Consider the following 216,278-nt stretch of genomic DNA (forward strand, 5'->3'; position numbering starts at 1 on the left):
AAATATGAGGGCAAACTAGCCAATATTATTAAGTAGGATACTTAAAAAAAAATCAGTTATATAACGAGTAAAAGGGAGGTGAAAGTTGATGTTGAACCACTGGAAAACAATGCTGCTGTGGTAGTATTCTGGGGCAAAGAAATGGCAGATGAACTTAATGCGTATTTTTCACTAATCTTCACTGTGGAAGACACTAGCAGTGTTCCAGAGGTCAGTGAGTGACAGGGAACAGGAGTGAGTGCCATTGCTATTACAAAGGAAAAAGTGCTAGGCAAACTCAAAGGTCTTAAGGTGGATGAATCGTTTGGACCAGATGGACTACATCCTGGAGTCCTGAATGAGGTTGCTGAAGAGATAATGGAGGCAATAGCCATGATCTTTCAAGAATCACTTGATTCTGGAATGCTCCTGGAGGACTGGAAGATTGCAAATTTCACTCCACTCTTTAAGAAGGGAGGAAGGCAAAAGAAAGGAAATTATAAGCCAGTTAGTCTGAACTCAGTGGTTTGAAAAGTCCATTATTAAGGATGAAGTTTTGGGGAACTTGGAGACTATTGAGAAAATAGTCGAAGTCAGCATGGTTTTTGTAAAGGGAAGTCTTGCCTAACAAATCTGTTAGAGTTCCTTGAGAAAGTAACAATCAGGGTGGACAAAGGACAGGCAGTGATGTCATTTACTTGGATTTTCAGAAGTTCTTTGACAAGGTGGTACATATGAGGCTGCTTAACAAGTTAAAATCCTATGGTGTTACAGGAAAGATACTGGCATCGATCGATAGAGGAGTGGCTGACAGACAGCAGGCAGCAAGTGGGAATAAAGGGGGCCTTTTCTGGTTGGCTGCCAGTGACTAGTGGTGTTCCTCTGGGGTCAGTATTGGGATCGCTACTTTTCACATTGTTTGTCAGTGATTTGGATAATGGAATTGATGGCTCTGTAGCAAAGTTTGCAGATGATACAAAGATAGGTGGAGGGGTAGGCAGTGCTGTGGAAGCCATGCAATTGTAGCAGGACTTGGACAAATTGGAAGAATGGGCAAAATAATTGGCAGATGGAATACAGTGTTGCGAAATGTGCAATAATTCATTTTGGTAAGAAGAACTATAGTGCGGACTATTTTATAAATGGGGAGAAAATTCAAACATCAGAGGTGCAGAGGGACTTGGAAGTCCTCGTGCAAGACTCCCAGAAGGTTAATTTACAGGTTGAGGCTGTGGTAAAGAAGGCAAATGCAATGTTGGCATTTATTTCAAGGGGAATACAATATAAAAGCAAGGAGATAATGCTGAACCTTTATAAAACACTAGTCAGGCTGCACTTGGAATATTGTAAACAGTTTTGGGCCCCGTATCTCAGAAAGGACGCGTTGTCATTGGAGAGTCCAGAAGAGCTTCACAAAGATGATTCCTTGAATGAAGGGGTTAACAGGGAGCACTTGGCAGGTTTGAGCCTGTACTCAATGGAATTTAGAAGAATGCATCGGAATCTCATTGAAACCTACTGAATGTTGAAAGGACTGGATAAGGTGGATGTGAAGAGGATGTTTCCTCTGATGGGGGCATCCAGAACTAGAGCTCACACCCTCAAAACTGAAGCGTCACCTTTTAGAACAGAAGTAAGGAGGATTTTTTTTTAGCCAGACAGTGATTAATTAATGGAAAGCTCCGCTACAGATTGTGGTGGACACCAAATCCATGGTTATATTTAAGCCGGAAGTTGATAGCATCAAAAGATATGCCAAGAAGGCAGGTGTCTGGGATCAGGCATGATGGAATGGCAGAGCAGACTGGATGGGCTGAATGGCCTAATTCTGCTCCCATGTCTTATGGACGTTGGAGAGAGTTCAAAGAATGTTCACAAAAATTATTCCAGTGTTGAAAGGCTTATCATATGAGGAGTATTTGATGGCTGTGAGCCTGTATTCACTGGAATTCAGAAGAATCACAGGGTATCTCATCGAAACTTATCGAATGGTGAAAGGCCTCAATAGAGTGGATGCGGAGAGGATGTTTCCAACGTGGGGGAGTTTAAGACCAGAGGACACAGACTCAGAATAGAGGGATGTCCATTTAGAATAGAGATGAGGAGGAATTTCTTTAGCCAGAGAATGGTGAATCTCTGGAATTCGTTGCCACAGATGGCTGTGGAGGCCAGGTCATTGGGCATATTTAAGGCAGAGGTTGATAAGTTATTGATTAGTCAGGGCATGAAGGGATACAGAGATTGGAGCTGTGACAAAAATGATCAGGCATGATGAAATGGCGGAGCACACTCAAAGGGCCAATTGGCTTAATTCTGCTCCAATATCTTAATTTCTTATGGAGTTATGATAAGGTGGTCACTTGACCTCACACCCTACCTAGATATGACCTTGCATCTTATCTACCTGCACTGCACTTTCTCTGTAACACTACCTTTTGCATTCTGTTGCTGTTTTACCTTGTGTTACCTCAGTGCATTGCTGTAAGGAATTGATCTGTATGAATGGTATTCAAAACAAGATTTTCACTGTACATGTGATAATAAACCAATTAACCAATTGTTGGCATGATGGCCAAGGACCCCTTGGTACTTCTGATCCTGGGATTTTACTCAAGCATGCCACATGTATTCTCCATTTGTGGTATTGAGATTCCATCCTCCTTGTTCTTCAAAAGAACGCATGAACAGCAGGAGTTACTCAGCAACATCTTGAGCATACTTTGTATTTAATAGCAACAGGATCCAACGTATCCACATTCAACCAACGTATCCACTTTTAAAATGAAAAACAAAAAACTGGAAAAGCGACACCCAAGTACAGTGTTTCTCATTTTGAAGAAAGGTTTATTGAAAGACCTTTCTGACAAATCGAAGTGTTTACTATCATTTCAATCCATGTCAATCTATAGATCTTTTTAGAATGGAAGTGTTACTTGACCATGGTACTACAGGAATGTCAGTGGGAGCTCCGCTGCTTCAAATATTCCCAAGGCACTTTATGCATGAGCAGGGTATTAGCCAAGGTGTCCAAACTGCTCCTTCGAACATTGATAAAGGACATTTTAAATAATTAGCAACCAGCAGTCTACAGGAGGAACTTAGCGGGTCGGGCAGCATGGTGAAGAAGGATCTGACGGTATGGGTTGAAATCCAACATTCACAATTTCTTTCCTCTGCAGACCGGCTGAATTCCTTAAGCAGCCTATTGCCCCAAATTCCAGCATCAGCCATCTCTTGAGTTGCCATTTAATAATGAGCACACCGCTGTCTATGCTGTATACTATTTCACCAACAATAGCTGTAAGGTTTTGGGATGACCCGAACAGGGCTTCAGGAGTACACATCAGCCTCCCTTTCGATGATTGACCGCTTCACCTTCCGCCGCTGACCGACCGCCTGTTCACCGTTGGGCGTCATTAGGACAGCGCCACCCCTCTGGAGGACCGGCTCCCGGAGGCTGCGCAGGGCCTGACTGACGGGCGCTTGGTGCGAGAGCCGAATCCGTGGAGAATGGCGGCCGGTCCCCCGGTCACCATCAGCATTGAGGCGACCTGTGAGAATCAAGTGCAGGAAGTTGCTCTCGATGGCACGGAGGCCTACGTGCAACCGCTCTCCATGTCGGAGAATCTGGCCAAGCTGGCGCAGAAAATCGACTTTAACCGGAGCGACTCGGAGGGGGAAGAGGCCGAGGCCCAGGCCGGGGAAGAGTGGGCGCAGCGGCAGCAGGACAGCGACGATGAGGAGGGTAAGCCGACGGCCCGGTGATGGCGGATTGGGAGAGGATAGTCGAGTCCTCCCGTTGTTCTTATTCTCAGAGTGGGTGCGGTGACCCAGAGGAGGCGGCAGCATTGTCTGTGGACAAACTTAGCCACTGCTTGTCTGCCTTGTAAATAACACAGCGCTGCTCTGTGCCCACAGTGGTCACTTTGTAACCTCGGAGCTACAGAAATGTAAAGTCTGATATTCGGCAGGTCGTGACATTCTAAAGCTACGTAGAAGTTTCCTTCCACGGTGAGTGCTCGACCTACCGAACAGCTCTTTCCAAAGAGCGTCGGTTGTTTCAATCGGCAACATCGGTGGAAAGAGAAGTAAATGTAGTTTGTGGGTCAGCGACTGTGTGGGGGAGGGGTGAAAGAGGAGCGTTTTCAAAGCAGAGCCGGGGAGGAGTAAGTTATATAACCTCAAAAATTAAGGTGGTAAATTGAGTGAGTATTATAGCACTTCATTCTCAATTTTGTTATTGTTTTACCTTGTATTGCCTCAATGCAGGACAGTCCACGTGACAATAATAAACCACGTTGTCGCTAACGAGACATTTTAAAGAAATGGTTTGAGAGAGAAGTAAGTGTGATAATGTGAGAAGATAAGGAAGCAGTTTACCTGAAGTTGGAAATTTCGCCTAGGTTGTGAAGCGCTTGGGCAGAAGATAAGATGCTCTTCCAGTGGGTTTGCACAGATGGGTTGATTGGGATTAAAAGTTAAAGGGGCATACAACAGGAAGTTTGGGATGATGCATAAGTATATGGTCATGCACTTTGGAAGAAGAAATGAAGAGGTTGACTGCTTTTCTAAATGGAGAAAAAAATTCAAAAATCTGAGTCCTTATGCAGGATTCCCTAAAGTAAATTTGCAGATTGAATAGGTGTTGAGGAAAGTTAATCTGATGTTAGTATTCGTTTCAAGAGGACTAGAATATCAAAGCAAGGATGTAATGTTGAGGCTTTATAAACCACTGGAGAGACCTCACTTGGAGTATTGGGAGCAGTTTAGGGCCCCTTATCTTAGAAAGGATGTGCAGAAACTGGAGAGGGTTCAAAGGAGGTTCACGAAAATGATTCCGGGATTGAACAGCTTGTTGTCATATGTAGAGTGTTTGATGGCTCTGGGCCTGTATTCATTGGAATTCAGAGGAATGGCGGGGGTGGGGGGGGGTGAACTAATTGAAATCTTTTGAATGTTGAAAGATTGTGGATGTGGAGGATGTTTCTAATGATGGGAGAGTCTAGAACCAGAGGACACAGCCTCAGGATAGGGGGGGGATATCCTTTTAGGACAGATGTGAGGAAGAGATGGAAAAATGGAAAAGGGAACAAAATTGGGAGGATCAGGAGAGGGGAACACAGGAGATGAAGTTTGCCTGAAGTTCACAAATTAAGCATTCATACCGTACGGTTGGGCACAATATGAGGTGATGTTCTTTTGGTTTGCATTGGGCCTTATTTAGCAGTGGAGGTGTCTGAGGGTGGACCAGATTGAGGTAGAAAAACAGATGGATTTTTTTAAGGTAAGGTACAGAAGCTGGGAAGATTTTTTTCATCTAGAAGGTGGCTGGAATGTACTATATGAGGAGGTGGTGGAGGCAGAGATTCTCATCTTTTAATGGGTGAGCACTTGCAATGAATTTCAGCAAGATCTTGTGTAATGCTTTTGTAGTGGACGAAATTGAAGCCTTTGAGAAGTAAATGAACCAATAATTTGAAATGTTATTGGAAAAATGTCAGCTGTGATCTGACTATATATGTAAACTAGGGAAAATGAAGGAGAGTAAAGTTAGGCTAAATATTTACCCACTGAAGAAAAGTACCAGAAGACTAAATGTCCAGATGTGCTTTCTGTGCTAAAGCATTCTGTTATCTTGGGTATTGCTTTCATCGCAGTAGTAATACATTAGCAGAACATTATTTCTTTGTGTTCTCATTCAATAATTTGAGCATACGAAACTGGTGATTTATTTTCAGTGTAACACCCAATGTGGGAGGTGCTCAGCAGGTCAGGCAGCATCTACAGAGAGGAATAAGCAGTCAATGTTTCAGGCTGAGACCCTTCATCAGGACTGGAAAGGAAGTGCGGGGGGGAACAGAATAAGGTGAAGGGGAGAGGGGAAGGTGTACAAATGGTGATTGGTGTAGTCAGGTGGGTGGAGGGGGGTTCTGGGGAGAGCTGAAGTAAGAAGCTGGGATGTGATTGGTGGAAAAGGTAAAAGGCCAAAGAAGGAGGAATCTGATAGTAGTGGAGAGTGGACCATGGGTGAAAGGAAAGGATTAGGAGATGCACCAGAGGGAGCTGATGGGCAGTTAAGGAGAAGACAAGAGGTAAGAGGGCAGGAGAATGGGGAATGGAAAAAGAGAGAAGGGGGAGAGGGGAACATTTCCTGAAGTTGGATACTCGTATGGAATGAGGTGAGAGTGGCCTCATTGTGACAGTAGACGAGGCCATGGACCGACAGGTTGGAATGGGAATAGCAGATGGAATTAACATGGGTTGCTGCTCAGAATGCCAGTCTGTTGTAGATGGAGCAAAATTAATCAACAAGCGGTCCCCCAGTCTATGCTGGGTCTCTCATTGACATTGGGGAGGCTGCACTGGGAGCAACAGGTGATCCTGAAAGACTCTCAGGTTGTGTTCCGTCACCTGGAAGGACTATTTGTGTTTATGATTTAGTTCGGTTGCAGTGAGTGCTGTGTCAAACTTGATTGGTGAAGTAGTGAAAGGAGCTGTAAATGCAAGATCTTCCTTTTGATCGTGTTTTATCTTACTTATTTTTAGCAATGCTGAAGTTTCAGCCCTCTTTGTGGCCATGGGATACAGTTAGAAATAACTTGAGGAGCACACTGACAGAAATGTGTGTACTTTATGATGTGCTTAATGTCCTCAAGGAGAAAAAGTATATGACCTTGGACCCAGTCTCTCAGGAATCACCGCCTTCCAAACAGGTATTCACACTTTATAATGCCTCAAAATTACATCAGTCTCTCACTCCATAGTGAAATATTATAGTTATGGATCATAAATTAATGAAAATACTGTAGTCTGCTGCCTTTAATGTATAATGCCATGACAAGAAGTTACTGCAGCAAAAATGATTTTAATTGAAGCATATTAGATTTTTGATTTAATGAAAATGTTAAGTTTTTATTTTTTAAGCATTTGTCTTCATTATTAGGAATAGCTATACCTTTTTAATCTCAATTGGCTATCTTTTAGTAGGAATACAGTGGATTCTGATTAATTGGGACTCATTGGGACCAGTACCTTTTGGCCCATTTATTGGGCTACTGTAGCGGTGTGCTACAAGCAGCGCTAAAATTACGACACGGAGTCGGTAACTGCAGTCGAAGGAAAAACTTTATTCGAAAACTTCAGCCTCACTTTTAAGCCTCTGTCAACCGGCCCCCCATGGCGAAGAGGCTCCAAAGCTCTGTGCTCGCAAACCCCCGTAGGCTATCTAATTGTGAGTCGGTTCGCATACGCTAGGAAATGAGCCGCCACATAACCCCCCCCCAGAACCGGCGATACACCCCCCAATGTCCACAGCCTGGGCCAGAACCTGCTTGGGAGGGCGGCCTCTGCGCCGAGGCGCCGGAAACTCGGCCGGTTGCGCCAGGTCCACATGGGCCGGCTTGAGGCGGTCCACCGTGAAAACCTCCTCCTTCCCCCCAACGTCCAGCACGAACGTGGACCCGTTGTTCCGGAGCACCGTAAACGGCCCCTCGTATGGCCGCTGCAGCGGTGGCCGATGCCCGCCCCTTCGTACAAACACAAACTTACAGTTCCGTAGGTCTTTGGGTACGCAGGTTGGGTGCCGCCCATGCTGTGAAGTGGGTATGGGGGCCAGGTTACCGAGCTTCTCGCGAAGTCTGCCCAGGACTGCAGCGGGTTCTTCCTCTTGCCCCTTCGGGGCTGGTAGGAACTCCCCGGGGACGGCCAGGGGCGCGCCGTATACCAACTCGGCCGACGAGGCGTGCAGGTCGTCCTTGGGCGCTGTGCGGATGCCGAGAAGGACCCAGGGAAGCTCGTCCGCCCAGTTGGCTCCTCGCAGGCGGGCCATGAGGGCCGACTTCAGGTGACGGTGGAAACGCTCCACTAGCCCGTTCGACTGTGGGTGGTAGGCAGTGGTGTGGTGCAGCTGAGTCCCCAAAAGGCTGGCCATAGCTGACCACAGGCTGGAGGTGAACTGGGCGCCTCTGTCGGAGGTAATGTGGGCTGGTACACCAAAGCGGGATATCCAGGTGGCGATCAGGGCTCGGGCGCAAGATTCGGAGGTGGTGTCGGTGAGCGGGACCGCCTCTGGCCATCTTGTGAACCGGTCCACGATAGTCAGGAGGTAACGCGCTCCGCGCGACACTGGCAGGGGGCCCACGATATCCACATGAATGTGGTCGAAACGCCGGTGGGCGGGATGGAACTGCTGCGGTGGGGCTTTGGTGTGCCGCTGAACCTTGGCCGTCTGGCAGTGCATGCACGTCCTGGCCCATTCACTGACCTGTTTGCGGAGTCCGTGCCAAACGAACCTGCTGGAAACCATCCGGACAGTTGTCCGGATGGAGGGATGCGCCAAGTTATGAATGGAGTCGAAAACACGTCGCCGCCAGGCTGCGGGGACGACGGGACGGGGCTGGCTGGTGGCGACGTCACAGAGTAGGGTCCTCTCACCTGGGCCCACGGGGAGGTCCTGGAGCTGCAAACCAGAGACTGCAGTCCTGTAACTCGGAATCTCCTCATCTACCTGCTGTGCCTCTGCCAGTGCCTCAAAGTCTACCCCTTGGGAAAGGGCATGAACGGTAGGGCGAGAGAGCGCATCCGCCACGACATTGTCCTTACCCGAGACGTGCCGGACATCCGTTGTGTATTCAGAGATGTAGGACAGGTGGCGTTGCTGGCGGGATGACCAGGGGTCGGATGCTTTCGTAAACGCAAAGGTAAGCGGTTTGTGGTCCGTGAACGCGGTGAAGGGCCGACCTTCTAGGAAGTACCTGAAATGCCGGATTGCCAGGTAGAGCGCCAACAGTTCCCGGTCAAAAGCACTGTACTTGAGCTCGGGTGGCCGCAGGTGTTTGCTGAAAAACGCCAGGGGTTGCCAGCGACCTGCGATGAGCTGCTCCAGCACCCCACCGACTGCCGTGTTTGATGCGTCCACTGTGAGGGCGGTAGGGGTGTCCATTCTGGGATGTACTAGCATTGCGGCGTCAGCCAAAGCTTCCTTCGTTTGAACGAAAGCGGCGGCGGACTCCTCGTCCCAGGTAATGTCCTTGCTCGGACCCGACATCAGGGCGAACAGGGGGCGCATGATCCGGGCAGCTGAAGGGAGGAAGCGGCGGTAGAAATTGACCATACCTACGAATTCCTGAAGGCCTTTGATCGTGGTGGGTCGGGGGAAGTGGCGGACCGCATCCACCTTAGCGGGCAGAGGGGTTGCCCCGTCTTTAGTAATCCTGTGGCCCAGGAAGTCAATGGTATCAAGTCCGAACTGGCATTTGGCAGGGTTGATTGTAAGACCGTACTCACTCAGTCGGGCGCAGAGTTGACGGAGGTGGGACAGATGCTCCTGACGACTGCCGCTGGCTATGAGGATGTCATCCAAATAGATGAACGCGAAGTCCAGGTCCCGTCCCACCGCGTCCATTAACCGCTGGAACGTCTGTGCGGCATTCTTCAGGCCGAACGGCATGCGGAGGAACTCGAAGAGGCCAAACGGGGTGATGAGAGCCGTCTTGGGGACGTCGTCAGGATGCATCGGGATTTGATGGTACCCTCGGACAAGGTCAACCTTGGAGAAGATCCGGGCGCCGTGCAGGTTTGCCGCAAAGTCCTGAATGTGCGGCACAGGGTAGCGGTCCGGTGTGGTAGCCTCGTTCAGCCTGCGGTAGTCGCCGCACGGTCTCCAGCCCCCCGTCGCTTTGGGCACCATGTGCAGGGGGGAAGCCCAGGGGCTGTCGGACCGCCGGATGATCCCCAATTCCTCCATTCTCTGGAACTCCTCCTTCGCCAGTCGGAGCTTGTCCGGGGGAAGCCGCCGAGCACGGGCATGGAGGGGTGGTCCCTGTGTCGGGATGTGGTGCTGTACGCCGTGCCTGGGCATGGCTGCTGTGAACTGCGGTGCCAGAACCGATGGGAACTCCGCCAGGACCCTGGTGAAGTCGTTGTCGGACAGCGTGATGGAGCCGAGGTGAGGGGCTGGCAACTGGGCCGCGCCCAGGGAGAACGTCTGAAAGGTCTCGGCGTGTACCAGTCTCTTCCTGGGCAGGTCAACCAGCAGGCTGTGAGCTCGCAAAAAATCCGCACCCAGAAGCGGTTGGGCTACGGCGGCCAGTGTGAAGTCCCACGTGAACTGGCTTGAGCCGAACTGTAGCTGCACCTTACGGGTGCCATAGGTCCTTACTGTGCTGCCATTCACGGCCCTCAGGGGGGGACCCGGTGCCCTGCTGCGGGTGTCGTAACTTGTCGGAGGTAAAACGCTGATCTCAGCCCCAGTATCGACCAAAAACCGGCGTCCCGACCTTCTATCCCACACATACAGGAGGCTATCCCGATGGCCAGCCGCCGTAGCCATCAGCGGCGGCTGGCCCTGGCGTTTCCCGGGAACTTGCAGGACGGGCGGCAACGGCGGGCTTCTGCGCCCCACCGCTGGTGGTAGAAGCACCAGTGGTCATTGGGCCGGGGGTTAGTGGGCTCTGCGGCCGGGCCTGGACTGGTTTGCTGCCGGGAGCGTGGCTGGGAGATCTGTGCGATGGACGCCCCGCTCACCTTTTTGGCGTTCCACAGCAAGTCCGCCCGGGCTGCCACCTTCCGGGGGGCACTGAAATCCACGTCGGACAGCAGCAGGCGTATGTCCTCGGGCAGCTGCTCCAGGAATGCCTGCTCAAACATGAGGCCTGTGTGTCCCTCGGCCAGAGACAACATCTCATTCATTAAAGCCGATGGAGGTCTGTCGCCCAAGCCATCCAGGTGCAGTAAACGGGCAGCCCGCTCGCGCCGTGAGAGTCCGAAAGTCCTGAGGAGCAGGGCTTTGAATTCCGTGTACTTGCCGTCTGCCGGGGGCGACTGTACGAACTCCGCGACCTGGGCAGCTGTGTCCTGGTCGAGGGAGCTCACCACGTAGTAGTAGCGGGTGTCTTCTGAGGTGATCCGGCGAACGTGGAATTGGGCTTCGGCTTGCTGGAACCATAGGTCCGGGCGCTGTGTCCAGAAACCCGGCAGTTTCAACGAAACCGCATGAGCAGAGGCGGCGTCGGTCATTTCTGGTCCAAAAATCGTTTGGACCGTCGGGGTCACCAATTGTAGCGGTGTGCTACAAGCAGCGCTAAAATTACGACACGGAGTCGGTAACTGCAGTCGAAGGAAAAACTTTATTCGAAAACTTCAGCCTCACTTTTAAGCCTCTGTCAACCGGCCCCCCATGGCGAAGAGGCTCCAAAGCTCTGTGCTCGCAAACCCCCGTAGGCTATCTAATTGTGAGTCGGTTCGCATACGCTAGGAAATGAGCCGCCACACTACCTCAATTAGTGGAAATTTAATGGAAATAGTTTAAAAAGTATGGAAAAAGACAAACTACTGAGTAACAAATTATGCATTGAAAGGAAATAACAGAATAAATTAGAATGCTGCCAACACTGCTGGAGTACAATAAAAACATTTATTGGCTCTTAATAGTTATCAATAGAGGAATTCATCCAGTGTACTTTGCTAGGTTCTTTTGATTGTAAGTTAACAAGATCAGTGCAGACACCGAGTGCAGATAATGGGCTTTTCATAAAATTCTTTTGATGATCGCATCTTCCAAATCTTAATTTTCATCGTAACATTCAAGGTGATTGTCAATGCCTTTAAATTCTCCGCAGTTTCTAACTTGTTGAAGTAGTGAAATCGTTTTATTTTCACTCCCGGCCCACTCTGGCATCTGCAAGCCTGAATGCTTGAAACCACAGTGAGCAAAAACAGTCTGAATTGTCATACTGCTTATTTCTCACCAGCTATCAGTGACAGAAATCAGTGCTTTTTGAACACAAAATCTCCAAACTGATGCTGTTTAAAAACTGTTTGCTCTAAGCACAGTGTAGTGTTTGTAATAGCCACACAAGTGCATGCGACTGATGCTAGTTAGAAACTGTTCGACAACAGACTTCTGTCCCAGTTAAGTTCCATAGTGTCCCAAATAAATGAAGGGAATCCCGGCAACGTTGATTAGTTTTTGTTCTTTAAGAGTTGTCCCAAATAAGCAGCTGCCCAGATTAACCAATGGCCCAATTAACCGGAACCCACTGTATTTCAACATTTGAAATAGTACACATGTTCTGGGGGTTTGACTGGGGTTACTATAATGTGGATCAAAAAAACACAAAACTGCTGAAGGAGCTTAACTGGTCAAACTGTTACTATGGGCAGTAAAGAACTGAATTTTTTTGAGGGGGTGTGGTAGAGGCCCAGCATCAGGACTGCCAAATGTTTTGGGTTTTCTCTTGAAGTGGTTCTAATAAAAGAGCTTTTCTCATGCCTGCATGTTGATCAGCTATTGTTTTATTTTTCTTAAGGGTTTACAACTGTGTGGGAAGAAAAAATCTCTGGCAGGAGCTGCTCAGATTCTCTTGAAAGGAGCAGAAAGATTAAATAAATCGGTTGCAGAAAACCTGGAACATAAGCATCAAAGAGACTTCAACTCAGAGCTCCTCAGACTACGACAGCACTGGAAACTAAGAAAAGTGGGTGACAAGATCCTTGGGGATTTGAGTTATAGAAGTGCAGGTATGCAAGTGTTACAATGCTTAATTGTATGTGTGTCTAAAAATATTCTAAACTCAGTAATTATTCATTCACAATGTTCTGAAGTAGTGAATTCCTAAAGTACTCAGTTTCTGAGTTAAGAAATTACTAATGTTAGTTTTAAAGGCTAACACCAAATCCTCAAGCTGTTCCCCTACATCTAGATGCTGCAGTTTGAAGAAATCATTGTTTGGTTGTAACTTTAAATCCTTTTATGATTGCCTTGTATTCTTTTGAACTTTGGAGCCACTGTCTGTAACAACAGCAGATATGAGAAGGACTGTAGAGAATCCCCCCCCTCCCCCCAGGATGTCAGCAGCACAGCACATTCAAATGCCTAGTAGTGCAGATCACTCACAACCTTCACAACCTCCTGTGGTCCCAGAACACATCCTACACAGTCAAGAAAGCTCAGCAATGCCTCCACTTTCTGAGAAGGCTGAAGAGAGCTGGACGTTACAAATCCATACTCATGTCATTCTACAGATGTGCAGTAGAGAACATCTACTGCAAGCTGCAAGCTTGCAAGCTGAAAAGCTTGCAAGAAATGCAAGCTGCATTTCTGCTTGGTATGGAAAGTGCACTGCAGCAGACGGGTTCTACAATGGGTATTTAAAACTGCCCACCATATCACTGGCACCTGCCTACCTGCCATGTACACAGAAAGTTGCCAGAAAAGGGCCAGTAACAAGATGAAGGATTCCAAACACCCTGCTTGTGGATTGTTTGTCCCTCTCCCATCAGGAAAGAGGTTATGGAGCATCAACACCAGGATCACCAGACTCAAAAAAAAAAAAAAAAAAAAAAAAAATTACTTTCCCCAAGCAGTAAGACTGATCAATGCTTTTGATCACGATTTTAATATTTCCTGTCAGTCACCTTATGTATAACCTAGTGTCACTTTATAGACATACAATTAGTCTATGTGTATAAGCTATCTTATGTATATAGATTTATTGAGATTATTATTATATTATCTTTTGTGCTGCATCGGATCCGGAGTAACATTTATTTAATTCTCCTTACACCTGTGTACAAGAAATGATATTACCAATCTTGAATATCTCATTCTTGCTTGATTCTTTCTGGTATGTAAGCTGCCATCCACTGGGTGTACATTATCTAATCTCCTATGCAAAGACTTCCCTATTTGGGTATAGAGATAAATTGACACCATTATTGCTAGTATTACCAAAGTCTAATATTAATTACATAAAGATCCCTTACTTGCGCACTCCAGTCTCCTTACAATTAACATACCATTAATTAACAAATTAAGATTTGCTTGTGTAATTAAATCTTTGTTTCATGAAGCAGTGTTCCAAGGTCCAGCTATAGATCAACATTTACTTCCCACTATTTAAAATGCATTGTTTTATTACTTGTATTTACCAGAGAAAGTTAGCGCGCATATTTCCATCTGCCGTTTTCTTTGCTATTCATTTATCTGTATCTTTTTCACGCATCATTTTTCCAATTAATGTTTTATTGTCAGCAAACAGTTGCATGTGAAGCTCAATCTTTTCAACTAGTTCATTAATATGGATTGTAAATAGCTGAGAGGTTGTATTGATTCTTGCATATTGCATGCAATCTAAGAAGCAGTTATCTAAGTTTTTAAATATATGAATTAATTTTATTTCAACATTATACTACCTTTCATTCTATCTTTAAGTATTAATTTTCTTTCTCCTGCCTAATGTTATGCCTGGCATCCAGTAGTATTTGTTGGCTAACACTAATTTACCAAAAAAAGTGCTCTTCATCTTCACAAGAGAATATTTCAGTTTCTGATGTAAATAAGAGGGAACTTGCATCATAGAATTTAAGATAAATCACTGTATGCATACAATTTTAGAAATAATGGATATTTCCCTTGAATAGTGAAACACACTTCCATTAAACAATTTTTCCCCCCACAGGATCCCTTTTTCCTCATCATGGGACATTTGAAGTAATAAAGAATACTGATCTGGATTTAGATAAGAAAATTCCAGATGATTATTGTCCTCTTGATATATTGATTCCTAGTGATCTGGAGGGATCAGCACATATTAAGGTAATTATTAACTCATGAATAATGTTTGGTGATCTGTAGTCATTCTGCCTGCACCCTTTTAACACCCCCCCCCCCCACCACAAATTGGGAGGATGCCTTGCCACAAGTTTCATTCTTCTGGCCACTTTTGGAGAGGCTTATTGAGACTCTTCACTGTTAATATTTTCTGATCTTTCAGGGTTTGTTTTATTCCAAATTCTCCCTGCTTTCTCTTGTGTTGCACTAATGTCTCAATACCTGTTTTGGCTCTTTTCTCGCTGAAATCCTTAGGTCTACTTTTTGAAGTTATTCCTTGTATTTTCTTGTACTACAAATACATTTGAAACTACTTGTAATCCTTGCTTTAAATATTGTATTAAGTCTGCAACTAAAATGAATTTAACGAACAATATTATTTAGTATTGTATTTCTTAAACCATTATACTTTTGAATTCCTCAGATAAAATGTGAAATTGACATTAACCGTTGTATTTGTAATAGTGTAGCTATTCAGTTTATGAAAGGATTGCATTTGTGCAAAATGTTTTATAAAGTGAATATTTGCAAATTGAAAAAGCGTTTCCCGTTCTTTTCCCATGCAAAACCTAGTTGCATTCTAGAACTTGAATAGTTCAAGCAGGAAAAGGTGCACTTAAATCAAATAACAAAAGCAACTGAAATAAATAAAGTGCTGTGTTATAGCAATTAAACCTGAAACTTAAGTGATATAAAGCAAGGGGGACTCAAGAAGTGAAATGTGTTAGTTCCAGAGAGGATGTGATAGGTGAACATGGAAAGATATTGCTTATGAAAAAAGTTGGAACTATTGATCATTATCTCCAAATAAGAACTTTCTTATTTATGACAAGAGAAGAGATATGTTTGTTTTTCCTGAAGTTTTGTGAAATTAGAATCTACTTTGTGGCAGGTTCTTGATAAGTAAGGGAGTGTGAGATTACCCCAGTCCAAGTAGACAGGAATGAAGAATCAAATAAATATTATTGAATGGTGGTACAGGTTAAGAGGACTGAGTGGTGTGCTCCTATTCCTTGTATGTAAATGGCAGTGAGGCTCTGCATGTCAAGATAGTCGAAAGTGAAGTGGGAGGCTGAGTTGATACTGATGTTCAGATGATGTTGGTTGTAATGGTAATAGTAAATCTGTAGATGTGGTGCAGTTTGAGATGTTGATGGTCAGGATTTATTTTGTGATTGTTCTTGAGTGGCTGATGAGAAAGGCTTAAAGAAAATGTCAGTAACAACTTTTCAGTAAGGCTTTTGTTCTCACACCAAATCAGCAAATTTGCAGAATCAAAGAAGTTCCAAGTGCTCCTGCCATGTTTTTCACCCTGCAGCCTTATCCTTCAATCTCTTTGAATTGTGGAGGATAGCATGTGTATAAATGTGTCTCGCCAGCAGACCTCATGATCATCATGACTTCAGTATTTCTACTATTTTTTAATGTTTCTTAATTGTACATTTTTTTTTGTGTTCTATCGCTGACTGGCTTATCAGAGTTCTCTTTGGGAACTAGTTGATTTAATCAGCATTTCTGATCTGGCTATTGTTCACAATTGCACTTAATAAAAAACACATCAGGTTCAGGAAAAGTTATTAACCTTCAACCATCCAGCTGTTGAACCAGCGTGGATAACATCACTCACCTCAAAACTGAACTGATTACTGAACACAAGCTCTGATTCTCTCCAGCTCGTGTCCCCCATCCCCCTCTCATGTATTTGGACTATTTGGCGTCTTAGCACATTGGTTGCTTGCCAGTCATTGTGTGTAGTTTTTCATTGATTCGATTGTATTTCACTGTTCTTCAGTAAAGCTGTGATTCACTTTATTGAGTATCTCCAAAAGCCTTTTTGTAATGAACTGTTTTGTTAGTGTTGGTACTCCTGCATTGGGAACTGCTTGTTACTCTTGCGACCATTGCTGCTCAAAGAAGCTATGATGACTCTGGCCGTAATAAACTTCATATACACTTCATGGTTTCTTGAGTTTTGTTATTTCAAGAATTACTGATGTAGCTGTAGCTTTCTTGATATTGCTCCTGTCAGGTGTGAATGCTGGGTTTGTCATTGCTACTTGATTCAGAATTGACATACCTCACTAATCATTACAGGTACCTGATTGCCTTGATAGCACAATGATCCATGGGTTGTAACAACGAAATGGTATTGGAGAACAAGATTTAACCTGGTTGTTGTCAGCCAATTTCTTGATAAGTGCATGTAACCAGATGGTATCATTGATGAACAAGGCTCTTTTGTCCAGGTTATTTGGTCAGGTAGAGAAATAGTGATATCCTCAGATTGCTGGAGAATTGACCATTTTAGCATTTTGAGTGGTAGAGCTAGACAGAATTAACTTACAATTACCCTTGGCAGGAGGAACAGTTTTCATATTTTGAGTGTTACGTATCCCGTAACTGGATAACTTACCAGCAAAGATAGAGAGGTCCGTTGGAGTCTGATGGCACTATTTTTGAACGTTTTTATTCATAAAGGGGGGCACAAAAGTAAGGTTAATACAAACATTCAGAACATATACATTGGCAAAACTCAATCTAAAGCACTGGTATAGCAATAATCATCATTAAGAAATCATCTGGACTGTTGTCTAGGGGATAATATATTGTCCGTTGGAAATATAAAAGTCACTCAGAAGTCTGCAGGATTCAGTCTTTTTGGGGAATCGCTGGGTTTCACGTGTTTTAGAGAGATTGAGGAGAAACGGAAAAACTTGCCCGGGTCTTTGATGAAGCAACTCTGTTGAATCAGGGGAGCGTTGTTTTCCTGTTATTAGTTCGAAGTCCTTCTTGGTATCATCAGCCACCCGCTCCCCAGGCAAAGGAGTTACGGAGCCCACGTGGCTTTTGAATGGCTTCCAGCTATCACGGGAGCGCTGAGCGATGGAGTCCTTCTGGTGCGTCGCTGGGGTACCGCCTCCTGCAGTCCCCTTTTATCTTGACTTGCAGAGTTGTAGATGTCCATCAAAGTAGGGTGATGCAATCCCCACCCCCACATTGCCCGAGGGTGTCCATATCCGTGGTAGCTGTCACGTAGCAGGGTCATGCCCTCAGCACAGGTGTCTCTAAGAGCCATGGCCAAAACCGTTACATTGTCTCTCATTTGCCTGGGTCTGAGACCCGAATTAATAGTGCTCTTGCGATTCTCCAGAAGGAGGGGGCTGCTCCCGCCCCTTCGGTCCCTCAGAGCTGTGGTACATTCATAACATGAGGTAAAGTGTGAGGGCATCCGCTTTCAAAAGAGCTCTGTGCTACTTATGTAAACCTTAAGTGAGTAACCAATTGCTTGATTTATTCCACGTTCTTTTGGATCTTGGTATAATGACATCACTATTGTGGATCATCAAGGAGGCATATGCCAATTATTCAAATTTCTAACCACAGTTTTATATCGTTTTCCATTTCTCCATAATGCTGATTAAGTGCGAGGTGCTACATTTTGGTAGGAATAATCCAAATAGGACATACGTGGTAGATGGTAGGGCATTGAAGAATGCAGCAGAACAGAGTGATCTAGGAATAATGGTGCATAGTTCCCTGAAGGTGGAATCTCATGTGGATAGGGTGGTGAAGAAAGCTTTTGGTATGCTGGCCTTTATAAATCAGAGCATTGAGTATAGGCGCTGGGATGTAATGTTAAAATTGTACAAGGCATTGGTAAGGCCGAATTTGGAGTATTGTGTATGGTTCTGGTCACCGAATTATAGGAAAGATGTCAACAAAGTAGAGGGGGGTGGAGTTTCAAGATGGCGACGTAAGCATCTGCCTTTTAGGCGCTCTTTATTTTTTTAACTATAATCACCCTTTAATTAGACCTTTTCGAACTTAATCATATGAGTTGCTACCTTTGATTGACCCTTTTTTCCTAAAATAATAGTTGATCTAATCTTGTCAAACCTAAAATGGCTACAAGTAAGAAATCGGCTAAGGATCCTTTATCCATCGACGCAATTGTTGGTCTTTTGGACACTAAACTGGATGTTAGATTTGCGGCTATGGAAAGTAAATTGGACAATAAACTGGATGCTAAATTTGCGGCTCTGGAAGGCAGACTAGAAGGTAAATTGGACAGTAAACTGTTAAGTTTGGAAAGGAGGATTACTTCGAAAATATCCGATCTTGAAGGAGTTGTTAAATCGCTTGAAACTAAGTTTCAGTCGCAGGCGTTAGAGGTTCAACAGCATGGAAATAAGATCACGACTCTTGAACAATCAATTTGTGAAAAAGCACGTACAATTGAAGTGTTAGAGAAGAAGATAGAGTCGACTGCTAAAACTTTAGATCAGTACAAGTTTAAAATTACTGATCTTGAAAATCGTTCTCGCAGACAGAATTTGCGCATCATCGGAATTCCCGAAAAAGTTGAGTCCGGTGATTTAACTGAATTTTTCTCTAAATTACTGTGGGAAATTTTCGGTGGTGAAGGTTTGAAAAATGAACCTGTTATTGACCGCGCTCATAGAGTTGCGAGGTTTTCGTCTGTGTCTGATAAACCACGAGCGGTGATTGTTCGCCTTCATTATCCTCGTGAGAAAGAGCTTCTAATTCGATTAGCTCGTAAAAAAGGTATGATCTCCTACAGAAATTATTCATTTCGAATAGTTGAAGACTATTCGTATGAAGTTATGAAAGCCAGGATCGCTTTTAAACCAGTGATGGCAGAGATTCATTCGCTTGGTTTTAAACAAGCTTTAATGTATCCAGCGAAACTTAGAATGGTGCTGCCCGACAACAGTCTACACTTTTTTATCACTCCTGAAGAAGCGAAGAAATTTGTTGAAGAATATCGATCCTCTAGTGCAACTTGAACTATGAGTTACATTGAAGATTTTTTTTTGGAGAGAGGATGTTATTTCATTTTAAGTTTTAACCCTGGAAGTTGGGTTATAACTTCTTATTTTGAACTATGGGTCTGGGTCTTTTTTTTTACTATTATTATTGCTTATAGATGCTGTTTTAATCTTTATAATATCCTTTTTTTATATACGTTTGTATTTTGTAATAATGAATTATTTTTTTCAAAATGTCGTTTCTTCTTCCCATAAGTCTTTACTTTTTATAAGCGTTTATTTGCTTGCCTGTATTTAGAAATGGAACAAAGGTTTTGAATTCTTTTTCTTTAGTTTTTTTTAAATATGTTGTAGTGTCTATTAAATCTTTTTTTTATATAAAAATATTCTATTTTGATAACTTTTTTTACTATATTTTCTCATTAGATTGCTGAATTTATATTCATATTTTGTAATATGGCTTTCTCAAAATGTCGTTTCTTCTTCCCATAAGTCTTGGCTTGTGAAACGTCATCTTTGTATCTGAATATGGAAATTCTTTTTTAAAGGTGTATCACATTTTTAAACTTTAATGTGCATTTTTTTTTATTAATGATCTTTCTGGTTTTACTATTTTAGTTTTTTTTTGATTTGTCTGATATGGGTGTGTATGTGTATGTATATATATGTATATATATATGTAGGTATATATATATATATATATTTTTTTTTTGCAACTCTATATTTTAATTGTGTTATATAGTTTTTTCTTAAAAAATTTTCTTATGGAGCTGCCATCTTGAAATGGGGGTAATATTAGTATTAGTTTATGCGCCTGCCGCTTGGCTTTCTTTCAAAGGGTGGGGGGAGGGGGGAGGGATCTTTTTTCATGCTTTTGCTTTTTATTTTTTTGCTTTTAGTTTATGGGCTGACTTTAAATTGTTAATATTGTTGAGGTGTCAGGATCTCCGGTTGCTCCTGAATCAATTTTCCTTCTTCCTAAATTGTGGGTTATGTGTTTTTTTAACCTTTTATGATACACACAATTAATATTGGTATGATGGATAAATCTATTAACTTTATCTCGTGGAATACTAATGGTTTAAATCATCCGATTAAACGTAAAAAAATATTTAAAGTATTCCATAGATTGAACGCTAATATTATTTTTGCACAGGAGACCCACATTAGGAGGGAGGATAATCAACGTTTTTTTAGGTTCTGGAAAGGTCAACAATTTCACTCAAATTGTACCGCTAAAATTAGGGGTGTGTCTATTTTTATAGACGCCTCAATTTCGTTTACACATTATGAAATTATTTCTGATCCACAGGGTAGATTTTTGTTGATAACTGGTTCACTTTTTAATCGGAAAGTTGTTTTAGTTAATATTTATGCTCCAAACTTTGATTGTCCTGAATTTTTTAAACGGTTATTTACTTCTCTTCCTAATTTGAATGAATATATGTTGATTATGGGTGGAGACTTTAATTGTTGTTTGAATCCTTCGATGGATAGATCTAAACCTATTCGAACTCTTCCGAATAGATCAGCTTTACTTATTAATTCTTTTATGGTTGATTCTGGAATTACTGAAATATGGCGGTTTTTGAACCCTAAAGGTAAAGAATTTTCATTTTTTTCACATGTATATCATAGTTATTCTAGAATTGATTACTTTCTTATTGATCATCGTTTATTAACAGATGTTATTGATTGTAAATATGATTCTATTGCTATTTCGGATCATGCGCCTCTGAAGTTATCTATCAAGATTTCGGATTCTTCTATCAATACTAGATCTTGGAGACTTAATGCTACTTTACTTCAAGATCCAGAATTTATTACCTTCATAAAACAACAAATTGACTTATTTTTTTCAACAAACTATAATGAAGAGATTGATAAAGGAATACTTTGGGACTCTTTCAAGGCTTTTATTCGTGGACAAATTATTTCATATTCCGCTGGTAAAAGAAAACAAAGATATTCAGATATAGCTTTATTGGTGGATAAAATTAAAGAAATTGATAAGATTTATTCCGTTACTCCTACCAAAGAACTTTATAAGAAGAGAGTTGAGCTTCAAATGGAACATAGTTTATTATTATCTTCTTCAATTGAGAATCAATTAATTAAGACTAGGGCTCAATTTTATATTCATAGTGATCGAACTGGTAAATTGTTAGCTAATCAATTAAAAGCTATTTCGACTAAGCGACAAATTATTAAAATTCGTAAACAAGACGGTAATTTAACTACTGATTATAAAGAAATCAATAACACTTTTCAAGATTTTTATAAATCTTTATATCAATCAGAATTTGACGGTGACCGGTTTACGATGGATAATTTTTTTAATAATTTGAATATTCCTAAACTGATAGATGAAGATTGTAGCTTGCTTGATGCTCCTATTTCTATGGATGAAATAAGAGAGGCTATTTCATCAATGAATTCAGGGAAAGCTCCTGGTCCTGATGGTTTTATTGTAGAATTTTTTAAAACTTTTTCTTTATTGCTTTCTCCTTGGCTATGTGAAATCTTTAATGATGCGTTTGTTAAGAAGAGATTACCTCAATCGTTTTATGAAGCTACTATCTCTCTAATTCTTAAAAAAGATAAAGATCCTACCTTATGTGCATCTTATCGCCCTATATCATTATTAAATGTAGACTCTAAGATTCTTACAAAAATTTTAGCCATTAGATTAGAAAAGGTATTACCACAGATTATTTCAGAAGATCAAACTGGTTTTATTAGGAATCGATATTCCTTTTTTAATATTAGAAAATTGATTAACATAATTTATACTTCATCACCTACAACCCCAGAATGTGTTATCTCATTAGATGCTGAAAAAGCCTTTGATAGAGTTGAATGGACATATTTATTTAATGCATTGAGAAACTTTAATTTTAGTCCTAATTTTATATCATGGATTAAATTAATATATTATAAACCTGTTGCTTCTGTTCTTACAAATAATTATAGATCCTCTTTTTTTCAATTATCTCGTGGTACGAGACAAGGTTGTCCTTTAAGTCCTTTATTATTTAATATTGCATTAGAACCTTTAGCTATTGCTATTCGTGAGTCTCCTAATATTTTTGGTATTACCCGTAATGAGAAGTTATACAAATTATCGCTTTATGCTGATGATTTGTTGTTATATATTTCTAATCCTAGTAGGTCTATTCCTGCTATTTTATCCTTGTTGGCTCAATTTGGTAGTTTTTCTGGTTATAAGTTAAACTTAGATAAGAGTGAGTTATTCCCTTTAAACGCGCAAACTTTATTGAGTGATAGGATGCCATTTAAAGTTGTTACTGATAACTTTATCTATTTAGGTATAAAAATCACCAAGAAATATAAAGATTTATTTGGACTGAATTTTTTACCTATGCTTCATCAAATTCAGCAACTTACTACTAGATGGTCTCCCTTATTTTTATCATTAGTTGGTCGGATTAATGCTATTAAAATGATGATTTTACCGAAATTTTTATATTTATTCCAAGCTTTACCAATTTTTATTCCTAAATCTTTTTTTGATAATATTGATTCAAAGATTTCCTCATTTGTTTGGCAAAATAAAAATCCTAGGTTAAGCAAAAGGCAATTACAAAAGTCTAAAAAAGATGGTGGTCTAGCTTTACCTAACTTTAGATTTTATTATTGGGCGAATAATATTCGTAACCTAATGTACTGGAAACTAGATTTGGATTCACCTGTGTGCCCACAGTGGGTAAATTTGGAATGTAGTGAGGTTAAGGGATATTCTATATTTTCCGTTCTTGGTTCTTTTCTCCCTATTGATTTAGCCAAATTCAATAAACAGATATCTAACCCTGTTGTTAAACATACACTACGAATTTGGTTTCAATTTCGCAAATTCTTTAATCTGAAAAACTTTGCTTTGGACAGCCCTATTTTATGTAATTTTTTTTTTAAACCTTCATTGACAGATCAAGCTTTTAGTATATGGAAAAGGAAAGGTATAAAATGTTTTCGTGATCTTTTTTTTGAAGGTACTTTGATGTCCTTTGATCAACTATCCAACAAATTTGAATTACCTAAATCTAATTTTTTTAGATACTTACAAATTAGAAATTTCTTACATAAAATTCTTCCATCTTTTCCTAATTCAACTCCATCGGATTTTTCAGATTTGATTTTTACTTTTAATCCTTGTCAGAAGGGATTAGTAGCTTTTATTTATAACATGATTATGAAGATACAGCCAGAAATATCGGATAGAATTAGACAAGAATGGGAAAAAGAACTTCGATGTAATATATCAACAGATAAATGGGAAAAAATTTTACAAATGGTTAATTCCTCCTCTATTTGTGCTAAACATGCTTTAATACAATTTAAAATTGTACATAGAGCTTATATGTCTAAAGATAAACTTGCCCGATTTTATTCGCATATCAATCCTCAATGTGACAGATGTCACTTAGAAGTGGCTTCATTGACTCACATGTTTTGGACATGTCCCACTTTACATAACTATTGGAAGGACATTTTTGATGTCATTTCCTCAGTATGGAATATCGATTTACAACCCCATTTTATTACTGCAATTTTCGGTATACCAAATGAAGATGGCAATCAACTTTCCCCTTCAATCAGACGAATGATTGCCTTTGTAACATTAATTGCCAGAAGGTCTATATTACAAAACTGGAAAGAAGTAAATCCTCCTACTACATTTCAGTGGTTCTCCCAAACTATTTCTTATTTGAGTTTGGAAAAAATCAGAAGCACTATCTTTGATTCTTCAATTAAATTTGAAGAAACCTGGGGACCATTTATTCGACACTTTCATATGAATTAATTTGGCTTATTTCAGATCCTTTTCTCTACTTATACTTGTTCAGGTATGGAGTTCTGGAGTTCTTTTCTTGACACCTTTATATATTTATAAAGTGTTATTATTGCCCATGTTAGTGTTAGTTTAGTATTTTTTTCATTATATATTTTTTCTCATATATAATTTCAATTTTTTTTTTTCTCTTTTTTCGACGATTATTTTTGTTTTTCATATATATTTACATAGACTTGATTGATTTATGCACCTTTTGTTGATGGATGTTTTAATAGGATATTATTATCCTATTACTAATGTAATCTCAAGTTTATTGAATCTGTAATCTATTCATTATTTTGTGTTGTTTTTTTTTATATATGAAATTTAATAAAAAGATTGAAAAAGAAAGAAGAAAGAACAAAGTAGAGAGAGTACAGAGGAGATTTACTAGAATGTTACCTGGGTTTCAGCACCTAAGTTACAGAGAAAGGTTGAACAAGTTAGGTCTTTATTCTTTGGAGCATAGAAGGTTGAGGGGGGACTTGATAGATGTATTTAAAATTATGAGGGGAATAGATAGAGTTGACGTGGATAGGCTTTTTCCATTGAGAGTAGGGGAGATTCAAACAAGAGGACATGAGTTGAGAGGGGACAAAAGTTTAGGGGTAGCACATAGCGAAATTTTTTTACTCAGTGTGGTAGCTGTGTGGAATGAGCTTCCAGTAGAAGTGGTGGAGCCAGGTTTGGTGTTGTCATTTAAAGTAAAATTGGATAGGTATATGGACAGGAAAGGAATGGAGGGTTATGGGCTGAGTGCAGGTTGGTGGGACTAGGTGAGAGTAAGCGTTCGGCACGGACTAGAAGGGCCAAGATGGCCTGTTTCTGTGCTGTAATTGTTATATGGTTAAAATAATATCTCTTCCAGTTGTAACAATAATACTTACAAGGGTAACAACTTTTAATTCATCCACATAATTAAGAATTGTTTCCATTGTCAAGATTTAACAAGCGGCTGACGTCCAGGGACCTCTCACCTTTTTCACTTGCATTAATGGGATCGAGTTTTATATTAATGTTTATAGCTTGCTGTGACTTTTTAGAGGAGGTGCATTATCTTTTCAAAGTCAAGTTGAAGGATACACAGAACAAGTTAAGGTGAATCCTGTTAACAATGAAAGCACTATTATTGTCTTGTTCTTGATGAATGGTGTAGGAGGAAGTACAAAATACATTATAGATGCAGTTTGGCAAGCATTTCACTATAACAGTGCAAATTAATCTCCAGGAATGGAAGACAGTGAACCTATTCCAACACACATGCTGAAGGATCAATAGTGATGCAGTGAAATTTTATATATAAGGAAATGCGTTTAATAACCTTTCTGTGTTACTTGCCAAGTGGCCTAAAATGATTGTAAATCTATGAATTTTCTTTTAAAGGTTTCTATACAGAAGCAAGCTAATGATATTGGAGATCTTGGCACAGTCAACCTCTTTAGAAGACCTTCACAGAAACCTAGTCAAGGTACTTAGATTTTCAGAATCAAAAATTGGTTTATATTTGGAATTGCCATTTGTTTCTTGATGTAAATCCTGTTGCATGACTAGTATGCTAGTTACAATAGAAAATCTTACCTTTTAATGTACATATTTATTGCCTGTTTGAAAGTGGAATGATTCTAGGAACTTGATTTTTTATATATGAAAACTTCACAACATTGATTTGCCTATCATCTGTCCTAAGCGTATCACCCTTTGCATTAATGATGGTAGATTTATGTTCCACATCACAGATGAAATTATAACACACAGATTTAGGAAGAGGCTTTGGTGTATTACCAAAGGCTGCATATCTCTTTTTGGAGACAATGCCAAGAGTAATTGTATATTAAGTCTCTCTTGATCTACCGCTCAGAGAAAACTAAAATGGCTGATCTTCCAGTAGTGTGACATCCAACACAAACGTGTGAATGTTGGCACAGCTCTTTGAGGATTATATCACAGTTAATGATACCATACAAAGAATAACCTGGTTATAAGTTCTGCTCCATCAGATAAGACAGCTTTTGGCAGAAATGTTAAACTGATTTCATGTGAGTAAAAGATTCCATATTGTGCTTTCCAGAGACCAAGTGATTGTTATACTACAGTTAACACTACCATTAAAGCAGCTACAATTCCTACCTCTCAAAGCAAAGTTGGCTGTAAAGGGCTTTGAGATATTTTGGTTTTGTGAAGGACTTAGGAGAGCAGGTAAAAGAGGCAGGGAAGATTATCAAATAACAAGCAATAAAAAAAGATTTCTGAGGTGTAGAAATATAGATGGCCCTTTATTTACAGTTGAAGTCAGAAGTTTACATACACCTTAGCCAAGTACATTTAAACTCAGTTTTTCCACAATTCCTGACATTTAATCCTAGAAAACATTCCCTGTTTTAGGTCAGTTAGGATCACTACTTTATTTTAAGAATGTGAAATGTCAGAATAATAGTAGAGAGAATGATTAATTTCAGCTTTTATTTCTTTCATCACTTTCCCAGTGGGTCAGAAGTTTGTATACACTTTGTTAGTATTTGGTAGCATTGCCTTTAATTGTTTAACTTGGGTCAAACGTCTTGGGTAGCCTTCCACAAACTTCTCATAGTAAGGTGTTGGAATTTTGTTCCATCCCTCCAGACAGAACTGGTGTAACTGAGTCAGATTTGTAGGCCTCCTTGCTCGCACTCACTTTTTCAGTTCTGTCCACAAATTTTCTATCGGATTGAGGTCAGAAAATGATGTCAAGTCTAGTTCATCCTTGGGAGCAATTTCCAAGTGCCTGAAGGTACCACGTTCAGCTGTACAAACAATAGTACACAAGTATAAATACCATGGGACCACGTAGCTGTCATACCGCTCAGGAAGGAGACGCATTCTGTCTCCTAGAGATGAACGTACTTTGGCGCGAAAAGTGCAAATCGATCCCAGAACAACAGCAAAGGACCTTGTGGAGGTGATGGAGGAAACAGGTAGACAAGTTCCTATATCCACAGTAAACGAATCCTATACCAACATAACCTGAAAGGCTGCTCAACAAGGAAGAAGCCACTGCTCCAAAACTGCCATAAAAAAGCCAGACTACAGTTTGCAAGTGCATATGGAAAAAGATCTTGCTCTTTGGAGAAATGTCCGCTGGTCTGATGAAACAACAATTGAACTGTTTGTTAGAGGTCAGCAAGAGACGCTCATGGAGTGAGCACTGTTTCAGATTTGCTCCATAACCTTTACTTTTTTTAACCTATGATCACCCTTATTTAACTTACTTTTACCTACACCAAAAGATTCTTGCTACTTTTTTGGACTTATCTTTAAGAGTTTATTGTGAATGTTGAAGAAATGAATACAGAAGTGGCTCTGAGATCTAAAGGGTGAGACCCTGGGAAAGATTCTAACGGGAAGAAGAAGAAGACCGATCCTAAGCGCACTGAATTGACTTATGAAATGTTATTGGAGGTTTTAAATGAAAAATTTGAAGAACAACGACGAATTTTCAAACAAGATATAAAGGCTTTTCAGGATTATATGGAGGAGACTGATTCAGTAGTTAACCAGCAGCAAGCTCTAATCGCAACTTTGCAAGAAGATGCTCGGAAGCGAGACTTGATAATCGAAAAACTGGAGCAGAAATTATCTTCAACGATTAAACAGGTGGAAACACTTAAAGCCAAGAGTGTTGACTTTGAAAATCGGTCCAGAAGACAGAACTTACGCATGCTTGGTCTCCCAGAAGGTATTGAACAAGGGGACCCCTCGAAGTGTTTTGCTCAACTTTTAAAGGATGCGTTCCCTTCTGTATTCCCAGACAGTCCTCCGTTACTTGATCGCGCTCACAGAATTATGCGTCGATCACCAAGTACTTCAGTTAAACCACCGGTTGTAATTGTCCGAATTCACTATGTGCATGTTAAAGAGCAACTTATTCATGTGGCTTGGCGTGTAGGGATGGTCAAATTCCAAGAATTTGATTTTCGATTAGTGGAGGATTTTAGTCCAGAAGTAATAAAGTAATTAAACCTCTGATGTCCGAATGTTATGAGAAAAATCTAAAACCTGCGCTCTTATACCTTGCGAAGCTCAGAATCTTGCCTCCCAATGCATCTCGGAGTGTTTTCTACATCTGAAGCGAGAAGCTTTCTGAATGAGAACTTCCCTACTGCTGCGGATTCTCGTCTTCAATAAATGAGTGATTTTGATTGTTGTTAGATGGTTTTTATTTCCAAAACCAGATTTTGTTTCTGGCTATTGGTGTAGGTTTACTCTATATTTTATACTCTAGCTAAAGTTTTTTTTGATGTACTAATCTTTTTATTTTACTTGCTTTAATCACTGTACTTTATTTTTGGTCATTATTATTAATCCTTCAAAGGTGAATTTTTTTACTAAGATGGCGGTTTCTTTAAAATATTTTTGTTTTTTTTTGATTTCTCCATTTTTTTTCTCGTCTTCTTCCTATAATGCATCTCTTATCACAGTTTAAATTTTTTTTGGTTTGGGTTTTAATCCGATTTATAAGTTACTAGTGATTATATTCTTTTTGGGTTTTTTTTTACTAGCAATTATATTAAGAAGTTTGGTTTCAGTATAGTGATTATTATTTCTTTAGAGTTTGGGTGGATCTTTTTTATCCTTTATATCCGGAGTTGCCTTCTGCTGATATAGGGGTAGATTTAGTTTCATTCCTCTTTTTTTCCCAGCCTTTACCTGGCTGAGGTGGCTTTTTTCCCTCTTGGGTGGGGGGTGGGGGGTCTATTTCTAAATCTTATGTTCTTTACACCAGTTTTTTTTTTCATTTGGGCTGATTTTAAACTACTAAAATGTCCGCGTTGTCGTCATTTCCAGGTCCGCCCCTTATTTTTGTTCCTCTTCCGGGTGCATGATTTCATAATTTGGTTAACCCTTTATATACCAAAGGGTTGATTTCAGAAATATGGCTCAGACCATTAATTTTGTCTCTTGGAATACTAAAGGCTTAAACCATCCGATTAAACGGAAAAAGATTTTCAAAGTATTCCAAAGACTGAATGCACATATTATTTTTGCACAAGAAACTCGTGAGGAAAGAGTACAAGTATCGCTTTTTTAGGTTTTGGAGGGGTCAACAGGACCATTTGAATTCGAATGCTAAAGTAAGGGGAGTTTCAATTTTTATTGACTCCTCTATTGCATTTGTCCAACATGATATTTTTTCGGATCCGAATGGTAGATTTTTGTTAATTACTAGCTTACTTTTTAACAAAAAGGTTGCTATGATTAATGTTTATGCTCCAAATGTGGATTATCCCAATTTTTTTTTTAAGTCCTTATTTACTTCTCTACCTAATCTAGATGAATATAAGCTAATAATGGGGTGGTGACTTTAATTGTTGTTTAAATCCTTTGTTGGACAGATCTATATCTACTTAGACTTTACCTAATAAGTTGGCCACTTATATTAACTCTTTTTTGACTGATAATGGAATTTTTGATATTTGGAGATTTCGGCATTCTAAAGGCAAAGAGTTTTCATTTTTCTCACATGTTTATCATTACTACTCGAGAATTAATTATTTTTTTATTGACTCTTGTTTTATTCCATCGGTATTTGGTTGTAATTATGATATTATAGCCATCTCTGACCATGCTCCATTAAAACTTCCTATTAAATTTACGGATACAGCTTCTAATGCTAGACAATGGCGATTTGATTCTACCTTATTGATCCGGATTTTATTAAATTTATGAATGAACAGATGGATTTCTTCTTTTCAATTAATTCCACGGATGATATTTCTTGCGGAACACTTTGGGACACTTTTAAAGCATATATATGTGGACAGATTATCTCCTACTCCGTTGGTCTGAGAAAACACATTAAGAAGGAAACTCTCTTATTGGTTGAAGAAATTAAAGAGATTGAGAAGAAATATTCGACTACTCCTAGTGAGGAGCTTTTCAAACAAAGGGTTGAACTTCAAATGGAACATAGTTTATTACTTACATCTTCGATTGAAAATCAATTAATGAAAACCAGATCTGATTTTTATATACATAGTGATAAATCGGGTAAACTGTTAGCGAGTCAATTGAAGAATGCTTAGGTTAAACGTCAAATTACTAAGATTCGTCAGCAGAATGGGGATCTGACAGTTAACCATGATGAGATAAACAAATCTTTTCAAGATTTTTATACCTCCCTGTATCATTCTGAATTCCCTCATGATTATAATACCATGTATAATTTTCTTGGGAAATTGAAATTTCCAAAATTATCATCAGATGATCTTTCAATATTAGAAACTCCTATTACGGATGCAGAAATTAAAGGGGTTATTTCCTCTATGAATTCTGGGAAAGCACCAGGTCCAGATGGGTATACTGTAGAATTTTTAAAATGTTTTTCCGCTACTCTTTCTCCTTGGTTATGCAGGGTTTTCGAAGAAGCAATTAGATTGGGTAATCTGCCACAATCTTTTTATATAGCTTCCATTTCTTTAATATTGAAGAGAGATAAAGACCCTACTGACTGTGCATCCTATAGACCAATATCTTTATTGAATGTAGATTCCAAGATCTTTTCCAAGTTACTGGCATCCAGGCTGGAGAAGGTATTACCTCAAATTATCTCGGAAGATCAAACTGGTTTTATTAAAAATCGCTACTTTTTCAATGTTAGGAGATTATTGAATATTGTTTATACTCCTTCACATAGCACTTCAGAATGTGTCATTTCATTAGATGTGGAGAAAGCATTTGATAGAGTTGAATGGCCAAATTTATTTACTGTGCTTGAGAAGTTTAATTTTAGTCTGACATTCATTTCCTGGATTAAACTGATATATCATACTCCAGTAGCCTCGGTGCTTACTAACAATCAAAGATCTCCCTTTTTTCATTTATTTCGGGGTACTAGACAAGGCTGTCCTCTTAGTCCATTATCATTTGATATTGCTTTAGAACCTTTGCCAATTGCCATCAGAGAATCACAGAACATTTTTGGCATTAGTCATGGAACGGATATACATAAGTTATCATTATATACAGATGGTTTATTATTTATTTCTGATCCTGAGAAATCCATTCCTGCAGTTATATCATTGTTGGCTCAATTTAGTAATTCTTCCGGGTATAAATTAAATCTTAATAAGAGTGAATTGTTTCCTTTAAATAGACAGGTTCCAATTTATGGGAATTTACCTTTTACATTAGTTACTGACTCTTATTTATTTAGGGATTAAAATCACCAAAAACTATAAGGCCTTATTTAAGGTTAATTTTTTACCCCTAATCGATCTGATTAAATGTTTGTTTACTAAATGGTCGCCAGTATCTTTATCTCTGATAGGTCGGATTAATGCTATTAAGATGGTTATTTTACCCAAGTTTTTATATACCAAGCGGTACCAACTTTTATTCCGAAATCTTTTTTTGCTAATGTTGATTCCTCATGTATATGGCAGAATAAAAATCCTAGATTAGGTAAAAAATATTTACAGAAGGCAAGGAAGGAAGGTGGATTAGCATTGCCTAATTTTAGATTTTATTATTGGGCAGTCAATATCCGATATTTGATATGTTGGTTAAAGGGTTGGGATTTATCTTTTAGCCCTCATTGGGTGAACCTGGAAATTAAATCTGTTCAAGGATTTTCATTGGGTTCTATTTTAGGGTCTTCTCTTCCCTTTGCTCTTTCTAAATTGCAGAAATGAATTGACAATCCAATAGTTAAACATACTTTACGTATATGGTTTCAATTTCGGAAATTTTTTGGGTTGACTCAGTTTGTTTTAAGTATTCCTATTGTATCCAATTGTTTTTTTATCCTTCTATTATAGACCAAGCGTAATTCAGCTCGGAAGACTAAAGGTTTACTACGATTTTCCGATTTATTTTTGGATGATTGTTTTATGTCTTTTGAACAATTATCTAATAAATTTCTTAAATACTGTACTTCCTACCTTTCCAAATCTTGTGTCCTCGGGTATTTTGGAGAATTTGTTTGAACTAAATCCTTTTCAGAAAGGGCTAATATCAAAACTTTACAATATCATTATGAAGATATGTTCAGAGCCCTTTTATAAGATTAAAAATGATTGGGAAAGAGAACTTAACCTTACTATCCCTATTGAGAATTGGGATAAAATTCTTCAATTAGTTAATACATCATCTATATGTACTAAACATTCATTAATACAGTTTAAGGTTGTGCATAGAGCTCATTATGTCCAAGGATAAATTGGCTCATTTTTATTACTGTATAAATCCTACTTGTGACAGATGTCATTCAGAGATAGCGTCTTTAACTCATATGTTCTGGTCTTGCCTGCTTTTGAAAAAATATTGGAAAGACATTTTTGATATTATTTCCACGGTATTGAACATTGATTTACAACTTCATCCTATTACTGCAATTTTTGGTTGACCAATGATGGACTCACTTCATTTATCCTCTTCTGCTTGTCGAATGATTGCATTTCTTACATTAATGGCTAGAAGATCTATTTTGTTGAATTGGAAAGAAATTAATCCTACTGTATTTCATTGGTTTTCTCAAACTATGTTACGTTTAAATTTAGAAAAAATTAGAAGTGTTGTATTTGATACTTCTATTAAATTTGAAAAGATATGGAGACCATTTATTCAATATTTTCATATGATGTAATATGACCCTGTTCCAAGCCTATTTGTTTTTCCAGATTTGATTTTACATATGTTGAGTGGATCGGAGTTGACGACACTGATGATTTTGTATCTTTGTTAGATATTATAAACAGCCCTTTTTCATTTTTTCTTTTTCTTTTTTCTTTTTTTGTTTTTTTTCTTATTATTAGATTGTTAGATTTTTTTGCATAATTTTTTTTTTCTTTTTCTGTTTTCTGTTTTTTTTGATACATATTACGATATACCTAGGTTTGCCTTGTTTATTGGTTACTTGTATCGTCCATGATTTGGGAATACTCATTTATACTGTAACTATTGCTTATGTATTCTCTCATGTTCAGTTGAAATGTGTATGTTTGTAATCCCATTATCTATATATCAATCTTATTATGTTGATATTAATAATAATAATAAAAATATTGAAAAAGAACAATTGAACTGTTTGGCCATAATGACCATTGTTATGTTCGGAGGAAAAAGGGTGAGGTTTGCAAGCTGAAGAACACCATCCCAACTGTGAAGCATGGGGGTGGCTGCATCATGTTGTGGGAGTGCTTTGCTGCTGGAGGGACTGTTGCACTTAACAAAATAGATGGCATCATTAGGAATGAAAATTATGTGGATATATTGAAGCAACATCTCAAGGCAACAGCCAGGAAGTTAAAGCTTGGTTGCAAATGGGTCTTCCAAATAGACAATGACCCCAAGCATACCTCCAAAGTTGAGGCAAAATTGCTTAAGGACAACAAAGTCAAGGTATTAGAGTGGCCATCACAAAGCCCTGACCTCAATCCGATAGAAAATTTGTGGGTAGAACTGAAAAAGTGTGTGCAAGCAAGGAGGTCTACAAACCTGACTCAGTTATACCAGTTCTGTCTGGAGGAATGGAACAAAATTCCAACAACTTCCTGGAGAAGCTTGTGAAAGGCTACCCAAGATGTTTGACTCAAGTTAAACAATTTAAAGGCAATGCTACCAAATACTAACAAAGTGTATGTAAACTTCTAACCCACTGGGAAAGTGATGCAAGAAGTAAAAGCTGAAATAAATCATTCTCTCTACTATAATTCTGACATTTCACATTCTTAAAATAAAGTAGTGATCCTAACTGACCTAAGACAGGGAATGTTTTCTAGGATTAAATGTCAGGAACTGTGAAAAACTGAGTTTAAATGTATTTGGCTAAGGTGTCTGTAAACTTCTGACTTCAACTGTAAGTGGTTACACAGGTGATTACATACCATCGTTTTGTGTTGTCTTAATATGGCAGCAAGCCTTCAAATAGATAAAATTAAGTCTTCTAATGCAAGTAATTGGTGGTGTCGTTTCAATGTTACATCTCCACCTTGCAGCAGATGGTGCAACTATGCAGCTGACTTTCTTTTCATGAATAATAAACCCACCACAGTTGGAGATAATAGTGCACATAAATGTCTTTCAGGTGTACCATTCTAGAGGGAAAAACCATTTTTGATGCTGCTAGCCTGGTGTTGAACACTACAAGCTGACTGTTCTATAATCAGTCATTTCAAAGCAACATTGAGCATTAAAATTTTATTAACCTCTTCTATTGAGGAAAGCAAAGGCAGCAGATGCCTGAGAATGACATGACGTAGCTTTTATCCCTCGTTACTCTGAATTTGAAAACTGTCCTTCATTGTTGCTGGATATAATTCGTGGCACTCCCAACCCAACAGCAACTTTTCACAAAAGTATTTTCACAAAAGGCCACAGTAAGGTTGAAGGAGATAGCTCATTGCCATTTTAAAGAACGAATAGGGTTGAGCAATAAAGATCAGCTGTTGATGATGCCCTCATCTGTAAATGAATTAGGAAAAAAAAGGTAATTTTTCAGGTATGTTTATTTTGGCATTCAAGATTGTTTAATGTAATTTCCAGTACACAAGTGTAAAGAAGAACAAAATAATTGGTACTCTGGCTTTGATAAAAAGAACACAGTAATCATAATAAAAAGACACACACACAATAAATATAAATAAGTTATCTTGTACGTAGATTGTTTCTATTATAAAGTGCCGCTAGGCACAGGAATGTCAATGTAAGGTTACCGACAGGAAATGATAAAATAATAATGTCTATGGAGAGATGGCTTATTGGGTGGAGGTATTGATCAGTCTTCCTGCTTGAAGAAAGTAACAGTTTTCGAGTCTGGTTGTCTTGATGTGGATGCATGCTACTTAGCCTCCTTCCTGATGGGAGTGGGACACAGTTTATGAGCAGGGTGAGTGAGATCCTTCATGATGTCCTTTTTTGGCTCCTTTCTGTACAGAATATGTTCTTGTGTGTAGGCTGGATTTGTGATGTGTTAGGCAGTTTTGACTGCCCGTTGTAGAGCCTTACTGTGTCATAGTGCTGTTCCTATACTATGCAGTGATGTAACTTGTTAGGGTGCTGTCTATTGTGCATCCTTAGAATGACATGAATATGCTGTGGATGTGCATAGTCCAGCTCTCTTCAGCCTCCTCAGAAAGTAGAGGCGGTGGTGACCCCTCTTGATTGCGTAGAGCGTGTTTTTCGACCATGAGAGGTGCGAAATGTGCACTCTCAGGAGTTTGAAACTACTCTGTTTCCATTTCTGTGCTGCTGATGTAAAGAAGGGTCTGAGTTTTCCTGATGTCAATAATTAACTACTTTGTCTTGTTGACAAAGTTATTTTCCTGGCCTCAAACTGTTCGACCTCCTCTCTGTAAACTGTCTCGTCCTTGTTCCTTTTCAAATAAGAAAAGTATACGATAACTTTCACACAAAGTTTGGTTATCTTTCTAATGTGTTGCAGGAGTGAGGTTCTAACAGGTGGTAATAGCACTTTGTAATTTAAGGCTCTGTGCACACTAGACCCGATAATTTTGAAAACACTGGTTTCACGTAAAAACGATAAGGCGTCCACATCAGGCGTTATTGAAAATACCTCCGTTCACATTAAAACGGGTATTTGGGCAAAACTCCTCCTACTGGGCATACACAGGACACATCTACAGAAAACAAACGAAGAGAAAACGGTATAGCATTTCCATTTCCGCTGTGGCATTGAAACCTGTGATGTGGAGGATAGGGTTGACGCACATCACAGCGACCGAAGTTCAGCCTCTTCACCTGCTTCGACGAGTACACACAACTCCAACAGTTTGGACCAAGCAATAGCTGATGGCTGCAGCATGTTTGGTGTCGAATCTCGTCGTGAAAGACTTGATGCATGTTTGTCTAGTTACAGACCAGAAAAACTCAAAAAGAAATTGCCAAACGATGGACAGCTGTTGGCTCTCATGCAGGAGGACATAAAACTAAAAGAACAAATACTGGAGCATATGGAGGCGACCGACAGGGAGTTCACAGACAGTGTGACCCAGCTGATGATGAACATTGAAAAACTGACTAACTCTGTTGCAGAGGGATTTGCAATGATTAATATGATGACATTTCCCCCCCCCCCCCCCCAATACTTTTCACAGCCACTACCATAGCTACACATACGGACACACAGACCCTCGGTTGGCCTACCAACATCTTCCCCACTCCCACAAAAGGGTCACCCTGGAAACATTTCCCACAACTATAGACATGTCATGACAGCATTTTTAATAAGCTCTGGCTTCCCTGTCCGCACTACACCATCCAACCAGTGCTTTCAAATTTACACACTGTGGAGAGTGTTTTAGAAAAGCTGCTTTCAGGGGAGGAAAACACCGTTTCAGTGTGGACAGAGGGTCAAAACGAAGAGAAAAAGCTTTGGTTGTGGATTTATCTGGTCTAGTGTGGACGTAGCCTAAGTTGTTTCCCAATGGTACTTCTCTTGCAAACATTCTAGTTAGGGTAGTTTTCAATAAGAAATTTTTTAAAATAAAGAATGCAGATGATTTTGTAAGTCCTTGATGCTTTGCATAAGTATTAATGTGCTAAAGGGCCTGTTACTGTGTACGATTCTATATAATTAAAATAACTTAAGTTATTAATCACTAATGTGGAGCTTTTTATCACATTAACAACTTTTTTAATAAATATTTTTAATATTGTCAAAATTGTGCTGGAAAACTTGTGCTTCTGATATATTATGAGATTTATGCACCTGAAGAACATTATTCTAATGCCATTGATTTGTGTCTCTCAAAAATATGAATGGTGATGGGAGACGGCGGGGGGGTGGTTAGGATTCCTGCCTATTTTCTGATCTTGGTTGCCTGATGGACAATAGAACATTTGGAAAATTTTATTTTGTGTGATCAAGAGCTTTCTCCTTTTTGTGTTAAAATGGTTTTCATGCAGGGTGAATGCCAAAATTGCAACCAAAAATGACTTCATTTGGAGGAATCTGTTAAGAAAATGAATGAATCTGAAAGTGTTATAATAGATATTGCAAATGAGAAATATTTTAAGTAATGAAAGTATATCATCAAATGTTCTAAGTAGATTTTAAACTACACATAATTTATAGGTAATGCACACTGGCAGACAAAGCTAGAAGAAGCACAAAATGTTCTGTTGTGTAAAGAAATCTTCGCACAGCTGTCCCGAGAAGCAGTTCAGATTAAATCACAGGTACCACACATTGTAGTAAAGAACCAGATCATCTCTCAACCATTTCCAGGTAAGGCACTGAATTTGTTTTAGCATCTATTTTAAGTGCTCTTGCTTTATGCTTGTAACTTTAAGAGGAAAACTTTTATGCAGGGCTATATGTAAGATTTGAAACATGTTTATTTTATGTCTGTTTTGTATTGTTAAATCTGTTTGAAATGTTTCAACGATGATAATTTTTTTCAGTTTAATAATGTTTCACGGTTCAATTTCATGTCATCTGTTAGAACACCAGCAGTTGCAGCAACTGGGGGAACATTGCTGCAAATGCATGAAAAGCAACCTTATCAATGACAATAAACTAAGACTGCAAGACAGCTGAACCCTTGAGGTAGTGGAAACGCACCAGCACAGAATTCAAAAAACTTGAGATATGGAATAGTTTTTCTCTTGTAGAATTTGTGGTGGAAAAACAAAGTATGAAAGAAACAACGTTTTTGTCAGATTTTATTTTTAGTCACTCAATTTTGTGGGGCAATTAGTTTTGAAATATAAAACTTAGCTTTAGTCATTATTTTTAAAAATGTATAAATACAAAGGAAGAAAGTGCAAAAAAAAATCTTTATATTTACAGTCGGTGCATTTGTTTATTAGCTACTGCGCAGGGAATATGCCCTCCTGATCCTTTGAGCCACACTGTCCAGCAGCTCCTGATTTAACCCTATCCTAATCATGGGACAATTTTACCTTGACCAGTAACCTACCAACTGGTATGTCTTTGGACTATAGGAGGAAACCAGAGCATCCAGAGGAAAGCCACGGTCATGGGAGAACATGCAACTTCCTTACAGTCAGCTGCGGGAATTGAACTCTGGTTACTGATACTGCAAAGCATAGTGTAAATTCTAAAGCGATAAAGGCACAAAGAAACATAGTGCCATTGCCAGTCATGTAGCATCCTGAAGTAATCATAGCCTTTGATTGTTTGAGGGGCTTTCCCCTCTTCCCCACCCTACTCAGCCCCTCTTTGTATGGTGATAGAAGGAGCCTATGCAGTAGCTCTTCTGCAGTGTACCTTAGCATTGGCTGCATGAAGGTTTTGTGCATCCCTCAGCATGTACACCTGCAGGCTGGACTGAGGCAACCTGCATCATTCTCTCGAATCTTGGTGCTACGTTTAGGGCAGACCAGAGGGCATCTTTTATCGTTAATGACCTTCAAGCAACACATAATATCTGTCTTGGTGTGTGTCCCTGGGAGTAGCATGTAGATGAGAGTCCTCTGTAACACAACTACTGGGTCTAAACCAGTTACGGACCATTGCATTCTCCTCCGCAGCCCCTTTGCAAATCCACATTCTGCAAAGAGGTGGGTGATTGTTTCTTCTCCACTGTAGATGTTCTGAGGGCAATGTATATTTAGAGTGATGAGTCATTTGTAGAGGAATGCTCTGCCTGGGTGGGCTTCTCTCACTGCCAAGTAAAAGAGGTCTTGGTGCTTGTTGGTCAGATCTAACAGTGAGGTATTCTGCCATATGGTTTGCACTGTTTGTTTAGGAAACAAGCCCATAGAATCCATAGTTCCCTTTTCTATAGTGTCAGAAGTACGTTCTACGCTGACCACTGCCTATGGACTTGTGGTCAGAGATGATTACAGAAGAACACTTCCACAGAGTACTCCTCCACCAAAGTTCAGCTGACTGGGCTGGCTAGGCCTCTCTTCAGCAACACCCGGGATAAGTAGGACCTTTGTAAGTAGTTATAATTGGTGTCCATGTACTTTGTGTTCACACACAAACTAATGTAATCAATCACGAAGGTGGCCAGCAGGATGAAGGAACTGTTAGGTTGACTTTTGCCCCCATTGTCAGTAGACACTTTCATCATTACCCATTGGACTTGCTCCTTCTTGAGCCCTCTGAAAAACTGGAAAATATACTAAGTTATTACCGAGGCAGTGGACCGAGGAACAGTTCATAGCTGTACCAGGTGCTTCTACAAGTCCTGCCATTTACTACATATTTACTCTTGCATTTGACCTTCCAAAGTACATCACCTTACATTTGTCTGGATTAAAATTCCAGCCTGTATTTTCATCTGGTCTATATCCTCCTTTAACAACCTTCCTCACAATCCACAACTTGGCTAATTTTCTTGTCATCTGTAAACTTAATACTCAACCCACATATGTTTTTACTCAGCCATTGATATGTATATCAGAAACAACATTATATACAGAGTGTCTCTGGTCATACACTTCCAATCAGAGTAACATGTCTCCATTACTACTCTGTCTTCTATGGTCAAGCTATTTTTGAAACCAGTCTATCAATTCTCTAAAGATCCTATCTGCCTTATTTTCTGGATCAGTTTACCATGAGGACCCTTGTTGAAAGTTTGTATACAACATCCACAGCCCTCCCTCAACAATCCTGGTCACCTTCTCAAAAAAAAAACTCAGCTAAATGTGTAAGGTATGACCTCCCCTGCAGTAAGTCATGCTGACTGTCTATAATAAATCTATGCTTTTCTGAAATACTCGCTAAAAGTGGAAAGAGAAGAAACAAGACTCTGCCGTATTTCAAGATGAATACTGTACATACACCAGGCATGAATTTAATTATGTATGGGAGCTGGATTACAAATAATAGTCCATTAGTTGGACATTTACAACCCAGGATGGCCTGTATAGAATTCTTCCTGGCTTCTTTTAAGTAACTCCTATTGGATTTTTTTCACCCCCAAAATTATGACTGACACAAATTCTCCTGGTATTAAGTCATGGAGGAATTATCAAAACAAAATATTCAGTTTGCTAAACCTACCTTGGTGGCCCAAAGCAAATACAGAGAAACTATTCTTATTAATGGAATGGTCAAAACTAAGCAGCATTGAATGAAAATAATTGGGAAGAGAAGGTAAAACTTTTTTGTGTGTAAAGAATTGGAATATGGGTAGTGGTGGAGTCCAGTTTATCCATACCATTCAAAAAGGAGCTGGATAAGGATTTGAATAAGAATAATTTAACGGGAAGATTTTAAAATTCTTTCAAGCTTTGGAGTGATAGAAGATGAGAAGCAATTTCTTAGAGATGTATAAGGTTATGGGAGGCATAAGTAGAGTAGATAGCCAGCACTTTTCTTCCAGGCTGACAATAGCCAGTACCAGAGGACATCCATTTAAGGTGGATGGAGGAAAGTTTAGGTGTCAGAGGTAGTTTCTTTTTACACAAGTGGCGAGGTAATGGTAGAGGCTGATACATTAGGGATATTTAAAAGACAAATAGGCTTGTGTGTAAGGAAAATGAAGAGTTATGGGCTGTGTAGGAGCGAAGGGTTAGATTGATCGTAGAGTAGTTTTATATTGTTCAGCGCAATATTGTTTGCCGAAAGGCCTTTTCTTTGTTGTACTGCTCTAGTTCAATATTTTATCTCTTCCCAAAGTTATTTACTGGGAAGTAAATTTTTATATCATCGTACTGTAAGAAATTAATCAGCAGGTGTAAAGTACTAAATGTGGCGGTTTTCTGATCTGTCTTTTTACAAGTATGTACTGTCTCTAAAAAAAGATGTTAATAAAACTGGCTAAGTTCAAGTTGCTTTTTCATTTACCTTGTAAAACTCCAATAATTTGGAAATTCTAATCTTCTGGCATGTGGTTCATTTGTAGTCCAGAATGTGAACTGGCAAAGTCGGTGGAGGGTTCAGAGAGTAAGAAAGCTGTGTGGCCAGAGGCTGTGGTCTAGACGCATGGATTTGGCTATTAATAGTGGTAGCATCTAGCAATCTGAAAAGTATCTTGTAGATGCTGATTTTTTGAAGTTTTATATATGATTTGCATCTTTTGGATAGCATATACAAATTAATTTGTGTAATACTTATTAGGTTTGCAGTTATCCATTTCCTTGTGCCATTCTGTGAATGATAAGAAAGCTCAGAAATCTTCTGTTGAAAAGCAACGGCCTGATGATCACCTGTATGTGCTAGAACACAACCTTCACCAGCTAATGAGAGAGGTATTGAAGGACCTTTAAACAATTTTGTTTGAGCAAATCACTTACTGTAACAATTTTATATTAGATTTTAATGTAGATAAATATCTTAAGGTGCCTTCTGACAAAATATTTGATAAGAAAAGCCAAATTTTAAAAGGAACTTGGAGTTCCCCCTGAGGAGTGAAATAAAGAGAGAAGAAAGAAAGCATTTAGGAGCTCTTAAAGCTCTGTGAAATATTGACAATTTAGGGTTAAGGAGAATCACATGATATTCTGTAAGTATGCCAGGACCAAGAAGATAGCCAAGGAGAGAATTGGGGACTAGCGAAGCAATCTCTATAAGCTGACTTGAGTGAGGCCCTAATGAATAGTTCTTATCTGTGTTCACCAAGAAGGGTGTGGAAGATAGTGAGTTCAGACAAGGATGTATAGAAAATTTGGAGCAGGTTAGAATTAAACAGACAGTGATGTGGCTGTCATTCAATTCATGAAAGTTGTTAAATCCCCAGAGATGGATGAGATCTATCTCGCATTGCTAAGGAGAGGAGATAGCTGGGACCTGAAGGAGATTTTTGCATCTGTTAGTACAGCCGTGGTGCTAAAAGACCAAAGAATAATCAATGCTGCTCCTTTACTTAAGAAGGGAGCATAGATAAACCTGGTACCTTCAGGCCAGGGAGCCATGTCGTTGATAATTGGAGAAGATCCCAAGGATTTAATTTATGTATATTAGGAAAGGCAAGGGCTATTCAGGGTACTCGGCATGGTTCCATCGTTTAGTTTTCTGTAAGGTTATTTAAGAAGTTTATTGAAGGGTATAGTAAATGTCTTCATGGACTTTAGGCATTTGATGTCTTTCATGGTAAACTGGTCTAGAAAATTGAGGCAGAATGGATCCAAGGTGAATTGGCTAATTGGAACCTAAAATAACTTGGTGATAAAAGGCAGTAAAAGGAATCTTTTTTCTGACAAACTTTTGAACAGTGGTGTACTGCAGGGATTGATGCCGACACTTGTTTTTAATGGTGTATACTAACAACGTGGATGTGAATGTAGAAAGGATGATATGTAAGTTTGTAAATGACAAGAAAGTTGGTGGTGTGCATAGCATGAAGGCTCTCTAAGACTAGCTTGAGATAGATAAAATTTAATGCCAGCATATGCAAAGTGTACAGTTTGGAAAGTCATTTTGATAGGATGCTGAGGAACATTGAACTGTGTTCTTGTCATTATTATCTATACTTCCCTGAAACTGGAAACATTTGGTGACAAATGCTGATGGTATGTTTACCTTCATAGGTTGGAAGAAAGAATAAAGTCTGATACTTTAGGTTGCAACTTTCCAAAACACTATTTGGATGACACTTTCAGTATTGTGTAAGGAATACAAAATTACAAGAGCCATATATAGAATAGATGACAAGAATCTTTTTTCCCCATAGTAGGGGGGGGGGGGATTAAGAATATTAGGACGTCTGTTTAAAATGAAAGGAAAGAGTTGTGAAGAGGATTTTGGGGGAACATTGATTCTATTGTGTTTTTTTTGTTTTTACTGTGAATGCCCACAAGAAATTAACTCTCATGGGAGCATATGGTGACATCGTACTTCGGTAAATTTACTTTCAAACTTTTATTTGAAATTTTGTAGTCCATAGATAGAGGATTAAATACTGGGCAGAAAAAAGCAGTGGGCAAAGTTGTAGTGAGGTTTTCAGTTAACTCGTTACATTTTCTGTAGGTAAGAATCCTGTATTTGAATTTTATAGTTTGGTAATTAAATTGACATGGTGAAACATTCTGACGGTAAGCAAGGTTCAGGTGATCTTCTAAAGCTGGTTACTGCCCTTTCTGCCATTTAGACTAAAAATCACAAATCCAAGCTTGCTGGGGCCAGGCATTATCTATACACTGGTCTCGATACTCTTAAAAATAGCAAAAACAAAGTTAATGACTTTTTAAAAAAAATTTAAATTGCTTTTGGCTCTGTGGCAACTTAGTCCACCTTGGTTTTTTAATTTTGTTTTTGCAATGGAAAATTGAATATATTATGAGGAAAGAATTTTGTTTTGGTTGATAAGTAATAGTTTTATAGGTAGGAAATAAATAAAGCTGTAAGTTTGTTTAAATGATGTAAAATGGATACAAGGAATTCTTTAAAAAGAGAAGTCAAGCAAGGGACAAAGGACCCTGGTCCTGCTCCAGGTTGATTATTTCATTGGAATTAACACATTTATTATGTTATGTTTGAATAATTTTCTTGAAAATTAGGTGTAGAGATTTGTTTTATTTATTTTATTTAGAGGAAACCTTTTGAGAAATTGGGAATCGTGGAGGGGATTATTGAATAAAACTGAGAAAAAATTAAGAGTTTTGAGGAGCATACTGTGAAGGCTTGTTATCCTGTTTTATTCTGGGCTCTGTGCTTACTGAAAAGAAAATGATATTTGCTGTGCATTCTCAGTTGTATTATCATGGAAGTATTTATTGCCTGAGAGCAGTATGGGTCAAGCCACCTACAGGCATGGGTATTAAACAGGTTGTATCTGGCATTGGTGAATATTGCATTGGGTAGGATGATTCCTACATAGGACTGAAGGGTCACAATCACCCTGTCATTCAAGGAAAAGAGGGGCGATAGTAAAGTTACACACCCAATGCTGGAGGAATGAGTTCTGATGAAAGGTCTTAGCCCAAAAAGTCGACTGTACTCTTTTCCATAGATGCTACCTGGCCTGCTGAGCTCCTCCAGCATAATGTGTATGTTGCTTGGATTTTCAGCATCTGTAGATTTTCTCTTGTTTGTAAAGTAGGTGTGTTACCTTTTAAAGGTGTGGATATAACGAGGAAGAGATTTGGAATGAAATGTAAATTGGAGCAAGCTGGAGGGAAAAAAATTGCAAGGTGTATTGAAAGCTGAGAGCAATCCACAAAAGGAATTGCAAGATGTGTAGACCAGATGGAGAAGTTTTCTTGAGTTGTGATGGATATTTGCTTCTTGGGCTAGTGGGCCTCTTGCTCATGTTTGTGAAGTTCTCTTTCTAAACATAGCAGCTGCCACTTGTAAGATCACAAACAGTTGTAAGAAAACTTACAACTAATATTTAGCTTGATGTAAACAGGAGTCAGTCTTCGGTTTTTAAATGTAAATAGCAAGCAGTAATTAGCTTGAAGTTTAAAAAAAACAGCTTTACAAACAAGCTCTGTATTGCAGACAGTTTGACTATAGAAAGCAGTTGCTAGTTCACAACACCTAGTTTATTTCTGCTTGGGAGATGTAGTCTATGACAGTAGGTTATTTAATTTGGTTTGTTTCAAAACAGACAATGCTAAATTGGTTAGTTCAAGGAATCTTGCAGGCCAGATGGATAATATCATTTAGCATATCAATAACTGATGTGTTTATAGTTGGGAGTTTTGTGTAATCAGAGAAGTTAGCTTTACAGCATAAATGTAGGTAGCTGGTAACTATGTCATCAAGAGGCTTTCAGACTTTGTGTAAGAAGTGTAGCTGGGGAAATAATCATGTGTGTGAAGTCATCCAAATGGCTAAGAAGCTGTATTTATTGTAGACAGCACTTCAGGATTCTTAGAAATGGTGTAAGGAGCATCAGGAAGCATGAAAGAAACATGGAGCAAACTGAAATCTGTTCCTCTGGGTTCAGTTTCTGTGATGAATGACTTCTTTGTATGTCTTTAGATTATAGAAATTATACCTATGTTTTGGAAATACTTTCTGCTTTGGAAATGTTTAAGACAGAAATCCTATGTGAGTTTTAAATGTGCTTTGAGAGTGTTGTTTGGATTTAAAAGTGTATCACTGAAAGTAAATGAACTGTATTTTAAACTACTTTGTTAGCTGGAAGTATCTTCTCCTTAGTAGGGAGACGGGACTCACTGCTTGATTAGTAGGTATTGGTAGGTAAGCTCGCCGTGGACAATAATAGAAAAGTGAAAGTCTTTGAAGATTGGGTAGCTATGGCATAATCTCTCTCATTGCTACTTGTATCTAATAAGGCTTAGCATCTTCGTTTGAATTTAGAATGTAGCGGTCAGCAAACCCAATACCATCACACAGAATTACTGATGATTTTATTGGATGATAGGGCAGGATTGAGGAACTGTGTAGTCCATTCTCATGTGTTCTTAATAAACCTTAAATTTTATCTTGCAGTTCCATAAACAGACCTTGAGTTCTTCAGTGATGCCCCACCCAGCTACTGCACCTTTTGGGCTGAAGAGAATGAGGTTAGCAGGACCCCTGGCATATGACAAAGGAGAGATCAGTGCCTTACAGCAGAATGAAGGATTACTGGAGAAGATCCTAAAACAGGCTAAGCACATCTTTTTGAGACGTAGGTGAGTATTACAGGGGGTATATTGTGCATGCAGAAAAATATTAAATTTGTTGGAAGTATTCAGAGCAGAATATTTTTGTTGGCTCTTTCAGAATAAATAATTTAGCATTCTTTAAATAAGGTAATGTGAATAAATGTTATTACGTTTAAAAACTATGTAATTCTCCACTTTAAATGCCTGCTGAGGACAGCAAGCACTGTGTATAAAGCATTCTCTTATCTAAAATTATCTAGTATTGTTTAATTTAAAATTATGTTATTAATGTCATTTAATCAGTAAAAACTGGGAAGCTCAGTGTCTAGTTGAGGTAGAAGAACAAAATGATCTTGGAGAAATAAAGATATAGAGATGATAATTTTGGATCAGTATCTGAACACATTAGGTTTACCACTGAGTTCTGGATGTGTATTATAAAAAGGATATTGATGTAATGGGAGAGTGCCGAAAGAATTTACAAGGGTGATACCAGAAAAGAGGATAGGATGAATTGACCAGGTCTTTCCTTCTCATGAAGAAAAGTTGAGAAGTGTATTAGAAGCTTATAAAATTACAGGATTGTGGCGACCCATTTCCTGGCACATCCGAACCAGCTCACAATTAGATAGCCTACGGGGGTTTGCGAGCACAGAGCTTTGGAGCCTCTGCGCCACGGGGGGCAGGTTGAGGGAGGCTTAAAAGTGAGGCTGAGGATTTCGAATAAAGTTTTTTCCTTCGACTGCAGTTACCGACTCCGTGTCGTAATTTTAGCGCTGCATGTAGCACACCGCTACAATTGGTGACCCCGACGGTCCAAACGATTTTTGGACCAGAAATGACCGACGCCGCCTCTGTTCATGCGGTTTCGTTGAAACTGCCGGGTTTCTGGACACAGCGACTGAACCTATGGTTCCAGCAAGCCGAAGCCCAATTCCACGTTCGCCAGATCACCTCAGAAGACACCCGCTACTACTACGTGGTGAGCTCCCTCGACCAGGACACAGCGGCCCAGGTCGTGGAGTTCGTACAGTCGCCCCCGGCAGATGGCAAGTACACGGAATTCAAAGCCCTGCTCCTCAGGACTTTCAGACTCTCAAGGCGCGAGCGGGCTGCCCATTTACTGCACCTGGATGGCTTGGGCGACAGACCTCCTTCGGCTTTAATGAATGAGATGTTGTCTCTGGCCGACAGACACACACCCTGCCTCATGGTTGAGCAGGCATTCCTGGAGCAGCTGCCTGAGGACATACGCCTGCTGCTGTCCGACACGGATTTCAGTGACCCCCGGAAGGTGGCAGCCCGGGTGGACTTGCTGTGGAACGCCAAAAAGGTGAGTGGGGCGTCCATCGCACAGGTCTCCCAGCCACGCTCCCAGCAGCAAACCAGTCCAGGCCTGGCCGCAGAGCCCGCCAACCCCCGGCCCAATGAACACTGGTGCTTCTACCACCAACGGTGGGGCGCAGAAGCCCGCCGTTGTCGCCCGCCCTGCAAGTTCCCGGGAAACGCCAGGGCCAGCCGCCGCTGATGGCTACGGTGGCTGACCATCGGGATAGCCTCCTGTATGTGTGGGACAGAAGGTCGGGACGCCGGTTTTTGGTCGACACTGGTGCCCAGATCAGCGTTTTACCTCCGACGAGTTACGACACCCGCAGCAGGGCACCGGAGCCCCCCTGAGGGCCGTGAACGGCAGCACAGTAAGGACCTATGGCACCCATCAGGTGCAGCTACAGTTCGGCTCCAGCCAGTTCACATGGGACTTTACACTGGCCGCCGTAGCCCAACCGCTTCTGGGTGCGGATTTTTTGCGGGCTCACAGCCTACTGGTCGACCTGCCCAGGAAGAGACTGGTACACGCTGAGACCTTTCAGACATTCTCCCTGGGTACAGCCCAGTTGCCAGCCCCTCACCTCAGCTCCATCACGCTGTCCGACAACGACTTCACCAGGGTCCTGGCGGATTTCCCATCGGTTCTGGCACAGCAGTTCACAGCGGCCATGCCCCGACACGGCGTACAGCACCACATCCCGACCCAGGGACCACCCCTCCACGCCCGTGCTCGGCGGCTTCCCCCGGACAAGCTCCGACTGGCGAAGGAGGAGTTCCAGAGGATGGAGGAATTGGGGATCATCTGGCGGTCCGACAGCCCATGGGCCTCCCCCCTGCACATGGTGCCCAAAGCGACGGGAGGCTGGAGACCATGCGGCGACTACCGCAGGCTGAACGAGGCTACCACACTGGACCGCTACTCTGTGCTGCACATTCAGGACTTTGCAGCAAACCTACACGGCGCACGGATCTTCTCCAAGGTAAACCTCGTCCGAGGGTACCATCAAATCCCGATGCATCCTGACGACGTCCCCAAAACGGCTCTCATCGCCCCGTTTGGCCTTTTCGAGTTCCTCCGCATGCCGTTTGGCCTGAAGAATGCCGCACAGACGTTCCTGCGGTTAATGGACACGGTGGGACGGGACCTGGACTTCGCGTTCATCTATTTGGATGACATCTTCATAGCCAGCAGCAGTCGTCAAGAGCATCTGTCCCACCTCCGTCAACTCTGCGCCCGACTGAGTGAGTACGGTCTAACAATCAACCCCGCCGAATGCCAGTTCGGACTCGATACCATTGACTTCCTGGGCCACAGGATTACTAAAGACGGGGCAACCCCTCTGCCCGCTAAGGTAGATGCGGTCCGCCACTTCCCCTGACCCACCACGATCAAAGGCCTTCAGGAATTCGTAGGTATGGTCAATTTCTACCACTGCTTCCTCCCTTCAGCTGCCTGGATCATGCGCCCTGATGTCGGGTCCAAGCAAGGACATTACCTGGGACGAGGAGTCCGCCGCCGCTTTCGTTCAAACGAAGGAAGCTTTGGCGAACGCCGCAATGCTAGTACATCCCAGAATGGACGCCCCTACCGCCCTCACAGTGGACGCATCTAACACGACAGTCGGTGGGGTGCTGGAGCAACTCATCGCAGGTCGCTGGCAACCCCGGCGTTTTTCAGCAAACACCTGCGGCCACCCGAGCTCAAGTACAGTGCTTTCGACCGGGAACTGTTGGCGCTCTACCTGGCAATCCGGCATTTCAGGTACTTCCTAGAAGGTCGGCCCTTCACCGCATTCACGGACCACAAACCGCTTACCTTTGCGTTTACGAAAGCGTCCGACCCCTGGTCGTCCCGCCAGCAACGCCGCCTGTCCTACATCTCTGAATACACGACGGATGTCCGGCACGTCTCGGGTAAGGACAATGTCTTGGCGGATGCGCTCTCTCGCCCTACTGTTCATGCCCTTTCCCAAGGGGTAGACTTTGAGGGACTGGCAGAGGCACAGCAGGCAGATGAGGAGATTCTGAGTTACAGAACCGCAGTCTCCGGTTTGCAGCTCCAGGACCTCCCTGTAGGCCCGGGTGAGAGGACCCTACTCTGTGACGTCGCCACCGGCCAGCCCCGTCCCGTCGTCCCGACAGCCTGGCGGCGCCGTGTTTTCGACTCCATTCATAACTTGGCGCATCCCTCCATTCGGATGACTGTCCGGATGGTTTCCAGCAGGTTCGTTTGGCACGGACTCTGCAAACAGGTCAGTGAATGGGCCAAAACGTGCATGCACTGCCAGACGGCCAAGGTGCAGTGGCACACCAAAGCCCCACCGCAGCAGTTCCATCCCGCCCACCGGCGTTTCGACCACATTCATGTGGATATCGTGGGCCCCCTGCCAGTGTCGCGCGGAGTGCGGCACCTCCTGACTATCGTGGACCGGTTCACAAGATGGCCAGAGGCGGTCCCGCTCACCGACACCACCTCCGAATCTTGCGCCCGAGCCCTGATCACCACCTGGATATCTCGCTTTGGTGTACCAGCCCACATTACCTCTGACAGAGGCACCCAGTTCACCTCCAGCCTGTGGTCAGCTATGGCCAGCCTTTTGGGGACTCAGCTGCACCACACAACTGCCTACCACCCACAGTTGAACGGGCTAGTGGAGCGTTTCCACCGTCACCTGAAGTCAGCCCTCATGGCCCGCCTGCGAGGAGCCAACTGGGCGGACGAGCTTCCCTGGGTCCTACTTGGCATCCGCACAGCGCCCAAGGACGACCTGCACGCCTCGTCGGCCGAGTTGGTATACGGCGCGCCCCTGGTCGTCCCCGGGGAGTTCCTACCAGCCCCACGAGGGCAAGAGGAAGATCCCGCAGCAGTCCTGGGCAGACTACGCGAGAAGCTCGGTAACCTGGCCCCCATACCCACTTCACAGCACGGGCGGAACCCGACCTGCGTACCCAAAGACCTGCAGAACTGTAAGTTTGTGTTTGTATGAAGGGGCGGGCATCGGCCACCGCTACAGCGGCCATACGAGGGGCCGTTTATGGTGCTCCGGAACAACGGGTCCACGTTCGTGCTGGATTTTTTTAGGGGATAGAAGAGGTTTTCACGGTGGACCGACTCAAACTGGCCCATGTGGACCTGGCGCAACCGGCCGAGTTTCTGGCACCTCGGCGCAGAGGCCAACCTCCCAAGCAGGTTCCGGCCCAGACTGTGGACATTGGGGGGGTGTATCGCCGGTTCTGGGGGTGGGGTTATGTGGCGACCCATTTCCTGGCACATCCGAACCGGCTTACAATTAGATAGCCTACGGGGATTTGCGAGCACAGAGCTTTGGAGCCTCTGCGCCACGGGGGGCAGGTTGAGGGAGGCTTAAAAGTGAGGCTGAGGATTTCGAATAAAGTTTTTTCCTTCGACTGCAGTTACCGACTCCGTGTCGTAATTTTAGCGTTGCATGTAGCACACCGCTACAGAATTACGTTTTTTTTGCAGAGAGATGCAGAGAGAATTTCAGTTGTGGGGAAAAGCATAACTCAAGGTCGTTATTATTAGATGCTGATCAAGATATGCAAGAGGAATCAAAAGAAACTTTACTCAGAGTGGTGTATAAGTGGCATTCTGTACCACAAGCAATGGTTATAGAAACATTTTAAATAAGGGTAGCAAACCCATTAAAGAGAGAAGGGAATGGAGAGCTACCTGGCCTATTTTCAAATAAGTCTTATGTAGATAACATGCAACTCTAAGCATACCAAAGAATTTCGAGGTGTCAAATAAACTTTTCAGACTTCCAGCCAGATACAGATATCAATTATAACTGAAGTTTTGATGAAGATCTGCCACCTTCTGGCAGAATCTGACATTGAAACATTGGTTATAATTGATACCTGTACCCACTGGATGCCCAAGAAGCGTTTATTTGTCATGTACATAGGGAAAGCATTAGGTCCTTCTTTTTTAAATTTCAAGGTGTAATCATATGAAACAAATTACAAGGAATTTTCAATAGTTTAGTTATACTAGCTTTTATCTATTTGCTTTTAACTTTAGAACTGCAAGAACAATTGACAACTTGGCCAGTCGTATTGAAGATCCACAGATACAGGCTCATTGGTCGAACATTAATGATGTATATGAATCCAGTGTTAAAGTGTTGATAACATCCCAAGGCTATGAACAGATTTGCAAGTGAGTAATTATTCAATGATGACTTTGTAGACTTTTTTTTCAAGTAAATGTTGATGCTAACATTTGAATTAGGCTGCTTTATATGAGTATTTGAAGATGTGATTATATTCAAAGTGTTCGAGGTGGGACTTTCCTGATCTTAAGGTTTTTGAGTGGTGTGTGTGTGAGGGAGAAGGAGATATGAATTATTTTATTTCTGTTAACCTGACCAAACATAGCCCTTTATTTATCCACATTTCAATATAGATGATATTTTGTTCTTCCTTGCATTCTCATCATCTGCAATGCTATATGGATTTATATTTATAGGAAAGTTGTAGTTCTGGAATCAGAAATGGCATTCCTGCTTGAATGTGATTTTTTTCTTCTCAGATCAATTCAGCTGCAGTTGAACATTGGTATTGAACAGATTAAGGTGGTGCACAGAGATGGTAGAGTAATTACGATATCTCATCAGGAGCAGGAATTGCAGGATTTTCTTCTCTCCCAGGTAACCATATGAAAGAAATGATATCATGAACTATCAAAACAATTAGCATAAAAATGCATTAAAACAACAAGGTTTTAATGATGCAGCTTTTAATTCACTAAATGGAATAGCATTGCAGCTATAACCTACTGCAGTTCTGAATCTAGACTAAATTTCCTATTTAATCCTGGCAGTGATAACCATACTTATTTTACATTGTACAATAAGGTATATTTATAATACAGTCAGCCCTCCTTATCCACGGGGATTGGTTCCAGGACTCCCCACAGATGCGCAAGTCTGTTATTTAACCTGTCTCAAGTGCATTTGGCTTTAGGACCCAGCAGAGCTCCGGGCCTTCTTTAACCTTCTCTGAATCTGGAGTGTTTCTGTTCCATTGACGGAAAATGATCACGATTGAAAATAAAGTGGAAATAATAAAGTGATCAGAAAGCGATGAAATGCCATCGGTCATTGGAAAAGCGTTAGGCTACAGTTGGTCAATGATCGGAACAATTTTAAAGGATAAAGTGAGAAAAATGGAGCATGTGAAAGGCCCTGCCCCAGTGAAAACTACAATTATTACTAAGCAATGCAGTTGTTTAATTATCAAAATACATATGTTTCTTAAGTGTTTTGTATGCATAGAAAGGTAAAATATATTCTGTATACTAAGACAAATGTTTTACTAACTGACAGGATGTACCTGTTCCGACTTACTTAGTAAGGGAACTTTTTTTTCAATCCTGATCCACGGTAACCTATGCACATCCTCCCATATATTTAAATCATCTCTAGATTACTTATAATACCCAATACAATTTAAATGCTGTGTAAATAGTTGTTATACTGTATTGTTTAGGGAATAATGACAAGAAAAAAAATTTCTGTACATGCTCAAACAAGTGCTGGAGAGAGAACTTCTGGTTTTCCCGATCCACGGTTGGTTGAATCCGCACATACGGAACCAGTGGATAAGGAGGGCCGACTGTATATGGAGCTAGAACGTGCTGCTCACAGACCCAACTAGTCAACTCAGACTTGGTTTCCCAAACCCCTTAGCATTGAATTTGCTTCCTAAGATTGAATCTGTCCAAAATGAATAGGCCTTAGATTTTTAAGGTTTAAAACATCTGACCAACAATCAAGGCTCTAAAGGACTTTGTTTCTGATCGTCTCATTCAAGAACATCTAAGAACTAATAGAAATCACTGAATTATAACTTTAATTAAAAGTTAAAGCAAAGCTCTTGGAAAAAATTTTAAACACAATCTCAATTTAAATTTCCTGATTTCCTCCCAGCCCTCCCCCTCATTTCAAGTGGATAGACTAGATATTCCATCTGCTGTAGGTTTAGTGAATGAGAATTGTGACAAGTTTATGCTCCGCTTTGGGACCAACATCAAAGTACTATTGGAGAATCTGTGGTTAAGTTCACCACTTCTCCATGCACATGAATCATGAGCTTGGTGATATGTGTGTGCAGAAATGCTGGAAAATAAATATAGAATTGCTGCCATTTCCAGCAGCCTGAATGGTATTGTTAGAACATTGGGTACACATCGGTTTTCTTTTGCATCTTATAGAATAAGATGTCTGGTTTGATAACATTTTTGAGGATATAAAAATATATTTTGTCATATACCTGTATGGCTTATCTAACGGTCCTTAACTCCACTACACCTGAAAGATTGCATCCAAATAGGCACATTATGAACAAGGTATAGATAATCTTGTCATTTGATGAACAGCCTGAAGACTTTGATTTTATATTAAAAAAAATAACTTTCTGCCTTTCTGATGTCATAATGTAGAGCCCTGATTTGTATGTAACCAAGTCTTTTTTTGTGTCTCTGATAGATGTCACAACACCAGGTGCATGCAGTTCAGCAGCTGGCCAAAGTAATGGGCTGGCATCTGTTGAGCTTCAGCAATCATGTGGGCCTGGGTCCAGTGGAGAGTATTGGGAATGCTTCTGCAATAACTGTAGCTTCACCCAATGGAGAATATTCAATTTCAGGTATGTATATCTTACAACAATTGAAACATTATCATTTAAGTTCAGCAAACATGGATACATGACACAGCTTAAGTGCATTTGTATATCTATATACACCTCCTTCAGCTTCTTTTCAATACCAAGTGTATTCTATCTTTTATAGAATATTAGCAAGCAGAACAATGACTGGGAGTCTTAAGTCACTTGCAGTGATTCTTTTCAAGTTTTGGTGTTACATGGTTTTCAGTGCAGTGGCATAAACATCATCTGTTGGATAGTGAGCACTATGTTCTGATGTCACTGTACACTTAGGTGGAAAATGTGTAAATTTTTATAAAGATTCTTATCATATGTCATTTCTTGTTACAGTACGAAATGGGCCTGAAAGTGGCTGTAGAGTGGTGGTTCAGTTTCCTAGAAGTCAGTGCAAAGATCTTCCCAAGAGTGATGTGATGCAGGACAGTAAATGGAATCATCTTCGAGGACCATACAAGGAAGTACTGTGGAGTAAGATGGAAGGACGTAACTTTGTTTATAAAATGGAACTCCTGATGGCAGCTCTTGCTCCTTGCCCATAATTGATGATTTTTGTACTTTCCACTTAGCGTTCTGCTGAAGCAATAGGATACAAATTTAAAACTGCCATTGAGTGTACTTTGTTTTACTGAAATTGAAAAGATGTGTTCCACTAATTATGGAAATGAGTGAAAGTTTTAATAGGTACTCACTATTGGCAATTAATGGTTAAGGTGCAATTGTATCTTTTGTTCATCTGTGTATAATTTTCTATGGTTTGTAAATAAAGTAAGTTGATTTGTTTGCAAATGTCTGCATTATTTAACAAAGCCAACAATAGTCATATCATTGAGCTGAAACTGAACTAGCTGTCTCTCATCATAATAGAAGTGCTATATTATGAGAAAGTTACCCAAAAATTTATTTCTTGAGTATATTTCCCCAGGCAATGGAACTGGGATACTAACTCTACAAATAGCCAGTGAAATGTCTATTTGTGTAAAAGGAACCCGACTCCTTTTTCTGCTCACCAAAATCCATTATGAAATTCTTGGATAATGGTGCCACTTTAGCTAATTAGAGATGTTCTGTAATGTATATTTAGTGTCCTATTGCATTTATAAATATATTTTATTTAAAAGCATTGGCATTTATAAATATACTTTATCTTTGCTTTGTTTTTTTGGCCTAAGTCCTGGTGCATAAAGGATATTTATGTCATTAAAACTTCTGATCTTATTCATACCTTGTACTTTTTAAAGTTGTGTTTTTTTTTATTTTGAACTGCTATGCTTAAATTTCAATGTAGGCACCATATGAACTGTGAATGATTTCTGTTTGATAATGACGATGCATCAGACTGACTGGTTTCTATCCATCTCCTTCACTGGCAGTGCAGGGTGAATGTAATGTGCGTTGTAGTTCAAGTGACAGGAAAGAAGGGTATTGGCCCAAAACATTGACAGTTTGTTCATTTGCCTGGATGTTCCCTGACCTGCTGAATTCCTCCAGCATTTTGTTTGGGTTGATATGGAACCCAGTTTCATTGAATAGAGTGCAACTTCCACAGGAAAGACATCCTAAGAATTTGCTTATGTATAGTCATTTGTAGGAGTTGTAAAGGCAAGCAGTGACAGATGGTTAAATTGCCATAACTTCAACATCGCCAGCTGATCCATTTCCCATAAAAAATATAAAATGTTGTTATTTCTGCTTCAGGTATTGATCATGTGGATATCCGGAGGATTTTGCCCAAGGTTGAAATGGTTATCATGAAGGGGGCATAGTTTTAAGGTGCCTGGAAGGAGGTTCAAGGGGAATGTCAGTTTTTCACACAGAGAGTGGTGGGTGTGTGGAATGCACTGCCAGAGAAGGTGGTAGTGGCAAATATGTCAGGGTCTTTTAAGAGAATCTTAGGTACATGGAGCTTAGAAAAGTAGAGGGCTATGCAGTAGGGAAATTCTAGACAGTTTCTAGAGTAGGTTACATGATTGGCACAACATTGTGGGCCAAAGGACCTGTAATGTGCTGTAGATTTCTATGTTTCATCTGTTTAATTACAGTATACTAGCCTTTGCATTACTATATCCCAATAAATCAAGATGAGGAAGGCTGCACCTTAATATTTTTAGATATAAGTAGCACTTAAATCCACTATGAGGAAGTGAGGCTGGTGATGAGAAGCGACTTCGATCCACTCCAATTTTCCTACTGTCATAACAAGTCAACAGCAGATTCCATTTCATTGGCTCTTCACTCAATCCTGAATATCTGGACAGTAATAATGCATACATCAGGATTCTTTTCCTTGATATACAGCTTGATATTCAATATCAGCCCCTCAAAACTAACCAAAAAGCTTCAAGACCTAGGCCTTGATACCTCTTTGTGCAACCGGACCCTCAATTTCCGCACTTGCAGACTCCATTCAGTTGTGATTGGCAACATCTCCTCACGATCTTCATCAGTACAGGTGCACCACAAAACTGTATGCTTAGCCCACTACTCTACCCACTTAATACATAGGTCTGTGAAGCTAAGCACAGCTCCAAAGCCAAGTTTGTTTGCTGGCAACACCACTGCTGACCGAATCAAAGGTGGTGACAAATCAGCATATAGTAGAGAGAGTGAAAATCTGGCTGAGTGGTGCCACAACAATCTCTCCGGAAGACCAAGGAGATGATAATTGACTTCAGGAGGAGGAAACCAAAGGTCCCATGAGCCAGTCTTCATTGAGCGATCAGGGTGGAGAACTTTAAACTTCTCAGTGTTACTATTTCAGAAAACCTGTCCTGGGTCTAGCATGTAAGTGTCATTACGAAGAAAGCGTAGCAGCGCTTCTCTCAGAAGTTTGTGAAGATTCTGCATGTAATCTAGAAATCTGACAAATTTCTATAGATATGTGGTGGAGAGTATATTGACTGGTTGCAACATGGATAGTTATGGAAATACCAATGCCTTTGAATGGAAGAGCCTACAAAAAGTAGTTGATACAACCCAGTCCATCACAGTTAAAGCCCTCCCTGGCATTGCATACATCTACACGGAGGTCTATTGCAGGAAAGCAATATTCATCATCAAGGACCCCCGCCATCCAGGCTATGCTCTCTTCTTGCTACTGCAATCAGGAAGGTGATACAGGAGCCTCAGGACTCTCACCACCAGGTTCAGGAGCAGTTATTATTGCATCACTGAAGTGCTCCCACAATCTATGGACTCACTTTCAAAGACTCTTCATCTCATGTTCTTGATGTTTATTTCTTATTTGATATTACTATTATAATTAATTTTTCAGCTTGTTTTGCACATTGGTCCTGTTGGGTTCAATCTTTCATTGATTCTATTGAGTTTCTTTTATTTACTGTGCTTGCTCACAAGAAAATGAATCTGAGTTTTATATGGTGACACATGTACTTTCATAATTTTCTTTGAACTTCTATGTAAACTGTGATCAACAATTGGAACTCTACCACAAAGGAAGCTAGAATTTTAAGTGACTGTAAGGTACCAATAATTTTCTGGGGACAAAAAGATCAAAGCTTTTATCTAAATTTCTTCTGTGAATTTATGAATACTGTTGCAATTTGCAGTTAGAAAATTTAAAATATTAATTAAAAATTGTAAAAAGATGTTTTAATTAAGCTCTTTGGTACTACAAGGTGATACTAGGAGTTGAAGAAGTCAATGATAGTCTTGAACTGTTGGTCTTAATTTTATTAGCTTCTTGGGTAATATGTGTCAGTTAAACTTTCAGGTACTATGGGCCACCACAGTAGTTGAAAAGGTGAATGAATGGCAAGTTGATGTCTGCTTATTTTAATATGGAACGAAGTAGTGGTATCTTATTTCATTAAAACCAATAATGCAGCTCAGATGCCATACTGCAAATTGCAGTTATGCATTGACAATGAATTCAGAAACAATATTATTGACTTTTATTACTCCACAAGTGATCTGAATCACTGACAAAATTAATGTTAATACTTAGTCCACTTTGTGTAAACTTAAAACTATTTGAAAAAATGAACATAACCTTTTAATTAATAGAGCTGAAATTTAATAGAGATTTTACAGATTGTTCATAATATTGTCATGCACTTCAAAATATATACTATGTTTTTCCTTCAGTAAACAGTTTTGATAATCAGAACCATTTTCCTTAGATGTTTTGTCCACCCAGCCATTCAAAAATGGACATTTTAAAGAATCCTGCAATCCAAGTTTAAACAGTTGTCAACAGAATGTACTCATTCAAATTTTCTTGCTTTGATGTAATGAATTAATCTTTATCTAGTGCAAGTTTTTGCTATTCTACTGGCATATAATGGAATCATTGAGTAGCAAATGCCATGCTTATATTGCACTTTTTTATAAAGTCAATTTAGAAAATTTACACAACAGCTGAAACCATTTACTTCTCGTGGCAGGATGATTGTTGGCTCATCTGTTTTGTTAAAATTAAGGAAATAAGTAACATGGACGATATTCTCAAATATTTCTGTTAGTCTTGATCCAGCATATAAACTGGAATCGATCTACCGACTTTAAAGTGATGTTACTTCCATATCTGTAGAACCTTAGACATGGGGGGGAAAAAGCATAATATTAGAAAAAATTCATACTGTGGTCAACAGAAAAAAGGAAATAAATATTTTCAATTCAGTGTCTCAGTGGAAAATATAAATGCCAGTCTTTTACGCCACTCCAACATTAAGAATTGAGATAGCATCTTAATTAACCTGGTGGGTTTCTGTCTTGCTGTATTGATTTTGGGTGAAGCATGACAATCCTTACTGCTGAATATCTGTCATTGCCTTTTATTTAGAGCTGTCATGTTAAACTGAAATGGCACGTAATCTGAAATGTCATTCAGTCTTACAAGTCTGCCTCAGTATTGATTTACATCACTATGCTTGTAATGTTGATTAAGACAATCTGATATTATAAATTATATCTTAACTGTTTATCCTTTCTTCCCATCCAGTGTAATACAATTTTTTTTTACCACAGAAACAATGTTATTAAGTATGTTTTAACCGGCTGCACAATGGTGTAATTAACAGAGCTGCTGACTCACAATTCCAGTGACCCAAATTCAACCCTGACATTTGGTACTGTCTGTGAGGAGTCCACATATTCTCCATCTGAATGGTTGCTTCTGGTTGCTCTAATTTCTTCCAAAACACATGTGAATTTTGTAGACTACTTGGCCTGTAATGTAGGTGGCTGCTAGAATTTAATAGGAATGAGAAGAATAGGTTATAGGAAAAATCAGTGGGGTGTGGGATTGGTCTGTCGGCATAGCATAAGCTAGCATAGACATGATGAGCCAAATGGCCTCATTCTATAATGCATGAAAACTATGAAAATGGACAATTACTGTCAAGCAAAAAGATGGCGAGACTGTGAAGGAAGTAGATTTTAAATAAGTGTCTTAAAGTATAGAAGTGGATGTTTATTGGAGTTCCATAGGACGTAGACTCTGAAGTTGGGGGTGCCAATCGGTGAGTAAAACAAGGCACGTGCAAAGGGACAGACAAATGCAGAGACTTTGGAAGGTCTTAGAGGCTGCAAAAGTAATGAAAGTTAAACCATGGAGGCATGAAAACTTTAAAAATTGATGCTTTACAGAGAGTTGTTCTAGGATAGTTATAATAAATGAATGAGACTATAAATTAGAATGCAGGCAGAAAGATTTTGCATGTTTAAGTTAGGTGGGAGGCTGCCAAAAGCAGCATTGGACTAGCTGTGCCTCAAAAGTAAAAAGGTATGAATAAGGACCTTGGCAGCAGGTGGAGAATATAGATGAGAAATAAGACAAGGAGATGAAACTGTACTACACATGTTTTTTTTTAAAAATTGCACTAATTACACCACACAAAATACTGATCCCCAAGCTTCTGAGCTCCATCCTTTGTCACAATTAATTCTTCCATCAAACCACAATTTGATTACCATTTGCATTCGGTGTTCTCTTTATTTTGTAGAGTTCCACACTTTGATTGCAGATCCATAGCAAGAACATTAAAATAATAGATAATGTTACAAGTACTGTAACAATGACAGCCACAAAATGCAAGTCCTTATAAATTGGTTCTGTAGAAAGACAAATGTTAAAATGTTATAACATTTATAATTAGATTTCTGACTAGTTTGATTTCTTATTGTCTTGCTCATTTTGTAAATTGTTTCCTCTGAAAACTGACATGAGAAAATTAATATAGCTCTTGTGAGTTATTCAGGAGTGTAACAGAAGGCTATACTCTTCTGTTTGGAGGAGATACTCTAACATTCAACTTCAATGTAGCAAGGGTATGGTTTTCTCAAAGATGAAGTTTAGGCTGTGACTTACATACACAGCAGGTTTTTTATCCCGAAAGGCAGACTTCTTCTCACTGTCCTGCAGGATAGGAAAGGATTTGCCGTCTTAGTGCTGATAATTTCCAAACTCCAGATTTTTGTTGGTAATTACAATGTTGGAATTGGCTACAAACCATATCTAGGTGAACATGATTGGTTTGAAAGTTTTTCCAGGTCAAGTTTGCAAAAGCCAATAAATAGTTAAAACATCATTAGAATTACATCAGGTGTAGTTAAGGTTCAAGACAATATTAGGAAATGGCTGTTAAGGCGGCTGTGGAAAGTAATCTATCAAAATTAACTCTTGTTTTAGACTCAATTGCAAAACACTTCGTAGGTCAAACGGTTCTTAGGATATTAGGTTCAATAGGTACGTTTAATGTCAGAGAAATGTATACAATATACATCCTGAAAGTCTTTTTCTTTGCAAATATCCACAAAAACAGAGGAGTGCCCCAAAGAATGAATGACAGTTAAATGTTAGAACCCCAAAGGCCCCCCCCAGCTCCCCCTCCCACCCACAAGCAACAGCAAGGCAACAACCCCCCTCCCCCACTAGCAAAACAGCATTGGCGTCCTCCACCGAGCACTCAAGTGTGCAGCAAAGCATCAATAAAGACACAGACTTGCAGTACCCCAAAGACTACTTGGTCACTCAGTAATACAACGCACCACAGTTGCTATCTCCCTAATAAGGGAAAAAGAGGTGTCCATTTCCATAAGACATAGAAGCAGAATTAGGCCATCTGGCCCACCGAGTTTTCTCTGCCATTTAATTATGGCTGATCCTTTTTTTTCCCCCTCCTCAACCCAATTTCCCATCCTTCTCCCCGTAACCTTTGATGCCATGTCCAATCAAGAACCTATCAACCTCTGCCTTAAATACACCCAACAACCTGGCCTCCACAGATGCATGTGGCAACAAATTCCACAAATTTGCTGCCCTTTGGCTAAAGAAATTTCTCCACTCTCTATTTTGAAAGGGTGCCCCTCTATCCTGAGGCTGTGCCCTCTTGTCCTAGACTCTCCCACCATGGGAAACATCCTTTCCACATCTACTCTGTCCAGGCCTTTCAACATTTGAAAGGTGTCAATGAGATCCCCACTCATCCTTCTGAATTCCAGCGAGCACAGACCCAAAGACATTAAGCGTTCTTTGTATGATAACCCTTTTCATTCTTGGAATCATCCTTGTGAATCTTCTTTGGACCCTCTCTAATGCCAACACATCTTTTCCAAGCTTAGGGGTCCAAAACTGTTCACAAAACCCAAAGTGAGGCCTCTCCAGTGCCTTATAAAGGCTCAGCATCACATCCCTGCTCTTGTGTTCTAGACAATAGATAATAGGTGCAGGAGTAGGCCATTCGGCCCTTCTAGCCAGCACAGCCATTCACTGTGATCATGGCTGATCATACACAATCAGTACCCCGTTCCTGCCTTCTCCCCATATCCCTCAACCCCGCTATCTACGAGAGCTCTATCTAACTCTCTCTTGAATGCATCCAGAGACTTGGCCTCCACTGCCTTCTGGGGCAGAGCTTTCCACATATCCACCACTCTCTGGGTGAAAAAGTTTTTCTGCATCTCTGTTCTAAATGGCCTACCCCTTATTCTTAAACTGTGGCCTTTAGTTCTGGACTCACCCATCAGCGGGAACATGCTTCCTGCCTCCAGCGAGTCCAATCCCCTAATAATCTTATATGTTTCAATCAGATCGCCTCTCATCCTTTTAAATTCCAGTGTATACAAGCCCAGTCGTTCCAACCTTTCAACATATGACAGTCCCACCATTCCGGGAATTAACCTTGTGAACCTACGCTGCACTCCCTCAATAGCAAGAATGTCCTTCCTCAAATTTGGAGACCAAAACTGCACACAATACTCCAGGTGGGGTCTCACCAGGGCCCTGTACAGCTGCAGAAGGAGTTCTTTACTTCTATTCTCAATTCCTCTTTTTATAAAGGCCAGCGTGCCATTAGCTTTCTTCACTGCCTGCTGTACCTGCATGCTTGCTTTCATTGACTGATGTACAAGAACACCTGGATCTATTTGTGTTTCCCCTTTTCCTAACTTGACTCCATTTAGATAGTAATCTGCTTTCCTGTTCTTGCCACAGAAGTGGATAATCTCCATTTATCCACATTAATCTGCATCTGCCATATATTTGCCCACTCACCCAACCTGTCCAAGTCACCCTGCATTCTCATAACATCCTCCTGACATTTCACACTGCCACCCAGCTTTGTGTCATCAGCAAATTTGTTAATGTTACTTTTAATCCCTTATCTAAATCATTAATGTATATTGTAAACAGCTGCGGTCCCAGCACCGATCCTTGCGGTACCCCACTGGTCACAGCCTGCCATTCTGAGAGGGACCCGTTAATCGCTACTCTTTGTTTCCTGTCAGCCAGCCAATTTTCAATCCACGTCAGTACTCTGCCCCCAATACCATGTGCCCTAATTTTGCCCACTAATCTCCTATGTGGGACATTATCAAAAGCTTTCTGGAAGTCCAGGTACACTACATCCACTGGCTCTCCCTTGTCCATTTTCATAGTCACATTTTCATAGATGTCTTGAAATGAATGCTAACATGTTGGGAAGAAAGGAATTGTCATTGAGCAATGTGTCAGTTTTAGGATAACAGTCATAAAGACAACTTCTGAAATGTAGAAGCACTTGGGAGTCCTTGTGCAGAACAACCTAAAGGGTAACTTTAAAAACTCAGCCTGTTCATGATTAATGTCGAAGTTTACACTTTTCACTCTAATATTTATATAATGAATTAGCAAATACAGCAGTATTGAATGAATGTTTAAAATATTTGCATTTCCTGTATTACATTCTCCCATATTAATTAAGAATGTATCTCCTCCAAACAGAAGAGTATAGTTTTCTGTTACACTCCTGAATAACTCACAAGAGCTATATTAATTTTCTCATGCCAGTTTTCAGAGGAAACAATCTTTGTAACAAAGCCATCTATTCCATCACCTAAATCATTTTTAAAATGAATTTACAAAATCATTTGTTTACAGCATAAAAAGAAGTGGCCTCAACTCCGACCCCTGCGGAACACCACTAGTCACTGGCAGCCAACCAGACAAGGGTCCTTTTATTCCCACTCGCTGCCTCCTACCATTGCTCTGACCGTGTTAGTAACTTTCCTGTAATACCATGGGCTCTTAACTTGGTAAGCAACCTCATGTGTGGCACCTTGTCAAAGGCCTTCTTTAAGTCCAAATATACCACATCCACTGTATCCCTTTTGTCTATCCTACTTGTAACCTCCTCAAAGAATTCCAACAGGTTTATCAGGCAGAATTTTCCCTGAAGGAAACCATGCTGACTTTGTACTATTTTGCTCCATAACCTCATCCTTAAAAATTGACTCTAACATCTTCCCAACCACTGAGGTCAGACTAACTGGTCTATTGTTTCTGCTGCCTTCCTCCTTTCTTAAAAAGTGGAGTGACATTTGCTATTTTCCAGTCCTCTAGCACCATGCCAGAGTCCAATGATTTTTGAAAGATCATTTCTAATGCCACCACAATCTCTTAACACTAGGCTGCAATTCCTCTGGTCCGGGTGACTTATGTACCTTTAGGTCTTTCAGCTTTTTGAGCAACTGCACCCACTTCTCTTCCTTTACACACTACAACGTCAGGCTTACTGCTGGTATCTTCCACAGTATAGACTGATGCAAAATACTCATTTAGTTCATCAGCCATCTCTTTGTCCCCCGTTATTGTTTCTCTTGCCTCATTATCTAGCAGTCCTATATCCACTCTCATTTCTCTTTTATTTTTAACATACTTGAACAAACTTTTACTATCCACTTTGATATTATTTGCTAGCTTGCTTTCATATTTCATCTTTCCCCTTTGAAAGATTTTTTTTTAAGTTGCTGTCTGTAGATTTTTAAAAACTTTCCTATCTTCCCACTAATTTTAGCTTTGTTGTATGTCCTTTCTTTTGGTTTTACAATTGGTTTGACTTCCCTTGTCAGCCATGGTTGTGCTATTTTACCATTTGAGTATTTCTTCATTTTTGGAATACACGTCTTACACCTTCCTCATTTTCCCCAGAAGCATATGCCATTGCTGCTCTGCTGACATCCCTGCCAGCAGCTCCTTCCAAATTACCTTGGTCAACTCCTCTCTCATACCACTGTAATTTCCCTTATGCCACTGAAATACTACTACATCAGACCTTACTTTCTCCCTTACAAATTTCAAGTTGAACACAATCATACTGTGATCACTGGCTCCTAAGTGTTTTTTTTTATCTTAAGTTCCCTAATCACTCAATGACAAACTGCTCTAAAAAGCTATCTTTTAGGCATTCAACAAACTCGCTCTCTTGAGATCTATTACCAAACAGTGATTAAAAAAAAATCACAGGTGGATCTGTAGCTGTGAGTGTTTCGGCTCCAAGATCTAGGGTGTGATGGTGAATCTGTTATCTGAAAGCTAATATGAGCAGAGTACCACTGTCAAAGCTGAGGCTGCATGTTCTACCTTTGGAAAAAATTTTATTCTCTTTTTGCACGTTTTAAAAATATATTTCTTTGGCAAGTTAAAGATATTTTTAATGTATTGCACTGTACCACTGCAGCAGAGCAAAACAGCAAGTTTCACAATATATGTCAGTGATAGTAAACCTGATTTTGAAATCCTAAAATTCAAAAGACTGAAACTTTAAGTGAAAACAGGGAGTGGATTCTTAATTGTTTCTTACCATTTATGTTCAATATAATAATACCATCCTTGCTGCTTCCTTCTTTATCTGTTACAGTCACGACATAACAACCGGCATCATTGAACTGAACATTTGAAAGCCGGATGGATCCATTTCTGTACAGCTCAATCCGGTCTTCATAACCCTTTGAAATGTTTTGATAATTGCCTGGTTTCCAGACAACAATGTTCTTCATTCCCCATGGTAATAGGTGCTTCCACTTAATAGAAAGTGTCCTATTGCATCTATTGTCCACTGAAAGAGTGGCATTCTCATTCATTGTGGCGTTGACAATATAGTGAGGTACTGATATTGTAACTCCATGAACTGAAAAATGACAGAAACAGATGTATTCATTATATTTACAAATAAGCTGCTGAAATTGTCTTCCTTCAAGCATCTTGAACATACTGAGGACATAACACAGCAGGAGACTAGAACAGTTGCAGAATTGCCCTTTGGTGATGCAGCTACAATACAGAAGAGTCTAAACCACAATGGTAGTCAAGCACCAAGCAAGGACTGAAATGTTCCACCTAATATTGGGCTTACCTGTCAAACCTGCTGTTTCAGGCATGGGTTCATATCTGTGTCATGCATCTGAAATTTGGTGCTAAGAATGTGGCTCCTTTGCAACATCAAGCTGTGCCAATTCTTTCTGAAAACCTGGTTTTGAGTACAGCTGGTTCAAGGAGGTTCATAACTCTGTTAGTATCCAAAATCATTCAAGTTTAGAGTCTAAGTGGCACGGGTTGCTAAAATGATTTACCACTTTTTTATGTCTACAGCCCAGAAAAGATCCTGTGACCCAAGGACCCTAACTCTAGGATGGTTGGATGTCGACTAGTGGGGTGACTGATGAGGGCAAGCCTTGCAGTCAGTGTTGGGACCTTGTTATTTATTATGGATGCAAGTTATTTGAATGTGAATATACATGGCATGGTTAGCAAGTTTGCTGATGATACTAAATTCACAGGTCCTTTTGATGGTGAACCTGGTTACTAGGAACTGCAAAGAGATCTTGATCAGGTAGGGAGATGGGCTGAGGACTGCAGCTTAGATGTGTATGAGGTGATGCATTTGGCCAGTGAATGGCAGGGCACTGGTGGGTGTTTTGGAAGAGGAATGTGCACAGTTCATCGAAAGCAACCACACAAAGAGACAGAGAGGTGAAGAAGATGTTTTGCATGCTGCCCATCATCAGTCAGGGCATCAAGTTTAGAAGATGGGACATTCTGTTGTAGTTATACAAGTTATCGATGAGGCTGTACTTGGAGTATTGTGTACAGTTTAGGTCACACTATTAAAGGAATGATGTGGTCATGCTAATGTGGGTGCAGGAGAGATTTATGAAGATGTTGCCAGAACTAGAGGGCCTGAGGTTGTTGGGGAGATTGGTCAAGTTGGATTTTTATTCTCTGGAGCACAGGAAAATGAGGGGTGACCTCTTCGAACTTTATAAAATCTTGAAGGGTATGGAGAAGTTGAACGGCCATAGTCTTTGGCCCAGGATTGAGGAGATCCAAACAAGTGGGCACAGATACAAGATGAAATGGGGAGATTTAAAAGAGACCTGAGAGCTAACTTGTTTACAAAGAGGGAAGTGTAAACCTGGGATGAGGTGCTGGTGGAAGTGTAAACCTGGGATGAGGTGCTGGTGGAAGAGGTTAAGGCAAGTACAATTGCAGCATTTAAGAGGCATTTGGATAGGTACATGGATGCGAAGGGCTTGGAGAGCTATGGTCTGTCTGCAGGAAACTAGGATGAGCAAATGGGACGCTGTGGTTACAGAGATCTGACAGACTGAAGGACCCATTTCTGTGCTGTGGTACTCTCCGACCACTGGTGATGCTGATGGTCACAGCCAGAGATGGATGTTCACACATTATCTTCCACCTGGAAACGTGTGGCATGGTAAAGAAATCATATTCTTAGAAAAAGCTTATGAAGTTAAACTCTATTCCATCGTCTCAAGAGATCAAGCTGTACTTAAGGTACAAAAATGTCTTATTTACAAAGCCAGATATTGGTACAATTCATGTTCTTCATTCCTGATAGACAATGTCAATAGAAACTGTGTTTTAAACAAAGAATGGCCAAATAAACAAAAGGTACATTATTTGTGATTGTGATTTCACAAACTCATGCTTGTGAAAAGATAAATGATTATAGGTTTCTGTAAGATCTTGTCTTAAATGTTGGGAAGAAAAGAATTGTCATTGAGCAATGTGTCAGTTTTAGGATAACAGTCATAAAGACAACTTTAAAAACACACCCTGTTCATGATTAATGTCAAAGTTTGCACTTTTCACTTTAATATTTATATAATGAATCAGCAAATACAGCAGTATTGAATGAATGTTTAATTTAAAATATTTGCATTTCCTGTATTACATTCTTCCATATTAGTTAAGAATGTATTTTTTTCTTGACAATGAAAAACTGGTTTCAGTATGCATGATAGTTCTTTTTTCCCTTATTGATTTCACCTGATGGTACTGGTGGAGTCAGGCAAGTAAAACTGGGGATAGACCACTGAACAGTACAGGCCATTCAGCCCATGACATTGTGCCATTCTTGATGACAATTCATACTGCATGACACCCTCCTCCTGTGTATCTTCCATACCCCTCCATTCCCTTCATAGTCATGTGCCTATCTAAAGCTCCTTAGACTCCACCAATTGGCCTGATTCCACCACTATCCTTTGTAACCTATTCTCTGCTTAAACAAAAGACTTGCCCATCACATTACTTGTAAATTTCCCCCATCTAACCTTAAAAGCATGTCCTCTGGTGTATGACATTTCTACCTGGGGGGAAAGATTCTGACTGTTTACCCTATCTATGCCTCTCATAATAAAATAAAATAACATAAAAAACCTATCAGGTCTCCTCTTGGCTTCTAACACTCTAGGGGCAATAACCAAAGTTTGTCCAAACTTTACTTATAGCTCATACACTCCAGTGCAGCCATCCCATCATCCTGGTAAACCTCTTCTGCACCATCCCCACTGTCTCCACATCCTTTTTATAATGGGGCAACAAGAAATGTATGCAATGCCAGTGCAATCTGACCATATTTTTTATATAGCTGCAAATTGACATCCTGATTCTTATATTCATCAGCCCTTCCAATGAAGGAAAGCATACCATATACTTTCTTAACCATTTTATAATATTGTGTAACCACTTTCAGTGAATTATGGACCTGGACCCCAAGATCCCTCTGTACATCAATGCTTTTAAGGGGTCTATCAATAACTATGCTTTCTCTTTCAATTGGCTTTCAAAAATGCAACAATTCACACTTGGCTGGATTTTACTCCATCTGCCACTTCTCTGCCCATGGCAGTAACCTACCCACTGTATTCTTTGGTACTCAGTTACACTGTCCACAACTCCTCCAGTCTTATTGTCATCTGCAAACTTGCTATTCTATCTATTTACATTTTCATCTGAATCATTAATATATATCACAAACAACTGAGGTCCCAGCGCCCACACTTGTGGAATACCACTGATCAAGGGCCTCCAGAAAAGATAACAGACTTTCAACCTTGCTCTGTTTTCTATGGATAAACTAGTTCCGTATCCAATCTTGTAATTCGGACTGGATTCCATGCATCTTTATCTTCTGAATCAACCTGCATGAGGGGCTTCTTTAATTCCGGGAAGTCAGTTATCCTCATCAAGCTCTTTTGTCATCTTCTCAAAAAACTTGATCAAGATGGTAAGGCATGACATGTCCTACACAAAGGCATGCTGATGGTCTCCAAGCAGACCGTGTCTTTCCAAATGCACATAAGTACCATCCCTCAGTATCCTTTCCAATAGCTTCACCACCACTAGGCTCCCTGGCCTACAATAACCTGGATTGTCCCGACTTCCTTTCCCGAACAAAAGCCCAATGTTTGATATTCTCCAGAACTTTGGGACCTCATCTGTTGCTGACAAGGACACAGAAATATTTACCAAAGTCCCAGCAATCTCTTCACTTCTGTCTTTCAGACATTCCAGGATCTAGGCCATTAAGCCCTGGGAACTTGATGTCTGAGCACATTAACATGTGTACTGTCCCTTACCTTTTCTCCAAGTCATCCTCCACAGTAAAAATTGATGCAAAGTTTTCATTTAATACCTTATCAAATACTCTGACTCCAAACACAAATTCACTCCTTTATCTTTGAGTGAACCTACCCTCATCTCAGTTATCCTCTTTTTCTTATCCCAAATATAAAATGCATTTGGATTCGCTTTACCTTTCCTGTCAGCTTATTCAGCTTTTCCCTATTATTTATATATTCCACAAGGTTCCAATCAGATTTTATCTTTCTAAACCTTATAGATGCTTATTTTTCTTCCCTGTCTAAATCTAGGACCTCTCAGGTCATCCAAGGTTCTCTCCTTGTCCTTAACCCTGACTGAAAAATGTTGCTCCTGAATTCGAATCAGTCTTTAAACAAGTCCCATTCATCAGACATGGATTTCTCTGACAGCAGTTGCTTTCAATCAATGCCCCTTTGCTCCTGTCTTATTCTGTCATAATATGGCTTGTCCAATTTAGTACCTTCCTACAAGATCTAATTTTATCCTACTCACAACTCATGGTGGAGATGGATACAATAGGGTCTTTTAAGAGACTCTTAGATAGGTACATGGAGCTTAGAAAAATTGAGGACTATGCAATAGGGAAATTCTAGGCAGTTTCTAGAGTAGGTTACAAGGTTGGCACAACATTGTGGGCTGAAGGGCCTGTAATGTGCTGTAGATTTCTATGTTCTATGTCCATAACTACAGCAGCTTAAGATATAATGAGCTATGTTCACTATTTCCAAAATGTTCACTCACTACCAGATCTGTCACCAACCTGGCCTGGCTCATTTCCCAAAAGCAGGTCGAAAATATTTTCTCCTGTAGCTAGACTCTCCACATACTGTTTCATGTCAACATCTTGGATGCACTGAAGGATGCCTGCTCCATCTAAGCCTCATGCATTAAGGCAATTCCAGTCAATGTGGGGAAGCTAAGGTCTCCCACTGTAACGTTATTGTTCCTGCAGCTTTCCATAAACTGCTTATATATCTGTTACTCCTTCTCTCAGTAACTATTAGTGGGGGTGGGAGTGAGTATAATCCCATACATTTCTTCAGAGCTCCATCCAAATGGCCTCTATGGATGAGCCCGCCAGTGTGTCCTCCGAATCCCACTGTGGCGGTCTCCGTTATCACCAGTACAACCCCTCCTTCTCTTTTACCCACCTCTCGATCACGTCTGAACAACAAAACCCAGGAACACAGAACTGCCATTCCTGACCATCACATAACCAGGTATCCGTAAATGGTAACATTGTAATCCTATATACTGTTCTCAGTTCTCAGTTCATCCTCAAGCACAATACTCCGAGCACTGAAAGAGCCACATTGCAGCCCTTCAGCCCCACCAGGTTTCTGTCCCATCAGCCCCTTCCAATCTTACTTGTCATACCATCTTTGTTACTCTCAACTTTACCACTTTCTGCCCTGCTGTTGTGGTTCCCATCTCCTTGTCACTCTAATCTAAACCCTTCCAAGTGGCACAAGCGAGCCTCCTAGTGAGGATGTTAGTTCCTCTCCAGTTCAGATGAAAAATGTCTTATTTCTACAGGTCTACAAGACCTGCCCTACAAGAGAGCCTGATCATCCATAAACCTGAAGCCCTATTTCCCACACCAGCTTCTTAGCCACATGTTGAACTGCACAGTGCATCTATTTCTCACCTCACTAGCACATGGCATGTGTAGTAATCTTGACATTACAAACCTGGAGGTGCTGCTCTTCTACCAATCTCCTTCGTCCCTTTGAAGGACCTCATACCTGCTCCTGTCTTTGTCATTGGTAACTATATGGACCACAACCTCTGGCTTCTCATTTGCTTCTCTCAGCATGTCCTGTGGTTACCAGGAGAAGTAAAGGGAGTGTGGGATTACAATCTTGTAGCCTGCACCTGAGGTGTGATCACCTCACTGAAACTCGCATCCATGATCTGCTGGGTAATTCTGAGTACAGCCAATTGCACCTCAAGTTCCTTGACCTGGTCTGTCAGGAGTTGCAGCTGGCCGCACTTCCCACAGATGTAGGATCTACCCTGATGGCAGTGAATGGTGCTGATGTAAGTAGAACTGAGTGCACAGATAATGCAATGTCCAGTTCTGCTACTTATTTAACAGATTTACAAAATAATTGTTGGAAAAGTATCACACGCATACACTGAGATGTTCTTTATTGACTACAGTTTGGCATTCAAATACCATCATCTCCTCAAAACTAATCAATAGGCTTCAAGACATTAGCCTCAATACATCATTGTGCAATTGGATCCTGGATTTCCTCACCTGCAGACCCCAGCCAGTTCAGATTGGCAATAATATCTCCTCCACAATCTCCACCAGCACAGGTTCACCACAAGACCGTGTGCTCAACCCCTGCTCTACTTGCGTTAAAGCTCCAATGTCACATTTAAGTTAGCTGACATCACCACTATTGTAGGCCGAATCAAAGGTGGTGACAAATCAACAATTAGGAGGGAGATTGAAAATCTGGCTGAGTGGTGCCACAACAACAGCCTCTTACTCAAAGTCAGCAAAACCACGGTGCTGATTATCGGCTTCAGGAGGAGGAAACCAGAGGTCCATGAGCCAGTCCTCATCGAGGGATCTGAGGTGGAGAGGATCAGCAACTTTAAATTTCTCATTTCAGAGGACCTGTCCTGGGCCCAGCACGTAAGTGCAATTATGAAGAAAGCATGGCAGCAACTCTACTTCCTTAGAAGTTGGTGAAAATTCAGCATGACATCTAAAATTTTGACAAATTTCTCTAAACGTGTGGTGGAGAGTATAATCACTGGCTGCATTACAGTCTGGTATGGAAGCACCAATGCCCTGAATGGAAAATACAACAAGTAGTGGATATGACCAAGTCCTCCCCACCCATAAGCCCACACAAAGCAACATCCATCATCAAGGACCCCACCACCCAGGTCATGCTCTCTTCTCACTGCTGCCATCAGGAAGAAGGTAGACAAGCCTCAGGTTCACACCACCAGGTTCAGGAACAGTTATTACCCCTCAAACATCAGGCTCTTAAATGAGAGGGGATAACTTCACTCGTCCCATCACTGAAATGTTTCCACAACCTATGGGCTCATTTTCAAGGAGTCTTCATCTTATGTTCTCGATGTTTATTGCTCATTATTTGTTCATTATTAACTTCTTTCTTTCTGTACTCACACAGTTTGTTGTCTTTTGCACACTGCCTGGCCACCCTGCCGGTGTGGTCTTTCACTGATTCTGTTAAGGTTATCGGATTTATTGGGTATGCTCCTGAGGTAATAAATCTCAGGGTTGTATATGGTGACATGTGTACTTTGATAATGAATTTACTTAGAATTTAGAAATAAAGGTGTTCATTTACAACAAGTTATTTATTCAAAATTGCTATACCGTTTTTCACATGGCTAGGCAGGGTGATTGATGCACCATCAATAACTCTCGGAGAAGTGAGTCAAGGTAGGCCTTTATTCGCTGGAAGAGAGCAGTCAGCAGCAAGAGACCACCACACAACATCCTGGAGACTGAGGGAGGAGCAGTGCCTCCAATCGCCTTTATACAGGGGTCTGTGGGAGGAGCCACAGGAGCAGTCAGTGGTGGGGGGGGTGGGGTGTCCAGACAGGTCTATGTAGTTCACCACAGTGATGTATTAGAATGTGTTGCTTAGCAGTGAGGTGTAGACAGTTTTGTATTTACTTTCATATTCATGCTTTGAGCAAGATATATTGCCAATATCCAATTTATGAACATTTTTATATATTTCTGGGCATCAGCAAAGGGGTACTGAGCAGATTCAAAATATGTGACTATACATTGTTTTAAAAATATAGATAATTTGACACTTGAATCATTGCCAGTCCTGGTATCTCTGTAGGCTCCTTTTGAAAAATAAAGATGCACTATCTATTCCTTCTGATCAGCCCTGCCTGCTTCATCTTCAAGGACGTATCTGATCGGTCGAATGGGATTTCCTAAATGCTTTGTAACCATGCCCATATTAATAGGCTTCCTTACAACAGGTTTATGACACTGCCAATTAATTCCCTTATTAGTCTCCTTCATTTCTAGAATGACGATGCTGCAATTACCTTCACTCTGCCTCCTATCCTTAGCCTTATTTTGTTTTTGGTACAATTAAATGCCTCTTCTTTAAAACAAAATGATTTTATTGAACTCTTTAACTGGCTGTGATGGATAACTTGTCTGTGGAGAATGTATTGTTCAATTAAATGTCCTTTTGTTGAGAATTACAAATGGTAAGTCAAATTCCAAAATATGTCTTCAAATGTTTCCATTATTTAAATATAAGGAATCAATTATACCGGGCTTCCTAATCTACTGCTGCCAGCTCACACCCCTCCCTCTCCACCCCACCTTTCCACTTCAGTGGCTTTCTGTGACTAAATTGTAACTCTTCGAAGAAAATGTGAAATAAGCTCTCATTAAAATACTGTCTCCATAGAACAACCCTTACGATCAGAAACCTAATTAACCCTGTCTCACTAACCAAAGACAGCTCTAAAATAACTTATCTCACTTCCAAAAACAATAGGAAAATTACAGATAGTTTTGGAATGATTATTTGGCGATTAAGTACTTGATGCCTTTGTAATCAGTTTTAATTAGTGGTGGCAAAACATCTATACCTGGATTAGGGGAGCGGCTTCAGACCACATCAAGCTCACTTGGACCTTCTACCTCTCTGTCAAAACTGAGGTGATCTTCAAGAACCAAGATCATCCAAATCTCATTATGTACACTGTCCCTTTCCACCCACATTTAAACAAACATGAAGCTAATGGATTTCTTTATCATCCCATAAAAACAATTTTAGTTGATTTGCAGACCCAGGAGACGGTAGATGCTGTAACCTGGAGCAAAATTCAAGTGCTGAAGGACCTAATAGGTCAGGCAGCATCTGTGGAGGCAGAGGGAATGTAGTTCTGATGCAGGGTCTCACAGGGATGGCCACCATTTTGGGTTGAGACCGTGCATCCAAATTACATTCCCTCAGACTCCACAGATGCTGCCTGACCTGCTGAGTTCCGCCAGTAGTTGTTGTTTATTTTTTCGCTATTTGCTTATTGCTGCTGCTTTAAGTTATCTTCTCTGTCCTTCAAACTAAATCTCCCTCATCTCCCACTTCTCAATGTAACAGCTGCTTTCTGTTTCCCTTCCTAGCTCCCACGCTGGCTGAAACTTGTCAGAGTGTGAGTTAGGAGGGAATTCTGCCCTCTTTTTTAAAAACATGAAGAAACCATTCATAAGTACAAAGACGATTACTTACTTTGTAGCAACAAGCCTGACAAACACAATATTGAGAGAAGCCATTTGTAGTTACAGCTGTTTGTCCTCATTAGAAACACAACCATCCATCAGGAGTCAGGTTAGTAGCACAGCGTGCACTACACTTACAGTGTCTGCTTCTGCAAAATGCACTTGATTGGACTTTGGACGGAACGTGCACTGGTTAGACTGGTTTTGTTTCACCTGCCTATGAGCTGGCACACAGCCTAACACTAGGAGGGTGTTGCATATTGAGGAAGTTTATCCAGGCCTCGTCTCTGTGTGTGCATGGCCGAGAGATGCATCTTCTGTTACTCAGTAGGAACATCTCCACACCAGTATGATTCTGATCTATATCTTGCTCTGGCCTTAGATGTCCTTCCTCATGAGCCCCAACACCTTTCATTTTCACATCTTCTGCAGGCTTACTAATCTTACCTCTTACAGTCACATCAGAAAAAGGACCCAGCACAGTTCCCTGTGCCACATCACTGGCCCAATCTTCCAAACAGAGAAGACATCTTTCCAGTGCATCCCATCACTAAGCTAATTTTGAATCCAATTAGCTAGCTATCCTTGGATCTCACCTGCTTAAGCCTTCTGACATGGGACATTGTCAAATGCCTTATTAAGTACACATTGACAATGTTTACTGCCCTGCCTTCAGCAATTTTTGTAGTTACCTTCTCAAATTAGAGAGCGAGGATTTCCTCTGTTCAAAGCTGATTATTCATAATCAGTCCCTGCCTTTCCAAATAACACCATAAGACATAGGAGCAGAATTAGGCCATTCAGCACATCGAGTCTGCTCTGCCATTCCATCATGGCTGATTCTGGATCCCACTCAATCCCATACACCTGCCTTCTCGCCATATCCTACAATGTCCTGACTGATCAGGAAACTATCAATTTCTGCCATGAATATACCCAAGGACTTGGCCTTTACTGCAGTCTGTGGCAGAGCATTCCACAGATTTACTGTTCTCTGGCTAAAAAAGTTCCTCCTTACCTCTGTTCTAAGGAGTCACCCCTCAATTTTGAGGCTGTGCCCTCTAGTTCTGGATACCCCCACCATAGGAAACATCCTCTCCACACCCACTATATCTAGTCCTTTCAACATTTGGTAGGTTTCAATGAGATCCCTTCATTCCCAGAATCATCCTCATGAATCTCCTCTGGACTCTCTCCAATGACAACGCAGCCTTTCTGAGATAGGAGGCCAAAACTGTTGACAATACTCCAAGTGCGGCCTGACTAGCATCTTATAAAGGCTCAGCAATATTTCCTTGCTTTTATATTCTATTCCCCTTGAAATAAATGCCAACATTTCATTTGCCTTCTTTACCACAGAGGCAACCTGCAAGTTAACCTTCTGGGAGTCTTGCACAAGGAATTCTAAGTCCCTCGGCATTTCTGATGTTTGCACCTTCTCCCCATTTAAATAATCTTTTGCACTATTGTTCCTTTTACCAAAATGCATTATCATACATTTCCCAACACAGTATTTCATCTGCCACTTTTTCCCCCCACTTTTCCAATTTGTCTAGGTTCTGCTGTAATCGCATTGCTTCCTCAGCACTACCTACCCCTCTTCCTATCTTCATATCATTTGCAAAGTTTGTCCTAAAGACATCAATTCCAAATAATTGACAATGTGAAAAGTAGCGATCCCAATACTGACTCGACGAACACCACTCATCGCCGGCAGCCAATCAGAAAAGGCCCCTTTATTCTTACTCGCTGCCTGCTGTCTGTGAGCCGTTCCTCTATCCCTTAGAAGTTTCTCCAATAATTTTTCCACCAGCGATATAACACTTACCTGGCCTGTAAGGCGGTGTTTATTTTTCTCAAAGAAAGGAGTAATATTGACTACCTAATGGGAGAATTGTTGGCAGAAGTCCCATGTTCATCCAGTGTTTATAAAAAGTTCCATTATCAGAATCTCAATGAGGAATCTGTACATGAGCAGTGCACCTGAGTACATTCTGTCATCTGCTGTATCCTCTTTCACCTGTCAATAATCATGTAGTTTGGATTCATCTCACTGCCCCGTATCCTTATCTATTAAGTCACTTGGTCTTGTCAGTTCTGAGTAACTCCAGCAGAAGGAACGTTAAAAATTTACAGCCCTCTGAGTAATTCCTCTTCATTTTGGTGTTAAATAATAGATCCTTTATCCTGAAGTTACACCCTATTTTATAGCTTCTTTATCAAGTTCTCCAGCACAGCTTGAAATTCAGCTTGTGAAATGATTGAATTTTTACCGACTTCTGTTTGCGTCGCCCAGCAGCATCATCTCAGAATCATCGTGCTTTAAGAGCACAATGTAATTTGCATGGTAAGTCTCAGTAAACATGTAACAAAAGGGGTTATTACTAAAACATTGCTTGTTTGAAGAAAACCAAACAAATTTTCTTGATCAGCTGATGAACTGACTGTATTTCTGTTTTGTCATAACATCACGCGTACTCCCTCACCGGTTCATTGACAGGAAAAGTATCTATTTGTAGGTCTGGAATTAACAAGGCAGCTGGCAAAAGCGAATTCAGCTAAATAGATCTGCACTTAAATCAGAGATCTTATACATTATGTAATACAACACTTAATCTGGAATAAATCTTTAACAAGAAAAGCTGTCTTTAGAAATAGTAATTATGAAAATACCTGATTATCATCAAAATCCATCTGGAGTATTAATAATCATGGGGAAAGAATATCTGGGCTGCTCTTTCTGTCTCCATATCCAGTTTATGCTTTGCCTCTTCTTCAATTCAAAGATGATTTGAGAATGACGACAAATACTTGCTTTGCCAGTGATGACCAGGTCCCATGAATAAATACATTTTCAAATTGAGTTTACCATAAGACCATGAGACACAGGAGCAGAATCAGACCAGCTGGCCCCTCGAGCCTACTCCACCATTCAATCATGGCTGATCCTTTTTTCTCTCCTCCTTCTCCCCGTAACCTTTGATGTCATGTCCAATCAAGAGCCTATTAATCTTTGCCTTAAATACAGCCAACGACCTGGCCTCCACAGCTGCATGTGGCAACAAATTCCACAAATTCACCACCCTTCGGCTAAAGAAATTTCTCCATATCTCTGTTCTGAAAGGGCGCCCCCTATCCTGAGGCTATGCCCTCTTGTGCTAGACTCTCCCACCATGGGAAACACCCTTTCCACATCTACTCTGTCTGGGCCCTTCACCATTTGAAAGTTTCAATGGGATTCCCCTCATCCTTCTGAATTCCAGCGAGTACTGACCCAGAGCCATCAAATGTTCCTCATATGATAACCCTTTCATTACTGGAATCATTCTTGTGAACCTCCTCTGGACCCACATTGAGAATAAAACAAAATATTAAAATGTTTGTTTTTGACTCAAAGGATGATGCCCCTTTAAGTGAGTACAGTATTGCAACATATCTTCATATTATTTGATGTTAACTTCAGTCACGCAATTAAAAATTCTGTTGAACCAGAATTGTAACTGGTATTTTTAGCTTATTTACATTCCAGGACTGGGACATCAACAGTGAATAAGGTTATGCAAAGATGTTTTCCTCAAAAGTCAATTCATATATTTTTCTTGAGTCCTGAACAGTTCTGGGGTCTAAGTAAAGCAGGTATGCTTAATCACAAAAAGCCTTACAAGGTGTTAGTTACACTCTCCCTCACCCTAAGCAAAGCACAATGACCACAAGGTGTGTTGTATTTATTTAGCTTATCCTGCTCCGCTATCATTAATGTTTTTACATTGCGAAATGCACACAGATTCTTTTATAACCAACAGATCTTACCCACTTGAGTTTAGATATAATCACCAACAGGTGAAAAATGGCTGTTTCTTTCACTCACTTCCTGCTGCCTCTCTATGCATTCTAACTTTCTGGCGGCAATCTTCCCTGTGTTCAAAAGAGAGAACAAAAATCCTTTGGAAAAAAATGGTAGACTCATGAAAGTAAGTAAATGGTCCTTTAAGAGCCAATTACCAAAGTCTCCCTCACCACTATCAACCACTACTGCTGCCCACCAATCAGTAGAAGGAATGATCGCCCCAAGTTCCCTTCAAACAGATAATACTTTCTTGTAGGTTTTTTTTTGAGTTTTTATTTCACTTTAAGAAATCTGAAAGTACTTCAACATTAAGTTCTGAAACTATGTCATCTACTCACAATTTCTCTATGGAGAACAAACACAAATAATCCCTCAGTAGTTACCAAAAACCCTTGGAAAGTGGTCTCATCGACTGGATTCATCTCTCCAAGTCCTGGTGGCAAGGGCTTTGCAGGCCTCGCCTTATTCACCCACAATATTTGAACCAGCTTTAAACTGAGACCTTTGACTTTGCTGAACATTGCTCTTTGGTTGAGAACTAGGGGAATTATTGGATGACAGAGGAAAGATCAGAGATGATGACTGGAGATGAGTTGTATCCTCCCAAGACAAGCAGTGGAGCTGCCTGTTAACGTTGTGGACTTTAGTTAGACTATACAATATAGGAACAAAATTTGGCCATTTGGCCCATCAAGTCTGCTCCACCATTTCATCATGGCTGATCCATTTTCCCTCTCAGCCCCAATCTCTTGCCTTCTCCCCGAATCCCTTCATGCCCTGACTAATCAAGAATCTATCAATTCTGCCTTAAATACACTCAGCGACTTGGCCTTTTCAGCTGCCTGTGGCAACAAATTCCACAGATTCACCGGTCTCTGGTACCAGTTAACAGTGAATCTTATCAGAACTATTGGTCAAGTCCTGTGTAATTAAATAGTTCAATGAATCATATCGTCTCATTTCAAAAAATGTTTGCCTGTTCATTTTTCAAGAAACAGCTGCAGGGACTGTAGAAAGTTGACCCTTTATTTGATTTAATTCAATTGGCTTAAATTAGTTCTTTATTTTAAGTTTACATGAGCTTTTTGGTACGTTAAGTAATTACCGTAAATTTCGGTGTATAAGCCAAGAATTTGGCCCTAAATTTTTGTCCTAAATTAGGGAGTCGGCTTATACACAGGGTGCCAACTTTGGAAAAACGAATACATGGAAGACAGGTCGTATTTATTGGCTGTTTTTGAGTCAAATTGGTTCCACTGTTGACGGTTTGTTTAAACTCACATCTAGTGGCTAGAGCACGGACATCAAACCACCGGGGATGACTGCAATGTCAAGTATTTTCAGCTTTCAGTGCTGCTTTTGTCTCACCTGGCAAGTGAGACACCTGAACATGTCCCAGACAAGTAGCGACTTTTCCTTCCTGAAACCTTCGGGACGTCAACGCCACACCTCTTTAACCCACTTCAAGCAACCCGCTTCATTCATCCAGCAGTGTTCCTGAACGTAAACAACACCCCGCGGGAATTTTCTGGGCAATCTTTGTTTTTTGTCTCAACACAAGATCACGTCTATTCATAAATTGGGTGCACCAACTTCGCATAGCTTTGAAATTTTCGCTGACCTGTGTTTTTCATCCCATTTCAACACTCGTACTCGAATCAATTCTCTGGAAACAATGTATCCAGACGATTGCTGGTGATTCACCCACTAAAACTTTTTCTTTCAATTCTGGCCACTGGCATGTTTTCCCGGGTTTGCACATTTCATCTTTGGCATTTTCCTCAGCATGTCCTCTGCCTTTCTCCACTCCCTTACTCTCTCTCGTTTTCACTAAACTTCTTAACAGCTGCAGAATTATTCGTTCCTTTAGCAAAATCAACAACCTTCAACCTGAAGCCAGAATCATATCGCATTTGTTTTAATCTTTTGTACATGGTAGTGGCAAACTCAATACTGAGTACACGTACTGATCCCCCCCCCCCCACCCCGTGTTATGTTTTAACGAGATTACGATGGGCGCTAAATGGTTTCTCGGGGGTTATATTTCAGAGGATTCTTTTCCATTGGGAACCCAATCCAAAATTTCTCTCCTGATTTATTTATTAAGAATTTGCTTATAACGCTTTACAATGTGTAAGCCTGTTTTCTTAGCAGGTTCTCAAAATTCCCAGGTTCCGGATCTGGCAAAGCTGAGTACCGATATGTGAGATCTTGCGATCTTTTCTGGTTAAATCAAAAACCTCTACAAAAGAGGTCAGCTTATACAAAGGTAAAATGAAAAAGTTACTTTTTTAACCTTGAAAATAGGGGTCGGCTTATACTCCAGAAGTAATGATCTTGGATTTTAAATGGTACCTTCAAAAAGTACTTGCAGTGTTTTTAAAATAGTTTAAAAGTTAATTGCAAACAACTTATTGCAACCGATTAAGTTAAGCAACAGCTATGGTGATTCTCTGGGAGGACTTCAGTTGTTATCAAGGACTTTCTGAGTTGTAACCAGCTACTTAAGCTTGGAGTGATCCTGTGGACTAGTTTGCTGGAGCTTGATGACCATTTGAGTGTGGCCTCCCACTGAGGAGGGCACCCAGTCACACTGGAAGGAACAGTGTAGTCCACAGTTAAGAGCACCTCACTGATTTGCAGACATTATAAATTTGCAGACGTTATAAGACTTGAATTGACTGCTTCAAGCTAATCTACATTTTAACCATTTTTCCTTCATAACAAGGGGATCAAGTACTCCATGTGCGTTGCCTGTACAATACTTCCCTGTTTCGAAACTCCAGTCCTCTTGCTTCTCCCAGCATCTTGTTAACAACAGAAGTAATGCTAACAGACCTGTACCTACCTTCTTTTTGTCTTCCTCCCTCTTATAAAATTCTTTATATCTATCTATTTATTTATTTATTTATTTATTTATTTTTTTGAAAATTACAAAGAATAAATGTAATGATAAAATAGTAAAAGAAAAAAAATAATATTGACCCTCCCCCCTCCCCTTAACCCTCCCCCCCCCTTAAACCCTTATCTAAAGAAAGAAAAAAAAGAAAGCAAGAAGAGAAGGATTGCCTGGATATCGGAGGATCCCCACATGCTCCATGGAGTTCAAAATAATTTTAATTATAATTTTTACTTTTCCCAATTACTTTATAATTTTATCTTCAAAGGACCTATGTATTTAATCCTATCTTTTGTAGGTATGGGAGCCAAATTTTCAAAAATATATCATATTCATTTCTTAGATTATATGTAATTTTTTCAAGTGGAAATACAACTATGTATTTCATTATTCCAATGATCCATAGTTAAATATAAATCAGATTTCCAAGTAACTGCGATAACTTTTTTGGCTACTGCCAATGCAATTTTTATAAATTTTTTCTGATACTTATTCAATTTAAGTTTCGGTATTGTCCCTTCAATGACTCCTAATAAAAATAATACTGGACTATGTGGGAGTTGTACTCCAGTAATTTGTTCCAATAAAAGTCTTAGATTTATATAAAATGGTTGAATTTTAAAACAAGACCAAGTAGAATGTAAAAAAGTACCAATTTCTTGATTACATCGAAAACATTGGTCAGACATATTTGAATTTAATCTATTTATTTTCTGTGGTGTTATATATAATTGATGTAAAAAATTATATTGTACTAATCTAAGGCCAACATATATTGTACTTATCATACTATCAGAACATAATCTTGACTAGTTTTTTCCATCCATTTTAACATTCAAATCAGATTCCCATTTTTGTCTTGATTTATGAATTCCTGATTTAATTGTCTGTTTTTGAATCAAATTGTACATACAGGATGTAATTTTTAAAAATTTTTCCTTTTTGAATTAATATTTCTATTTCGCTAGGTTTTGGCATTAACATTGTTTGACCCAGCTTTTCTCGTAAATAAGCCTTTAATTGAAAATAACAGAAAAGAATGTTGTTTGATATTTATATTTATTTTTTAATTGATCAAACGACATCAATATACCTCCTTCAAAACAATCACCTATATATTTAGTCCTCCCTCTTGAACAGATGATTTATTACTAAGCCAAAAATTCGGTAGGTAGTGAAAATCTTTTCCTCATGACAAGTGTATCAAAACAGGAGTGTATTGGTTTAATGGGAGATCTTGGGGAATAATATTTTTACACAGAGAATGGAATGTATTGTACTGTGAGAAGGTGTGAGGGGATCATATACATTTGCTATATTTAAGTGTTACTTAAATAGGTAGGGCATAGAAGTATATTGTCCTAATCATCATCACCAGCGATCATACGAAGTCGTGTATGATTCTTCTGCTGGTTGATCTAGTCACTTGTGGGTCTTGAAATGACTGAAGAGGCCGATCCGTGATGCACAAGTCCTATTGCAGTGTTGGCAGGTGTAGGTCATTGAAGTGATGGTGGATGTAGCTGGTTGCGTCTTTCCTTGTCTCTTCTTACATTGAAGTCACTTAGTCTCAGCGGCATGGTGCAGGTTTTCTTTGAGCTCTGCAGTCCCCTCATAGACTGACCTTCTCCAGCTTTCCCTATCCTGTGCTAATTTCTCCCATCCATTCAGGATGATGCAGCACTTCCCCAGGTGGGTCTGGATATTGTCCTTGTACCACTTTTCCTGCCCTTTAGGAGTGTGCTTTGCATCCTTGAGTTGGCTGAACAGGAGTTGATTAGGGAGGTGGGAGTCAGGCATATGGATGATGTAACAGACCCATTGCAATTGGTGTTGAGTCGCAATTGTTTCTATGGAGCTAATGTTAGCTTCCTCCATGATGCTGGGGTCAGTATGCCTGTTCTTCCAACTAACTCTCAGAATCTTTCAGAGGCATCTTTGATGGTAAGTTACGAGGGATTTTATGTGTCTGCTGTATGCTGTCCATGGCTCTGTTCCATATAGCAAGGAGTGGAGGTTTATAGACCAGAAGCTTAGTGTTGGGCTTGATAGCCCAATCTTCAAAAAACTTCTTTCTCAGCCTGAGAAAAGCTTCACTCACAAAGCCTACTCTGTGATTTAATTCAAGCTCAGTGTTGTCTTTTGAAGAAAGAAGGCTGCCAAGGTTGGGAAATGATCAGTATTTTCCAGAGGGATATTGTCAAATTGGATGGTTGGAGGCTTAGGAGCTTGATCTGGAACAGGTTGATGCAGGACTTGGGCTTTCTTGATGTTTAGATTAAGCCCCAGGAGCAGGTATGATCTGACAAAAGGACTCATTATGCACTGCAGGTCCTCCTCAGAGTGAACTACAGTGGTGTTGTCATCTGCATACTGGAGCTCCATGATGGAAGTTGTTGACTCCTTGCTCTTTGCCTTGAACCTGTTAAGGTTAAAGAGGCCCCCATGTGTCCTATAGAGAATCTGGACTCCTTGTGGGAGGCCTTGGCCTGTGAGGTGAAGAATGGCTGCAATGAAAATGGCAAACAGAGTTAGGCAATGATACACCCTTGTCCGACCCCAGTCTCAACCTTATAAAGTGCTGTTCCTGAGCCACTGTTGCTGATGACTGTTGCACTTATACCACTGTGTAAGAGCTGTGGGGTCCCGAGGCATTTCTCTGGGCACCCAATTTTGGACACTTCCTACCCAAGGGCAGGATGATTTACTGAATAAAATGCTTTTGTAAGGTCTACGAAGGCCATATAAAGTGGAAGATTTTGCAATTGATGTGTTGTCAAAATCATGTCCGAGTTCCTTTGTCTGGATGGAAACCTCACTAAGACTCAGGCAGGAGATCTACTGCCAGTGATGAAAGCCGGTCACATAAAATCTGGGTGAGTACCTTTCCTGTTGTAGAGAGGAGGGAGATGCCTCTAGTTTTCACCGTCACCTTTATTACCCTTTTTGAAGAGTATGACAATCAGGGTGTCCCTGAGCTCAGCTGGAGTCTTCTCCTGGTCCCAGATCTTCACAAGTAGGTCATGAATATGATTTTAAAATTCTGTGTCTCCTTCCTTGAGGATTTCTGCTGGAATTCTATCAGACCCAGTGGCCTTGTTGTTCCTCAATTTCTTGCAAACCGTCTGCACCTCTTTGATACTAGGAGGTCTACTTCATGGGTTGTTGTGGGAGCTGGTTGATGACTTCAATATCAACAGTGGGGTTATGTTTTTGCAGCTTCTGAAAGTGTTCCTTCCATGGAGAATTGATGGCATCATTGCCCTTTAGCAGCCTTTGTCCAACTTTGGAGCAAAGTGGGTTTAGGCCATGATGGTTTGGGCCATATACTGCCTTGGTGGCAACAAAGAAACCCCTGATATCACCAGAGTCCTATTGCAGACAAATTGGCTTAATGTAGGAAGGTATAAATGTTGTCATCCACACGATGAGCCAAAGGGCTCTTTATGTCTGATACACATTAGGACTCTATTAGTTTTCCATTTCACTGGTGCTTATGAGAACTTGGTGGGTTTTGAAAAGCCTCAAAAATGGGTTTGCTATCTCTACAGTTGTTTCCTTGAAATCCCACAAGTACAGGCCACCAGGACCTGGTGACTTGTCTGCCTTCAGTCCCATTAATATTTCCAATATTTTGTCTTTTGTGATAAGAATTTTTATATTTTCCACCCTCATCTCATATGAACTCATTTGTTGGGGTATTTGCAATGTGACATTTCCAGAGATTAATGCACTTTGCTGGTTTATCAACTATTTCCTTTTTTGTCATTATTCTCTGAGCTCACTCTTCAGGCATTTTACATTTATCTTAGCAAACATCTTCCTTTTTTATATCGGAGCCTCTTGCTGTTTGTTTGATATTATTTTTTCAGTTTATTCTCATAATGAATTTTCTCCCTCCTTGTTAGCATTTTAGTTCTCTACAACTGGTTCCCAAAAATTTCCCGGCCTTCTTGTCAAACATTTACTTTGATAGGCTACAGCTTTTGACTACACACCTATATTTGTCCATTCTCACCGTCCTATTGTTGGGGATTGAGGAGTTATGGAATGGTGAATATAGCAGATAATTTAAGTGAGAACCATTCTGCAGTTCTTAATGTAAATTGCAAGCAACAATCAGTTTGAAGAGGACAGCTTTGCAGACCAAGCAGCACCATCTACAGAGCACAGATCGCTTGACCCACAACAAGGTGTTGCTTGCTAAAAGATGTGGTTTGCTTAGTGAAGGTACCCTGAGACATTCTTGTATGCATCAGCCAATGGGGTTGTTAACTAGCCTACATCAAATTAGGTAGCTATGGACTGTTGCTTGCACCATTGTGCCTACGTACAAGGAAGTTTGAAGACCAGACTGATTTTCTCACTTAGCACAGCAAACATGGTCACAGACATGTTTGATCTATCAATGGTTGGAATATTAGTGTACTCAGACTCAGCCCTCACAGCATTGATTTTAGGTGTTTGGGTTTTCAGTCTGTAGTAGCTTTTAAACCATCCATGTGAATTACTTTTTCTCTCCAAATGTGCTTGAACATTCAGTGGTGTCAGACTCAAAATATTGAACTAAACAATGCCATTGCATAGAAACATAGAAAACCTACAGCAGAATACAGGCCCTATGGCCCACAATGCTGAGCCGAGCATGTATGTACTTTAGAAATTACCTCAGGTAATGCATAGCCCCCTATTTTTCTAAGCTCCATGTACCTATCCAAGAGTCTCTCAGAAGACCCTGTTGTACCCACCTCCACCACTGTCGCCGGCAGCCCATTCCACGCACTCACCACTCTCTGCGTAAAAAATTTAACCCTGACATCCTCCCGTACCTACTTCCAAGCACCTTAAAATTGTGCCCTCTCGTGCTAGCCATTTCAGCCCTGGGAAAAAGCCTCTGACTATTCACACAATAAATGCCTCTCATCATCTTATACACCTCTATCAGGTCACCTCTCATCCTCCATCGCTCCAAGGAGAAAAGGCCAAGTTCACTCAACCTATTCTCATAAGGCATGCTCCCCGATTCAGGCAACGTCCTTGTAAATCTCCTCTGCACCCTTTCTATAGTTTCCACATCCTTCCTGTAGTGAGGTGACTAGAACTGAGCACAGTACTCCAAGTGGGGTCTGACAAGGGTCCTATATAGCTGTAACGTTACCTCTTGGGTTTTAAACTCAATCCCATGGTTGATGAATGCCAGTGCATTGTATGCCTTAATCACAGAGTCAACCTGCATAGCAGCTTTGAGTGTCCTATGGATTTGGACCCCAAGATCCCTCTGATCCTCCACACTGCTAAGAGTCTTATCATTAATGCTATCTTCTGCCATCATATTTGACCTGCCAAAATGAACCACCTCACACTTATCTGGGTTGAACTCCATCTGCCACTTCTCAGCCCTATTTTACTTCTTATCTATGTCCCGCTGTAATATCTGACAGTCCTCCACACTATCCACAACAGCTCCAACCATTGTGTCATCAGCAGATTTACTAATCCATCCTCCACTTCCTCATCCAGGTCATTTATAAAAATCATGAAGAGTAAGGGTCCCAGAACAGATCCCTGAGGCACACCACTGGTCACTGGCCTCCATGTAGAATATGACCCATCTACAACCACTCTTTGCATTCTGTGGGCAAGCTAGTTCTGGATCCACAAAGCAATGTCCTCTTGGATCCTATGCCTCCTTACTTTCTCAATAAGCCTTGCATGGGGTACCTTATCAAATGTCTTGCTGAAATCCATATACACTACCTCTAATGCTCTTCCTTCATCAACGTGTTTAGTCACCTCCTCAAAAAATTCAATCAGGCTCGTAAGACACGACCTGCCTTTCACAAACCCATGCTGACTACTCCTAATCATATTATGCCTCTCAAAATGTTCATAAATCCTTCCTCTCAGGATCTTCTCCATCAGAAATTAATAAGCAAAAAGCACCAGAAATATGCTGAATTAAAAGAGGACATTGAAAGTCTGTGGTACATGAGCAGTGTATATATTGTGCCGATAGTAACATCTAGAACTGGTATCACCCCAAAGTCACTACACAATACCATTAAACAATTAGGCCTACACGAGAATATTTATGTAAATCTTCAGAAAGCCACAATACTGTACACCATCAGAATAGTCCAAAAGTTCCTAGCAATTGAGAAATGAGTGTGCTTGGCTATGCTTGTACCTCAGGTTTTACCAACGAGCTGAGAAATAATAAAAAATACAATAAATAATAAATATTGAGAACACGAGATGAAGTGAGTCCCTAGTTGGTGGAAACAGTTCAGTATTGAACTTTATATCAGAGGTCAGTTCAACGATCCCTTAAAAATGATTCATCTGAACACTGGACACGATCACTGAATCTTCCCACAGGACAAATGACTCTCTCCACACTGCATTCATTGCTACCCTGATGTAACAGGTGGGAAATCTCAGAAGATGCATAATATTCCTCCATTTTGGCAGGTCTGTCTGCACTGCTTGTAGCCTGTTAAAGAATGAACCAGTTTTTTTTCCTGTTTAGATGCCCTTTCACGGCATCCTGGTATTTCACTGTTTTTCTAAGCACTCTGACCTCAGCACAGCATACATACTCCTTGTAGGAGCCCCACGTAAGAGATGTTAACCATGATTGAAAACCTTCTTGCTTTGGCCTGATGATCAACATCGATGATGGACATTCACCTTTATGGTCAATGGAGCAGAGAATACATTAAGCAGATTGCATGCAAGAGGTAGGGAAGTGCTTTGGGGAGGGGGGGGGTGTTAACATTTCAAACTTGTCACTTGCAATCAGGGATGAGAAAATGCTTGTGATACTTGCTTGGAGTTTAAGTGATTGAAGCAATTGACTATTCCGTGTTAAGTACAATGAAGTACTGCCACAGTTTCAGTAGATGAAAGACCATATTCCACTCTCCACGCTAATCAGATATGACCGATATCCTCTCCGTGGAATCACTTACCTCACTGAAGAATCCTACATGTCAATGAAAGATGCTGGAGATGTGTCTTTCTCCATGCAACCTTGCTCATGATCTTCAGTTTTACACAAGTTGATCCTTCGGAAAATGCCATTACACATCTAACAGTGCACCTGTTGTGGTGAAGAATCTATAGAACAGAGTTAACTTTATATCCAAGGACAGATTTGTTCAGCGTATCAATTACCAGGGAATGGTGACATCAGTCATACTGTTGTACACACAGTCTCCAGGAGCAGCTTGGTGTAGACAACTCAAGGCAAATACCTGATGACAAAAATCAATCATTTTTACGTAAAATTGCCCTTGGATTATATGCACAGATAGAATTTAGCCTTTTCTATTTAAAACAGCTGAAGATCACTAGTAAGCATCCGGTAATACTGATTTAGAGTCTAAACCCAGGAGCATGTACTGAACAGTTTCTTTGGCTGAGGAGAGTAGTTGTGCCCAGCGATGCAATAAGTGTGTTTCAACAGCCCTGCCAAGTTTTGTGACGGAGGTGCATTGACAAAGTAATAAAACAACATGGTGATTTAACAAAAAAGAACTCAGTGGGTCCAAAAGGAGTGAGCTGCCATTTCAGGGTGAGATGCTCATCAGGACTGTGGGAAGAGGAAGGGTTGCCAGTATTTAACAGTTAAAGGGCAGAAGCTGGTAAGTGACAGGTGGAAAAAATGGAGAGAAGTTGATGGACAAAACCATTTGGGGAAGGATGAACGTTTCACCTCTCACCCATCAGCCCGTGTCCTACCCCCCACTACATTCTGCTATCTTCTTTTCTGCTCCCGCTTATTCCTGGTTCAGAGTCTCACCCTGAAACATTGACTTCTACCTTTATTTCCACTGGCCCACTGAGCTCTTCCTGCATTCTGCTTGTTACTCGGGATTTCAACATCTGCAGTCTCTTTTGGCTACTTACTGATGTAACTGCCTCCTTTAACTCATCTTTATTGATGCTTATGTAAAAAAGTTAGCCAAGTCTCACAGAGGCCAATGCAAAAAAAAATTCTCAATGCTAAGGAATGTCAGAATCCTTTTTTAAAAATCCCATTCCAGTTCAATTCATCCACTGTATTATTAGCACAAACAAGGATCCGTTCAGGTTTAAAATCCCATCCCAGTTCAATTCATCCACTGTGTTACGAGTGCAAACAAGGATCCTTTCAGGTTTGGGGTCAACCATGTGGGTCCGTTCTTCCAGCTATTTATTTAAGGGCTTTGGCACCATCTATTAAGTGGCTTCTCGGGTAGACTGCCACCTTCTCTGCATTTGGGGTTGTGTCCGCAGGTAGGATGGTGTTACATTGTGGTATTCCTAGTTGAGTGATGTTACTCTGTCCCTGACAATGACTCTGTGTGACTTATAACGGTATGTAAATTCTCTTAAATCACCCAGGTAGGAAGATTTTCCCCAACAAGTTGCTGCAGGTTTCCTCACCAAGCAAGTCCCATGCACTGTATACATTATTTCATGCTGCTCTGCCATCTGTATCCTTCTTATACTTTGACTTACTCTCTAGCATGCCATTCTACATATCTAGCCACATCCTATGTGTCTTAATTTAGATCTTTATTTCCATATTAGACAATTCCTGACCTGTTTTCAGGGTTGCTCTGCATTAAGTAAATCAAGGTGGTTAAAAACGTAATATTAATCACAGCCTCAGCATAATATTTTGAAAATTGTTTCTTGACACCATTTCCCCCAGACCATTTAATAGAAGTTTTAGCACTTTTAAGACTCTATTGCCCCCTTCTGCATCTACATGGTATAGATCTTCAGCTCTGATTCTACAGTGATTATATTAGTCCTCCATAAAATCTCGTAATTAGTTCTCACAACAGTCCTAGTAAAGCTGTGGCAATTGAGGTTTATATCAGTCCTGTAATAATATCTGTCAATACTGGAACTCCTTCTGACGCATATTATGGTGCAATTATTCCACTTTGGAACGCATTTGATGACTTTGATCGGGGCGATTTTTTTCCAACAAACTATTTCAGTTTCTTTTCTCCTTTTCCAAATGTTGTTTAACAATGTGTATTTTTATAGGGAAAGGCTTTGGGCAGATGTTCAGTTTGACATGAACGATCACACACCCTTTTATTGCACCCCTGCGTGTGATAAGAGCTGATGGTGGTTCCATTGCTTCCAATGACGCTGACTCAATTTCTAACTGTGGTCAGAGATTGTATTTCCATTTTCTTTCCCCAACTATAGTAAGCCTGTCCAAATTTCTGCAAATCCTAGTTGTTACCCTTCTTATGCCTAAATCCAATTTCCACCGGCCTAATTACCATCAATTGGGTCCATGTTATGCTTTGTAACTTCCAAACACTAAACTAATTGAAATGAAGATGTGGGGAATCTAAAACATGGGTGTAACTTGGAGTTTACTTTTAGAGCATTTTGACATATGAATTATTTAAACAAACAAGAATGTTTAATCAGATAATATATTTCCAATATTACTCAAATATTATTGAAATATTAAATACACAACACTCCTCCAACTATACACAGACATCTGCAGCGTCTTAAATTTTAGTTTGTCCCATTCAGGCTTGAAGACTTAATCACTGCGGAGGATTTCTTACTCATGTGGGGTATCTTCTTTCCTGGCAAGGGGGTTCACTGTGCCTGGCAGGTGAAACACGTGGCTGTGAGTATGCAGAAACTAGAACTCTGTGAACTGTGGCCAGCTGTTGGTGCCAGCCTCTGTGCCCCTGGTTGGAAGGTATATTGGACCAAAGAATGGTCATGCTGCTCAGTGGAAGCATGAAAGTGACAGAAGCAGCTATCTGACTACAACGGTGTTTGTAGGCAACGTGTCTGAGAAAGATTCTGATATGTTAATCAGGCAGTTACTTATAACATCAGGTTATTCCTTTGGCATCAATTAAAGCAGTTTGATTGAATAGACACTTTGTCCTGCAATCTTGCAATGACTCAACAAATATTTCTAATCAGTTGTGCTTTTACAGAATGATCCAGTGTTCTTTTTCACATTGAACCTTTCAGTTATCTTATAGTCTAGCTTCCCGAGTTATGTCTTTCTACACTCACTGAGAAGCAGAGTAGTTAATGCTGAAGTTGCAAATGCAAGACCATTGAGGACAAACCAACAGAACAGAGCCAGTTAGCATATCTAATTCTTCGTTTTGTGGCATTGACACCACGCATATATAGGCCATATAGGAATTCAGCAAGCATTACACATTGTAGAGGATATATTTTCTAGAGAAAGAAGTAAGAAAGAAGAATAAGGAACAAAGAACAATACAGCACAGTACAGGCCATTCAATCCACAATGTTGTGTCGACCCTTAAACCCTACCTCCCATATAACCCTCCACCATAAATTCCTCCATATATTTATCTTACTTAGCTTATCTTTTCCTCACCTCATATGCCCCAGAGTGAAATGAGCCAATTAGGTTGTATTGAGTGCTTCAAACCAGCTCTGTGATAATAATCAGACAACATTGGCGAACAAAACCTGACTATAACAACAGGGAGGGCCCTCTTCCCTTCTTTATTAACTCTATAGTTTATTTTATGTTCTGAAAGGACAGGCAAGTTAAACATTTCATCTAAAATATGTCATCTTCAATTGTGCAGTATGATTACAGCTCCCCACTGAGGAATTTGCATTTGTGTCCAGCCTACCAGAGAGGATTGTAAACCTCTAATTCAGAGATTCAAGTACAGCCAACTGATTCAGAGCTGATGCCAATTTAATCTATTTTGGTTTAAATTTTGTTTTATCTACTATATGTAAATGTAAAAAAAAAGAATGCCTCAAATATGTAAGTTAGTTTTCAAGCTGCCTTGTTGCCATTGCTGGATAGCTGTCCTGATACCATGACTTCCTAATATGTTTGCCCGTAAACATGTTGATACAATCTATGCAATCAAATTTGTTTGGCTTTGCAAAAACTAATACTGAAAATATTCAGTCATCAATATATTGTCCACATTTTTCTGCAGGGATTTTGCTAATAATTTTTAAGACACGTAGATTGATATTTCATTGCAGAATTGGAAACTTCCTTCACTGTAGGATTTTGCTGTTTTTTGGTTGCAAACTCCCACCTCTCCTTCCCAGTGACATCGAAGATCAACTGGTGCAAAGTGAAAGAGAATAGTGGAAGTTTTTTGGAGTCCACCTGCTATTTTCTCCTTGTCTAACATGGTAAAAGGGATTAGCTGCTTATTATCTCATTGTTGACAAAACCTTACTCAGTGAAAATTGTCCCAGTATAATTATTTCAGAAGACATTCATTGCTTAAAGGCTTTTTGGAATATCCAGAGACCATGGAGGTGCATTATAAATGAAAATCTTTTTTACACGGTGCCATTTTTGAATAAGAGTTAACAATTATTACCAGGGACAGAGGGGTTCATTACAAAGTCCCTCTTTTGGGATTACCATGGGACGTTCACTTGTTTTTTTTATGCTGATTTTCCATCTTGACTCACAGGGAAGATCTTTGACACACATGGTGTATGTCATGAGCTCTGGGTGGAGACTCAAGACATCAAATGGACAAAGTGATCCACTCTTGCCCTTGTAAGCCTGCATATAGTGTATTAAAACAAAATGCTTTATTGGTGTCTCCTGGCACTGGTTCCCCTTACTGATGAGAAAGCCACCTGTACTAAAGCAACAGCTGACAATACGCGATGGACGTACCATGTCTATAAAAAGTATTCACCCCCCCCCCCACCCACCTGCGGAAGTTTTCATGTTTTATTGTTTTACAGCATTGAATCACAGTGGATTTAATTTGGCTTTTTTTTTGACACTGATCAACAGAAAAAGACTCATGTCAAAGTGAAAACAAATCTCTATAAAGTGATCTAAATTAATTACAAATATAAAACACAAAATAATTGATTGCATTTGTATTCACCCCCTTCAAGTCTGTATTTAGTGGATGCACCTTTGAGAGCAATTACAGCCTTGAGTCTGTGTGGATAGGTCTCTATCAGATTTGCACATCTGGACACTGCTGTTTTTCTCCATTCTTCTTTACAAAACTGCTCAAGCTCTGTCAGATTGCATGGGGATCATGAGCGAATAGTCCTTTTCAAGTCCAGGACAAATTCTCAATTCGATTGAGGTCTGGACTCTGACTTGACCACTCCAGGACAATAACTTAGTTGTTTTTAAGCCTTTCCTGTGTTGCTTTGGCTTTATGCTTAGGGTCACTGTCTTGCTGGAAAACAAATCTTCTCCCAAGTCACAGTTCTCTTGCAGACTGCACCAGGTTTTCCTCCAGGATTTCCCTGTATTTTGCTGCATTCATTTTACCCTCTACCTTCACAAACCTTCCAGGCCCTGCTGCAGTGAAGCATCCCCACAGCATGATGCAGCTACCACCATGCTTCACAGTAGGAATAAATATTTTTTGATGATGTGCGGTGTTTGGCTTGCATCAAACATAGCATTTAGTCTGATGACCAGAAAGCTCAATTTCAGTTTCATCAGACCATAGAATCTTCTTCCAGCTGACTTCCACAAGCCTTCTTACAAACTCTTGCCAAGATTTCATGTGTGTTTTTTTAACAGTGGCTTTCTCTTTGCTGCTCTCCCATAAAGCTGTGACTGGTGAAGCATCCGGACAACAGTTGTTGTGTGCGCAGTCTCTCCCCCCTCAGCCACTGAAGCTTGTAACTCCTACAGAGTTGACATAGGTCTCTTGTTGGCCTCCCTCTCTAGTCCCCTTCTTACAAGGACACTCAGTTTCTGAGGACGGCCTGCTGTAGGCAGATTTACAGCTGTGCTATATTCTTTCCAATTGTTGATGATTGACTTAACTGTACTCCAAGAGATATTCAGTGACTTGGAAATTTTCTTGTATCCATCTCCTGACTTGTGCTTTTCAATAAACTTTTTGCTGAGTTCCTTGGAGTGTTGATTTGTCTTCACGGTGTAGTTTTTGCCAGGATACTGACTCACCAGCAGTCTGACCTTCCAGATGCAGGTGTATTTTTACTGCAATCAATTGAAACACCTTGACTACACAGACTCCAAAAACAGATCTCCATTTAACGAATTATGTGATTTCTAAAACCAATTTGCTGCACCAGTGATGATTTGGTGTGTCATATTAATGGGGTGGGGAGGGGGAATGAATAGTATACAATCAATTATTTTGTGTTTTGTATTTGTAATTAATTTAGACCACTTTGTAGGAATCTGTTTTCACTTTGACACAAAAGAGTCTTCTGTTGATCAGTGTCAAAAAAGCCAAATTAAGTCCACTGTGGTTCAATGTTGCAAACCAATAACAAGTTGAAAACTTCTAAGGGGGGGACTGAATACTTTTTATAGGCACTGTATTTAAAATTGACCATATTGACTTGGAAAGATTGCTTGCGTTATTGTGTTAACAGATTCAGTGCACAACAGAGGAGTGATTCTTATCTGTACTACTTCACTTTGAAGCTACTGATAAATATTAATATATTTGTTCAAAGCTATCAAATTAAAAAACTAACTCGGATCATCAATTAATATAGTACTTTGTATTTATGATTGTTTTCAAAAGTTTAACTTGCATTTCGTTTCATATCACTGGATTCAGCGTTAGCGCTGAAGAAGCTGACTTTACAGAGAATACTGCACCTGAATAATAGGTAAATCAAATCTCAGGCAGATCTTTATCTAAGTTTACAGCTGCTGGAGAGTCACCCATTGTTACAAAAGAGAGCATCCCCACTATTGAAGTTGTACATTATTAGTAAATGGATCACAGTAATAAATAATATGTCCCTGGCAAGTGCGGCAACTATTGTGGTCTATGAATAACCACTGACCTAGATAATCTCCAAAATTCCCTTTATAGAAAGGTTGAGCATAATATATCTTCATTCTGTCAAAGGCACTTCTCATCCTTCATTCTCCAAATGCAGCTGCTAGGAGCAGTTCACACAGTTAAATATAACAAGGTTTAAGAAAAACATTAGTGAAGCAAGAAATTAGTAATTCATGCAATTATTCAAAATGTCCTTGTGAAATATTGGAAATAAAGCACTTAAAAACTCAAATCTCTCTGTCCTTTACTGTTGGTAGGCTTATCTTTCCAGGTGGCAAAGTTAGTTGCAATTATTCACTCAGTTATTGTTTTATAGAGTTAATCATTATGTGGAAAAATCCTTATTTTATTCTGTAAATAGCATTTGTTAATGTTTCTTCCTTTAGACAATAAAAGTCAAAATTGCAATTGGACTGCTGACTTTATTACTCACTCACATGAGTTTTAAATCAATTCCTGTTTTTGATTTGTCATCTGTAGTTCTTGCCAAGATTATTGTTTTCTGCCAATACCAAATGGTGTCATGACTTCATGGTTTGTGACCTGATAGGAGAGGCTAGAAACCTAAAAAGTGATTTGGGCAATATAGATAAATTGACAAACAAAGACATGAAGTTCATGCATGAAATTGTGAAGCACCATTCATAACAAGTAAAATCACCAACATGGATGCTGAATAATGCTACTAAAATAACTACTGTTGAAACTGAAAGGAATTCTTATCAAATTACTGTATACGTTAAACGTATCTGAAGTAAACATTTAGTCTGGTTAACAGAAATCTAGAGACAGACCAGAAATCTAGAGAGCTCTCAAAATTCATGTGGATAAATCACCTGGACCAGATGGCTACACTCCAGTGTTCTGAATGAGGTTGCTGAAGACATTGTGGAGACATTCATGGTGATCTTTCAAGAATTGTTGGAGACAGGGAAGGTACAGAGGATCGGGAAATCATAAGTGTGACACCACTGTTTAGGAAAGGAGTGAGGCAAAAAACCAAAAAATTATAGGCCTGATAGCCTGAACTCAGTGGTTGTTATGATTTTAGAGTCCATTATTAAGGATGAAATTTCATGGCATTTGTAAGTGTATGATAAATTGGGAGGAGGTCAGCATGGTTTCATAAAGGGGAGATCTTGCCTGACAAACCTGTTAGAATTCGTTGAGGAGGTAACAGGCAAGGAGAGTCAGTGGATGTTATTTGCCTGGATTTTCAGAAGCACTTAGACAAGGTACCACACACAAAGCTGTCGATCAAGGTAAGAGCCCGTGGTGTTTGAGGCAATGTACTAACACGCATAGAAGAATGCCTGACTGGTAGAAATCAAAGAGTGGGTTTAAAAGGGTCTTTTTCTGGATAGCTGCTGGTGCCTACTGGAGTTCTGCAGGGGTTGATTTTACATCTGCAACTTTTCACTTTATATATTAATGACTTGGACGAAGGAACTGATGACACTTTGGCTAAGTTTGCAGACAATATTAAAATTGGTGATGGTACAGGATCATGAATGCAGGGAGACCGTAGAAGGACATGGACAGTTTGGAAGAATGAACAAAGAAGTGGCAGAAGGAATACAACATGGGAACTGTGGGTTATGCACTTTGACAGAAAGAGTAAAGATGTAGACTATTTTATTCATGGAAGAAAATCCTGAAATCAGAGATGCAAAGGGACTTGGAGGTCGGAACTCAGGATTCCTCCTACACTCATATCCAAAGCTATATGGAACGGATTGAAGGGATCCCAGGATCAGGCCTTGTAGTTCACCACCGGTGACAGGCTTTCAGTCACAGAACCGGCCATTCAATGTAACCGCTACTTGCCAATTTGGATCCAGCTTGTTAACGGATCTGGGAACCCATAGGCTTTGAAATTTTGGATCACTGCCCTATGCAGACCTTGTCAAATCCTTAGTGAAGTCCATATGTTAGGGAGTTGTCAGAAGTAGGACATATTTAGGGGTTATGGAGTGGCGAGAGCAGGAATGAATACAAACAAGGTAAAACAATCTTCAAAAATAGACTTGTTGAAACGTAAAGAAAAAGCAATAATTGGTTTTGAAATGAACAGTATCTACGAGCTGCTAACCCACAGCAGAGGACTGGCGGTCACAATATGGTCTGTAAACTGACATAAATGTGAGACGTTCTCATGTGCATCAGTTAAACGTAAGCCAATGGAGCTATGTAAATTGGCCAAAATCAAGCATGTCACCTACAGCCAAGTTATTTTGCACCCTTCTTCCGGAGGTCAAGGAGGACTGCCATGCCAGACTAAACACGGTCACTGAGAATATTGACATTGTCAATAACTGGGACGTTTGTGTACTCAGACAGCCAGCCCACACAACACTAATCTTTGGTGTTGGTTCTCTGAGCTCAGAGAAGGTGAATAATCAACACTTTAGGACCAGTTTATTCCCCTCCACCACCAGAGAAACCTATGATTGTGTGGTTAAGGAGAGCTCCAGTTTGCTGATGACTGATCACTGTTGCTGGCTGAATAGAAGGTGGTAACAAATTGGCATAGAGGATGGAGACTGAAAAACCTGAGGACTTGTTAAAAAAAGAAGTGCCAAGCAGGTATATGGCAGTGGGAACAAATGAGGTGCTTATGGAGTGTATGAAATGCAAGAGATCATTAAGAAAGAAATGAGAGAAAGGGGGCGATGTTGAGGAAGGAAAGGATGCTTGAAGTATAGGAGACCCCAGGGGATGTACCTCTCGTAAACAGGTTCACCCTCTTGGAAGCTGTCAGGACAAAAGATACTGCCAGTCTGAGAGGCGGACAGGTCTGTGAGCTGAAAATTGGTGCAGAAGCAGAGCCGAGGAGTCAGACATCAGGAAGAGCCGTGGTAGTAGGGGACTCCATAGTAAGAGGTACGGAAAGGGGTTTCTGTGGCAACAGGTGAGATTTAAGGATGGTGTGTTGCCTCCCTGGTGCTAGGATCCAGGACATCACAGAATGATTGCACGGAATCCTCAAGGGTGAAGGTGAACAGCCGGAAGTGGTAGTGCATGTCGGCACAAATGACATCGGGAAGAAGAGGAAGGACATTCTGCAGCGGGACTTCAAAGAACTCAGAAGAAGGCTGCAAAGCAGGACTTCCAGGGTGGTTAGAAACATAGAAACATAGAAAATAGGTGCAGGAGTAGGCCATTCGGCCCTTCGAGCCTGCACCGCCATTCAGTATGATCATGGCTGATCATCCAACTCAGAACCCTGTACCTGCTTTCTCTCCATACCCCCTGATCCCTTTAGCCACAAGGGCCATATCTAACTTCCTTTTAAATATAGCCAATGAACCAGCCTCAACTGTTTCCTGTGGCAGAGAATTCCACAGATTCACCACTCTCTGTGTGAAGAAGTTTTTCCTCATCTCGATCCTAAAAGGCTTCTCCTTTATCCTTAAACTCTGACCCCTCGTTCTGGACTTCCCCAACATCGGAAACAATCTTCCTGCATCTAGCCTGTCCAATCCCTTTAGAATTTTATACGTTTCAATAAGATCCCCCCTCAATCTTCTAAATTCCAGTGAGTATAAGCCTAGTCGATCCAGTCTTTCTTCATATGAAAGTCTGCCATCCCAGGAATTAATCTGGTGAACCTTCTCTGTACTCCCTCGATGGCAAGAATGTCTTTCCTCAGATTAGGGGACCAAAACTGCACACAATATTCTAGGTGTGGTCTCACCAAGGCCTTGTACAACTGCAGTAGAACCTCCCTGCTCCTGTACTCAAATCCTTTTGCTATGAATGCCAACATACCATTTGCCTTTTTCACTGCCTGCTGTACCTGCATGCCCACCTTCAATGACTGGTGTACAATGACACCCAGGTCTCATTGCATCTCCCCTTTTCCTAATCGGCCACCAATCAGATAATAATCTGTTTTCCTGTTCTTGCAACCAAAGTGGATAACCTCACATTTATCCACATTAAATTGTATCTGCCATGAATTTGCCCACTCACCTAACCTATCCAAGTCACCTTGCATCCTCACAGCTAATAATGCCACCCAGCTTCGTGTTATCCGCAAACTTGGAGTTGCTGTATTTAATTCCCTTGTCTAAATCATTAATATATATTGTAAACAACTGGGGTCCCAGCACTGAGACTTGCGGTACCCCGCTAGTCACTGCCTGCCATTCTGAAAAGGTCCCGTTTACTCCCACTCTTTGCTTCCTGTCTGCCAACCAATTCTCTGTCCACATCAATACCATACCCCCATTACCGTGTGCTTTAAGTTTGCACACTAATCTCCTGTGTGGGACCTTGTCGAAAGCCTTTTGAAAATCTAAATATACCACATCCACTGGCTCTCCCCTATCCACTCTACTAGTTACATCTTCAAAAAATTCTATAAGATTCGTCAGACATGATTTTCCTTTCACAAATCCATGCTGACTTTGTCCGATGATTTCACCCCTTTCCAAATGGGCTGTTATCACATCTTTGATAACTGACTCTAGCATTTTCCCCACCACCGATGTCAGACTAACCGGTCTAAAAATTCCCCGGTTTCTCTCTCCCTCCTTTTTTTTTTATTATTAGTTTTTTTATACATTTTCTACATAGCTACAGATAAAAAAAACCCAGATCAAAATGAAGAACATTGATACAGTGTAAAAATAAACATGCAATAATAATATGATACAAAGAAAGATAATTGAAAAAGCACCCAAATTGAAGACATGTAAAATTACTATCCTCCCCAAGCCCCGCAACACAAAAAAAAACTCCAGACCAACCACAACACAATATAGAGAATATAAATCAGGACAATCAAACCTCCAAAACTGTAAATACACTTAGCGACAGGAGATATTAATGCCTACTACCAAAAAAAAAGAGCTGAAAGCAAGGGACCGAAAAATAACCTTAGTTAAGAGGAAGGTTATGAAAGTACACAATAAAAGGTCTCCAGATCTTATGGAACTTTAAATCCGAATTAAGAACTGAATAATGAATTTTTTCAAGGTCTAAGCAGGCCATAATATAGTTAAGCCATTGAGCATGCGTGGGCGGGGCAACATCACTCCATCTAAGGAGGATTAAACGTCTAGCCAGGAGAGAGGCAAAAGATAATATTCGACACTTAATCGAACTCAGATGTAAATCTGTCTCACCCCAGAAACCGAACAAAGCAAATAAAGGGTTAGGTTCTAGGTGGTGATTCAGAATATACGACATGAATGAGAGAGGCCTCGCCCCTTTTGCATTTATCACAAAGCGGACTAATGTTAGGGTAAAATTGAGATAATTTAGATTTAGACATATGGGCTCTATGAACAATCTTAAACTGTAAAAGGCAGTGGCGAGCACAAAGAGAGGTTGAATTAACCGATTTGAGAATCGAGTCCCATCTCCCTCCTTTTTTAAAAAGTGGGGTTACATTAGCCACCCTCCAATCTTCAGGAACTAATCCAGAATCTAAAGAGTTTTGAAAAATTATCACTAATGCATCCACTATTTCTTGGGCTACTTCCTTAAGCACTCTGGGATGCAGACCATCTGGCCCTGGGGATTTATCTGCCTTTAATCCCTTCAATTTACCTAACATCACTTACCTACTGACATGTATTTCCCTCAGTTCCTCCATCTCACTAGACCCTCGGTCCCTTAGTATTTCTGAAAGATTAGCTCTGGTTTGCTTCCAGTTCCTTGTGCTGGAGAGGGCAGGAACAGGGAGATAATGGATCTGAATGTGTGGCTGAAGAACTGGTGCAGGAAGCAAGGATTTACATTCTTGGACCACTGGGATCTGTTTTGGGGTAGGGATGAATTGTACAAAAGGGACAGGTTGCACCTTAATAGGCGGGGGACCAGCATTCTGGCAGACAGGTTTGCCACTGCAACACGGATGTGTTTAAACTAGGTAATGGGGGGGGGGGGGGGGGAGGGGATGAACTGGAAATATAAGGATGGAGTTAAAGGGAAAGTGAAAATAAAAAATAAGAAAAATAAGTGAAAACAGAATCAGTGGAGTAGAAAGCTCAGGAAGAGATCATACAGTATGGCCAAGTTAAATAGGAATTGATATGAAAGGAGAGGGGAGTACCAAATTAAAAGTATTATATATGAATGCACAAAGTATAAGGAATAAAGTAGATGAGCTTGAGGCTCAGTTGGAAATTGGCAAGTACGATGTTGTGGGAATAACTGAGACATGGCTTCAAGCGGACAGGGCCTGGGAAATGAATATTCAAGGCTATACATCTTATCGAAAGGACCGACTGACTGGCAGAGGGGGTGGGGTGGCTCTGTTGGTGAGGAATGATATTCAGTCCCTTGCGAGGGGGGGCATAGAATCTGGGGATGTAGAGTCAGTATGGATAGAACTGAGAAATTCTAAGGGTAGAAAGACCCTAATGGGAGTTATCTACAGGCCCCCAAACAGCAGTCTGGATGTAGGGTGTAAGTTGAATGAAGAGTTAAAATTGGCATGTTGCAAAGGTAATGATACAGTTGTCATAGGGGATTTCAACATGCAGGTAGATTGGGAGAATCAGAATGGTACTGGACCCCAAGAAAAGGAATTTGTGGAGTGTCTCCGAGATAGATTCTTAGAACAGCTTGTACTGGAGCCTACCAGGGAGAAGGCAATTTTAGATTTAGTGTCGTGCAATGAACCGGATTTGATCAGGGACTCGAGGTAAAGGAAGCATTAGGAGGTAGTGACCATAATATGATATATTTTAACCTACAATTTGAGAAGGAGAAAGGAAAATCAGGTGTATCAGTATTACAGTTGAACAAAGGGAACTATGGAGCTATGAGGGAGGAGCTGGCCAAAGTTCAATGGAACAATACCGTAGCAGGGAAGACAGTGGAACAAAAATGGCAGGTATTTCTGGGAATAATGCAGAAGGTGCAGGATTGGTTCATTCCAAAGAGGAAGAAAGATCCTAAGGGGAGTAAGGGGTGGCTGTGGTTGACGAGGGAAGTAAAGGGCAGTATAAAAATAAAAGAGAAGTATAACATAGCAAAGATGAATGGGAAACCAGAGGACTGGGAAGCTTTTAAAGAGCAACAGAAGATAACAAAAAAGGCAATACGCCAAGAAAAAATGAGGTACGAAGGTAAACTAGCCAAGAATATAAAGGAGGATAGTAAAAGCTTCTTTAGGTATGTGAATAGCAAAAAAATAGTTAAGACCAAAATTGGGCCATTGAAGACAGAAACAGGTGAATTTATTATGGGGAACAAGGAAATGGCAGATGAGTTGAACAGGTTCTTTGGATCTGTCTTCACTAGGGAAGACACAAACAATCTCCCAGATGTAATAGTGGCCAAAGGAACTAGGGTAAAGGATGAACTGAAGGAAATTTATATTAGGCAAGAAACGGTGTTGAATAGACTGTTGAGTCTGAAGGCTGATAAGTCCCCGGGACCTGATGGTCTGCATCCCAGGGTACTTAAAGAGGTGGCTCTAGAAATCGTGGCTGCATTGGTAATCATTTTCCAATGTTCTATAAATTCAGGAACAGTTCCTGCTGATTGGAGGGTGGCTAATGTTGTCTCACTTTTCAAGAAAGGAGGGAGAGAGAAAACAGGGAATTATAGACCGGTTAGCCTGACGTCAGAGGTGGGAAAGATGCTGGAGTCAATTATAAAAGAGGAAATTATGACACATTTGGGTAGCAGTAGAAGGATCAGTCCGAGTCAGCATGGATTTATGAAGGGAAAATCATGCTTGACTAATCTTCTGGAGTTTTTTGAGGATGTAACTATGAAAATGGACAAGGGAGAGCCAGTGGATGTAGTGTACCTGGACTTCCAGAAAGCTTTTGATAAAGTCCCACATAGGAGATTAGTGGGCAAAATTAAGGCACATGGTATTGGGGGCAGAGTACTTACATGGATTGAAAATTGGCTGGCTGATAGAAAACAAAGAGTAGCGATTAACGGGTTCCTTTCGGAATGGCAGGCTGTGACCAGTGGGGTACCGCAAGGTTCGGTGCTGGGACCACAGCTGTTTACAATATACATTAATGATCTAGATGAAGGGATTAAAAGTAACATTAGCAAATTTGCTGATGACACAAAGCTGGGTGGCAGTGCGAAATGTCAGGAGGATGTTGTGAGAATGCAGGGTGACTTGGACAGGTTGGGTGAGTGGGCAAATGTATGGCAGATGCAGTTTAATGTGGATAGACGTGAGGTTATCCACTTTGGTGTCAAGGATAGGAAAGCAGATTACTATCTAAATGGAGTCAAGTTAGGAAAAGGGGAAGTACAACGAGATCTAGGTGTTCTTGTACATCAGTCAATGAAAGCAAGCATGCAGGTACAGCAGGCAGTGAAGAAAGCTAATGGCATGCTGGCTTTTATAACAAGAGGAATTGAGTATAGGAGTAAAGAGCTCCTTCTGCAGCTGTACAGGGCCCTGGTGAGATCCCACCTGGAGTACTGTGTGCAGTTTTGGTCTCCAAATTTGAGGAAGGACATTCTTGCTATTGAGGGAGTGCAGCGTAGGTTCACAAGGTTAATTCCCGGAATGGTGGGACTGTCATATGTTGAAAGATTGGAGCGACTGGGCTTGTATACACTGGAATTTAGAAGGATGAGAGGGGATCTGATTGAAACATATAAGATTATTAAGGGATTGGACTCGCTGGAGGCAGGAAGCATGTTCCCGCTGATGGGTGAGTCCAGAACTAAAGGCCACAGTTTAAGAATAAGGGGTAGGCCATTTAGAACAGAGATGCAGAAAAACTTTCTCACCCAGAGAGTGGTGGATATGTGGAATGCTCTGTCCCAGAAGGCAGTGGAGGCCAAGTCTCTGGATGCATTCAAGAGAGAGTTAGATAGAGCTCTTATAGATAGCAGGGTCGAGGGATATGGGGAGAGGGCAGGTACGGGGTACTGATTGTGTATGATCAGCCATGATCACAGTGAATGGCGGTGCTGGCTAGAAGGGCCAAATGGCCTACTCCTGCACCTACTGTCTATTGTCTAAATTAGGAGGGCTAATAGAAGGCACTAGCAATGTGAAGGAGAATCCTAAGGGGTTCTATGGATATGTTAAGAGCAAAATGATTGCAAGGGACAAAATTGGTCCTCTGGAAGATCAGAATGGTAACCTATATGTTGAGCTAAAGGAGTTGGGGGAGATCTTGCATGGGTGTTTTGGTATTTGTATTTACTGGGGAGACAGACACAGAGGCTGTAGAAGTGGGGCAAAGAAGCTGCACTGTCATGAACCCTGTACAGATTATAGAGGAGGAGGTGTTTGCTGTCTTGAGGGAGATTAGGGTGGAATCCCCAGGGCCTGACAAGGTGTACCCTTGGACTATGTGAGAAGCAAATACAGAAATTTCCAGGGCCGTAGCAGACATATTTAAATCAGGTGAGGTACTGGAGGATTGGAGGATAGCGAATGCTGTTCCAGTGAGTAGCCAGTGCACAGGCGTGGGAAGCGTCAGAGGCATCGACGGCAGTGGAAGCAGGCAGAGCTCCACCAAATGTTGTTCCAGTGAGTAGCCAGTGCACAGGCGTGGGAAGCGTCAGAGGCATCGGCGGCAGTGGAAGCAGGCAGAGCTCCACCAAATGTTGTTCCAGTGAGTAGCCAGTGCACAGACGTGGGAAGCGTCAGAGGCATCGGCGGCAGTGGAAGCTGGCAGAGCTCCACCAAATGCAGTCAGTTCTTTCTCCTTGTGTGGCAGGTTTCCTTCGTTTTTAAACCATACAACAGAGATAGGGTCTAGCAGAGCGACCATCGTCGGAGTGGGGGCTGGAGTCAGAGTGGGAATTTAAAGGCTTTACTCAAAAGGCTTCGATGAGAAGAGGCTGAGGCCAAAGAAACAGGTAAGAAGGGTAGGTTTTTCTATTCGTTATTGCTGATTTGGTCCTGGTTGCCCATTGTACAGCGCAGGCAGGATGGCAGATATGGCAGTGGAATGCTCTTCCTGTAGGATGTGGGAATTCATAGAACCTTGATGACTACACCTGCAGGAAGTACAGCCAACTCCAATTCCTGAAAGACTGCATTAAGGAGCCAGAGCTGGAGTTGGATGAACTAAAGTTAATCCGGGAGGCAGAGGAATTATTATGGTGCAGTACTATTAGGGTTATTGTGATGGGTGATTTTAACTTTCCTAACATTGACTGGCATCTCTTTAGAGCAAGGGGTTTAGATGGAGTGGAGTTTGTTAGGTGAGTTCAGGAAGGTTTCCTGGCACAATATGTAGATAAGCCAACTAGAGGAAAGGCTGTACTTGATCTGGTATCGAGCAATGAACCTGATCAGGTGTCAGATCTCTCATTAGGGGAGCATTTTGGAGATAGTGACCACAACTCTATCTCCTTTACCATAGCACTGGAGAGTGATAGGAGCGTGCAATCTGGGAAAATATTTAATTGGAGTAGGGGGAAATATGATGCTATTAGGCAGGTACTTGGGAGAATAAATTGATAGCAGATGTTCTCAGGGAAATGCATGGCAGAAATGTGGCTAATGTTCAGGGAACATTTGCTTGGAGTTCTGCATAGGTATATTCCACTGAGGCAGGGAAAGGATGGTAGGGTTAAAGAACCATGGTGTACAAAGGATGTAGAAAATCTAGTTAAGAAGAAAAGCTTATGAAGGTTCAAGAAACTAGGTACTGTTAGAGCTCTAGAAAATTACAAGAATGCTAGGAAGGAGCTTAAGAATGAAATTAGGAGAGCTAGAAGAGGCCATGAGAAGGCTTTGGCGAGCAGGATTAAGGAAAACTCCAAGGCATTCTACAAGTATGTGAAGACCAAGAAGATGAGCCAAGAAGATGAGTCAAGGAAGTTACCAAGAATGATGATCAAGGCAAGGCATTTGCCAAGGTCCTGTGTGGGAGGTTGGTCAAGAGGTTCAATCGCTCTGTATGCAAGATAAAATAGTAAATTGGATTAGACATTGGCTTCATGGGAGAGGCCAGACAGTGGCAGAAGACGGTTGCCTTACTGACTGGAGGCCTGTGACTAGTGGAGTGCCACAGGGATCTGTGCTGGGTCCGTAGTTGTTTGTCATCTATTTCAATGATTTGGATGGAAATGTGGTTAATTGTATCAGCAAATTTTCAGATCACACCAAGAATGGGGGTGTAGTGGTCAGCGAGGAATACTGTAAGAGCTTGCAGCAGGATCTGGACCGGATGGGAAAATAGGCTGAAAAACGGCAGATGGAACTTAGTACAGACAAACGTGAAGTGTTGCACTTTGGTAGGACAAACAGGGTAGTTCTTACACAGTGAATAGTAGGTCACTGAGGAGTGTGGGAGAAGAAAGGGATCTGGGAGTATGGATACATAATTAATTGAAAATAGCAGCTCAGGTAGATAGGGTCATAAAGAAAGTTCTTGTCACATTGGATTTCAGAAATCAAAGTATTGAGTACAGGAGATGGAATGTTATGTTGAAGTTGTACAAGACATTGGTGAGGCCTAATTTGGAGTATTGTGTGCAGTCTTGGTCACCTACCTACAGGAAAGGTGTAAAATTGGTTGAAAGAGTGCAGAAAAAAATTAACAAGGATGTGGGCAGGACTGGAGGACCTGACATAAGGAAATATTTTAATTCCATGTCCCATTCCCATTCTGATATGTCTATCCATGGCCTCCTCTACTGTCAAGATGAATCCACACTCAGGTTGGAGGAACAACACCTCATATACCAGCTGGGTAGCCTCCAACCTGATGGCATGAACATTGACTTCTCTAACTTCCATTAATGTCCCTCCTCCCCTTCTTACCCCATCCCTGACATATTCAGTTGTTTTTTTTTCTCTCTCTCTCTGCCCATCACTCTGCCTGTTCTCCATCTCCCTCTGGTGCTCCCCCCTCCCCCTTTCTTTCTCCCGAGGCCTCCCGTCCCATGATCCTTTCCCTTCTCCAGCTCTGTATCACTTTCGCCAATCACCTTTCCAGCTCTTAAATTCACCCCACCCCCTCCAGTCTTCTCCTATCATTTTGCATTTCCCCCTCCCCCCACTACTTTCAAATCTCTTAGTATCTTTCCCTTCAGTTAGTCCTGATGAAGGGTCTCGGCCCGAAATGTCGACAATGCTTCTCCCTATAGATGCTGCCTGGCCTGCTGTGTTCCACCAGCATTTTGTGTGTGTTATAAGGAAATATCATATAGGTTAGACTGAGGGGGACATGAGGAGAAACTTCTTCATTCAGAGTGTCATTAGAGTGTGGAATGTGCTGCCAGTGCAAGTGGTACATGTGAGCTCAACTTCAATGTTCAAGAGAAGTTCCAGTAGGTACATGGATAGTAGGGGTATGGAAGTCTATGGTCTGGGTACAGGTTGATGGGACTAGGCAGTTTAAATGGTTTGGCATGGGCTAGATGGGCTGAAGGGCCTGGCTCTGTGCTGTACTTTTCTATGACCATACGATGGTGCCATAGCAACAAACTCTCACTCAATGTCAATAAAATCAAAGAACTGACTACAAGAAGAAGCTAGAGGGCTGGAGGTCCACAAGCAAATCCTCATTAGGGAATCAGAGGTGGATAGTGTCAGTAACTTTAAACTCCTTGGTGTTATCAAATCAGAGGATTTAAACTGGGACAACATGTGAGTGTCATCATAAAGAAGTTTGCGTAGATTTGCCACATCATTTAAAACTTTGATAAACTTCTATAGATGCACAGTGGAGACTATTCTGGTCAGTTGTATCAAAACCTGGTATGGAAACATCAATTCCCAGGAAGTGAGAAGTCTACAAAAGGTGGTGAATACAGAGCCATCCCCTCCACTGAGCACATTTACACGGAACATTGCCACAGGAAAGCAGCGTCCATCATCAAGTACCCCCACCATCTAGGCAAAGCTCTCTTCTTGCTATCACCATTGGACAGGAGGCACAGGAGTCTTCGGTCCCACACCATTAGAGTAGGGAACGGTTATGACCCGACAACTATCAGACTCCTGAACCAGTGTGGATAAGTTCATTCACTTCGATTACTCAACTGACTTTCAAGGGCTCTACAGCTCATGTTCTCAGTATTATTTATTCCCTTATATTTTATTTGCACAGTTTATCTTCATTTGAAAATCGGTTGTTTGTCTGTCTTTGTCTATAGTTTTTTCATAAATTCTATTGTATTTCTTTATTTTCCTGTAAATGCATGCAAGAAAATGAATCACAAAGTAGTATATGGTGACATAAGCAAATTTTGCTAATAAATGTACTTAGAGCTTTGAACTTTGATTACTGAGCTGTTTGTGAACCCATGAACATTATTTCATTGTCAACAAAACCAAAGAACACGCAGGGATTTCAGGAAACAACATTATTAATAAAGCATCTAATATACATAAGCTCCCAATTCAGTTTACTGCATGAATGTATTTGTTTAAATTGCTAAATCCTTTTTCAAAATGCACATCTATTTTAATAAGCTCTCCTCTTTCTAGCAATGGATCCTGAGATAAATTTGGACATCAAGGAGCAAAACTTTCATTACCTAATCAGTTTTGATGACATGGCCAAAAAGGAACACAAAATAACATAAACATAACCCAAAGCACAAGAATTGTTAAGTTTAATTAAAACTCTTAACCAGCATAATGATTGACATACAGAATTGCAGTTTGGTAAAATGTTGATTAGTAAATATTCAGGCAGATCAAAAGACCTGAGCGCAATGTCTCAGTGAATTGGTTAAATAGAGATGAAACCATATACATTTTAGCTCTTGAAATCTTTGAATGCAAACCTTGGGTGGAATCCGGTGCCAAAACAAAGTTTTTAATTTGCCATGCTCAGATTGGTGTGTGATCATGTGTATGATTATCAGTCATCTGTTGTACTCACTCCCTGAACAGTCAGTGTCCTTTGCTTCACAGGGTGATGGAGTTGAATATAAATCAAGGAAAGATAAGTTTGTATTATAGTTAATACTGTGGGGGCAAATATTATTGCTGAAGTAGAATTATAGATTTAACAGATTGAATGATGGAAAGGAGAGAGGGAAGGAGAAAAGAGGAAAGGTTTACCAAAGGAAGGAGAGATTAAGTGATAAAAAGGATAATGTGTCAGACAAAATGATGATATTGGGAGCATGTTTAAAAGAAAAGTAAAGGTTTAAAAGCAGATGGCTTTTAGAAGAACAAAATCTACAACAGAAGTTCTGTTGAGTAAAATGGAGGCAATAGTCATGATATGAAATAATTGAGCTCAACCTTAAGTTTAGAAGATTGGAGTGTCAAATCAAACTACATCGAGCTGCATTGGATCAGTTTGGGAGGAGAGAGACATCAGAGGGGATATGGACTGTGTACAAATTGACAGGTGACTGGAAGCTCCAGATCATGCTATCATCTTGGATGAATGTTCTCCGTAAAATGGTTAACCAATCTGTATTCAGTACACTCATTGTGGGGGAGACATCATAGTGAGCAGGAAGTGCAGCTGACGGGAAAGAAGGAAATGCACAATAATCATAAATATTTGTTGTGGTGGCCATTGAGAAGGGAGATGACAAAAGTCTAAGTGTGGGATCTCTAGAGGTCATGTGGAAAGGACCAGTCTCATTTGTTTTTCCTGCAAGGACTCCACCTTCTCTGCATTCATTACACCTGTTATGACCCTCTACATTCGTGTTCTTGTGTGTATTCTATTTGCTTCATTTGAGAATTCTCCTCCACTTTGGTTGACAGCATCATCATCTATCATTTACAGCATTGTCAGGAATTACCTTTTGTATCTTCATTTTCTTGAAACTTTGTAAATTTTCCTAGCTGTGTTTAACTGTTCCATGCAAAATTAATTGTGATGCATCCTATGGATTATTTCTTAACATCAGATAAAAAGAAACTGGTAATTGAATATTGATGCAATTTGTCTAAACAGCGTCTGTCAAATAAATGTTAACATAGATTGTTCTTTACAATTTTTTCTGTTAATCTTTCAAGGTCTCGGATTTAGAGTCAAAACATCCACAATTTCTGGTCCCCACGCACGTTGCTTGACCCGATTCTTACAGCTAATTGCTTGTTGTCACAATATTTAATCTTTTATTGTCATTTCCTTATGTATCCGTTGATTTTATTTTGTTGCAAGCGTGAAGATAGTTTTGATTGGGAAGCTCAGCCAATGCTTTCTAAAGACGAGACGTTCCCAGTTATTGTCATAGAGATGGCAGTAAGTGCTCGAGTTCATACGAATATCAGTCAGGCAAAAGACTTCAAAGACACTGTTTATTACTAAATTTAATCCATACATCCTTTGAAGAGGGGATTAAAATGAAAAACTGTATGTTCTTTTGAAATACGTTCACTTCTCAAGAAGTCAGTGGTTCAATGGTTCAATTTAATACCAGAGAATTAAATTGACCAGCATACAACCTGAAATCCTTATTCTTTGAATTAGAAATTCAATATTAAATTGGATCTAATTAATGTATTGTAGTTGATAAACTTGGATATAAATAGTATGGTCATTCTCTGATTCTTAATAGAAGAACTCCAGGTACATTACTCACAAATCTCGAGCTGTTAATTTGTGATAGAAATCTTGTATACAGTTAAAGCTTGGTCTTACATTCTCATGGAATGCACATCCTGGGGTCAGTTGTAGATGCTTTATGGCTGCAAGTTGCAGTCAACCACACTGGAGTATATTGTTTAGTAATGGTTTTTAAGATGCAGCATGGAGATACTGGACAACACTGGCTTTACCAACATTTAAAAGCGTTTCAGCCAGCTCTCATTGACTCATGTGGCTCTTGGGAAATCCCCTTTCCCAAACAATGCAAGTCCTTCCTCCCTCAGAATGCACAATGAGGATGCCGGCTGGCCACATTTCATGTAGGGTGCTGTTTGATTTGACTTTCTAACTCTCTTGAGTGAAACACCAAAATTGAGATTTCTGTTGAGAGACCCTCTGGTTAGAGAGGAGGAAGGGTGCTGTTGGAAGTAGAAAGAAAGAAAGGCAGTGGAAAGAGTACAGTGGAAAGGTTGATAAATGGCATCAACAGCAGCTTCTCACAGAGTTCATTTAGTGAAAGTCCGGGTAACTTTAACCGGTGATAGCGTGAAACAGGCAGCCATGTATCTATGTTCTTAAATTCGATTTCCTCTCACTACTGCTGCCCCTCCAGAAAACCTCTGGACTGAGTTTTTATGGATATGGTTACCAATCAGCCTTACTCATGAATATTGTGAAATGATGCATTGGACAATATGACGTTAATCTCTCCGCAGTATAACTTAGACTGAATTTCCTGACTGTTTTCTCTGGTGCTTGTAATATGGGTGATGGTGATGAAGGCAAACCAGGGTAAGAGATATACACCCAAAGTTCTGATGAGGAAGTAGAGTAGCAAGTGGAGAAAGACCCTGACTGTCACTCTGTAATTATCATGAAAATCATCACAACTTGATAAATTTTACTATGTTACTATGCGTGCTTAAAAAACGGGGCTGAATTCCCCCAAAGCGACTCCTGTTTCTGTAGCACAGAAGAGCATTTCTACGTTCACAAGCAATGGGGATTCTATTATGGTGGCAGTACAGGTGAATCAGGAAGTGCACCCCAGCACCTCTGTTGAATATTTATTAGAGAGTTAATAACCACTAATGATGTAATAATAATTATTATTATTACACATTTTTCTGGTCAGCCTCAGGTTAATAAATTCTGCAATCTTTTAAAGCAATTTGTTCATCTTGTGCTGTGGGCCCCTCTCTTACTTTTTCAGTAATTTTGAAAACATCGAATCTTACAGGCAGAATCTTTCTCTTAAATACAAATGACGCCAGATATGAGAACACCACAGTGGAAAGTAAGGACAGCAGCATTGTGAAGGTTTTAAATGGGAAACGCTGTTCAAAGGTGCCATTCTTAAAGGAAATGCCTGGATATTGAATTATTGGTGGGATCTGAAGGAAAGGTTCACCAGCTAATAGTCTCAGAGTTAATCCAATCAAATACCCTGCAGCCGATCCATAGGTATTTGTGCTCGGGATGAAGAGGACACAGACAAGTTGTGGAAACAGTATGGCATACACGAATTCTGAACTCAGGAACCACAGGCCATAAATAGAATTTGTTAGAATTGCCAGTACGGTAGCTAAAGCTCCAAACAAAACCACTGCAGTCCTCATAATCCATATCACTTCCTTCTCAGCAGCCTGCAGATAAAGTAAATACAATGGATTAATAACATAGTAAAACTTGCTATAATTAATGGGCTATGGTACTCATAGGTACACCATTCTACTAAAACACAAGTTATGGTTGGAATCTCTAGCAATCCTCTTGGGAAGTGGAGATGGAGAGGAGGTTACTGCTTGGTCACTGAACAATCAAGCAATGGATGCTGGTTATGAGCAATCCCATTGACATCACTGGAATTGAATAGGCAGGAGGTAAGCATGATTGACAGCCACTGCTCACACGTGTATTTAGTGGTAGTTAACAAAGCAAACTTCTCCCAACATCAGTGCGTTGTGGTTATCAGTACCATCACCAGGAATAAATACAAAACCAGGGAAAAGGGAGTAGAGATGATGCAGCTGAATCAGCAATGATTTTCATATTCCTATGTGTGGTATATCATATTTACCACTAAACCAGCATACATTTCACACTACTTGAGAAAATTTTCAGATGCCGGACATACAAAGCAACACACTGTACCACTCTTAAATAAAATGCTTGCATATTGAATTTTTGGTGGGATTTGAAGGAAAGATTCACCAACTAATAGTCTCAAGGCTAATCCAATCAAATATCATGCAGCCGATGTACAGTATTCTGAATGATGTGAGCAGTATTTTGAAACATATATAACTGCCAATGAAAAGCAAGTGCCAGTGTTGCTCAGTGTAAGAGGTGGAAATGCATGCAGTTTGTTTAGATGTTTAACTGCTCCCACTAAAAGAGCCAAAAAGAGCTTTGCTGATATTGTGAACGTAATGCAGGAACATTTAGAACCAAAACCATGGTTGATTGTAGAATGCTTTAGGTTTCATAGATGGAATAAAAAGGAAGGGGAGTCCAATTCAGCTTACGTGGCAGAAGTGAGGAAACTATCTGAGCATTGTCAGTTCAGTGATGGGCTGAACGACACACTGAGAGATTGTTTATTTTGTGGAATCTTACTAGAAAGCATTCAAATTGGAAAAGTAAATTTCTAAATTTACTAAATTTCCTATTTCCTACTAATTTCCTAAATTACTTTTCCAATTTATAAAGTTTAACAGTGCACAGACTTTTACGTATATTTTTATCTTCTCTTCTTAAGTGAATATGTCTTTTTTTCCTAATTATCCATTGTCATCTATCAGCTTTTTTCTTTGGTAGTTGGTAGGGGGTTGACTTTTTTATATAAAAAATTTATTTTATGATGTATGACTTATCTTTAAATTTTTGATTACAGAGTGGTGTACCTTTATGTGTTATGCTATAACATTTTGATCAATTTTATTACAATATATGAATGTACACAAGTTTTATTGAGATGTATCTATGTGTTGCACTCTGTAAATCTTGTTTTTTTTTCTTCTGAATAAAAATATTGTAAAAAGAAAGAAAGCATTCAAAAATGGCTCGTAACTGAAGAACAGTTCACATTTAAAAGAGCAGTTGAAATCACTGTATCAATGGAAACGCAGCCAGTGACACAACTGAGTTGAAGTCAGGAATGAAAGTGAGTGTGAACACAATTGCAACATCTTCTGGCTGAATGAATGGTGTTACCATTGTAACAGGGGTTCATGTACACCAAACCAATGCAGGTTTAATGGTGACACCTGCAGAAAATACAACAAAGTAGGGCACCTACAAAGAGCAAGTCATCCAGACAAAAATAAATGGAGTGCACAGGGAAGAGAAAAAGCTAAAAAATGGTTGCAGTTTTTAAAAGAGCACTAATCTGCATGCTGTTGATAAAAAAAACCCAACAATGCAGACAGTGACGCAGGACTGGGTAGCCTTATGATTTCAAGTGTGAAAACTAACAATAGACAAGCAATATGGCTTAAAACAAGAAGTGAACAGCAAATTAATTAAAATAGAATTGGACACTGGCTTGTTTGTTTCAGCCATTTCACAAAATGAGTTTGAACGGCATTTCAAAGATGAACTGAAGCCTGCAGATATCCAACTAAGAACTTATACTGGAGAAAAGATAATTCCTGTGGGAATGGCATTTGAAACAATGAAACACAACAACCGACAAACCATATTGGACTTGTATGTGGTATAAAGAGGAGGGCCAGCATTGTGGAGCCATGATTGGCTGAGACAGCTACGCTCGATTGGAGGTCCATCCACTATATGTTTGCCACATCCCCAGCAAAGAGGCCAGCTGAAATCAAATTAAGAAATGTACCAGATGATGCCACAGCAGTGTTCAAGGACAGCACTGGAAAACACAAGCGTATCAAAGGTAAAATGGTGTTAAATGAAAATGCCACACCCAGGTTTATCAAAGCCCATCCTGTTCCTTATATCACTAGTGATAAAGTAACCAGTCAGCTGGATCACGTGGAAGCTGAAGGAACTCTTCCTAGGCTGAGTGAAGCCCATAGGTAACACCAGTGATTCCAGTAGTCTAGAAAGTTGGATCTGACAGCATCTGTGCTGGCTTTAAGGTTACCATTAATGTTGTGCTGAAAGTAGATCAATAACCTCTACTCAGGATAGAGGATATCTTTGCAAACCTTTCTGGGGGGAAACAATTCAGCAAAGTGGACTTAACTGAGACCTAACTACAGATGGAGATGGAAGAAGAGTCCAAAGTGTTTCTCACTATAAACACTCACAAAGGGCTTTATCACTATAATAGGCTTATATTTGGAGTAGCATCTGCACCTGCACTCTGGCAGAAAGCTATAGAACAGGTGTTACAGGTTGCCCATGTACTCAGTTTTACCTGGGTGACATAATTGTTATTCATGAGGATAACACAGAACATCCCCAAAATCTCAAGATAGTGTTAGAAAGTGTAACTCCCTGGGTCGCCTCAGGCTCGCTCAGCTCGTTCCCGTCTAGGGGGAGCAGCCTTCGGCCCCGCCAAACTGGGTAATCAGCTGGTGTGGATGCTGTGTGATGTCCCCGCCTCGCCCAAAAACAGACAGCACACCATATGCGATTAAATGAGTACAATTTATAAAGGTTACTATAACTAAGTGATTAATAACGATACAGTATATATGAAGAGAAAATTAAAGAAAAGGCGCCAAACTTATCAAAGTCCAAACCACTTCGTGCACAACCGTTGGAGCTCAATTACTGAAGTCTTCTGGCCACCATTCGATCCCCTCCGAACTCCTCGACTCGCAGCTCAGGACCCTCCGAACTCCTCGACTCTCCAAACAGCTCAGGACCCTCCGAACTCCTCGACTCTCCAAACAGCTCAGGACCCTCCGAGTGGTCAACCAAGCACATCTAGCTTCAACCCCCCCCTCCTCGGAGAATCTCCCGGCCTCGGACCCCCCTTTGGGGTCCGATCCTCGCCCAGCTTAGAGCATTGCGTCCTCTCTCTCGACCCCCTCGCGCCGATCTGCCCAAAAGCCCGTCAACAAAAGCTTACAGACTCAGAAGAAAGAAAATTAATCCCCATTTGGTTTACAAAGGAATACCATTCTCGTTATCAGTAAATTAGCATTCCTGCTAGTTAACAAAAAGAAGAAACCCTCTTTACAAAAGATTAGAAGATTATGGGCTCAGAGCATGACACAACGTGTGAATTACTTAAACTTACTGTGGTCAAACCACTGATGCACGAGTATTACACAAGTGTGCCTAGAACATTCAAGCAGCAGTGGATGTCCCAAAGCCAAAAGACATGTGGTCCTTTTTAGGATTTGTCAATTACTATAACTACAACCTGGCTACTGTGTTCCACCCTTTGAGCTCATTACGATCGATTGGGAAGAAATGGCAATGGGCCAAGCAGTATGTGGTAGCTTTCACAAAGGTGAAGTAAATGGTGACATTAGGCACTACTCACACATTATGATCCACATTGTCCAGTGAAGCTTGCCTGTGATCTCTTCCAAAAGTGAAACCAGAAAAGAACCCAACACTGTCTCAGGTCTACGTGGCAACCCAAAATGGCTGGGATGTGCAGCAGAAATTCCAGTTCCCCCATTTTTACCAGCACTGGGATGAATTTGCCCTTGACAGGGATTGCCTCATGTGGTGATTGAGAGTTGTACCATCCAAGCTGAGAGCTATCGTCTTGGAGGAGCCACATGCCTGCCATCTAGGTGTGGCCAAAATGAAAGTGCTGGCTCAAAGCTTTGTCAGGTGGCCTGGGATAGATTGACAAATCAAATAGCTTGTCATGCACTGTTCAGTATGCCAGCTCTTCCAGAAGGTGCCAAGAGCAGTGTTCCTCCATCGCTGAGAATGGCCTGCATTGTCCTGGAAGAGAACTTATGTAGATTCGTTGGCTCAAATTTCTCAGGAGTAGTGGATGCAGTTACAAAGTGGCCAGAAGTGTTCCCGACAGCCTCGCACACTGGCGATGCATTGATAAGCCTCTTTGCAATGACTGGGGTTCCAGAGCACTTAGTCAGTGACAATGGGCCACAGTTTGTTGCTGAACAGTTTTAGTCATTCCTGAAAATAAATGGAATAAGACATATTACATCTGCACTGTACCAACCAGCTACAAATGGCTTGGTGGAAAGTTTTGTCCAGAGTTTAAAGAACACACTGCGAGCATTGTCAGAAGAACAACTATACTGATACTGAATCAGAAGGTTGCCAATTTCCTCTTTGTATGTCACTGTGCAACACACTCCACTACCAACAACTCACCAGCTCTGCTGTTCCTGGGCCATCCTTTGCGTTCACGCTAGGGTCTCCTCAAGCCCAATCTCAAAAGGAGTGTGCAGCATAAACAGCTGAGACAAACTGAGGGCTCATCAAACAAGGAGCTTGACTACAGAGATGATCAAAAATGAATACTTCAAAAGATTAAGGACAGAACTAGACAGAGCACTCTCCTACACAGTGAAGATTGTGTCTGATGTCATCTGGAGATGATACATTGATCAGTTGAGGAGAGCAGAGCCAATTGTTAGTGAAGAAAGGTGTACAGGACTGTTAGAACTACTTCCTGCAGTCCCAAAGTCAACTCCTACAACCACCTTGGAGGAGACCAGAGATCCTGAGATTGTTTCACAGCCCCAAGTCTCACCTGCCAAGTAGAGTGATTCCACCACCATGTCAAGAAAGATTTTATCTTTTAAGAGTAAGAAAACCTTCACAGCAATAAAATCTTTAGCCATGAATTGCAGAATTTACTATGCTGTGGATGTCTATATAGTAGTTTTATTATATAGTATACCATGTATATAAAAATGTCTAGAGAGCAATATTTTACATATTTGAGTTGAAATGCATTCTACATTGAGTTGAAGTTTATAGGTAAGTGGGGGTGTGTAGTGTATTTAATATTTCAGTAATACTTGAGTAATATTGTAAATATATTGTTTGATTAAACATTCTTTGTTGTTTCTATAATTCATTGCAGTTTATATGTAAAAGTATGTGAACGGCATATGTTATCACGGCACTACGTCATTCGTGTACACCTCACTAAGAAAAAGGAAAAGAAATAAATTATCCTGTGCATAATCACCCTAGGGCAAGGTGTTGTGCCTCTTAGCCCCCTCAATCAGGGTCACATTAAGCCATGGGAGGAGGCTGGATGTACAGCTGGTACTAGTTATGTGACCACTAACGCCAGGAAGACAATCTCTGAAGAGTATTGATAATGGCTGGGGGCCACCTGTTTTGTAGACACTGCCCAGAAGAAGGCACTGGCAAACAAATACTGTAGAAAAATTTTCCAAGAACAATCGTGGTCATGGATAAAACCATGATTGCCCATGTCAATATGAGACGACACATGATGATGATGATGCTGACGATTTCCTCCCTAAGTGGTCTCCTGCTTTTCCTATACTCTTCAAGTAGCTCATTTATTCCTACTTGCCTGCACCTGCTATGCACCTCTTTCTTCTTCTTAACCGGGGCCTCAATATCTCTCAAAAACCAACCTGTCATCTTTGCTTTTTATTCTGACAGGAATACACAATCATGTAATTTCAAAATTTCACGTTTGAAAGCTTCCCACTTAACAAGCACACTTCTGCTAGAAAACAATCTGCCCCAATCAACACTTGCAACATCCTTCCTGATACATTTCTCCAATTTAGAATCTCAACCTAAGGACCAGACCTATCCTTCTCCCACATTATCTTGAAACTAATGGCATTATATCCACGAGATCCAGTGTTCTTTGCACACTTTGCACACTTTGCACACTTCTGTCAACTGCCCTGCCTTGTTCCCTAACAGGAAGAAAAAGTATCACATTCTCTCTATTTGGAAACTCTATATATTGATTAAAGAAATTTATCCTGAATACATTTGACAAACTCTATCCCATCCAGTCCTTTTACTGCATGGAAGTCCCAGTAAGTATGTGGAAAGTTATAATCACCTACTTTAACAAACTTATGTACCTTGCAACTTTCTGCAATCTCTTGATACGTTTGTTCCTCCAAATTCCACTGACTACTTGGTGGCCTATAATAGAATCCCATTAATGTGATCATCCCTTTATTATTCTTCAGTTCTACCCATATAGTCTCAGCAGATGAGTTCTCCAGTCTGTCCTGTCTCAGCACTACTGTGACAGTTCCCCCTGATAAGTAATGCCAGTCCTCCCACTTTATCAGATCAAAAACAATAGGAGCCTGGAACACTGAACCACCAGTCCTGCTCCTCCTGCAAACTAGTCCTACAATGTCACAATTCCATGTGCTGATCCATGCTCTAAGCTCATCCACCATCCCCACAATGCTCACCTTTTTCCTGATAATGGTCTTGTAGATATTGCGTGCAAACATAGAGCTTGCTGATAAAAGTGATGAATCTGCAGATGACATAACTGCTGCTGAAACGGCACCAATTCCCAACATAGCAACATAAGCAGGGCAAAGATACTGGAGGACAATGGGCAATATCATGCTTGATTCTTGTCTCTCACTTGGAGTGGGTAAACCGTAGCTTGTTTGATTCCAATCTGAAAAAGGTACAATAAGTTAAGTTTTAGCACAGCTTTAATCAATATTTATTTAATAGGAGATTGTAATTCCTAAAATCATGAACATACCTTAAGGTATAGTGGGTAGAAAATAGATCCTTAAACAGACTTTCCACCACATAAATTCCTCAGCTCTGCCATGCAAAATGAGCAAGCACTCAGTACTTCTGAACAGGAACAGAGTATGTCTTAGGCCTCTGTCACATACTTACAGAATTTCCTCATGTTTATGACTAAATAATGAATTATTGATCAGATGGTTAGTCCTATTAATGAAGGTGTGACACATTTACATTTAAAGAGTTCCAGGGCATAGTGGACAGCCAGTGCCTTTTTCCTAGAGTAGCAATAGCTAATATAAGAGGGAATAATCTTTAAGTGACCAGAGAAATGTATGGGAGGATGGGGTTGCTGACAGCGGTAGGTATTTTACATAGGGAGTGGCAAAGTGCATGGAACACACAGCCGGGGTGGTGCTAGAGGTAAGGACATTTAACAGCCTTTAGATAGATAAGGACATTGATGAAAGAGAAATTGAAGGCTAAGCAGGAGGGAAGGGCTAGATTGATTTTGGAGTAGGTTAAGAAGGTGCAGAACATTGTTCTATGTTCTAAAGGCTTTTCTGGGCATTGGATCTGCAGACGCTGATGCCTACATAACTGAAGACCAGAGACTTCCACCATGTTGAAGTTTATTAGCAACATTAAATTGGTTGTCCTTCCTGTGATATAGATAATCTGACTGAAAGGAAAAGCTTTAAAGTATTTTCTTTTTCTGCTGTTTTCCCCATTCCTCAATTTTAACCTGTTTATTCTTGATTCTGATCTCTATTTTTTCACTCTTTTTCAGCAACGTCATCTCTCCTTCTAAGAAGCCTTTTCTCAGCCCACAGCCCAATGGCCTCTTCTGCCTCATTTTGTCCTCAGTGTATCATGAAGCATGTTGGGAGCCATGAAATCAAACAAGGTTAGTTCATTATCAATGCTTCGGGGCTGAGCCACTGTTATATCAGAATAATGAATTTTTGATTGGGCCCCAGTGAGTTTCAACAAAGTGTGGAAACAAAAGCAATTGAGATTAAAAGAGGCTGGAGACTCTTAAAAGAGGCTGAACAAAGATCCCTTTGTTCAACTGCATGCCTCAATGCCCTACTGCTCACCTTGTAAGAGTTACCCTGGTTAGTCCTCCGGAAGTGCAACACCTTACACTTGTCTGCATTAAATTCCGTCTGCCATTTCTCAGCCAATTTTTTTTAGCCGGTCCAGATCCCACTGCAAGCCATGCTAACTTTCCCCACTGTCCACTACAATCTTGGTGTCACCCGCAAATTTGCTGATCCAGTTGACCACATTATCATCCATATAGTTGATATAGATGACAAACAACAACAGACCGAGCATGGATCCCTGCAGCATATCATTATTCACAGGCCTCCAGTCAGAGAGGCAACCATCTACTACCACTCTCTGGCTTCTCCCACAAAGCTAATGTCTAATCCAATTTACTCCGCCTTGAATACCGAGTGACTAAACCCATGTAGGACTTGTAAAATGCCTTGCTAAAGTCCACATAGACAACATCCAGTGCCTTGCCTTCACCCACTTTCCTGGTAACATCCTCAAAAATATCTATAAGATTGGTTAAACATGATCTACCACACATGAAGCTATGCTGACTGTCCCTAATCAGTCCATGTCAATCCAAACACCCATATATTGGTCCCTCAGAATACCTTCCAATAACTTACCCACAACTGATGTCAGACTCATAGGCCTATAATTTCCTAGTTTCTGTTTAGATCCTTTCTTAAAAAACTGAATGAAATTGGCTGTCCTCCAATCCTCTGATACCTCTCCCGTCGTTAAGGATGATTTAATTATCTCTGCTAGAGCACTGGAAGTTTCAGTATTTGCCTCCTGTAGGGTCTAAGAGAAAACCTTATCAGACTCTGTGGATTTATCCACCCTGATTTGCCTCTTCTATAGACTCTGTGCCAATCTCTTCAGTAAATACAGATGTAAAAAAATGATCGAAGATCTCCTTCACCTGTTTTGACTCCGCACATGGATTACCATTCTGATCTTCCAGAGGACCAATTTCATCCCTTGCAATCCTTTTGCTCTTGATGTAGCTGGTTGGGTGACTTATCTATCTTCAGACCTTTCAGCTTCCCAAGCACTTTTTCCCTATCAATAGCAACCATTGATACTCTTAAACTTCTGGCATAGTGCAAATCTCGTCTACAGTGAAGATTGACACAAAATAATTATTCAGTTCATCTGCCTTCTCCATGTCCCCCATCACTCCCTCTCCAGTGTCATTTTCCAGTGGTATGATAGCTACTCTCACCTCTCTTTTACTCTTTAAATATCTGAAAAAATATTTGGCATCATGATTTATATTGTCTAACTTACTTTCATATTTCATCTTTTCCCTCCAATGAGCTTTTTTTGTTGCCCTGTGGTGAACTATGTGCCTGTCGGGACACGCCCCCTGCTGACTGCTCCTGTGGCTCCTCCCACAGGCCCCTGTATAAAGGCGATCTGAGGCCTGACGCTCGGCCTCAGTCTCCAGGACATTGTATGATAGACACTCACTCCTGGTTCCTTCTTCCAGTCAATAAAAGCCGATATCTCGCCTTACGTCTCAGTGCGAGTTGTTGATGGTGCATCATGCCCTCTGTTGGTTTTTAAAAGCTTCCCAATCCTCCACCTTGCCACTATTTTTTGATCGATTATACGCCTTCTGTTTCGCTTTTACTTTGGTTCTAACTTCCCTTGTCACCCATGGTTGTGTCATCCTGCTGTAGGATCTCTCTTTATTTCCTGATCCCTGAGGTTCTTCCGGAAGTCAGGAATGCCAAACAGTCCTAATTCCAAGATTTTAGTTTACTTTAGAGTGTGAACAAATAATAAACAAACTAGATAAAGAGCTGATGTTGAGAGGTGAATGAGAAGACAAAGGAATAAAAAAAGCATAAGATGGAGCCTCTGAAAAATCCATCACTTTTACAGGTAAGATTAGAAATTCCTTAGATATGAATGAATTAGTTAATAGGCCACATCATTAAAGCAATTACATCATGTGAGTAATGTGCTAATACTTAGCCAATGAAAAACGAGAAGGATGATAAATTGATGTTGTCCGACCTGTTGAGTTCCTCCAGCGTGTTGTGCGTGTTGATAAATCGTTAGTTTAGCTGCTATACCACTTTCTGCCAGCGAGTGGGGACGAACCACCACACACTACGAAAAATGCATGAGTTTGTTAAAAAGTAAGAATTTATAAAAAGTATTATTAATAACACTGTGGTTTCTGACACTGCCTTTAGAATAATTCTTCTTTGGGATGTGTCTGTACTTTTCCATCCAAATTGGTTCACAGAAACTCCAGCCATTGCTGCTCTGCTGTCATCCATTCTAGTGTTCCCTTCCAATCAACCTTGGCCAGCTCCTCTCTTACGCCTCTGTAATTCCCTTTACTCCACTGTTATACTGACTTTAGCTTCTCCCTCTAAAGTTGCAGAGTGTATTCTATCATATTATGATCACTATGGGTTACCTTAAGCTCCCTAATCAATTCCAGTTCATCAAATAACGCCCAATCCAGAATGGCTGTTCCCCTAGCCGGCTCCACCAACCACAAGCTGCTCTAAAAAGCCATCTCATTGGCATTTTACAAATTCTCTCTCTTGAAATCAAAAATCAGCAGCAACCTGATTTTCCCTAATCTACCTGCAAAGTGAAATCCCTCATTGCCCTTTGTACATGCATTTTCTATCTCCTGTTGTAATTTGTAGCCCAAATCCTGGCTACCATTCGGAGGCCTGTATGGAATCTCCACCAGGGTTATTTTACCCCTGAAGTTCCTTAACTCTACCCACAAGGGTTCCACATCTTTTGATCCCGAGTCACCTCCTTCTAAGGATTTGATTTCAATTTTTACCAACCACGTCACCCCCTCTGCCTACCTGCCTGTCCTTTCAATACAATGTGTATCCTTGGATGTTAAGCTCCCAACTATAATCTTCTTTTAGCCACAACTCAGTGATTCTCACAACGTCATACCTGCCAATCTTTAACTGCACTACAGGATCATCTACCTTATTTTGCATACTGCATGCATTCTAATATAACACCTTTAGTCCTGTATTTGACACCCTTTGTGATTTTGCCCCTGTTACACTGCAATTTTGCCCTATCATCCTCCCTGTCAGTCTCACTACTACCTCTACTTGTACACTAACTGCTCCATTCTCAGCCCTATCACTCAGTTTTCCATCCTCCGGCCAAATCTGTTTATAAGTCTAACTTCATAGCTTTGCAACCATATTCAGATCCTAGTGCTCTCACGAAGTCCCATGACTCTGGAACAGTGCAACGATATGCTTCAGACTAATACACCTATTGGTACTCTTCTGTGGTTCTTCGAACAAACATGATTTTTCAATTGCAGCTGGTTTTCTAACAGGAAGATGGTCTTCTGTTGCTTGACAACTAGTAGTGTAATTGTAATCTCTTCTTTTTGTGACGTTCAGTGATGGTTGGCAGGCCAACATAATGTGCATTGAGCCCCCTACTGAGTTGGAGAGTGGAGGAAGTATGCCCACTAAATCCAACCCTCAAAAGAAAACTCAAATAATATCAAAAAGTCTAATACTCTTCAGAAAGTCAAATGCACATTATGTACATTATGATGGCAGTGATATCCTAACTAACTTTCCATGTTAATCTATCTGTCCCAAAGATCTCAATTTAACATTTAGATGCTTCCTTTGCACCTCATAGGAACTGCATTCAAACAATATATGCCACACTGTTTCTTGACAAGTGCACTCTCTACAAATGCCTGTATCATGTATTTTAATTCTGAACAAGGAGTTATTCAACCTTAAATGTCCAATATGTAAATGTGTAGGTATAACTTCTCTCCTTCTATACCCACCTCTCACTTGGATATCCAGTAGCCTCTGAATTTTATATAAATCCCATCCTTTCTTTCCCTTATCCCAACTTTGTTGCTACAGTGATTCAATAGAGTCTTTAATTATGTTTTCATTGCCCCCTTATGCAAAGGCACCAGTACATTTATATCCTTAATTTTAACTGATTGCTTGGCTAAAATCCCTGTCACTTCGTTTTCTTCAGCCCCATCACAGGCAGGGACTCAGAAGAAACTATTACTCAAGCCTAGACCCTGCAGCCTTGTTATCCAATTCAAGAAGAATCTCTGGCCTACAACTTGGAATACTATTTTTAATAGATGTCAAAACAAAGAATGAATCAGTGCACAGAACTACGTTATCAGGTCACATCTTTAACTCACTCCAGTGATCTCCTGGTGGCTACCCATTTCAACTGTACTTTCCATTCTCTTTCTGACATGCCCATCCACGGCCTCCTCTGCTGCCACGATGAGGCCACACAAGTTGGAGGAGCAACACCTTAAATTCTGTCTGGGCAGCCTCCACCCTGATGGCATGAATACTGATTTCTCAAACTTCTGGTAATTTCCTCCCTCCCTCCCTCATCATTTCCCCATTCTATTTTCCCTGTCTCTCATGTTACCTCTTTACCTGCCCATCACCTCTCTCTGGTGTTTCGCCCCTTTCTCTTTCTTCCATGGTCTTCTACCCTCTCCTATCAGATTCCCCCTTCTCCAGCCCTTTATTTCCTTCACAATCAACTTTCCATATATCTCTCTCTCTCCCTCTCCCTCTCCTTCTCCCCCCCCCTCCCCCTCCCTCCTGGTTTCACCTATCACCTACTACCTTACATTCCTTCTTCCCCTCCCCCTACCTTTTTGCTCTTTTTTTCCAGGCCTGATGAAGGGTCTCCACCTGAAACGTCGACAGTTTACTCTTTTCCACAGATGCTGCCTGACCTGCTGAGTTCCTCCAGCATTTTGTGTGTGTTGATGTGAAGGTACTTCACCCATTCCTACCAGCAATGCCGAAATTGGGGATGATCAGTGCTTGAGCCTGAACTTTATCTAGGGGCCTTAAGACAGCTGGTGAGGCTGACTCATAAGCAACACATTCATAATCAAAGGTAGATCTGATTAAAGCAATGCACCTTTGTTTAAGTAACCTCTTACTCGCACCCCAATCACACCCAACTAAGCCCCTGAGCACATTAAAGGCTTTTTTATACTTCTCTAGAATTTTACTTATGTGCGCCTTCCACGTTAGCCTTACATCTTAATTGTTATCTCAAAGGTAGTTCCAACTACTTAGTGGACTTTCACCTCACTGGCTGTTGGCACTGCCAAAGTGATTACATTAATTGTGACATCACCTTGTTCTCCTTTACAATTTTTGAAAAAAAAACAATTTTCTGCAGCATATGTCGGTTATAAGTCCTGGAATCATTTGGAAGAGTCCATTTATCATTGCTAACAATAACAGCATGCTGTAAGGGAGGCAGACAATAATGGCTTCTTGTGATCTTGTAAGGTAATATTTTAGATTGGCCTCACGCAGCTCGACTCACTGCCCTCCTCTTTAAATGACTGATTGGAAGTTTTGAAAAGTGAGTGGAATCAGCAGCCAGTTACATTAAAATGACTTTACTTAGTTTACAGTTGCACAAGTGGAACAACTGTGCTGAAACAAGTAACTTGATTGAAAGGGAAACTTACTGAAACAAAATCTATTCACCACTCAAGCCCTTCAGTGTTTGTGCTTTACCACCTGTTTGAAAGCTGCGCTGTAGTACCACACCATAAGTCCATAAGATATGAGAGCAGAAACAGGCTATTTGGCCCATCAGATCTGGTCCACCATTCAACCATAGCTGATTTTTTTATTTTCAACTGCATTTTCCTGCTTCCTGCCCCTAATCCTTAACCCATTTACCAATCAAGAATCTCTCAGCCTTCACAGCCCTCCGTGACAAAAATTACACAAATTCACTGTGCTCTGGCTAAAGAAATTCCCTCTCATCTGTTCTAAAGGAACATGCCTTTATTTTGAGGCTGTGCCCTCGAATTCTAGATTCTCCTACTAATGGAAACATCTTCTTCACATCTATTCAGGTTCTTTCGATATCTGGTGGGTGTCAATGAGACTCCCCCCCCCCCCCACCCCACGAGTACAGGCCTAGAGATGGGCTGGCAGCCTGGCCAGAAACTAAACCATGTCTGCTGCCTGGTGCTAGTAAGCTGGCTGTCTTGGCTCTGGTACAAGTGTCTTTCCAGGATGCTGCAGTGAACTGTTCTACTTGAGGGCTGTCTCCAGACTGCATAGTGTGCTTGTAGTCTGGCAAAGCAGATTGGCGAGGACCGTCTCAGTGGACCAGCAAATGCAGGGGAGATCCTAACATCCTGAGAGACTATGGCAGTCCGAGTTCCTTCATAGCCAACCCTATAGAGCAGAGGATGGTGTGCCCAGACTGTAAACCTACAGTTCTCAGTGAGTGACTTTGTTATGTAACAGCTCCCTGAGAGCATAGCAGCAACCCTGCTGGTCCAGGGAGCTACAGCTTTCTCAGACTCAGATCCGGGGGGCTAGAGGCAGAAGCCTGCTCTCTCTGTCCCTATATTTCATTATTATCACCACTTCTGGCATGGAGGGTCCAATCACTTCTGAACTAGAGGTAGGGCTGTCCTGGACAGCATACAAAATGCTGGAGGAACTTAATAGGTCATGCAGCATCTATGGAGGGAAATGAACAGCTGACATTTCAGGCCAAGGCCCTGAAACATTACTGTTTATTTTCCTCCACAGAGGCTGCATGACCTGCTGAGTTCATCGGAAATCCTGTTCACGTTCAGGATTTCCAGCTCTGCAGGATCTCCTGTGACCCTGCGGCTTTCCTGGCTCTGGACTGTCACCGGAGGGAACATGAATACCGACTGCTCCACATGTCTACTCATCCCATAGGACCGATCTGACAGGCTAAGCACCGCTCTAAGCATTTCAGTGTGTTTACCCCAGCCTCTTCTTACATGCTTCAAAGGCAAGTCTGGATGAATTGTCACTCAGGTCAATTGACTAAATTGTTGTTTGACCCTTCAAAAGTTCAGCTGGGGATCTGAGAATCATTCTGTCCTCCATTTTCCATGTGCTCCTTGTCAGCTCTGCTGAAGCTGAAAAACCCATCCTGAGGTGAAGTATGAAATAGCCATACTGCTGATTTTATTTTTAGATTATTTATTTATTTAGATATATGGTGTGGAGCAGGTCCTTCTGGCTCAATGAGCCACACTGTCCAGCAACCTTCCTGTTTAACCCTGGCCTAGCTACTAACCGGTGTGTCCTTGGAATGTGGGAGGAAACCAGAGCACCCAGAGGAAAACCATGCATTCACGGAAAGGACCGTACAAATGCCTTGCTGACCACGTTGGAAGTGAACTCTGAACTCTGATGCCACAAGCTGCAGTAGAGTCCAGCTAACCACTATGCTACTGTGGTCATGGCAGTAAATAAGATTCATATCGCTCTGAATCAGTTGTAGGGATGTTATTGGAGGGAATTCTGAGGGACAAAATCTTCCATTACTTGGATACTCAAGGCCTGATCAGAAATAGCATGATTTTGTAAGGACATGTCTTTTCGAGTTTTTCAAAGTGGTAACTAAGGGGGAAAATTGAGTTTGGGCTGTGAATGTTTGTCTCTATGAACTTTAGCAAGGCCTTTGATAAAGTCCCAGATGACAGGCTGAACTGGAAGTTCAGACAGTGTAGGATTTAAGGGAAGCTTACCATGTGGATTCAGAATTGACTCAATGATGGGAAGTAGATGGCCCATGTCTACTGGGGTGCCGCAGGGGACCTCTGTTATTCATTGTTTATGTAAATTTAATGTGGTTAAATGTGAGGTTATCCACTTTGGTGGCAAGAACAGGAAGGCAGATTACTATCTGAATGGTGTCAAGTTAGGAAAAGGGGAAGCACAACGAGATCTAGGTGTCCTTGTTCATCAGTCAATGAAAGCAAGCATGCAGGTACAGCAGGCAGTGAAGAAAGCTAATGGCATGCTGGCCTTTATAACAAGAGGAATTGAGTATAGGAGTAAAGAGGTCTTTCTGCAGATGTAAAGGGCCCTGGGGAGACCACACCTGGAGTATTGTGTTCAGTTTTGGTCTCCAAATTTGAGGAAGGACATTCTTGCTATTGAGGGAGTGCAGCGTAGGTTCACGAGGTTAATTCCCGGGATGGTGGGACTGTCATATGTTGAAAGCTTGGAGTGACTGGGCTTGTATACACTGGAATTTAGAAGGATGAGAGGGGACCTGATTGAAACATATAAGACTATTAAGGGATTGGACTCGCTACAGGCAGGAAACAAGTTCCTGATGTTGGGGGAGTCCAGAACCAGAGGTCACAGTTTAAGAATAAGTGGTAGGCCATTTAGAACAGAGTTGAGGGAAAACTTTTTACCCAGAGAGTTGTAGATCTGTGGAATGCTCTGTCTCAGAAGGCAGCGGAGGCCAATTCTCTGGATGCTTTCAAGAAAGATTTTGATAGAGCTCTTAAAGATAGCGGAGTCAAGGGATATGGGGAGAAAGCAGAAACGGGGTACTGATTGTGGATGATCAGCCACGATCACATTGAATGACGGTGCTGGCTCCAAGGGCCAAATGGCCTACTCCTGCCCCTATTGTCTATTGTCTAAATTATTTGGTTGTGAATGTACATGGCCCAATTAGCAAGTTTGCTGATGATATTAATTTAGGGGGTCTTGTTGATTGTGAAACAGGTTACAATGAATTGTGAACAGATATTGATTGCAAAGGGATTTCAACCTAGATGTGTATGAGATGCTTCAGTTTCCACAGAAAACCAGGGAGGGGCATTCAGAGAATACTGGGCACTAACGAGTGTTGTGGAACAGAGTGACCTGGGAGCACAAGAGTGCAGTTTACTGAAAATGGCCACAGAAGTAGACAGGGTAGTGAAAAAGGTGTTTAACATGCCGCCTTCATTGGTCAAGGCATTGAGTTTAGGGGTATGGACATTATATGCAGTTACATAAGATGTTGGTATCGCTACACTTGGTTATTGGCATTGTCCACTCCTTTGATCTCCCTGTTATAGGAAAGCTGGACATGGTGCAGAAGAGATTTATGAGGATGCTGTCTGGAGAAGAGGGGTTGAATTATAGGGGGAGTTTGGCCACACTGAATCTTTATTAACTGGAGTGTAGTGAAAAATTGGAATAAGACTTATTCATTAACTAATGTATTTTTTTGACATAATGAGGTTTTAAAAAGAATGTTTCAACACACAAAGATCACATCATCCTGGCTGCCAGCAAGCTAACTTCTTACATAGTTTATAACAATTCATTTCTTGTTGGCCAAACCAAATGTCCAATGCAATACCTATCTAATCACCATGCATACACCAATCTAGGGCAACCCCTCTAGGAATCAACCAGGAATGGTTATCCAGTATGGTGAAAAATCTGGGTTATATTGGCAGCGCTACGCACAGCCTCAGACTCAACCTATACAAGCTTAATCTTCTCACTGCCAACAGTCAAGGTGAAAAGTCTTTCTGCCAATCCACTTCCTGGACCAGGTCCTGATCACATTGATCTTCTGGCTGGGAGAATGCAAGTTCAAAGGACTTTACAGCAGAAGAAGACACACAACATAGGTAGTCCCTGGGAGTATTTCCATGCTAGCTCCATAGAATAATTTAACCATTGTATAATGTATGGGATATTGTAGTGCATTTAGTGAATTCATAGTGTCAGAGTTATCTACTAGAGGTTGTAGTTCCTTTACCTGCTTTTTTAGGTTAGTTAATGTATTGTATGATCTGCTATACTGAGGGTAGCTCTGGAAACATTCAAAACCATTGCCTACTTTATCAATCTGGCAGAGAGAATAAACATACTTTGAATTTGCTACCTTTATCAATTTTCTCTCAAACAATCACAGGAGTCACTCACACTATCATTTCCTCTATCCAATTCTCCAAGCCAGAATAAGCTTGCCCGTAGTGCCTCAATCTTGAGGTGGCGGGCCACGGAATTCAGAATGCGGTTTTGCAGTTTTGGCTTGACTGCTCCCCATTACTTGCCCAGCTTCTGAAAATTGTTCTACAGGTTGTGAGAACTTTCTTGTGGGAATATAAAATTATTTCAGTAATCCATTGCAACTCAACTTAATGCTTAACATGATAGGAGTAACACTTGTCGAGCCCACGGGAAACTACTGAGTGCTACATATGTTTAAATCCTACAACAGCAACTTTCCTACCCTCACCTAACCCAGCAGAGGAGGAAGAAGAGGACGATGAGGATGAATGTTAAGTGGTCACTATGTGGGTGTGGAGGCTGTGTCTCCTGCTCACTAACAATATGCTGATCCGATGCTTTCTAGTGGATTCAGCACTTGTTGGCTAGAAGTCCTATGAATTAAAAAGACTATGGGAGGCTTGAATAAATCCAATGTCCTGTATTTGGACTTTGTATTAATTCAAATTGCTCCAAATATCAGTCAGAATCTACAAAGCAATACATAGAATAGATACGATATCTTGTACCTTGTTAGCTCTTTTAAATTAACGTGTGTTAAGGATTTAAGTGCATCTTGTACAAAATCATTTTCATTGGGTAATGTATCACATCGTGTTTCAATAGTTTACCTGTAGATACAGCAACTGCTCCAATAATGATGGAAGGGAAAGACAATGTGAAGCAGAAGACACCGGCTATGTAAGATGTCTTTCTTGCTTGAGAAGTAGATGATGCTGCAAGAACTCGCTGAAAGTACACCTGCCAGGGAATACCTCCCAAACTCTGCAGGGAATTAACAAGAAGCCAGTTTTTCAGAACGAAACAAATTATCCAGTCAATTACTTAGCAATGATGCTTTCAATCAAAGAAAGAATGTTAATTGAACGGTTTCATCATGATATTGCAAATATAACTTCAAATAAAGTCATGGAGTCAGAGCAAAAGTATAGCAAAGAAACAGGCTGTTCAGCCCATCTAAACCTCCCACTCCCATCAACCTGCACCATTTCTGACCTGAGCACTTCTTTTACATCCTAGGTGTGTCCCTATCATAGGTGACCTCTTCTGCTTCTTTCCATGCTGGGGTTTGGATTATCCAACCTGGTGGTCAGCAGCTTCGCCAGGACTGGTCAGGTGGTGGAGACAGCCCTGGAGGTTGTGGTGAACGACATATACCTGTCTGGACACGCCCCCACCCCCCCCGCTGATTGCTCCTGTGGCTCCTCCCACAGACCCCTGTATAAAGGCAATTGGAGGCACTGCTCCTCCCTTAGTCTCCAGGATGTTGCGTGGTGGGCTCTTGCTGCTGACAGTGCTTTCTCTTCCAGATAATAAAAGCCTATCTCTTGCCTCACGTCTCCCTCTGAGAGTTATTGATGATGCATCAGAGGTTTCCACCAACTACCAAACGTCCTACATCCTCAGCACTCCATGTGCTGTTCACATCGGTCCTTAGTTGTCTTACTGAGCTCTTGTGGAGCTCGTGTTGGTAGACAGCACCTGCTACCAGTAAATTAGAGGGTAGCAAATTCTTTGGCACAATTGGACTGCTGAATGGGTGATTTCTTCTGCTGAGATCAGAACCATGAAGGAGTATAATCTCTGACTGACCTTAGGACTCTGGCCAGTTGTGTGGATGAGTGAAGCTCGCGATAAAAGAATAGAAAGTTTCATCAGAACTGTTATCTCTCTCCATTTTCTATTATCTGAAACCTATTTAGAAAATTCCTAGGAAGATAAGATTATAGTTAATAATGAGCTAACCAAGTAGAGGTATCTTGAGCAAAAACTTTACATGGAGATGATATTTTTTAATACATCATCAGTGCAGGAAATGACCAGTCTCGTGGGGAGCTTGGTGAGGAGGGAGTGAGGTAAAGGAATGGAGCATGCTGTGATCGTGTACACAGAAAATCTGACCCAAGCTTTCAGCTCCCTTTGCTGCTCTGGCGAAGACCTCTCTGCACAGCAGCCTGACTGATGAATGCAGCACAACTTCACCATCATGAAGGCCTGCCTCTATCCTTCAGCAGTACTGTAAATAGATGAGGAGAAGGGGGGAGGGGAGGAGATAACTGATGCTTCTGTGATACTCCAAAACGCAAGTACAATTCTCTGTTCACCAACTTACTTCCTCTCTCATGCCATCAAACTCGGTCACAAGCCCAAAATAAACACTGCAAACAGAATCTATAAGGGACACCACACTGCACTTCAGAGCAACAATCAACTCGAGGTATAACAAATCCTGGGGTGAAAGACTTGGATTCAGCCCCCCTCACCTTTGCTTGGGTGGAAGTACTCTAGGATGGTGAGCTAACGATGGCTTTCAGAACTGCAGAAAAGTGGGCAACAGCAGGGGCACTGGTGCCACCCGAGAAGAAGACCATCGGTTTGCACTCCAGAGAGCCGCTGTTACTGCCGCAGACTGTTACCCCAACAACATTAGTCAGATCAGAAGCTGACTGGACTACTCAGCAGATGAAGAACAGATCTCCACCTTCATGGAGGCTTAGTGGATCCCTCAAGAGTACTGTGAGGAGCTGTGAGCGGTGGAGGAGGAGAAAGCAAGAGAGGAAGAAGAAGATAATGGACAAGAAGAGGAACCACTTATTGGAGGTAAATTAAACAAGAGGACATCCATTTAGGGTAAGTGGTGAGCAATTTAGAGAGTTTCTGAGGGAGACTCTTTTTACCCAGAGAGATGACTACCTGGAAAAACACTACCAGAGGGAGTGATGGAAGCAGAGGAACAGACGTTATATAACAGAAGTCTAGAAGAGCACTTGAATCACTGAGGCATTGAAGGCTAACTGCTGGAAAGTGGAATTGGCCTAGATAGGTGCCCAGTGATCAGAGTGGTCACGAGGAAGAGACTGCTTCCAAATGAGTGACTCTGTGACTACGAGGAGCTCGTCAAAGAATAAAAGAAGCAGAAAGAGTTGGGAGTAATGTTGAGAACCATTCTTCTGGTGGTTCCGCCAGAGATTAAGCAACTGTGCAATTTAATGAGAACATACAAAACAGAAGCAGAATTAGGTCATTTGATCTTTTGGGCTTGTTCCAATAGCACCACTTTCCTGGAATAACCCAATATTTCTTCATTCCCTTAATATCGAAAACTGTATTGATGTCAGTATTAAATTTACTGATCCTTCAGAGCCCTCTTCAAAATTCTGAATATTCACTCTCCTCTGGGTGAATAAACGCTACTCTAATTCTGCAGCGTACAGCAGAGTACTGCCTAATGTTTGGCGGCTGCTGATTTCCGGTTGACGAGACTGCAGACAGGCCTACAAGATGGGCTGAATCAGGCTACACCACCTCGTCATGGAGAAATGTTCATTCCCCGTCAGTTCACTACTGCTTGTCTTTGACTGAGCTAACTTTTCCTTCAAGAGCAACAGCTGTGAGCTCTATTTCGTTGAGGTAAAACACGCACCGTGGTACAGTAACTGACAGTGTGTGCAAGCTGTGAAATAAGGAATTAGGCACAGAGTGTTGGTGTGTTGGGAAGTTGACAGCTTGGTTAGATACCTGATTGATCATGAAGGTTGGTAAATGAGAGACGGAGAATCATGGGTGATAGTGTATTTCATGGCTTAGAGGATTTGATGATGTATTTGTGGAGTTTGTGTGCGTGATGGTTAAACATCTTGTGACACTGTATCTATGCGCTGGCAGCTTCATGCTTCTCACTACTTCTTGACTATGTACCTGAAGACTTTTCTACCCCCTTCTTGGTACAGAACGTTTTTCTTCCCTTCCTCTTCATCCACCAAAGCCCAGGGGTTGCTTTGGAAAATCAATACACCTATTTGTATCCATGGCCAGTCATCCCTTCCAATAGTTGCAGAGCACTACCCAAACACCATTGTAACCAAAAGCTTTTAGGGGTGCAGGTAGGCTTAACGAATGTCAGGTTGTGTCATATCCTGCCATTAATTATTGGTCAGAACTGTTACATTAGGATGGTTTCTCTTGCCCATTTGCTTAGGAAATCTCTTTGGGAGCTCCTCAGGATTATCTCCCATTTCCTTGTTCTTTCTGTTAACTTTCATCCAAGCACTGTGCCACTTTCTTGGCCTCCTCCAGTCCCTGTACTCTGTTGTGGCAACACTGACACCAAGTCTCCTGCTCGTTCTTTCATTTCCATGTTCTGAACCCAGTGAAGACCGTACTGTTTGATCCAGTTTAAGGTGATGCTGATGAATCTCGGTGACTTCTGGATGGTGGGCAATGTAACAAAGAAAACAACCAAATACTGTAATCTGTTATTCACTCTTTTTTTTCTGGTAAATGAGAAATCACAAATAATATCCTGTAACTTCCCTTTGGAATTGGAGGCAATTCGATGTTGTGGAACTGAGGTGAGGCGAGGCAGCCGAGAATGAGGAAGACCTGAGGTTCAATCGATTTAAGTGCTGTCCGAATTGAAAAGGCCGGGTATGGGTTGAATTGATGCGGCGGGGTCCCAGCTCCAGTGCATATTGAGGTGATTGAACCTGATGTTTGGACGCCGATTTAGCTGTTGGGCCAAATTGAAAAGATCAAGGTGTTGGAGTCCAAGGTGAAGGATGGGCTGGTTCAGTACACTGCTTGGCTCTGCGTTGAACTAAGGGTCTGTGGACTGACTCTCTTCATGGATTTCAGTTTAGAACGGTATTTGTGTGCAATTGTTTGCACGATTTCTTCCTTTTCATTGGGTGTTAAATCATCTTCTTTTCTTAATGGGTTCTTTTGGGTTTCTTTGTTTGGTGGCTGCCTGTTAGGAGACGAATCTCAAGGTTGTATAATGTATACATAGTTTGATAATAAATGTATTTTGAAATTTGAACTTCATTACAGTTAATATATTTTGTGACATTGATCTCTCCTTTAACTTCCTGTACCTCATTCTCTATAGTTATAATTCTTCAAACATACCAATCAGCAGTTTGTTTTCCCATCTTTTAATTCCTCAACTTTATCTGGCTCAGCACAGTTTATTAATTAGCGATATATTTAGTGGCTAATCACTTTTACTAGGAGTTACAATTTTATATTGCAGGTACTTCATTATTTACCAAAGTGTTCCCTTTTGAACCAATTCCTCTTCATTCCATAACTCACTATCTGCTTACCCTTTAAACCTATGGCTGACAGTCATGCTCTGTACCAAAACATTTGGGATTTATTAATTAAGTTTTCTTTTCTACTGCTCTATCACATATACTACCTGATTGCTGAAAATGCACTTGAGAAACTTTGGAGAAGTGAGCTCCCAACTGCATTGATAACCTGTAATGTGGAAACCCATGAAGCAGGTTATCAGTGTACCACTGCTCAAATTCTTTCTGTTTGTTCTCACAGTATAATATTTATGATTTTCAGTGAAAAATGTAACCTGAGAAGATGCATGCCTCTGTTAAATTCTATGGTGCATGATAAATGCTATTCCCACTTATTTCATATTTGTCCTCTGCAGATGGTTGAATCAATGCTGACACATATGATTAAAAATAAAATAATTCTTATGATCCAGTATATTTGCAATGGTAGGTTCTCATTTGAAGTTAGATTTATATTCACACAGAAACATTGATCGCATTGCTCTGAAGCTCTGACTCAAGAAGGAACCCTGTGAGTACAATGATCAGGTCACTTCAGACATAACTAAACTTGGAGATTAAACCAACTTTGGATAGGAAAGGGTACAAAACTATTGATTGCTGGTATTTTATATATTTCTGAATATGGTAGTATTATAGGACTTTTAAATAAGAATGAGCTTTTAAGGTGGAGACTGGGCAACAGTGAATGACCAAATGGCAATTTTTAAAGCTGATAAACCCAAAAGCTAAGGAGACAAAAAACGATTAGTAGCCAAAGCTGGAATGTTTATCAGAAACAAGTGTTTGGTCTTACTGCATATCTTCGCCAATTATATTTTAGTGCCGCTGTTAAGCATTATACAACAAGTGTTCAAGAATTACGCCTTTTTGTTATTCATTTCAGCTTGACAGTAATCATCTGGCATCTGTTCAAGGCTCACCGTGAGAAACACGCATGAAGTTCATAGCATTGCATATAGTGTGACAAAACACATGGACCCAGTACCATAGCCCAGATCAACATGTCTCCTAGGAGTGAAAATGGTAGCAGAAACGAAAATTGTTGATGCTTTGAAATAATGGGGAAAAAATGTTGGAAATATTCACCAAGGGAAGCAGCATCTGTGAGGAGTAAACCAAGGTCAACCTTTCAGGTTGATGATATGATATCCAGCATTTTCATTTATTTCTTATTTAGATACAACACAGTAACAGCCCTTCTGACCCAACAAGGCCACACCACCAATCTGATAAATTAGCCTTCTAACCCATATGTCTTTGGAATGTGGGAGGGAATCAGGGCACCTGGAGGTCATAGGGAGAACATAAAAACTCCTTGCTGCGGAATTGAAACAGGTTTGCTGATAATGTAAGGGTGTTACTCTACCTGCTACACTCCTGTACATCATAGTCAATACATTTTACAATAAGTGTTGAGATGAGAGATTTGGCAAGTTTAATTATAGAGTAAAACAAGTAATTATAAAGGCATATTTGAAATAGGAGGAGTTCTAACCATGTAAAGAAGATCATCAATCCATCGGGAAATCTGATTCGTCTCTATTTTACCAATCCATGGGCTCTGATAAAGTTCATTTACCATGGTGTACTTGATGTCTGCAACTGCTGGATTCATAATGGCAAAAGGCACGCAAAACCACTAGTAGGAGAAAAAATATACAACACAGTAAGATAACTTAACACTATGTGGTTTACATTATCCACATTCACAAACCTTCTTCTAGTATTTGAGTTCTTTGTTAAACATTCAGATATAGTAAAGGGTTTCTATTGCAATTAGCACAGTACAATGTAGTCCTCAGGCAATGCTTATCAGTTTTATGGACACTTCAGATAATGTAATATTGTAGTTGGGAAAGAGATGCTGTTCTGCAAATTAATGGCTTTGTTATCCCATCATTTTCAAAAGTCATGTAGAAAATGCAAGTGATAAGGGGCTCCACTCAATTTGTTGGATTAGTCTAAATAAGAAAGTGGATAAATATACAGTATGATCATCAGGTCAAATACAGATGCTAAACTTGGTTTAAGACTTCTCCTTAACTTTCACATTTGTACTTCGTAGTGGACTTCTTCTGACATACCAATCTCAAAAATTTACTGCTTGCATTTGGAGTGATTTGGGATCATCTAGAGGACACCAGCTTGAGCTCTGGAACCGACTTGCTCATTGCGGTTGAAAAATCCATGTCGTGTTTTTATTGTCCTTGAGACTCTCTTGAAATGGCCAGAAGTCTGTGAGCATGACCTAGCTAACTGCCATGGGCTGGCTGAAACTGGTTTGAATCAACCAGACTTTGGAAAACGGAATGGAAGAGACACGAGGCCCAGGTCCTTATTTGGGAGAAGAGCAACGAGATGCTACTGCCTGTAACATTGGGCTTGATTCAATGGAGAGAGGACACAAATTAGTCAAGTAAAACAGAAGCAACAAAGTCAAAACACAAAGGTGCACAACTGATAAGAAAGAGAATAAGAATGGAATATTTTGGGTGCCGGGATGCCAGCCTCTTGATTCTAGGTTATTGAGCTTTCTATTCTGATTGACTGTTCAGGGATGCCACTGAATCAATATGGAGATGTTGCCTTTTATTTGGCTTCTTGCATAGGGGAGTCACTGAGAGGTTAGTTAAAATGATTGTTATTCTCTACAAAACCCTTGACAGAGTATACAAATACCAATTAAATGCATTAAAAATGTTCAACTGATGATGAATTTTGAAGGTTATAAAATTGATTATAAACTTGGAGAAGTGATATCTATGAATGCTCCTAAATTGGCAAGAAAAATGGCCAACCCTCAGAAAAGGTATCTGCTCGCTTCAGATATTTTACACACTTCACTTTATTGACAAGTTACCATGGTTGGTGAAGTTGGATTTTGTACATAAAATAACGTTCAAAGTTATCTAAATGAGGTAGTGTGGCGACCCACTTCCTAGCACACTTGAACCAGCTCACAAAGTGGCGCGTGCCGGCATAGAGGCCTTCCCAAAAAGGGCGCCAAGTCTGCTTCCCCAGCAAGGTGAAAAGCCCGCGCACGGGACGGGACTGTGAATACGCGCCCCTTACAGCATTCCCACTCGGGGAGGGCGGGATCAGGAAGGCTTTAAAGCGAGGCCGCGAAGTTTGAATAAATCTCTTTTGCAACCGCAGCTCATCGACTCCGTGTTGTTTATTGCAGCGCTGCGTGTAGCACACCGCTACAGTAGCAAATTTTTGTCAAGATTCCGGTCCTGAAATCAGTAGTCCTCTGGGAGACGTTCAGATCGTCAGTCTTCCTTTTATCACCATCACACAGATAAAGACATTAAAGATTCAGATGTATTTTGCACAACACCTAATTGACATGAAATAGATGAAGTGGAAAAATAAGTTATGAAACTGTTATTTCTTGTAAAGCTGCAATTGAAAAATAAAGCCCAAAATTTCCTTGAATATTTACTTTTCAGTTTGAAATAGTGTCCAGGGTATTGCACAAATTAATTTTGAATATTTTTCCTCTTTCTCATCTTTCCCATAGAAGGAGACCATCTGGCACATCTACTCTATAGATCTCTGAGCAATTTTGACATTTCCACTTATTTCACTGTTATCTCTTCAAATAAAACTCCCCATGAGACAGTGTGATTAATCAGTTCTTGTCTAAAACACAATTATTGTCAAGATGTTAAGGGCTTTTAAAAAAAAAGCTAAGAACAAGTCTTTATCGGGGTAAGGCTGAATATTTTTTCATTAATTCCTATAGAGTAGAACCATGGGACATAAAAACAGGACCTTCGGCCCACATCTGTGCACTGATCATTGATGCCCATCCTGTCCTATTAACTAACAATGCTGTGGTGATTCAATTGCTCATCCAGTTACTTCTTAAATTCTATTGAGGCACTTGTTTCTACCCCACTCTCATGAGGTGTCTTTAAGGCAGCTCCGACTTCCAATTAATATAAAAATTCTCTGCAGTCTTTCTGTTTGATATTTTGTTCAATAAAGAGAAGTTTCATCCTGAAAACAGGCCATAATTCAAGTTATTATTCAAAAGTGGCTTTAATCCAGTCAGCCAGAATGCCTACATGCCTGAGAAACTGCTCACAAAGTAATAAACCTATCAAAAAATGGCATTTGGAGAAGATGGATGTTGCAACCCTAGGGTGTGACTAATTCTGTGGGTTGGTTGCTTTTTTTTGATTCAAATGACGTAGGCAGTAATTCTGTATCTGCAGATACTGTAGACAGTATCTTCTGTAGAGGTTGCTGAGGAAACTTGCAGCCCAGTGGCAACTGGCAAATCTATCCTGCCAGTTTCCTAAAGGCGATGGGCTGTACAGACATTAGGCGTGTAAACGCTGGGGAGGATCTATAACTGAAAAGGTCAGATTGAGCTAAATTACAAAAGGAGCTCATCTTTGCCAAAGCCTCCACAATCTCATAATATGTTTTTCTATTTCCCAACCAGAATGAGTATAACCAGTGCTTCAATACCCTTTAGTGACAGCTGATAGAACTTCTACATCAGATAAGAGATAGTAAGCACTTACCAGACTGATGACAATAAAGACCATTTGCATTACATCTGTATAAGCTACTGAATAGAGGCCCCCCAGTAGTGTGTATATTGTAACCACACAGGCTGACAGGATAATGGACAAATAGGTTTCAATGTCCAAAATTACAGTCATTGTTGCTCCTGAAATAGATCCCAAACGTGCCGATCATTGTTAGTACCCAACAAAATTATAGCAAAATATATTACAGTTTGTGTATGTAACCAACAACTTGTAGAAACTTACCCAGTGCTGCAAGAATAGCAGCCGACCAAAATATATCTCCCAGTACAGCTGGGATCAAGAGGAGGCTGCCCAATACTCTGCCAAATTTCTCCTGGAATGGATCCATCATTGTGACAAACTGCTTAGTCCGCATTGGCTTAACAAAGAAAAAGCCACCTGGATGAAAGAAAACAGACTCATGGGTGCAAAACCAATGGTGGTAATACTGCTAACTGAGCTGGGGTCTGTGTTGTTGGCTCCCTCCAGTGTTAACCATTCCTGGGGCATGGTATAGCCATGACCTTCGGCTGCGAATGACAGTTCTAATACATACATTACAGGTAACTGTTGTAATCTCCCGTCCATTTGGATGTAGTTTCTGTTAGGCCTGAACAGGCAGGTACCTCCCAGTCTCCACCCAGCTCACAGGGGTCACCTGCCGCTTGTTTCCAACCGGCAGCCTATTTAAACCCAGCTCTCATCCTCAATCCTCCTTCACTCATACAAACCAGCCAACTCCAATCAGTTGTTCCTAGCCTTCAGTTACCTTGTTGCCTTGTCGTGTTCTCTCTTATTTTGTGGCCTCTTATGGTTTGTTATTTTACAGTTTATTAGTAAAATGTCATTTACTGATCAATAGTCTCTGCTGCTCTGTGTTTGGGTCAAGCCCCTTCTACCTTTCCTGACAGGTCAATCCAACGATTGACCCAGCAGAGTATTCTCGCCTGAAGGAAGTTGTCCATCGACAGAACACAATTCCAAAGCATCAGGAAACCACTAGTCATTTGCTTGCCAATATTAACCAACTCTCCACCTGGACACAGCAACCATGTGGCAGTCTACCTCCTCCATCAGAGCCCCAGATTCTGGTGTCTGAATGCTGCAACAGATCCCCGACTCAAATCCATAACTTCTGTCCCAGTGCATCTTTACTCTTTGAGCTCCAGCCATCTCTGTATGCTATGGACTGAGGCAAAATTCCCTTCATCATTTCTCTCTTGTCTGGGACTACTCTGACCTGGGACACTGCTAACTGGGACAATAAAACTACCACTTGCATTAAATATGTAGATTTTACCGCTGTGATGCACCGGGTACTCAACCACCCAGGAAATGGACAGGAGCAGCAGATCGGATGCTTCGAAGTGCACGGTCAGTGCGGGATTACATCATGGAATTCAGGACACTTGCAGCAGAGTGTGGCTGCACAATCCCGAAACATCAGAGAGATAGCTGTGAAAAACTGCTTCTCAAATCTGCGTCATTCTCATCCAAATATTCCACCTATGCTGGACATTCTCTCTTTTGCCCTATCAGGCATAAGGTAGAAAAGCTTGACAGCACACACCACCAGGCAGAAGGACAGCTTCTACCCCACTGTTGTAAGACTACTGAATGGTTCCCCAGTATGATAGGTGGCCTGATGAAGGATCTGGACCCAAGATGTTGACTGTTTATTCCCTCCTCATTCTCCTCCAGCCTTTTTGAGTGTGTTGCACCATAGATTTCCAGCGTCTGCATAATTTGCTTGAGGAACGCAGCGGGTCAGGCAGCATCTATAGGAAGAAGAACTGTCGATGTTTCTGGCCGAGTCCTGACGAAGGGTCTCAGCCCGAAACGTTAACTGTGCTTCTTCCTATAGATGCTGCCTGGCCTGCTGCGTTCCACCAGCGTTTTGTGTGTGTTGCTTAAATTTCCAATGTCTGCAGATTTCCTCATGTCTGCATAATTTTTTGTGTTTACAGTAGTGTCACAAATACTTAGCACCTTATTGTTTAACTACACTGCACTTTCTCTGTAGCCCTAACACTTTATTCTGCATTGTTAGCGACTGATCTCATTCTACCTTAATGCACCTTATCAAGATTCGATCTGTATGAATAGCATGCAAGACAAGCTTTTCCTAGTACCTCAGTACATGTGGACAACAACAAACTAATTCCAATTCCAATTCCTGTTGAATTCTTTCCCATTGGAAATATGGAATCTTCTTAATTGTCTGATGTACAGTGTTTAGCTGTCAAATGTTGCTCAACGGTTGGTACTTTCTTCATATATTCATCGAAACAGGATCTGGTGTTCATCCTATCAGTCCTTATCGCCTAGCCCTCGCTGCTTTTGAACTGAGTTAATTTTAAGGTTATTTTAGAGGGAGCTTGAGAGCCAATCACTTTCACAGCAGGAATGGAATTGCAAAACACCTTTCAATACTTGATTATTTATGGCTTGGTCACGGTTCAGTAGCATGCACCATTTTATAACTATACCCTTTTCATAATATTAACTTTCTTGACTGGAAATCCAACAGCAGGGCTGCTTACAAGAAGGGGATGAGCAGAATAATTTCTAAGGAAGCTAAGATCCTTCAACGCGAGCAGCAGGATGTTGGAGATCTTTTACCAGCCTGTTGTTGTGAGTGCGGTCTCCTTTGCAGCTTTATGTTGGGGGAACAGCATCGGTGCTGGTGATGCAAAAAGACTGAATAAACTCATCAGAAAGGCTGCATCCGTCCTTGGCTACAATCCGGATTCTTTCGAGTTAGAGGTGGAGAGAAGGTCACTAAACAAACTGTTATCCGTTATGGACAATCTGGCACATCCTCTCCATGACCCACTGAATAAGCAGCCGAACACCCTTTCGAACAGACTCATTTAGCTCCGCTGTCACAAGGATCATTACAGAAAATCTTTCCTATCAAAGCAATAAGCATATACAACAGTTCATCTTTGTATGACAGGAGAACGCACATCATAGCACAATAGTTTCTGTTTTATAATTTTGTTCATTATTTTTGCACATTGGTAAATTATTGTTGTGTGTATTATTATTCTGTACTTTATTATCAGTTTAAATTATTATATTTATTATTATTTATTATTGCTAACTGTGTTTTTGAATATTGCTACTGTAATGAAATAATGAAATTATTTATTATTATTATTATTATTACCCATTATTGATTTCAAATGACTCACCTGTTTTTGGGGTCTTGATGGGAAACTGCTAGGCATTCTCCCAGAATTTCTGCTAACAGTGTTTTATACTGGATCACTCACTCTGAAATCTTCCTTCTGTAAAAGCTACCTGATTTTCACCTTGTTCATAACTATGTAGTAATAGTTAAGAATTCACCAAACCATACTGAGTGAATGCCCGAAATCCATTGATATGTGAGGAAGCACATTGAAGTTCCAGGGCCGACTTTTATAAACTACATTAAAACTTAATTCTTTGACCATAATTTCATTCACAGTATACTTGTCATTCAGCAATGTTAATGGTCACACACATTAATTCATTGATTTCAAACAATCATTCAGAATCAATCAGAAAGGTTCCATTGTTTGCTGACTGAAGTGAAGAGGGTGAGAACCAGCCTCCTGTCCTTTGATCATTTTGCTATGCTACCAGAGAGGGGAGAGCCTGCTTCTGTGGAGAGTGTTGCCCAGGTGCATGTGGACTTGGACTATTAAATATATTTTTCAGTCTTATAGTTTTTATATTCTGTGTTTCTTTCGCCCGATCTGCTTGGGTTATTTTTAGGCGAGAGAAGGGATTTGGGGATTAATGTGCCTGATCTGTTTTGCCCATTTTTTTTGTGTGTGGGAGGAGGGATTTGGGGGCTGATCTGCCTGATCCATTTTGTTTTTTTGTGTGTGGGAGGAGAGATTTGGGGGCTGATCTGCCTGATCCATTTTGTTTTTTTGTGTGTGGGAGGAGGGATTTGGGGGCTGATTTGCCTTATCCATTTTGTTTTTTTGTGTGTGGGAGGAGGGATTTGGGGGCTGATTTGCCTGATCCATTTTGTTTTTTTGTGTGTGGGAGGAGAGATTTGGGGGCTGATCTGCCTTATCCATTTTGTTTTTTTGTGTGTGGGAGGAGGGATTTGGGGGCTGATTTGCCTGATCCATTTTGTTTTTTTGTGTGTGGGAGGAGAGATTTGGGGGCTGATCTGCCTGATCCATTTTGTTTTTTTGTGTGTGGGAGGAGAGATTTGGGGGCTGATCTGCCTTATCCATTTTGTTTTTTTGTGTGTGGGAGGAGAGATTTGGGGGCTGATCTGCCTGATCCATTTTGGTTTTTTGTGTGTGGGAGGAGAGATTTGGGGGCTGATCTGCCTGATCCATTTTGTTTTTTTGTGTGTGGGAGGAGAGATTTGGGGGCTGATCTGCCTGATCCATTTTGTTTTTTTGTGTGTGGGAGGAGAGATTTGGGGGCTGATCTGCCTGATCCATTTTGTTTTTTTGTGTGTGGGAGGAGAGATTTGGGGGCTGATTTGCCTGATCCATTTTGTTTTTTTGTGTGTGGGAGGAGAGATTTGGGGGCTGATCTGACACAAAGAAAGGCGGAGAAGCAGGTAGTGCTGAGATAACAGGGTGTCTGCAAAAGGTCTTAGATTAGGAGAATGGGTAAAGAAGTAACAAATGGAATACAGTATAGGGAGGTGTATGGTCCTGCATTTTGGTAGAAGGATAAAGGTGTAGACTATTTTCTAAGTGGGAAGCAAATTTGGAAATCAGGAATGTAATGCAACGTGGGAGTCCTTGTGCAGGATTCCTTAAAGGTTAACTTGCAGGATGAGTCGGTGGTAAGGAAATCAAATGCAATGCCAGCATCCATTTCGAGAGGACTAGCATATAAAAAACAAGGATGTAATGCTGACGCTTTATAAGGCATTGGTCAGACCGCACCTGAAGTATTGTTTGGGCCCCTTGTCTAAGAAAGGATGTGCTGGCATTGGAGAGGGCTCAGAGGAAGTTCACGAGAATGATACCGGGAATGAAAGGGTTAACGTATAATGAGCATTTGATGGCACTTGGCCTGTATTCACTGGAGTTTAGAAAAAATGAAAGGGAATCTCATTGAAACCAATGAATATTGAAAAGCCTGGACAGAGGGGACTTGGAGAGGATGTTTCCTACAGTGGAGGGGTCTAGGACTAAAGAGCCCAGCCTCAGAATAGAACGACGTCCCTTTAGAGTAAAGATAAGATAAGGAGGAATTTCTTTAGCCAGAGGGCGGTCAATCCGTGGGATTCATTGCCATAGACACCTATGGATACCTAGTTAATGAGTATACTTATTGTGGAGCTGGATAAGTCCTGGAGAGGATATTGGGAGGACCAGCGACTAGGGTTGAGACGAATAATATATCAGCCTTGATGGAATGGCAGAGCAAACTCATGGACCAAATGGCATAATTCTGCTCCTATGTTTTATGGTCTTATGGTCTTGCTTTCTTATTTCCTCTTTCCTTCATACCTTTCTGTCCAATATGGTCCTGAGGAAAGGGTTGGCAGGGGAATTTCAATGATTTCTCCTTTGTTTATGGGTAAGGCATTTCATATATGCATGCCCTGATTGCACAGAACTTAATTAGTTCTTGTGTTTGTCAGTAATGTTTATATCCTTCAAAACTCCGCTGTTCGCTTCCTATCCCACATCACCCAATTTAATCATCATCTCTGTCTTTGACGTCCTATTCTGCAGTTTGTTCAATAGAAACATAAAAACATAGAAAATAGGTGCAGGAGTAGACCATTCGACCCTTCAAGCCTGCACCGCCATTCAGTATGATCATGGCTGATCATCCAACTCAGAACCCTGTACCTGCTTTCTCTCCATACCCCCTGATCCCTTTAGCCACAAGGGCCATATCTAACTTCCTCTTAAATATAGCCAATGAACCGGCCTCAACTGTTTCCTGTGGCAGAGAATTCCACAGATTCACCACTCTCTGTGTGAAGAAGTTTTTCCTCATCTCGGTCCTAAAAGGCTTCCCCTTTATCCTTAAACTGTGACCCCTCATTCTGGACTTCCCCAACATCGGAAACAATCTTCCTGCATCTAGCCTGTCCAATCCCTTTAGAATTTTATATGTTTCAATAAGATCCCCCCTCAATCTTCTAAATTCCAGTGAGTATAAGCCTAGTCGATCCAGTCTTTCTTCATATGAAAGTCTGCCATCCCAGGAATCAATCTGGTGAACCTTCTCTGTACTCCCTCGATGGCAAGAATGTCTTTCCTCAGATAAGGGGACCAAAACTGCACACAATATTCTAGGTGCAGTCTCACCAAGGCCTTGTACAACTGCAGTAGAACCTCCCTGCTCCTGTACTCAAATCCTTTTGCTATGAATGCCAACATACCATTTGCCTTTTTCACCGCCTGCTGTACCTGCATGTCCACCTTCAATGACTGGTGTACAATGACACCCAGGTCTCACTGCACCTCCCCTTTTCCTAATCGGCCACCATTCAGATAATAATCTGTTTTCCTGTTCTTGCAACCAAAGTGGATAACCTCACATTTATCCACATTAAATTGCATCTGCCATGAATTTGCCCACTCACCTAACTTATCCAAGTCACCCTGCATCCTCTTAGCATCCTCCTCACAGCTAACACCGCCGCCCAGCTTCGTGTCATCTGCAAACTTGGAGATGCTGCATTTAATTCCCTCATCTAAATCATTAATATATATTGTAAACAACTGGGGTCCCAGCACTGAGCCTTGCGGTACCCCACTAGTCACTGCCTGCCATTCTGAAAAGGTCCTATTTACTCCCATTCTTTGCTTCCTGTCTGCCAACCAATTCTCTATCCACATCAATACCATACCCCCAATACCATGTGGTTTAAGTTTGCACACTAATCTCCTGTGTGGGACCTTGTCAAAAGCCTTTTGAAAATCTAAATATACCACATCCACTAGCTCTCCCCTATCCACTCTACTAGTTTTATCTTCAAAAAATTCTATAAGATTCGTCAGACATGATTTTCCTTTCACAAATCCATGCTGACTTTGTCCGATGATTTCACCTCTTTCCAAATGTGCTGTTATCACATCTTTGATAACTGACTCTAGCATTTTCCCCACCACCGATGTCAGACTAACCGGTCTATAATTCCCCGGTTTCTCTCTCCCTCCTTTTTTAAAATGTGGGGTTACATTAGCCACCCTCCAATCCTCAGGAACTAATCCAGAATCTAAGGAGTTTTGAAAAATTATCTCTAATGCATCCACTATTTCTTGGGCTACTTCCTTAAGCACTCTGGGATGCAGACCCTCTGGCCCTGGGGATTTATCTTCCTTTAATCCCTTCAATAGACAATAGACAATAGACAATAGGTGCAGAAGTAGACCATTCGGCCCCTCGAGTCTGCACCGCCATTCTGAGATCATGGCTGATCATTCACTATCAATACCCAGTCCCTGCCTTGTCCCCATATCCCTTGATTCCCCTATCCATCAGATATCTATCTAGCTCCTTCTTGAAAGCATCCAGAGAATTGGCCTCCACCTAACACCACGTCCCTACTAACATGTATTTCCCTCAGTTCCTCCATCTCACTAGACCCTCAATCCCTTACTATTTCCAGAAGATTATTTATGTCCTCCTTAATGAAGACAGAACCAAAGTAGTTATTCAATTGGTCTGCCATGTCTTTGTTCCCTATGATCAATTCACCTGTTTCTGACTGTAAAGGGCCTACATTTGTCTTGACCAATCTTTTTCTTTTCATGTTTCTCTGAAAGCTTTTACAGTCAGTTTTTATGTTCCTTGCCAGCTTTCTCTCATAATTTTTTTTTTCCCTTTCCTAATTAAGCCCTTTGTCCTCCTCTGCTGGTCTCTGAATTTCTCCCAGTGCTCAGGTGTGCCACTTTTTTTTGCTAATTTATATGTTTCTTCTTTGGACCTGATACTATCCCTAATTTCCCTTGTCAGCTATGGGTGCTCTACCTTCTGTGGTTTATTCTTTTGCCAAACTGGGATGAACAATTGTTGTAGTTCATCCATGTGATCTTTAAATGCTTGCCATTGCATATCCACCGTCAACCCTTTAAGTATCATTTGCCAGTCTATCTTAGCTAATTCATGGCTCATACCTTCAAAGTTACCCTTCTTTAAGTTCAGAACCTTTGTTTCTGAATTATTTATGTCACTTTCCATCTTAATGAAAAATTCCACCATATTATGGTCACTCTTACCCAAGGGGCCTCGCATGACAAGATTGCTAACTAACCCTTCCTCATTGCTCAATACCCAATCTAGAATGGCCTGCTCTCCAGTTGGCATCTCATAATACACATCTCAAGCATAAGATTCCCATATCAACTTAAGTGGGAGACAAGGTGACATGGTGGATAGAAAGGCAAACTGTATAGCAGCTGAGTTTCTTTTTCACTTGTGGATTGAACCTGAAGAGTCGGTATATGAAAGAAGTGATGCACTGGGTATGATCCTCTGGGGGTAATTAGGTCAACATATTTGAATTAATCCCTCAGAGTTTAAACACTTTGATTAATTGCTCGACATGTGCTCTGAGTATGAAGTTGTCCATCTTCGACGTTTCGGGGTGTAAAGTTACATATAGCAATTTCACTTTAGCAGACATCTCTGTGTACCTGTTGTTGTAAAAATCCCAACCAAGGTTCCAATGTTCCTGCCTCCAACCATGGCCACTTCACTTCTGGGTCCAGGGCATGATTTTTCTTCTCGCTTTGATTTTCGAGAAGCCCAAATCCCAGTTGCAAGAATCAGCATATAAAAAACAATGACAGCCACAAGTCCAAGGAGATTGAAAGCCATTCTCGCCAGTGAGAATCTACAATAGAATGAAGTATAGTTACCAGCATTAAACATTTACTCACAGCTTCTTACTGTATTTACATTTGTACTTTCTGTGAAAAACCTTCCTCTTTTTGACATTAATTTTCTACACTGTTCAGACCAGTTTGCATTCTAATGACTGATTTTTAAAATTCACATATGACTATAACTAGCTGACTGGTGGTGTAGTGGCATCCACACCGGACTTAGAGGTGAGTGGTCCTGGGTTCAAATCCAGCTGGCTCCTTGCATGACTTCCATCTGGTCTGGGTTGAATGTTCAGCTGGCAACTCAGCCTTGTAAAAACAGACAAGTGCTAAAGAAACGGCAGGATTGCCTCCCGATGCGCCACGAGGTGTGGAGACAAACACCAAACAGTCAGTATAAAACCAACCCTTTTGTTATAAAGATACCGCTCAATAGGTTTCAATAGGTACATTTAATGTCAGAGAAATGTCAATGCCTCCAGAAGACCCTAGTCATAAATTCTTACAAATAAAAAACAGATTCATGTCGTTTCCTGAAATTCAGATACCTTTCATCTAAACTGAATAGATAAGGTGTCAACGCAGGTTCTAGGTCAATGTCAAAGACCCCTCACACCCTCTCCATAAACTGTTTGTTCTTCTGCCATCAGGCAAACGTCACAGGAGCATCAAAACAAAAACCACAAGGCTACTAAACAGCTTCCTCCCACAGGCAGTCAGACTGCTAAATAACTGCTCTACCTGACTCTGCTTTTGACACTTTTAACTTGCACTGGACACTTATAACTTGATTTTAACCGACATGTGGCTGTTGTGTTTTACTATTTATTGTTGTGTTTATTATTTAGTGTTGCGTATGTTATGTTATGATTGCACTTGCCCCTGGGAAACGCTGTCTCATTCTGCCCTGCAGAGCTGATGTACGGTTAGAATGACAATAAAGTTTTTGAATCTTGAATCTTGAATATACACCCTGAAATTCTTTTTCTTCTCTGAGAAATGTACTCCAAAAAACTATCATCTAGTTTTTACTGTTTGATTAATTTAATGTTAATCTATCTGATTTCAAAATGTATCTTTTTCAGCTAAAAATAATCATAAAATATTAGTCTCTATTTAATTCACATTATGGTAGATGTATGAGGTAAGTTCCTGATGTATTGAATGTTTGGTTAGGGCATGAAAAGCATGCTGAATTAAAACTGGGAGAATTTCTATGCGCATTTACACTATTAGACATTTGAATATTGCTTCTTGTAATCAATCTCTGAGATAACCTAACCCTTCCAGAAATCTGAATTCCTAATGGGATCTATGGCTTCTAAGTGAGTTATTCCACATAATCCGCACAAGTGTGAGATCTCCTACTGTAACAACGCAATGGAAAGAGAACAAATACTTCTCATGTTCCTTCAGTTGTATGCTTTCATGTTGTTACTTTTGAAGCAATGTGACCATTAATTTTATCTCCGAAAGTTTTCCACCATCTTCATCACTCCTATATCCAAGAAGACGTGAAAGACTGATTTTGATTTTGATTTTAAGTGAAGTTCCCAACCACCACAAAGGATATTAAAATACTGTGATTGAGCAAGTTGACTCCACTCCTGTACAACTGCACATGAGGCAACCGCTCGAAGAAACAATAGCAAACAAGAGATTCATAAACATGCAAAAAATCTTCACCTGGAGTTGACTGGTAATTCAACCTTCAGTCTTAACAATTTCAGTAAACTCAAAGCATCAGTCAGAAATTTTTGCATCATCCTCACTCCTGCACAAAACAGGAAGTAGCAGAAGGCTGGAATTGGTGATATAAGCAAGTCACAGATTTTTGTGAGATTAAGCTGATTGATCAGTTCTACATATCTGAAATACATTCTCCAATGAATTAAGAAATCATCTTACTTAATGAAGTGTGGTACTCCATAGTGATAAATGCAAATTGCCCAGTTGTTCTAGCGGAAGGAAGGCATTAATTTTAAAAAGGGGTGATATCAAAAACACATACCTGCATTTAATGTACCTCCTCAGGAATCAGCTACTTCATTCCTAAACTGGGATTGCTTTGCTTTTCAATCGCTGTCATAAAATCACAGCACAGATTGTTTTCAACCTTATCTATTCCATTTAGATCAAAGGTATCTGAATTTCAGGAAACGACGTGAATCTGTTTTTTATTTGTATAAATTTATGACTAGAAGATAATATGTGGTTAGATAACAAAGATGCATATTGGGAGATTATAAAGCTTCTGTCAAAAATATGTTAATAATTCACCTCTTTTAATGGGTGAATTGTCTCTGCAGCTTGCAGTGATTAAATACATGTCCTCCTTCCATGAAACAGATTGAATTTATACTGCTGGTCTCTACTGCGGACAAATGCACTACTGCCAGTGGAGTTTGTGCAATATGTAATGGAAATGGGGAATAGTTTATTAGGAAGTATTCATGAACGTTTTCTGAATTATTAAGGGATTTGTTTAATGATAGATTAAAACTCCCATATAGGTTGCAGGTAAAGAGGATTTTAATTTCTCAGGGTTGATCTCAGTAGTTGAGAGTGAAAGAAAGTAATACAGACAAGACTAGCAGTGAGGCAGAGTGGGAATGTATCATTGACTAACGGGAGGCAGGGTGGGAATGTATCGTTGACTAACGGGAGGCAGGGTGGGAATGTATCGTTGACTAACGGGAGGCAGGGTGGGAATGTATCGTTGACTAACGGGAGGCAGGGTGGGAATGTATCGTTGACTAACGGGAAGCAGGGTGGGAATGTATAGTTGACTAACAAGAGGCAGGGTGGGAATGTATCGTTGACTAACGGGATGCAGGATGGGAATGTATAGTTGGCTAACGGGAGGCAGGGTGGGAATGTATAGTTGACTAACGGGAGGCAGGGTGGGAATGTATCGTTGGCTAACGAGAGGCAGGGTGGGAATGTATCGTTGACTAACGGGAGGCAGGGTGGGAATGTATAGTTGACTAACAAGAGGCAGGGTGGGAATGTATCGTTGACTAACGGGATGCAGGGTGGGAATGTATAGTTGACTAACGGGAGGCAGGGTGGGAATGTATCGTTGGCTAACGAGAGGCAGGGTGGGAATGTATCGTTGACTAACAGGAGGCAGGGTGGGAATGTATAGTTGACTAATGGGAGGCAGGGTGGGAATGTATAGTTGACTAATGGGAGGTAGGGTGGGAATGTATCGTTGACTAAGAGGAGGCAGGGTGGGAATGTATAGTTGACTAATGGAGGCAGGGTGGGAATGTATCATTGGCTAATGGGAGGCAGGGTGGGAATGTATAGTTGGCTAACGGGAGGCAGGGGGGGAATGTATAGTTGACTAACGGGAGGCAGGGTGGGAATGTATCGTTGACTAACGGGAAGCAGGGTGGGAATGTATCGTTGACTAACAGGAGGCAGGGTGGGAATGCATAGTTGACTAACGGGAGGCAGGGTGGGAATGTATAGTTGACTAACAAGAGGCAGGGTGGGAATGTATAGTTGACTAATGGAGGCAGGGTGGGAAAGTATAGTTGACTAATGGGAGGTAGGGTGGGAATGTACAGTTGGCTAACGGGAGGCAGGGTGGGAATGTATAGTTGACTAATGGGAGGTAGGGTGGGAATGTATCATTGACTAACAGGAGGCAGGGTGGGAATGTATAGTTGACTAATGGGAGGTAGGGTGGGAATGTATCATTGACTAACAGGAGGCAGGGTGGGAATGTATAGTTGACTAACGGGAGGCAGGGTGGGAATGTATAGTTGACTAATGGAGGCAGGGTGGGAAAGTATAGTTGACTAATGGGAGGTAGGGTGGGAATGTACAGTTGGCTAACGGGAGGCAGGGTGGGAATGTATAGTTGACTAATGGGAGGTAGGGTGGGAATGTATCATTGACTAACAGGAGGCAGGGTGGGAATGTATAGTTGGCTAACAGGAGGCAGGGTGGGAATGTATAGTTGGCTAACGGGAGGCAGGGTGGGAATGTATAGTTGGCTAACGGGAGGCAGGGTGGGAATGTATAGTTGGCTAACAGGAGGCAGGGTGGGAATGTATAGTTGGCTAACAGGAGGCAGGGTGGGAATGTATAGTTGGCTAACAGGAGGCAGGGTGGGAATGTATCGTTGACTAACGGGAAGCAGGGTGGGAATGTATCGTTGACTAACAGGAGGCAGGGTGGGAATGTATAGTTGACTAACGGGAGGCAGGGTGGGAATGTATAGTTGACTAACGGGAGGCAGGGTGGGAATGTATCGTTGACTAACGGGAGGCAGGGTGGGAATGTATCGTTGACTAACGGGAAGCAGGGTGGGAATGTATCGTTGACTAACGGGAGGCAGGGTGGGAATGTATAGTTGACTGACGGGAGGCAGGGTGGGAATGTATCGTTGACTAACGGGAAGCAGGGTGGGAATGTATCGTTGACTAACAGGAGGCAGGGTGGGAATGTATAGTTGACTAACGGGAGGCAGGGTGGGAATGTATCGTTGACTAACAAGAGGCAGGGTGGGAATGTATAGTTGGCTAATGGGAGGCAGGGTGGGAATGTATAGTTGGATAACAGGAGGCAGGGTGGGAATGTATCTTTGACTAACAGGAGGCAGGGTGGGAATGTATAGTTGGCTAACGGGAGGCAGGGTGGGAATGTATCGTTGACTAACGGGAGGCAGGGTGGGAATGTATTATTGACTAACGGGAAGCAGGGTGGGAATGTATCGTTGACTAACAGGAGGCAGGGTGGGAATGTATAGTTGGCTAACGGGAGGCAGGGTGGGAATGTATAGTTGACTGACGGGAGGCAGGGTGGGAATGTATCGTTGACTAATGGGAGGCAGGGTGGGAATGTATAGTTGGCTAACAGGAGGCAGGGTGGGAATGTATCGTTGGCTAACGGGAGGCAGGGTGGGAATGTATCGTTGACTAACGGGAGGCAGGGTGGGAATGTATCATTGACTAACGGGAGGCAGGGTGGGAATGTATCGTTGACTAACGGGAAGCAGGGTGGGAATGTATAGTTGGCTAACGGGAGGCAGGGTGGGAATGTATAGTTGGCTAACGGGAGGCAGGGTGGGAATGTATCGTTGACTAACAAGAGGCAGGGTGGGAATGTATAGTTGACTAATGGGAGGCAGGGTGGGAATGTATCGTTGACTAACAGGAGGCAGGGTGGGAATGTATAGTTGACTAACGGGAGGCAGGGTGGGAATGTATCGTTGACTGACAGGAGGCAGGGTGGGAATGTATAGTTGACTAATGGGAGGCAGGGTGGGAATGTATCGTTGACTAATGGAGGCAGGGTGGGAATGTATAGTTGACTAACGGGAGGCAGGGTGGGAATGTATAGTTGACTAATGGGAGGCAGGGTGGGAATGTATAGTTGACTAACAGGAGGCAGGGTGGGAATGTATAGTTGACTAACGGGAGGCAGGGTGGGAAAGTATCGTTGACTGACAGGAGGCAGGGTGGGAATGTATAGTTGACTAACGGGAGGCAGGGTGGGAATGTATCGTTGACTGACAGGAGGCAGGGTGGGAATGTATAGTTGACTAATGGGAGGCAGGGTGGGAATGTATCGTTGACTAATGGAGGCAGGGTGGGAATGTATAGTTGACTAACGGGAGGCAAGGTGGGAATGTATCGTTGACTGACAGGAGGCAGGGTGGGAATGTATAGTTGACTAATGGGAGGCAGGGTGGGAATGTATCGTTGACTAATGGAGGCAGGGTGGGAATGTATAGTTGACTAACGGGAGGCAGGGTGGGAATGTACAGTTGACTAATGGGAGGCAGGGTGGAAATGTATCGTTGACTAATGGAGGCAGGGTGGGAACGTATAGTTGACTAACAGGAGGCAGGGTGGGAATGTATAATTGACTAACGGGAGGCAGGGTGGGAATGTATAGTTGATTAACGGGAGGCAGTGTGGGAATGTATCGTTGACTGATAGGAGGCAGGGTGGGAATGTATAGTTGACTAATGGGAGGCAGGGTGGGAATGTATCGTTGACTAATGGAGGCAGGGTGGGAATGTATAGTTGACTAACGGGAGGCAAGGTGGGAATGTATCGTTGACTGACAGGAGGCAGGGTGGGAATGTATAGTTGACTAATGGGAGGCAGGGTGGGAATGTATCGTTGACTAATGGAGGCAGGGTGGGAATGTATAGTTGACTAACGGGAGGCAGGGTGGGAATGTATAGTTGACTAATGGGAGGCAGGGTGGAAATGTATCGTTGACTAATGGAGGCAGGGTGGGAACGTATAGTTGACTAACAGGAGGCAGGGTGGGAATGTATAATTGACTAACGGGAGGCAGGGTGGGAATGTATAGTTGACTAACGGGAGGCAGTGTGGGAATGTATCGTTGACTGATAGGAGGCAGGGTGGGAATGTATAGTTGACTAATGGGAGGCAGGGTGGGAATGTATCGTTGACTAATGGAGGCAGGGTGGGAATGTATAGTTGACTAACGGGAGGCAGGGTGGGAATGTATCGTTGACTGACGGGAGGCAGGGTGGGAATGTATAGTTGACTAATGGGATGCAGGGTGGGAATGTATCGTTGACTGACAGGAGGCAGGGTGGGAATGTATAGTTGGCTAACGGGAGGCAGGGTGGGAATGTATCGTTGACTAATGGAGGCAGGGTGGGAATGTATAGTTGACTAATGGGAGGCAGGTTGGGAATGTATCGTTGACTGACAGGAGGCAGGGTGGGAATGTATAGTTGGCTAACGGGAGGCAGGGTGGGAATGTATAGTTGGCTAACGGGAGGCAGGGTGGGAATGTATCGTTGACTAATGGAGGCAGGGTGGGAATGTATAGTTGACTAATGGGAGGCAGGGTGGGAATGTATCGTTGACTAATGGAGGCAGGGTGGGAATGTATAGTTGACTAACGGGATGCAGGGTGGGAATGTATCGTTGACTGACAGGAGGCAGGGTGGGAATGTATAGTTGACTAATGGGAGGCAGGGTGGGAATGTATAGTTGACTAACGGGAGGCAGGGTGGGAATGTATAGTTGACTAACGGGAGGCAGGGTGGGAATGTATCGTTGACTGACAGGAGGCAGGGTGGGAATGTATAGTTGACTAACGGGATGCAGGGTGGGAATGTATCGTTGACTGACAGGAGGCAGGGTGGGAATGTATAGTTGACTAACGGGAGGCAGGGTGGGAATGTATAGTTGACTAACAGGAGGCAGGGTGGGAATGTATCGTTGACTAACAGGAGGCAGGGTGGGAATGTATAGTTGACTAACGGGATGCAGGGTGGGAATGTATCGTTGACTGACAGGAGGCAGGGTGGGAATGTATAGTTGACTAATGGGAGGCAGGGTGGGAATGTATAGTTGACTAACGGGAGGCAGGGTGGGAATGTATAGTTGACTAACGGGAGGCAGGGTGGGAATGTATCGTTGACTAACAGGAGGCAGGGTGGGAATGTATCGTTGATTAATGGTGGCAGGGTCGGAATGTATAGTTGGCTAACGGGAGGCAGGGTGGGAATGTATAGTTGACTAACGGGAGGCAGGTTGGGAATGTATAGTTGACTAACGGGAGGCAGTGTGGGAATGTATCGTTGACTGACAGGAGGCAGAGTGGGAATGTGTAGTTGACTAATGGAAGGCAGGGTGGGAATGTATCATTGACTAATGGAGGCAGGGTGGGAATGTATAGTTGACTAACAGGAGGCAGGGTGGGAATGTATAGTTGACTGACAGGAGGCAGGGTGGGAATGTATAGTTGACTAACGGGAGGCAGGGTGGGAATGTATCGTTGACTGACAGGAGGCAGGGTGGGAATGTATAGTTGGCTAACAAGAGGCATGTTGGGAATGTATAATTCTCTAATGGGAGGCAGGGTGGGAATGTATAGTTGACTGACAGGAGGCAGGCTGGGAATGTATAGTTGACTAATGGGAGGCAGGGTGGGAATGTATCGTTGACTGACGGGAGGCAGGGTGGGAATGTATAGTTGGCTAACGGGAGGCAGGGTGGGAATGTATAGTTGGCTAACGGGAGGCAGGGTGGGAATGTATAGTTGACTGACGGGAGGCAGGGTGGGAATGTATCGTTGACTAATGGGAGGCAGGGTGGGAATGTATAGTTGACTGACGGGAGGCAGGGTGGGAATGTATCGTTGACTAATGGGAGGCAGGGTGGGAATGTATCGTTGGCTAACGGGAGGCAGGATAGGAATGTATCGTTGACTAACGGGAGGCAGGGTGGGAATGTATCGTTGGCTAACGGGAGGCAGGGTGGGAATGTATCGTTGACTAACGGGAGGCAGGGTGGGAATGTATCGTTGGCTAACGGGAGGCAGGGTGGGAATGTATAGTTGGCTAACGGGAGGCAGGGTGGGAATGTATAGTTGGCTAACGGGAGGCAGGGTGGGAATGTATCGTTGACTAACGGGATGCAGGGTGGGAATGTATAGTTGACTAACGGGATGCAGGGTGGGAATGTATCGTTGACTGACAGGATGCATGGTGGGAATGTATAGTTGACTAACAGGAGGCAGGGTGGGAATGTATAGTTGACTAACGGGAGGCAGGGTGGGAATGTATCATTGACTAACGGGAGGCAGGGTGGGAATGTATCGTTGACTAACGGGAAGCAGGATGGGAATGTATAGTTGGCTAACGGGAGGCAGGGTGGGAATGTATAGTTGGCTAACAGGAGGCAGGGTGGGAATGTATAGTTGACTAACGGGAGGCAGGGTGGGAATGTATAGTTGACTAACGGGAGGCAGGGTGGGAATGTATCGTTGACTGACAGGAGGCAGGGTGGGAATGTATAGTTGACTAATGGGAGGCAGGGTGGGAATGTATAGTTGACTGACAGGAGGCAGGGTGGGAATGTATAGTTGACTAACGGGAGGCAGGGTGGGAATGTATAGTTGACTAACAAGAGGCAGGGTGGGAATGTATAGTTGACTAACGGGAGGCAGGGTGGGAATGTATAGTTGACTAATGGGAGGCAGGGTGGGAATGTATCGTTGACTGACAGGAGGCAGGGTGGGAATGTATAGTTGACTAACGGGAGGCAGGGCGGGAATGTATCGTTGACTGAGAGGAGGCAGGGTGGGAATGTATAGTTGACTAATGGGAGGCAGGGTGGGAATGTATAGTTGACTAACGGGAGGCAGGGTGGGAATGTATCGTTGACTGACAGGAGGCAGGGTGGGAATGTATAGTTGACTAACGGGAGGCAGGGTGGGAATGTATAGTTGACTAACAAGAGGCAGGGTGGGAATGTATAGTTGACTAACGGGAGGCAGGGTGGGAATGTATAGTTGACTAACGGGAGGCAGGGTGGGAATGTATAGTTGACTAACGGGAGGCAGGGTGGGAATGTATCGTTGACTGACAGGAGGCAGGGTGGGAATGTATAGTTGACTAACGGGAGGCAGGGTGGGAATGTATCGTTGACTGACAGGAGGCAGGGTGGGAATGTATAGTTGACTAATGGGAGGCAGGGTGGGAATGTATCGTTGACTAATGGAGGCAGGGTGGGAATGTATAGTTGACTAACGGGAGGCAGGGTGGGAATGTATAGTTGACTAATGGGAGGCAGGGTGGGAATGTATCGTTGACTAATGGAGGCAGGGTGGGAACGTATAGTTGACTAACAGGAGGCAGGGTGGGAATGTATAATTGACTAACGGGAGGCAGGGTGGGAATGTATAGTTGACTAACGGGACGCAGTGTGGGAATGTATCGTTGACTGATAGGACGCAGGGTGGGAATGTATAGTTGACTGACAGGAGGCAGGGTGGGAATGTATCGTTGACTAATGGAGGCAGGGTGGGAATGTATAGTTGACTAACAGGAGGCAGGGTGGGAATGTATAGTTGACTAACAGGAGGCAGGGTGGGAATGTATCGTTGACTAATGGGAGGCAGGGTGGGAATGTATCGTTGACTGATAGGAGGCAGGGTGGGAATGTATAGTTGACTGACAGGAGGCAGGGTGGGAATGTATCGTTGACTAACGGGAGGCAGGGTGGGAATGTATCGTTGACTAATGGGAGGCAGGGTGGGAATGTATCGTTGACTGACAGGAGGCAGGGTGGGAATGTATCGTTGACTAATGGAGGCAGGGTGGGAATGTATAGTTGACTAACGGGAGGCAGGGTGGGAATGTATCGTTGACTGACAGGAGGCAGGGTGGGAATGTATAGTTGACTAATGGGAGGCAGGGTGGGAATGTGTCGTTGACTAATGGAGGCAGGGTGGGAATGTATAGTTGGCTAACGGGAGGCAGGGTGGGAATGTATAGTTGACTAACGGGATGCAGGGTGGGAATGTATCGTTGACTAACGGGAGGCAGGGTGGGAATGTATAGTTGACTAACGGGAGGCAGGGTGGGAATGTATCGTTGACTAACGGGAGGCAGGGTGGGAATGTATAGTTGACTAACGGGAGGCAGGGTGGGAATGTATCGTTGACTGACAGGAGGCAGGGTGGGAATGTATAGTTGACTAATGGAGGCAGGGTGGGAATGTATAGTTGGCTAACGGGAGGCAGGGTGGGAATGTATCGTTGACTAACAGGAGGCAGGGTGGGAATGTATCGTTGACTGACGGGAGGCAGGGTGGGAATGTATAGTTGACTAACGGGATGCAGGGTGGGAATGTATAGCTGACTAACGGGAGGCAGGGTGGGAATGTATCGTTGACTAACGGGAGGCAGGGTGGGAATGTATCGTTGACTAACGGGAGGCAGTGTGGGAATGTATCGTTGACTGACAGGAGGCAGGGTGGGAATGTATAGTTGACTAATGGGAGGCCGGGTGGGAATGTATCGTTGACTAATGGAGGCAGGGTGGCAATGTATAGTTGAATAACAGGAGGCAGGGTGGGAATGTATAGTTGACTAACAAGAGGCAGGGTGGGAATGTATAGTTGACTAACGGGAGGCAGGGTGGGAATGTATCGTTGACTGACAGGAGGCAGGGTGGGAATGTATAGTTGACTAATGGAGGCAGGGTGGGAATGTATAGTTGGCTAACGGGAGGCAGGGTGGGAATGTATCGTTGACTAACAGGAGGCAGGGTGGGAATGTATAGTTGACTAATGGGAGGCAGGGTGGGAATGTATAGTTGACTATCGGGATGCAGGGTGGGAATGTATCGTTGACTGACAGGAGGCAGGGTGGGAATGTATAGTTGACTAATGGGAGGCAGGGTGGGAATGTATAGTTGACTAACGGGAGGCAGGGTGGGAATGTATAGTTGACTAACGGGAGGCAGGGTGGGAATGTATCGTTGACTGACAGGAGGCAGGGTGGGAATGTATAGTTGATTAATGGTGGCAGGGTGGGAATGTATAGTTGGCTAACGGGAGCCAGGGTGGGAATGTATAGTTGACTAACGGGAGGCAGGGTGGGAATGTATCGTTGACAGACAGGAGGCAGAGTGGGAATGTATAGTTGACTAATGGGAGGCAGGGTGGGAATGTATCATTGACTAATGGAGGCAGGGTGGGAATGTATAGTTGAATAACAGGAGGCAGGGTGGGAATGTATAGTTGACTAACAAGAGGCAGGGTGGGAATGTATAGTTGACAAATGGGAGGCAGGGTGGGAATGTATAGTTGACTAACAAGAGGCAGGGTGGGAATGTATAGTTGACTAATGGTGGCAGGGTGGGAATGTATAGTTGACTAACGGGAGGCAGGGTGGGAATGTATAGTTGACTAACGGGAGGCAGGGTGGGAATGTATCGTTGACTGACAGGAGGCAGGGTGGGAATGTATAGTTGACTAATGGGAGGCAGGGTGGGAATGTATCGTTGACTAATGGAGGCAGGGTGGGAATGTATAGTTGACTAACGGGAGGCAGGGTGGGAATGTATCGTTGACTGACAGGAGGCAGGGTGGGAATGTATAGTTGACTAATGGGAGGCAGGGTGGGAATGTATCGTTGACTAATGGAGGCAGGGTGGGAATGTATAGTTGACTAATGGAGGCAGGGTGGGAATGTATAGTTGGCTAACGGGAGGCAGGGTGGGAATGTATCGTTGACTAACAGGAGGCAGGGTGGGAATGTATCGTTGACTGACGGGAGGCAGGGTGGGAATGTATAGTTGACTAACGGGATGCAGGGTGGGAATGTATAGCTGACTAACGGGAGGCAGGGTGGGAATGTATCGTTGACTAACGGGAGGCAGGGTGGGAATGTATCGTTGACTAACAAGAGGCAGGGTGGGAATGTATAGTTGACTAACGGGAGGCAGGGTGGGAATGTATCGTTGACTGACAGGAGGCAGGGTGGGAATGTATAGTTGACTAATGGAGGCAGGGTGGGAATGTATAGTTGGCTAACGGGAGGCAGGGTGGGAATGTATCGTTGACTAACAGGAGGCAGGGTGGGAATGTATAGTTGACTAATGGGAGGCAGGGTGGGAATGTATAGTTGACTATCGGGATGCAGGGTGGGAATGTATCGTTGACTGACAGGAGGCAGGGTGGGAATGTATAGTTGACTAATGGGAGGCAGGGTGGGAATGTATAGTTGACTAACGGGAGGCAGGGTGGGAATGTATAGTTGACTAACGGGAGGCAGGGTGGGAATGTATCGTTGACTGACAGGAGGCAGGGTGGGAATGTATAGTTGATTAATGGTGGCAGGGTGGGAATGTATAGTTGGCTAACGGGAGGCAGGGTGGGAATGTATAGTTGACTAACGGGAGGCAGGGTGGGAATGTATCGTTGACAGACAGGAGGCAGAGTGGGAATGTATAGTTGACTAATGGGAGGCAGGGTGGGAATGTATCATTGACTAATGGAGGCAGGGTGGGAATGTATAGTTGAATAACAGGAGGCAGGGTGGGAATGTATCGTTGACTGACAGGAGGCAGGGTGGGAATGTATAGTTGATTAATGGTGGCAGGGTGGGAATGTATAGTTGGCTAACGGGAGGCAGGGTGGGAATGTATAGTTGACTAACGGGAGGCAGGGTGGGAATGTATCGTTGACAGACAGGAGGCAGAGTGGGAATGTATAGTTGACTAATGGGAGGCAGGGTGGGAATGTATCATTGACTAATGGAGGCAGGGTGGGAATGTATAGTTGAATAACAGGAGGCAGGGTGGGAATGTATAGTTGACTAACAAGAGGCAGGGTGGGAATGTATAGTTGACAAATGGGAGGCAGGGTGGGAATGTATAGTTGACTAACAAGAGGCCGGGTGGGAATGTATAGTTGACTAATGGTGGCAGGGTGGGAATGTATAGTTGACTAACGGGAGGCAGGGTGGGAATGTATAGTTGACTAACGGGAGGCAGGGTGGGAATGTATCGTTGACTGACAGGAGGCAGGGTGGGAATGTATAGTTGACTAATGGGAGGCAGGGTGGGAATGTATCGTTGACTAATGGAGGCAGGGTGGGAATGTATAGTTGACTAACGGGAGGCAGGGTGGGAATGTATCGTTGACTGACAGGAGGCAGGGTGGGAATGTATAGTTGACTAATGGGAGGCAGGGTGGGAATGTATCGTTGACTAATGGAGGCAGGGTGGGAATGTATAGTTGACTAATGGGAGGCAGGGTGGGAATGTATAGTTGACTAACAGGAGGCAGGGTGGGAATGTATCGTTGACTAATGGAGGCAGGGTGGGAATGTATAGTTGGCTAACGGGAGGCAGGGTGGGAATGTATCGTTGACTAACAGGAGGCAGGGTGGGAATGTATCGTTGACTGACGGGAGGCAGGGTGGGAATGTATAGTTGGCTAACGGGAGGCAGGGTGGGAATGTATAGTTGGCTAACGGGAGGCAGGGTGGGAATGTATAGTTGGCTAACGGGAGGCAGGGTGGGAATGTATAGTTGACTAACGGGAGGCAGGGTGGGAATGTATCGTTGACTAACAGGAGGCAGGGTGGGAATGTATCGTTGACTAACAGGAGGCAGGGTGGGAATGTATAGTTGACTAACGGGAGGCAGGGTGGGAATGTATCGTTGACTAACAGGAGGCAGGGTGGGAATGTATCGTTGACTAACAGGAGGCAGGGTGGGAATGTATCGTTGACTAACGGGAGGCAGGGTGGGAATGTATAGTTGACTAACGGGAAGCAGGGTGGGAATGTATACTTGACTAACAGGAGGCAGGGTGGGAATGTATAGTTGACTAACGGGATGCAGGGTGGGAATGTATAGTTGACTAACGGGAGGCAGGGTGGGAATGTATCGTTGACTAACGGGAGGCAGGGTGGGAATGTATAGTTGACTAATGGGAGGCAGGGTGGGAATGTATAGTTGACTAATGGAGGCAGGGTGGGAATGTATAGTTGACTAATGGGAGGCAGGGTGGGAATGTATCGTTGACTAACGGGAAGCAGGGTGGGAATGTATCGTTGACTAACAGGAGGCAGGGTGGGAATGTATAGTTGACTAACGGGAGGCAGGGTGGGAATGTATCATTGACTGACAGGAGGCAGGGTGGGAATGTATAGTTGACTAATGGGAGGCAGGGTGGGAATGTATAGTTGACTAATGGGAGGCAGGGTGGGAATGTATCGTTGATTAATGGTGGCAGGGTGGGAATGTATAGTTGGCTAACGGGAGGCAGGGTGGGAATGTATAGTTGACTAATGGTGGCAGGGTGGGAATGTATAGTTGACTAATGGGAGGCAGGGTGGGAATGTATCGTTGACTAATGGGAGGCAGGGTGGGAATGTATAGTTGACTAACAGGAGGCAGGGTGGGAATGTATCGTTGACTAACGGGAAGCAGGGTGGGAATGTATCGTTGACTAATAGGAGGCAGGGTGGGAATGTATAGTTGACTAACGGGAGGCAGGGTGGGAATGTATCGTTGACTAACGGGAGGCAGGGTGGGAATGTATCGTTGACTAACGGGAGGCAGGGTGGGAATGTATAGCTGACTAACGGGAGGCAGGGTGGGAATGTATAGTTGACTAACGGGAGGCAGGGTGGGAATGTATCGTTGACTGATAGGAGGCAGGGTGGGAATGTATAGCTGACTAACGGGAGGCAGGGTGGGAATGTATAGTTGACTAACGGGAGGCAGGGTGGGAATGTATAGTTGACTAACAAGAGGCAGGGTGGGAATGTATAGTTGACTAATGGTGGCAGGGTGGGAATGTATAGTTGACTAATGGGAGGCAGGGTGGGAATGTATCGTTGACTAACAGGAGGCAGGGTGGGAATGTATCGTTGACTAATAGGAGGCAGGGTGGGAATGTATCGTTGACTAATGGAGGCAGGGTGGGAATGTATAGTTGACTAACGGGAGGCAGGGTGGGAATGTATCGTTGACTGACAGGAGGCAGGGTGGGAATGTATAGTTGACTAATGGGAGGCAGGGTGGGAATGTATCGTTGACTGACAGGAGGCAGGGTGGGAATGTATAGCTGACTAACGGGAGGCAGGGTGGGAATGTATAGTTGACTAACGGGAGGCAGGGTGGGAATGTATCGTTGACTGACAGGAGGCAGGGTGGGAATGTATAGTTGACTAATGGGAGGCAGGGTGGGAATGTATCGTTGACTAACGGGAGGCAGGGTGGGAATGTATAGTTCACTAACGGGAGGCAGGGTGGGAATGTATAGTTGACTGACAGGAGGCAGGGTGGGAATGTATAGTTGACTAATGGGAGGCAGGGTGGGAATGTATCGTTGACTAATGGAGGCAGGGTGGGAATGTATCATTGACTAACGGGAGGCAGGGTGGGAATGTATCGTTGACTAACGGGAAGCAGGATGGGAATGTATAGTTGGCTAACGGGAGGCAGGGTGGGAATGTATAGTTGGCTAACAGGAGGCAGGGTGGGAATGTATAGTTGACTAACGGGAGGCAGGGTGGGAATGTATAGTTGACTAACGGGAGGCAGGGTGGGAATGTATCGTTGACTGACAGGAGGCAGGGTGGGAATGTATAGTTGACTAATGGGAGGCAGGGTGGGAATGTATAGTTGACTAACGGGAGGCAGGGTGGGAATGTATCGTTGACTGACAGGAGGCAGGGTGGGAATGTATAGTTGACTAACAAGAGGCAGGGTGGGAATGTATCGTTGACTAACGGGAGGCAGGGTGGGAATGTATAGTTCACTAACGGGAGGCAGGGTGGGAATGTATAGTTGACTGACAGGAGGCAGGGTGGGAATGTATAGTTGACTAATGGGAGGCAGGGTGGGAATGTATCGTTGACTAATGGAGGCAGGGTGGGAATGTATCATTGACTAACGGGAGGCAGGGTGGGAATGTATCGTTGACTAACGGGAAGCAGGATGGGAATGTATAGTTGGCTAACGGGAGGCAGGGTGGGAATGTATAGTTGGCTAACAGGAGGCAGGGTGGGAATGTATAGTTGACTAACGGGAGGCAGGGTGGGAATGTATAGTTGACTAACGGGAGGCAGGGTGGGAATGTATCGTTGACTGACAGGAGGCAGGGTGGGAATGTATAGTTGACTAATGGGAGGCAGGGTGGGAATGTATAGTTGACTGACAGGAGGCAGGGTGGGAATGTATAGTTGACTAACGGGAGGCAGGGTGGGAATGTATAGTTGACTAACAAGAGGCAGGGTGGGAATGTATAGTTGACTAACGGGAGGCAGGGTGGGAATGTATAGTTGACTAATGGGAGGCCGGGTGGGAATGTATCGTTGACTGACAGGAGGCAGGGTGGGAATGTATAGTTGACTAACGGGAGGCAGGGTGGGAATGTATCGTTGACTGACAGGAGGCAGGGTGGGAATGTATAGTTGACTAATGGGAGGCAGGGTGGGAATGTATAGTTGACTAACGGGAGGCAGGGTGGGAATGTATCGTTGACTGACAGGAGGCAGGGTGGGAATGTATAGTTGACTAACGGGAGGCAGGGTGGGAATGTATAGTTGACTAACAAGAGGCAGGGTGGGAATGTATAGTTGACTAACGGGAGGCAGGGTGGGAATGTATAGTTGACTAACGGGAGGCAGGGTGGGAATGTATAGTTGACTAACGGGAGGCAGGGTGGGAATGTATCGTTGACTGACAGGAGGCAGGGTGGGAATGTATAGTTGACTAATGGGAGGCAGGGTGGGAATGTATCGTTGACTAATGGAGGCAGGGTGGGAATGTATAGTTGACTAACGGGAGGCAGGGTGGGAATGTATAGTTGACTAATGGGAGGCAGGGTGGGAATGTATCGTTGACTAATGGAGGCAGGGTGGGAACGTATAGTTGACTAACAGGAGGCAGGGTGGGAATGTATAATTGACTAACGGGAGGCAGGGTGGGAATGTATAGTTGACTAACGGGAGGCAGTGTGGGAATGTATCGTTGACTGATAGGACGCAGGGTGGGAATGTATAGTTGACTGACAGGAGGCAGGGTGGGAATGTATCGTTGACTAATGGAGGCAGGGTGGGAATGTATAGTTGACTAACAGGAGGCAGGGTGGGAATGTATAGTTGACTAACAGGAGGCAGGGTGGGAATGTATCGTTGACTAATGGGAGGCAGGGTGGGAATGTATAGTTGACTGACAGGAGGCAGGGTGGGAATGTATCGTTGACTAACGGGAGGCAGGGTGGGAATGTATCGTTGACTAATGGGAGGCAGGGTGGGAATGTATCGTTGACTGACAGGAGGCAGGGTGGGTATGTATCGTTGACTAATGGAGGCAGGGTGGGAATGTATAGTTGACTAACGGGAGGCAGGGTGGGAATGTATCGTTGACTGACAGGAGGCAGGGTGGGAATGTATAGTTGACTAATGGGAGGCAGGGTGGGAATGTGTCGTTGACTAATGGAGGCAGGGTGGGAATGTATAGTTGGCTAATGGGAGGCAGGGTGGGAATGTATAGTTGACTAACGGGATGCAGGGTGGGAATGTATCGTTGACTAACGGGAGGCAGGGTGGGAATGTATAGTTGACTAACGGGAGGCAGGGTGGGAATGTATCGTTGACTAACGGGAGGCAGGGTGGGAATGTATAGTTGACTAAAGGGAGGCAGGGTGGGAATGTATCGTTGACTGACAGGAGGCAGGGTGGGAATGTATAGTTGACTAATGGAGGCAGGGTGGGAATGTATAGTTGGCTAACGGGAGGCAGGGTGGGAATGTATCGTTGACTAACAGGAGGCAGGGTGGGAATGTATCGTTGACTGACGGGAGGCAGGGTGGGAATGTATAGTTGACTAACGGGATGCAGGGTGGGAATGTATAGCTGACTAACGGGAGGCAGGGTGGGAATGTATCGTTGACTAACGGGAGGCAGGGTGGGAATGTATCGTTGACTAACGGGAGGCAGTGTGGGAATGTATCGTTGACTGACAGGAGGCAGGGTGGGAATGTATAGTTGACTAATGGGAGGCAGGGTGGGAATGTATCGTTGACTAATGGAGGCAGGGTGGCAATGTATAGTTGAATAACAGGAGGCAGGGTGGGAATGTATAGTTGACTAACAAGAGGCAGGGTGGGAATGTATAGTTGACTAACGGGAGGCAGGGTGGGAATGTATCGTTGACTAACAGGAGGCAGGGTGGGAATGTATAGTTGACTAATGGGAGGCAGGGTGGGAATGTATAGTTGACTATCGGGATGCAGGGTGGGAATGTATCGTTGACTGACAGGAGGCAGGGTGGGAATGTAGAGTTGACTAATGGGAGGCAGGGTGGGAATGTATAGTTGACTAACGGGAGGCAGGGTGGGAATGTATAGTTGACTAACGGGAGGCAGGGTGGGAATGTATCGTTGACTGACAGGAGGCAGGGTGGGAATGTATAGTTGATTAATGGTGGCAGGGTGGGAATGTATAGTTGGCTAACGGGAGGCAGGGTGGGAATGTATAGTTGACTAACGGGAGGCAGTGTGGGAATGTATCGTTGACAGACAGGAGGCAGAGTGGGAATGTATAGTTGACTAATGGGAGGCAGGGTGGGAATGTATCATTGACTAATGGAGGCAGGGTGGGAATGTATAGTTGAATAACAGGAGGCAGGGTGGGAATGTATCGTTGACTGACAGGAGGCAGGGTGGGAATGTATAGTTGATTAATGGTGGCAGGGTGGGAATGTATAGTTGGCTAACGGGAGGCAGGGTGGGAATGTATAGTTGACTAACGGGAGGCAGGGTGGGAATGTATCGTTGACAGACAGGAGGCAGAGTGGGAATGTATAGTTGACTAATGGGAGGCAGGGTGGGAATGTATCATTGACTAATGGAGGCAGGGTGGGAATGTATAGTTGAATAACAGGAGGCAGGGTGGGAATGTATAGTTGACTAACAAGAGGCAGGGTGGGAATGTATAGTTGACTAATGGGAGGCAGAGTGGGAATGTATAGTTGACTAACAAGAGGCAGGGTGGGAATGTATAGTTGACTAATGGTGGCAGGGTGGGAATGTATAGTTGACTAACGGGAGGCAGGGTGGGAATGTATAGTTGACTAACGGGAGGCAGGGTGGGAATGTATCGTTGACTGACAGGAGGCAGGGTGGGAATGTATAGTTGACTAATGGGAGGCAGGGTGGGAATGTATCGTTGACTAATGGAGGCAGGGTGGGAATGTATAGTTGACTAACGGGAGGCAGGGTGGGAATGTATCGTTGACTGACAGGAGGCAGGGTGGGAATGTATAGTTGACTAATGGGAGGCAGGGTGGGAATGTATCGTTGACTAATGGAGGCAGGGTGGGAATGTATAGTTGACTAATGGGAGGCAGGGTGGGAATGTATAGTTGACTAACAGGAGGCAGGGTGGGAATGTATCGTTGACTAATGGAGGCAGGGTGGGAATGTATAGTTGGCTAACGGGAGGCAGGGTGGGAATGTATCGTTGACTAACAGGAGGCAGGGTGGGAATGTATCGTTGACTGACGGGAGGCAGGGTGGGAATGTATAGTTGGCTAACGGGAGGCAGGGTGGGAATGTATAGTTGGCTAACGGGAGGCAGGGTGGGAATGTATAGTTGGCTAACGGGAGGCAGGGTGGGAATGTATAGTTGACTAACGGGAGGCAGGGTGGGAATGTATCGTTGACTAACAGGAGGCAGGGTGGGAATGTATCGTTGACTAACAGGAGGCAGGGTGGGAATGTATAGTTGACTAACGGGAGGCAGGGTGGGAATGTATCGTTGACTAACAGGAGGCAGGGTGGGAATGTATCGTTGACTAACAGGAGGCAGGGTGGGAATGTATCGTTGACTAACGGGAGGCAGGGTGGGAATGTATAGTTGACTAACGGGAAGCAGGGTGGGAATGTATACTTGACTAACAGGAGGCAGGGTGGGAATGTATAGTTGACTAACGGGATGCAGGGTGGGAATGTATAGTTGACTAACGGGAGGCAGGTTGGGAATGTATCGTTGACTAACGGGAGGCAGGGTGGGAATGTATAGTTGACTAATGGGAGGCAGGGTGGGAATGTATAGTTGACTAATGGAGGCAGGGTGGGAATGTATAGTTAACTAATGGGAGGCAGGGTGGGAATGTATCGTTGACTAACGGGAAGCAGGGTGGGAATGTATCGTTGACTAACAGGAGGCAGGGTGGGAATGTATAGTTGACTAACGGGAGGCAGGGTGGGAATGTATCATTGACTGACAGGAGGCAGGGTGGGAATGTATAGTTGACTAATGGGAGGCAGGGTGGGAATGTATAGTTGACTAATGGGAGGCAGGGTGGGAATGTATCGTTGATTAATGGTGGCAGGGTGGGAATGTATAGTTGGCTAACGGGAGGCAGGGTGGGAATGTATAGTTGACTAACGGGAGGCAGGGTGGGAATGTATAGTTGACTAACAAGAGGCAGGGTGGGAATGTATAGTTGACTAATGGTGGCAGGGTGGGAATGTATAGTTGACTAATGGGAGGCAGGGTGGGAATGTATCGTTGACTAATGGGAGGCAGGGTGGGAATGTATAGTTGACTAATGGAGGCAGGGTGGGAATGTATCGTTGACTAACGGGAAGCAGGGTGGGAATGTATCGTTGACTAATAGGAGGCAGGGTGGGAATGTATAGCTGACTAACGGGAGGCAGGGTGGGAATGTATAGTTGACTAACGGGAGGCAGGGTGGGAATGTATCGTTGACTGATAGGAGGCAGGGTGGGAATGTATAGCTGACTAACGGGAGGCAGGGTGGGAATGTATAGTTGACTAACGGGAGGCAGGGTGGGAATGTATCGTTGACTAACGGGAGGCAGGGTGGGAATGTATAGTTCACTAACGGGAGGCAGGGTGGGAATGTATCGTTGACTGACAGGAGGCAGGGTGGGAATGTATAGTTGACTAATGGGAGGCAGGGTGGGAATGTATCGTTGACTGACAGGAGGCAGGGTGGGAACGTATAGTTGACTAATGGGAGGCAGGGTGGGAATGTATCGTTGACTAATGGAGGCAGGGTGGGAATGTATAGTTGACTAATGGGAGGCAGGGTGGGAATGTATAGTTGACTGACAGGAGGCAGGGTGGGAATGTATAGTTGACTAATGGGAGGCAGGGTGGGAATGTATCGTTGACTAATGGAGGCAGGGTGGGAATGTATAGTTGACTAACGGGAGGCAGGGTGGGAATGTATCGTTGACTAACAGGAGGCAGGGTGGGAATGTATAGTTGACTAACGGGAGGCAGGGTGGGAATGTATCGTTGACTAACAGGAGGCAGGGTGGGAATGTATAGTTGACTAACGGGAGGCAGGGTGGGAATGTATCGTTGACTAATGGGAGGCAGGGTGGGAATGTATCGTTGACTAACGGGAGGCAGGGTGGGAATGTATCATTGACTGACAGGAGGCAGGGTGGGAATGTATAGTTGACTAATCGGAGGCAGGGTGGGAATGTATAGTTGACTAATGGGAGGCAGGGTGGGAATGTATCGTTGATTAATGGTGGCAGGGTGGGAATGTATAGTTGGCTAACGGGAGGCAGGGTGGGAATGTATAGTTGACTAACGGGAGGCAGGGTGGGAATGTATAGTTGACTAACAAGAGGCAGGGTGGGAATGTATAGTTGACTAATGGTGGCAGGGTGGGAATGTATAGTTGACTAATGGGAGGCAGGGTGGGAATGTATCGTTGACTAACAGGAGGCAGGGTGGGAATGTATCGTTGACTAATAGGAGGCAGGGTGGGAATGTATCGTTGACTAATGGAGGCAGGGTGGGAATGTATAGTTGACTAACGGGAGGCAGGGTGGGAATGTATCGTTGACTGACAGGAGGCAGGGTGGGAATGTATAGTTGACTAATGGGAGGCAGGGTGGGAATGTATCGTTGACTGACAGGAGGCAGGGTGGGAATGTATAGCTGACTAACGGGAGGCAGGGTGGGAATGTATAGTTGACTAACGGGAGGCAGGGTGGGAATGTATCGTTGACTGACAGGAGGCAGGGTGGGAATGTATAGTTGACTAATGGGAGGCAGGGTGGGAATGTATCGTTGACTAACGGGAGGCAGGGTGGGAATGTATAGTTCACTAACGGGAGGCAGGGTGGGAATGTATAGTTGACTGACAGGAGGCAGGGTGGGAATGTATAGTTGACTAATGGGAGGCAGGGTGGGAATGTATCGTTGACTAATGGAGGCAGGGTGGGAATGTATAGTTGACTAATGGAGGCAGGGTGGGAATGTATAGTTGACTAACGGGAGGCAGGGTGGGAATGTATCGTTGACTGACAGGAGGCAGGGTGGGAATGTATAGTTGACTAACGGGAGGCAGGGTGGGAATGTATAGTTGACTAACAAGAGGCAGGGTGGGAATGTATAGTTGACTAACGGGAGGCAGGGTGGGAATGTATCGTTGACTGACAGGAGGCAGGGTGGGAATGTATAGTTGACTTATGGGAGGCAGGGTGGGAATGTATCGTTGACTAATGGAGGCAGGGTGGGAATGTATAGTTGACTAACGGGAGGCAGGGTGGGAATGTATAGTTGACTAATGGGAGGCAGGGTGGGAATGTATCGTTGACTAATGGAGGCAGGGTGGGAATGTATAGTTGACTAACAGGAGGCAGGGTGGGAATGTATAGTTGACTAACGGGAGGCAGGGTGGGAATGTATAGTTAACTAACGGGAGGCAGTGTGGGAATGTATCGTTGACTGACAGGAGGCAGGGTGGGAATGTATAGTTGACTAATGGGAGGCAGGGTGGGAATGTATCGTTGACTAATGGAGGCAGGGTGGGAATGTATAGTTGACTAACAGGAGGCAGGGTGGGAATGTATAGTTGACTAACGGGAGGCAGGGTGGGAATGTATCATTGACTGACAGGAGGCAGGGGGGAATGTATAGTTGACTGACGGGAGGCAGGGTGGGAATGTATAGTTGACTAATGGGAGGCAGGGTGGGAATGTATCGTTGACTAATGGAGGCAGGGTGGGAATGTATAGTTGACTAACAGGAGGCAGGGTGGGAATGTATCGTTGACTAATGGAGGCAGGGTGGGAATGCATAGTTGACTAACAAGAGGCAGGGTGGGAATGTATAGTTGACTAACGGGAGGCAGGGTGGGAATGTATCATTGACTGACAGGAGGCAGGGTGGGAATGTATAGTTGACTGACAGGATGCATGGTGGGAATGTATAGTTGACTAACAGGAGGCAGGGTGGGAATGTATAGTTGACTAACGGGAGGCAGGGTGGGAATGTATCGTTGACTAACGGGAAGCAGGGTGGGAATGTATCGTTGACTAATGGGAGGCAGGGTGGGAATGTATCGTTGACTGACAGGATGCATGTTGGGAATGTATAGTTGACTAATGGGAGGCAGGGTGGGAATGTATCGTTGACTAATGGAGGCAGGGTGGGAATGTATAGTTGGCTAACAGGAGGCAGGGTGGGAATGTATAGTTGACTAACAGGAGGCAGGGTGGGAATGTATAGTTGACTAACGGGAGGCAGGGTGGGAATGTATCGTTGACTAACGGGAAGCAGGGTGGGAATGTATCGTTGACTAACAGGAGGCAGGGTGGGAATGTATTGTTGACTAACGGGAGGCAGGGTGGGAATGTATAGTTGACTAACGGGAGGCAGGGTGGGAATGTATCGTTGACTAACGGGAAGCAGGGTGGGAATGTATAGTTGACTAACGGGAGTCAGGGTGGGAATGTATAGTTGACTAACAGGAGGCAGGGTGGGAATGTATCGTTGACTAACGGGAAGCAGGGTGGGAATGTATAGTTGACTAACGGGATGCAGGGTGGGAATGTATAGTTGACTAATGGGAGGCAGGGTGGGAATGTATCGTTGACTAACAGGAGGCAGGGTGGGAATGTATAGTTGACTGACAGGAGGCAGGGTGGGAATGTATAGTTGACTAACGGGAGGCAGGGTGGGAATGTATCGTTGATTAATGGTGGCAGGGTGGGAATGTATCGTTGACTAACGGGAGGCAGGGTGGGAATGTATAGTTGACTAACAGGAGGCAGGGTGGGAATGTATAGTTGGCTAACGGGAGGCAGGGTGGGAATGTATAGTTGACTAACGGGAGGCAGGGTGGGAATGTATCGTTGACTGACAGGAGGCAGGGTGGGAATGTATAGTTGACTAATGGGAGGCAGGGTGGGAATGTATCATTGACTAATGGAGGGAGGGTGGGAATGTATAGTTGACTAACAAGAGGCAGGGTGGGAATGTATAGTTGACTAATGGGAGGCAGGGTGGGAATGTATAGTTGACTAACAAGAGGCAGGGTGGGAATGTATAGTTGACTAATGGTGGCAGGGTGGGAATGTATCGTTGACTAACGGGAGGCAGGGTGGGACTGTATCGTTGACTAACGGGAGGCAGGGTGGGAATGTATCGTTGACTGACAGGAGGCAGGGTGGGAATGTATCGTTGACTAATGGAGGCAGGGTGGGAATGTATAGTTGACTAATGGGAGGCAGGGTGGGAATGTATCATTGACTGACAGGAGGCAGGGTGGGAATGTATCGTTGACTAACGGGAGGCAGTGTGGGAATGTATAGTTGACTAACAAGTGGCAGGGTGGGAATGTATAGTTGACTAACGGGAGGCAGGGTGGGAATGTATAGTTGATTAACGGGAGGCAGGGTGGGAATGTATCGTTGACTAACAAGAGGCAGGGTGGGAATGTATAGTTGACTAATGGGAGGCAGGGTGGGAATGTATAGTTGACTAACGGGAGGCAGGGTGGGAATGTATCGTTGACTGACAGGAGGCAGGGTGGGAATGTATAGTTGACTAACGGGAGGCAGTGTGGGAATGTATAGTTGACTAAGAAGTGGCAGGGTGGGAATGTATAGTTGACTAACGGGAGGCAGGGTGGGAATGTATAGTTGATTAACGGGAGGCAGGGTGGGAATGTATCGTTGACTGACAGGAGGCAGGGTGGGAATGTATAGTTGACTAATGGGAGGCAGGGTGGGAATGTATAGTTGACTAATGGGAGGCAGGGTGGGAATGTATCGTTGACTAATGGAGGCAGGGTGGGAATGTATAGTTGACTAACAGGAGGCAGGGTGGGAATGTATCGTTGACTAATGGAGGCAGGGTGGGAATGTATAGTTGACTAACAGGAGGCAGGGTGGGAATGTATAGTTGACTAATGGGAGGCAGGGTGGGAATGTATAGTTGACTAACGGGAGGCAGGGTGGGAATGTATCGTTGACTGACAGGAGGCAGGGTGGGAATGTATAGTTGACTAATGGGAGGCAGGGTGGGAATGTATCGTTGACTGACAGGAGGCAGGCTGGGAATGTATAGTTGACTAACAGGAGGCAGGGTGGGAATGTATCGTTGACTGACAGGAGGCAGGGTGGGAATGTATAGTTGACTAACAGGAGGCAGGGTGGAAATGTATAGTTGACTAACGGGAGGCAGGGTGGGAATGTATCCTTGACTAACGGGAAGCAGGGTGGGAATGTATCGTTGACTAACGGGAAGCAGGGTGGGAATGTATCGTTGACTAATGGAGGCAGGGTGGGAATGTATAGTTGACTAATGGAGGCAGGGTGGGAATGTATAGTTGACTAACGGGAGGCAGGGTGGGAATGTATCGTTGACTAACGGGATGCAGGGTGGGAATGTATAGTTGACTAACAGGAGGCAGGGTGGGAATGTATCGTTGACTAATGGGAGGCAGGGTGGGAATGTATCGTTGATTAACAGGAGGCAGGGTGGGAATGTATAGTTGACTAACGGGAGGCAGGGTGGGAATGTATAGTTGACTAATGGGAGGCAGGGTGGGAATGTATCGTTGATTAACAGGAGGCAGGGTGGGAATGTATAGTTGACTAACGGGAGGCAGGGTGGGAATGTATAGTTGACTAACGGGAGGCAGGGTGGGAATGTATAGTTGACTAACGGGAGGCAGGGTGGGAATGTATAGTTGACTAACGGGAGGCAGGGTGGGAATGTATAGTTGACTAACGGGAGGCAGGGTGGGAATGTATCGTTGACTAACGGGAAGCAGGGTGGGAATGTATCGTTGACTAACGGGAAGCAGGGTGGGAATGTATAGCTGACTAACGGGAGGCAGGGTGGGAATGTATCGTTGACTAATGGGAGGCAGGGTGGGAATGTATCGTTGACTAACGGGATGCAGGGTGGGAATGTATAGTTGACTAACAGGAGGCAGGGTGGGAATGTATCGTTGACTAATGGGAGGCAGGGTGGGAATGTATCGTTGATTAACAGGAGGCAGGGTGGGAATGTATAGTTGACTAACGGGAGGCAGGGTGGGAATGTATAGTTGACTAATGGGAGGCAGGGTGGGAATGTATCGTTGATTAACAGGAGGCAGGGTGGGAATGTATAGTTGACTAACGGGAGGCAGGGTGGGAATGTATAGTTGACTAACGGGAGGCAGGGTGGGAATGTATAGTTGACTAATGGGAGGCAGGGTGGGAATGTATAGTTGACTAACAGGAGGCAGGGTGGGAATGTATATTTGAGTAACGGGAGGCAGGGTGGGAATGTATCGTTGACTAACGGGAAGCAGGGTGGGAATGTATAGCTGACTAACGGGAGGCAGGGTGGGAATGTATCGTTGACTAACGGGATGCAGGGTGGGAATGTATAGTTGGCTAACGGGAGGCAGGGTGGGAATGTATCGTTGACTGACAGGAGGCAGGGTGGGAATGTATAGTTGACTAACGGGAGGCAGGGTGGGAATGTATCGTTGACTGACAGGAGGCAGGGTGGGAATGTATAGTTGACTAATGGGAGGCAGGGTGGGAATGTATCATTGACTAATGGAGGCAGGGTGGGAATGTATAGTTGACTAACAGGAGGCAGGGTGTGAATGTATAGTTGACTAACAAGAGGCAGGGTGGGAATGTATAGTTGACTAATGTTGGCAGGGTGGGAATGTATAGTTGACTAATGGGAGGCAGGGTGGGAATGTATAGTTGACTAATGGAGGCAGGGTGGGAATGTATAGTTGACTAACGGGAGGCAGGGTGGGAATGTATCGTTGACTAACAAGAGGCAGGGTGGGAATGTATAGTTGACTAATGGTGGCAGGGTGGGAATGTATCGTTGACTAACGGGACGCAGGGTGGGAATGTATAGTTGACTAACGGGAGGGAGGGTGGGAATGTATCGTTGACTGACAGGAGGCAGGGTGGGAATGTATAGTTGACTAATGGGAGGCAGGGTGGGAATGTATAGTTGACTAACGGGAGGCAGGGTGGGAATGTATAGTTGGCTAACGGGAGGCAGGGTGGGAATGTATCGTTGACTAATGGAGGCAGGGTGGGAATGTATAGTTGACTAACGGGAGGCAGGGTGGGAATGTATCGTTGACTAACGGGAGGCAGGGTGGGAATGTATCGTTGACTGACAGGAGGCAGGGTGGGAATGTATAGTTGACTAACGGGAGGCAGGGTGGGAATGTATCGTTGACTGACAGGAGGCAGGGTGGGAATGTATAGTTGACTAACGGGAAGCAGGGTGGGAATGTATCGTTGACTAACAGGAGGCAGGGTGGGAATGTATAGTTGACTAATGGGAGGCAGGGTGGGAATGTATAGTTGACTAACGGGAGGCAGGGTGGGAATGTACAGTTGACTAATGGGAGGCAGGGTGGGAATGTATCGTTGACTAATGGAGGCAGGGTGGGAATGTATATTTGACTAACAGGAGGCAGGGTGGGAATGCATAGTTGGCTAACGGGAGGCAGGGTGGGAATGTATAGTTGACTAACGGGAGGCAGGGTGGGAATGTATCGTTGACTGACAGGAGGCAGGGTGGGAATGTATAGTTGACTAATGGGAGGCAGGGTGGGAATGTATCATTGACTAATGGTGGCAGGGTGGGAATGTATAGTTGACTAACGGGAGGCAGGGTGGGAATGTATAGTTGACTAACGGGAGGCAGGGTGGGAATGTATCGTTGACTGACAGGAGGCAGGGTGGGAATGTATAGTTGACTAATGGGAGGCAGGGTGGGAATGTATCATTGACTAATGGAGGCAGGGTGGGAATGTATAGTTGACTAACAGGAGGCAGGGTGTGAATGTATAGTTGACTAACAAGAGGCAGGGTGGGAATGTATAGTTGACTAATGGTGGCAGGGTGGGAATGTATAGTTGACTAATGGGAGGCAGGGTGGGAATGTATAGTTGACTAATGGAGGCAGGGTGGGAATGTATAGTTGACTAACGGGAGGCAGGGTGGGAATGTATCGTTGACTAACAAGAGGCAGGGTGGGAATGTATAGTTGACTAATGGTGGCAGGGTGGGAATGTATCGTTGACTAACGGGACGCAGGGTGGGAATGTATAGTTGACTAACGGGAGGGAGGGTGGGAATGTATCGTTGACTGACAGGAGGCAGGGTGGGAATGTATAGTTGACTAATGGGAGGCAGGGTGGGAATGTATAGTTGACTAACGGGAGGCAGGGTGGGAATGTATAGTTGGCTAACGGGAGGCAGGGTGGGAATGTATCGTTGACTAATGGAGGCAGGGTGGGAATGTATAGTTGACTAACGGGAGGCAGGGTGGGAATGTATCGTTGACTAACGGGAGGCAGGGTGGGAATGTATCGTTGACTGACAGGAGGCAGGGTGGGAATGTATAGTTGGCTAACGGGAGGCAGGGTGGGAATGTATCGTTGACTAATGGAGGCAGGGTGGGAATGTATAGTTGACTAATGGGAGGCAGGGTGGGAATGTATAGTTGACTAACGGGAGGCAGGGTGGGAATGTATCGTTGACTGACAGGAGGCAGGGTGGGAATGTATAGTTGACTAACGGGAAGCAGGGTGGGAATGTATCGTTGACTAACAGGAGGCAGGGTGGGAATGTATAGTTGACTAATGGGAGGCAGGGTGGGAATGTATAGTTGACTAACGGGAGGCAGGGTGGGAATGTACAGTTGACTAATGGGAGGCAGGGTGGGAATGTATCGTTGACTAATGGAGGCAGGGTGGGAATGTATAGTTGACTAACAGGAGGCAGGGTGGGAATGCATAGTTGGCTAACGGGAGGCAGGGTGGGAATGTATAGTTGACTAACGGGAGGCAGGGTGGGAATGTATCGTTGACTGACAGGAGGCAGGGTGGGAATGTATAGTTGACTAATGGGAGGCAGGGTGGGAATGTATCATTGACTAATGGTGGCAGGGTGGGAATGTATAGTTGACTAACGGGAGGCAGGGTGGGAATGTATAGTTGACTAACGGGAGGCAGGGTGGCAATGTATCGTTGACTGACAGGAGGCAGAGTGGGAATGTATAGTTGACTAACAAGAGGCAGGGTGGGAATGTATAGTTGACTAACGGGAGGCAGGGTGGGAATGTATAGTTGACTAACAAGAGGCAGGGTGGGAATGTATAGTTGACTAACGGGAGGCAGGGTGGGAATGTATAGTTGACTGACAGGAGGCAGGGTGGGAATGTATAGTTGACTAATGGGAGGCAGGGTGGGAATGTATCGTTGACTAATGGAGGCAGGGTGGGAATGTATCGTTGACTAATGGGAGGTAGGGTGGGAATGTATAGTTGACTAACGGGAGGCAGGGTGGGAATGTATAGTTGACTAATGGGAGGCAGGGTGGGAATGTATCTTTGACTAATGGAGGCAGGGTGGGAATGTATAGTTGACTAACAGGAGGCAGGGTGGGAATGTATAGTTGGCTAACGGGAGGCAGGGTGGGAATGTATAGTTGACCAACAGGAGGCAGGGTGGGAATGTATCGTTGACTAACAAGAGGCAGGGTGGGAATGTATAGTTGACTAATGGAGGCAGGGTGGGAATGTATCGTTGACTAATGGAGGCAGGGTGGGAATGTATAGTTGACTAACAAGAGGCAGGGTGGGAATGTATCGTTGACTGACGGGAGGCAGGGTGGGAATGTATCGTTGACTGACGGGAGGCAGGGTGGGAATGTATCGTTGACTGACGAGAGGCAGGGTGGGAATGTATAGTTGACTAACAAGAGGCAGGGTGGGAATGTATAGGTGACTGACAGGAGGCAGGGTGGGAATGTATAGTTGACTAATGGGAGGCAGGGTGGGAATGTATAGTTGACTAACGGGAGGCAGGGTGGGAATGTATAGTTGGCTAACGGGAGGCAGGGTGGGAATGTATCGTTGACTAATGGAGGCAGGGTGGGAATGTATAGTTGACTAACGGGAGGCAGGGTGGGAATGTATAGTTGGCTAACGGGAGGCAGGGTGGGAATGTATCGTTGACTAATGGAGGCAGGGTGGGAATGTATCGTTGACTAATGGAGGCAGGGTGGGAATGTATAGTTGGCTAACGGGAGGCAGGGTGGGAATGTATCGTTGACTAATGGAGGCAGGGTGGGAATGTATAGTTGACTAATGGGAGGCAGGGTGGGAATGTATAGTTGACTAACGGGAGGCAGGGTGGGAATGTATCGTTGACTGACAGGAGGCAGGGTGGGAATGTATAGTTGACTAACGGGAAGCAGGGTGGGAATGTATCGTTGACTAACAGGAGGCAGGGTGGGAATGTATAGTTGACTAATGGGAGGCAGGGTGGGAATGTATAGTTGACTAACGGGAGGCAGGGTGGGAATGTACAGTTGACTAATGGGAGGCAGGGTGGGAATGTATCGTTGACTAATGGATGCAGGGTGGGAATGTATAGTTGACTAACAGGAGGCAGGGTGGGAATGTATAGTTGGCTAACGGGAGGCAGGGTGGGAATGTATAGTTGACTAACGGGAGGCAGGGTGGGAATGTATCGTTGACTGACAGGAGGCAGGGTGGGAATGTATATTTGACTAATGGGAGGCAGGGTGGGAATGTATCATTGACTAATGGTGGCAGGGTGGGAATGTATAGTTGACTAACGGGAGGCAGGGTGGGAATGTATAGTTGACTAACGGGAGGCAGGGTGGGAATGTATCGTTGACTGACAGGAGGCAGAGTGGGAATGTATAGTTGACTAACAAGAGGCAGGGTGGGAATGTATAGTTGACTAACGGGAGGCAGGGTGGGAATGTATAGTTGACTAACAAGAGGCAGGGTGGGAATGTATAGTTGACTAACGGGAGGCAGGGTGGGAATGTATAGTTGACTGACAGGAGGCAGGGTGGGAATGTATAGTTGACTAATGGGAGGCAGGGTGGGAATGTATCGTTGACTAATGGAGGCAGGGTGGGAATGTATCGTTGACTAATGGGAGGTAGTGTGGGAATGTATAGTTGACTAACGGGAGGCAGGGTGGGAATGTATAGTTGACTAATGGGAGGCAGGGTGGGAATGTATCGTTGACTAATGGAGGCAGGGTGGGAATGTATAGTTGACTAACAGGAGGCAGGGTGGGAATGTATAGTTGGCTAACGGGAGGCAGGGTGGGAATGTATAGTTGACCAACAGGAGGCAGGGTGGGAATGTATCGTTGACTAACAAGAGGCAGGGTGGGAATGTATAGTTGACTAATGGAGGCAGGGTGGGAATGTATCGTTGACTAATGGAGGCAGGGTGGGAATGTATAGTTGACTAACAAGAGGCAGGGTGGGAATGTATCTTTGACTGACGGGAGGCAGGGTGGGAATGTATCGTTGACTGACGGGAGGCAGGGTGGGAATGTATCGTTGACTGACGGGAGGCAGGGTGGGAATGTATAGTTGACTAACAAGAGGCAGGGTGGGAATGTATAGTTGACTAACGGGATGCAGGGTGGGAATGTATAGTTGGATAACAGGAGGCAGGGTGGGAATGTATCGTTGACTGACGGGATGCAGGGGAACGAAATGGAGAGTAGAAATCAACATTAGTACAAAGTAGTGAAAAAAAATCTGAATCAGATTTCAGAATTAGAATCAGAATCGGGTTTAATATCACCAGCAAATGTTGTGAAATACATAATAAGTAGAGAGGATAAAACTGAGTTATAGTGAGTATATATATATGTCTATTAAGTAGTTAAGTTAAAATAAGTAGTAAAAAAGAACAGATATAAAAAAGTAGTGAGGTAGTGTTCATGGGTTTAGTGTCCATTTATATATCAGATGTCAGAGGGGAAGAAGCTGTTCCTGAATCGCAGAGTGTGTGCCTTCATGCTTCTGTACCACCTACCTGATGGTAACATGAGAAGAGGGCATGCCCCGGGTGGTGGGGGTCCTTAATAATGGATGCCACCTTCCTAAGGCACTGCTCCTTAAAGATGGCTTGGATACTGTGGAGGCTGGTACTCACGATGGAGTTGACTAATTTTACAAGGCCAGTAAAGGCAGATACACCCCTGGGACCTGATGATACGCATCACAAAGTTTTGAAAGAGGTAGCAACAGAGACAGTGAACACACTGGTTGTTATTTTCCAAAGATTAAAAAAAATCCATAGATTCTAGAAAAATTCCCACAGAATGGAATTCTTTAGTTTCTAAAGAACAAGTAACTACAGATTAGTTAATTGACAACTGTTATAGGAAAGATTTTGTTAGCTTATCATTAAGGAAATGCTAACAGGGAACTTAGAAAATGCTAGGAGAGTTAACATGGATTGATAGTCATAGAGATGTAGAAAAATACAGTGCAGAAATGCACCCTTCAGCCTGGAGGGGGGTGGATGGGGTGGGGAGTGGGGCAGAGGGGTAGGAGGGGAAGTGGGAGATCTGAAGCAATTGCCACCACAAAATCCTGATATTCTTTCTCATGCGATGCCTCAGTTGGCCACCCCGACCTGGAACTGCTGGACCACAGGGCCGTGCCTTCCATGCCACATCTGGAGAATGTCGGGAAACAGCTGGTTGGTTGGTGAGCTCCAATAGAGGGAGTTTATCCTCCCAGAAAAACTGAGTGCCGTTTCAGATCAGGGACTTCGATAGAACCCCAGCCACCTTGCAAAGGATATAAGAGACATTAAAGGGATTTAAGCTGTTTTCATAGATGAGCCTGGGGAAGCAGCCATTTCAGCCCCAGAAATGCTAACGTTTCTGCCCCTATTATGTCCTTCAATCTGGTTTCCCAATCAAGCAAAGCCGATTCACTGCTCACATTCTCACAATTCCTATTGTTTGGATTTGACTCTAGTTTCAGATTGAATTTCATTTTCAATCAATGTAAAATTCTATCAAGGGTTATTTTTCTGTAAAGGCCCATTGTAACAATGATAGACTGAACCTTTCTCAATGCACAACATGAGGTCTAAACTCCCTCACTGGTTATTCAACATTCTGATCTAGAAAACCAAGGTCTAAGCCCAAAACGAAGACTGTTTACTCTTTTCCATAGATGCTGCCTGACCTGCTGAGTTCCTCCAGCATTTTGTGTGTGTTGCTCTGGATTTCCAGCAATGCAGACTTTCTTGTGTTTGTTACATATTTCATGAGTTTGTCTTTTGCATTTTGCTGCTAATTTGAGCTTCTATTTGTAAGTTAAACTTCCCCACTTGGAATTTACTGATTTATATCTAGCACTAGTGATCAGTTGAGTCGAGTACGATGTCTTCCTAAGGGGTTATCTATTGCTGGGTCTTCCACCGGCTGTAGAGGCCGATCTGGGATCCACGTATTCTTGAGAGATGGCGATGCGTGTGTGTTGTGGCTGTGGTTAGTAACGGAGTCAGACTCTCCTTTCACAGCTGCCACTTGCTCTCTGCAGCACAGCAAAGGTCGCTCTCAAGTTCAAGCTGACATGGCACCATCAGTATTTGTAAGTACGTGTCAGGACAACCAGGTCTTGATAGTATAAGCCGGAGAACTTGGCAGGCAACTTTGTCAAATCTATGAAAGCCTTCATTCACAACATTTTTCCTATAACTGGCATGCTGTGAAGATCATGTCTGTGGTACCTCTAGGAGGGCAGAAACCACACTGTGATTCAGAGAGTAATCCTTCAGATAGCAGAAGGAGACAGTTGATAAGGATACGTGCAGGCACTTTGCTGTTGTTGACAGGAGGGAGCTGCCTATGTGATTACCACATCTGTCTTGTCTCCTTTCTTGAACATGATCACTGCTGGAGTGTCCCTGAGCTCTGAAGTGGCCCTTCCTTTCCCCAGATCCTCGGGGATCTCCGCTCCAGCAAAGGTCAATCAATAACTGCCCCCCAAAGATTTTGTCCTTATACTGTTTTTTTTAAAAATTCCAGCCAGATTGATTCCAATTCTACAGACAAACACAAAAAATTGGAGCACCCGTGGCTTACCTGGCCCCTAAGCCCTGCTCCAGCATTTAGCAAGACCACGACCGTTGCGATTGTAACCTAAACTCAGCATTCTTGTCTTCTTTCACAACCGTGCTTATAAGAAGCTACCTGCCTCTGCTGCAGAAACATTCCAAAGCTCTGCTTTGAAGAAAAAGATCCAAAGGTTCACGATTCTCTGAGGAAGAAAGTGCCACACCTTAGTTTTCAGTGGGCGAACCTTTATTTTTAAATAGTGGCCCCTTACTCTGAAATTATCCCTCAAGGGGAAACTTCCTCAGAAACAGCTTCTTCCCCTTTGCTATCAGGTTTATGAAAGGTCTTCATTATTTATTTTATTTTGGAATATATTTATTTTATAATTTATAGTTATTTATGTCTGCACTGTACTGCTGCCAGAAAACAACAAATCTCACATCATATAAGACAGTGAAAATAAACCTGAGTTTGATTCCCTCCACATCTACCCTACCAAAACCCCTCAGGGTCTCATTTACATTGATTGCCCCCTTCTAGTTAAGTGTCTTTTCTACTGACTCTTGTAAGCTCTAACAGTTGTATGACTATCCCATCACAAACAGGAAAAAAATCTGCAGATGCTGGAAATCCAAGCAACACACACAAACTCAGCAGGACAGGCAGCTTCTTTGGAAAACAGTACAGTTGATATTTCGGGCCGAGACCTTTCATCAGGAGAGTACTCTTTTCCATAGATGCTGCCTGGCCTGCTGAGCTCCTCCAGCAATTTGTGTGTGTATGACTATCCTATCCAACTTTTCCTCCAAAGACAACCCCTCCATTTTATCTGCCAAGCTTAGATCACATTTATTCCTGTAATGACTGCACTGGTCCTACCCCTTAATACCCCACCTCCTTTCCCCTTGACAATCATTACTAAATATCTAATCATCCTGAACATTCATCCTGTGCCATGTTTCTAATTATTTGTGCTGTGAAGTCTTTCATCTTGTAGGGCATTAGCTTTTGTACCTTTAATTTTGCCCATTTATTATTTGTTAGCACTTTGATCTCATTTGCTGAGTGTCTTTGTTCTGGCTACCTATTTAATTTACACATAAAGTGCCTCGCAAGAATGGAAAAAATAGGAGGCTGCAATGCACTGAGAAGCGGCCCTCATTGCTAAGTCAGAGCCTACAAACTCCCAGAGAGTACTTGAGTGATTTCTGACTCAAAGACTGCTTGAACATTTGCAACATCACCACTGAACCTTGGGAATTCCTAGCTCAAAATAAAGGAGTATAGAGAGAGTATGGAGAGGGTACGGAGAACCTCGAGTTCAAGGGGGAGCATTCAAAGCTCTTCATAAAGGTGGAGAAGGAAGCACCATCACACAAACACCAATCCATTTGCCCCATTGTGTATAGCCTGCCTTATCTTGGAAGTCTGCAGTTTGCATTAATCATAACTGAATCCACAAAACCAACATGCAAACAAGTCCTTGATCCCAAGTCACTCTAAATACACTGCATTTACGGCAAAGAGATACAACTGCTCCCCCTGGTGTCTAGGGACTCCAACTGCATGCATTCGCAAAGCAGTCAATGAGGCTCCCAAGGTTACAATCCAATTAGGATATATCCGTGATACTGATGAAAATCACAGCCAAAATACTAACATATTGCTTCTCCCAAGAATCTTCTGGTAATCAATGTATGCTTATACAATGCACATGCATTTCATTTTTATCGGTCACTGGCTGAATAAAATATGAAGAATGTATGAGCTAGATTTCAGAGTACCAAATTTGATGGGATTTTCTCAAATACCCAACGTATCAATAGACGATTGATGGAAATTTTGGAGGAACAGCAGAGAATATCAGATCATGGGATTGAATGTGATTCACTTGTCTTCAAGATTTTTGTGCCAGTCTGTTGCGTCCAGGTGGGCTGGATCAGTAAGCAGCTCCTTTAGAGTACTGGGCCCTCTCTAAACTGAACAGCGGAAGGAGATCTGGATGCAGTGTCGATGGGTGAGACTCCAGCGAATTGTGCATCTGTTAGGTGGCATGTATGATTGATATTATTGCCAGGAGGATGAAGAGGGTGCTTTGCATGCAGGGCGGTGTGAGTTAGTGGTGTGATTGGGAGAGAATCAAAGGTGCGTTGACACACAATAGGGAGAGGAATAGAAACTTCTGCCATATACAGGGACCTTGAAGCAATAAGCAGCAGGAGAAAGGGGTTGCTTTCAAGGTCAACCCTTGGCCTTAATTCACTTGTGGGCTGATGTTGCAAGCTAATCTGATCAATTACCAAATCTTCTTAATTATCAAGTTTTACTTGAGTTTAATGTCATTATAGCCAGGGGTGGTAGTTAGGACAGGCTCCCACTATTTATTAAATGCTCCCCCAACAGTGTGCGCCTCAAATAGCCTCTGCCTACCAAGTCCAGCTCCTGGCCTTCACGTGTCGCTTAGCTACTAAGCCCAGTGGAACTGTTTCTACTGACAGGAGGGGCAAAGGCAGGTTGCTGACACCTTAAAACCGGTCACTTTGGACAGATGGGTATCATCAGCCATGGATGGCAGTTCACCTCGGAGAAGGAAAACACTGATCTCAAATCTCAGCTGCCTAGAGGTTATACCCATTCAAGGGGAAGGGGTATACCCACTCAAAGGGAAAAATCCAGGGCTGGAGTGCCTGAGGTAGAGTGAAGCACATTGATATTCTGGGGAATGTCGATATTAAAAAAATAGTGGTATAGAGTGTCTTAAAAGATACTGTGGATAGTCCCCAGGGCTTGATGGAATTAATCTCAGGATACTGAGGGAACCGAGATAAGCCTTGAGAGTGATTGTAGTGTCCTCTTTAGCCACAAGAGAGGTCCCAGCATTCTGGAGAATGGTCAATGTTGTTTAAGAAGGGTTATAAGGAAAAGACAATAATTAAAGGCCAACAACCCTTGCATCAATGATAGGGAAATTACCAGGGAAGATTCTAAGGGAGAGGATTTACAGACCCTTGAAGGGTTAAGAACACTCAACTTGAGTAGAGCCGTGCTCATTCAAAGGGGTGGACTTGCTGGTTGGTGCAGGGCTGCAGGTATTTTGTACACTGGGGGTACTCTGCTTACTGTAATAGCTGAGTGGCTGGGTTAAATGCCCTGGTCTAACGAAGTTTCCCTTGGTCGTGCCTTGCTTTTATTTAAATATATTGTTAGGTGGCCGCATTTCTGACGAGCAATCTGTTCAAGTTATGAAAAGTTTTCAGGAGAAGAACCCTGACAAAGCCTGGGCACCACCTGTACTCGCATTTGGAAATAAAAACACATTAGGGGTGTATTGCCTTTATGGCAGTTATTTAGTTTATAATATTTTCACTTAGTAATTCATTTGTTAGCATTCTAGTTAAAGTTAGGATAGTTTAAAGTAAATTCATTGTCTGTGAGATATCGCGGCATGTGATGACGTCATGTCCGGTTTCGCCGCGTCCTGTGGGAAAATACCGGTTTGGAGAAACGGGAAGGTGGGGGTCGAGACATGTGCGAGCGCAAGCAGCAGCAAAGTTTTCTTTCTACGCACTAGGAACATAGTGAGAACAATGCTGTGAGTTATGAGATAATCGATATGTTGAATTAAAATGTTAACGCCGATCCTGTTAAAAGTAACGATGGTCGATAAGGTTTATGTTTTCATTAGTGAAAGAGTTGCGGATAGTTTGCGTTGAAGTGTATTTAAAGCAGTCAATGGCGTAGGAAGATTCTGACTGTATGCTGCACTTTAATGTAGTGTAGTTGTTGTAGTTTTACTTTTGCAAGTATTTACGAGGTAAATGTAATATTAAGAAGGAAACAACTGCTGTACAAATCTTGTATTGTTTTATCAACAGTTTTCACCATATGTTAATGTGGAAGAGTGAACAGTAAGTGGTTAATCTTACTGTGATCCTGTCGTCATTGACAAAGGTTTAACTCTGTGTTTAGTTTGGTGTTCCGTTACACCCGAGCAAGAATACTATAGTGAAAAAGCGGCATTATCAGGTGTTTCAAGTGCTGCAATGACAACTCGATCCAGCGTCAAGTCGTTGCCACCCAGCGAGGGGGGCAGTAGGACATCATCAAGTAAGGCCGCCCATGCAAGAGCTAAGGCAGAAGCCGCCAGTGTGCGACTGCGCTACGCCAAACAAGAAGCAAAATTGAAAATGGAAGCGGCTGCCAGAGAAGCCAAAAACCAGAAGGAAGTGGCTGCCAGAGAAATGGAAAGGGCTGCCAGAGAAGCCCAAAACCTGTTGGAAGGGGCAAGGATAGCGGCAGAGTTAGAAGTGCTGACGCTGGAACGAGGAGAAGCTGCTGCCAGGGTGGAAGCAGAGTTCATAAAAGATGCTGAAGAAATGCAAGATCTGGTTGACGTAAAATCTACGTCAGAAAAGACCAGATTGGAATGCACAAGCGACTATGTCCAATCTCAAGCAGTCTGGAAGATTCGTTCTTCCTCTCCATACTTATAGGATAACGCCCCACGTCATGAGGAGTCTCAGAGAGACCCAATTGCATCACATCCATCCGAGGAAGACAATTTACCCTTGCAACTCCGTGATGAAGTCAAGAATGAAAGGGCTGATGACAAATACTTCTCGTCACCAAACTTAGCAGATTTGGGGAGAAGAGAGGCAAAGGCTGAATTCAGAACAGCAAAGTCCATAACAGAGGTACACCCTCGGTCATATACCCACCGACGTACTTCCCCAGGCCGCAGGCCACTTGCAATTGAACCCCTGGCACAGTATTTAGCACGATGAGATCTCATCACTTCAGGACTATACCACTTCGACGACAAACCTGAAAATTACCGTGCATGGTACTCCTCATTCGCCAACGCTATCGACGGAATCCAGCTCAGAGCAACCCAAGAGTTGGATCTTATGGCGAAATGGCTGGGGAAAGAATCATGCGAACAGGTGAGACGCAGACGTTCAGTGTACATCAACAACCCCGAGCTAGCCTTAAGCAAAGTATGGGAGAGACTTCGGGAGGGCTATGCGGCCCCCGAAATTATTGAAGCAGCGCTATACCGACGTCTGGAAAATTTTCCAAAGATGTCAGCCAAGGACCACATTAAGTTAAGGGAGCTCAGAGGTTTACTCATGGAGATTCAAGGCGCCAAAGAAGATGGCTACTGAACTGGTCTAGTATACCTAGATACTCCATCCGGGATTAGACAAATCGTGGACAAACTTCCATTTGGGCTGCAGGACAGGTGGGTGTCTGTTGCCTCAGAGTACAAAGAAGACCACAATGGTCGATTTCCTCCCTTTGAGTATTTCATTAAGTTTGTGTGCAGGGAGACGAAGAAGCGAAACGACTCTAGCCTCATGGGTCAAGGAAGCAGTACAGTTTACACCAAGCCAGATAAATCCTCTTCGAATAATTTCAACATTGATAAACCCGTCACAGTGCTTAAGACTGAAGTCTTTACAACTAACCACGACCCTAGCAAGAATTGTCCATTGCATAACAAACCCCACCCCCTCAGAAAATGCAGAATGTTTAGGGAAAAACCCCTTGAAGAGAGGACGGCCCTTCTCAAGGAGAAAAGAATATGTTTTAAATGCTGTTCCTCGACCTCTCACTTTGCTAGAAAGTGTACAATCGCTGTGAAGTGTCCGGAATGTGATAGCACTAATCACGATGGGGCTATGCATCCTGGCCCATTACCGCAAACTGACAACGCTCCTTCACCCCCACAACAGGACGGCGGGGAGGGAGAGGCTCACTCCAGGACAACTGTTGTCAGCTCGAGCTGTACAGAAGTTTGCGGTCAAGCTCAGTCAAGCCGTTCTTGTTCAAAGATCTGCCTCACTAAGGTGTACCTAAGGGAGCCAAAGACAAGGCCATCAAAGCCTATGTAGTTCTGGATGATCAGAGCAATCACTCACTAGTCAGTCCAGAGTTCTTTAACTTGTTCAACATTGAGAGTGAGCTGTTCCCATACTACCTTAGAACTTGCTCAAGCAACGTGGAAACTCATGGAAGGAAGGTAGAAGGCTTCCAGCTTGAGTCTCTGGATGGTAAAGTCGTCATCTGTCTCCCTCCACTCTTAGAGTGCAATGAAATTTTGAATAACCGCACTGAGATCCCGATGCCAAGTGTGGTGCTACACCAGCCACATCTCCACCACATCGCAAAACACATCCCAGAACTGGATCCAACAGCAGAAATACTCCTGCTATTAGGAAAAGATGTTCTTCGGGTGCACAAGGTTAGGCAGCAGGTCAATGGACCACACGACGCCCCCTTTGCGCAACGCCTGGATCTGGGCTGGGTGGTGATAGGAGAGGTGTGCCCTGGCAATGCACACAAACCGACGGTTAGCACACTCAAGACCAATGTGCTAGAGAGTGGCCGCCATTCAATTTTTCAACCTGTATTAAGGAAGCACGACAAGGCTTTAACAAATGTAAAGTAACTGACAAGACGCTGGATCAGTCAGTCTTCGATCAAACTGAGCATGATAATAAACTTGCTTAGTCAGCTCAAGGTGCCATTTTCTTAAAAACAAAGGACACCAAGGTCTTCAGAGATGAAGCAAATAATGGGGTCGCCCCACTGCCTTTCAGAGAACCCCGCCAGTGCTTGCCAAACAACAAAGAGCAGGCAGTCAAGCGGTTCACGCCCTTGCAAAAAACCCTGAAAATGAAACCTGAGATGCAGCAACACATTCGATTGACCCACAAGGTACTGTGCACACTAATGGCAGAGGTCACAGCCATTATAAATGCACGACCACTCCTACCTGTGTCTTCTGACCCGGAAACCCCCTTCATACTCTCGCCATCAATGCTCCTTACGCAGGAGGCAGGAGCTCCCCCTCCACCAGGGCACTTCTCTGATAAGGATTTGTACTTAAAGCAATGGAGACAGGTCCAGGCTCTGGCAAATTGGTTCTGGTCTCACTACATTCCCTAGCAGGGATGAACATGTCAGGAAGGTTGAGTTGAAAACTACCGACCAAGGTGATGTGAAAATTTACCAAAGTACTGTTACAGAAGTCATTCTACTTCTACCTAAGGACTGATTAGAGACTGAAGTTTTGTATTATGTTCACTGTGACCTTACGAAGGTCAAGCAGGGAGTGTGTTGCCTTTATGGCAGTTATTTAGTTTATAATATTTTCGCTTAGTAATTCATTTGTTAGCATTCTGGTTAAAGTTAGGATTGTTTAAAGTAAATTCATTGTCTGTGAGATATCGTGGCGGCATGTAATGATGTCACATCTGGTTTCGCCGCGTCCTGTGGGAAAATACTGGTTTGGAGAAACGGGAAGGTGGGGGTCGAGACATGTGCGAGCGCAAGCAGCAGCAAAGTTTTCTTTCTACGCACTAGGAACACAGTGAGAGCAACGCTGTGAGTTATGAGATAATCGATATGTTGAATTAAAATGTTAACGCCGATCCTGTTAAAAGTAATGACGGTCGATAAGGTTTATGTTTTCATTAGTGAAAGAGTTGCGGATAGTTTGCGTTGAAGTGTATTTAAAGCAGTCAATGGCGTAGGAAGATTCTGACTGTATGCTGCACTTTAATGTAGTGTAGTTGTTTTAGTTTTACTTTTGCAAGTATTTACGATGTAAATGTAATATTAAGAAGGAAACAACTGCTGTACAAATCTTGTATTGTTTTATCAACAGTTTTCACCATATGTTAATGTGGAAGAGTGAACAGTAAGTGGTTAATCTTACTGTGATCCTGTCGTCATTGACAAAGGTTTAACTCTGTGTTTAGTTCGGCGTTCCATTACACCCGAGCGAGAACACTACAAGGGGGGAAGGTCCTGCCTCACAAATTTGATCAAAGTCTTTAAGTGACAAAGACGATTGACAAAGGTCAAGCAGTGGATGATGTCTATGTGGACTTCAGTTACGCATTTGAAGAGGTCCCTCATGGTGAATTGGTCCAGAAGATTAAGTCACATGCCATCCATGGTGAGCTGATAAACTGGATACAAAATTGTATCCGAATTGTCATAGAAGACAGAAAGATAGTGGTGGTGGGGGTTGATGTAGTTCTCTGTGACCTGTAGGGTACAGCAAGGAAATGTGCTGGGACCATTGTTGTTTGTAAAATGAAGAAATAGTCCGGATGAAGATGTTTGTGGTCTTATTGGTAAATCTGCAGATGACATAATTGGTGTTGATTACTGTGATGAAGCAGGATGTAGATCAGTAGGGAAGTTTGGAACAGAACTGGCAGACAGAGCTGAATCTGGACATGTGGGAGGTGATCCATTTTGAAATGTGAAATACAGTAAATGGCAGGACCCTCACGATCATTGATATACAGATGGATCTTGGGTTGGGAGTCCATAACGTCCTGAAAAGCATGACGGAAAGAATAGGATGGTAAAGAAGAGATCCGTATGGTGTTTTCTATGGTTGGGGCATCAGGGAGTAAAGTTTGGAAGTTGGTTAAGCCTCATTTGGGAATGCTATACACTGTTCTGGTTTCCACACTACTGGAAGGATGCGGAGGTTTTGGAGAGAGTGCAGAACAGGTTCAGCAGGACATTACCTGGATTAGAGGGTATGAGAGGCAGGGACGACTGCCGCTGGGTGGGAGCTAGAAGCAGATGTGATGGCAATGGTTATGAGGCATTTAGGCAAGCACACGAATAGGCAGGGAATGCAGGGATATAGTTCAAGTTCGTGCAGATGGTATTAGAAACATAGAAAACCTACAGCACGATAGGCCTTCGGCACACAAAGTTGTGCCGAACATGTCCCTACCTTAGAAATTACCGAAGGTTACCCATAGCCCTCTATTTTTTTAATCTCCATGTACTTATCTAAAAGTCTCCTAAAAGACCCTATTGTATCCACCTCCACCACTGCTGCCGGCAGCCCATTCCACGCATTCACCACTCTCTGAGTAAAAAACTTACCCCTGACATCTCCTCTGTACCTACTCTCCAGCACCTTAAACCTGTGCCCTCTCGTGTTAGCCATTTCAGCCCTGGGAAAAAGTCTCTGACTCTCCACATGATCAATGCCTCTCATCATCTTGTACACCTCTATCAGGTCACCTCTCATCCTCCATCGCTCCAAGGAGAAAAGGCCGAGTTCATTCAACCTGTCTTCATAAGACATACTCCCCAATCCAGGCAACATCCTTGTAAATCTCCTCTCCTTGTAATCAGAGTCAATCTCCTCTGATTAGTTTAGATTGGCATATGGTTAATGAAACAGGGCTTGTTGAATTACCTGTTTCTCTGTTGTACTGTTCTAGTAAAATTCTCAAAATTCTTTTCTAGGTCAACAACTATGAAGTAATGCAAATCAATTAATCTTTTACTGAAACTCCACCTGCCCCAAGGCTCACATATGATTTTCACTCACCTGCTGAGTACTTGTCTCGGGCAGTTTCCTTCACTGATAAGACAGCTAAGAGATTGTGGTTTTGGAATCATATATACAAGATTTTTTAACTGAAATAGAATCCAACCACAAAAATAATTAAAGGCACACAAAAGGAAGCCGAAAATTTTCATTTAGTAGTTTGTACTTTAGTATTTCATTGGTGCAGTAAGTTTGTTGACATAGTAGCAGGCCATTGTGAAGAGATGTTCAGCCTCCTAGGGCAATGTTGTTGTATTAAGGAGATACAAGCACCCACTGGAATCTGGAGCAAAGAACAAACCTCTGGAAGAACTCGCAGTTCAAGCAGCACAGGGGATAGTTGATATTTCGGTTAAGAATTTGCAATATTACCTGCATTTGTACTAAACCATAAAGAAAATGGAAGACAAAAGGTAATGTGACGGATACGTTGCTCAAGAGGTTGTGGTGGCAATTCTGGCCAAGTTCATTGCTCTTTGAAGTGCCAATAACTTTGGGATTCACACAATCAGTCATTTAATACAGAAATTCATAATTGTTGTCAGTGATGCAGATATTTTGGGTTGACTGTATTATTTGCATCATTATGGAAAATCAGTTAAATTGGCATCAGAAAAGGAGGGAAGTTCCACCACAGAGATCACTAGATATTTGTTAAGAGTTTTTATTATATATCAGATCAACAAATGTCACTATTAATTTGTGACCTACGTATTTCTAGACATTGTTTTAAACTTAATGTGTTCATTAGTCTTCCAGGAAGATAGCTTATTTACTTCGTCCTTCTGACAGTGGTATGCAGGAATTTACCAAAAGGAGCACTGCCAGTTGCAAACTTTTGCTTCTTTTAATTATCATGGAAGTTACCATCCTTTTCTGAGATGTTCCATCTCCACCAAGTCTGTTTTCAAGATGAGGCTTTCCATTCCAGGACATTGGACATGTCCTCCTTCAGGCAATGTGACTTCCCCTCTACTCTGGTTGAAGGACCTGCCTTTGCCCCATCTCTCAGACATCTGCTCTCTCCCCACCCCAGACAGAACAGGGACAAATTTCCCTTGGTTCTTACTTTTCAACCTACCAGCCTCCACATCCACCACATCAACCTCTGTACTTTCCATCAGCTGCAATGAGATCCCATCACCAGTCACATCTTCTACCCACCCCGCTCTGTTTTCAGCAGGGATCACTGACACCACGGCTCCCTGGTTCACTCATCCCCACCCATTCTCTGGTACTTTGTTCGGCAGTCACAGGACATGTAACAGTTACCCCAAAACCCACTCGCTCACTACCAAGGGGCCGGATCACCGGATTTTCCTTCTATATCCTGCAAAAGATTCAAGTACATTTCCTCCAACCTCATCTACTGCATCCGTGCTTTTGAAGAAGCCCCCTCTGCATTGGCGAGACCTGGCGTAGAATAAGTCGGCAGTGGTAAATGTGACAAACCATCTGCGTTGTGGTGTTGCTTGGTCCCCTTGTGTTCAATGTCATACATGTGACCTCCTGAGAACAGAGACCATCGCTACAGCCTTTGTGCTGTCATCACTGGAATGCCTTTTCTTGGGTTGAAGATTGACATGAGCGGCTGATGGTCAGTCAACAGGGTAAATTTTTGACCATACAGGTAATGATTGAATTTCTTGACTCCCCACATGAGGCTTAGGGCCTCTCTGTCAATCTGTGCATAGTTGCCCTCAGCTTAAGTTCGCATTCTTGAGGCAAAGGCTGTTGGTCTTTCTGAGTCATCTGGAAACTTGCGCGATAACACAGCTCCTATCCCATGGGGTGAGGCATCACAAGCCAGTCGGATTGGTAAGGAGGGGTCAAAGTGCGCGAACACCTCTTCTGAAGTTATGAGTCTTTTATTTTCTTGAAACGCTTTCTCACAGCTCTCAGTCCACTACCATTGTGTCCCTGTCTGTAATAATGTATTTAGTGGGTGTAGGACTGTGGATAGGTTAGGCAAGAGCTTGTGGTAGTAGTTCACTAGTCCAAGATATGCTCTCAGCTGAGACACATTTTCAGGTGGTGGTGCCTTAAGCACCGCTACTGTCTTGTCTTGAGATATTTGTAAGCCATCCTTGTTGATCACATGCCCACAGTATGAGATTTCCTTTTTGAAAAACTCACATTTCTGTCCATTAGCTCTGAGCCCATATTCTCGTAACCTGGTGAGCACTTGTTCAAGGTTAGAAAGATGCTCGTCGTCATCTTTGCTGGTGACGATGATGTCATCCAGGTAACACTGAGTCCCTGGAATCCCCTGCAGAACCTGGTCCATTGCCCTTTGCCAGATTGCAGGAGCTGATGCTATCCCAAACACTCGCCTGCTGTACTGGTAAAGTCCTTTGTGTGTATTTATTGTCAGGTATTTCTAGGATGCATCATCGATTTCCATTTGGAGATAAGCCTGGGCCAAACTGATTTTTGTAAAATGTTCCCCTCCTGACAGGGAACGAAAGATGTAGAGGATACTGTACTGTGCGGAGAACTGGATTAACAGTAACTTTAAATTCTCTACATATGCTCACCTTGCTTGGTTTTCCTAGTTTTGTGCTGGAGGTTTTCTTCATCACTGGAACAATAGGTGTGGCCCATTCACTCCAATCCACCTTTGACAGGACCCCAGGCTGCTCCAGATTTTTCAGCTCACCTTCTACTATAGGACGAATTGCATATGGCACTGGTCTGGCTTTGTGAAATTTTGGACATGCATTTTCCTCAATCTCAATCTTTGCCTTCATGCCCTGAAGTGTTCCTATTCCTTTCATGAACACTTCCTCAGAGTCAGCAAGTATTTGCAACAGTCTCTCAGATGTAGCCTTGCTGCCCTCCTTTGCTGACACAACTAGTGCCTTGATGGTGCGCAAATCCAACTGGATTTTCCTGAGCCATTCACATCCCAGCAATGGTAGCCCTCCATTTTTCAGTACATAGAGGTTCAGCAGCAGTGTTTTGTCTCTGTAGGTCACTGTCACTTTAATTTTACCTTTGAGACGCACTTTCTGTCCTGTCTAAGTCTTTAGCAGTAGTTTAGTTCATTTCAGAGGTATGTGGAAAAGCAGTTGTTTGTAGCCGTGTACAGAGATCACTGTTAAAGCGGAGCCTGTGTCCAACTCCATTTTCAGTCTCACGCCTGCCACTTGCGGAGTGATCCATATTACTCTTCTATCATCTGTCTCTTTCACGCTGTGAAGTTGCAGACAAGACAATTCACTTTTGTCTGAGTCATTTTCATCAGAATTGCTTTCTTTCATTTAGTGTACATTGTTATATTTTCCTTTCTGGGATTTCTTGTTTCTCCGTATTTTGTCCTTTTTCTGCTGTTTGCTAGTTTTGCATACTCTGCCAATGTGGCCCTGTTTGCCACAGTTTCTGCATTCTTTGTCTTTAAACCAACAGTCCTCAGGGTCATGTGACATGTTCCCACAGCAGTAACTTTTCTTTCCTTAATTTCTGTTCACTGACATTTTATTTGTAGCATATTCCCGAGATTTTTGTTGTATCTCTAAAGCACCCAGTGCTGCTATTTCCAATGATATTGCAATGTTCAGCACCTTCTCTGATGTAAGGTCTTTTTCACACCGGATCTTATTCTGTGTGGTTTCACAGCACGTGCCACACACTAACCTGTCCCTCAATGCATCCGAAAGACCCACTCCAAATAATAATCTGATAATTTGCACAATTCAGCACAATATTCAGAAGTGCTTTCATTTTTGCTCTGATTCCATTTGTGACATTTAAATCTTTCAGCAATGACCAGTGGTTTGGGGTTTAAATGCTGTTGGAGAGTGTCTACTGTTTGCTTTTATGTTTTGTCAGCTGGCTTTAACAGCTTTGCAGCAGCCCGTTTGTTTTTGCTTCCATAACACTGATTAAGGCTGATTTATACCTGTGCATTACATCTACACCATAGGTACCGCGTACCCTATGCCGTACCTATGCAGTATCCTATGCCATAGGGTGACGTGCACCTCCCCAAAAAAGTTAACTCATGCGTCACGACGACACAGACTGCAACAACTGTGATTGTCCCGCTTGGCTGCATCGCATCTCCTCCTATGCATTTCCAGTTGCTTCTTCTCCGCCACGTCTGTACACCAATGCGAAATAGATGAACCAAAATCGTCAAATCTACCTGCTGACATGTGAAAATGTTTGAAATGCATTTCCTCATCCATGTCTGTCATGAAGAAACGCAACACAGTGGCATAGAAACCCCACCATCAACTGCGTTTTGGTGCACACCAATTCATGCTCGCTATGGCATAGAGCAATGCAGAAGTGAAAATCAGGTCTACAGCAGAGGCTGCGGTGTAGCCTGAATGCAAAGTATAAATCAGCCTTAAGAGGTAGGCTTTCTTTTCATCATTAACACCGTCAGCATCACAATATATCTCCATTCTTTCAATGTAAGTTACCTAGTTCTCAATGCTACTATCAAATGCTGTAATGGTTCCAATCATCACCATCTTTGTTATGTTAATTTAGTCCCATTCTTGCCCTTGTTTTCCACTTGACTCATGTGCCCTTTTTGCTAGCACCATGAGCACACTCCATCTAGATGTGTGTCACTCCTTTTCATCTCTCTTCTCTCTAAAACATAAAGTAGTCCCTTATTATAATGTAGGCTGTACTGCCAATATCAGAGCCAAAGACTTCCATGTAGAGACAGATACAAGAGCTTTTACAGAGTTAGCTCAGCCAAGTGACTTGGTGAGACAGATCATTCTTAAAATGAGGACCCACTGATTGGAGCTAATCTGGCATCTGCTTCAACGATAAAACTAACATGGAATCCCTGAGCCTATCAAAATACAGTCGGCCCTTCTTATCCACGAGTTCTGCATCTGCGAATTCAATGAACCACGGATCAAGAAAACCCGGATGTCTCTACCAGCACTTGTTGTTCGAGCATGTACAGACTTTTTTTTCTTGTCACTATTCCCTAAACAATGCAGTATACCAACCATTTTACATAGCACTTACTTTGTATTAGGTATTATAAGTAATCTAGAGATGATTTAAAGTATACGGGAGGATGTGCATGGGTTATCATAGTTCGGGATTGAAAAAAATAAGAAGTTCTCTTAGTAAGTAAGTCGGAACAGGTACATCTGGTATTATTTAGCGTCAGTTAGTCAAAAGTTTATCTTAGTATACAGTATACATTTTACCTTTCTATGCATATAAAACACTTAAGAACGTATGTGTCAGCGCTGGGCTTGGGAACGGAAGTTCCCAAGTTCAATCTAGTGACAGATCGCTATCGAGTATGCTCGCCATTCGTGCTGGGTTGATGTGGAGGATCAAAATCTCAAAACCCCAAAACCCAATAATCAAACCACTGTGTTGCTTAGTAATAATTGTAGCTTTCATCGGGGCAGTGCCTTTCTCACTTTATCCTTTAAAATTGTTCCAATCGTTGACCGACGTAGCCGAACACTTTTACAATTACCGATGGCGTTTCACCTCTTTCCGATCACTTTATTATTTCCACTTTATTTTCAATCGTGATCGTGATTATTTTTGTGAACAGAAACACTGCTGCTGGGTTCTAATGTCCACTGCACTGAGACAGGTTAAATAAGGGACTTGAGCATCCGCGTTTTTTGGTATCCGCGAGGGGTCCCGGAACCAATCCCTCGCAGATAAGGAGGGCTGACCGTAAAGTTAAACTTAAACAGAAAGCACCAGGACAGCACATTACAAAGAGCGAGTTGCTCAAGAAAAACAGAAGAAGCTCTAAAACCATCAAGAACCATTAAACAACAATTAACCAATTCAGGTACTCTAAAAATACCTCAGAGCCCAAAGCTCTCTGTTGCCCTGCTCGGGCCTGAAGTCACTACAGGACCCCTTCCCTATAGATGGTACCAAATGGCCCAGGAAGACCTGAAAACTTGAGAGACCTGGGGAACTTGGGAGAGAGGCATGGGAACCCCAACAGACTGAGAGACTGGGGAACTTGAGAGACTGGGAACCCCATCAGACTGAGAGATGGGGGAATCCGGAGAGACTGGGAACCCCAACAGACTGAGAGACCGGGGAATCCTGAGGGACCTGGGAACCCCAACAGACCGAGAGACCGGGGAATCCTGAGGGACTGGGGAACCCCAACAGACTGAGAGACAGGGGAATCCTGAGAGACTGGGAACCCCAACAGACTGAGACTGGGGAATCCTGAGAGACTGGGAAACCCAGCAGACAGAGACTGGGGAATCCTGAGGGGCCTGGGAACCCCAACAGACTGAGAGACGGGGGAATCCTGAGAGACTGGGAACCCCAACAGACTGAGAGACCGGGGAATCCTGAGAGACTGGGAACCCCAACAGACTGAGACTGGGGAATCCTGAGAGACTGGGAACCCCCAACAGTGAGAGACCGGGGAATCCTGAGAGACTGGGAACCCCAACAGACTGAGAGACCGGGGAATCCTGAGAGACTGGGAACTCCAACAGACTGAGAGACCAGGGAATCCTGAGAGACTGGGAAACCCAGCAGACAGAGACTGGGGAATCCTGAGGGGCCTGGGAACCCCAATAGACTGAGAGACGGGGGAATCCTGAGAGACTGGGAACCCCAACAGACTGAGAGACCGGGGAATCCTGAGAGACTGGGAACCCCAACAGACTGAGAGACCGGGGAATCCTGAGAGACTGGGAACCCCAACAGACTGAGAGACCGGGGAATCCTGAGAGACTGGGAACCCCAACAGACTGAGAGACCGGGGAATCCTGAGAGACTGGGAACCCCAACAGACTGAGAGACTGGGGAATCCTGAGAGACTGGGAACCCCAACAGACTGAGAGACCGGGGAATCCGGAGAGACTGGGAACCCCAACAGACTGAGAGACCGGGGAATCCTGAGAGACTGGGAACCCCAACAGACTGAGAGACCGAGGAATCCTGAGAGACTGGGAACCCCAACAGACTGAGAGACCGGGGAATCCTGAGAGACTGGGAACCCCAACAGACTGAGAGACTGGGGAATCCTGAGAGACTGGGAACCCCAACAGACTGAGAGACTGGGGAATCCTGAGAGACTGGGAACCCCAACAGACTGAGAGACCGGGGAATCCTGAGGGACCTGGGAACCCCAACAGACCGAGAGACCGGGGAATCCTGAGGGACTGGGGAACCCCAACAGACTGAGAGACAGGGGAATCCTGAGAGACTGGGAACCCCAACAGACTGAGACTGGGGAATCCTGAGAGACTGGGAAACCCAGCAGACAGAGACTGGGGAATCCTGAGGGGCCTGGGAACCCCAACAGACTGAGAGATGGGGGAATCCTGAGAGACTGGGAACCCCAACAGACTGAGAGTCCGGGGAATCCTGAGAGACTGGGAACCCCAACAGACTGAGACTGGGGAATCCTGAGAGACTGGGAACCCCAACAGACTGAGAGACCGGGGAATCCGGAGAGACTGGGAACCCCAACAGACTGAGAGACCGGGGAATCCTGAGAGACTGGGAACCCCAACAGACTGAGACTGGGGAATCCTGAGGGGCCTGGGAACCCCAACAGACTGAGAGACCGGGGAATCCTGAGAGACTGGGAACCCCAACAGACTGAGAGACCGGGGAATCCTGAGAGACTGGGAACCCCAACAGACTGAGAGACCGGGGAATCCTGAGAGACTGGGAAACCCAGCAGACAGAGACTGGGGAATCCTGAGAGACTGGGAAACCCAGCAGACAGAGACTGGAGAATCCTGAGAGACTGGGAACCCCAACAGACTGAGAGACCGGGGAATCCTGAGAGACTGGGAACCCCAACAGACTGAGAGACGGGGGAATCCTGAGAGACTGGGAACCCCAACAGACTGAGAGACCGGGGAATCCTGAGAGACTGGGAACCCCAACAGACTGAGACTGGGGAATCCTGAGAGACTGGGAACCCCAATAGACTGAGAGACCGGGGAATCCTGAGAGACTGGGAACCCCAACAGACTGAGACTGGGGAATCCTGAGAGACTGGGAACCCCAACAGACTGAGAGACCGAGGAATCCTGAGGGGCATCGGAACCCCAGCAGACTGAGAGACTGGGGAATCCTGAGGGGCATAGGAACCCCAGCAGACTGAGAGACTGGGGAACCTGAGAGAGAGGCATGGGAACCCCAGCAGACAGAGACCGGGGAATCCTGAGGGGCATAGGAACCCCAGCAGACTGAGAGACTGGGGAACTTGAGAGAGAGGCATGGGAACCCCAGCAGACAGAGACCGGGGAATCCTGAGGGGCCTGGGAACCCCAAACAGACTGAGATCAAGATACCTCGGGCGGAGCCGAGGGGGAGGTTTGGGTGTCAGAGATGGGGTGTACATTGAAAACCCCTAAACACATGAAGCCTCGGAAATGGTTGAAAAAGAAAACCCTGGGAACATAGAGAAATATCCTTGGGAAACCCTGAAACCATGAAACTGGAAACCTAGAGAAGGAACCTCTTCAAATCTTGTTCAGTGTTTTATCTTCCACAATTTTTTCCAGACAATTAGGATCTACTCTCAGTTTTACAGATCAAGGCAGCATAGCCAGGCTTCTTTCATCACTAAGCTAGGTGGTTCTCTGTAGATCTGTTTAATTTGCTACATTAAAGTTCAATTTTCCCAGTCTGTACCATGACTTTCCTCAAGGGGTTAAAAATACTCTTGATAGGGTTACTTTATTTGTGTATTCGCATATACCAGCCAGGGATCAGCTTTCAGAGTAGGGCTCTTCCAGAATTTACACTTGACTTGAATGTTGAATCAATTCATAAGCTTGCTTGAAGCGCTCAATTGTTACGCAGACCTGAGTCACAGGACCACAAAGCTGGGAACCTGGATACTTGTGACTTGAAAAGCTTGGAATGGATACCAGAGATACTCAATACAGACTAGAGAAGCTCGGAAAGCAGACTTGGGACTTTCAGAATGCAGTGTCAGGACATGCACTCGGAATAAAGGCACCCTCTCCTCAAGCCACCAATGTCAAAACATCACTGTTCAAACTTTGCTGTGTCCATTACTTGGCAAGATCCGTCGTCACGATGAAGACAGGAACAGTTTATACATAGAATGGAACTTTGTTGCCTCAACGAATCATTCTGACCAATGGATCTCATGGCCAAAGTCAGCTGCTCTCTCTCTGCTGGGTCCGTCTTTGTGCTTGTTGAGACTTGCTGTCACCAGCTTCGGATATGGCTCAAGTTCAGAGTGACAGACACTGAAGTGGGTCGATCATTCACGGACTTTAATGCTCAGTGTGTTAAAGGGAAAATAAAACAATAAATGCAAGACCAAACAGAGCCGTTAACTAAAACACTCAAAATGGAAAACGAAGCCTATACTGCAGCTGAAGAGAACATCAAAATGTAAAATGAATAGCGCTAGTCTTCAGAGTCAGTTGACTCGACAGTCCAATTTCTCAGGCAAGGCCGAATGGAGATAACGAAGATCGACAATACTATGCCAGAATGAGTGGAGTTAAATACTATCACAATTAAGTAATAATCAGTTGACACGTGCATATTCAGAAGCACAATTGCCGTATCTGGTGCGCTGCTGAATCTGTGGTTGTGACATGCGCTGAACCGAGCATCACTGGTTTAATGTTTGATATTCTACGTGCTCTTCACTTGCTTTTCACCGTTTGCACAATTTGTTCTTTTCTTTTCCGTGTTGGCAGTTTGATGTCACCATATATTACCTTGTGATTCATTTTCTTGCAGATATTAACAGAAAATTAAAGAAATAGAAAAGCACTTCTGAAAAACTATACATGAGCAAAGACTGACAAATAATGTACAAAAGAAGATAAACTGCACAAATAATAATAAAAAAATAAGTAAATAAATAATGCTGAGAACAGGAGATGTAGTGTCCTTGAAAGTGAGTTTATAGGTTGTGGAGTTAGTTCATCATTGAATGAGAAGTTAGAAACATAGAAATGGAGAAAACCTACAACACAATACAAGCCCTTCAGCCCACAATGCCATGCCAAAAATGTACTTACTTTAGAAATTACCTAAAGTTACCCACAGCCCTCTATTTTTATAAGCTCCATGTAACTATCCAGGTACTTACCCCTGACATCTCCTTTGTACTTACTTCGAAGCTCCTTAAAGCTGTGGCCTCTTGTGTTAGCCATTTCAGCCCGGGAAAAAGCCTCTGACTATCCACACGATCAATGCCTCAAGTTATCCACTCTGGTTCAAAGGCCTGAGGATTGTAGGGTAACAACTGGCCCTGAACATGGTGGTGTGTGGCCTAAAGCTCCAGGACTTCCTGCCCAATGGTAGAAGCAAGAAGCGAGCATGGCCTGGATAGTGGGGGTCCTTGTTGCTTTCTCATGGCAACACTCCTTGTAAATGTGCTCAGTGGTGGGGAGGGCTTTGCCTGTGATGGACTGGGCAGAATCTACTACTTTTTGTAGGCTTTTCCATTCTTCTGCATTGGTGGTTCCATGCTAGGCTGTAATGCAGCCAGTCAGGATACTCTTTGCTGTGCATTTATGCAAGTTTATCAAAGTTTTAGATGACATGCAGAAATTCCTAAACTTCTACAAAAATAAAGGTGCTGAAGTTCTTTCTTTGTGATGAAGACTGGCTTATGGGCTTCTAGCTTCCTCCTCCTGTAGACCATAATTAGCTGTTTGGTTTTGCTGATGTTGAGTAAGAGGTTATTGTTGTGGAACCATTCAATCAGATTTTCAATCTCCTTCCTATATGCCAATTTGCCACCACCTTTGATTCAGCTAATAACAGTGGTGTGGTCAACGAACTTAAATGTGGCATTGGAGTGGTACTTGGCTACACAATCATAGGTGTAACTCGAGTAGAACGGGGTGCTAAGCACACAGCCTTGCGGTGCACCTGTGCTGATGTGATTGTGGAGGAGATGTTGTTGCCAGTCTGAATGGATGTCACATTGAAGTTAATCCTATTTGCCAGTGTTTGGCCCATAAGTTTTTAAACCTTTCCAGTCGATGGACCTGTCCAACTGTCCTTTAAAAGTTGTCATTGTACGTGCTTCAGCCACTCCTTGTGGAAGCTGATCCTACATAGATACCATCCTTAGGGTGTGTGAAAAATGATTTCCTGAAGTTCCTCTTAACTCTTTTCACTTTCACCTTATATCACTGCCCTCTTGTTCTTGATATCCCAACTACAGGGAAAGAGATTGAGTACAATCCTTCATGATATTATACACCTCTATAAGATCAACCCTCTAAGGAATAAAGTCCTTGCCTGTCCAACCATTCTCTATAACTCAGTCTCTCAAGTCCAGGCAGCATCCTTTAAATCTTCCCTGCATTCCTTCCAGCTTAATAACATCTTTCCTAATGCAGGGTAAACAAAACTAAACACAGTACTCCAAGTGAGGCCTTAGCAGAGTCCAGTGCAGCATCCACAACCTCCCAACTTCTATACTCAAGGTCAATGTGTCAAATGCCCTCTTCACCATCCTGGCTACCTGTGACTCCACTTTCAGGGAGCTCTGTACTTAAACTCCAAGGTTCCTCTGTTCTGCAGAACTCTCCAAGGCATTGCCATTCACTGTGAAAGTCCTACCTTGATTTGACTTCCCAAAATGCATTACCTCACACTTATCTGAATTAAACTCCATTTGCCATTCCTTGGTCCACTTACACAGCTGATCAAGGTCCCTCTGAACTTTCCACTATACCATTTATTTTAGTGTCATCTACAAAACTATTAACCATGCCTTGCATGCTTCTCTTCAGATTGTTGATATACTGTAGATGACAAACAACAATGGGCCCTGAGGTACACCACTAGTCATGGACCTTCAGTCTGAGAAGATACTGATTGACCTCTTGAGTTGTTTCAACAGTTTCTTTTTGCTCCATGTTATAGCATCTGCAGTCTCCTATGCCTCCATCAGAATATTCAAAATGGGTCTTGTAACCCAGGATGAGGTCCCTGCATGCATCCAGTTGTTCCACCCATAAAAACACTAAGCTGAGCTATGCATAGTAATAATTGAAATTGTATTTTTACCACCTGCTATTGTGTTTTTTACCAAAAAAATATTAATAGATTTGTATTTCAGGAGGTTCCTTCATCCACCCCCCCCCCCCCCCCACACACATGTTTGTTGAATAAAGATCTTTTCTATCTATGGCTCCAGATTCTGAGTTATTTCCAAATTAGTGATAGGATCAGAGAGATGGACCAAGCAAGATCCTCTTTTACTGGTAAATAGTTATGAAAATGCAATTGCAAGGCACAGTAGGAGCTTAGCAGAGTAAGCTAGTGATTAATGAATAGTGCAGCTAATAAGTAAACTATGTATGCACTGATGTTTACTGTGATAAAGAATTTTGGTTTAGTAATTACCTGAGTAGATGTTTCAGAGATTGTAGACTGGATGCCAGCACGAAGAATATGTAAGGATGGGATATGGATGATCGGTGAGGAAGATAATGGAAAATGTTAGTTTAACTGCTGACTTTGGAATATGTAACAGCTGTGGGATTTCAAACACAAAGCCAAATAAATCAGGTTGAACATTGGTTGACCTTTGTCTGAGAATTGAGAGATAGAGATGACTACATGGTTGAAAGTTCACAAAGGCTAAAGGGAACAACAGGAAAGTGGAGAACAGATGCAAAAGGATGGCAGCTGTGTCTCAGGGCTCCAGAGACGCAGGGTTGAGGACTGCTTGTCATTTGTCACAAAATTAAGTATAGAAGGTTGTACCTTCAATATACTGTATTACCAAGCTCACTTTGCCTTGCACAAAAACATTTTCCTGATTTGTTCTTGATTCTGAACGAACAGTCAGAAACTCAGCCAGATGGAGCTGCACAACTCCTGAGTTCAGCTATAGAACTGTCCTTGTGGAGTTTGCACGCTTCCCCGTGACCTATTCCAAACTAAACACCAGAAATAGACAAAAACACAGGCAGCACACTGCCGGAAGCATTCGACCACATCATTATGTCTGGCTGACCACTGGCATTGCCGCAAATGACATGAAACTTCATTTGTCTGAGTTATAAGATCAGATGAACTGGCAACCCCACACTCAGGAGCATCCAGTGAGACTTCATGTGGTATACTACCCCAGTGAGTTACTGGTAGGTTTGGACAGGAGGCAAAGTTGAGGTGGAGCTTAGCCTGCTGTCAAAGCTGTGTTTGACTTTAAATTTTTAAAACTCTAAGCTGTTTGGAGACATTTAAATCTACTAACATTAAAATGAAATGCATACAAACAATTAAAATCACATTAATTACTAAGAATGCTTTTAAATATTAGATTGAAATAAAAGAGTAAAAGATCTCACCTTTGTCATTATCTAAAAATCTTGGTCATGCATCTGTATTCAAATGAATGGGACCTCAAGTAGTACACCAGGTCTGACTGATCTGGGAATAAATTTCAGGATCCCCAACATAATCTATCACTTATTAGATTAAAGTGGATCCACAAAAGTCTGGGACTTAACTGGTAGTAATTGAATGTTAATAGAATGCCAATAACTGGAGCTGTCAAACACAGTTAGCATGATTTGGTCCATTAAGTAGCATGAAGATATCCAGCAACTTTATTGCTGGACTGTATCTAGAACTCTACCATAAAACCATTACATTTTACAACACAAAAATTGGACTTCTTGCCCACCGCATTCATTTGCCTGCATTAGGCTCACATCTTTTCCTGTCCCAGGTATCTGTCCAAATGCCTTATATAGAAATTGGGAGGTGGGAAAGTGAAGTGAGAGTTTGGTATGCTAATTATGGGCTTTCCAATCCACGAGCCTCATTAAAACTATTTCTGCCTGTAACCATAAATGTTATGGAGGAGCCAACAGAGGTGGTTGCTTCCTATTAATTATCTTAAATGGACTGCAGTGGATTCTAAGACCATATGCATATAGCTGGTTCCTCACTGAATATCAATGTTCAAAAGTTTAAAGTGCTTTTAATATCAAAGTATGTAAACATTATACAACCTCGAGATTTGTCTCCTAACAGGCAGCCAGAAAACAAAGAAACCCAAAAGAACCCATAAAAATGAATTCTGTGTAGAGAAAAGAAAGAAAGAAAAACAAATCATGCAAACAACAAGCACAAGCAAATAGCGTTTTCTGAACTGAAGCCCCCTGATGAGAACTGGCTCATGGACCTCTGGTCTCCTTCTGCAGTTAATAATCACCTCCTTGGTTTTGCTGACATTGAATAAGAGGTTGTTGTTTTGGCACCACTCAGCCAGATTTTCTATCCCCCTCCTACATGCTGATTCGTTACCTCCTTTGATTCAGCCAACGACAGAGGTGTCATCAGCAGACAAATATACTTTTAGCTTAGATCACATTTCTTCCCATTTCTGACATTTACTCGTAACAACTGACAACTCAACCTATTGACCATGTCTGTATACATTGAATACCTGCCACATGATTGGCTGTTTAAATATTTGCATTAATGAGGAGGTGTACTTAATAAAGTGGCCACTGAGTGTACATTTACAATTCATGAAAAGGAAATGAACTTATGTAATAATTAAACTGTCTACCAGTTTTATGTAATGAGTTATCTACTTACATTTATAAATGATAATATGAGAGATAAGTCAAATCTAAGGATGGATGGTACACTGAAACCCAATTTCCAAATGCTGTCCCAAAGAGTTTCAAAGACGATTTGTACAGTAAGGCCATAAAACATAGGAGAAGAATTAGGCCATTTGGCCCATCAAATCTGTTCTGCTATTCAATCATGGCTGATTTATTATCTCTCACAGCCCCATTCACCTGCCTTTTCCCCAAATGTCCTTATTAATCAGGAACCTCCACTTTAAATAAACCCTGTGACTTGGCCTCCACAGCACGTGTGGAAATGAATTCCACAGGCACATCACCCTCTGGCTAAAGAATTCCTTATCTCTGTTCTAAAGGGATGTCCTTCTGTTCTGAGGCTATTCTCTCTGGTCCCAGGCAACCCCACTATTGGAAACATCCCTTCAATGTTCACACTCTTTTGGTCTTTCAATATTTAATAGGTTTCAGTGAAATCCCCCACGTTCTTCTAAACTTCCACCAAGTACAGGTTCAGAGCCTCAGATGCTCCACATATGTTAACCCTTTCATTCCTGCGATCGTTCTTGTGAGCCTCCTCAAGATCCTTTCCAATGATAGCACATCCTTTCTTAAATAAGGGGCCCACAAGTGCTCACAATACTGCAAACGTGGTCTGGCCAATGCCTTATAAAACCTTAGGATTGCATTCTACTTTTATACACGAGTCCTCTTGAAATGAATGCTTTACTTACAATTGACTCAACCTGTAAATTAACCTTCAGGGAATCCTGCACTGGTGTTCCAAGTCCTTTTATACCTCCAATTTCTGAATTTGCTCCCCATGGTAGAAAACATCCTACACCATTATTCCTTCTACGAAAGTGCATGACCATACAGTTCCCTACACTGCATTTTGCCTATCCTGCTGACTCCCTGCTTCCTCAACACTACCTGCCCATCCACTTATTTTTGTATCATCTGCAAACTTAGCCACAAGGTCATCAATTCTGTCACCCAGTTATTGACCTATAATGTGAAAAGAAACAGCCTCAACACCAAGCCCTGCAGGACAGCATTAGTCTCTGGCAGCCAACCAGAAAAGGCCCCCTTAAAGCCCACTCTTTGCCTTCTGTCAGTCGGCCAATTCTCCATCCATGCTAGCAACTTTCCTGTAATACCAGAGGCTCTTATCTTGTTTAGGAGCCTCATGCATGGTACTTTGACAAAGCCTTCTGAAATTCAAGTAAACATCATACTCTGACTCTCCTTTGTCTATTGTACTTGTTATTTCCTCAAGGAATTCCAACAAATTTGTCAGGCAAAATTTCCCCTTAAAGAAACCATGTTGTCTTCCGCCTATTTCATTATGTGCCTCCAGTAACCTGAAACCTCATCCTTAACATCCTGTCAGCCACTGAATTCAGACTAACACACCTACAGTATAACTTCTTGTCTTTTGCTCCCACTCTTCTTAAAGAGTGGAGTAACATTTGCAATTTTCCAGTTCTCCAGAACCACACCAGAAACTTGTGATTCTTGAAAGATCACTACTAAATCCTCCAGAATCTCTTCAGCAGCCTCCTTCAGCTCCCTCGGATGTAGTCCCTCTGGTCCAGGTGACTCATTTACCTTCAGACCTGTCATCTTCCAAAGCACCTTCTCCTTAGTAATAGCAACAGCAATCACTTCTGCCCTCTGACACTCCTGAATTTCTGGCATACTGCTGGTGTCTTCCACTGTGTCGACTGATGTAAAATACTTAGTAAATTCGCCTGCCATTTCTTTGTCCCCCATTACTGCCTCCTTAGCATCATTTTCCAGCAGTTAAATATCCACCTACCCCTCTTTTACCCCTTTAATAGCTGAGAAAAAATGTTGGTATCGTCTTTCATATTATTGGTTAGTTTTCACTATCATGTAAGTCCTCTCTTTCGCTTTTAAGCTTTCTTTGACTTCTTTCGTCAGCCATGGCTACTTCCTTGTCCCTTTAGAATGCTTCTACTTTTTTGGAGATGAACCTTTTATGCACCTTTTGAATTACTCCCAGAAACTCCAGTCACTGCTGCTCTCCCATCATCCCTGCAAAATCTAGGGAGTTACAAAGCAATCAAGTTAAAAACTACATGTACGTGCCTGTAGCCTGATACTATGCGAACCCTTTCACCTGTATCTTCCAATACTAATCCCATCCCCACCTCCTGCTATCAGTGTCTCCCTGGCCTTTCATACAATGTGGCGCTCAGTGGATCCTGTAGTGATCGATTCCCAGGCGGCACAGCCTGTGAGTTTACCATACTTAAGTGTAAATGGTTTGTTAGTCCTGTGTCTCAGCATGATAAAGAAATATTAGCAATGGATCCCCTTCTGGCACACACCTACTCCCCACTGGATGTCCTCCAATCACCATGCAGCTTTCAAATGTTCATTTCACAGCACCAGATGATGAAACCGTTTCTCACATGTAAAATTGCATGCCATTGGTACATCTCACAGCTGGTCATTCTTCGTTGTTCCCTTAATTTACAGACTATATTTTACACATCCAATTATCCAAATTCCTCTGAGCGTAGTCGCTTGTTTACTGTTACTCTGGAAATGTACTCGCATAGTTAAATTGTTCCTGCCCAACCTATCCTTTTGGGTGGGACCAATGTTTCCATTCAAGCTCTTTGTTAGTCTCCACCAGGTCATGGTTAAGAATTTGATTAGAAATAGGCCAAAGGATATCCCCATTTTATTATCTGGGACAGATGTGGAGCTATGCCATCTTTCAGAAATTGTAAGAAGATGTCATTGACCTGTTTAGGTGCACCATGTTGCTCATACGCCTAATATTTTTACTCAGCAAAACCCTCAACTTCCTCCCCTGCTCTTGCTCAAGCAATGAAATCATAGTCTAATTTGCTTGTCCTTCATCTATCACATCCCTAACTGCCTCACTAAAGTACCCAATTTGTCCAGTGGGGATTTGTTTCTCCGTTTGAGCCAATTTTTATTCTGGATTTGTTCAGGCAATACAGACCAGACCTGCCTGAATATTTTAGCCTTTAAAAGGACGTGGGTATCATCAAGAATCACATGGTCATCCTCCCTCCAGCCTTTTGCCAAAGTTTTGCACATTGTCATTATTATGGTTGATAGTGGACATTTTATTTAGCAACATCTGTTTTTCTGTGGCTGCATAAGGTCCTTCCTCCCTGGACTCTGTGATGTTATTTCCTGCGGTCTTTCCAGATGACCCAGAAGGGTGCGCCTTCTGCTGCCTTGTTATGAGGTAGAAGGCGTGAATCTTTACTTTGACTCCCATATTCATCAGCCTAATCATCACAATCTATACTAGTTTCTAGGGGAGTGCTTGGAGCTAAAGCACCTACCATTCACCCCAGATCAGAGAGTTCTGTGCTTGTTTGGCAATTGCAACTCTGAAGTGATTGCACAATAATGCTGTTACGATTACTGTGGCCACTTTAGATTTGCTTTAGTCTTCTTTCTTTCACCATGCACTTTGCTCAGGGTTTATTCCATCCAGTCTGTAACCTTCCTTTACCATTTTCCATATCAGTTACAGTACACTACTATCTGGAGGAGCGACTCTTCCTATTCTCACACCACTTCCCTGGTTTCCTCTGGCTTCCCTTTTCCCCTCCATTGCCTTTGCTTTGAGTGTCTGCAAATCCAGCTCCCTAAGCCTGTCTCTCAAATGAAGTTGGTTAGTCAATAGATTTTGCAAATCAATTGCAACCTGTTACCGCCCAGACCCCATCCACAAGCTACTCAGATACTCCACTCCCCTGTTCTCCTCACACTCCATGGTCTCTTTTTACCACAACTTAAAGCTGTGGCCAACTATGATGTTATTCACTCACCTAACAGGATGTTATCACAAACACACTCAGCGAACCAGGAGCCTCATAGTCAGCTGTGACCCATTGAGGCATCCTGCCGACTACACCAATTGTAGGAACAAACTGAAAGGCCACACAGAGTTGTTGTTTAAAATTATAGACTATTTATTAAACTTGGTTCTCAGTATGAAACCAATCAAAACTGATCCATCTGAGCATGAATTAGTACAGCTTTTATATTCTCAGTTGACAAGATTAACAGTAAAACTATACTTTAATAACAGAATAGCGGTTACAGGAAAACTTAATTAAGTTTCAGACTAGGTTTTAATTACAGAACAAAAGGATTATCCACAGGTCTAATTGTAACATATTTAGAGAATTCCCTTAAGTCTTGGGTGTCATCATGTTGCATTTCATGTCTTTATTAATCCAGTTTCTATTACAACAGGTGCATCCTATAACAATACGAGTGAAGTTTCCTGAAGTCTTGGTGACATCACTGTTGAATTTCATGTCTCTATTTTCAGGCTTTGTTTGTGCTGCCCTTTTACCACATTAGCACAATCCACAACTCTGGTTACTCGTTAATAGCCCTCACTATTCTTCACCTGCAAGACTGACTACTCTGTCTGTGATTTTCTTTTGTGTCAGTCCACATATGAGCAGATAAAGTCAGAAATTCAGGCTGTAACATTGAAGACAGTTACTTTCAAATGGACAGTTGTATCTTGGTACAATGATGTTTCCTGTGATACATGCCATTAAAATTTACACACACTCACAACCTGCTTCTTCTTTAAAAAGGAAATGCACCCATGCAATAATTAAACTATTTACCAATTTTATTCAATGAGTTATCCACTTTCACTGAACATAGAATAATACAGCACAGGAACAGCTCACGATAATATGCCAAATCAGCTAAAAAAGTAAATTAAAAACTCTCAAAAAATGAATCTTTTCTACCTACACAATGTCTATATCCCTTGACCTTTCTCACATTCATGTGCCTATCTAAACATCTTTTAAAAGCCTCTAATGAATTTGCCTCTATTACCATACGAGACAGCACATTCCAGGCATCCACCACTCTCTGAGTAAAAACACCTCTCATCGCCTTTGAACCTACCCCTTCTCATCTTCAACGCATGCCCTCTGGTATTAGACATTTCAACGCTGGGAAAAAGGATACTCCCTGTCTACTCTATCCATGCCTCTCATAATCTTATACGAGGGGTGATTGATATGTTCGTGGCCGAAGGTAGAAGGAGTCAATTTTAGAAAACCTAGCACATTTATTTTTCAACGTAGTCCCTTTCTACATTTACACACTTAGTCCAGTGGTTGTGGAGCATACGGATCTTGGACCTCCAGAAAGTGTCCACAGATGGGTGATTGATAAGTTTGTGGCCTAAGGTAGAAGGAGATGAGTTATACAGCTCTCATTACATGCACATGCAGGTCAACTTTTTGAGTGATTACCCAGAAAGTTTGAAATTAATAACTCATCTCCTTCTACTCCTTCCACATTAGGCCATGAACTTATCAATCACCCCTCGTAAACCACTATCAGATCTTCTCTCGCCCTCCACTGCTCTGAAGAAAACAACTCAAGATTGTCCAGCCTCTCATGATGGCCCACTGTTTGCAATTCTCCAGACTGGCCTAGCTAGAGTTTTATAACATCCCTGACTTCTGAACTCAGTGCCTCGACTAATCAAAGCAGGCATTCCATAAGCCCTGTCGACCACCCTATGGACCTGTGTAGGCACTTTCATGGAGCAATGAACCTGGACCCCAAGATCTTTCTGCTCAGCAACACCGTTAAGGGTCTTGCCCTTAACAGTGCACTGTCCCCTTGTGTTTGCCCTACCGAGGTGAAACACCTCACATTTATCTGATTTGAAAGGCCATCTGCCTTTTCGCTGCCCATATCCGCAACTGTGATCTTTGTCAGTCTTCTACACTATCCACAACTCTAGTCTTGGTATCATCCGCAAACTTACTAACCCATGCATCTACATTTTCATTTATATACATCACAAACAGCAGAGGTCCTAGAACAGATCCCTGTGGAACACCAGTAATTACAGACCTCCAGCCTGAATAAGTCCCTTTAACCTCTACCCTCTGTCTTCTATGTGCAAGCCGGTTCTGAATCCAAGCAGCCAATTCAGCACAGAGCCCATGCATCATAACTTTCTGGATTAGCCCCCCAGGAGGAACTTCATCAAACACCTTACTAAAATCCATGGAGGCAAAATCCATGTTGTACCTTCATCAATTTTGCTTGCTGTTATGTCTGTGTACAACTACATATGTATTAAATAAAATCACACATGCAGGTGACGGCTTTAACTGGTGTATTCACATTGCAGTGAGAGAGAGAACAACGTGTGTGCGCAGACAACAGTGTATGCACACAAACAACAGATCAGTACATAGAGCTGGCAGGGGGGTGGCGGTCATTGCTCTAAAAGAAATAGCTCCATACATTACAATTCCTTCCCCTTTAGATTACATGGAAACATAGAAAACCTACAGCACAATACAGGCCCTTTGGCCCACAAAGTTGTGCCGAACATGTCCCTACCTTAGAAATTACTAGGCTTACCCATAGCCCTCTATTTTTCTAAGCTCCATGTACCTATCCAAAAGTCTCCTAAAAGACCTTATTGTTTCTACCTCCACCACCGCCAACAACCCATTCCACGCTCTCATCACTCTCTGCGTAAAATACTTACTCCTGACATCTCCTCTGTACCTACTCCCCAGCACCTTAAACCTGTGTCCTCTTGTGGCAGCCATTTCAGCCCTGGAAAAAAGCCTCTGACTATCCACACAATCAATACCTCTCATCACCTTATACACCTCTATCAGGTCACCTCTCATCCTCCTTCGCTCCAAGGAGAAAAGGTTGAGTTCACACAACCTGATTTCACAAGGCATGCTCCAAAATCCAGGCAACACCCTTGTAACTCTCCTCTGCACCCTTTCTTCCTGTAGTGAGGCAACCGGATCTGAGCACAGTACTCCAAGTGGGATCTGACCAGGGTCCTATATGGCTGCAACATTAACTCTCAGCTCCTAAATTCAATTCTATGATTAATGAAGGCCAAAACACTGTTTGCCTTCTTAACCACAGGGTCAACCTGCATAGCTGCTTTGAGCGTCCTATGGACTCGGACCCCAAGATCCCTCTGATCCTCCACAGTACCAAGAGTGCTACCATTAATACTATATTCTGCTATCATAGTTGACCTACCAAATTGAACCACCTCACACTTATCTGGGTTGAACTCCATCTGCCACTTCTCAGCCCAGTTTTCCATCCTAGCAATGTCCTGCTGTAACCTCTGACTGCCTTTCACACGGTTCACAAAATCGCCAACCTTTGCATCATCGACAAACTTACTAACCCATCCTTCCACTTCCTATCCAGGTCATTTATAAAAATCCAGAACAGTAAGAGTCCCAGAACAGATCCCTGAGCCGCACCACTGGTCACCGACCTCCATGACCCGTCTACAACCACTCTTTGCCTTCTGTGGGCAAGCCAGTTCTGGATCCACAAAGGAATGTCCCCTTGGATTCCATGCCTCCTTACTTTCTTAATCAGCCTTGCATGGGGTACCTTATCAAATGCCTTGCTGAAATCCATATACATTAAATCTACAGCTCTTCCTTCATCAATGTGCTTAGTCACATCCTCAAAAAGTTCAATCAGGCTCATAAGGCATGACCTGCCCTTGACAAAGCTATTCCTAATCATATTATACCTCTCCAAATGTTCATAAATCCTGCCTCTCAGGATCTTCTCCATCAACTTACCAACCATTGAAGTAAGACTCACTGGTCTATAATTTCCTGGGCTATCTCTACTCCCTTTCTTGAATAAGGGAACAATGTCCACAACCGTCCAATCCTCCGGAACCTCTACCATTCCCACTGATAATGCAAAGATCATTGCCAGAGGCTCAGCAATCTCCTCCCTTGGCTCCCATAGTACCCTGGGATACATCTCATCCGGTCCCAGCGACTTATCTAACTTGATGCTTTCCAAAAACTCCAGCACATCCTCTTGCTTAATATCTACATGCTCAAGCTTTTTAGTCCATTGCAAGTCATCACTACAATCACCAAGATTCTTTTCCATAGTGAATGCTGAAGTAAAGTATTTGTTTAGTACTTCTGTTCTTTCCTCCGGTTCCATGCACACTTTCCCACTGTCACTCTCAATAGGTCCTATTCTTTCACGTCTTATCCTTTTGCTCTTCACATACTTGTAGAATGCCTTGGGGTTGTCCTTAATCCTACCTGCCAAGGCCTTCTCATGGCCCTTTCTGGCTCCCTAATTTCCTTCTTAAGCTCCTTCCTGTTAGCCTTATAATCTTTTAGATCTCTAACATTACCTAGCTTGCTGAACCTTTTGTAAGCTTTTCTTTTCTTCTTGACTAGATTTATTACAACCTTTGTACATTGCGGTTGCAATAACTTCCCTGTCTCATTGGAACATACCTATGTAGAACTCCACACAAATATCCCCTGAACATTTTGTGCATTTCTTCTGTATCTTTCTCTGAGAACATCTGTTCCCAATTTAATCTTCTAAGTTCCTGCCTGTTAGTCTCATAATTCCCCTTACTCCAATCAAACGTTTTCCTAACTTGTCTGTTCCTATCCCTCTCCAATGCAATGGTAAAGGAGATAGAATTGTGATTACTATCTCTAAAATGCTCTCCCACTGAGAGATCTGACACCCGACCAGATTCAGTGCCCAATACCAGATCAAGTACAGCCTCTGCTCTTGTAGGCTTATCTACATATTGTGTCAAGAAACCTTCCTGAACCCACCTAGCAAACTGCACCTGATCTAATTCTCTTGCTCTAGGGAAATGCCAATCTATATTTGGAAACATTCTCTCCACATCCATTCTATCAAGGTCCAATTAAGCCAACATCAAGGCCAACGATGATAGGTTTCAATTAGGTCATCCCTCATTCTTCTAAATTCTAGTGAATACAGGCTCGGAGCCATCAAATGCTCTTCAAATGTCAAGCCATTCAATCCTGGAATCTTTTTTGTGAATCTCCTTTGAACCTTCTCCAGTTTCAGTTCATATTTCTTACAATAAAGGGCCCAAAACTGCTCACAATACTCCAAGTCAGGTCTCATCATAAAGCCCCAACAGCGCGCCCTCGCTCTTGTATTCTAGTCCTCTTGAAATGAATGCTGACATGGCATTTGCCTTCCTCACCACTGACTCAACCTAAAAAGTAACCTCTCTGGAATCCTGCATAGGACACCCAAATCCCTTTGTGCCTCAGATTATTGCATTTTCTCTCCATTTAGGAAATAGTCAGCCCTTTCATTTCTTCTACCAAAGTGCATGATCATACAATGCCTGACACTGTATTCCATCTCCCATTTCTTTGCCCACTCTCCTAGTCTAAATCCTTCTGTAGCCTCTCTACTTCCTCAGAACTACCTGCCCCCACCCATTTTCTATCATCTGCAAATATTGCTACAACACCATCAATTCCATCATCCAAATCATTGACATATAATGTAAAAAGAATTTGTCCTAACACAAATCCATGTGGAACACCACTAGTTACCAGCAGCCAATGAGAAAGGGCCCCCCTTTATTCCCATTCTTTGCCTCCTGCCAATTAGTCACTGCTTTAACCGTGCTAGAATCTTTCCTGTAAAACCATGGGTGCATAGCTTATTAAGCAGCTTCATGTGAAGGCCTTGTTAAAGGCCTTCTGAAA

At 42.6% G+C, this 216,278-nt stretch overlaps 3 protein-coding genes across 3 annotated transcripts; 1 reads left to right on the forward strand and 2 right to left on the reverse strand.

Annotated features, from left to right (window-relative positions):
- The first annotated feature begins 3,408 nt into the window (after positions 1–3,408).
- med17 (mediator complex subunit 17) lies at positions 3,409–54,502 on the forward strand. Its single transcript, XM_059964614.1, has 12 exons — positions 3,409–3,724; positions 6,526–6,692; positions 12,288–12,498; positions 14,439–14,575; positions 25,616–25,700; positions 37,302–37,454; positions 41,268–41,398; positions 45,549–45,733; positions 51,078–51,215; positions 51,588–51,705; positions 53,545–53,704; positions 54,053–54,502. Exons 1-12 carry the CDS (start codon positions 3,490–3,492, stop codon positions 54,259–54,261), a joined length of 1,929 nt encoding a protein of 642 aa, XP_059820597.1. The 5' UTR covers positions 3,409–3,489; the 3' UTR covers positions 54,262–54,502.
- A 1,242-nt stretch (positions 54,503–55,744) lies between these two features.
- Positions 55,745–74,310, reverse strand: LOC132390776 (V-set and transmembrane domain-containing protein 5-like). The gene is made up of 4 exons (XM_059963325.1): positions 74,174–74,310; positions 64,801–65,127; positions 59,654–59,794; positions 55,745–58,274 (listed from the first exon to the last, which is right to left on the reverse strand). The coding sequence occupies exons 1-4, from the start codon at positions 74,256–74,258 to the stop codon at positions 58,243–58,245; spliced, it is 585 nt and encodes a 194-aa protein (XP_059819308.1). The 5' UTR covers positions 74,259–74,310; the 3' UTR covers positions 55,745–58,242.
- An 8,717-nt stretch (positions 74,311–83,027) lies between these two features.
- LOC132390907 (high affinity choline transporter 1-like) lies at positions 83,028–204,546 on the reverse strand. Its single transcript, XM_059963443.1, has 10 exons — positions 204,470–204,546; positions 148,047–148,246; positions 139,660–139,815; positions 139,408–139,556; positions 136,365–136,508; positions 130,385–130,538; positions 118,548–118,765; positions 111,405–111,845; positions 88,086–88,165; positions 83,028–83,331 (listed from the first exon to the last, which is right to left on the reverse strand). Exons 2-10 carry the CDS (start codon positions 148,228–148,230, stop codon positions 83,028–83,030), a joined length of 1,830 nt encoding a protein of 609 aa, XP_059819426.1. The 5' UTR covers positions 148,231–148,246; positions 204,470–204,546.
- Between the last annotated feature and the right edge of the window lie 11,732 nt (positions 204,547–216,278).

The sequence above is a fragment of the Hypanus sabinus genome, chromosome 3, assembly GCF_030144855.1.
Source record: "Hypanus sabinus isolate sHypSab1 chromosome 3, sHypSab1.hap1, whole genome shotgun sequence".
NCBI classification, from domain to species: Eukaryota; Metazoa; Chordata; class Chondrichthyes; order Myliobatiformes; family Dasyatidae; genus Hypanus; species Hypanus sabinus.

Bases quoted from the DNA above. Each gene is read 5' to 3' on its own strand.
- med17 (XM_059964614.1), top strand. From the start codon at position 3,490: ATGGCGGCCGGTCCCCCGGTCACCATCAGCATTGAGGCGACCTGTGAG. The intron at 6,693-12,287 runs GTATTCACACTT...ATTTTTCTTAAG, and splicing joins AATCACCGCCTTCCAAACAG to GGTTTACAACTGTGTGGGAA. The intron at 51,706-53,544 runs GTAACCATATGA...TGTCTCTGATAG, and splicing joins AGGATTTTCTTCTCTCCCAG to ATGTCACAACACCAGGTGCA.
- LOC132390776 (XM_059963325.1), bottom strand. From the start codon at position 74,258: ATGGTTGTGTTTCTAATGAGGACAAACAGCTGTAACTACAAATGGCTT. The intron at 65,128-74,173 runs GTAAGTAATCGT...GTCATTTTTCAG, and splicing joins GTCAGGCTTGTTGCTACAAA to TTCATGGAGTTACAATATCA. The intron at 59,795-64,800 runs GTAAGAAACAAT...GTCTTTCTACAG, and splicing joins TATTATATTGAACATAAATG to AACCAATTTATAAGGACTTG.
- LOC132390907 (XM_059963443.1), bottom strand. From the start codon at position 148,230: ATGGCTTTCAATCTCCTTGGACTTGTGGCTGTCATTGTTTTTTATATG. The intron at 88,166-111,404 runs GTAAGAGAGGGG...TTTTGTCATCAG, and splicing joins TTTTCAAAATTACTGAAAAA to GTATTTGCCTTGAGTTGTCT. The intron at 83,332-88,085 runs GTAATTGATACG...TAACCTTAACAG, and splicing joins ACTGATGTCACCATTCCCTG to GTTCAAGGCAAAGAGCAAGG.